The sequence below is a fragment of the Oncorhynchus mykiss genome, chromosome 20 (assembly GCF_013265735.2).
Source record: "Oncorhynchus mykiss isolate Arlee chromosome 20, USDA_OmykA_1.1, whole genome shotgun sequence".
NCBI classification, from domain to species: domain Eukaryota; kingdom Metazoa; phylum Chordata; class Actinopteri; order Salmoniformes; family Salmonidae; genus Oncorhynchus; species Oncorhynchus mykiss.
Window position 1 is genome coordinate 33,544,870 of NC_048584.1, and position 274,145 is coordinate 33,819,014.

At 42.3% G+C, this 274,145-nt stretch overlaps 2 protein-coding genes across 5 annotated transcripts; one reads left to right on the forward strand and one right to left on the reverse strand.

Moving 5' to 3' along the window:
• Nucleotides 1-949: 949 nt before the first annotated feature.
• LOC110499361 (exportin-5) lies at nucleotides 950-33,331 on the reverse strand. Of its 2 annotated transcripts, XR_005037987.1 has the most exons (34): nucleotides 33,075-33,331; nucleotides 32,319-32,440; nucleotides 31,925-31,997; nucleotides 31,548-31,685; nucleotides 31,167-31,349; nucleotides 31,035-31,061; nucleotides 30,691-30,876; nucleotides 28,710-28,786; nucleotides 28,572-28,616; nucleotides 28,353-28,437; nucleotides 28,150-28,233; nucleotides 27,570-27,695; nucleotides 27,247-27,337; nucleotides 27,011-27,139; nucleotides 25,888-26,003; nucleotides 25,447-25,602; nucleotides 25,321-25,362; nucleotides 20,774-20,863; nucleotides 20,387-20,586; nucleotides 18,460-18,556; nucleotides 18,088-18,269; nucleotides 14,991-15,091; nucleotides 14,624-14,720; nucleotides 14,024-14,160; nucleotides 13,634-13,731; nucleotides 13,320-13,366; nucleotides 10,854-10,960; nucleotides 4,342-4,401; nucleotides 4,134-4,234; nucleotides 3,779-3,886; nucleotides 3,258-3,395; nucleotides 3,002-3,169; nucleotides 1,791-2,722; nucleotides 950-1,724 (listed from the first exon to the last, which is right to left on the reverse strand). XR_005037987.1 is itself a non-coding variant. In XM_036956220.1 (33 exons), the coding sequence occupies exons 1-33, from the start codon at nucleotides 33,174-33,176 to the stop codon at nucleotides 2,570-2,572; spliced, it is 3,666 nt and encodes a 1,221-aa protein (XP_036812115.1). In that variant the 5' UTR covers nucleotides 33,177-33,331; the 3' UTR covers nucleotides 950-2,569. The 2 variants fall into 2 exon arrangements, 1 of the variants encoding a protein (XP_036812115.1); XM_036956220.1 differs by having other exon boundaries at nucleotides 950-2,722.
• Nucleotides 33,332-116,451: 83,120 nt separating this feature from the next.
• LOC110499362 (KH domain-containing, RNA-binding, signal transduction-associated protein 2) lies at nucleotides 116,452-242,645 on the forward strand. 3 transcript variants are annotated; one of them, XR_005037988.1, is made up of 12 exons: nucleotides 116,452-116,815; nucleotides 137,445-137,572; nucleotides 170,660-170,776; nucleotides 195,579-195,725; nucleotides 207,546-207,676; nucleotides 209,877-210,075; nucleotides 225,336-225,418; nucleotides 226,855-226,913; nucleotides 229,856-229,939; nucleotides 231,860-231,903; nucleotides 238,217-238,317; nucleotides 240,837-242,645. XR_005037988.1 is itself a non-coding variant. In XM_036956221.1 (10 exons), the coding sequence occupies exons 1-10, from the start codon at nucleotides 116,725-116,727 to the stop codon at nucleotides 230,057-230,059; spliced, it is 1,065 nt and encodes a 354-aa protein (XP_036812116.1). In that variant the 3' UTR covers nucleotides 230,060-230,898. The 3 variants fall into 3 exon arrangements, 2 of the variants coding, with proteins under 2 accessions (XP_036812116.1, XP_036812117.1); XM_036956221.1 differs by lacking the exons at nucleotides 231,860-231,903; nucleotides 238,217-238,317; nucleotides 240,837-242,645 and adding an exon at nucleotides 230,034-230,898 and having other exon boundaries at nucleotides 116,725-116,815; XM_036956222.1 differs by lacking the exons at nucleotides 231,860-231,903; nucleotides 238,217-238,317; nucleotides 240,837-242,645 and having other exon boundaries at nucleotides 116,725-116,815; nucleotides 229,856-230,898.
• Nucleotides 242,646-274,145: the final 31,500 nt, after the last annotated feature.

Consider the following 274,145-nt stretch of genomic DNA (forward strand, 5'->3'; position numbering starts at 1 on the left):
AAAGATGTCAAGGCACACCATACAGGAGAAATCCTCCTCTGGGAGAGACGAACTAGAAGCCATTTTCTCACACGATGTCACTCCCTGTCCTGGTATATCTGAAAATTAATTTAACTTTTAAAAACTTCCTCTATTAAAGGGGCACATTTTTTAAATGTAATTACCTTCTTAAGGCTTGGAGTCCCGCTAGCGGGACAACTTCCAGTGAAACTGGAAAAAAAAGTCAGTTTAGTTGGCACCATCGATTTGAGTAATCCACTCGTTCAACTTGCAGAGAAAGGAATCCAACAATCTACCCCTAAACTTTGTTTCAACAAGTCAAAATACATTTCTATTTACTCCTCAGATACCCTTAAAATGTAATCAAACTATAATCGAAGGAGGTTAGATAGCACAGTGTGTTCAATTGGAAACCGAGACAGCAATGTTTTTGAAGTCACAAGTCTGAAACCTTGAACATAGACTACCGACACCCTGTGGAAGCCAAACTAATTGCATCCAGGGAGCTAATTTTCAACATGACCTCTCTTGAATATCTAAGAGGATGGTCAGTTGGTTTTACTTTGGGTTTTCTCCTACCATATCTATGGTGTTATACTCCCCAACATTACTTTAACATTTCTACACACTTCAAAGTGTTTTCTTTCCAATTGTAATTATATGCATATCCTGGTTTCAGGGCCTGAGTAACGGGCCACTCGGGGTGGAGTTTCAATAGTCTCTGGTCCTGTTTGAATACTTAACACGCACCCCACCCTTCTGAATACATGCACCCATGTATTCAAACAAGACCAATGACAGTGGATTTACACAGAGCACCTTTGTCCTGTATGTTTTATTCTCTCTCTAAACTATTATTATTGACCTGCACAGCACAGCTTTACCGGCTACAAAACAAGATTTATATTTGTAGACGATGGCATAACACAGAAATTGATAATATTTAAAATGACTTTGAAGATTATTTTATTTAAAAACAGAAAAATCTAAACAGCACTAAAATGTTTTATATTTTGTCCCCTGTACAAGTACAGATCATTTTTTCCTTGGTGTTGAGGAGGAAAAAAGGGCCACATGTGAACAAAACAATAATTGACAGGATGAAGAGATTTATAAGGGTAGTTCACAAAAATATCAATGTTTGTCAGACCTGAACACTGGTGTAACAGAGGAGTCTATATTACAGAGCAGTCTATATTACAGAGCAGTCTATATTAGAGGATTCCATGGCGTCTTTAGTGTAAATAATTCTGTAGGCCTCAATAGCAAATGAATGTGAAACTGACAGGCACCATATACACTTGGTGCCTAGTTTCTATTCTCATCCATCTGGGATTGAGGTCTGATTCAGAGAGGTTGGCTTAAATGTGGAAGACACATTTCGGTTGAATGCTTTCAGTTGTACAACTGACTAGGAATCCCCTTTCCATTCCTGTAGATGAATAAAATATGAGCTCTTCACTAGTCAGTCAGTTTTTACAAACAATAACGCCTGACAAAACTTGATGCAGCAAACGATCCCTTTAACCTAAGAGGAATGTCGTGCTGGTTTCTCATCTGTTCATAGCTGGGAGAAACACCAGCTCAAAACATAGTCACTGATGACGGTTCTACTTGACAACCTCACCCATCAACAGAGGAATGATCCTGTACAAAACCTGGGCTTGATGACGGTTCTACTTGACAACCTCACCCATCAACAGAGGAATGATCCTGTACAAAACCTGGGCTTGATGACGGTTCTACTTGACAACCTCACCCATCAACAGAGGAATGATCCTGTACAAAACCTGGGCTTGATGACAGCTCCTCCTTATACAGCAGACTACTCTGAATTATCCCACCTCAGACATGCTCACTGAATCCCATTCAGGTTCTTCTAGCAAGAAAATGGCTGTTGTCATTTAGCACCATAGATATAGATAGAGGACTCATCATGGGTATAACCCATTTTAACTTGGGCATTGCCATCATCCACCATTTTAAAATAGGAATCCCCACCCAGTTGACTACTAGACTATGGGTTGAGCCTCAAATGGTGCTGCCCAAGCTGTCAGACACTATAATGATACATATATAAAGACGAGTCCTCTATCTATCTCTATGTTTAGCACCTGGGTGGATGGTCCATGTGAGCGGAGATACCAAAACACAATGTAAGTTAAATGTGTTGTGCTAGTGAGGATATGAGCTGTACAAATGCATTGTGTTGTTACCATTTACAACTTGCAGGGTTTATGGCAACAGCCATGTCCTCTTGAAGGACAACAACCATCATCTTCATCATCTTCAGACACATTGTCCCATTTTCTCGATCAAGGCAGACAGACACATTATTTGGATACATATGTATGACCAGTTAGCAGGGTTCATTCAGTCCATGACAGAATATTCTGATTCTCTTTGTCCACTGTTTGTAGAGTCCATTCATCCTACTGTTGACCAATAGGATAGAGACGTTGTACCCTTGATGAGCCAATCCTTCAGGAGTAAAATTCCACTGGGGAGGGTAGAAAGTGTGTGTGTGTGTTAGTCCAGTCTGAGAGCCTCTCTGTGCTGTTATGTTCTCCTAGATGTCCTCCTGTGTTGGGGAGAAGAGAGCTGCTAGAGATCCAGTCTCACTGGGCTCCACAATGTCCCTTTTCTCCAGCTTGGGCTTCTTAAAGAGAGATGGGAGATTTCTGATATGTACCTCCTTTTTAAACTGCTGGCCCAGATCTTTCTGTGGAGAGGAGAGATCAAATACAGTTACAATCTGTCTGGATTGAATTGTTGTTTTATTATATCTGAGTGTACGTGACTTATTTAATTACATTTACATGAAACATATTGACAGTTCTCTCCAATAAAGTAGAACTTATATCCTATTAGTAATATCCACTTCAACAGTCAATGGACACATTTCAGACAATATTTTGTTATTAAATAATTCTAGGTCTTCTCTGCAGAAAAACATAAAAATGGAAGAACGCCCCCATCTAGTGGTGGGAGGTGGTATTACCCCCACAGTGCCGGCAATGAGCTTCTTGAACTGGTCCTTCCTCTTCTTCTCTCCCACCTTCTGGGCAGAGCTGGGCTCCAGCAGCCGCTGGTCATACTGGTCCAGAGCCTCCAGATTGATGCTGGGGATCTGAGTCATCACACTCCTTAGCTCCATGTATCGTGGCCGCTGACCCAGGGAGGGAGGAAAGGTAGAGTTAGGAAGAAGAAGAAAGATGAAGGGAGGGAGTGTGTGAGCGAGTGAGTGTGTTACTCACCAGGTTGTCATATATAATCAGGGCCAGTTGTGTGAGGGCTGAGTTACAGACCTCGTGCTGCCCGTGCATCTGCAGTCCTTTCAGAACACTGGCATAGAACCATGTGACCGCCTCTGGTAGAAGGTTCCCCCCTACGACCTGAACAGAAGAAAAGAGTCAGAGAGAGAGAAGATTTCGCAGCAGGGTAGCAGCCTACCTGTCGCAGTAGGGTAGCAGCCTACCTGTCGCAGCAGGGTAGCAGCCTACCTGTCGCTGCAGGGTAGCAGCCTACCTGTCGCTGCAGGGTAACAGCCTACCTGTCGCAGCAGGGTAGCAGCCTACCTGTCGCAGCAGGGTAACAGCCTACCTGTCGCAGCAGGGTAGCAGCCTACCTGTCGCTGCAGGGTAACAGCCTACCTGTCGCTGCAGGGTAACAGCCTACCTGTCGCAGCAGGGTAGCAGCCTACCTCTCGCAGCAGGGTAGCAGCCTACCTCTCGCAGCAGGGTAGCAGCCTACCTGTCGCAGCAGGGTAGCAGCCTACCTGTCGCAGCAGGGTCCAGCACACCATGGAGGCAGTGCGGTGACAGTTGCTGGTGTCCTTCCAGGACAGAGAGGTGAACGAGATAGTCAACAAGGTCATATAGATGTCCTGCAGAGGAAGAGAGAGTTCTGTCACACTGCCAGGGGTCGATGCTGTAGATCAGGGGTGTCAAACGCATTCAACCAGGTGAAGGGAGTTCCTTACTAATTAGTGACCTTTACTCATTCATCAAGTACAAGGGAGGAGCAAAAACCAGCAGAAACTAGGTCCTACATGGAATGAGTTGAACACCCCTGCTGTAGAAGCGTGTGTATGTGTGTGTGTGTGTGTGTGTGTGTGTGTGTGTGGTGCCAACCTCATGTTTGAGTAGACACTTCCCCAGCTCAGTCATTTCGCCTGTTGGCTGGGCTGGAGAGGCTGTGACTGCCTGGGACTCAGTGGACATCATCTCATCCTCTACACACAATAGAACATACAAGATACAATGAGGAGGGGGTGGACCCTGAGTGATGCTTTTCTTCCGTTGAAAACGTGGAAATAAGTAGGGATCAGGGAACACTTACCATCCACATCCTCCTTATTCCCTGCTGGCTCAGGAACTTTTTTCAGTATGCAGGCGTGAGCTGAGGGGAAAGGATCAATGTTAGGAAATATGGCCACACTGAAATCCACCCCACATACCCCAAACCTAATCCACCCCACATACCCCAAACCTAATCCTCCCCACATACCCCAAACCTGATCCTCCCCACATACCCCAAACCTGATCCACCCCACATACCCCAAACCTGATCCACCCCACATACCCCAAACCTGATCCTCCCCACATACCCCAAACCTGATCCTCCCCACATACCCCAAACCTAATCCTCCCCACATACCCCAAACCTAATCCTCCCCACATACCCCAAACCTGATCCTCCCCACATACCCCAAACCTGATCCTCCCCACATACCCCAAACCTGATCCTCCCCACATACCCCAAACCTGATCCTCCCCACATACCCCAAACCTGATCCACCCCACATACCCCAAACCTGATCCACCCCACATACCCCAAACCTGATCCACCCCACATACCCCAAACCTGATCCTCCCCACATACCCCAAACCTGATCCACCCCACATACCCCAAACCTAATCCACCCCACATACCCCAAACCTGATCCTCCCCACATACCCCAAACCTGATCCACCCCACATACCCCAAACCTGATCCTCCCCACATACCCCAAACCTGATCCACCCCACATACCCAAAACCTGATCCACCCCACATACCCAAAACCTGATCCACCCCACATACCCCAAACCTGATCCACCCCACATACCCCAAACCTGATCCACCCCACATACCCCAAACCTGATCCACCCCACATACCCCAAACCTGATCCACCCCACATACCCCAAACCTGATCCACCCCACATACCCCAAACCTGATCCACCCCACATACCCCAAACCTGATCCTCCCCACATACCCCAAACCTGATCCTCCCCACATACCCCAAACCTGATCCACCCCACATACCCCAAACCTGATCCTCCCCACATACCCCAAACCTGATCCTCCCCACATACCCCAAACCTGATCCACCCCACATACCCCAAACCTGATCCACCCCACATACCCCAAACCTGATCCACCCCACATACCCCAAACCTGATCCACCCCACATACCCCAAACCTGATCCACCCCACATACCCCAAACCTGATCCACCCCACATACCTCAAACCTGATCCACCCCACATAACCCAAACCTGATCCTCCCCACATACCCCAAACCTGATCCTCCCCACATACCCCAAACCTGATCCTCCCCACATACCCCAAACCTGATCCTCCCCACATACCCCAAACCTGATCCTCCCCACATACCCCAAACCTGATCCTCCCCACATACCCCAAACCTGATCCTCCCCACATACCCCAAACCTGATCCTCCCCACATACCCCAAACCTGATCCTCCCCACATACCCCAAACCTGATCCTCCCCACATACCCCAAACCTGATCCACCCCACATACCCCAAACCTGATCCACCCCACATACCCCAAACCTGATCCACCCCACATACCCCAAACCTGATCCTCCCCACATACCCCAAACCTGATCCTCCCCACATACCCCAAACCTGATCCACCCCACATACCCCAAACCTGATCCTCCCCACATACCCCAAACCTGATCCTCCCCACATACCCCAAACCTGATCCTCCCCACATACCCCAAACCTGATCCTCCCCACATACCCCAAACCTGATCCTCCCCACATACCCCAAACCTGATCCTCCCCACATACCCCAAACCTGATCCTCCCCACATACCCCAAACCTGATCCTCCCCACATACCCCAAACCTGATCCTCCCCACATACCCCAAACCTGATCCTCCCCACATACCCCAAACCTGATCCTCCCCACATACCCCAAACCTGATCCTCCCCACATACCCCAAACCTGATCCTCCCCACATACCCCAAACCTGATCCTCCCCACATACCCCAAACCTGATCCTCCCCACATACCCCAAACCTGATCCACCCCACATACCCCAAACCTGATCCTCCCCACATACCCCATACCTGATCCTCCCCACATACCCCATACCTGATCCTCCCCACATACCCCAAACCTGATCCTCCCCACATACCCCAAACCTGATCCTCCCCACATACCCCAAACCTGATCCACCCCACATACCCCAAACCTGATCCTCCCCACATACCCCAAACCTGATCCACCCCACATACCCCAAACCTGATCCACCCCACATACCCCAAACCTGATCCACCCCACATACCCCAAACCTGATCCTCCCCACATACCCCAAACCTGATCCTCCCCACATACCCCAAACCTGATCCTCCCCACATACCCCAAACCTGATCCTCCCCACATACCCCAAACCTGATCCTCCCCACATACCCCAAACCTGATCCTCCCCACATACCCCAAACCTGATCCACCCCACATACCCCAAACCTGATCCACCCCACATACCCCAAACCTGATCCTCCCCACATACCCCAAACCTGATCCTCCCCACATACCCCAAACCTGATCCACCCCACATACCCCAAACCTGATCCTCCCCACATACCCCAAACCTGATCCTCCCCACATACCCCAAACCTGATCCTCCCCACATACCCCAAACCTGATCCTCCCCACATACCCCAAACCTGATCCTCCCCACATACCCCAAACCTGATCCTCCCCACATACCCCAAACCTGATCCTCCCCACATACCCCAAACCTGATCCTCCCCACATACCCCAAACCTGATCCACCCCACATACCCCAAACCTGATCCACCCCACATACCCCAAACCTGATCCTCCCCACATACCCCAAACCTGATCCTCCCCACATACCCCAAACCTGATCCACCCCACATACCCCAAACCTGATCCTCCCCACATACCCCAAACCTGATCCTCCCCACATACCCCAAACCTGATCCTCCCCACATACCCCAAACCTGATCCTCCCCACATACCCCAAACCTGATCCTCCCCACATACCCCAAACCTGATCCTCCCCACATACCCCAAACCTGATCCTCCCCACATACCCCAAACCTGATCCACCCCACATACCCCAAACCTGATCCACACCACATACCCCAAACCTGATCATCCCCACATACCCCAAACCTGATCCACCCCACATACCCCAAACCTGATCCACCCCACATACCCCAAACCTGATCCACCCCACATACCCCAAACCTGATCCACCCCACATACCCCAAACCTGATCCTCCCCACATACCCCAAACCTGATCCACCCCACATACCCCAAACCTGATCCACCCCACATACCCCAAACCTGATCCACCCCACATACCCCAAACCTGATCCACCCCACATACCCCAAACCTGATCCACCCCACATACCCCAAACCTAATCCACCCCACATACCCCAAACCTGATCCTCCCCACATACCCCAAACCTGATCCACCCCACATACCCAAAACCTGATCCACCCCACATACCCCAAACCTGATCCACCCCACATACCCCAAACCTGATCCACCCCACATACCCCAAACCTGATCCACCCCACATACCCCAAACCTGATCCACCCCACATACCCCAAACCTGATCCACCCCACATACCCCAAACCTGATCCACCCCACATACCCCAAACCTGATCCTCCCCACATACCCCAAACCTGATCCTCCCCACATACCCCAAACCTGATCCTCCCCACATACCCCAAACCTGATCCTCCCCACATACCCCAAACCTGATCCTCCCCACATACCCCAAACCTGATCCTCCCCACATACCCCAAACCTGATCCTCCCCACATACCCCAAACCTGATCCTCCCCACATACCCCATACCTGATCCTCCCCACATACCCCATACCTGATCCTCCCCACATACCCCATACCTGATCCTCCCCACATACCCCATACCTGATCCTCCCCACATACCCCATACCTGATCCTCCCCACATACCCCAAACCTGATCCTCCCCACATACCCCAAACCTGATCCTCCCCACATACCCCAAACCTGATCCTCCCCACATACCCCAAACCTGATCCTCCCCACATACCCCAAACCTGATCCTCCCCACATACCCCAAACCTGATCCTCCCCACATACCCCAAACCTGATCCTCCCCACATACCCCAAACCTGATCCACCCCACATACCCCAAACCTGATCCACCCCACATACCCCAAACCTGATCCTCCCCACATACCCCAAACCTGATCCTCCCCACATACCCCAAACCTGATCCTCCCCACATACCCCAAACCTGATCCACCCCACATACCCCAAACCTGATCCTCCCCACATACCCCAAACCTGATCCTCCCCACATACCCCAAACCTGATCCTCCCCACATACCCCAAACCTGATCCTCCCCACATACCCCAAACCTGATCCTCCCCACATACCCCAAACCTGATCCTCCCCACATACCCCAAACCTGATCCTCCCCACATACCCCAAACCTGATCCACCCCACATACCCCAAACCTGATCCTCCCCACATACCCCAAACCTGATCCACCCCCACATACCCCAAACCTGATCCACCCCACATACCCCAAACCTGATCCTCCCCACATACCCCAAACCTGATCCTCCCCACATACCCCAAACCTGATCCTCCCCACATACCCCAAACCTGATCCTCCCCACATACCCCAAACCTGATCCTCCCCACATACCCCAAACCTGATCCTCCCCACATACCCCAAACCTGATCCTCCCCACATACCCCAAACCTGATCCTCCCCACATACCCCAAACCTGATCCACCCCACATACCCCAAACCTGATCCACCCCACATACCCCAAACCTGATCCACCCCAAATACCCCAAACCTGATCCTCCCCACATACCCCAAACCTGATCCTCCCCACATACCCCAAACCTGATCCACCCCACATACCCCAAACCTGATCCTCCCCACATACCCCAAACCTGATCCTCCCCACATACCCCAAACCTGATCCTCCCCACATACCCCAAACCTGATCCTCCCCACATACCCCAAACCTGATCCTCCCCACATACCCCAAACCTGATCCTCCCCACATACCCCAAACCTGATCCTCCCCACATACCCCAAACCTGATCCTCCCCACATACCCCAAACCTGATCCTCCCCACATACCCCAAACCTGATCCACCCCACATACCCCAAACCTGATCCACCCCACATACCCCAAACCTGATCCTCCCCACATACCCCAAACCTGATCCTCCCCACATACCCCAAACCTGATCCACCCCACATACCCCAAACCTGATCCTCCCCACATACCCCAAACCTGATCCTCCCCACATACCCCAAACCTGATCCTCCCCACATACCCCAAACCTGATCCTCCCCACATACCCCAAACCTGATCCTCCCCACATACCCCAAACCTGATCCTCCCCACATACCCCAAACCTGATCCTCCCCACATACCCCAAACCTGATCCTCCCCACATACCCCAAACCTGATCCTCCCCACATACCCCAAACCTGATCCTCCCCACATACCCCAAACCTGATCCTCCCCACATACCCCAAACCTGATCCTCCCCACATACCCCAAACCTGATCCTCCCCACATACCCCAAACCTGATCCTCCCCACATACCCCAAACCTGATCCTCCCCACATACCCCAAACCTGATCCTCCCCACATACCCCAAACCTGATCCTCCCCACATACCCCAAACCTGATCCTCCCCACATACCCCAAACCTGATCCTCCCCACATACCCCAAACCTGATCCTCCCCACATACCCCAAACCTGATCCTCCCCACATACCCCAAACCTGATCCTCCCCACATACCCCAAACCTGATCCTCCCCACATACCCCAAACCTGATCCTCCCCACATACCCCAAACCTAATCCACCCCACATACCCCAAACCTAATCCACCCCACATACCCCAGACCTAATCCACCCCACATACCCCAAACCTGATCCTCCCCACATACCCCAAACCTGATCCTCCCCACATACCCCAAACCTGATCCTCCCCACATACCCCAAACCTGATCCTCCCCACATACCCCAAACCTGATCCTCCCCACATACCCCAAACCTGATCCACCCCACATACCCCAAACCTAATCCACCCCACATACCCCAAACCTGATCCTCCCCACATACCCCAAACCTGATCCTCCCCACATACCCCAAACCTGATCCTCCCCACATACCCCAAACCTAATCCACCCCACATACCCCAAACCTGATCCTCCCCACATACCCCAAACCTGATCCACCCCACATACCCCAAACCTAATCCACCCCACATACCCCAAACCTGATCCTCCCCACATACCCCAAACCTGATCCTCCCCACATACCCCAAACCTAATCCACCCCACATACCCCAAACCTAATCCACCCCACATACCCCAAACCTATTAAATCTGGATGTGCAGCAGAACTAAATTCCTATGAACAGTTTCAAGGGACAAGATGGTTTCTTCTGGACAAAAAAAACATGCTCAACTCCATATAAAGAGCTACTTAGTCGCTCCTACATCCCATTCCTGTCCTTTGTCCCAGAGTCTGGACTTACTGAGCAGGTCCAGAACCTCTCTGGTGACCAGACGAACCAGCTGTTCCTCCAGCATCTCCTGGGTGACTTGGTTCTCCTCACACGCCTCGTCCTCGTCCTCCTCCATACTACACAGACAGAGGGAGGGAGATCGTCAACACGCCACCAGCACAGAAATAGAAAGAAACCCCATGCATTCAAAGTGACCACATCAAACTGAACTTTATTAGTCACATGCTTTGTAAACAACAGGTGTTGTTTACGAAGTGAAATGCTTACTTACAGGCTATTCTCAGCAATGCAGAGAAAAAAAATAGAAAAATAATAACAAGGAATAAATACACAATGAGTAAAGATAACTTTACTCAGTACAAGTACTGAGTTGGTGTGCAGGGGTACGAGGTCATTGAGGTAGAGATGTCACGTTGTCCCTACCTATATGTACTAGGCAACAGGATAGATAAAACAGTAACAGCAGTGTATGTGATGAGGCAGATCGTTAAATAGTTAACCAATAGCTACCCAGACTAACTATTTAGTTGTCTTAAGGCTTGGTAGTAGAAGCTGTTCAGGTCCTGTTGGACCTGCATCGGTAACGCTTGCTGTACTGTAGCAGAGAGAACAGTTTACGACTTGGGTGGCTGGAGTCTTTGAAAGGGCCTTCCTCTTACACCACCTGGTATTGAGGTGCTGGATGGCAGGGAGCTCAGCCACAGTGATGTACTGGGCCATACGCACTACCCTCTGAAGCACCTTACGGTCAGATGACAAGCAGTTGCCATACCGAGCGGTGATGCATCCAGGCAAGATGCTCTCAACGGTGCAGATGTTGACGTTTTTGAGGGGGAAGAGGCATTGTCGTGCCCTCTTCAGGACTGTGTTGATGTGTGTGGACCATGAATATAGGATGTAAGATGGCGCCGGAGAGGAAGGCAGACGTTTCCCGTGTCCCCATCTTATTGTGTTTTTTTGTACATAATGTTGCCGCTACCGTCTCTTATGACCAAAAATAACTTCTAGACATCAGCACTGCGGTTACTCACCACGGACTGGCAGAATCCTTTGTTCCTTTAACGAGTCTGACGCGAAAGATATACTACTTTCTGGGGAACAGGCCCAGATCCCCATGATTTGCGTGAAGAGGAGGTGGAGAAAAAGGGGCCAGAGGGCAGGCTGCCTTCTGAGAATTCGTAGGCCATTGAATAAACCCCCACTTCACTCCATTCTGCCAGCAAACGTGCAATTTTTGGAGAATAAAATGGACGAGCTACGCGGAAGATTAAACTACTAACGGGACATTAAAAACAGTAACATCTTATGCCAAGAGAGTTATCTGTATTTTCCGTAGCTGTTTACATACCACCACAGTCAGAAGCTGGCGCTAAGACAGCATTGAATGAGCCATATTCCACCATTTGCAAACAAGAAAACGCTCACCCATTGGCGGCGCTCCTAATAGCCGAGGACTTTAACGCAGGGAAACAAATCCGTTTTACCAAATTTCTATCAGCATGTTAAATGTGGAACCAGGGGAGGGGGGGGGGGGGGGGGACTCTGAACCACCTTTACTCCACACACAGATGCATACAAAGCTCTCCCTCGCACTCCATTTGGCAAATCTGACCTTCATTTCTATTCTCCCAATTCCTGCTTAAAAGCAGGAAGCACCAGTGACTAGATCAATAAAAAGTGGTCAGATGAAGCAGATGCTAAGCTACAGGACTGTTTCACTAGCACAGACTGGAACATGTTCCGGGATTCCTCCGATGGCATTGAGGAGTACACCACATCAGTCATTGGCGTCATCAATAAGTGCATCGATGACGTCGTCCCCACAGCAACCGTAAGTATAGTTGAAGTCGGAAGTTTACATACACTTAGGTTGGAGTCATTAAAACTCATTTTTCAACCACTCCACAAATGTCTTGTTAACAAGTTGGTTAGGACATCTACTTTGTGCATGACACAAGTAATATTTCCATATTGCAAATGGCTCAGCTTCAAAATGTTAGTGATCAATTTAGTGATACCCAGCCCTACCCATACCCTAGTTACTGATGAGAAAACAGGCCCAACTCCTCCTAACCTGATAGATGACCAGAAGGGTTAAACAATCACACAATGGTTATAGAGGGTGCAACAAGTCAGCACCTCAGGAGTTAATGTCAGTTGGCTTTTCAGAGCTGAGGTCTAGACAGCAGGTGCGATAGAGAGAGCGGCAGAGAGAATCGAAACAGCAGGTCTGGGACAAGGTAGCATGTCTGGTGAACAGGTCAGGCTTCTATAGCCGCAGGAGCAGCAGCACGATCATGTGGACTGGGGACTGTGACAGCCAGGAGTCATCAGACCAGGTAGCCCAGAGGTATAGTTCTAGGACTCCGGTCATATCTTACTGAGATCACAACATGGGGTTAGAAGTGCTTCAACCTCGTCAAATAGAAGACCAGAACATTGTCCGAGTTGGATTAAAAGTCTAACTCATCTTACCCGACAGTACTCCGCTGGTTGATGATCTGCCACCTGAGGTTGAGTCTCTGGACAAATAAACAGAGAGAGACAATGTCATGTGATACATCCTGTTATTACTTATTATTGCCATCTCCATGGTAACCGATTTCTAGTGACTATGACAGCGGCGATCAAAAAGCCTGATAATGCAAAATAAGCATGCTCTGAGTTCTTGATCGGCCTCAGAGATCGGTTTATTTATTTGGAAGTTGTACCACAGCTAACCTTTTATGTTACGTGAGTGTTTAGGTGTATTGCTTCACAGGAGCAAGGAGAGAAGTGTGAGCTCTGACCTGAAGCATGTAGACGAACAGAGGGCCCAGTAGGGGGCAGAGCAGACTGTCGTAGTACTCCTGAGGACACGACAGCACCAGCTGCTTCAGGAACACCCGTACACACACACATTAAGGAGCAGATTGATTGAATAGATAGTGGACATGTAATATCAGTGGCCATGACTATGCCGCAGTGTGTGCTTGATTTCATTTGTTTTACTCCATTCTATGTTCAATAGGGGGAAAATGTGGTTTAATTTGATCACCCAAAAAACCTACAAGAGGGATACTTGGTTCATGACCAATGACAGATCATTTTTTTGGCTGAAGAAAATGTAGATTAATTGAATTAGTCAAGAGCTTCTATGTGATTGGTAGCCCTGATGGGCCAATAGGACAGAAGGATATGGAGCATGGGGCGGAGTCTGTGGTCAGGCACGTTGTCGAGGGAGATTAAGGCGGAACCAACAATCTGTTCAGCCAATCCCTCGATGGTGTAGAAGTCTTGATGCAATGATAGGCCTGCATTCCCCAGGATATGGTAACTAGAGAGAGGAGGGTTATCGAAGATGGTGGATAAATGAAGATGGTTCACTTAGGTTGGTTTACCATTGAAAAAATAATCAGTTCCGGTCTGCTCTCCCATAGACACCAATACGATTGCAGCGTATTAGTTCATTGACTTCCATTGAACCAGAAAAGAATGGAGTGGGATGCATCACTTCCTCTTCCGTCTCTGGGGTCATGTCTAGAGAGCATATAGCTTTTGACGTTAAAAGTTGATTTTTGGGGGGACATTTTAGCTAATCCTAACCCTTTTCCTAACCTGATAAGTTAATTCTCCTAACATGATACGAAAAGTCAATTTCGACATAAACTGTATACCATCTAGTCAAAACTGAGAAAGAGAGAGGGTTGGTAAGCAAGAGAGAGCGAGATTGTGTAGGAGTAGTGTGCATGTGTGGAGAAGGAGAGGAAGCAGAAGACTATCCACAGTGAGGAACTCACCAGTTGTCATAGAGGGTACAGAAGAAACCCTGCATGCGCTCCAGATGAGTCTTGTACACTGGAGAGTCATAGATGTCCAGGACTGGCTGTGTAAGGCCTACAGGTCAAGACACAATAATCATGGAGGTTTATCAGCCTTCATAGGTGTATACTAAAAACAGAATCAATGAGTTAGCAATGCCCATCTCAAGCTATATATATATATATTTTTTTTTTTTATTCGAACATTCAGCTGGCAACTCATTGATCCTGCTATGTAGTATATTCCTCAGGGGTGAAATTATAACAGGTTAACACCACAGGTTACCAACTTATGGTATAGAGTTTCTAAACCAGTACTGTGCAGAACCAGTGTGGTTCCTCTTACCTAGAACCACCTTCCTCTCCACCTCAATCACCTCGTAGGCTCTGGAGAACGTCTCACTCAGACGACACATGTTCTCCGGCAGGAACAGATTGTTGTGGGTTCTACAGAGAGACATGATCATCCTTAATCATCATCACACACACACTATCATCATGTCTCTGGACCTACCTATTGCCACAGTCCTGGATCTTGTTGTCACGTGGAATAAATATTGTGGATCTAAATGTTATTAGGTTTGAAATCGCAACAAATAATCTGTTTAGACCCCAACCAAGGATCATCAAAAGTTGTGCTATAAATTCTCAGATAACCCAAAGATTCCTAGATGCCTTTCCAGACTCCCTCCACCTACCCAAGGACGTCGCAGTACAAAAATCAGTTAACCACCTGACGAGGACCTAAATTTAACCTTGCGTAAAACCCTAGCTGCAGTTGCACCTCTAAAAACAAAAAAACATTTTTCACAAATGAGCTCCCTGGTATTAGACGTCAACCGTTTATGATTTTTCAACGCCGATACCGATTACTGGAGGACCAAAAAAAGCCGACAGCGATTAAATCAGATGATTTTTATAACAATACTGAATGAACACTTATTTGAACTTAATATGAATAATAAATAAATCTATTTAGTCTCAAATAAATAATGAAACATGTTCAATTTGGTTTAAATAAGGCAAAAACAGAGTGTTGAAGAAAGTAAAAGTGCAATATGCGCCATGTAAAAAAGCTAACGTTTAAGTTCCTTGCTCAGAACATGAGAACATATGAAAGCTGATGGTTTAATATTCCCAGTTCTTCAATAGTCCCAGTAAAGAAGTTATAGGTTGTAGTTATTATAGGAATTATGACGTGTCGACTATTTCTCTCTTGTCCATTTGTATTTCATATACCTTTGACTATTGGATGTTCTAATAGGTACTTTAGTATTGACAGGCTAATCTCGGGAGTTGATAGGCTTGAAGTCATAAACAGAGCTGTGCTTCAAGCATTGCTAAGAGCTGCTGGCAAACGCAGTAAAGTTTGAATGAATGCTTATGAGCCTGCTGCTGCCTACCACCGCTCAGTCAGACTGCTCTATCAAATTATAGACTTAATTATAATATAATAACACACAGAAATACGAGCCTTTGGTCATTAATATGGTCAAATCCGTAAACTATCATTTCAAAACAAAACAAGTTCAAGTAACAGACATGTCAACATCAACTGTTCAGAAGAGGCTGCGTGAATCAGGCCTTCATGGTTGAATTGCTGCAAAGAAACCACGACTAAAAGGACACTAAATAAGAAGAGACTTGCTTGGGACAAGAAACACGAGCAATGGACATTAGACAGGTGAAATCAGTCTTAAGGTCTGGTCCAAATGGGATATTTTTGGTTCCAACCACCGTGTCTTTGTGAGACGCGTGCAAGTTTACAGGTGAACTCTGCGTATGTGTGTTTCCCACCGTAAAGCATGGAGGAGGTGTTGTTATGGTGTGGGGGTGCTTGCCGGTGACACGGTCTGTGATTTATTTAGAAGTCAAGGCACACTTAACCAGCATGGCTACCACAGCATTCTGCAGTGATACGCCATCCCATCTGGTTTGGGCTTAGTGGGACTTAGTGTTTTTTCACAGGACAATGACCCAACACACCTCAAGGCAGTATAAAGGCTATTTGACCAAGAAGGACAGTGTGGAGTGCTGCATCAGATGACCTGGCCTCCACAATCCCCCGACCTCAACCAAATTGTGATGGTTTTGGATGAGTTGGACTGCATTGTGAAGGAAAAGCAGCCAACAAGTGCTCAGCATATTTGGGAACTCCTTCAAGACTGTTGGAAAAGCATTCCAGGTGAAACTGGTTGAGAGAATGCCAAGAGTGTGCAAAGCTGTCAAGGCAAAGGGTGGCTATTTGAAGACTCAAATATAAAATATATTTTGATTTGTTTAAACTCTTTTGGTTACTACATGATTCCATGTTTTATTTCATAGTTTTGATATGTAAATTATTCTTCTACAATGTAGGAAATAGTCAAAATAAAGAAAAACCCTTGATTGAGAAGGTTGTCTAAAACTTTTGACCAGTAGTGTATATAGTCTTCCGCTTGGTGATGTCATTCAGAAACAAAACTTTCACTGCTATATGGATGACACACGTACATTTCGATTTAACATGGTGAAGTCCTAAAATGTACTACACTGGAAGTCTGTGTTTCAGAAATAAAGAAGTGGATGGAATCAAATATTTTACTTTTAAACTCTTAAATGTATTTGGCTAAGGTGTATGTAAACTTCTGACGTCAACTGTATGCTGCAACAGTCTACGTGCCGGCGGGCTAGGATCAGTCTGTCTTATCTGGTGAAATTCTCCTGTCTTATCTGGTGTCCTGTGTGACTTAAGTATCCACCCTCTAATTCTCCCATCTCTCTCTCACTCTTCCCTCCCAGAGTCCGTGAGCCTAAGGACCATGCCTCAGGACTACCTGGTCTGATGACTCCTGGCTGTCCCCGTCCCACCCGGTAGTGCTGAGGCTCCAGTTTCCTGCGGCTATGGAACCCTGACCTGTTCACCGGACATGCTACCTTGTCCCAGACTGTTTTCCACCCTCTCGCTCTCCCTCCCTCCCACTTGCTGCCTCAACCTCAATGCTCTGCTATAAAAAAGCTAACTGACATTTACTCTTGAGGTGCTGACCTGCTGCACCCTCTACAACCACTGATTATTGTTTGACCCTGCTGGTCATCTATGAACGTTTGAACATCTTGAAGAACAATCTGGCCTTAAATCGCCCCCCGACACAGCCAGAAAAGGACTGGCCACCCCTCAGAGCCTGATTCCTCTATAGGTTTCTTCTTAAGTTCCTGCGTTTCTAGGGAGTTTTTCCTAGCCACTGTGCTTCTACACCTACATTGCTTGCTGTTTGGGGTTTGAGGCTGGGTTTCTGTATAAACACTTTGTGACATCTGCCGATGGAAAAAGGGCTTTACAAATACAGTTGATTGATTACCATCACAAACACTATCATCATCAAACATTATCATCATTCCAAACACATGCACACGCTGTCTTTCTCTCCAACACCCCCACCCCCCTCTACACATCCCCTTACCTGATGAGGGCGAGCAGGTTGGGCAGCAGGGCCAGGACCTGGGGGGTGCAGGGGTTTCTGTAGATTGGGGCTCCAGAAGGGGTGTAGCCCGTCACGAAGCCCCCCGCCTTAGCCTCCTCCAGGTCAGCCGGCCAGCGCGCTCTCTTCACCACCCCCAGGATGGTGTATACACAGAAACTCAACTGGAGGGAAGGAGGGCAGGGTGGGGGAGGGAAGGAGGGCAGGGTGGGGGAGAGAAACAGGAAATAGGACACTTTCAATATACAGTAGTTGATGTTTTGGCAGGACTGGCAGGACTGACATCACATAGAAAGTTTGGCACTTAGCCATGAACACATGCACGCGAACACACACACACACACACCTACCTACCCGTGACCTGTTGATGCCTGTTGTGTGGTCTGTGCCTTCAGCCATCAGCTGATCAGCACCAACGAAAGCCAGGAACAGAGCAGGTTCCAACAGTACCCTGATACACACAGAGGACAACCATTTATATTATACATTGTGTGTGTGTGTGTGTGTGTGTGTGTGTAGCGTGTGTGTACGCATGTTGTTTACGCGTGTTACGAAAATCAAGTTGCTTGCTTAGTGAAAACCACTTCCTAACAAACGTGACCACACTCCTTGACAACGTTCCTAAGGTTACCAATTGGATGGCTCCATCCTTGACATTTCAAGCCAGCTATGGAGTGAGCTTACATTCTTAACTCTAGTACACACGCATGTGGGAGGTAGGTAGCCTAGTGGTTAGAGAGTCGGGCCAGTAACCGAAAGGTTGTTAGATGGAATCCCAGAGCTGTCAAGGTAAACATCTGTCGTTCTGCCCCTGTTCCTAGGCCGTTGTAAATAAGAATGTCTTCTTAACTTCTTGGTGACTGGGGGGCAGTATTGAGTAGCTTGGATGAATAAGGTGCCCAGAGTAAACAGCCTACTACTCAGGCCAAGATGCTAATATATGCAAATTATTAGTAGTATTGGATAGAAAACACTGACGTTTCTAAAACTGTTTGAATGATGTCTGTGAGTATAACAGAACTCATATGGCAGGCGAAAACCAGAGACAAATCCAACCAGAAAGTGGGAAGTCTGAGGTTTGTAGTTTCATTTAAGTGATTGCCTGTCCAATACGCTGTGTCTATGGGGCCAGATTGCACTTCTCAAGGCTTCCAGCAGATGTCAACAGTCTTTAGAAAGTTGTTTGAGGCTTCTATTGTGGAAGGGTGTGGAATAAGAGCTGTTTCAACAAGTGGACTAGGCTGAGGCCAATCAGTTGTTTACTGCTCTGTCACGCGGGCGTGCCGTTCCTTCTTTTTCCTCTGTAATGAATACGCTATTGTCAGGTTGGAATATTATTGAAGATGTATTTATAAAAAGACCCTAAGAATTTATTGTAAACATAGTTTGACATGTTTCTACAAACTGTAATGGAACTCTTGACTTTTCGTCTGGATTTGGCGCTCGGCATTGTGCCTTAAACGCGCAAACACAACGGAGGTCAGCAAAGGTAAGTGAAGATTTATAATGCTATTTATGACTTTTGTTGACTCCACAATTTGGCAGGTAACTGTATGCCTTGCTTTTGTGGCTGAATGCTGTTCTCAGATTATTGTGCTTTTGCCGTAATATTGTGCTTTTGCCATAAAGCTTTTTTGAAATCTGACACAGTGGTTGCATTAAGAACAAGTTTATATTTAATTCTATGTAAAACATGTATCTTTCATCAAAGTTTATGATGAGTATTTATGTTATTTGATGTGTCTCTGCAATTTCTCTGGATGTTTTGGAGGCATTTCTGAACATGGCACCAATGTAAACTGAGGTTTTTGGATATAAATATGAACTTGATCGAACAAAACACACAATACATGTATAACATTGAGTCCTGGGAGTGTCATCTGATGAAGATCATCAAAGGTTAGTGATTCAATTTATCTATATTTCTGCTTTTTGTGACACCTCTCTTTGGTTGTAAAATGGCTGAATGCTTTCTGTGACTAGCTGCTGACCTAACATATGTTCTGCTTTCGCCGAAAAGCCTTTTTGAAATCGGACACGGTGGTTGGATTAACGAGAAGTGTATCTTTAAAATGGCGTAAAATACTTGTATGGTTGAGGAATTTTTGTTCTGTTGTTTTGAATTTGGCGCCTTGCAATTTCACTGGCTGTTGGCGAGGTGGGACGCTAGTATCCCAAACGATCCCAGAGAGGTTAACTGACTTCCCTAGTTAAACAACGGTTAAATAAAAATAAAAGTGTGTCTGCAGTGAGTGTGTGTATACACAGCACAGGTACATACTGCCTCATCTCGTCGGAGGTCCAGCGAGCAGCCACGGTGGCCATGAGCTCCTCCAGGAAGGCCTTCTGCTTGGTGTAGTCTTTGAACTGGTTACTGATGAGGACCAGAGCCTCTATCAGAGCACACTTCTCCATCTGGGTCAACAGGGCCTCGTTGGAGAACAGCTTCTTCACCTGATTATACAGTATGTCAAAACATGGCTGCAGAGAGAGAGAGATGTACATGATGAAAACACACAGACACACACCCCCATACACACCTGTAAGATGCAATAAGTAGATAGTGATGAAACACAGTTGACTATTTAAAGCATTGGTTCCTTTCTGCTGCACTGTGCTGGATGAGCAGCCCTCTAGAACTGGGAGAAACGTGACCGCGGAAACATACCAGAATGAACCATGGGTAATCTCGAGACATCTTGATGATGGAGGAGCAGGCGTGTCTTCTGACGTTCTTCACCGCACGCGTCCGTGGCGCCTGAAAATGACATCACAGATCAGATTGATGATTGTGTTAACTTGAAATGACACAACGACAAGGTTCCAGTTTAACTAAGTTTACTATTCTGTATGAACACACTACCAGGTAGCCATTCCACTCCAGGTCCATCAACAACAAGACTTCCAGCGCAGGCTTGAATAAGATCCTTGATGCTGCTAATCTCAAGACCAAGTCTTTTCTCTGTGACAGACTTGGTTGACTTCACAGCATCAACTAATGAGTAGTTGTCAGTGGCACAAACTACAGGTAGAATGTGCCGTTTTGTCTCACCAGTGGTAAGCTCTGAGAACAGAGTTGCAAGAATGATCGCATTGTCAATTCCACCCGCAAGAGCAAGTGTTTCTCCAGCCAGTGTGCTTCAGACAACCCTTCTGATCCTTTTTGACTGCCAACAGATAGGTGAGAATCTTCCTCCTTCACCCATTAACACGATTAGATGTCCACCTTGTGTGCCTCCATCTGTAAGGTTCCCTAGCGAAGCATCACTGAAGACAACTAGTTTCAAAGAGTCATCTTTTCCAACATGCTGAAACTTTAAAGTCACTCGCCTCATGAATGGTGTGTACAGTGGCGTGTTTTGTGTTAGATGCCAAGTTGCAACCATCAAACATTACATCAGGTCTACTCTGTCTATCAACCCATAACATTTGTCCTATCTTTGACCTCAATTGATCAGCTTCAATTCCACTGAGGGGAATTCCTTTGTACAGCTTTTGAAGAATCCATGTGGATGGCTTGACGAGTCTTGATATAGCTCTCCTGTTGCATCAGTATTGTTCCATCAACTGTAATAAACTCTATGCCAACATAACAATGATCATGCTCCTCACGGCCAACCTGGAAAACAGCTTTGAGGTGTGGAATCACAGTTGTAGCAAAGGTCTGTGAGCCCCCCCCCCAGATGAAGTCATCAACATGACAGGCAAGTACTCCAGTCACATTGCAGTCTTGATCAAGCCAATAGAAGACAGCAGGATCCACTTGTGATATTTTACCACCGGTATTCAGCATTGTTGCCTTGACTTTGTTGTACCAGTAAAGTGATGCATCTGCCAGTCCATACACACACCTTTTTAGTTTCCACAGTGTTCCTTCGCTCTCAGCTTCAGGCGGAGGTCGGATGTGAATGTCCCTTGACACCTCTGTTCCCTGCAAAAATGCAGATTTGATGTCTATGGAATGAAGTTTCAATTTTTTCTGGCAGATCACTGTCATCAGCAATCTGAGTGACTCTGAGGCCCATGTCAGTGAGTCTTTTGGGAGTTGTTTAGCAGCCAGCTCCTCTAAACCTCTAGCCACTAGACATGCTTTAGGCACTATTCTAGTTCAGGATTCTTTAAGGGTACACACCCACCTTGTTGAGAGACGTTTTTGGCCAGTGTCTTTGACTTCCTCAAACACTCCATTTTTCCTCCAATTACTGAGCTCATCTGGCTTAGCTGAGTCAAATGACACATCCTCTGTTTCAAGTACATTATCAATTTGAATGTCGTTCTGTTTTTCTCGATTTTCCATCTGAGATGATCTACAAGTGACAGGTCAGCTGACCCTGTTGTACCAGAAAGTGTAGCTGGTTCAGAGTACTGCAAGTTGTACCAGTTCTGGTGTGTTCCTTTGGCTTTTCCTGCTCGTCCAATGACGGTTGCTGTATGTGGAATACCACTTTCTCTGTCCATGTATTTAACAGTTTGTCCAGTTTTCAGATTGGAACAACCACGTTGTCTTAACACACGTGTCTGTTGTTGAATGTTTTCCTCATTTGAACGCTCAACATAGTTGAAGGTCTCTGCTCCACTTCCTGTGTCAGTTTCAGTGTCCTGGATGCGACATCTGGTAGGTTTGTGTCTGTTACTGTGTCCTTTTTGTCATTTTCATTAGGAGACTGATTCTCAGAAACAGCCCCTCTATCTTGTTGATCATTTACTTTCCGCAATCTTGAGTGATGCACCCTGACAACGGTGCCTCCGTGTCTCACAAATATCACCACGCCATCTTGGCCAATGACAACTCCCGGTCCTTCCACTCTTGACAGTCAACTCGTTTGTAGTACACTCTGTTTCCAGTTTTGTACTTCTCATCGGTGGGTCGTAGCTGTTTACGCAGAGCCCTGCGACTTCTCTCTGAACACTCTGCTTCAGTGAAGGCTTTTCTCGCTGCATGTGGTGCTGAAAGGTGCTTTGTGTTCATCAGAATCTCATTTTTACATGGACTGTGTGATGTCTTTGTCTAAAATGTTTCCAAAATAGTGGCCTGAGGTAGTAAGTTCAAGGTTGGTTGTTTAAACATCACTGCCTTGTCATTTTTTTATGTCTAGCACAGCCCCTGCCTTCTTGAGGGAAGCTTTGCTCAATAGTAAGGGGATATCTTCAGGGACCATACTTTCATATTTAGTTCACTGACACAGCTATCACGCCATTTAACACCACACACTGTCCGTTTACATGCAGCATCAATCAAAGCAGATCCTAAGGATTCAACTATAAAAATCTCAGTATCAGAAGCAGATTAGTTTGAAAACAGTGTAATGTTACACTGCTCTGTGTTTACATTTTCCTCTGTTAGTTTAACTTGTTCATTGTTATGAGGACAGTCTTTAACCCAATGGTAAGTGCTCTGACCAATAGCACATTTTTGAACTCCTTCCATATTTGTCCAGTGGATTTGTGCCGGGAAATGGCGCCATCTTCTGGTTGTCTTGAGAATGTGAGTTGTTGGCACCTTTTTCTCTGCTGCTCAGTGTGATATGCTGTGTCACTCACTTGCATTCTTTCTGCTATTGGCGCGACACGTCTTTTCACGCCGAATTCATTGATGCAAAAGTCAAGTACAAGCAGTCAAAGCCAACTGTTTCTCCCTACCATCCAGACAGACAGTATCTAGCAACTTGAAAGATAACACTGCATCCAGGAGGACCATGTCTCTACCATCCAGACAGGCAGTAGTATCTAGCAACTTGAAAGATAACACTGCATCCAGGAGGACCATGTCTCTACCATCCAGACAGGCAGTATCTAGCAACTTGAAAGATAACACTGCATCCAGGAGAACCATGTCTCTACCATCCAGACAGGCAGTATCTAGCAACTGGAAAGATAACACTGCATCCAGGAGAACCATGTCTCTACCATCCAGACAGGCAGTAGTATCTAGCAACTTGAAAGATAACACTGCATCCAGGAGGACCATGTCTCTACCATCCAGACAGGCAGGCAGTATCTAACAACTGGAAAGATAACACTGCATCCAGGAGGACCATGTCTCTACCATCCAGACAGGCAGTATCTAACAACTTGAAAGATAACACTGCATCCAGGAGAACCATGTCTCTACCATCCAGACAGGCAGTATCTAGCAACTGGAAAGATAACACTGCATCCAGGAGGACCATGTCTCTACCATCCAGACAGGCAGTATCTAACAACTTGAAAGATAACACTGCATCCAGGAGAACCATGTCTCTACCATCCAGACAGGCAGTATCTAACAACTTGAAAGATAACACTGCATCCAGGAGGACCATGTCTCTACCATCCAGACAGGCAGTATCTAACAACTGGAAAGATAACACTGCATCCAGGAGGACCATGTCTCTACCATCCAGACAGGCAGTATCTAACAACTTGAAAGATAACACTGCATCCAGGAGGACCATGTCTCTACCATCCAGACAGGCAGTATCTAACAACTTGAAAGATAACACTGCATCCAGGAGGACCATGTCTCTACCATCCAGACAGGCAGTATCTAACAACTTGAAAGATAACACTGCATCCAGGAGGACCATGTCTCTACCATCCAGACAGGCAGTATCTAACAACTTGAAAGATAACACTGCATCCAGGAGAACCATGTCGTCCTTGCACATCCTATTGTACCTCTATTCCAAATCAATGATGTAGTCCGTCATTGCAGCCAAAATATCTCTCGTAACACTGTCAAAGTTTGAATACGCCTCGTAGGCACGGTCTTCCTCTTCTTTAAGAAATACAGAATCCAGTGCTCTGATCAAAGTTCCCATACCGTCATCCTCGTTCAAACAGATTAGTAACCCGTGTCTAGATTCATTTTCCCAACTTTCGTACGACCTCTTCTCGTCGAAGTGAGGTGGCACATTGTAGTTATTAGCCATCCTCTGCTACCAATGTTAACTCGAAATGACACAATGACAAGGTTCCAGTCTAACTAAGTTTACTATAATGTATGAACCCACTACCAGGTAGCCATTTCACTCCAGGTCCATCAACGACAAGACTTCCCACGCAGGCGCACTCTTGACTGAGTGATAGCCCCGTAATAACAGAAATATAGGGAGATTTAAAACATGAACTTAACAGATTGGACTGAAAACTTGGCCCCGGGATACCTATTATTTTTATACAATCCCAAAGAACACACATCTGACATCCCTCCTGAGAATATTTAAGACGGCTCACCTTGCTCTCCTCTACCACCTCAAATGTGATGGAGGCAAACAGCTGGGAAAGAAAAAACAACAGATCAACACCACCACATGAAGACGGAGAGATTATAGATTGGTGTGTACACGTTTGGGTGTTCACCTTGTAGAGGACCTGAGGCAGGAAGTGAGGTCGGTGTGTGACAAAGGGGAAGAGGGAGGAGAGGTTGGTGAGGACACAGGACAGGATGAGAGGGTCTTGGGTGTTGTAGTTCAACACTGCCTGTAGCAGCTCAATGCCCTGATCTACTGGCAACTTCTACAGAAAGGGCAGAGAAACACCGGAGTTAGGAGTTCGTCATCATTTCCTTTCATTACAATCATAACACTTGTTTATGTTATTGAGCCATGGGGAAGAAAGCATAAATCAATGGTTTTGTCTTTCAACAATACCTACAAGTAGTAGCTGTTGCATTGTTGCCATCTAGGGAACCCGACTGGTGGCGTTCACACTTTGACCATCTCTGGATAGCGTATCACCCTCTCTACCCCTCTAACTCTCAGCTGTGTGTATCCAAAAGCATTATGTTTTGCTTCCTCATACCTCAACCTCCACGTTCTTGAAGATCTGTCCCACAACACTCTCTGTGAAGAAGGTCATAGCATCCCACTGGACCGCTGACGGAGACAGGATAGAGCACAGCCCCTCTGCCATCTTAGCTGGAAAGGAGGAAGAAGAGAGAAGACAGAGGGAGGGAGGAGGAAGAGAGAGAAGACAGAGGGAGGGAGGAGGAAGGGAGAGAAGACGGAGGGAGGGAGGGAGGAGGAGGGGAGGGAGGAGGAAGAGAGAGAAGACAGAGGGAGAGAGGAGGAAGAGAAAGACAGGAGGGAGGGAAAAAGGTGAGAAGACAAGAGACAAAGTCTATAGTTAGTTAATAATGCTAATTATCTAATTAGTTAACAGGCACCACCAGTATCAATCTCTTTCATAGAGTTGTTACGAGAATTCATCTATATGCCTGTGTTCCGGGTGACCTAGAGTGAGAATTAATCTATATGCATGTGTTCCGGGTGACCTAGAGTGAGAATTCATCTATATGCATGTGTTCCGGGTGACCTAGAGTGAGAATTCATCTATATGCATGTATTACGGGTGACCTAGAGTGAGAATTCATCTATATGCATGTGTTCCGGGTGACCTAGAGTGAGAATTAATCTATATGCATGTGTTACGGGTGACCTAGAGTGAGAATTCATCTATATGCCTGTGTTACGGGTGACCTAGAGTGAGAATTCATCTATATGCATGTGTTCCGGGTGACCTAGAGTGAGAATTCATCTATATGCATGTGTTACGGGTGACCTAGAGTGAGAATTAATCTATATGCCTGTGTTCCGGGTGACCTAGAGTGAGAATTCATATCATCCATATAAAGAAGCATTTCCTTTATAAGAACCTCAACTTCATCTTGATACAGGTTAACTCTTGATTTGAGCAGTCAGCTCAGATGACCTAGATACGTACTAATGGCCCGAGTCCACAACCTCTCCAGTTATGAACCCTACACCTACTCTTGTGGTAGTCTGACTGCTGTGGCTGGCAGCATGTTAATCCCACATTCCCCCAAGACACTGTTTCATACTGACACATTTGTCATCACACACACACACACGACCCCCCCCCTTCCCAGATCTTCAGTGAGCCACAGTCAAGAAGCAGGACCTACACCCAGTGGTCCCGATGTCAATGGGTGTACTGATCTGATACTGCAGCCACTCTGCTGCAATCTGGAAGCCCTCCAAGGGAACGACGCGACACGCGTTCCGGACCGCCTCCCCCTGCTGCGCTCGGAACGCTGGAACACGGTAATATATCATATTATAATATATCATATTATTTATGTATTTGCTAAGATTGCATAAATCAAAGTTATTCAATTAAAATAGGAGTCACATTGCTTACAGTTGAAGAAGGAGTTGAAGTCTTCATCACTGTCGAAGTCATGACGGGAGTACTCACAGCTGGGACTGTCGTTCCTGGAAGGGAAACCAGTCTAGCAGGAGGAGCACGAGAACACAAAGTCAGACAATTAAAGAACCTTCCCAAAGCATGTAAAGAAATAATAGAAATAGTGGAGAAGCTCAACCTTTTGTTGTCATTATTTATCATAGTTTGTGTGTAACTCAATGAGTCCGTTACTTGCTCATTTTTCTAATGAACATTTTGATACTTTAATGTTCACCTGCACAAACTCTTGGATGCACGTACGTTGTAGCCTGTCTCACCTTGACTAGGTTGGTCATGGTGGCTCTGAAGTACTTGATCATCATCTGGATGATGACAGGATCCTTGGAGAGAATCTCATGTCTGAACAGGGTTCCCCATGTGATCTGGGTGGAAGATCTTAGGAACTGGTGGGGAAATACATACAGTTCAGAGAAGAATAGATTATCAGAACAGATGAAGAAATGAAAGAAGAACCCTGTCACTGTTCAGAGCTCCAGGCCCAGAAACGACAAAGGGAGATATGGAGAAACAGTAGTATTAACTAGCTGTATGGATTTGAATCAAGAGCCTGTGGCTGCTACTTTACTGTGACAGCAGGTAAGTCACCTGGCTGCTACTTTACTGTGACAGCAGGTAAGTCACCTGGCTGCTACTTTACTGTGACAGCAGGTAAGTCACCTGGCTGCTACTTTACTGTGACAGCAGGTAAGTCACCTGGCTGCTACTTTACTGTGACAGCAGGTAAGTCACCTGGCTGCTACTTTACTGTGACAGCAGGTAAGTCACCTGGCTGCTACTTTACTGTGACAGCAGGTAAGTCACCTGGCTGCTACTTTACTGTGACAGCAGGTAACTCACCTGGCTTGGGTGAGTGGTGAAGGCCAGGAATGCTTCTGTGTACTTGCTGAGGTTTGCAGGTACATCTACCTCCACACCTGAACCCTGCATTAGAAACACATAAGACAAAAGGACAGAATCATCAAGTACTATAAAGAAAATACATACATAAAACAATATAGTAAATAGATGAACGTAATCAAAGACAGTGCAGACAGACTCACCACTAAGAAGCAGAGTTGGCTGCCAAGGGAACACAGGACCTGACAAAGCCTCTTCAGGAAGATGTAGTGTCTCTCCACCACTGGCCTGGGGGGGGGCAAAATAACAGGCCGTATGAGCTCCAATGCTAATGCTTAATATCAACCGTGTTCTAGAGCAAAAAAACATAAGACTGCTGGGCAGGAGCTGACGTGGAACACCAACATGTGTAGGCTACTCACTGTGTCGGAGAGGATGTGTTGTATGTTGCTGCTCCATCTGCAGACCTGGAGCCACAAACCAATGAGAATGAGAAGCCGGAACGAGCTAGAAATGCTTCTGTGTAAAGCCATAAGGCTGATGAGGGGAATGGTACTCACTGTGCTGCAGACAGGATGTAGTGCATGGCGACATCATCAAACAGCACCATGAGCGGTTTCCTGTCATCCAGCTTCCCCTGTGGACACACCAGGCACATTTACTTGTATTTTTATTTCACCTTTATTTACATGGGATAAACAAGCATACAGTCAATAAAACAATAGAAAAAAAAGAGTCTATATACAGTGTGTGCAAATGGCGTGAGGAGGTATGGCAATAAATAGGCCACAGTAGAGAAGTAATAACAATTTAGCAGATTAACACTGGAGTGATAGATGAGCAGATGATGATGTGCAAGTATAAATACTGGTGCGCAAAAGAGAAGTGAATAAATAAAAACAGTATGGGGATGAGGTAGGTAGATTGGATGGGTTATTTACTGATGGACTATGTACAGCTGCAGCGATTGGTTAGCTGCTCTGATAGCTGATGTTTAAAGTTAGTGAGGGAAATATAAGTCTCCAGCTTAAGTGATTTCTGCAATTCGTTCCAGTCATTGGCAGCAGAGAACTGGAAGAAACGGCGGCCAAAGGAGGTGTTGGCTTTGGGGATGATCAGTGAGATATACCTGCTGGAGCGCGTGCTACGGGTGGGTGTTGTTATCATGACCAGTGAGCTGAGATAAAGCAGAGCTTTACCTAGCATGGACTTGTAGATGACCTGGAGCCAGTGGGTCTGGTGATGAATATGAAGCGAGGGCCAGCCAACGAGAGCATACAGGTCGCAGTGGTGGGTAGTGTATGGGGCTTTGGTGACAAAACGGATGGCACTGTGATAGACTACATCCAATTTGCCGAGTAGAGAGTTGGAGGCTATTTTGTAAATGACATCGCCGAAGTCGAGGATCGGTAGGATAGTCAGTTTTACGAGGGTATGTTTGGCGGCGTGAGTGAAGGAGGCTTTGTTGCGAAATAGGAAATAGGATCAAAGAATCACCTGCAGCAAGAGTGACATAATTGATATATACAGAGAAAAGAGTCAGCCCGAGAATTGAACCCTGTGGTAACCCCATAGAGACTGCCAGATGTCCGGACAATAGGCCCTCCGATTTGACACACTGAACTGTATCAGATTAGTAGTTGGTGAAACAAGCGAGGCAGTCATTTGAGAAACCAAGGCTGTTGAGTCTGCCGATAAGAATGCGGTGATTGACAGAGTGGGAAGCCTTGGCCAGGTCGATGAAGACTGCTGCACAGTACTGTCTTTAAGACGTTATTAAGATGACACAGCAGTTTTCACAGCCCTGTGACGTACCTGACTAGTACTGGCCATTCAGTAGCTGTAGACCTCCATTTCACATTCCAACAAATAAATATAAATATATATATATATTTTTTTATTTTATTTTTTTATTTAACTAGGCAAGTCATTTAAGAACAAATTCTTATTTACCTTGACGGCCTACCACGGTTAAACCCGGACAACGCTGGGCCAATTGTGCCCCGCCCTATGGGACTCCCAATCACGGCCGGATGTGATACAGCCTGGAATCGAACCAGGGACTGTAGTGATGCCTCTAGCACTAAGATGCAGTGTCTTAGACCGCAGCGCCACTCGGGAGCCGTGAACAAATATCTGATCCTGTCCTAGAAAGGGGTGTGCCTGCAGTAAGGGGAGTGTCTGGACATAAAGGGCCCTGTCAGGTCCTACAAACCCTGTCTGCAGTAAGGGGAGTGTCTGGACATAAAGGGCCCTGTCAGGTCCTACAAACCATGTCTGCAGTAAGGGGAGTGTCTGGACATAAAGGGCCCTGTCAGGTCCTACAAACCCTGTCTGCAGTAAGGGGAGTGTCTGGAAATAAAGGGCCCTGTCAGGTCCTACAAACCCTGTCTGCAGTAAGGGGAGTGTCTGGACATAAAGGGCCCTGTCAGGTCCTACAAACCCTGTCTGCAGTAAGGGGAGTGTCTGGACATAAAGGGCCCTGTCAGGTCCTACAAACCCTGTCTGCTGTAAGGGGAGTGTCTAGTAATGTGTAGTAACCTTGCGGCTGATGGCGATGAGCAGGCACTCGGCAGCCTCCAGCTGCAGCTCTGTCTCACTGAGCAGCAGACATAGCATCTCCAGCAGGCGACAGTTGTCATTGGTGAGGTGGGCCAGGGCCACCCAGTCTATGTAGCCTGCCAGGGTGTTCAGAGCAGCCACGCCTACACGACAGTGGGCCTTGGCCTAACCGGGGGCAGGAAACAGAGAGAGGGAAGAGGAGTAGGGAGGGGAGAGATGGGAGAGAGGGGGTAGAACAGAGAAGTCTCTTTAGCTGGGTGTCTAACTGTAAATATAATACATTAGAATATATATTGTAGTGCATCTAAAACACTCCTTCCTACCTGCAATTCTTGGCCTGGTATTTTTTTCTGGAAGAGATACAAAAAGGTAGAACATATCAATAAAACGTGAAAAATACTGCCGCAAAATAATCTACGCCATGAGACAGACGGGTGTAACCATTGTCTGTTTACCAGTTTGCGGTACTCGTCGACGTGGAGCTGCAGGATGGTGAGCAGGAAGCTAAAGATGCTCTCCATGTTCTGGGTGAGGGTCTGCTGGATGTCCCTGCGGCGCTGGGCGGGCAGCGTCTGGAAGGTGATCACGTCCTCCGCCAGCCGCAGCAGGATCATCATCACCAGCTCTGTCTGGGCCTCCTGGGGGCGGAGAAGGAATGAGGGAGGGATAGGGAGTTGACATTAATCTGATCGCAACAACTTAATTTGTATACTGTAATGTACTCTCCAATTGAATCCATTGATGTTTTGAGCCCTGAAAGTTGGCTCGGGGGGCCCTTGGCACCCCGCCAACATAACAACCTAGGGGAAACACTGAAATGGAAAGTGCTGGCTCACCCCTATGCTGGTCAGTGCCTCCATCTCCTTGAGCATGTCAGGCCAGTGCTGAGGCCATTCTCTCTTGATCATCTCCACTATGATCCGTGCGAGAACGTCCTTGATGTGACTCTCCTCCTCCAGGATAGGATATGTGCCCTGCAGAGCGAGGCAGTGTGCCAGTCAGGGAACGGACTAGGGTCAGCATATTAATTAATGTACACCTAACAGATCACGCAACAATGTAGAATTTGTTGGTTTATTTCTACTTTTAAAAAAATTAAAAACTATATTTGCTGTTCTGTGGACAGACCACCATTAATTCCCTTCCTCATCTTGTCTGCCACCTTTTCTAGAAAAATAGAGAAATTAGGTGTTTATCACCCAGACAGACTTACAGATGACAACAGCCCCATGGCACAGTTCTTCAGCTGGACTTTCTCCTGCTGTGGCATGTTGTTCCATCTGAACCTGTTCTCAACATGAAGAAAAACAAGGTTTTGGAGGAACACATTGGCAGCACGTGTCCAGGCCACATGTGTAGGGGAATATCTTGATGACAATGATGGAGTGGCTGGTAGTCTAGTGGTTAAGGGCATTGGGCCAGTAACCGAAAGGGCGCTGGTTCAAATCCCTGAGCTGACTAGAAAAAAAATATGTTGACGTGCCCTTGAGCAAGGCACTTATCCAGAGCGACTTACAGGAGCAATGAGGGTTAAGAGTGTCTGCTAAATGACTAAAATGTAAATGTGCAGAACTGAATCATAATGACAAATATACTCATGAACTCACTTGATGACGTGCTCCAGTATCTGTAGACCAAAGTGCCTCACCACTGCTGTTTGGGCTTTATCTGCTAACTGTAGCCCACATGGAACACAGAATGGACACTTCTCTTTGAATTCTTCACAAAACTGAAGAGAAAGAGAGACACGATGGACAAGTTAATGCACTCACTCAATTAGCTACCTTGCGGTAGTCAGCTAGAACAAACTCATTCACATTAATGATTTCAGTCATAGTTATCAGTATAATGTATGGAGCTTTACAAAGAAGTGCCTTAGGAGGAGTCAAAGATTGCTACTGTAGCTAGAAAGTAGCTGCTGGCAATCAAAACACTGAATAACTCAAGTATTTCAACGCAATCAATATATCTAAGCTAAATTCTGGGCATAAGTGATCTTGCATTCAGTTTGAGTGCATCAGGCATCAGTAATGGTTCTGCACAGATATCTAGGTTGCTACCGGAGTGCAATGAATGAAATCTGCAACTTGCAACGTGATGGGAATGGCATGTTAGCCATCTGACGTTAGCTAGCTAGTTAGCTAAATGACTAGCAAGCTACGCCCATTGATTAATCCATGCAATAAACATGGTAAAATGCCACGATCGACGTCTATAATGCTAAGTTATAACTAGCTAGCTATGTATTTATGTAACACAGCCCATCCTCATTCAAGTAACCACATCACAACTGGGAAAGCTAGCTAGCTAGCTGGCGCCTAACTGGCTAACGTTAGCTAACTAGCATCTAGCCATCGAGATACCTTTAGGGCCTCCAGACGATATATTTGACTAGATTCCGCGTCCATCATCACGTTAACAGCTTTGATGAGGTGATCACACATTTCAGACACTGGTTCACCCATGACTTTGAGTAGCGTCTTCAGAAAGTGAGATAAATGCTAACGGTACTTCACTTTGCAAAACACCTGCAGAATGGGTAAACTGCACGCGCTTCGATAATTCACAGCATGTCCACATGCACAAAGTACTGCGCATGAACGTTCCACAAAATAGGTGTGGAATTTTGGGACTTGTAGTTTTCTCGGCTCAAGGTGGGATTCCAGAGCACAGAGTGATAATTGTCACTACGTGTGATGAAACATACACATGCAAATACTTAATTTCATTGAAATAATTGTGTCAGCACCAAGACAATGCCTTAATTTGGTCTTTTGAATTGTGACTTTTAGGTCAGCCTCCATTCCTGCCAGCCTTCCTTCATCTGGCCGAGGCACGGGTATCAAATCACATTTTATTTGTCACGTGCTGAATTTAACAGGTGAAATGCTTACTTACAAGCTCTTAACCAACAATGCAGTTCAAGAACTAGAACTAAGAAAATATTTACTAAATAAACTACAGTTTTAAAAAAAAGTTTAAAAAAGTAATTGACTGTTTGTTTCATTTGATCTTCCACACCACGTTGGGCTATATAGGCCTACGCCATTCAGTTGTTTTAAACTGCCATGTACAACTGCTCTTAGTATGTGTATTATATTTCAACCAGGAGTTCCCAAACTTTTTTGATACATGACCCCAAAATGTTTCATGACCCCACCATGTTAAAAAACAGCCAATGTTTAGTTTTTATTTGGGTTCCTGGCAAGTCAGTCTGACAGTACTTTCAAAGTATTTCAATCTGATGGAAGTGTAGTTTGAAGTGGCCAAAATGCATCCGAAAGGTCCTCAGGCAATAATTGCGTATGTGTAGAAAAACTAATCTGTGTAGAAAATATCAGCATTGCTTTCAATTATGACATTATTGCATTCAAAAGTTAGGGTCACATGTCACAACCGCATATCGTAACCGTGGTAAAAACTGTTTTTTTTTGTCTCTCAAGAGTTTCTCCTGTGAGTTTCTCTTCAAGTTAGACCCCTAGTTTGGGAAACACTGAAATAGAATAGTAAACAAGTATTTTTGCATCATACAGTACAGTACAAAAAAAAAAAAAAAAAGAAAGTATACAGTACCAGTCAAAAGTCGACACACCTACTCATTCAAGGGTTATTCTTTATTTTTACTATTTTCTACATTGTAGAATAATAGTGAAGATATTAAAACAAAGAAATAACACATATGGAATCATGTAGTAACCAAAAAAGTGTAAAACAAATGAAAATATATTTTATATTTTCAATTCTTCAAAGTAGCCACCCTTTGACTTAATGACAGCTTGCTTAATGACACTCTTCGCATTCTCAACCAGCTTCATGAGGTAGTCACCTGGAATGCAGGTAAATTAGCAGGTGTGCATTGTTAAAAGTTAATTTGTGGAATTTCTTTCCTTCTTAATGTGTTTGAGACAATCAGTTGTGTTGTGACAAGATAGGTTTGGTATACAGAAGATGGTCTTTTACCAAATAGGGCTAAGTCCATATGATGGCAAGAACAGATCAAACAAGCAAAGAGAAATGACGGTCCATCGACACTTTTAGACATGAAGGTCAGTCAATCCGGAAAATTTCAAGAACCTATAAAAGTGTTGATGAAACTGGCTCTATGATGAAACGGGCTCACAGGAAAGGAAGACCCAGAGTTACCTCTGCTGCAGAGGATACGTTTATTAGAGATAACTGCACCTCAGATTGCAGCCCAAATAGATGCTTCACAGAGTTCAAATACCAGACACATCTCAACGTCAACTGTTCAGAGGAGAGTGCATGGATCAGGCATTCATGGTCAAATTGCTCCAAATAAACACTACTAAAGGACACCAATAATAAGTAGAGACTTGCTTGGGCCAAAGCGGCAGGGTAGCCTAGTGGTTAGAGCGTTGGACTAGTAACCGGAAGGTTGTGAGTTCAAACCCCCGAGCTGACAAGGTACAAATCTGTCGTTCTACCCCTGAACAGGCAGTTAACCCACTGTTCCCAGGCCGTCATTGAAAATAAGAATTTGTTCTTAACTGACTTGCCTGGTTAAATAAAGGTAAAATAAAAAAAGAACACAAGCAATGGACATTCGACTGGAGGATATCTGTCATTTGGTCTGATAAGTCCAACCGCTGTGAGACACAGAGTAGGTGAATGGATGATGTCCGCATATGTGATTCCCACTGTGAAGCATGGAGGAGGAGGTGTGATGGTTTGGGGGTGCTTTTGTAGCCGGTGCTATACTGCACCGCTGTAACTCTGCGTAGTGTGTGGTTGATTGAGACTATAAACGTGGTGTTTGCAATAAAATACAAATTAATTGCTTAAAAATCATACAATGGATTTTAGTTTTAGATTCCGTCTCTCACAGTTGAAGTGTACCTATGATAAAAATCACAGACCTCTACATGCTTTGTAAGTAGGAAAACCTGCAAAATCGGCAGTGTATCAAATACTTGTTCTCCCCACTGTATGTACTTTCCCTTGCTCTTAGATCAATCATCCAGAACATCCAAAATATCTTTCTAATCACACCTCCCATTCCTATCAAATAAACCTCCCTTAAATCTCCCTTAAAGCTGTGCCTCCTCTCCTCCTGTGTTATTTCCGATACACCATCACAATAGCCAACACCCAAACCACCAGCAAATTCACCACCAGATTATTTCAACTGCAGTCATTTCAAGTCAACCACAACCCTGATTATTTTTTACACCAGTGTTATTTCATACATGCAGCTAACTTTTCGCTTTCTTTCATTCAGTTTCTTTCGCACTGTTTTGGATTGCTTTATGTGATGCAATAGATTGAAGATGAACTGCTTTTCTGAACTTATACAGCAGGCTTACTTCAATGACAGTATCTGGCCATTGGAGGGCATCGTATGCAAAGAAATTGTATGGGTGAAACAAAGCGCTGTAAGGCTTACCATCATTGGATTCAGTACCATAACAAAATACAAAAAAATAACCCAATATAGAGACAATCTAAATGCAATGCTATTTCCTGGTGCAGCAGCTCGGTAATTCTGAGGTGGGTGTATGTTTCATTTCCTATCTACCAGTAGCGATGAATTTTACACTGAGTGACAGGTTGAATATTGAATATTCATCATGTCGTTTTCCATTAACATGTTGGATGCTTCATTTACAGCAAATGTAATAACATGGCATTAGCAAGAGTTTGAAAGGAATTCCTCATGAGATATACTAAACTCAATCAAATGTTGTAGGCCTACTTTGCACATTAAAGTGTGGCCTATTTGAGTTGTGTTTCAAATAACACGAGAACATGAAATCCCAAGTTCATCCATATCTGAGAAACATAAGACTATCATTTGATAGATATTGATGTGGCAGTGAATGTTTAGGCCTGGTCATTTCCACGTAAAAAGACCTGTGAGCACCAACATGTAAAGTTCATGCATGTCAAATTGGGTGTCACATGCAAGCAAAGAGTCTATATTTAAAAAAAAAAAGTGGAATAACCAAAGGCATTTATTTCCTGTCAAACAGGAAAACATCTACCAGGAAATAGTCTTCAAAGTTACTAGGAATACATCAAAACACAATGTTGAAGTCAAGACCCCTGCCAACTAACATAAACACTTATATGTAGTTTTTTGATAAAATGTTCTGCCTTCTGTAAACATTCCCTTGTGCCTTGACATTTCATTAGTGTTTTTACTGATATCAATTTTGTTTTTGAATTATGAAATGATTAAAACTAGAAATTCCATTACTGAATTTCCCCACAAAAAAATCAGTAACGGAATTTCTTCAATTGAATTGGCTTCAATGGGAAATCCTAGTAGTCACACACCACAGTTGGATATACTGTAGAGTTCAGTGCAGTACACAGAGCACACCAGAGTTGAGTACACTATCATTTACTGTATTGTACTTTACTGTACTCTCCTGAACTCTACTCTAGTGTTCTGTGCTATGCTGTACTGTACTCTCCTGAACTCTACTCTAGTGTTCTGTGCTATGCTGTACTGTACTCTACTGAACTGTACTCTAGTGTTCTGTGCTATGCTGTACTGTACTCTACTGAGATATACTGTGCTTTACTTTGACGTACAAACTTGTGAAACACATGACTGGTTCAGATTTAGACTGGTCCAGACCAACCAAATTGGGTCTTGTTTAGGGGCCGAGCGCATTCAAATAATAGCCAATGTGTAGAATTATACTCAAATATGCAAAGGAGGATATTGAATATTTATACCTTTGCGTACATAATTAGGATATACCACCATGAAGGGAATAACATTTCATATGCATAAATTAGGCACTTACGTATGTGTAGTGCAGATGAGGGACCAATGATGAAATTCCGTTACCGGGTGTAAATCAACTTCACTTACTGTATGTAGCTCAATAGATTTTTCTCTAAGTCAATGTGTCATGTCATAGTTGACACACTGTTCCTTCTGCAGACATTGTTGAATTTTAATTCAGAGCAGATATTTAATCATATCACACCACCCTTGATAAGAAAGAGATTGGGGCAAGAACCACAAAGCCCCAACTATCAATGTACCAATCATGGTTAGCCCAAGCTACAATCTAGTGGGTTTTCTGATAATCTCCCTCTCGGGAAGACATGAAAAGACAAGGTTTCCCTGGGAAGAACCCTCCCTAGACGCAAAGGATTCTACAAATATTTAAGAGTTTGGGGAAAACGTCGACGCATAAAAAAACTGAGGGCGATTTTAGAAAAATTCTGTTACCAAACTTAGCATCTGCACAGTTCTTCCAGTAAATGTGTTTTGTAGAATGTTGAATGTAAGTTGTTAAACTTAGTCATTTTGTATAGAGTTCCATGGTTTGTTAAAGTTTGAAATCAATCGTTTTTTGTTTGGCATACATTCTCAGCGCAATTCCGTTACCATAGAGTTGCCCGCCTACAGAACAAAGACTATAAGAAAAAATACCACATTGACAAATTATTTTCTGGGATTTTCGGTTGGGTCCAATGTGGAAAACGGTCTAGAAAGATAGAATAGTGAACAACTCTTTCTAACATCAAAATTGTGTTGTTTTTGACCCACTTATGAATCCCACAGTGTAATCTCGTTATTCTTTGTTTAATAATGTACAGTAGGTTTATCTCTGACCTTGCTTTTGCTTTGATCCATATTCCCTATCAGATGTGTTCTTAGAAGATGTTCTCAAGTTTACACTAGTCTGACTCCATGATGCCTCCAGATCACAGAACACTCAATGGGGGGGGGGGGGGGGGGGTCATTATAAAACATTAAGACACCATACAGACAGAGATTTGTTTACACAGGAATACAAATAATTGATTGTGTGTTGTGAGTCTATGCTACAATTATGATTTTTATTTAACACATTTATATTAACCTAGACACAGCCTACTTACGGGGTATCAAAGTAATACATGCTTATCACAGTTGCTGTCACTTTTGGCCAATAAAAGACATCCACGGTAGGACAAAAATAAACATATTTGGGTGATTGAATGATCCCATTAAAAAAGAAGTTTCCCTGAGAGTTGTCTAAATATTTTTATTTATTTATTTATTTTATTTTACCTTTATTTAACCAGGTAGGCAAGTTGAGAACAAGTTCTCATTTACAATTGCGACCTGCAGAATACAAGCAGAATAGTTCTGCTGCAGAACTTGTGTTTATTTCCAGAAGATGTGGCCTTAATCTATTCACATTCCCTGGCAATACTACTGCAATTACATTCCAATATAATTGTTGGACAGTGCTTTAGGGCATTTCAATTTCAATCTCTTACTAGCCAAGATCAAATGTGAAATTATGGATCTGAGATTCATGTATATTTGATCAAAAGCTGTATGAGCTGACAAGTCTTAAAAAATCCTGCCTCTAAGCGTTTATCACACCGCAGAAAAAAACCCTTGTGAATGTTTTTTATGCTAGAAAAAGAGACCTTTTAATGAAACAATGAATAATAATTACCTCAAGGACCTTTTGTTTCAAATCCAGCATTTCTTCTTTACTTCTGATCGAAACAGATCAAATCTTATCAATATGATGAAACATGTGCAGCAGAACAACATCCACGAATGCAAGTAAACATTCAAAACAACATTTGCATATTACTTTCAACTTCCCAATTATATCACCATACACGGAAAATGCAAACATGAATGCATAATGCACATGCTGCCAATCCATTGTAATAGTTGTTCTGACTGAGTAACCTACAGTTAAACAGTTTCAAGTTGGGAGATAAACAGTGACTCACAAAAGTTCTCAGCCTTTCCTGGCAAGACATCAGACTGTGATTTAAACAGTAACTCAAAGAGATGATGGTTATGATATGGCAGCCCCTGAAGGGATGGAGGTAGGTACGTTATCACAAAAACACTGTGCTTAGCTCTTCCACCACCGCAGGCCATGCTTTCAGTGAGATTACTGATAACCTACAGCAGTCTGGGGCCCGCTCTCTCTGCTTACATATGCACCTTTATTTTTCCCCATGATCTGGCCAGGTGGAACAACAATGAAAGCCTTTATTTATTTATATTCTTTATTTTGGCTCAGCACAGCTGCCATGACCTGGGGACCAGTAACAGCATTGGTTGATATCTCAGTCTGTAGAACGGTTGCCAAGTGCCTTGAAGACCGTAGCTAGGGAGAGATAGGCATCAGTTATTAGGGGGGTGGGGATGGGTGACTGACAGGAGAGACAGACAGGAGCAGACATCAGTCACCAAGGGTGTTGGGGATGGGTGACTGACAGGAGCAGATATCAGTCACCAAGGCTGTGGGGATGGGTGACTGACAGGAGAGACAGACAGGAGTAGACATCAGTCACCAAGGCTGTGGGGATGGGTGACTGACAGGAGAGACAGACAGGAGTAGACATCAGTCACCAAGGGTGTTGGGGATGGGTGACTGACAGGAGAGACAGACAGGAGTAGACATCAGTCACCAAGGGTGTTGGGGATGGGTGGCCAAGAGGGGAGACAGACAGCAGCAGACATCAGTCACCAAGGGTGTTGGGGATGGGTGGCCAAGAGGGGAGACAGACAGCAGCAGACATCAGTCACCAACACACAAAGTTTGTTGTAGGCCTGTTTTATTTTTCCCCTACATTTGGTCCTTGAAGTGAATGGGTATAGAATAATAATTGCAATGTCAAAACAGTTGATGAAAGCAGCTTTGTTCAGAGTATCCTGGCTGTCTTTACTAACCTTTAGGTGAAACCTCACAAATGCTCCCAAAGCTGGGTCTTTAAAGTGCCCATTTTCAGAGGTGACACTTTTTGCACGGAATATAAATGCCATCTGACATACAATATTTTCATTATTCAAATCCAAATCAAATAATTGTATTTCTCAAATGTTCTGAATACAACAGGTGTTAGACTTTACAGTGAAATGCTTTTGAGCCCTTGCCCAACAATGCAGAGTTAAAAAGTAATAAAAGTTTACAAAATAAAGGAAATAGTAACACAATAAAATAACAATAACGAGGCTACATATAAGGAGTACCAGTACCGAGTCATTGTGCAGGGGTACGAGGTAGTTGAGGTTATTGAGGTATGTAGGTAGGGTTAAAAGTGACAAGGCAATCAGGATGGATAATAAACAGAGTAGCAGCCGCGTATGTGAAGACTGTGAAAGTGCGTCTGTGTGGCGTCAATACGCATGTGTGTGTGCATTCTGTGTGTGAGCATATATGTAGTGTGTGTGTGTGTGTGTGTGTGTGTGTGTGTGTGTGTGTGTGTGTGTGTGTGTGTGTGTGTGTGTGTGTGTGTGTGTGTGTGGTGTGTGTGTGTGTGTGTGTGAGTGTGTGTGTGTGTGTGTGTGTGTGTATAGAGTCCAGTGAGTGTGCACAGAGCCAGTGCAAGAGAGTCAGTTAAAAAAAGGGGGACAATGTAAATACTCCAGGTAGCTACTTGACTAACTGTTCAGTAGTCTTATGGCTTGGGGTTATAAGCTGTTCAGGAGCCTTTTGGTCCCAGACTTGGTCCCGCTAGCCATGCGGGGTCAGAGAGAACAGTCTATGACTTTGGTGGCTGGAGTCTTTGACCATTTTTAGGGTCTTCCTCTGACACCGCCTGGTATAGAGGTCCTGGATGGCAGGGAGCTCGGCCCCAGTGATGTACTGGGCAGTACGCACTACCCTCTGTAGCGCCTTGCGGTCCAATGCCAAGTAGTTGTCACACCAAGTGGTGATGCATCCAGTCAAGATGCTCTCAGTGGTGCAGCTGTAGAACCTTTTGAGGATCTGAGATCCCATCCCATGTCTCCTGAGGGGGAAGATGCGTTGTTGTGCCCTCTTCACTGTGTTGGTATGTTTGGACCATGATAGGTTCTTAGTGAGGAACTTAAAGCTCTCGACCTGCTCCACTACAGCCCTGTCGATGTGAATGGGAGCGTGCTTGGCCCTTGGTGAGCATTTTCTAGTTTGCTTATGGCCCTATACAACTCGTTGAGTAAGGTCTTAGTGCCAGCGTCGGTTTTTGGTGGTAAATAGCCATCTACGAAACATAGATGAAAATTATCTTGGTAAATAGTGTGGTCTACAGCTTATCATGAGGTATTCTAAATCAGGCGAGCAGAACCTCGAGACTTCCTTAATATTAGAGATCACGCACCAGCTGTTGTTAGTAAAGAGACACACACCACCCTCCTTCGGACCTGACGCTGCCATTCTGTCCTGCTGATGTATAGAAAAACCAGCTAGATGAGCAGTATATTTATATTTCCCCTGTCCTTCTTCAGCCACGTCTTGGAGAAACATAGGACATTACAGTTCTTCAGATCACGTTGATACGATAGTCTTTAACGAAGCTCGTCCAGTTTATTCTCCAGTGATTGCACATTCACCATTAGAACAGAGGGTAGAAGCAGTATATCAACTTGCAGACTAAATTATGTCAAGTATCCCGCACGCCGGCCTCTATAACGGCACCTCTTCCTTCTTCGAGTGTCAGTGATTTGGGCCGGGTCCGGGATGAGCAGTACAGTATGTTCTTCACTGCTGACTCATTGAAGTAGAAATCCTCATCCAAGCTGAAGTTAGTGATTGTTGTTCTGACGCCCAGAAGCTGTTTTCGGTCATAGGAAACGATGGCAGAAACATTATGTATCCAAAAAGTTAAGATCAGCACAAAAAAAAACACGCAAAATAGAGTTGGTTAGGAGCCCGTAAAACAGCTGCTCTTCCCCCCAGCTCCATTCTCCCACTTATGAATCAAGTCTGAAGCAATGTCACACTCCCATGTGATTTTTATTGGCAAAATGTAGAGTGCAAAGCTTTTTTTCTGCAAAAGAGACACTATTTCCACTCCATCGCCACAAAATATACCCAGCTTCAGCTGATTAAAGATTGACTGAGTAGAGTTTTGTGCAAATGTGTGGAGAAACAAGAATAGCAGTCAGCAAGACGGCATGCAGTGATAGTGATGCACACTAGGTCAGTCAACTGTGCTTACAAATAATATGATCATTCAAGGGACACTTCCATTCAAACCAACCTGCATATGGCTTATCCTGGAATCAAACCCGGATGTTTGGTGTTAGTTTGATGTGGCAAAACAACAGATATAAGAACTACCCCTTATGATGCGTACGAGAGCAGGTACTGGTCCACAACAAATACACTCATGCGGTAAAGAGCCAAAGGTTGTTGGCTACTGAAAGTGAAATGTGTTGCCTTGCCAACAACAAACCATCCAAATGGCCACCTGAGTAACTGTAGAATTGCTCATTATTTAAGTTTAGCACTACCTTCCTCAAAACAAAATAGTCTGTCATTGGCTAGGGACAGGATCAATGAAAACAGAGAGAACAGCAATAGCTTTGAGAGAGAACACAGTCTACAGTCTACAAAAGGGAGTGAGACAACATTCTCCAAAAGAAGAAAACAACGCTTAACAAGGGCAGACATTAGCATAAACCCAATGTGAACCCAATCCCAAACTGATTAAGGAAATACAATCCTGGAGCAGGGGTGTTATCATTTTGATGGATTGCTCTTGTGGAATAAAAATTCCCCTTTCCTGGTGGACCTTAAGTGGAATGGTATTTATATAGTGCTTCAGTTGACACCTGGAGTACAGTATGGATAGACATTGTGATATGTGACAGGGATAGAAATTTGTAACTTCATTTGTGTGAACTGTTCAACTAGGGATAAAAAACTATGGATTAATAAATTATGTTAATTTAACCTTCCAAATATGAGTTTGAAAATACGCTGTGTACAAAACATTACGAACACCTGCTCTTTCCATGACATAGACTGACCAGGTGAATCCAGGTGAAAGCTATGATCCCTTATTTATGTCACTTGTTAAATCCACTTCAACCAGTGTAGATGAACAGGAGGAGACACGTTAAAGAAGGATGTTTAAGCTGTGAGACAATTGAGACATGGATTGTGTGTGTGTGCCATTCAGAGGGTGAATGGGCCTTTGAATGGGGTACGGTAGTGGGTGCCAGACACACCGCTTTGTGTGTCAAGAACTGCAACGCTGCTTAGTTTTCCATGCTCAACGGTTTCCCATGTGTATTTATTTATTTTTATTTTATTTTACCTTTATTTAACCAGGTAGGCAAGTTGAGAACAAGTTCTCATTTACAATTGCGACCTGGCCAAGATAAAGCAAAGCAGTTCGACAGATACAACAACACAGAGTTACACATGGAGTAAAACAAACATACAGTCAATAATAAAGTATAAACAAGTCTATATACAATGTGAGCAAATGAGGTGAGAAGGGAGGTAAAGGCAAAAAAAGGCCTTGGTGGCAAGGTAAATACAATATAACAAGTAAAACACTGGAATGGTAGTTTTGCAATGGAAGAATGTGCAAAGTAGAAATAAAAATAATGGGGTGCAAAGGAGCAAAATAAATAAATAAATGAAATACAGTTGGGAAAGAGGTAGTTGATAGGGCTAAATTATATGTGGGCTATGTACAGGTGCAGTAATCTGTGAGCTGCTCTGACAGTTGGTGCTTAAAGCTAGTGAGGGAGATAAGTGTTTCCAGTTTCAGAGATTTTTGTAGTTCGTTCCAGTCATTGGCAGCAGAGAACTGGAAAGAGAGGCGGCCAAAGAAAGAATTGGTTTTGGGGGTGACTAGAGAGATATACCTGCTGGAGCGTGTGCTACAGGTGGGAGATGCTATGGTGACCAGCGAGCTGAGATAAGGGGGGACTTTACCTAGCAGGGTCTTGTAGATGACATGGAGCCAGTGGGTTTGGCGACGAGTATGAAGCGAGGGCCAGCCAACGAGAGCGTACAGGTCGCAATGGTGGGTAGTGTATGGGGCTTTGGTGACAAAACGGATTGCACTGTGATAGACTGCATCCAGTTTGTTGAGTAGGGTATTGGAGGCTATTTTGTAAATTACATCGCCAAAGTCGAGGATTGGTAGGATGGTCAGTTTTACAAGGGTATGTTTGGCCGCATGAGTGAAGGATGCTTTGTTGCGAAATAGGAAGCCAATTCTAGATTTAACTTTGGATTGGAGATGTTTGATATGGGTCTGGAAGGAGAGTTTACAGTCTAACCAGACACCTAAGTATTTGTAGTTGTCCACGTATTCTAAGTCAGAGCCGTCCAGAGTAGTGATGTTGGACAGGCGGGTAGGTGCAGGTAGTGATCGGTTGAAGAGCATGCATTTAGTTTTACTTGTATTTAAGAGCAGTTGGAGGCCACGGAAGGAGAGTTGTATGGCATTGAAGCTTGCCTGGAGGGTTGTTAACACAGTGTCCAAAGAAGGGCCGGAAGTATACAGAATGGTGTCGTCTGCGTAGAGGTGGATCAGAGACTCACCAGCAGCAAGAGCGACCTCATTGATGTATACAGAGAAGAGAGTCGGTCCAAGAATTGAACCCTGTGGCACCCCCATAGAGACTGCCAGAGGTCCGGACAACAGACCCTCAGATTTGACACACTGAACTCTATCAGAGAAGTAGTTGGTGAACCAGGCGAGGCAATCATTTGAGAAACCAAGGCTGTTGAGTCTGCCGATGAGGATGTGGTGATTGACAGAGTCGAAAGCCTTGGCCAGATCAATGAATACGGCTGCACAGTAATGTTTCTTATCGATGGCGGTTAAGATATCGTTTCGGACCTTGAGCGTGGCTGAGGTGCACCCATGACCAGCTCTGAAACCAGATTGCATAGCAGAGAAGGTATGGTGAGATTCAAAATGGTCGGTAATCTGTTTGTTGACTTGGCTTTCGAAGACCTTAGAAAGGCATGGTAGGATAGATATAGGTCTGTAGCAGTTTGGGTCAAGAGTATCCCCCCCTTTGAAGAGGGGGATGACCGCAGCTGCTTTCCAATCTTTGGGAATCTCAGACGACACGAAAGAGAGGTTGAACAGGCTAGTAATAGGGGTGGCAACAATTTCGGCAGATAATTTTAGAAAGAAAGGGTCCAGATTGTCTAGCCCGGCTGATTTGTAGGGGTCCAGATTTTGCAGCTCTTTCAGAACATCAGCTGAATGGATTTGGGAGAAGGAGAAATGGGGAAGGCTTGGGCGAGTTGCTGTTGGGGGTGCAGTGCTGTTGACAGGGGTAGGAGTAGCCAGGTGGAAAGCATGGCCAGCAGTAGAAAAATGCTTATTGAAATTTTCAATTATGGTGGATTTATCAGTGGTGACAGTGTTTCCTATCTTCAGTGCAGTGGGCAGCTGGGAGGAGGTGTTCTTATTCTCCATGGACTTTACAGTGTCCCAGAACTTTTTTGAGTTAGTGTTGCAAGAAGCAAATTTCTGCTTGAAAAAGCTAGCCTTGGCTTTTCTAACTGCCTGTGTATAATGGTTTCTAGCTTCCCTGAACAGCTGCATATCACGGGGGCTGTTCGATGCTAATGCAGAACGCCATAGGACGTTTTTGTGTTGATTAAGGGCAGTCAGGTCTGGGGAGAACCAAGGGCTATATCTGTTCCTGGTTCTAAATTTCTTGAATGGGGCATGTTTATTTAAGATGGTTAGGAAGGCATTTTTAAAAAATATCCAGGCATCCTCTACTGACGGGATGAGGTCAATATCCTTCCAGGATACCCCGGCCAGGTCGATTAGAAAGGCCTGCTCGCTGAAGTGTTTCAGGGAGCGTTTTACAGTGATGAGAGGAGGTCGTATCAAGAATGGTCCACCAACCAAAGGACACAACTGTGTCGTCGACATGGGCCAGCATCCCTGTGGAACGCTTTCGACACGTTATAGAGTCCATTCCCCGATGAACTCCATGCCCCTGTGAATTGAGGCTGTTCTGAGGGCAAAATGGGGTGCAAGTCAAATCAAATGTTATTAGTCACATGCGCCGAATACAACAGGTATTACAGTGAAATGCTTACTAATCAACAGTTTAGTTTCAAAAAAATACTGATAAGAATAAGAGATAAAAGTAACAAGTAAGTCAATATTAGGAAGGTGTTCCCAATGTTTTGTACACTGAGTGGATACTCAAACTTATCACTATGCTTTTTTGGGATTCATCTTTAACTGTTCTATTACAGTCAATGAAGGAGGTCAGGTCAAGGGAGAAACACAAACACACAATTCAGTATAACCATGTTTACCAGAAAGAAGAAATGAGTACTGGATCAGTCATGAAACCAGTTATGTAGCGAGACTACATATCCAAGGCTACGTATCCAAGGCTACATATCCAAGGCTACGTATCCAAGGCTACATATCCAAGGCTACGTATCCAAGGCTACGTATCCAAGGCTACGTATCCAAGGCTACATATCCAAGGCTACATATCCAAGGCTACATATCCAAGGCTACATATCCAAAAGGCAGGCCTTTCTTCTAACTGATAAATGGACATGTTAACCTATAATGAATACACACACCTTAATTATTGGACACACAGGAATACAGAGGCCAACTTGATATTGATTTCATGTTTTATGTCTCCTTCCTTATAGGCTCTTCTACATTAACCCCTCCCCTTGGAGAAACCCCCTTGGACTGATGTTAAACACCTTCCCCTTGGAGAAACCCCCTTGGACTGATGTTAAACACCTTCCCCTTGGAGAAACCCCCTTGGGCTGATGTTGAACACCTTCCCCTTGGAGAAACCCCCTTGGGCTGATGTTAAACACCTTCCCCTTGGAGAAACCCCCTTGGGCTGATGTTAAACACCTTCCCCTTGGAGAAACCCCCTTGGGCTGATGTTAAACACCTTCCCCTTGGAGAAACCCCCTTGGGCTGATGTTAAACACCTTCCCCTTGGAGAAACCCCCTTGGGCTGATGTTAAACACCTTCCCCTTGGAGAAACCCCCTTGGGCTGATGTTGAACCGATGAACAGTATTTAAGGCTACCGCAGAGACTGCAAGAAGTCTGATTGAATTATTTAAATTAAATAGTTACAGGCCATCGGTTACACATTTTGCTTCAGACATGGATTAAGCTGCCATGAGGGGAACTAAGGCTAATGACTGGCCTGTGCACCTGACATGAAGGAATGATGAGGCTGTCTGGGCTCATGTGTAGGATTTGTTTCCTTTCCTCCCAGAGTTATTGTAATAACTCAATCATTAGCTAGATATAGACACAGATACATTTGTGTCATTCAGCAGATGCTCTTATCCAGAGCAACTTACAGGAACAATTAGAGTTAAGTGCCTTGCTCAAGGGCACATCGGCAGATGTTTCACCTAGTCAGCTCGAGGATTCAAACCAGCGACCTTCCGCTTACTGGCCCAAAGCTCTTAACCGCTAGGTAACCTTTGATGTTTGTTTTCAATTAACCACCTGATATACTGTATCAGTTATTAATTACTGACATGATATACTGATATACTGTATCAGTTATTAATTACTGACATGATATACTGATATACTGTATCAGTTATTAATTACTGACATGATATACTGATATACTGTATCAGTTATTAATTACTGACATGATATACTGATATACTGTATCAGTTATTAATTACTGACATGATATACTGATATACTGTATCAGTTACTAATTACTGACATGTATTGTTCAGTCATTTAGAAGATGGATGACAGGATTGATGGAAGAAGCTGATTTATTTAAAATTGCTTTATTGAGGTTCATTTTTTTTCTGCAGGTTGTTATTATTACAAAAACCATATTAATCATGACATTTACAGAAAACAATAAACAAGTTTAAAACTCTTGTTCTCTCAAACTGACCAAGATATTTTCAAATATATTTATGATAAAATGCCTCAAATGTTTGAAAACAATAACCGATAAAGATTTAGGCATTCTCTTGTCATCAAATTACAGAAATTGTGCTCCATTTGTCAATCTGACACTGTGTTTCACAATAACACTTAATAAGTTTGTGCCGTAATGGATGGCTGCCATTCTGCGAGCTCCTATAGAACGTTTATCTGAACTTTATTTTCATAAAATGTATCCGCTATAATTTCTTATAACCGACAACAACTTTTAAACATCAGATTGGCAGTTACTTACCACAATTCCAAATTCCACTCATCTGTCCTGGGCATTTTATGGAATTCCGACCCAAACTTTTTGGATATTCAAGAGAAAAAGCCGTCGTTACAGAGGCAGGAGAGGAGGAGGCCTGGCGAGATTAAGGCAAAGAGATAACCGGCCACCTCTTCCCTCCATTCTATTGGTCAATGGTCACTTGATAATAAGATGGATGACCTCGGATCACGGATTTGCTCCAAAGGAGCCCTTTTAACTGCGATATTCTCTGCTTGTCTGAAAACATGGCTTTCAGACAAGATACCCCCATGGCTATCCAACTTGACTGTTGTATACATTTCATCTCAGTAAATAAATATAACAAGCTGGCACTTAACGAACTTCACGAGGCTATAAACAAGCAGAAAACGTTCACCCGGAGACCGACTTTGTCCCGCCCTAATCTGTTTCACCTGTCTTTGTGATTGTCTCCACCCCCCTCCAGGTGTTGCCCATCTTCTACATCATCCCCTGTGTATTTATACCTGTGTTTTCTGTCTGTCTGTTGCCAGTTTGTCTTGTTTGTTCAGGCCTACCAGCGTTTTGTGTCTCAGCTCCTGCTTTTTCCCAGTTTCTCTTTTCTCGTCCTCCTGCGTTTCTGACCCTGTACCCGCCACCTGACCACTCTTCCTGCGCCTGCCTGTCGTCCTATACCTTTGCACCACCTCTGGATTACTGACCTCTGCCTAATCTGAGTCTGCCTGCCGTCCTGTACCTTGGCCTTTACTCTGGATTATCGACCCCTGCCTGCCTTGACCTGTCATTTGCTTGCCCCTGTTGTTACAATAAACATTGTTACTTCACACAGTCTGCACTTGGGTCTTACCTTGGTACCTGATAGACTTATTTGTCACCGGGGATTTTAAGACACATGATGCCCAACTGCTAGCAACACGTCTACTTTGACACTAAGCGATACAGTTCTAGACCACCCATCAAACAAACAAAAGTACAATATAGGAATAAGGTGGAATCATATTACACAGGCTCCGACGTGGCGCTACAGAGGGTGGTGCGAACAGCCCAGTACGCTGGGCCGAGCTCCCTGCCATCCAGGACCTTGATATCAGGCCCCGAAAATCGTTAGACACCAGCTATCCAAGCCATACACTCTTTTCTCTGCTTCTGCACGGCAAGCGGTACCGACGAAGTCTGACACCTACAGGATCCTGAACGGCTTCTGTCCCCAAGCCATAAGACTGCAACAGTAAATAGCTAACAGAATGGCTACACAGACTGAGTTGACCCTTGTTTTTCATTTGTATTTTTGCACTGTCTCTATTCACACTAACAGGACTCTACAGTACACACTCACGCACACTGACACTACAACACACACATAACACGCTCACACATTTATTCTGACTCTTCACACACGCAGACACACTCACATACAATCATAATATAAGCTTCTGCTACTCTGATTATCTTATCTATCTTGATGCCTAGTCACCTAATCCCTATACATGCAGGACATTTGGAAAGTATTCAGACCCCTTGACCTTTTCTAAATTTCGTTAGGTTAAAGCCTTATTCTACAATGGACATAAAAAAACAAATCCTGATCAATCCACACACAATACCCCATAATGACATCACAGTAGCCCATAATGACAATGGCTTTCATTAAAAAACACACTCTGTTTCTGTTAGACAAGTAACTCTTTATGCATATTATAGCAGGGGGTGGAAAGCCATAAAACATACATTTTTCAAGCAGCAGACTATGATCGATAATGTCAAAAGCTGCACTGAAGTCTAACAAGACAGCCCCCACAATCATTTCATCATCAATATCTCTCAGCTAATCATCAGTCATTTGTGTAAGTGCTGTGCTTCTGGAGTGTACTTCCCTATAAGTATGCTGAAATTCTGTTGTCAATTTGTTTACTGTGAAGTAGCATTGTATCTGGTCAAACACCATTTTTTGCAGAAGTTTACTAAGGGCTGGTAACACACTGGTTGGTCAGCTTTTTGAGCCAGTAAAGGGGGCTTTACTATTCTTGGGTAGCGGAATGACTTTAGCTTCCCTCCAGGCCTGAGGGCACATGCTCTCTAGTAGGCTTAAATTGAAGATGTGGCAATATCATCTGGTATTATCCTCAGTAATTTTCCATCCAGATTGTCAGACCCTGGTGGCTTGTCATTGTTGATAGAAGACAATTTTTTCACCTCTTCCAGACTGACTTTACGGAATTGAAAAGTACAATTCTTGTCTTTCATAATTTGGTCCGATATACTTGGATGTGTAGTGTCAGCTTTTGTTGCTGGCATGTCATCCCTAAGTTTGCTTATCTTGCCAATGAAAAAGTCATTAAAGTAGTTTTCAATATTTTGTGATGAATGAGCCATCTGATTCAATGAATAAAGAAGTTGGCTTTTTTCCCCAAAATGTAATTTAAGGTGCTCCAAGGTTTTTTACTATCATTCTTTATACACTGCTCAAAAAAAATAAAGGGAACACTAAAATAACAAATCCTAGATCTGAATGTATGAAATATTCTTATTAAATACTTTTTGTGCTGACAACAAAATCACACAAAAATTATCAACGGAAATCAAATTTATCAACCCATGGAGGTCTGGATTTGGAGTCACACTCAAAATTAAAGTGGAAAACCACTCTACAGGCTGATCCAACTTTGATGTAATGTCCTTAAAACAAGTCAAAATGAGGCTCAGTAGTGTGTGTGGCCTCCACGTGCCTGTATGACCTCCCTACAATGCCTGGGCATGCTCCTGATGAGGTGGCGGATGGTCTCCTGAGGGATCTCCTCCCAGACCTGGACTAAAGCAACCGCCAACTCCTGGACAGTCTGTGGTGCAACGTGGTGTTGGTGGATGGAGCGAAACATGATGTCCCAGATGTGCTCAATTGGATTCAGGTCTGGGGAACGGGCGGGCCAGTCCATAGCATCAATGCCTTCCTCTTGCAGGAACTGCTGACAAACTCCAGCCACATGAGGTCTAGCATTGTCTTGCATTAGGAGGAACCCAGGGCCAACCGCACCAGCATATGGTCTCACAAGGGGTCTGAGGATCTCATCTCGGTACCTAATGGCAGTCAGGCTACCTCTGGCGAGCACATGGAGGGGTGTGCGGCCCCCCAAAGAAATGCCACCCCACACCATGACTGACCCACCGCCAAACCGGTCATGCTGGAGGATGTTGCAGGCAGCAGAACGTTCTCCACGGCGTCTCCAGACTCTGTCACGTCTGTCACATGTGCTCAGTGTGAACCTGCTTTCATCTGTGAAGAGCACAGGGCACCAGTGGCGAATTTGCCAATCTTGGTGTTCTCTGGCAAATGCCAAACATCCTGCACGGTGTTGGGCTGTAAGCACAACCCCCGCCTGTGGACGTCGGGCCCTGATACCACCCTCATGGAGTCTGTTTCTGACCACTTGAGCAGACACATGCACATTTGTGGCCTGCAGGAGGTCATTTTGCAGGGCTCTGGCAGTGCTCCTCCTGCTCCTCCTTGCACAAAGGTGGAGGTAGCGGTCCTGCTGCTGGGTTGTTGCCCTCCTACGGCCTCCTCCACGTCTCCTGATGTACTGACCTGTCTCCTGGTAGCGCCTCCATGCTCTGGACACTACGCTGAAAGACACAGCAAACCTTCTTGCCACAGCTCGAATTGATGTGCCATCCTGGATGAGTTGCACTACCTGAGCCACTTGTGTGGGTTGTAGACTCCGTCTCATGCTACCACTAGAGTGAAAGCACCGCCAGCATTCAAAGTGACCAAAACATCAGCCAGGAAGCATAGGAACTGAGAAGTGGTCTGTGTTCACCACCTGCAGAACCACTCCTTTATTGGGGGTGTCTTGCTAATTGCCTATAATTTCCACCTCTTGTCTATTCCAGTTGCACAAAAGCATGTGAAATGTATTGTCAATCAGTGTTGCTTCCTAAGTGGACAGTTTGATTTCACAGAAGTGTGATTGACTTGGAGTTACATTGTGTTGTTTAAGTGTTCCCTTTATTTTTTTTGAGCAGTGTATATTTATCTATTTTTCATAGTGTAGTTGATTTTTATTTAGTTAAGTCTCATGATTTCTTAATTTGCAGTACGTTTGCCAATCAGTTGGGCTGCCACACTTAATTGTCATACATTTTGCCTCATCCCTCTCAACCATATACTTTTCAATTCCTCGTCAATCCAAGGTGATTTAACAATTTTTACAGTCATTTTCTTAATGGGTACGTGCTTATTAGTAACTGGAATAAGTAGTTTCATAAATGTGTCAAGAGCAGCGTCATTGCTCCTCATTACACACCACAGACCAGAAAAAATTCTTTACACGATCAACATATGAATCACAACAAAACTTATTGTATGACTTCTTATATACTATATTAGGCCCAGCCTTTGGAACTTTGGTTTTCCTAGATATGGCTTTTATATTGTGATCACTACATCCTATGGATTTGGATACTGCTTTAAAGCAAATATCTGCAGTATATATCTGTTAGTAAAGATGTGGTCAATACATGTTGATGATTTACTTCCTGTGCTGTTTGTAACTACCTTGTTAGGTTGACTGACAACCTGATCCAGGTTGCAGGCACTGGTTACAGTTTGTTACAAGTTTTTTCCTGAGTGGGCAGCTTGATGATAGCCAATCAATATTTAATCACCCAGAAAATATACTTCTCTGTTGATATCACATACATTATCAAGCATTTCACACATATTATCCAGATACTGACTGTTAGCAGGTTCCCACAAGAATGGGCTTTAGGTGAGGCAGAGGAACCTGTAGCCATATTTCTTTCAACAGTATTTAACATTAGATCGTCTCTAAGCTTTACAAGAATGTGGCTCTGAATATAGACCGCAACACCGCCTCCGTTGGCATTTCTGTCTTTTTGGTAGATGTTATAACCATGTATTGCTACCACTGTATCATCAAAGGTATATTCAAAGTGAGTTTTGGCGATAATTAGATTATGAATGTCATATGTTACAAGCAAGTAATTTACTTAATGGACCTTGTTTCTTAGGCTACATGTTAATATGGGTTATTTTTTATGACTTTTCTGTGTTGCTTGATTGTTTTAATGCTTTTCTGGGAAGCTTATCAGAGGTAGACTCACTCATGTTATTTGTATTGGAGCTGATAGTGCAGGGTGAGCTGCATAAAGTGGTCTTCCTACTATTGCACACCGCCTCAGTGCTAACAGTGTAACTCTGGTTTATAGGCTCATGATTACTGCTTACAATAGCTGTAGGATAAACATATGTATTCGGTGCAATTAGGGGTACATACATTAAATTACTTACATTGTGTTTGCCATTGCCCCTAAGATCATGTACATTTGATGCAGCATTATGACGACTCATTGTCACAATGGTAGGGATTTACTGAGCTGGTCTAGGATCATCAGGAGCCAAGATGACTTGGATGGACTCCGTCATTCCTGTAGAGTATCTTCTGTTTCCAGAAGGTGTCAAAGATATCAATAAAAATGACTCCAGCAGAGCTACAGTAGTCTTTTAGCCAGATGTGTAATGCCGCGGCCCAACGATGGTACTGGACCTGAAATGATTGGCAATTTTTTGGAATCTTTTAATGCCAAAATCAGTTATTTAAAATCTATTTTCAAATGTTCCGAGCTAGCCCTCCAGATGTCGTACGAAAATGTCAGCTCCCGGCATCTGTGGTTGAACAGTCAGAAGCAGCCTTGTTTTGTCCTGTACTCGTGCTCCTGTGTAGCACAGGGTTTTTGCCTTGGGGACTGAGATGTTAATCACCATAAAGCTGCCTATGATGACAGCTGGTGATGTTGAATGGGCCGTTCTCTCAGGCAGCCTCACGGTCTGGTGTGGCTGGGAGCTCCGAGGATCTGAACCAGAGGTAGAAGCCACCGGAGAGGGAGATAGAGCTGAGGATGATGACGCAGGTACATTCGGATCCGATCTTGATTGGGAAGCCACCAAAGACGAAGGTGCCGGAACCTCTGGATCCAGGGCGGCAAAGCTGTTTCTGGTCTGTGTCAGGTCCGGGCTCAACATCTCCATGGAGACCTCCGTTGCCAGAGGACGCCTTCTTCGACTTCCACGGCGAGTGACGTACCTCCATGGCTGGTTGGTTGGATCGAGATCAGCTCCGTACTCCAGGGAAGGTTGAAACCCCTTCGGGGATGGAACACTGCCTAGCACCAGCCAGTTGGCTGTGGAGAGCCGACACGACGGTGAAACTTTCACCAGTCCAGAGCGGCGTCCGGCTACTGGGGTGGAAGAAAAATAAAATGTAGGTGGGCGTGGATTCCCCAGTAGGTTATGTAGGTTTGCTATTTGCTTGCTAAGAGTAGCTACTTCGCTCCTGTAGTCCTCCACAAGCATGCAGTTGCCACATTGAAAGTCAGCGCGGTCCACATTGTCCCGGAACAAAGCAAAGTAAACACAGCTCCTTCAGCGCTGGAAACGTTCAATAGCAACCTCTATTTGAGACAGCCGAGCCAGCTAGCAAGCTGGTCTTTCGCGTCTCTCCCCCTGTACGGAATCTGTCAGGATCCCGGGACAGATAGCAGCGCTCACAGCAATTTAGCCCAACAGCAGGATTCTAAATAAAATAAAGTATATAAAAACACTGTCAGCTTTAGTTCAGGTTTTAACGTTTGACAGGTTTCAGTTTCGGCATTCGACAGCGTTCAACAACAACGCTGGGATATTGTGTGTAGCTTGATGAGGGACAACATTTATTTAATCCATTTAAGAATAAGGCTGTAATGTAACAAAATGTGGAAAAAGTCAAGGCGTGTGAATACTTTCCGTAGGCACTGTGTCTACCTTTATAATTTCTGAATCCCTGCAGATTATAAATATGGGATTGGAAATGACCCTGTATATATCTTCTTACTTCTCGTGTTTTTCTTATTTCTTTAATTATTGTGTGTTTTTCTTCTACCTCATGTTATTTTTAGTGCTACATTGATATTGATAACTGCATTTGAAGCTTGCAAGAAAGGCATTTCTCTGTATTTGTGCACATGACATTATAACTTGAAACTTGAAACTTATTTAAAGTCTATGCCCCTCCCACCCTAACAAATATAGATTAAGCTGTTATTGTGTTAGTTTCTACCACAGATCCTCTCTCCACTGCTGCCCACACCATTCACTCTGTGGTGAACTTCTGGTGCAGAGAGGCCTCTACAGACTCAGGGAACCCTTTACCTTAAAGTGGAAGGAAAGTGAGGGTTGGTCACACATGCAAACAGATTTGATTATTTCTGTAGGGTTCCGTATCGCGTACCGTTGCAGGCCTATTCAGATATAACATATAACATTCCCTTTCATTGAAGTGAAACATAAGCCAGCCTGACATTATTGTCGACACGTTGTTATGGAAGTTAAAAACAACCCACTGCACTGATAATAAGGGTGCGAGATCATTTTGTCCATGGGGAGAAATACTTTAGAGCTAGGCTAGTTCTAAAGCAACCATAAAAACATTTCCTAATTCAAAGCCTGGAGAAAGGAACGGCACTGTAGCTGTGGACAGTGTAGCCATTTGACAAAGAAGAAAAACATCTCAGAAAGCGCAGACAGAGCAGACGTTCTTCCCATTTCCCAGAGGACACAGCAACAAACACTGGCCCCGCTGAACCTTATATTGACATTATCTCATTATCAGCCCACTGCAGCCCCATTCTGCTCAGTCACCTCTGTCTACCGCGCGCCAATTAAAAATGATTGGCAATGGCAATGTCAAAACTTCACAGTGTTTGCATTCATTTAACATGGTCACGCACAAGCTGTTTGTGTTAACGTGCAAGTCCATGCAAAAAAAAAAGATCCAATGTGGCGATGCACAACAACAGGTGTCGTAAAGGTAGTTCGGATGAAATAATGAGCACTGCTTGAAAACAGCACATCATGAAGAATATATTAGCTGGATTCATCTCCTGTCTCTGTGTCCGAGGTTCCATTGCTACATAAGAAAATTGGTGTAAAAGTCCAAGACAATAAGTGACATTTTGAGGACAGGGGAAAAAACAGCAGTGTTGCCAAAACAAAATGCATTACTTGCAGGATGGGACTCTGTTGTCGTGTGAGACAGATTGTTATTCAATTTTAGCATAGATTCGATAATGTTAGTCTTTCTCAGAGATCCTATGTTAAATAGAGCTTTGTCAGGTAGAAGTAGGAACCAGACATACAATTATACATCAATTTGTCTCTTGTATCAGTAGATGATCTATTTGTTCTCCAGTTTCCCAGAGCCTCCAGACATTCTGTTCCTCCAAGACGAGCTGCTAATTAACTATTTAAATGACAAAATTGCTTTAATTAATGGAAGCTATTAAAGAGAGGAGAATGTAACCCAGCCTCATTAACTATTCATTTAACTATTCCTATTGTGACATGTCTGTAATTGACAGCGCATTAGTTTCAAATGCCTCTCAATATCAAATCTGACACTGAACTGTGTTCGCATATGAGTTTTTGGTTATAGAATAATTCGATGTCCTAATGCAAAGACCTGCCACATCCATCACGTCACACTGTCTGGCAAGAGGAGGAGTACCAGAGTGTCTGGAACTTTGCTAATTAAATTGCCAAGAGTAAAGTGTGCCAATTATGTGGTAGGGAAAACTTTCAGCTCATAATCGATCTGATCCACCATTCATTAACCAGACCCAGCAATTAAGAAGTTGATAGTCCAGTCTCAGGATTATCCTTAATTGGCAATCAAAACGATCATCAATAGCAGCAATTTATCAAACCCTACTTTCACATATCAAAGCGTAGAAATATTCCATTCAATATTAAGATAATTGTGACTATGATAACCACGTGGCTTTGTGAATGATTACAAAGTGCTTCCGATTAGGCTTACATTACCTTGCTCCACGTGGAAGAGGACGAGTCTGCCCGGGGTTACTTTCAGGATGGACTCTTCATGGCCAATAAAGGAGAGCGCACCACTCAGGTTGTCTGCCTACCCACCAGACTATTTTACCAGAGACAAGAGAAGGACAAATTAAACTTCAATCAACATTAACTTTTATTATTTTTACCCCCTTTTTCGTAATATCCAATTGTTTGTAGTTACTGTCTTTTCTCATCGCCACAACTCCCATACGGGCTCGGGATAGACGAAGGTCGAGAGCCATGCGTCCTCCAAAACACAACTGAACCAAGCCGCACTGCTTCTTAACACAGTGCGCATCCAACCCGGAAGCCAGCCGCACCAATGTGTCGGAGGAAACACCGTACACCTAGCGACCTGGTCAGCATGCATTGTGCCCAGCCTGCCACAGGAGTCACTGGTGCATGATGAGACAAGGATATCCCTGCCGGCCAAACCCTCCCTAACCCGGACTGTGCGTCGCCCCATGGACCTCCCGGTCGCGGCCGGCTGGGACAGAGCCTGGGCTCGAACCCAGTCTCTGGTGGCAAAGCTAGACCACTGCACCACCCAGGAGGCCTCAACATGAACTTATTAGATTAATTCAGTTCAATTATGGCATGAAAGACGATACGTTAGAGGAACTCTAACATGATATGTAAAACAGAGCTAACAAGATCAAGGCGTATAACTTCGCAGTCAAACAGGTTGAACAAACGTTTCTGTTTGGCTGGCATTTCTTTGACTGTCCATACAGTTTATGCATTTGAACAGTTGGGATAAAGAAAGTGAGCCAAACCCAACTGTCAAATTAAATCAATTAGTAAAGTAGAATTCTCACACCAAATAATAGGCCTTATTACTGAGTGTTCGACAATACAATAAACAGCTACTTACTGATGATTGGAGAATCTCCTGCTCTGCCCACCATTTTCTTTCTTATTCCTCCCCATCAAACATTACCAGAACAGTCTACAACAACGGCTCCAACAGTATCAACATTACCAGAACAGTCTACAGCAACGGCTCCAACAGTATCAACATTATCAGAACAGTCTACAACAACGGCTCCAACTGTATCAACATTACCAGAACAGTCTACAACAACGGCTCCAACAGTATCAACATTACCAGAACAGTCTACAGCAACGGCTCCAACAGTATCAACATTACCAGAACAGTCTACAACAACGGCTCCAACAGTATCAACATTACCAGAACAGTCTACAGCAACGGCTCCAACAGTATCAACATTACCAGAACAGTCTACAACAACGGCTCCAACTGTATCAACATTACCAGAACAGTCTACAGCAACGGCTCCAACAGTATCAACATTACCAGAACAGTCTACAGCAACGGCTCCAACAGTATCAACATTACCAGATCAGTCTACAGCAACGGCTCCAACAGTATCAACATTACCAGATCAGTCTACAGCAACGGCTCCAACAGTATCAACATTACCAGAACAGTCTACAACAACGGCTCCAACTGTATCAACATTACCAGAACAGTCTACAGCAACGGCTCCAACAGTATCAACATTACAAGAACAGTCTACAGCAACGGCTCCAACAGTATCAACATTACCAGAACAGTCTACAGCAACATCTCCAACAGTATCATGGCCCCTACATGAAGAAAGAGTAATATGTTTAGGTGCTAATACAACACATAGTGTAAATCTATTTGTGGAAACCCTGTGGGGGAAAAAAATGGTCAACACAAAGAAAGAATGTGGTTGACACTATGGTACATTTTGTTAGCACCTCAATATCTCCAAACCTAATAATGTCCTTTCACTAGAAGAGAAATAACATGGACTATTCTGGTTCTGTACAGGCAGAGGGAACGGCAATACTTTGTTTTTTACAACAAATATGCAATGGAATTTCAGTTCTGCCAAGAAAAATGTTTGCTATGAGTGAGCATTTCCATAAATACTGCCTTACCAAAACTGCAATTCAGAAAGCCTTTCTTTATAAGTCCTATCATCATCTGCCTACATACAAGGTCCTGTATCTTGCCTACTGTATGCATTCCTGCTGCATACCCAGAAATATACTAAACCTATTTAGTGACAACAATAATACAAGCATACAAAATAAGTGTAAAAACGACACATTAGTAGACGGTTGACCTTTTGACCTTAAAATAAAAAAAAATGTATTTTTAATTGCAAGGTGCATGAATGAACGCCGTGTTTCCTGTGTAGCTTCAATGTGTTGTTTGTTCATGCACCTTGTAATGAAAAATAACAACTAGATTGAAGTCAGTGTCGGTCTTTTTTACACACTTGTTTCAGATACCACACTGAATTAAAATCTAAAAGCAACATGTAAAGTGTTGATCCCATGTTTCATGAGCTGAAATGGTTCCAGAAATTTTCAATACGCAAAAAAAAGCTGATTTCACTCAAATTTTGTGCACAAATGCATTTACATCCCTTTTAGTGAGAATTTTTCCTTTGCCAAGATAATCCGTCCACCTGACAGGTGTGGCATATCAAGAAGCTGATTAAACACTATAATCCTTACACAGGTGCACCTTGTGCTGGGGACAATAAAAGGCCACTCTAAAATGTGCTGTTTTATCACACAACACAATGCCACAGTTGTCTCTAGTTTTGAGGGAGTTTGTAATTGGCATTCTGACTGTAGGAATGTCCACCAGAGCTGTTTCCAGACAATTTGAAATTAATGTTTTTCTCTCTACCATAAGCCACTTCCAATGCAGCTGATGAAACTGTGGGTTTGCACAACCAAAGATTTTCTGCAATGAGCTTCAGTGAAGCTCATCTGCATGCTGGTCATCCTCACCAAGGTCTTGACATGACTGCAGTTTGGTGTTGTAACCGACCAGTGGGCAAATGTTCACATTCGATAGCCACTGGCACGCTGGAGAAGTGTCCTTTTCGAGGTTTCAACTGTACAGGGCAGATGGCATTGTGTGGGCGAGCCGTTTGCTGATGTCAAACTTTTTAACAGAGTGCCCCATGGTGGAGGTGGGGTTATGGTATGGGCAGGCATAAGCTACGTACAACGAACACAATTGCATTTTATCGATGGCAATTTGAATGCACAGAGATACCGTGATGAGATCCTGAGGCCCATTGTCGTGCCATTCATCTGGTGCCATTCATCCGCTGCCATCACCTCATTTCAGGATGATAATGCACGGCCCCAAGGATCTGTACACAATTTCTGGAAGCTGAAAATGTCCCAGTTCTTCCATGGCCTGCATACTCACCAGTGATGTTACCCATTGAGCATATTTGGGATGCTCTGGACCAACGTGTATGACATCGAGTTCCAGTATCCGGCAACTTCGCACAGACTTGTTCTCAACTCACAGAACTTGATCTCAACTGGCCAACCTGGTTAAATAAAGGTGAAAATAAAAAAAACAGCCATTGAAGAGGAGTGGGACAACATTCCACAGGCCACAATCAACAGCCTGATCAACTCTATGTGAAGGAGATGTGTCGCGCTGCATGAGGCAAATGGTGGTCACACCAGATACTGACTGGTATTCTGATCCACACCTCTACTTTAAAAAAAGTTATCTGTGACCAACAAATGCAAATCTGTATTCCCAGTCATGTAAAATCCATAGATTAGGGCCTAATGAATTTTCTTATATGATCTGTAACTGTTCTCCACCAGTCAGTGGAGAAGGTGGAAAGTTTTAAGTTCCTGGGCATGCACATCAATGACAAACTGAAATGGTCCACCCACACGGACACTGTAGTGAAGAAGGTGCAATAGCGCCTCTTCAACCTCAGGAGGCTGAAGATATTTGGCTTGTCACCCAAAACCCTGACAAACTTCTACAGATGCACAATCGAGAACATCCTGTCAGGCTGTATCATAGCCTGGTATGGCAACTGCACCCCCCTCAACCACAAGGCACTCCAGAGGGTGGTATGGTCACAACGCATCAACTACCTACCGTCCAGGACACCTACAACATCCGATGTCACAGGAAGGCCAAAAAGATCATCAAGGACAACAACCAACCGAGCCACTGCCTGTTCACCCTGCTATCATCCAGAAGGCGAGGTCAGTACAGGTGCATCAAAGCTGGAACCGAGAGATTGAGAAACAGCTTCTATCTCATGGCCATCAGACTGCTAAACAGGAATCACTAACTCAGAGAGGCTGCTGCCTACATTGAGACCCAATCACTGGACGCTTTAATAAATGGATCACTAGTCACGTCAAACAATGCCACTTTAAATAATGCCACTTTAATAATGTTTACATTTCTTACATTACTCATATCACACGTACTGCACCTTGCCTATGCCGCTCAGCCATCGTACATATTCTCCTTTACCACTTTAGATTTGTGTGTATTAGGTAGTTGTTGGGGAATTGTTAGACTACTTGTTAGATATTGCTGCACTGTTGGAACTAGAAGCACAAGCATTTCGCTACACTCACATTAACATCTGCTCACCATGTGCATGTGACCAACAACATTTGAATAGATTTGATTTGATTTGATGTTGCATTTATATTTTTGTTCAGTGTAGTTTCCTCTGGTTTTAACGATCCTATCACTCCTCTATCTTAGACATATAGGCTGTGAGACCTGGTTAGAACCTGTTCTCATTAATATTATTTTTCTCAGGAAGTGGAGCCAATTACCCCTTATCTCTTTTGTCTGTAAACAGCTCTTTGAGTAGACAAAGTATATAAAGAATGTTTGATTGTAAAATCTTTGAGACCCTGTCCGATATATCCTGGAGATTATTCTTCAGATTCATCCTGAGAGTGATTTTTCTTGCAATTGCTCAAATAAACATTTTACTGCTGATAAATGAGTGGCATCAAGTCGACTGTCTATAAAAATTGGCATATAAACTCAGCAAAAAAAGAAAAGTCCCTTTTTCAGGACCCTGTCTTTCAAAGATAATTCGTAAAAATCCAAATAACTTCACAGTTCTTCACTGTAAAGGGTTTAAACACTGTTTCCCATGCTTGTTCAATGAACCATAAACAATTAATGAACATGCACCTGTGGAACGGTCGTTAAGACACTAACAACTTACGAACTGTTGGCAATTAAGGTCACAGTTATGAAATATTAGGACACTATAAAAAGGCCTTTCTACTGACTGAGGGCTTGTAGGCCTGTTGCAAGGCAGGTTCTCACCAGACATCACCGGCAACAGCGTCGCCTATGGGCACAAACCCACCGTCGCTGGACCAGACAGGACTGGCAAAAAGTGCTCTTCACTAACGAGTTTGCTGTACACCAGCAGGAACCCATCCAACTTGAAGGAGCTGGAGCAGTTTTGCCTTGAAGAATGGGCAAAAAATCCCAGTGGCTAGATGTGCCAAGCTTATAGAGACAAACCCCAAGAGACTTGCAGCTGTAATTGCTGCAAAAGGTGGCTCTACAAAGTATTGTTTTTTTTTGTTGGGGGGGGGGGGGGGGTGGGGGGGGGGTGAATAGTTATGCGCTCAAGTTTTCTGTTTTTTCTTTTTGTCTTATTTCTTATTTTTTTCACAATAAAATAGGAAGAGTGGCAAGTGGGGTGAATACTTTTGCAAGGCACTGTAGCACCAAAAGGAAATGCTCTGACTTTGTTCGGTGTAGTTGACCCTGGCAAAACCAACACCTGCCACTACTTTAGGGTTTTCTCTTTCTTTGTTCCAGTCAACCTAAAACAGTCAAGACAGACGGTATTGTATGTATGACATTGCAAATGTACGGGAAAGTGATATAGGTCAAGCACGAAATAAAACAAATAACATCTAAAAATGTTAGGATCAAACAAATGTGAAGTGGGTTACAACCACTTTGAAATGAATATTTGTTAGGACCAGTTGGGGGAGAATCACTTGTCAGTGTCCTGATGGCAGACATCAATCAAATGTGACAGGTGGCTGATTGCTCCATTATATCACTACTGATGGCTGGATCTGGCTCATCGGCTCAGGTGAAAACAACATCTTAGAAGTGTTTGGTGGGCTCTATTCTCCAACTCCTGTAACTGAAGAGGAGTTCTGTGGTAAATCTTTAAATGTACATAAACAATCTGATGGAGCATGCAGACACTGGGACCCTCAGGGAAGATTGATGTCTTAATCTGAAATGGTACTCTATGAATCAATACAACTTTTGAATCCCCACCAAGCCATTATTCATTCTGGTTTTATTTGAGAATACATACAACTTGAATAATCTAATGTCTGGTGATCTTAGTAGTGAGACCTCCGTAATAAGTCTAACAATTTATGCAAAATCAAAACTGATCCACATCAACTTCCAACAGGAGCCATTGGTGTCTTTAGCCAACAAGGTCATGAACATGATGACCTGTAAAATAAAAGGAGGACAGTGCTAGTCAACCATTCTAGTTATTGTGATGAAGCAACAGTTAAGTGTAACGACAGCTTGGGGCACCATGATTTCCAGGGGCCGTGTAGCTAGCTGCCTAGCTAGCACATACGGTTCTTTGGAAGATGTGGGAACATATTGTTTTGGTTTCCCATTGGGTCTGGGGATGGAGCCATACATTTCCTGACCAGTAAAACAGACGTTTTTGTTTTTCTTATGAAAGTGAAAGTTACATCTGCTCTGAAAAGGTTTTGCTATGTTTCCCTGAAAGTTTTCCTGGGAAGTTTTATTATCGTTCTGAGAACAGAAATGAATGTTTATTTGAAGGTAATTAAATAACGTTCTGAGAACATGTTTCAATAAGACTTTTAACAAAACTGCCAGCTTAGTTGAACTGTTTTGAACTCCAAGCACAGATAAGACACATGAAAACTCATTTTCTTAGGCATTAATCATGCAAACCTATTTATTTTTTATTGTGGCATGGCATCAATGAGATTCAAACCTATGATCTTCTGTTCTCTAGCAATAGAATTAGTCCACTGCACCACAGGATGGAGCTAGCATGTCATCTTTTTTAACTCATACGAAGCTGTTCATTTTTGTCTATTCAAACAGATCCCATTTCAAAAGGAAACAAGCACTCATTAAGATCAGGTGTGGCCAATAAGTGGCCGCGGCCAACTCACCTGAACACACTTAACAAGACAGAGGATAGAGAGAGTTTTATTGATGCTGTGAACGGAATCTATAGGTTTTTAAATAACATTCTAATAATGTTCTTTGAACATTACTAATATTTCCTTGTTGTTTTATGTAAAGTTTTCTTAAAGGTAGACTCAGCGATATGACGTAGATGCAGAAAGTAAACAGCATAGTGGGTAAATTGCAGCAACAACTAAGAGCGTTGAAGTGTGAGGCTCAACTTCTCCACTGTTTTTGTGCCAAAGCTACCACGCAGTGAACAGCGTGAAGCAAACCTGTGCACGTGTGCAGATACTGTGTGTGAATGGGTGAGAGAGAATTCTTGCATCTCGCTCGTCTCAATATCTGCGGTGCTGCTCGTGGCAATGTAATTTCTCTGAGAATATGACTTCAAATAGAACCATGAGGAAACCGGAAAAAAAACAAAAATGCTAAAGTACTGAAATTCTCACTGAAGAATGTGGTTTCTTTTTTTCTTTCTTTTCTTGAAGGGGTAGATCAGCTTTAATATTGCAGATTGATTTCCATCAATGTAATTGTCTTCATCATTTCGAATCTCCCATTTGGGATAAATATATGTATTTATATACACTACTTCAAAAGTTTGGGGTCACTTAGAAATGTCCTTGTTTTTGAGGAATGGAGAGTAAGGTGGGAGGAAACGTGACACCATCCTGGGAGGGGCTGCAAACCACTCTGTGACTGCACGGGAAACGTGACACCATCCTGGGATGGGCTGCAAACCACTCTGTGACTGCACGGGAAACGTGACACCATCCTGGGATGGGCTGCAAACCACTCTGTGACTGCACGGGAAACGTGACACCATCCTGGGATGGGCTGCAAACCACTCTGTGACTGCACGGGAAACGTGACACCATCCTGGGATGGGCTGCAAAGCCCATGTGACTGCACGGGAAACGTGACACCATCCTGGGATGGGCTGCAAACCACTCTGTGACTGTATGGGAGTGGGATGGGCTGCAAACCACTCTGTGACTGCACGGGAGTGGGATGTGCTGCAAACCACTCTGTGACTGTATGGGAGTGGGATGGGCTGCAAAGCCCCTGTGACTGCACGGGACTGGGATGGGCTGCAAACCACTCTGTGACTGTATGGGAGTGGGATGGGCTGCAAAGCCCCTGTGACTGCACGGGACTGGGATAGGCTGCAAACCACTCTGTGACTGTATGGGAGTGGGATGGGCTGCAAACCACTCTGTGACTGTATGGGAGTGGGATGGGCTGCAAAGCCCCTGTGACTGCACGGGACTGGGATGGGCTGCAAACCACTCTGTGACTGTATGGGAGTGGTGAAATGCCACATTGTCCCATACAGTTACAAACGTTGGCCGATTTCACCTCACTGCGACCCTTCCCTCACCTGGCACAACCCTTCCATAGAGGTCACCCAGGAATGAAATGAGACGCTCGGTGTTGTACGGCCCAATTAGAAGTTTGTGTAACAGCCATCCATCAGAGGATATTGGTGCACACATTGTGATGTTGTCACCCCTCTGGCCTGGGACATCCACTGTGGTTCTTTTCCCAATCACATTCCTTCCTCGCTGCCGGGTTTTGGCCAAGTTGAAACCAGCCTCATCCACAAAGATGAATATGTTGGGTGTTTGCCTTGCTTCAATCTCCATGACTCTCTAAAATAAATACACAAGGCAACATAAGAGTTAGGCTATTACAATAGTTTACATTATACTTAAAAACATGCCATTGTGTGCCTCGGCCCTGTTTGGTTTTGTTCTAAACCAGTTCTGTATTTCATAGTCATCTTACCTGGACTTATTGATCCTGAGTTGCTTGACTCGTTCAGAGTTCCTCTCAAAGGGGACAGTGTTCAACTGCTTCATCCTGACTTGATGTTGTTTCAGGACTCTAGAAATAGTTGTTATTCTTACATTGTGAATATTTCAAAATGTAATATTTTCTGGCAACACTCTGTCCTGAATCTCTGTGAGTTTTATGCCATTGTTTCTAATGACAACATCAACAATTGCAGTTTCCTGCACAGCAGTGAAAATATTACCTCTCCCGCCTGTGGGAGGTAACCGTTGGGTCCTAAGCAGAAATACAAAAACAATTACACACAAGTGGGTTTGGAGGCTTTGCTCAATTTACTTCTGTAATGTGCAGTTCAGTCAGATGAACTTGCACAATGCACATCTTACCCGTTGTTTTCTGGAAATTTCTCACAATAGATACCACTGTTGAGCGTTGCAGATCTGGCTGCACTCTCAGACCAGCCTCTCTCATTGATAGACCATGATCAATTATATTATCCCTAATCTCATCTGAGACTACAGCCCTTGATCTTCTTCTCAGTCTTCTCCCACCATGCATAAATACTCCGCTCCCTCTCCCAGCCACTCTTCTTCCTCTGTCAGCCACTTCTCTATCTCTGGCTGGGTCCATGTTTACATTACAGTACAGCATTGTTCCTAAGATGTCCCCTTCTGTATAGATGGTAATGTAATTGAAAGACTAACACCTGGGTAGGTGTTCAGCGACAATGGGAATCAGCTGTGGTTGGTCTAATTGTTTTGATAGTGTTTAATTCATTTGGACTTGGAATATATTTCAATACGGATTTACTGTAGAAATGTAGCAAATTGCTGTCTCATTCAATTTTGTGTTATGTTAGATTTTGAACTTAAGTTAAACAGTTTTGAAAAGAGTATGTAAACATGTACAAATTTGCCTGTAGGTACATAGAGTTTTGGTGGTGGTTGCGTCTGAGTGAGAAAATAATTCATGAAATTTGAAAGATATAGTCATTGTGATGTAGTCATTTTGTGCCAAAGCTATGACAAATGATCCACAGTTTAGCCCACATAGACTGCTGTTGTGCTCACTGTGTGAAGAGTTTTGAAAAAGTGACCTAAGTATTGAGAAATGGGTCCTAACGATTGTAAAAAAAAATGTAATATTGAATAATTTCTGCTCTCTGAATTCATATTCATTATATAAATAGGCCCTTTTAATTTTGTCTGACTTGCCATTCAGGTTGCTAGGTGTATGCAAAACCATAAGCAAATAGGTAAACTGTGATATGACTAAAGAGTTAATCAGGATGATTTTTAAGGATGATCTTATCTATTTAAGCTAACTTTCTATAAAAATGTATTGGAGTGAGATCATTTCTTTCTTTCGGGATATGTATACCGAGTATGTCCACATCCCCGTCAGACCATTTAATTGGTAAACTACACAATAGTGTAAAAGTTGTATTGTTTGGGGATCTAATGCGTAATATAGTACATTTAGAATAATTTGGTTGTAATCCAGAGGTTAGAAAAAGTATCTCGATCCACTATGTGGCTGTAGAGGGATTCTAAGTGTGGATTTAAAAGAAATCAGGAATCATCAGCGTACAATAAGACCTGGATTTCTAATCCCTTAATAATATTGTTGGATCTGATTTTAACAGCTAACATTTCGATGGCCATAATAAATAGATGTGCCGATAGTGGACAACCTTGTTTTACTCCTCTTGACAGTTTAAACATTTCTTGAGATGTAGCCATTATTTGCAATTTTACACCTAGGATTACTATACATAACTTTAACCCATTTTATAAGAGATTCAGTCATACTTTATCAAAGACCTTTTCAAAGTCAGCTATGAATACCTGGCTTGGTTTCCCATATATTTCATAGTGTTCTATTGTTTCCAGTACTTATATTATCTCCAATTTATCGTCCATGTAAAAAACATGTCTGATTAGGATGAATACTTTCCAACAATACATTTTAAATTCTATGTTGTTCTCTGAACATTCAGGGAATGTGACTTTAATGAAATCCATGTGGAAACCTGTAGGAAACCTTATTCTGAAGTACTGAACTTCCCACAGAAAGACGTTGTTTCAGGCATCAGCATGCTTTAGTTCCGCTGTCGTTCAGGTAGTCGAACCGAAGGAGAGTGCTAGCATGCTCCCTTAAAAGATGTTGGCTTGAAAAACGAAAAAAGTGTGGGAAAGTGGCAATATTATTATTAGTACATTAGTGGGCGATGAGCTGGTAATGGCCATCTACGGCCAAACGAGGAAGTGACGACACACCCAAACAAGGAAGACGTGTTATAGAATAAAAGTGTACAGAGAGACACTTCACTGAAATGCAAAGGATATGCGTGAAGAATTGGATAATGTGGTTGGTGCACAATGACTGACTCGCATGGTAGATGGAGTGTGGAAGCCCACTCCATCCATTCTATTGGAAGAGTCTCTCCCTTCTCACGTTATATGAGATTCCCTTTAAGAGCCTTCGTGCTCAAACACATGCAGTGTGATACATGTAAAGTATTTGTTCATGTGTCAAGTGTGTGTAGACGGGAGGAGTGTTATATGCCAGCTGAGCCTAAATGCTGCAATTGTGGTGGTGAACATGCGTCTGCATTTCTGAAGTGTCCTGTTAGGGTGAAGGAGACGGAGTTGGTAATAAAAAGGTCTGTCCAGAATGTCTCCTATCCGGAGCCGTTGAGAAGAGTGAAGTTGAAGAATAAATAAATGGTAGTGGAAGTAGAGACACCAGATGATGTTACTTGTCAACAGAGGATCCTGACATGTTACATGTTAAGAAGGTGGACTTTGTAGAGATTATTACTTGTCAACAGAGGATCCTGACATGTTACATGTTAAGAAGGTGGACTTTGTAGAGATTATTACTTGTCAACAGAGGATCCTGACATGTTACATGTTAAGAAGGTGGACTTTGTAGAGATTATTACTTGTCAACAGAGGATCCTGACATGTTACATGTTAAGAAGGTGGACTTTGTAGAGATTATTACTTGTCAACAGAGGATCCTGACATGTTACATGTTAAGAAGGTGGACTTTGTAGAGATTATTACTTGTCAACAGAGGATCCTGACTTGTTACACGTTAAGAAGGTGGACTTTGTAGAGATTATTACTTTGGTTATCAACTGAACAGCGCAAACAGAGAGGACATCTGAAAAATAATCATCATTGTGAGTGCGGCTGAGCGTTTTTTGGGACTCTGGGACTTTTCTGCAGATGCATTACAAGGAATCCTGTCGATGAATGGCCTGTGTAGGGATTTGATTTGAATGTGACTGAAGGAGTGGGATGGTTGTTTGATTTAATTAAATATTTTGTAGTATCTCAGCCCCCCCCCTTTCCGCAATGAAATATACAGTATTATTTTTGTTTCAATACCCTGTACAGTAGGTGGTGGCAATACACCAATAGGTTTAGTCTTTCAATACAACTTTAAAAAAGAAGAAGGAGACACTTGACTGGCGAGAACATTTTATTTGTGAGAATGGCCCGGGACCAACTAGATATGATGTGCCTAGTAACACATACAATAGGCGAGATACGGAGACAGAGAAGATGCCTGTTACAGGCTTACAATGGTGGATGAAGGGGGCATACGGCCGACAGAGCTATGGTGGAGTGTTTCTACCACCACTCTCGTTATCGCGGAGTCAGAATGCATTCAGCATCATGGCTGCAAGGATGAGGATTCTTGATGAACACAGACTCAATTCTTTGTGTGCATTGTGAACCAGTAGAGTTTTAATCTTGTTGAAACCTGATTGTATGATGTCTCAGTGTGCAGTAATTCACATTAGATTGAACTACACCACAAGTAGAAGAAAGCCCATCAGAGTCTGTGACACACAGCTGTTCTGTACGTTGTCAGCACTTGATATTCAAATATAATGCATTGAAACACCTTGTATTGAGATAAAGAAATGCCAACCGAGCTTTCAGCACACAACAATAAACCTTTCTTTTTTCTTCTGGGCTCTAAAATTAAACCACAATAGCAAAGTGTCTGCTGAGGACAGACGTAAACAAGTGTCTATGGAATAAAATCTAAGTGTCAGTGTACCGCTCGTCCTCTTCTTCTGACGAGGAGTCGCAAGGTTCGGACCAAAGCGCAGCGTGGTACGTGTTCATGACAATATTTATTCAACTCAGAACACTAAAACAAAAATAACAACGAGAATGATACGAAACAGTCCTGTCTGGTGACATACACAAAGACAGAAAATAAACACCCACGAAACACAAGTGGGAAAAGGCTACCTAAGTATAATTCTCAATCAGAGACAACTAACGACACCTGCCTCTGATTGAGAACCATACAACAAAATTGTCTATGGAATATAATGAAAGTGTCTGACTTAATTTCACTGTAGTCCCAGTCGTTCGGTCCATGTACTCTTCTTGAAATCATTAACGAACTCATGCAGCTGGTGATCGAAATCCTCCCAGAGTTTTGGCAGGAGTTCATCCAGGAAATCAGCTAGAGGTGCCAGGACCTGGAGAGGATGAGAAGAGGTTGGAAATGAGGAGTGTCTGGAGAGCAGTGTGCATGGAGAGGGGGAATAAGGACAACAGAAGAGAGGAAAGGAGATCAGAGTAAAGTCCGGAATTATTTTTATTTATGTACCTCTGGGATGAGCTGGTGGCTCGGTGCCTGACGTTCTCCAGATGTTGAGATATGTCTTCAATAATTTGCAATGCCTTTGTGAGTACACATCACTGACAAACTGAAATGGTCGACCCACACAGAGAGTGTGTCAGGAGACTGAAGAAATTTGTCTTGGCACCTAAAACCCTCACAAACTTTTACAGAGGGCTGCATCACAGCCTGGTACGGCAACTAGTCTGCCCAACGCTTCATCGATGGCAAACTACTTGCCCTCCAGGACACCTACAGAACCCAATGTCACAGGAAGGCCAAAAAGATCATCAAGGACAACAACCAACCGAGACACTGCTTGTTCATCCCGCCATCATCCAGAAGGCGAGGTCAGTACAGGTGCATCAAAGCAGGGATAGAGAGACTGTAAACAGCTTCTACTGTATCTCAAGGCCATCAGATTGTTAAATAGCCATCACTAACACATTAAAGGCTGCTGCTCTATACATAGACTTGAAATCACTGGCCACTTTAATAACTGTAACACTAGTCACTTAAATAATAATGTTTACATATTTTGCATTACTCATCTCACATGTATATATTGTATTATGTACTATTTTACTGTATCTTAGTCTATGCCGCTCTGACATTGCTCATCCAAATATTTACATATTCACAATTCTATTTCTTACTTTAGATTGTGTGTATTATTAGATATTAGATATAGTGTTCCAAAGTCAAGCAACTATCCTGCACCCTTCCCAAAACGTTTTGGCAATGTTGTATGCAAAAGAAACAAAGGCCAACAATGCTCTCACCAAGCTCTAAGAAACATATGGTTCTCAGAACGTTAATGCGTTAGCTGGGTGAGGTCCAAATGTTACTGATACAATTTCCCTGAAAGAAAGATTGCTTAATGGACCCTGAAAGCCACAGCTAATTACCATTGTAGTTTAATACAGCCACGGAGCATTCTAATGGCCTTGCCGACTTCTGTCAGCAGCACACACCTCGCTGTGTGCTGTCATCTCCACTCTACCAATGTTATATATGGACCAGGGTCAATTCGTCTGGGCAAAGGGTCTCTGCATAATCGCCCTAAATGAAGGCAGAGAGTAATTGAGTTTCAAGGACTCTGTATTAAAACACATAGAGAGCCAATGCCATGGACTTGAACACCAGGACACCATTAATAACAAAGCAGAGGGTGAGGCAGCGAGAAAGGAAAGGCTGTAGCTCAGCCAACTGTCACTTAGCACCTCCAGACAGTGCACTATTTTCACTGCTTCTTCCCACCGGGCTTTGGGTTGTTGGAGTTAATCCCCACCATGGCTCCAGTTCCTCTTCCCTTCAGCTCTGCTCCTTGGGAGTAAAGGTGACAACTAGGGGTTTCTGAGGTGTTAGCCGTGTCCTGGCTCTGCTAATAAGACAGGCCCAGCCTGAGACTGGTGGTGGCTGTTGTCTTGCAAGCCCCAGAAGCTCATGTTGGTCACCCACTCAGTTATAAATCCTCACTGTTACAGTCTGGCTGAATAACAAGCAGTTATAACACCCCATTGTTACAGTCTGGCTGATTATAACAATCAGTTATAACACCCCACAGTTACAGTCTGACTGAACAACAAGTAGTTATTACACCCCACTGTTAGAGTCTGGCTGAATAACAAGTAGTTATTACACCCTACTGTTAGAGTCTGGCTGAATAACAATCAGTTCTTCAGTTCTCACATGGTGAAGATCATGAGAATCAAGCCAAATTAGGCGGAAAACATCAATACATGTCAATTTATTAGCAATAAATCTTTGCCTTAGTATTATATCTGCTGAATCAATAATGTCCATCTGCAGCACCCCCAGTGGACTGAGTTTTTCATATATATTCTCCTTAATGTTAGTTTATAAACCCCAGGCTATGTATATCTCCAACCTCTCAACACACTCACAATTTCCCAGTAGAGTCTAGTGCTTCCACCATGTCATGCTGCCAGAATGACTTTACAGATAACTGCAGACCCTGAGAAATGGTGAGAAAGGGAAATAGGTGTGAAAATTGCAAGGTAGTGAGTCTCTGACCAGACAATTCTAACATCAAACTTTACAACCAGGCTCTTCCCATCTCCTTTGGGGTGAAAGCTATTAATTCAGCATTAAACTAAGGCTTTGACTGGGTTGTGTTGCAGGTGTATTCCTATCCTACTGTTTAGACACATTTACACACTCACACACAAGACCAAAAACATTGCACAACCACTTTATCTCATATTGTCAGCTTTGAATTCAGGAACATCTGGTATTTCTACTGTACTTGCAGATTTGCTTAAGACCGTTACATTCCCAGCTTCATCTCCCCCCCACCCCACCCCCCTTCTCTGTTCTCCCATTTCTCATGCACTAAAAAGCGTATCATTCATTGTCAAATGTCAACGGAGTTGTTTTAACAATGACTCCATTTTGCAGCGAGTGTTGCTGAGTTTCTTAGCGCTGACATGTCACGCAGTGAGAAGTCTGAGAATGGAAGCCTTCTCCAGGATTACCACACCGTAACTGTCAGATAATCTATCACAGAGTCCACTGCTGCGTCGTTCGCATTCAGCCTGCCTCACAGATTGCTTATCCTACTGTGTCAACTGGTCTTGTCCCTTGGCAGTGTGCAGTGACGGAGCAGCTGTCTCCATAGGGGGAGAGTTCATTTACAAGGATTTCTGGGTGGTTGTTACACATTTCTTCAGCGATCAGCTGCATGGCAGGAATAATACCTCAGTGATGATGTCTTGAGTTACCGCTGTTACTTTGTCATCTTTAGGGGGATGAAAAGCCTAAATTGATGTGAGTACAACTCGTCAGAAAGGCTCTATCTGTTCTGGCTTTCTTTACAAAACATTAGGAACACCTGCTCTTTCCATGACATAGACTGACCAGATGAATCTAGATCAAAGCTATGATCCCTTATTGATGTCACTTGTTAAATCCAATCAGTGTAGATTGGAAGGGGAGAAGACAGGTTAAAGAAGGATTTTTAAGCTTTGAGACAATTGAGATATATGTATATGTATATGTGTGTCATTCAGAGGGTGAATGGGGAAGACAAAATATTGAAGTGCCTTTGAGCAGGGCACAGTAGTAGTTACGGTAGTAGGTGCTTGTAGATTACATGCCCCAACAAATTGAGGTGGTTCTAAGGGCAAAAGTGGGTGCAACTCAATAATAGGAAGGTGTCCCTAATGTTTTGTTCACTCAGTGTACATGTCAAAGCTAAGGTATAAAAAAATTAATGGAGATTCTTCTTACCATTGAGAGTTGAAGAGCTCCTTCACTCCAACAGCATACTGCATGGCCTTCTCCCATTCTTTTCTCTCACTTTTTGTCACCAGGGTCAAACTGGGCACAGACGTCATTTCAATGTCTACTTATAATTTACACTGAACAAAATATAAACGCAACATGCAGCAATTCTAAAGCTTTAACTGAGTCACAGTTCATATAAGGAAATCAGTCAATTGAAATAAATGATTTAGACCCTAATCATTGGATTTCACATGACTGGGAATACAGATATGCATCTGTTAGTCACAGATACTGTACCTTAAAAAAAAAGGTAGGGGCGTGGATTAAAAAAAACAGTCAGTATCTGGTGTGACCACCATTTCCCTCATGCAGCGCAACACAGTATTGTCCCACTCCTCTTCAATGGCTATGTGAAGTTGCTGGATATTGGCGGGAACAGGAACACAATGTCGTACACGTCGATCCAGAGCATCTCAAAAATGCTCAGTGGGTGACATATCTGGTGAGTATGCAGGCCATGGAAGAACTGGAAAAATGTTCAGCTTCCAGGAATTGTGTACAGATAGATCCTTGCGACATGGGGCTGTGCATTATGCTGAAACATGAGGTGATGGTGGCGGATGAATGGCACGACAATGGGCCTCCGGATGTCATCATGGTGCCTCTGTGCATTCAAATTGCCATCGATAAAATGCAATTGTATTCGTGGTCCGTAGCTCATGCCTGCCCATACCATAACCCCACCGTGACCATGAGGCACTGTGTTCACAACATTTTTATTTTTTCATTTAACCTTTCTTTAACTAGGCAAGTCAGTTTAAGAACATTTTCTTATTTACAATGACGGCCTACCAAAAGGCAAAAGGCCTCCTGCGGGGACGGGTCCTGGGATTAAAAATACAAATATAAGACAAAACACCCATCACGACAAGAGAGACACCACAACACTACATAAAGAGAGACCTAAGACAACAACACACATCACGACAAGAGAGACACCACAACACTACATAAAGAGAGACCTAAGACAACAACACACATCACGACAAGAGAGACACCACAACACTACATAAAGAGAGACCTAAGACAACAACACACATCACGACAAGAGAGACACCACAACACTACATAAAGAGAGACCTAAGACAACAACACACATCACGACAAGAGAGACACCACAACACTTCATAAAGAGAGACCTAAGACAACAACACACATCACGACAAGAGAGACACCACAACACTACATAAAGAGAGACCTAAGACAACAACACACATCACGACAAGAGAGACACCACAACACTTCATAAAGAGAGACCTAAGACAACAACACACATCACGACAAGAGAGACACCACAACACTACATAAAGAGAGACCTAAGACAACAACACACATCACGACAAGAGAGACACCACAACACTTCATAAAGAGAGACCTAAGACAACAACACACATCACGACAAGAGAGACACCACAACACTACATAAAGAGAGACCTAAGACAACAACACACATCACGACAAGAGAGACACCACAACACTACATAAAGAGAGACCTAAGACAACAACACACATCACGACAAGAGAGACACCACAACACTACATAAAGAGAGACCTAAGACAACAACACACATCACGACAAGAGAGACACCACAACACTACATAAAGAGAGACCTAAGACAACAACACACATCACGACAAGAGAGACACCACAACACTACATAAAGAGAGACCTAAGACAACAACACACATCACGACAAGAGAGACACCACAACACTTCATAAAGAGAGACCTAAGACAACAACACACATCACGACAAGAGAGACACCACAACACTACATAAAGAGAGACCTAAGACAACAACACACATCACGACAAGAGAGACACCACAACACTACATAAAGAGAGACCTAAGACAACAACACACATCACGACAAGAGAGACACCACAACACTACATAAAGAGAGACCTAAGACAACAACACACATCACGACAAGAGAGACACCACAACACTACATAAAGAGAGACCTAAGACAACAACACACATCACGACAAGAGAGACACCACAACACTACATAAAGAGAGACCTAAGACAACAACACACATCACAACAAGAGAGACACCACAACACTTCATAAAGAGAGACCTAAGACAACAACACAGGATGGTAGCAACACAACATGGCAGCAGTACAATATGGTAGCAGCACAAAATATGGTACAAACATTATTGGGCACAGACAACAGCACAAAGGGCAAGAAGGTAGAGACAACAATACATCATGCAAAGCAGCCACAACTGTCAGTAAGAGTGTCCATGGTTGAGTCTTTGAATTAAGAAACTGTCCAGTTTGAGTGTTTTTTGCAGCTCGTTCCAGTGGCTTGCTGCAGTGAACTGAAAGGAGGAGCAACCCAGGGATATGTGTGCTTTAGGGACCTTCAACAGAATGTGACTGGCAGAACAGGTGTTGTAAGTGGAGGATGGGGGCTGTTGACATCAGCAAACCGCTCGCCCACACGAAGCCATACACGCTGTCTGCCATCTGCCCGGTACAGTTGAAACCGGTATTCATCCGTGAAGAGCACATTTCTCCATCGTGCCAGTGGCCATCAAAGGTGAGCATTTGCCCAATGAAGTCGGTTTCGACGCCGAACTGCAGTCGGGTCAAGACCCTGGTGAGGGAGACGAGCATGCAGATGAGCTTTACTGAAACTGTTTCTGACAGTTTGTGCAGAAATTATTCAGTTGTGCAAACCCATAGTTTCATCAGCTGTCCAGGTGGCTGGTCTCAGAAAATCCCACAGGTCAAGAAGCCAGATGTGGAGGTCCTGGGCTGGCATGGTTACACGTGATCTTCGGTTGTGAGGCTGGTTGGACATACTGCCAAATTCTCTTGCAGTCAGCATGCCAATTGCACACTCCCTCAAAACTTGAGATATCTGTGGCTTTGGGTTGTGTGACAAAACGGCGCATTTTAGAGTGGCCTTTTATTATCCCCAGCACAAGGTGCACCTGTGTAATGATCATGCTGTTTAATCAGCTTCTTGATATGCCACACCTGTCAGGTGGATGGATTATATTGGCAAATTTGAGAGAAATAAGCTTTTTGTGAGTTTGGAAAATGTATTTTACTTCAGCTCATGAAACATGGGATCAACACTTAACATGTTAGGTTATGTTTTTTGTTAAGTATCATTTTTGTTGAGTTGTCAATTCAACAAAACATTTCAACATGACATTGGATCAACACTTAACATGTTAGGTTATGTTTTTTGTTAAGTATCATTTTTGTTGAGTTGTCAACTAATGTCAATTCAACAAAACATTTCAACATGACATTGGATCAACACTTAACATGTTAGGTTATATTTTTTTGTTAAGTATCATTTTTGTTGAGTTGTCAACTAATGTCAATTCAACAAAACATTTCAACATGACATTGGATTTAAGGTAAAAGATATGAAATTCCCTTATGTTGATGACTTTTTGCAAATCGTCATCACATACAGTGTACATTTTTGGTTGCAATGACATGGAAATAACGTTGGTTCAATCAGTTTTTGCCCAGTGGGGTGTAGTTGTGACTGAAGGTACAACTCTTTCAGCAAAGATGCTTACACCTCGGTCTGTCAACATGATGTGGTCGGGCTGAGTAAATTCCCATGGCAACAACACAGAGGATAAGCTAGAAACATTTTAATTGAATGTTTATGTTTTTTAAGCATTAGACGTGTTACATGTGTAGGCATTATTCAATTCTTGGAGCACGCCCCCATCCACATGGATGGGCTACAGTGGAGAAGGTGAAAAGCTTCAAGTTCCTCGGTGTACACATCACTGTCTATCTGCAATGGTACACCCACACAGACAGTGTGGCAAAGAAAGTGCAACAGCTCCTCTTCAAACTCAGGAGGCTGAAGAAATCCGTTTCGGCCCCTAAGACCCTCACCACCTTTTACAGAGAGAACATCCAATCAGGCTGTATTACCGCCTGGTACGACAACTGCACCGTCCTCAACCGCAGGGCTCTCCAGAGGATGGTGCGGTCAGCCCAACGCATCACCGGGGGAACACTGCCTGCCCTTCAGGACATCTACAGCACCTGGTGTCGCAGGAAGGCCAAGAACATGATCCAGGACCCCAGCCACCCGAGCCACGGCTTGTTCACCCCACTATCGTCCAGAAGGCCAGGTCAGTACAAGTGCATCAAAGCTGGGACCGAGAGACTGAAAAACAGCTTCTATCTCTAGGCCATCAGATTGTTAAATAGTCATCACTAGCCGGCCTCCACCCAGTACCCTGCCCTGAACTTAGTTACTGTCACTAGCCGGCTACCACCCATTTACTCATCCCTGTACCTTAGAGGCTGCTGCCCTATGTAAATAGACATGGACCACTGGTCACTTAAATAATGGAACACTAGTCACTTTAATAATGTTTACATACTGCTTTATCCATTTTAAATGTATATACTGTATTTTAGTCAAGTCTATCCTATTCAACTATTGCTGTACATATACTAACTACTCTATCCACATATTCTTCAGACTGAATATATATTATATCACTGTACTGTCCATATTGTCTACATGTCCCATCACATACTGTATATACAGAAGGTACCAGTCAAAAGTTTGGACACACCTGCTCATTCAAGGGTTTTTCTTTCTTTATTTATTTTACTATTTTCTAAATTGTAGAATAATAGTGAAGACATCAAACTATGAAATAACATATATGTAATAATGTAGTAACCAAAAAAGTGTTAAACAAATCAAAATATATTTTAGATTTTAGATTATTCAAAGTAGCCACCCTTTGCCTGAATGACAGCTTTGCAAACTCTTGGCATTCTCTTAACCAGCTTCACCTGGAATGCTTTTCCAACAGTCTTGAAGGCGTTCCCACATATACTGAGCACTTGTTGGCTGCTTTTCCTTTACTCTGCAGTCCAACACATCCCAAACCATCTCAATTGGGTTGAGGTCGGGTGATTGTGGAGGCCAGGTCATCTGATGAAGCACTCCATTACTGTCCTTCTTGGTCAAATAGCCCTTTACACAGCCTGGAGGTGTGTTGGGTCATTGTTCTGTTGAAAACAAATGATAGTCCCACTAAGCAAACCAGATGGGATGGCTAATCACTGCAGAAAGCTGTGCTAGCCATGCTCATTAATTGTGCCTTGAATTCTAAATAAATAACTGACAGTGTCACCAGCAAAGCAACCCCACATCATCACATCTCCTCCTCCATGCTTTACGATGGGAACTACACATATGGAGATCATCTGTTTACCTACTCTGCGTCTCACAAAGACATGGTGGTTGGAACAAAAAATCTCAAAATTGGACTCATCAGACCAACGGACAGATTTTCACCGGTCTAATGTCCATAGCTTTCTCACCTGGACAAAAGGAACAGCTATGTGAAAATGCTGTTCATTGACTACGGCTCAGCATTCAACAACATAGTGCCCTCAAAGCTCATCACTAAGCTAAGGACCCTGGGGCTAAACACCTCCCTCTGCAACTGGATTCTGGACATCCTGACAGGCCGCGCCCAGGTGGTAAGAGTAGGCAACAACACATCTGCCACGCTGATCCTTAACACTATTGTTAAATAGTTTCATTGTCCAAACATACCAAGACAGTCGTGAAGAGGGCACGACAAAACATTTTCCCCCTCAGGAGACTGAAAAGATTTGACATGGGTCCCCAGATCCTCAAAAGGTTCTACAGCTGCACCATCAAGAGCATCCCGACCGGTTGCATCACCGCCTGGTATGGCAACTACTCAGCATCTGACTGTAAGGTGCTATAGAGGGTAGTGCGAGCGGCCCAGTACATCACTGGGGCCAAGCTTCCTGCCATCCAGGACCTCTATACCAGGCGGTGTCAGAGGAAAGCCCATAAAATTGTCAGAGGCTCCTGTCACCCAAGTTATAGACGGTTTTCTCTGCTACCGCATGGCAAGCGGTACCGGAGCGCCAAGTCTAGGACCAAAAGGCTCCTTAACAGCTACTACCCTCAAGCCATAAGACTGCTGAACAATTCATAAAATCGCCAGTGGACAATTTACATTGACCCCCCCTCCCTCCCTTTTGTACACTGCTGCTACTCGCTGTTTGTTACCTATGCATATTCACTTCACCCCCACCTACATGTACAGATTACCTCAACTAGCCTGTACACCCGCACACTGACTTGGTACCGGTGGCCCCTGTATATAACCTAGTTATTGTTATTCTTATTGTGTTACTTTTTATTATTACTTTTTATTTTCGTCTACTTGGTAAATATTTTTTCCTTCTTGAACTGCACTGTTGGTTAAGGGCTTGTTAAGTAAGCAATTCACAGTCAAGTCTACACTTGTTGTATTTGGCCCATGTGACAAATAAAGTTTGATTTGATTTTTTTCTCATGTTTCTTGGCCCAAGCAAGTCTCTTCTTCTTATTGGTGTCCTTTGGAAATTACAGCAAGTTGACAGCAATTCCACCATGAAGGCCTAATTCACTCAGTCTCCTCTGAACATTTGATGTTGAGATGCGTCTGTTACTTGAACTCTGTGAAGCATTTATTTGGGCTGCAATCTGTCTGGTAACTCTAATGAACTTACCCCCTGCAGCAGAGGTAACTCTGAGTCTTTCTTCCCTGTGGCGGTCCTCATGAGAGTCAGTTTCGTCATAGCGCTTGGTGGTTTTGCGACTGCAAAAGTTCTTGAAATGTTCTGGATTGACTGACCTTCATGTCTTAAAGTAATGATGGACTGTCGTTTCTCTTTGCTTATTTCAGCTGTTCTTGCCTTATTAATATGGACTTGTTCTTTTAGCAAATAGGGCTTTTTTTTGTATACCATCCTAACCTTGTCACAACACAACTGATTAGCTCAAATGCATTAAGAAGGAATGTAATTCCACTGATTTACTTTTAACAAGGCAAACCTGTTAATTGAAATGCATTCCAGGTGACTACCTCATGAAGCTGGTTGAGAGAATGCGAAGAGTGTGCAAAGCTGTCATAAAGTCAAAGGGTGGCTACTGTGAAGAATCTCAAATATGAAATATATTTTGATTTGTTTAACACTTTTTTGGTTACTACATGATTCTTTATATGTTATTTCATAGCGTTGATGTCTTCACTAATATTCTACAATGTAGAAAATAGTAAAAAATTAAGAAAAACCCTTGAATGAGTAGATGTGTCCAAACTTTTGATTGGTACTATATATACACTTTCACTTTTAGATTTGTATGTATTGTTATGCATTGTTAGATATTACTGCACTGTTGGAGATAGGAACAAAAACATTTCACTACACCAGCAATAACATCTGCTAAACATGTGTATGTGACCAATTAAACTTGATTTGATTTTGTTTGAATTGTTTGCGACGAAATGTGTGAAAATAATAATAGCAATAATCCAAATGAGATTCTTTCCCCCCTCTTCTAAAGACATTTTGTAATGCCAGACACTAAATGTTTGTCATTTCATTTTTATCCAGAGTGATTCACTTGAGCAATTAGGGTTATTAAGATCTTTGCTCAAGGCCACAAAGACAGATATTTCACATATTCTGCTCAGAGATTCAAACCTGCAACCTTTCAGTTACTGGCTCAACACTCATACCCACTGGGCTACCTGCCACACACTATATACGTATCAGTGAGATCCTGAGATGATGTTGCTCGGACACATACTGTCAACCAGAATTCAAATATATATTTTTTTATTGGCCTAATTATAAATACGTAATTTAAATGTTAAAAATGGTTTACCTTTTAATGTGGCATGAACACTGATATTTTCATCTGAATGTCAAACAAATCACTTCAAAAAGAATGCTACCTGGGCATGTTCGTTCCAGCGTCCAAACTGCATGTATAACTGTGTATATGAAAGGAAATAGAAGTCTGTTACAAAACACCTAAAGTTTGTCTAAAGACATTCAGCGTTTGCCATTGATTAGGTCCACATTAACTATTAGGTAGACATTAATTAGGCTACATTGATTAGGCCTACATGAATTAGGTCTACATTGATTAGGCCTACATTAATTAGGTCTACATTGATTAGGCCTAAATTAATTAGGTCTACATTGATTAGGCCTACATTAATTAGGTCTACATTGATTAGGCCTACATTAATTAGGTCTACATTGATTAGGCCTATATTAATTAGGTCTACACTGATTAGGCCTATTTGGCCTACATTAATTAGGTCTACACTGATTAGGCCTACATTAATTCGGTCTACACTGATTAGGCCTACATTAATTCGGTCTACACTGATTAGGCCTACATTAATTCGGTCTACACTGATTAGGCCTACATTAATTCGGTCTACACTGATTAGGTCTACATTAATGAGATCTACACTGATTAGGCCTACATTAATTTGGTCTACACTGATTAGGCCTACATTAATTCGGTCTACACTGATTAGGCCTACATTAATTCGGTCTAAACTGATTAGGCCTACATTAATTCGGTCTACACTGATTAGGCCTACATTAATTCAGTCTACACTGATTAGGCCTACATTAATTGATGGGTCTTGTTTACAAATGTACCTTTTCTGTAGCCTGAAAAGTCGGGACAAATGAAATGGGGCTGAAACTGTCACCCTAACACACACTGTCAATTTACTAGTCTAGACTATAATGTGTATTACCATGAACCTCTAATAGGCAGTTCACTACACACCGGTAGCCAGTGATGTCGTGGTAAAACAATAGGTGGGTAAACTCTGAATTCCAGTCGCTGTAAGAAAAAGTTAGGCTTCCTCTACTTTCAATGCATTTTTCTGAAAAAGGTGAGTAGTTGTGTTTACCCTCCACTAAGCCTACACCACTGACTGTAGCCTACCCTCTCAGCTGAGGCAATTTTACATACATGAACACCCAGAACAGGTAGCCTACAGTACATTCAATATAATACATGAGTTCTACACCCTAGTTTATGAGTTGTCCATAATTCATGAGTTAATGCTTGGGGTTTTCACAGATCATGTGACATAAAACACTACCTTTATTTCCTTACATTTTGACATTGATGACAATGTTATTTGTAGTTATTACGCATTTAACAAATTAATTAGACTTGTGAAAATAAACCCTGTATGATTCCTGGATTTTTGAGCTCTTGGAAAATGCACTGCAAATGTAACTATGTGGCAGGGTAGCCTAGTGGTTAGAGTGTTGGACTAGTAACCGGAAGGTTGCAAGTTCAAACCCCCAAGCTGACAAGGTCTGACAAGATCTGTCGTTCTGCCCCTCAACAGGCAGTTAACCCGCTGTTCCTAGGCTGTCATTGAAAATAAGAATTTGTTCTTAACTGACTTGCCTGGTTAAATAAAATGAAAATGCCTACGTAACATCTTATTATGCTTTGCCGTGAAAACAGTTCTCATGGGCACACAAATCCAAAATAATGTAGAACTATACCACTGCAAAATCGAATGCTTCTAACCGAACTTGAACCTCTTCTAACAGAAAGGTTAGGTCTACTGTAGGTCTACTGTCAATAACATGTAACCTACCTTTTGGATGGATGGGATGCACATTTGTGTCTAGCTGTAGGCTGGTTGTCTAGTGATATTGTTGACCATCATCAGCTGATCCAGAAAAGAAAATAAATATTGATAGGAAATAATAAAGCTAAATAAACGGTCTACTACTTCTGGCCATGGATGACATGGAGAACACCAGTAGCCTACCCGCGCGAAACTGAAAGCAATGAGCGCTCTAAACAGCTGACTGACTAAAGCGAACAACGATAAATCAACAGATGAATCTAATGCATTGGAATGAAGGCTATTTTTTTTTTAATCAAGGATGCATGGCAAACAAATGACGGGAATTAGGAAGTAACAAGGAAAATCTATGCTTAAAGCGGCAATACATAACTTTTTGGCGGAACTGACAAAAAGCACATAGAAATTTGAGTTATAGATCTGCCACTTTCATTGAAAGCAAGTATAAGAAGCAGTAGATCTGGTCTGTGTGCACTATTTCTATGCTTCTCCTTCTTAAGTTTATTTTTTTGCGTCTTTTACTTTCCATGTTGTACACGAGCTTTAAACAGCTGAAAATACAATCTGTTTGGTCATGGAAAACATATTTCACAGCAGTTTAGATAATACAATGATTCTCTACACTATGCTTGCTTGTTTTGTCACATAAACTGATATTATGCAAACTATTAGATTTTTAGCAACCATGAAACGGAGGAGGCATTTCTGCATAGTGCACCTTTAAAAGAGCTCAGCTGAGGCCAAAAATCTCCACCACAAATAAATAAATTGTTTATACCATGACGGAGCGGTGGGGGTGTTGGTTTCATTTGGAAGCTTTTATTTTCATATTTACCACTGTAAAACATATTTACCACTACAATTTAAACAAATAGGAGAATGGTTCAATTAGCATTATTTAGAACCCCTCCAAAGTTAGACTTTTGTTACATTTAAGGGAGCTAACATCTCATTCAGGGGAGTTGAGCCCCCCCTCCCTCGCCCGTAATTCGCACCTTGCTGTCATCCATTATATTAAGTCAACATTTCCCTCAGACGTATCCTGGTTATGTACCGATACCGTGTCTTAATTTGATCATCCTGTTGTTGCAGGAATTTTACTGCACAGCAGGAAATGCAAGCCTGTAGTGTATTCAAGGTTTTAAAAGGCTTCTAAAGTTTGTAATTTCCACTTTAAAATGCCAGACTTAATTTGCCCTATATTGAGAAATGTACCAAATGTCCATAAATTATAATCCACATAATAATTCACATTTCCTGTTTCTACAGTAATTTTTTCCTGCTGTGAGAAACTGGGTCAAATAAAGATACAGCATCTGAGGCATCACAGCCCATTTAAGCATACCAGCAAGCCTGGCTCACAAGACTGGCAGGTAACCTTGACCTGCCTGTTATGTGCAGTAACACTATCCATAACATCTGAGCCACATCTGAGCTTAAATCCATACCTGCTGTGTGAATGCCATGAGTCTGACACCTTCCCCTGATACAAAACCGCCAAAGGCCGTCATTCATCCAAAGTGCAATTCCATCTCTTTCAATCTAATATTTATCAGCCTTTCTCTGGGTATTTCCACTGATATAGCTGACATGACATTTCTATGGACGACAAGGAGGAAGGCAAAACAGCCCATTTCTTTATGATAATGCGGAGGAGGATGTTGCTAAACTTTTATGGCGGATGGAATTGATTGTAATCGTGATGTCTATTTTCATCATTATCCAGGAAATTAGGATTATATTTCTTCAGTGTTTAGCCACTTGCTGCACCTACCAATTTAGCAACATCTATCTTTATATTGTATTGAAACTATGAACAGAAGTGCATGTTTCTAGAGCCACACTTGTAACCAATGAGGCCAAAAGCGGTGCTTTTTTTATTGCTCTCCTACATCTCTCGTTTTCTCTTGCTGAAACTGTTTTCATTTCCGGCAATGGAGGGAATGTGAATCTCACACTCTAGAGAGAGACTAAAATTCCAGTAGTTTTACTAAGCTGATGCATACTGTACATTCTCAATGGTTCTCAACATAGCAACGGTCTTAATGCTCTGTTTTGTCCCATGGGTAATGTAATGGGAGACGGGAGAACATCATTAGCCCTATTGAGAATATTAAATATTAAAATGGTTATTCATGTAATTTTTCTCTGTCAGGCCGGGTGCACTCTAGATAACAGGAAAGAACACAGGGTCACTGAAGCTTGATCGCTGCATTGATCATGCCCTGATAAATGTTTAATTCCAAGCTGTTAAATAGATCTGCCAGTGAGTGCAGAGCAGAGCAGGACCAAGGTCTTTCAGGGTGGTGACAGGTGTCCAAGATCATCTCAGACATTTGGCCACTGTGTCTTTTGAAGCTTCAACGTGTTTTTTAGGTTTCATAAAATATTTGTCCGTATCTTATCTTTAATTGTCAGGGTAACAGAGTACCACAATATGAGTCATAATACCCATAAAACCTAGCGGTCAAACAAGGAAATGGTTCCAATAATCTTTACACCATGAATTTTTGAAACACTTAAAAACACTTAAAACAAAGGCTGGACTTAGTGTAGGCTTACCCTGTAAATCTCTCTAGGACAAGGTGACTTTTATCAATATATTTGCCTGTATTTACCCCCCAAAAATGAAATGCTAGTTATCTGCTAATGTGGCTAACATAAATTACTATACATGCCATGACAATCTGGACCAGACTGCCTAATCGAGGCAAAGGTAAGAATCTCTGGATTAACTATCTAATGTTAGCTACATTCAGCAATTAATAAATTGGCTACATTTATTTAATTTGACAATTCTGTGAACTGTCTTGTGCAAGTTTCAAATTGACACAATACCTGATAGTAAAGGTGTCAGCTGTGAGATGATGTGCAGGAGCTTGCAGGGAGGTTTTAATACTAATTGGCATTTTCAAATGCTAATCGAGCATTTTCGTCCCACCAGGGTAAGCCTACACGAAACATATTGTAAGTGCTTCAAAAACCACCAACTTGAAAAATGAATGGTGGAAAAACGATTGTAACCATTTCCCTGTTTGACCGCTAGGTTTGTTGGTTATTATGACACCTCCACTGTGGGGCTCTATGCAAGGCAAAACAAGCACACTTTGAGAATATAAATCCATGCTGAAAAAAGGGGTAAACTAGGATGGTTGGAATCTCATTGTTATAAACACGCAGTTCTTGCTGGGTGAATTGACAGGCAAGGTATTAATTAAATGTTAAGTTTGAAACACGAGACAAAAAAATGTTTATTTTTGTCTGGGTTTGCCTAACTTCAGGGACTCAGAAGATTAGATTATTTACAGTGGCTATTCAGAATAAATGCATGGCTATGTTTCGAAGAGTAATTTTCACAGAGTGGACTAATGAGATAAAATAATCGTGTGTGTATCTCGCTGCAGCTGAGCAGACTTCACCAGAGTAAATGAGAAGAATCTGTATACCGAACAATTAATTATGAAGCCAGTCGTATTTTCAAGGAAGTACATGGTACAGATGTAGGATCATCATTTGATCAGTTTCTCACAGCAGGAAGATAATCCTGAAAGAACAGGAAATGTGAATTATAATGTGGATTATAATGAATGGACATTTTTGTAAGGGTTGATACATTTTTTGTTAGGGCTAACAAAGTCAGAAATGTTTAAGTGGAAATGACAAACTTTAGAAGCCTTTTTAAACCCTGAACATGACAAGTTTGCATGTCCTTTAAGATCTGTATGTATTATTTTAACACGATGCTCTGTCAGTCTTTTATACCAGGCCTTCATTAGTCTCTCTAGACATCTGCATTTTCTTCCACAATTGTCAAATGCTCCGGACTAGGCCGTCATCTCTGTTGTGTTGCGCATCCATTCTATTACTCCATCTTATTGAGTGAGGTATTAGTTGGCAGCATTACAAGATTACCCAGCAGCCAAGTGAGTACAAAGATGTCTCCCAACACATTCTACCTGGTAATAACCTCCTAGCCGTTAGACCAAATCCTCCTGTTTCTGAAATCAGAAACGAACACTATAATGTGGCCACTTTTCATCACCTTCAGTTCTACATCAAATAATAGATCTACATTCTTCAAGGAGCAAGTCCTTACTGTGCCTGAGGAAATAATATAATCAAACGTTCATTCTCTTCACTTGAAAGGATGGAGATTAAAATCAATATAAACCAGCCTCCATTGATTTTCCTTTGATTCCAGCTAAAATGAAATGTTCAAGGATGGCAATAATATTGTGCAGAGAAGTCACATGGTAGTGTTGAAGTCAATACAATTAAATGTTTGTAGGTTTCCACTTTTAGCCAAGAGCTGAGATAAAAACTGCTTTCCGTAGAAAGTAGATCCTGTATAGCCATGTAGCTATTTTATTCATTGCGTTCATACCAAATCCATTCACAAGTAACTGGCCTTCAGGTTATACTTTTGAAGATGGAATCCATAACGGTAAAACCTCCACGTCTCTTGGCGATATTTCAACAACAAAGTTATTGCAAACAACAAACAATGTTTTTCCCTCTGACATCATTGCACGCGCGATCGAACAGCAAAATCAATTTTTTCATACCACATTGTGTGACGCTCCTCTGCTCGTCAACAAAACAAAAACAATAACAACGGTGGTGGGGCGGACAGTGGCGCTGTTTCCCCTATAATGCGGATTCCATCTTTAATGTACTTTACTTTTATAGCAAAATACGTTATTGAATTGCAACCGTAAAACAGGAGATCTACCAGAAAATGGTATTCACACTGAAAATGGTGTCATTGACAACCATATCAGTTCTATCCAAATTCATAAATATGTAATGACTCTTCACCTTTCAATCATGTGATGTATCAATAAATCACAAGGTCTCACTCTGGTCAATCAGTATGCCTGATCAACTTGATTTATCTACACAGCTTTGCAAACGTTTTCAGAAAATCATTGCCTGGCATTATACCTCTTCCAGGAAATGTTCTGACCTGGCACTTTGCACTTTCAGCAGCTCAGAGGAGTGAAGTGCTATATTTGGTTAGCAGAATAAAATCAATTTGTTACTGAGTGGAAAAGCAGCACAAAAGGTGTTAAAAGTGTGCCATAAACAAAGGTGGAATGTTTCTAAAGATGGTTAATTAACCTGGCATCAGGACAAAGAGGGAACAAAATCCACCATTTCTTAGTGTTCTTCCAAACAAACCAAGGCTCCAGCCAGATCAATACTGTACCTAGCGTTCCGACTCTTCTAGGAGACTTAACTGACATGCATTGTTCAGCTGAGAGAAAGAGGAAAGAGAAAGAGGAAATAAGAGGAAGAGAACCTTTTCCGTCATGGCGCGGGCCTGTGAACCAGGGTCCAGCTCCACCTCTTGCCATTAGGGTTCAATACCACTCCATGACGTAAAATGAAAATGATTGGTCACGTTCATCAGGGGTCAGGCTCTCTCAGACCCATGACCAAAGGAAAGAGTTGGTCAAGAGTTTGTCATGCAACCCCAACATAAATTGTTTTTGTTTTTGCCATTCCTTACTTCAGCCAGGGTGCAAATATATTGATATTTGTGGAAGCGAAGTTGCATATTTTGAAACACTTTATTTTTCTTAACAGTGTATTGATAAAAAAGTTACAATGAGCTGCCCATGGCTGTGTAATATCACAATATCAGTTCTCTTCACAAAACCCAGAGGTCATTCAACCCTGCAGTCTTTCCTCCCAAAGTGAGATTGCATTAGTAGTCTATTGATTAGACTTTGCTCCTGAGTGCCGACTGCTTCAGTGTATACAATTATCGTTTGATGAAGTGCTGATTTTGCTCCAATGCCTTAAAGAGGATCTGGCATTTCACCCAATGTGGCAGTTAGCCATCACAAACGAGATGGGTCCTGACAAGCTGAGTGTGTTAATGAAGTGTCTTGTTGTGCTCCCTATGGTTCGGTGTAACCCAATGATTGCTCCAAACCTTTCAATGCCATCTGATTGTTAAGTCGACTCCTTTAGAAGTACAAATGGAAATACAGTGGAACTTGAACGAGTAGAGGACGTATTTTACATACAGTACCACTTATCAAATGGCATGATGTCCTTCTAATATGAATACTACCATATTCTACCACTGGAAACTATATCATAAAATGACATGGGAAAACATTCAGGCCCTCTGTGAAAAAATGCTTAAGATTAAAAGTTAAAGGGTTAGTGAGTAAAGTGTTTTAAATGTGACACTTGGCTGAAATCCAAGAGACGCGGAATTTGAATTATTGATTCAAAAAAATCTCTAATCGGTCCAGAGCAGCTCCCTAACTAAAATGCATCTCAATATGAAATCGAGAGAATTCACTCTCCCTAATTGAGTTTGCAAGCTATATATTTATAATTGAAGCCTAATTAATGTTAAAGTTTATGTTAAACCAATGTACCAGACAAAATTGTAATACATTTGATCTCTGGAAAAATTAACTAGCTACTGTAAGTTTGAAAATAGAACTATGATCATTGGAGATACAATTCAATTCCCAAGACACAGGGCCAAATCAGTCGCCACACCAGCAGCGCAGAGAGACGTACTTGGAGAATAACTGGGTGAGCTCTGAGTCTGAGCAGAGACAGAGCAGTGATTGTGCAAAGCTTACCAGCATCAAATGCTGGGTCATCTTCTAAGGCCCTAACTGCCAGCTCAATAGCATCCAATGTACTGCCCAGGGCCAGCTTAATGCAGGTGCTTACCGGGGCTGAAGACCCTGGGCCCGGGCCCGTGGGGGCCCAGGAAGCATTAAAAAAACACAATTAAAATGAATATATACCGCAGTGATGGGCGGTGCCGTTTAAGATGAGGGAGAACGATTATTTTTTTTACGAGCATGGCCTTATTTAGTATATTACAGCGTGTTGGATGACTGTCATTCATATTCTATTCCCCCAGCTCAATGTAACATCAATAGTGTAATGCGTCTGTGTGTAGCTGGTGTCGATGAGTCAGGCGCAGGACAGCAGATATGAGTAATGTATGCAATTTTACTCAACAATAATACACGTCAACAAACCACAATACAATAAACAATTACTCACAAACAAACATGGGGGAACAGAGGGTTAAATAATGAACAAGTATGGAGACGGTGGAACTCCCACAGCAACAAAGGATCCAAGACGTCCTCCACTGGCACCCAGCATCTCTCCTCCGGACCGTATCCCTCCCACTCCACGAGGTACTGAAGTCCCCTCGCCCGACGCCTCAAGTCCAGGATGGCTCGAACAGCATACGCCGGGGCCCCCTCGATGTCCAAAGGGGGCCGAGGAACCTCCCGCACCTCAGACTCCTGGAGTGGACCAGCCACCCCTGGCCTGAGGAGAGACACATGGAACAAGGGATTAATACGGTAATCTGGGGGAAGCTGTAACCTGTAGCATACCTCGTTCAGTCTCCTCAGGACTTTGAATGGCCCCACAAACCGCGGGCCCAGCTTCCGGCAGGGCAGGCAGGTTTCGGGTTGAGAGACAGACCAGGTCCCTCTGTGCGAACACCGGGGCCTCACTGTGGTGGCGGTCGGTGCTCGCCTTCTGCCGCCTCACGGCCCATTGCAGGTGCACATGGGCGGCGTCCCAGGTCTCCTCCGAGCACTTAAACCATTCGTCCACCGCAGGTGCCTCGATCTGGCTCTGATGCCAAAGTGCCAGAACCGGCTGATACCCCAGTACGCACTGGAAGGGGGAGAGGTTAGTGGAGGAGTGGAGGAATGAGTTTTGGGTCATCTCTGCCCAGGGGATGAACGCCGCCCACTCCCCCGGCCGGTCCTGGCAATATGACCGTAGAAACCTACCCACATCCTGGTTTACTCTCTCCACCTGCCCGTTACTCTCGGGGGTGAAAACCTGAGGCGAGGCTGACCGAGACCCCCAGACGTTCCATGAACGCCCTCCAGACCCTAGATGTGAACTGGGGACCCCGATCAGAGACTAAGTCCTAAAGCACCCCGTAGTGCCGGAAGACGTGTGAAAACAAGGCCTCCACAGTCTGTAGGGCCGTAGGGAGACCGGGCAGAGGGAGGAGACGGCAGGACTTAGAAAACCGATCCACAACGACCAGGATCGTGGTGTTGCCCTGTGAGGGAGGAAGATCCGTCAGGAAATCCACCGACAGGTGCGACCATGGCCGTTGTGGAACGGGTAGGGGTTTTAACTTCCCTCTGGGCAGATGGCTGGGAGCCTTGCACTGGGCCCACACCAAGCAGGAGGAAACATAAACCCTCACGTCCTTGGCCAAGGTGGACCACCAGTACTTCCCACTAAGACAGCGCACTGTCCGACCGATGCCAGGATGACCAGAGGAGGGTGACGTGTGGGCCCAATAGAACGTACAGACGCCCAGCTGGACACTGGAGAGTAGTGGGCTTTGTACGTAACGCCCGCTTAATGTCCGCACCCAGCTCCCACACTACCAGTGCCACCAGGCAAGAGGTTGGGAGTATGGGAGTGTGATCCCTGGACTGCTACTCTGTGTCATACATCCGGGACAGTGCGTCTGCCTTAGCGTTCTGGGAACCTGGTCGGTAGGAGAGGGTGAACACAAAACGGGTAAAAAACATGGCCCACCTTGCCTGACGAGGGTTCAGTCTCCTCGCCACCCGGATGTACTCCGGATTGTGGTGGTCAGTCCAGATGAGAAAAGGGTGTCTCGCCCCCTCAAGCCAATGTCTCCACGCCTTCAGATCTGTCACGACAGCCAACAGTTCCCGGTCCCCCACATCACAGTTTTGCTCCGCCGGGCTGAGCTTCTTCGAAAAGAAGGCACAAGGGTGGAGCTTCGGTGGCATTCCCGAACGCTGAGAGAGCTCGGATCTTATCCCAGCCTCGGACGCGTCCACCTCCACTATGAACGCCAAAGAGGGATCCAGATGAGCCAGCACGGGAGCCGAGGTAAACAGAGCCCTAAGGTGACCAAAAGCCCTGTCCCCCTCAGCCGACCGCTGCAGTCGCACCGGTCCCCCTTCAGCAGTGAGATAATGGGAGCCGCTACCTGACCTAACTCCTGGATAAACCTCCGGTAGTAGTTGGCAAACCCGAGGAACTGCTGCACTTCCTTTACCGTGGTGGGAGTCGGCCAATTATGCACGGCTGAAATGTGGTCACTCTCCATCTCCACCCCTGACGTGGAAATGCGGTACCCTAGGAAGGAGACGGACTGTTGGAAGAACAGACATTTCTCAGCCTTGACGTACAGGTCATGCTCCAACAGTCAACCAAGTACCCTGCGCACCAGGGACACATGCTCTGCGCGTGTAGCGGAGTATATCAGAATGTCGTCGATATACACCACTACACCCTGCCCGTGCAGTTCCCAGAAAATCTCATCAACAAAGACCTGGAAGACTGATGGAGCATTCATCAACCCCGTACCCTGAGGTGGTACTAAATGCCGTCTTCCACTCATCCCCTCCCGGATACGCACCAGGTCCTGAGATCCAATTTTGTGAAGAAGCGAGCCCCGCGCATTGACTCGATCGCACTGGCGATGAGAGGCAGTGGATAGCTGTACCTCATAGTGATCTGATTGTTACCCCGATAGTCAATACACAGGCGCAGACCTCCGTCCTTCTTCTTCACAAAAAATAATCTCGAGGAGGCAGGTGAAGTGGAGGGCCGAATGTATCTCTGCCCCAGGGATTCGGAGACATATGTTTCCATAGTCGCCATCTCCTCCTGTGACAGAGGATACACATGACTCCTGGGAAGTGTTGCGTCTACCAGGAGATTTATCGCACAATCCCCCCGTCGATGGGGTGGTAATTTAGTCGCCCTCTTCTTACAGAAGGCGAGAGACAAATCGGCATATTCTGAGGGGATGCGCACGGTGGAGCCCTGGTCTGGACTTTCCACCGTAGTGGTACCGATGGAAACCCCTACACACCTCCCTGAGCACTTTCGTGACCACCTCTTGAGAGCCCTCTGATGCCACGAAATAGTGGGGTCATGAGAGGCCAACCAGGGTAGGCCCAGCACCACGGGAACTGCAGGAGAATCAATAAGGAAGTGACTGATTCTCTCCTTGTGAAACTCCTGCATAACCATGCTTAGTGGAGCGGTGGCCTCCTTAATTAGCCCTGACCCTAATGGTCGACTCTCTAGGGCATGCACAGGGAAGGGCATATCCACAGGATCAAGGGGGATCCCTAAACTATGGGGAAATGAACGGTCAATAAAATTCCCAGCTGCGCCTGAATCTACTAGTGCCTTTTGCTGGGAATGCGGGGAAAACTCAGGACATTTAATAAACACATACATGCAACAGGGGGCTCTGGGTGAGCCTGGTGCCGACTCGCCTGGGGTGACACAATAGTGCCCTGCCTGCTGCCTCGACTCCCTGAGGAACCCCCCAGCACCGACCAGCAGTGTGCCGTCTGTGGCCACAGATGGTGCAGGGCATGGCCCCTCCTCCGGTCGCCCTAATCACACCAACCTCCCAGCTCCATGGGCGTCGGAGCGGAGTGGCTGGGGGATGGAACTGACAGGCCCCGATCCGGACGTCCGCGCGTAGCCAGCAGGTTGTCCAGCCGGATGGACAGGTCCACCAGCTGGTCCAAATTGATGGTGGTGTCTCGGCAGGCCAATTCCCAATGGACGGCCTTGTGCAGACTGCACCGGTAGTGATCCTATCAGGGCCCTGTCGATCCATCCCACGCTGGGGGCCAGGGTCCGGAAGTCCAAAGCGAAATCCTGCGCGCCCCCTGCCTCAGGTGGAACAGAACTCTGCGTAATGGTCCAACACAGCGTCTCCCTCACTCCATACGGCGTTGGCCCACTCCAGGGCTTTGCCTGAACCCGCTACAATCATGCAGTACAAGACAAGTTGTCTCACTCAAGTTCTTATGTCACCCGGCAAACAGGTGTGACTCACAGGTCCGCCGGACTGACCTGGTTATGTATCCTGCCCTTTTATTCGGAGATTAGCCTTGTGTGATGCCGTTAGGCTTGTTTTGGGATCTTAGGTAATATCAATCAGACTTAGAGTACCTCTTGTTTTACTTTCACTTTCCCTTTGTATGCTCTTATATCTAGACTCACACAAGCTATACCTTAGTTACGATTTACAGTCTATGTCCGTTGACTAATACTACTTGAGTATTAATATAGAGGATACCTGTTACAATAAAATGATTGTTCTGTCCAAACCGTTTTATTGTCTTTAGTGTAGGAACTAGACTTGTTTCCCTAGATTGGGAGTGTCAGAGCTGTTCTCTCCCCTAGGGTTTTGGGTCTAGTTTCTACTTTTTATTCAATGTTTGCAGTTCACACAGTTGTACACGTTATTACAGTTTCTTTTTGGTCCTTAATCTATAACATCAACAATCATCAAAACACTTACTACTATTAATGCCTTATAAATGTATTACAACAAGCGGTTAATTATCTTAGTGGAGGCTGACCTGGTTGCTTCCCAAAGAGTATGTTCTTCCACTCACAATTTCTCTAGAGGTTTATCCAATCACTCAGTGTCTGTTTCTCCTACTAGAAGTTTGTACTGTGATTTACTGATTAGTGAAGAGAACTGTTCGAGATCACGACCCTTTGGAACACCACTGATGCTATTTATCTACTCCGGTTAGGGGGTGGATATATTCAGCATGAGGGGGGTATTGGGTAGTTGTCTCAGTATGTCTCGTTCAGAAATCAGAAGTCAAGAGATACAATTGTTCTAGAGTATGAATGTATCTGCTTCTCCTACTAGAAGTTGTACTATGATTCGCTGAATCTTGTTAAAAGGCTGTGTCGAGATCAAGACCCTTCGTATCTCCACTGATGCTGTGTATCTACTCCAGTTACAGAGTGGATTATGTAGGCAATAGGAGTGTACAGGGTAGTTGTCTCTGTTCGTCTCTCTACAAAATCCAGAACCAAAAAATTACAATTGTTCTAGAGTATGAAAGTCAGATATTACCTTTTAGGTTGATGATAGTTGAAGTATCACAAGCTGCCTGTCAGTGATAAGTCAAGTAGCACTATCATGCCTTTCCATTGAAAGCATGCTTCTTGTATACTCTCTCTTCAGGACCAAGTCAGCCTTAGCTCTGAGGCACATTCTAATCTTGCGGCTAGCTGTTCCTGTAAAGGGTCAGTGTGACATGTCAAACTGACACATCACACCGACACCCTCACACAGACACCCTCACACCAACACCCTCACACCGACAACCTCACACCGACACCCCCACACCGACACCCTCACACCGACAACCTCACACCGACACCCTCACACCGACACCCCCACACCAACACCCTTACACCGACACCCTCATACCGACACCCTCACACCAACACCCTCACACCGACACCCCCACACCGACACCCTCACACCGACAACCTCACACCGACACCCTCACACCGACACCCCCACACCGACACCCTCACACCGACACCCTCACACCAACAACCTCACACCGACACACCGACACTCTCACACCGACAACCTCACACCGACAACCTCACACCAACACCCTCACACCGACACCCTCACACCGACACCCTCACACCGACAACCTCACACCGACACCCTCACACCGACACTCTCACACCGACAACCTCACACCGACACACTTTTAGATGCGGCAAGCTGTCACTGTGAAAATGTCACTGTGAAAATGTCACTGTGAAAATGTCACTGTGAAATGCCACTGTGAAACTATCACCAGTGACAGTGTCTATGTATCCTCTAAGCCCAAATCTTGCATCAGGTTAACCCAGTCACATTCTACTGTTGGTTTAGCTTTTTCCAATTTTGTCGATGACTCGCCTTCTTCTTCATCTGGGGGCGGTACTTGAAAGTAAGGTATCTCATCGAACCAGTTATTTGGCTCCCACGTAAGAGGCGGAGCCAGTGGTGAAGGTGTGGGCGGATCCTGTAAAGGAGGTGTCATCAGAGCCCTTTTTTGTGCTACCTCATCAGGATGTATTAGTAAAACCAAAAGCTTACCTTGACTTGGAAAAGTTCCAGTATTGGATAGCCATTGCCAGCTGGGTAACATAGCATCCCTCTCTGTTTGAGCCAGGTTTTTGAGTAGGCTAAACTTGCTAGCTTCATTCACTAGCTAAGAAAGTGAAAGTGAAAAGAAATATAGCTAGCGCTCTCTCTCTCTTGCTGGCTGTAGCTCATACTTTCAGTACTACATTTCTTCTCTGACCCTTTGATTGGGTGGACAACATGTCAGTTCATAATGCAAGAGCTCTGATAGGTTGGTGGACATCCTCCGGAAGTTGTCATAATTACTGTGTATGTCTATGGAAGGGGGTGAGAACCACAATCCTCCTAGGTTTTGAATTCAAGTCAATGTACCCAGAGGAGAATGGAAACTAGCTGTCCTCCGGCTACACCATGGTGCTACCCTACAGAGTGATATTGAGGCTACTGTCGACCTTCATTGCAAAACAGTGTGTTTTAATAAATTATTTAGTGACAGAAATATATTTTGTATTGTTTTATCTAAAAAGTCTAACTTTTTAAATATTTTACTATTTTTAGTTTCATGAAATTCACTGAGGAGGATGGCACTCCCCTTCCTCATCTAAAGAGCATTCACTGATATACAGTAAATATTAGAAATGTAGTATACATAGGCACCTAAAGGACTCTCAGACCACGCGATACAAGATTCTCTGGTCTGATGAAACCAAGATTGAACTCTTTGGCCTGAATGCCAAGCGTCACGTCTGGAGGAAACCTGGCACCATCCCTGTGGTGAAGCATGGTGGTGGCAGCATCATGCTGTGGGGATGTTTTTCAGCGGCAGGGACTGGGAGACTAGTCAGGGTCGAGGGAAAGATGAATGGAGGAAAGTACAGAGATTCTTAATGAAAATCCACTCCAAAGCGCTCATGACCTCAGACTGGGGCGAAGGTTCACCTTCCAATAGGACAACGATCCTAAGCACACAGCCAAGACAATGCAGTAGTGGCTTCGGGACAAGTCTCTGAATGTCCTTGAGTGGCCCAGCCAGAGCCCAGACTTGAACCCAATCGAACATCTCTGGATAGACCTGAAAATAGCTGTGCAGTGACACTCCCCATCCAACCTGACAGAGAATGAGAGGATCTGCAGAGAAGAATGGGAGAAACTCCCCAAATACAGGTGTGCTAGGCTTGTAGCGTCATACCCAGGAAGATTCAAGGCTGTAATCGCTGCCAAAGGTGCTTCAACAAAGTACTAAGTAAAGGGTAGCTAGAAAGCCTGCAGAAGCTGCAGACCCTATCCACAGATGCTTTAGCAATCTCATTAGGGCTGAGACTACTTCTGGCTTCATCTTCAAGTCTGACAAAGCCAACAAAAACAAAAAACTGACAGAAGAATGTCCTAATTAAATTGATTAGGCCTAATAAATGTATATATTTTCACATACAGTATAGGCTACTATAGTATTACATATTTCTGCTCAAGTTGTGCTTGTCTATGTTCTGAATACTAAATGGTACATTACTAGTTTTATCTACAGTGGGAAGAACAAGTATTTGATACACTGCTGATGTTGCAGGTTTTCCTACTTACAAAGCATGTAGAGGTCTGTCATTTTTATCATAGGTACACTTCAACTGTGAGAGATGGAATCTAAAACAACAACCCAGAAAATCACATTGTATGATTAAGTAATTAATTTGCATTTTATTACATGACATATTTGATACATCAGAAAAGAAGAAGGTACAGAAACCTTTGTTTGCAATTACAGAGATCATACATTTCCTGTAGTTCTTGACCAGGTTTGCACACACTGCAGCAGGGAATTGTCCCACTCCTCCATACAGACCTTCTCCAGATCCTTCAGGTTTCGGGGCTGTCGCTGGGCAAATGGACTTTCAGCTCCCTCCAAAGATTTTCTATTGAGTTCAGGTCTGGAGACTGGCTAGGCCACTCCAGGACCTTGAGATGCTTCTTACGGAGCCACTCCTTAGTTGCCCTGGCTGTGTGATTCGGGTCGTTGTCATGCTGGAAGACCCAGCCACGACCCATCTTCAATGCTCTTACTGAGGGAAGGAGGTTGTTGGCCAAGATCTCGCGATACATGGCCCTATCCATCCTCCCCTCAATACGGTGCAGTCGTCCTGTCCCATTTGCAGAAAAGCATCCCCAAAGAATGATGTTTCCACCTCCAAGCTTCACAGTTGGGATGGTGTTCTTAGGGTTGTACTCATCCTTCTTCCTCCAAACAACGGCGAGTGGAGTTTAGACCAAAAAGCTCTACTTTTGTCTCATCAGACCACATGACCTTCTCCCATTCCTCCTCTGGAGCATCCAGATGGTCGTTGGCAAACTTCAGACGGGCCTGGACATGCGCTGGCTTGAGCAGGGGGAACTTGCGTGCGCTGCAGGATTTTAATCCATGATGGCGTAGTGTGTTACTAATGGTTTTCTTTGAGACTGTGGTCCAAGCTCTCTTCAGGTCATTGACCAGGTCCTGCTGTGTAGTTCTAGGCTGATCCCTCACCTTCCTCATGATCATTGATGCCCCACGAGGTGAGATCTTGCATGGAGCCCCAGACCGAGGCTGATTGACCGTCATCCTGAACTTCTTCCATTTTCTAATAATTGCGCCAACAGTTGTTGCCTTCTCACCAAGCTGCTTGCCTATTGTCCTGTAGGCCATCCCAGCCTTGTGCAGGTCTACAATTTTATCCCCGATGTCCTTACACAGCTCTGGTCTTGGCCATTGTGGAGAGGTCTGTTTGATTGAGTGTGTGGACAGGTGTCTTTTATACAGGTAACGATTTCAAGGTGCAGTTAATACAGGTAATGAGTGGAGAACAGGAGGGCTTCTTGAAGAAAAATGAACAGGTCTGTGAGAGACGGAATTCTTACTGGTTGGTAGGTGATCAAATACTTCATCATGCAAATGAATTACTTAAAAATCATACAATGTGATTTTCTGGATTTTTGTTTTAGATTCCGTCTCTCACAGTTGAAGTGTACATATGATAAAAATTACAGACCTCTACATGCTTTGTAAGTAGGGAAACCTGCAAAATCGGCAGTGTATCAAATACTTGTTCTCCCCACTGTATGTAGCCTACTGTACAAATGGCTATTCAGGTGCACATCCTGTAGGTCTAACCTGCACCTGTAAGATTATCATCAGAATGCGCTGGTATGGCATATTGTTATTGCCTACTGTCTTCACAATGAAACTATCACACTCACATTTCATCTGTTTGCAGGCACCCTTCAACAAATTAGTGCATATAGCTATTTGTAGCTCTAGGTTCACTATCAAAAGAGACCAATATGCCTATTGTGTACAGTAGGCTATCACATTTATATATATTTTTTTACCTCAAGTGGGCAAACGTGATCAAGTAGGAAAGCCTAGCCTTGCTAACACAACAACCCGCGCTACAGAATACTATCTCAATCCAATGTACTGCATGAAAGGTGTTCAAAGTTCTGAAACTTTTCTCAGTTGCCTACTTGTTGTTATTTTCTATACACTACGACGTCGTTTATCAATTGTTGCACGTAGAATCGTGAAAACCTTGGGAAATAACCTTGTACTACAGCCAATATAGTCTTATGTTGGACTCATTTTATCCTTCTTTAATTGATTACAGATGTTGTATTTGATCATTTGTTTGACTTTTGAACACTTGTTATTTAAAAAAAATGTTTGGGGTGGTATTTAACCTAATGTTTGTGTTATTGACTGTACTTGGTTTATCCCATGTGTAACTCTGTGTTGTTGTTTTTGTCGCACTGCTTTGCTTTATCTTGGCCAGGTCACCGTTGTAAATGAGAACTTGTTCTCAACAGGCCTACCTGGTTAAATAAAGGTGATTTAAAAAAATGTATGTATGTATTGCTTGTTTTTTTTGGAAGGTGTTTGAGATTTTTGTCTCAAGTTATGTCTCATATTGTACACTTCTTAAAAAAGAAAATTGATTAGCGATATATTTTATAATTTTGAACACTTTATTTTTTACAAATAAATGCACGATGGGGAGGGGCTGTAACGATGTTGAGGAGTATCAGGATATCAGGCTGGAGACATTGGCAGTCAAGATTTACCCCCCCATGGTTCCCGTTATCCAACAGTCGGTGGAGAAACAAGCTTTTGAGTGTTCAGAGATAAAGTTCTTCAGACAGGCATGGAAGTGGCTCGAGTCTGTAGATGTTTAAGGATAGTTAGGAGTCTGAAACTAGGGTGTTTGGTGCAATGTACTCACTTAATGGCTCCGGAACAAAACCGTTTAAATTGAAGGTTTACGTGAAAAAAATACAGTGGGTGGGTTTCATTTAGTTTGCAGGGCACTTCAGCTTCACGTGACTTTAGGTTGACAGATTGGCCTATTCTCGCTGATCATTTAGTTGGTTATAAAACAAATCAAGATTTTATCAAATATTTCTAGCTTTTTCAATAATTACAGCTGTACAAAGGAATACAAAGGCTTCTCCCAAATGTCTGTTTTAAAAATGATGACATTTAAAATACCCCAATTGAAAAGTCTATACAGAACTTACAACAGCTTTCTCTCCTTTTGAAATAGTGCCTTTAATGTCTCTTTGAGTTTTCAGTTCTGAGAGCATCCCTGGGACTGTGAGAGTAAGAGAAGTGCAAGCAAAGGCATTTTAAAGAGTCAAGTGTCCTATGTGTGCGGTAGCACCATCTCAGTGGGATATGATGAATAAAGCCTTCATATTTCTTCTGGTAGACCTATAGTTATTGATCTAAACCGTTCTGCATTTAAGATGCCTTCTGGGGGATCAAACACTTAAGATATGGATTCCTTACTTAGATGTGGTTCTTCTCACTAATGTGTTGAGTAACACAATCTGGTGTTGTTCACAGAGTGACAGTAGACTAATTTCCTACAGCAAGTCTAGGTCGAAATATACTTTAGACCTAGCAGCAAGTTTCTCCCAGTGAGTATTTGTTATTGTTGTATCCAAATACAATGTGATGTATGAGTAGCCCTCTGATACATGGCTCTAGCTGCTCCTTCCAACTCATTTACACTTCAAAACTATTTGTATCTCAGAATCATTCGCACATTTTCTCAACAGAACCACTCATAGTACCTGCATGCAATTCATTCTATTGCATTTTTTTTAGGAGTAATAAGACAAATAGTTAACTACAACAGCAAATGGGATTTTCTGATACTATTGATCTATGCTGTGTTGATGTTGTTAAAGTCATGATATTGAACAGGCCATCTTTCCATTCCTTAGTTTTCCACTTTTCATCATGCATGAGCAAGGAGGTTGTACACTCTTAGAAAAAAAGATTCCAAAGGGGGTTCTTCGGCTCTCCCCATAGGAGAACCACTTTTTGGTTCCAAGTAGAACCCTGTTAGGTTCCACTTAGAATCCTCTGTGGAAAATATGGCACCCATAAGGGTTCTACGGTACCTGGAACCAAAAGGATTCTACCTGGAACCATAGAGGGTTCTTCAAAGGGGTATCCTATGGGGACAGCCAAAGAACCCTTTTAGGATCTAGATAGCACATGTTTTTTTATAAGAGTGTAGTAGCTCAAGTCCACTATGTAATTTCATTGAATTCATTGTGTAAGAAACTGAAGAGAATCATGAATCATTGTGTCAAGATGAAGATTACAAAGAAACTGCAAGTGAGAGATACAGCACAGTCATTATGTGAAAATGTTGAACCTTCAATGCACAAGATCTGTACCCAGGACATTATGAAACATGTGAAGTAGAGATTAGATAGTGTTCACCTCTTGGATACTGTCCCTTGCTTCTATGTTGTTATACTGTATACTACACACTTTGTTTGATGATCAAAATGATAAATGAACATCACACTAACCTGTTCCTCAGCTCTTCTTCAGAGTCATCGCAAACACACTGCTTCTTGAAAGGATAACAACTTCTTGAAAGGATAACAACTTCTTGAAAGGGCCAAACCACCATTTTTCAATGTTTCCATTGCTTTTCATTTCCTGGAATTGTGCATTGGCTTTTTTAACCTTTTTCTAAACACGTATGTTTCATGTGGAGATGAGCTGAGATGTTCGGCCTTCTTACCCTAGAAGGACAGATAGTGGATAAACTATGACTGTTAACGCTGTAGAAGTCAGCGAAGATCATACATTTCAGGGAACCAAGTGGTCAGATACATTCGTTGTACTTCTCAATCCAGGGCTAAACTGTATATCCCTTAACCTTTATAATCAGAACAGAACAGCCTTGAAACAACCTGTCATACCTGATTTCATGGCAGCACTAACAACACATGATTGAGTTATATGCTTTGAATTTGATTTAAAGTGTCACACATCACATTCGAACAGCTGCATTCATATACACAATATATACAAAAGTATGTGGACACCCCATCAAGTGACTGGGTTTGGCTATTTCAGCCAAGCCCCCCCCCCCCCCCCCCCCCCCCCCCCGTTGCTGACAGGTGTATAAAATTGAGCACACAGCCATGCAATCTCCATAGACAAACGTTGACATTAGAATGGCCTTGCTGAAGAGCTCAGTGACTTTCAACGTGGCACCGTCACAGGATGTTACCTTTCCAACAAGTCAGTTCGTCATATTTTTGCCCTGCTAGAGCTTCCCCGGTCAACTGAAAGTGCTGTTATTGTTAAGTGAAAACGTCTCAGAGTAACAAGGGCTCAGCCTCGAAGTGGTAGGCCACACAAGCTCACAGAACGGGACTGGCGAGTGCTGAAGCGTGTAGCGTGTCAAAATCACCTGTCCTCGGTTGCAACACTAACTACTAAGTTCCAAACTGGAAGCACTGGAAGCAACTAGAAGCAGCATCAGCACAAGAACTGTTAGTGGAGAGCTTCTTGAAATGGGTTTCCATGGTCGAGCAGCCGCACACAAGCCTAAGATCACCATGCGCAATGCCAAGAGTCGGCTGGAGTGGTGCAAAGCTCGCTACCCGCCCCAATGCATAGAGCCAACTGTAAAGTTTGGTGGATGAGTAATAACGGTCTAAGCCTGTTTTTCATGGTTCGGGTTAGGCCCCTTAGTTCCAGTGAAGGGAAATCTTAACGCTACAGCATACAATTACATTCTAGAGGATTCTGTGCATCCAACTTTGTGGCAACAATTTGAGGAAGGCCCTTTCCTGTTTCAGCATGACAGTTCCCATGCACAAAGCAAGGTCCATACAGAAATGGTTTGTGGAGGTCAGTGTGGAAGAACTTGACTGGCCTGCACAAAGCCCAACCCCATCAAACACCTTTGGGATGAATTGTAACGCCGACTACAAGCTAGGCCTAGTCGCCCAACATCAGTGCCTGACTTCACTAATGCTCTTGTGACTGAATGGAAGCAAATCCCCACAGCAATGTTCCAACATTTAGTGTAAAGCCTTCCCAGAAGAGGGGAGGCTATTTTAGCAGCAAGGGGGGACCAACTCCATATTAATGATCCCAGGATTTTGGAATGAGATGTTCAACTTGTGTTCAACTAGTGTCCACATATTTCTGGTCATGTAGTATACTTCTCCCAAATGGAGGCACAGTTTAACTTAGTTTTACTGACAAAAAAATACATCTTGATTTTAGTTTTCATTCTCTGAGGCTTTATCCAACAATAAACTGGGTAACGCACTGAGCTCATTCCATCTACCACTAATCTGTCAGTTATATTAGACAACATATGGGCTGGGCTTTAAACAGAGTGTTTGTATATCAGTAACCAACTGGTTTGCACATAGAAAATGTGAAAAACAATTAGGCTTTAGGAAAAAATGCCTTATCAAATTGCCTTGCAGGGCAAGGTGTTACCTTTCATTCTCATAGCTGTTTATTCTTTTCGTTGCTTCAAAGGAGAAAACAATTTAACACAAAACAAGATACACAGCTTTTGAACAAGGAAATAGAATATGAGAAATGGTTATTTCCCCTGAATTTTTTGCCATAAATGGATGGACCATGGTCCATTGTAATTGCTGATATGCAATGTAGCGCTCTGAAGTACAATTTTTTTTATTACAATTACCTCTGTGAGGTCTAATATCTTATTATTTTCACATTTTCTGTCTTACCGGAGGCAATTATTAAATTCACTTTTACCAGGTAGCTAGCACTGAAAATAATTGCGGGTCACAAAGGGCATTGGCTTGTCTGAATCCTGCAAGGCTGCACTCCAAGTAGAGCTGGTGGTGTTGCCACTTTTAGCCAACAGCAATAGCAGGGATTATTAGCTCAAGCCTGTACTCTGAACCAGCCTAGATTCAGAGGTATAGCCCTGAATCTTGACCATGTTGCTGTGATTCACAGCACTATACAATGTAGGCTACTTCCATAAAAACACCAGCAGAGACAGTGCGGAGCTTGATCCGTATACCGAAGTCTGTTACATTTCATATCACGGTGTAGCAAATACATTTATTTCAATGCAATGTGTTGTGTTCCAAAACATTAGCCATTGGTAGCTTACTCTGGACACTTATTGTACAATGCTGTTGATACAACACCTTAGATCACTCCAGAAACCATCTCAGTGATTTAGTCAAATCAAATAGCATTTGTCACATGCTTTGTAAACAAAAGGTGAAGACTAACAGTGAAATGCTTACGAGCCCCTCCCAACAATGCAGAGAGGAAAATAGAAATAATAGAACAATAATAACAAGGAATAAATACACAATGAGTAATGATAACTTGGCTATACACACAGGGTACCAGTACAGAGTCAATGATAACTTGTCTATACACACAGGGTACCAGTACAGAGTCAATGATAACTTGGCTTTATACACAGGGTACCAGTACAGAGTCAATGATAACTTGGCTTTATACACTGGGTACCAGTACAAAGTCAATGATAACTTGGTTATATACACAAGGTACCAGTACAGAGTCAATGATAGTTTGGCTATATACATGGGGTACTAGTACCGAGTCTATATGCAGGGGTACAAGGTAATTGAGGTAGACATGTACAAATAGGTAGGGATAAAGTGACTAGGCAACAGGATAGATAATAAATAGTAGTGTATGTGATGAATCAAAAGATTAAGTGCATTTCTCTTGCAAGTGTTTTTCAATTATATAAAAAAAATGTTTTTAACATTTATTTAACTAGGCAAGTCAGTTAAGAACACATTCGTATTTACAATGACGGCCTACCACAAGGCAAAAGGCCTCCTGCTGGGACAGGGGCTGGGAATAAAAATACATGAAATCAATTAAATATACAGTGCCTTGCGAAAGTATTCGGCCCCCTTGAACTTTGCGACCTTTTGCCACATTTCAGGCTTCAAACATAAAGATGTAAAACTGTATTTTTTCGTGAAGAATCAACAACAAGTGGGACACAATCATGAAGTGGAACGACATTTATTGGATATTTCAAACTTTTTTAACAAATCAAAAACTGAAAAATTGGGCGTGCAAAATTATTCAGCCCCCTTAAGTTAATACTTTGTAGCGCCACCTTTTGCTGCGATTACAGCTGTAAGTCGCTTGGGGTATGTCTCTATCAGTTTTGCACATCGAGAGACTGACATTTTTTCCCATTCCTCCTTGCAAAACAGCTCGAGCTCAGTGAGGTTGGATGGAGAGCATTTGTGAACAGAGGCCATTCTAACACCTGGATATGTTTATTTTTGAACCATTCCATTGTAGATTTTGCTTTATGTTTTGGATCATTGTCTTGTTGGAAGACAAATCTCTGTCACTGTCTCAGGTCTTTTGCAGACTCCATCAGGTTTTCTTCCAGAATGGTCCTGTATTTGGCTCCATCCATCTTCCCATCTATTTTAACCATCTTCCCTGTCCCTGCTGAAGAAAAGCAGGCCCAAACCACGATGCTGCCACCACCATGTTTGACAGTGGGTATGGTGTGTTCAGCTGTGTTGCTTTTACGCCAAACATAACGTTTTGCATTGTTGCCAAAAAGTTCAATTTTGGTTTCATCTGACCAGAGCACCTTCTTCCACATGTTTGGTGTGTCTCCAAGGTGGCTTGTGGCAAACTTTAAACAACACTTTTTATGGATATCTTTAAGAAATGGCTTTCTTCTTGCCACTCTTCCATAAAGGCCAGATTTGTGCAATATACGACGGATTGTTGTCCTATGGACAGAGTCTCCCACCTCAGCTGTAGATCTCTGCAGTTCATCCAGAGTGATCATGGGCCTCTTGGCTGCATCTCTGATCAGTCTTCTCCTTGTATGAGATGAAAGTTTAGAGGGACGGCCAGGTCTTGGTAGATTTGCAGTGGTCTGATACTCCTTCCATTTCAACATTATCGCTTGCACAGTGCTCCTTTGGATGTTGAAAGCTTGGGAAATCTTTTTGTATCCAAATCCGGCTTTAAACTTCTTCACAACAATATCTCGGACCTGCCTGGTGTGTTCCTTGTTCTTCATGATGCTCTCTGCGCTTTTAACGGACCTCTGAGACTATCACAGTGCAGGTGCATTTATACGGAGACTTGATTACACACAGGTGGATTGTATTTATCATCATTAGTCATTTAGGTCAACATTGGATCATTCAGAGATCCTCACTGAACTTCTGGAGAGAGTTTGCTGCACTGAAAGTAAAGGGGCTGAATAATTTTGCACGCCCAATTTTTCAGTTTTTGATTTGTTAAAAAAGTTTGAAATATCCAATAAATGTCGTTCCACTTCATGATTGTGTCCCACTTGTTGTTGATTCTTCACAAAAAATACAGTTTTATATCTTTATGTTTGAAGCCTGAAATGTGGCAAAAGGTCGCAAAGTTCAAGGGGGCCGAATACTTTCGCAAGGCACTGTAAATATACAAAAAACACATCACGACAAGAGAGACAATACAAAACTACATAAAGAGAAACCCAAGACAACAACATAGCAAGGCAGCAACACATGACAACACAGCATGGTAGCAACACAACATGACAACAACATGGTAGCAGCACAAAACATGGCACAAACATTATTGGGCACAGTCAACAGCACAAAGGGAAAGAAGGTAGAGACAACAATACAACACGCAAAGCAGCCACAACTGTCAGTAAGAGTGTACATGATTGAGTATTTGAATGAAGAGATTGAGATAAAACTGTCCAGTTTGAGTGTTTGTTGCTGCTCGTTCCAGTCGCTAGCTGCAGTGAACTGAAAAGACGAGCGACCCAGGGATGTGTGTGCTTTGGGGACCTATAACAGAATGTGACTGGTTGAACGGGTGTTGTATGTGGAGGATGAGGGCTGCAGTAGATATCTCAGATAGGGGGGAGTGAGGCCTAAGAGGATTTTATAAATAAGCATAAACCAGTGGGTCTTGCGACAGGTATACAGAGATGACCAGTTTACAGACGAGTATAGAGTGCAGTGATGTGTCCTATAAGGAGCATTGGTGGCAAATCTGATGGCCGAATGGTAAAGAACATCTAGCCGCTTGAGAGCACCCTTACCTGCTGATCTTTAAATGATGTCTCTGTAATATAGCATGGGTAGGATTTTCATCTGAATCAGGGTTAGTTTGGCAGCTGGGGTGAAAGAGGAGCGATTACAATAGAGGAAACCAAGACTAGATTTAATATGTATCTTTGATATGTGCTGAGACAAGGACAGTGTACCATCTAGCCATACTCCCAAGTATTTGTGTGAGGTGACTACCTCAAGCTCTAAACCCTCAGAGGTAGTGATCACACCAGTGGAGAGAGGTGCATTCTTCTTACCAAAACACATGACCTTTTTTTTTTAGGTGTTCAGAACAAGGTTAAGGGTAGAGAAAGCTTGTTGGACACTAAGCAAGCTTTGTTTTAGAGCATTTAACACAAAATCCGGGGAGGGGTCAGCTGAGTTTATGACTGTATCATTTGCATATAAATGGATGAGAGAGCTTCCTACTGCCTGAGCTATGTTGTTGATGTAATTTGAGAAGAGCTTGGGGCCTAGGATTGTGCCTTGGGGTACTCCCCTGGTGACAGGCAGTGGATGAGACAGCAGATTTTCTTTGAGAGAGGTAGTTAGCAAACCAGGCCAAAGACCCCTTAGAGACACCAATACTCCTTAGCCGGTCCATAAGAATGAAATGGTCTACCGTATCAAAAGCTTTGGCCAAGTCAATAAACATTACAGCACAACCTTGCTTAGAATTAAGGGCAATGGTGACATCATTGAGGACCTTTAAGGTTGCAGTGACACATCCATAACCTGAGCGGAAAGCAGATTGCATACCAGAGAGAATACTATAGACATCAAGAATGCCAGTCAGTTGACACTTTTGATAAACAGGGCAAAATAGAAATATGCCTATAACAGTTAGGATCAGCTTGATATCCCCCTTTAAATAAAGGACGAATCGTGGCTGCCTTCCAAGCAATGGAAACCTCCCCAGAAGGTTACAGGTTAATAAGGTTGGAGATAGGCTTGGCGATGATAAAGGCAGCAACCTTAAAGAAGAAAGGGTCTAAAACCATCTGACAAGATAGTTTTTTTGGGATCAAGTTTCAGGAGCTCCTTTAACATCTCGGACTCAGTGACGGCCTGCAAGAAGAAACTTTGTAGTGGGGCAAGGGGAAAAAGAGGGAGAAGCATCGGGGATAGTCGCATTAGAAGGGGTGGGAGACGAGGAAATGTTGGACGGGCAAGGAGGCATGGCTGAGTCAAATAGGAATCCTGACTTAATGAAGTGGTGAATAAAGAGCTCAGCCATGTGCTTCTTGTCAGTAACAACCACATCATTAATACTAAGGGACATGGGCAGCTGTGAGAAGAAGGATTTATTCTCCAGGTCTTTAACCGTTTTCCAGAACTTCTTGGGGTTATACCCACAGAGAGAGAACTGCTCCTTAAAGTAACAAACTTTGACTTTCCGGATAGCCTGAGTGCACTTTTGAAAAAAATGTGTTTGAAAAAAAAGAGAAACAATACAGTAACAAATAAGGTTAAAGTGATTGCAGGACAATTGTAGAAAGTGAGAAGTTCTTAGAAAAAAGGGTCCCGAAAGGGTTCATCCCCATAGATGCGGTGCAGAGGTAAATGGAACTCGACCCAGACAATAGAAATGCATGGGGGAAAGTTGACGAATCCCCCAGCAAAATGAGCCTACATTTAGATTACTGTTTATATGTGTATTTCACACTATTTTCGGGTAAAAATGGATGTCAATCCCAATACATGTTCTTGTCATCGTCACTAATCATCTGTATTGCAGTTAAAAATGACTTTGATTACCCTACCACCACTGATTTCTGTATGCTAGTTATACTACTAGCTTATACTGGACAAACGGTAGTCAGCATTTAGCAGTCACTTTTTCTAGACCTGAAAAGGAACAACTTCTAAATGTTATGAAAACAGCTACAGTAAATATATCCAAAGAGGACTTAGTAACCACATTGTGGATCTGTTACAATACATCAGTCATGATGGAGTTGACGAATATCCACTTTGTTAGATCAGATTTGTTGAATGGGCGCAAATCCGGCATCCTTCTTTTATCCCCCACTGTCTGCATTCCATTGACCTCTTCACCGCATCTATAGGAGAACACTTTTTGAATTCCATAGTAGAACCTTTTTGGTTCTAGATAGAACCGTTTTGGGTTCCATGTAGAACTCTCTGTGGAAAGGGTCCTACGTGGAACCAAAAGGGTTCCACCTGGAACGAAAAAGGGTTATTCAAAAGGTTCTCCTATGGGGACAGCTGAAGAACTCTTAGGTTCTAGATAGCACCTTTTTTTTCTAAGAGTGTAGGAGAGCCATTTGGTCCCAAATTGACCAAACCTTAATATTACCTTCCCTTCACTGTCCAATTCTAGTTAATAATTCATACACGGGGATATTGGATTTCCACATTCTGGGTCCCTGCTAAAATAACAAATTCATCATCTCCTTTTCTGTTCCATTCACACTGGGTTTTTGACACATATATAAGGTTGCACCATGTTGCACCTACCTAGTGAGAGCAGTATGACTTTACAGAGGTTAAAATTATACCACCAGATCTCATTATAAGATGTCATTTTGTAGTGCTTGTAATCATTAGACATTTTCTTTGACATTTTTATTTGCAATAACAGTGGACTTTAATTTGAGGTGTCTTTTATACAATATAATGAAAATACAAGAAGTGTTAATTAAATCAGTTTATAATTGTAACGGCTGTTGGGAGGAGAGGACCAAGGTGCAGCGTGGTACTGGATCATACCTTTATTTGAACTGAACACTGAAATAACAAAGAGAACGAACTGAACCGAAACAGTTCTGTCTGGTGCAGACACAAAAACAGAAAACAACTACCCACAACACACAGGTGGGAAAAGGCTACCTAAGTATAATTCTCAATCAGAGACAACGATAGACAAGCTGCCTCTGATTGAGAACCACTTCTGGCCAAACACACAGAAATAGAAAACATAGAACACAAAACATAGAATACCCACCCCAACTCATGCCCTGACCAAATCAAAATAGACATAAAAAGGATCTCTAAGGTCAGGGCGTGACAATAATGTTCAGCTTATAGTAAAAAGAAAGTCATTTGGTTTGCGATTAAAATAATCGCTGCTGACATGGTTCAGAGCTGTTAGTGCTGTAATTGCAGGCCACAAATGCATAAACTGCCTGTTTCTGAATCATATGGACAATATAAATGCAAATCATCAATCAATGTGGACTGTTTGTCATGTTGGGACTCTGAATATGCAGTTTTATGTTTCGGCCACCAGAGAGCTGCAAGAATCCATCCATTTCAGATCACTATGCAGCTGTGGCAAACTAAAACAGTACATGAATGCATTTTAGACTGTGGCAGTGTTAGTGATTTTTCACATACTTTCATGATCTTATTCTTGGAATAACATCCATTTAAAAAGTTGTTTTAAAGATAAATGTTAACTTTAGTAAAGTATTTGCGATATGTCTGCAACCTTCCTGCCTGCCTAACTTGGCTGACCTGCCTATGAGCACACTGCTGGAATTGTGAGATAGTTTTTACACCTTGCAAAAGTTACACAGTAGCACATCCTTTCAAGTATTGTGCTTTGATAAAGGTGCACTCAAGGTACTGTCAGATCAAAGTTCAAATAAGCTCTTCATTAATGGGTGTTTTTCCTTCTCAGAGATGGTTGTTATAGTCCCTTTTGCTATACTTGACCTTTTCCTCTAGTCTGTGCATTCTTAATGGCCCATTTCCTGTGGTTTATATATACTTCCACACTACGAGGTTGGAATAATACTGTGAAATTGTGAAAATGATGATAATGCCTTTTTAGTGTAAGTAAGAGCTGTTTGGAAGGACCTCTTAAATGTTCCGTCAGTTTTGGTGGGATGGAGTTTTGGCCTGGCAGTAAATGAGTTAATAGACAAATAAGACAGCGGGTTCAAACCTTTCTGCCAACAACAGATCATCTTCCGTTATCCCTCCCCACTCAGACAACTCTCGGACAGTCCTAGCAAAATTCTTACTTGAGAAATTGTTCTTTGCTAAGAAGATAGAGTGTTTTTGTTTATTTTTTTTACCATTTGAATTGAAAACAATCACAGTAAGGTACTTCATTGTTACCCAGAAACAGCTGCATTGCACCTTCTAACAAATCTGTCAACCACTCTGTCTTTGAACTGTACAACCAAGCAGATATTACATAGGGGAACCAATCCGAGAAAAGATATCGCAGGTATGTTGCTGATATCATTCATTACGATAAGTAGCCTGTATTAGAGAACAGTGAGGTTTGAAATGTAATACTATTGCTAATATGGGTGATTGTTCATGGAACAATAGATGGCTACAACCATCAAACTAGTAGTAGTATTTTAAAGGCTAATACAAAAATATGGTGTCCCACATTAATGTTATAAACGTCTCATTATATTTATCGTTATCACATCAATTCAATTTATTGTGATATGGATTTCTGTCCTTATCGCCCAGCTCTAACCAGTACAATCTCAGCAGTCATCTCACAAAATATTTTTGAAAGATGCTGACCATTATTACTAACTTTCTGAGAATATTAATTCCCTCAATCCCACCTGTGGATAATTCTTAGAAATCACCAAATTGGCAATTTGTCTCCCTCCTTTGATTATCCTATCCACCAACCATCGAACATCAACCAATGTCAGAAAGCATACAGCTTACAGTTTATACCGAAGAAAAAAAAATCAGTTGGGAAAAAACAATCACCATTTTTTCATTGCTTTGAAATACTGTTATCATTATAATAACAATGCAGGTTGCTACAGTATTTGTTATACCCAGGAGCATGCAAACTACACAACAAATCGACTTGGTCTTGTCGTGCAATTACACACGATAACACTCACACGTACTCATGGATTTTGTATTGTAGACGTGTGGTAGTAGAGTAGCAGCCTGAGCGCACACACTTAATGTGTTGTGAAAAGTGTTATGAAATGTAATGTCATGCAATATGTTTTATTGAATATAACTGCCTTAATGTTGCTGGACCCCAGGAAGAGTGGCTGATGCGTAGGCAGTAGCATATGAGGATCCTTAATAAATACAAAATGTCAGAATCTGCTCTCTGTGTAAATGGTCGCTCCGTGTAGCCATACGCTTTGTAGTAAGCTCTGCCTAAGCTATGAGATCACACAACCTTTGTGTTTTAGTGAGGATGTCTTTGTCCTTGGGTTCTGGAACATTCTCTCTTCCTCTCAGCCTCCCAGAGAGAGCACATCACGTCAAGAAACCAAATCCAATACGACTGAGCCCATCTTGTAATGGACATTGGTATAAGCTGCTGTATATGTGGCCTTGAGGAGGACAAGGATAGCTGTTAAAAGACTAATGCTTCTACCATTTAGAATGTCTATAAGTGTCTCCGTTAAGAGGCTGTAGCAGTATGTAGAATGTTTCATACTAGAAGGGTTGAAATTATATGATAGGTGATTATGCTCAGTTACGTTCATGACACGCAGGTCTATAATCCATTCAATCATTAATGAAACGAGCTGGATTTATACAGTTGTATTGTGTGTGTGTGTGTGTGTGTGTGTGTGTGTGTGTGTGTGTGTGTGTGTGCGCACCTGCATGCATGTGACCCCTCTGTAGGTTTGTTGTCACCACATTCTAATCCAACTTGGCAAGTAGAAGCTTGCAACAAATCCATTGATTAGTATTCATAGGCATAGCAAAATAAGCTCACTCAAACCACAAGGCAGGCTTGAGGGAACATTACATGCAACGTTATTTTTCACATGTCCTTCCTACACTCTTAGAAAAGAAGGTGCTATCTAGAACCCAAATGGGTTCTTCAGCTGTAACCATATGATAACCCTTTGAAGAACACTTTTGGTTCCAGGTAGTATAACACTTTGGGTTCCATGTAGAACTAAAAAAGGGTTCTCCTATAGGGACAGCAGTGGAACCCTTTAGGAACCCTTTTATCTAAGAGTGTACGGATTGACAAAACATTTTAAAATATAAATAAAAACAAACACCTCTTCTCACTTAATGTTTCATTGTGTTGGAACAAAACAAAAGTCAAATTTAAATTGTGACAATCAACTGTAATGGCTCATTTATATTGTGTAAATTAATTTTAGGAATGCCTTGAGATGTTTGATTTAATTTATTTCCATTACAGACCAATTTGTGTAAGAAAGCTGTTGCCTTAAAGAAATTCAACCTAATTCCATTTTGGCCATGCATTTCTCACCTGCCACAGATACAGTGCCTTGCGAAAGTATTCGGCCCCCTTGAACTTTGCGACCTTTTGCCACATTTCAGGCTTCAAACATAAAGATATAAAACTGTATTTTTTTGGGAAGAATCAACAACAAGTGGGACACAATCATGAAGTGAAACGACATTTATTGGATATTTCAAACTTTTTTAACAAATCAAAAACTGAAAAATTGGGCGTGCAAAATTATTCAGCCCCTTTACTTTCAGTGCAGCAAACTCTCTCCAGAAGTTCAGTGAGGATCTCTGAATGATCCAATGTTGACCTAAATGACTAATGATGATAAATACAATCCACCTGTGTGTAATCAAGTCTCCGTATAAATGCACCTGCACTGTGATAGTCTCAGAGGTCCGTTAAAAGCGCAGAGAGCATCATGAAGAACAAGGAACACACCAGGCAGGTCCGAGATATTGTTGTGAAGAAGTTTAAAGCCGGATTTGGATACAAAAAGATTTCCCAAGCTTTAAACATCCCAAGGAGCACTGTGCAAGCGATAATGTTGAAATGGAAGGAGTATCAGACCACTGCAAATCTACCAAGACCTGGCCGTCCCTCTAAACTTTCATCTCATACAAGGAGAAGACTGATCAGAGATGCAGCCAAGAGGCCCATGATCACTCTGGATGAACTGCAGATATCTACAGCTGAGGTGGGAGACTCTGTCCATAGGACAACAATCCGTCGGATATTGCACAAATCTGGCCTTTATGGAAGAGTGGCAAGAAGAAAGCCATTTCTTAAAGATATCCATAAAAAGTGTTGTTTAAAGTTTGCCACAAGCCACCTTGGAGACACACCAAACATGTGGAAGAAGGTGCTCTGGTCAGATGAAACCAAAATTGAACTTTTTGGCAACAATGCAAAACGTTATGTTTGGCGTAAAAGCAACACAGCTCATCACCCTGAACACACCATGCCCACTGTCAAACATGGTGGTGGCAGCATCATGGTTTGGGCCTGCTTTTCTTCAGCAGGGACAGGGAAGATGGTTAAAATTGATGGAAAGATGGATGGAGCCAAATACAGGACCATTCTGGAAGAAAACCTGATGGAGTCTGCAAAAGACCTGAGACTGGGACGGAGATTTGTCTTCCAACAAGACAATGATCCAAAACATAAAGCAAAATCTACAATGGAATGGTTCAAAAATAAACATATCCAGGTGTTAGAATGGCCAAGTCAAAGTCCAGACCTGAATCCAATCGAGAATCTGTGGAAAGAACTGAAAACTGCTGTTCACAAATGCTCTCCATCCAACCTCACTGAGCTCGAGCTGTTTTGCAAGGAGGAATGGGAAAAAAATTCAGTCTCTCGATGTGCAAAACTGATAGAGATATACCCCAAGCGACTTACAGCTGTAATCGCAGAAAAAGGTGGCGCTACAAAGTATTAACTTAAGGGGGCTGAATAATTTTGCACGCCCAATTTTTCAGTTTTTGATTTGTTAAAAAAGTTTGAAATATCCAATAAATGTCGTTCCACTTCATGATTGTGTCCCACTTGTTGTTGATTCTTCACGAAAAAATACAGTTTTACATCTTTATGTTTGAAGCCTGAAATGTGGCAAAAGGTCGCAAAGTTCAAGGGGGCCGAATACTTTAGCAAGGCACTGTATATTGTCAAAATACTTTTTGTCCAGTAAAAGGAATAAAGTAGTGACAATACATGGACATTAGGTACGGTAGCCTAAGAACTTGCATTTCATTCATACTAACAGGTTTATTGTGTTGCCTATCTAACTTCACCGTATTTAAGTCCCGTGTAGATCAGTTGGTAGAGCATGGCACTCGCAACGCTAGGGTTGTGGGTTCGATTTCCAAGGGAGTCCAGTACGAATAAATATGAAAACGTATGCACTCACTACTGTAAGTTAGCCTGGATAAGGGTGTCTGCTAATTGACTAAAATGTGTCTGCTTGTTCCACACGTGAGAAACTTTCAGCACTAAGGACAGCGGCTGAAGGAAAATATTCGCTGTAGTCTACTACAACAGCGCATTATCATAACAGTGTTGAGATTTGTTGTTTGCGAATAGTCTGTCTCATATGACCAATCGTGTTTCAGAGGGGCGGGGAGCGCTACGCAGTCTCTCTGTAGCTAAGGTGGTTGATTCTCCAGGAGGGAGTGGGATGTGGAGAGATGTGTTTATAGCTCTGAATTTCGTTCAGTTCTCAGTCAAGCATCACGTGTAATTGAAGAGATTCCTTACGGATTTTCTTGCGGTAGCCTACCTATAAAGAGAATTACCAAGTAGAAGAGAGACGCGCATTCCGACCCTCTCATCACTTTTGTCGTCTCACCTGCACAAGCGGTGAACAGGAGAGGTACCTTATCATGGATCAGGAGAAATGCTTACCGGAGCTGATGGCCGAGAAAGATACGCTGGACTCCTCATTTGTTCATGCAATGCGTCTGCTTGCCGAAGGTAACGTGTCATTGTTTTGGCCGTTCTTTATCGCTACAATTATCAATGTGTTGTAGATAATTTTATTGGTTTTGTCTACCAGTCCATTGTGTCCACAGGCATCACATACAGTATGTTGGGAGATGAAGGGGTGGATACCTGTACTGATTAGCTACGTCGTATTTATTATGCACGAGACTTACTGGTTAAATTGAATCAAAGGTGTGTTAAAATACATTAAAACCAGCTATATAATTTATCTATTCAAAGATTCCTTGTTGGTGTTGTCAGTGCCATCCAAGAGAAAATACAAGACACTTTAATCATAGCTTGTGTTGCTGGATTTGTAAGAGAGACAGATAGTCAGAGAAACTTTCCACAATAAAATTCAGCCTGGACCTCAACTCCATTTTACTAAATAGTAGGCTACAAATGTTTCCCACAAAATTGCCATGCTTGTCACTTCATGTCAGACTATCATCAGCGACCCTCAGATGAAGATTAGACAGGCACACGCACACACACACACACACACACACACACACACACACACACACACACACACACACACACACACACACACACACACACACACACACACACACACACACACACACACACACCAATATTTAGAGATTTGACTGTGTGAATAGCAGGTCAGGGTGTTCTTACACCTTGAAAGGGGCGTGGGTTTGTGTTCCTACAAAAAGCAAATATGACCTTGGTGATTCCTTTATAGTGGGGCTTCGCCATCCTGCATTCCCATCCCTGAGACCTGAAACAGCCTAAATATTGCCCCCAAACCCTGGAAGCCAAGCTTTTATGTTTCAGTGGTGATGACTGTGAACTATGGGAGCACAAATGATCTGTTTTAAACTAAATGGAATCAAAGAACCTCTACAGAAATATACTGGAGAGCTTCAGGACTGTATTTTTACAGAAATAATATATCGGGAGAGCTTCAGGACTGTATTGGAGTGGTTTTGACTTCAGTGAAACCGGGCAAGAGGCCAACAGTAAAACTATTCAGCTTGTTCAGCTATTTAAAGGTGCACTATGCAAAAATCTCTCTGTCATTTCCTGGTTTCTAAAATTCGAATAGTTTGCTTGAATTCAGTTTATTTGACAAAACAAACAACTATAGTGTAGAGAATTATCGTACCATCTAAACCACTGTGAAATACACTACCGTTCAAAAGTTTGGGGTCACTTAGAAATGTCCTTGTTTTTGAAAGAAAAGCTCATTTTTTGTTCAAATATAACATCAAATTGATCAGAAATACAGTGTAGACATTGTTAATATTGTAAATGACTATTGTAGCTGGAAACGGCAGATTTTTAATGGAATATCTATATAGGTGTACAGAGGCCCATTATCAGCAACCATCACTCCTGTGTTCCAATGGCACGTTGTGTTAGCTAATCCAAGTTCATCATTTTAAAAGGATAATTGATCATTAGAAATCCCTTTTGCAATTATGTTAGCACAGCTGAAAACTGTTGTTCTGATTAAAGAAGCAATAAATCTGCCCTTCTTTAGACTAGTTGAGTATCTGGAGCATCAGCATTTGTGGGTTCGATTACAGGCTCAAAATGACCAGAAACAAATAACTTTCTTCTGAAACTCGTCAGTTTATTATTGTTCTGAGAAATTAAGGATATTCCATGCAAGAAATTGCCAAGAAACTGAAGATGTCGTACAACGCTGTGTACTACTCCCTTCACAGAACAGCACAAACTGGCTCTAACCAGAATAGAAAGAGGAGTGGGAGGCCCAGGTGCACAATTGAGCAAGAGAACAAGTACATTAGAGTGTCTAGTTTGAGAAACAGACGCCTCAAAAGTCATCAACTGGCAGCTTCATTAAATAGTACTCGCAGAACACCATTCTCAACATCAACAGTAAACAGGCAACTCCGGGATGCTGGTCTTCATTTTTAAGTGACCCCAAACTTTTGAATGGTAGTGTATATTTTCCATAACTAAACAAATTGCATTTTCAGCTGTTTGAAGCTGGAGTACAAAACCAAAAGAAAAAGACACAAAAACAAAACTTAAGAACGGAAGCATAGAAATAGCGCACATAGAACAGATCTTCCACTTTGTATACTTGCTTTCATTGAGAATGACAGATCTACAACTGGCATTTCTACGTGAATATGTCAGGTCACCCCAAAAAGTTACATATTGCAGCTTTAATCAGACAAAAAAGTTGATGTAATTCAGAAGACCTCTAAGCCATGTGTCATTACTGGCTTTAAAAAAGGTTATGCCTCAGTTAACCATGGTACAAATGTGCTATTACCTCCACTGCTACCACTGTACCAGCAAGCTGCCGCTGCTATAACTGTACCACACCGTAACCACAGCTGCCATTACGACTGAAATTATACCAATGATATCACCTATACTGTCACGGATCCCTCCGGAACTTTCATTACGCACACCTGTCCCCTATTCCCACTGATTAGTATGTGTATAAGTGTGCCCTTTGGTTTCCATTGGGCTGTCGATTATTGTTACAATGTCCGTTGGTGCGTGTGAGTACCTGTGCTGTGTGTTTTGGGCTTTCGTGTCCTTGTGGATTGCGCAGATGATTACGGGTCTTGTCCCGTGTGTTAATCATTATGCGCATGTGTTATTTATTCGAGGTACTCCTCCCTCTGTTGTTAGGGGTTCAACCCTGTGTTTTGTACAGTGTTTATTTGGTCTTCGTCCCCATGCCTTTACACGGCACGCCGGAATTTGGGTGCAATAAAAAAAACTATTAGGCATTCCTGCGTCTGTCTCCAGATCATTCATACCAATGTGACATATACCTCTTCAGTTATATGTTTTTCTTACATGTGTGTAGTGTATGCATTATGAGTATGTGCACATCATGTACATCATTGCACATTTTTTTTTAAATGCATGCCTAGTTGGAATAATCTATGGGAATGTGTATATTAGACTAGCTATTACTTATGTCTGAAGGGGAGAAAATAGTCCATATGTGTGTGCAAATTCCTCCTTCCCATTAACTGGTAGAAATAATTAGCCGGTGATAATCTACATGGTTGATTGAGATGATATCTCTTCCCAAATTGAAGTAATTGAAGGATTTCCACAAGGGTTCTAATCAGTAATTTTCATGGAGGCACCAGTGAAATTAATTAAATTGGCAATTGACATTTGTCTTAAGGTGCATGTGATAAGAGTATATCTCATCATACTGTTTTAAAAGTTTTACTCAAAGGGATGTTGACATTTAGGGCTATTTGCTGGTGGAGTTGTTGCATAGAGCACTGGGTTGGTTTTGTTGTGCGTGTCAGGTAGTGGTAGATACTAGTGTCCTACAGATGAGAATGCTGTTGGTTATCAGCCAGGACGTCTTTTCACCTGGACTAGTTTATATCAATGCTCACCAGTATTCTTCAGTATAGTCATTGATCTTGTGTGGTATGCTTGTACTGTATCTGTAACGGCCAGAGCCTTGGAGAAAATAAGCACTCACATTGAGAGAGCCAGTGTGCATTGTCAATTTCACATTCTCAGGCAAGAGGTCGCCTACCTCTCACTGAAGCAGTAAGTGTTTCTATGTTCTTAGCAGAGGACCTGGGGATAGTGTGGCGAGTTATCATGTATTGAGTTCACAGGAGGCTGGTGAGGGGAGGAGGGCTCTTAATAATGTCTGAAATGGAGTGAATGGAGGGGTATCAAACACTTGGAAGCCTTGGTGCATTTACAGTGGTTGGCTGGCCTGGCATTCAACCCTTTGTGCCCCTATAGACGATGACAAATTACTTAATTAAGGTGTAATATAAACTGGGTGGGTTGAGCCCTGAATGCTGATTGGCTGACAGCCGTGGTATATCAGACGTATACCACAGGTATGACAAAACATTTTTTTTTTTTACTGCTCTATTTACATTGGTACCCAATTTTTAATAGCAAGAAGGTACCTTGGGGTTTGTGATATATGGCCAATATACCACAGCTAAGGGCTGTGTCCAGTCATTCCTCGCTGTGTCCTGCTTAAGAACGGTCCTGAGCCGTGGGATATTGGCCATATACCATACCTCCTCGGGCCTTAATGCTTAAATATAGGATAATAAAAGTAATTATATGACTAACACTGTAGAGGTCAAAAAGGGATCTTTCTTTGGTTCACAACACACTACTGGCATTTCTGTGAATTAGTAATACCAAGTTAGTATTAATTACTGCATATTAGAATGTACTGTGTGTAGTTCTACACTATTATACATGTTTACAGTTATATGCATCATGCCAGGAGCTGCCATTATCTCTAGTTTGATGGTCAATGTTTCAAAGAGGTGTGGGAAAAGGTATCATGGAATTCTTACATTTCAGTAATTTAGCAGACACTCCCGTCCAGAGTGACTTAGTAGTGAGTGCATACCTTTTTGTACTTCCCTCCATATTGGTCCCCATGGGAATCAAACCCAAAACCCTGGCATTGTAAGTGCCATGCTCTACCAACGGAGCCACACAGAACAGCAAGATAAAGTGCATTCGGAAAGTATTCAGACCCCTTGACTTTTTCCACATTTTGTTACATTACAGCCTTTTTCAAAAATGGGGGGGGGGGGGGGAAATCAAAAATGGTCAGCAATCTACACACAATACCCCATAATGACTAAACAAAAACAGGTTTTTATACATTTTTGCAAATGTATAAAAAATGAAGGAAATATCACATTTACATAAGTATTAAGACCCTTTAATCAGTATTTTGTTGAAGCACCTTTGGCAGCGATTACAGCCTTGAGTCTTCTTGGGTATGATGCTACAAGCTTGTATTTGGGGAGTTTCTCCCATTCTTCTCTGCAGATACTCTCAAACTCTGTCAGATTGGATGGGGAGTGTCACTACACAGTTATTTTCAGGTCTCTCCAGAGATGTTCGATTGGGTTCAAGTCCGGGCTCTGGCTGGGCCACTCAAGGACATTCACAAACTTGTCCTGAAGCCACTCCTGGAATGTCTTGGCTATGTGCTTAGGGTCGTTGTCCTGTTGGAAGGTGAACCTTGGCCACAATCTGAGGTCCTGAGCGCTTTGGAGCAGATTTTCATCAAGGACCTCTCTGTACTTTGCTCTGTTATTGCCTCGATTCTGACTAGTCTCCCAGTCCCTGGCATTGAAAAACATCCCCCACAGCATGATGCTGCCACAAACATGTTTCACAGTAGGGATGGTGCCAGCTTTCCTCCAGACGTGACCCTTGGCATTCAGACCAAAGAGTTCAATCTTGGTTTCATCAGACCAGAGAATCTTGTTTCTCATGGTATAAGAGTTCTTTAGGTGCCTTTTGGCAAACACCAAGTGGGTTGTCATGTGCCTTTTACTGAGGAGTTGCTTCCGTCTGCTCACTGTACCATAAAGGCCCTGATTGGTGGAGTGCTGCAGAGATGGTTGTCCTTCTGGAAGGTTCTCCCATCTCCACAGAGAAACTCTAGAGCTCTGACATAATGACCAGCTGGTTATTGGTCACCTCCCTGACCAAGGGCCTCCTCCCCCGAATTCTCAGTTTGGCCAAGCGGCCAACTCTAGGAAGTGTCTTGGTGGTTCCAAACTTCTTCCATTTTAAGAATGATGGAGGCCACTGTGTTCTTGGGGACCTTCAATGCTGCAGACATTTTTTTTGGGACCCTTCCAGATCTGTGCCTCCATACAATCCTGTCTCAGAGCTCTACGGACAATTCCTTCGACCTCATGGCTTGGTTTTTGGTCTGACATGCACTGTCAACTGTGGGACCTTATATAGACAGGTGTGTGCCTTTCCAAATCATGTCCAATCAATAGAATTGACCACAGGTGCACTCCAATCAAGTTGTAGAAACATCTCAAGGAAGATCAATGGAAACAGAATGCACCTAATCTCAATTTCGAGTCTCATTTTCGCTTTGTCATTATGGGGTATTGTGTGTAGATTGACTAGGAAGAATTTAAGGCTTTAACGTAACAATATATGGAAAAAGGGAAGGGGTCTGAATACTTTCCGAATGCACTGAAGACCTTTAAAGTAACTACCATACAGGAAATGAGTCAGGATCATTGTGAAATATGTCATTACAAACACTTTGATGTTTCATCTGACTCATGACATCAAGGCATGTAACGGCAGAGAGAAATAGAGAACCGCACCTTCAGAAAAATGGAGAACAGTCTGAAAGTGATGGATGTTGTTGCTAATTTTGGATGTGCATTTCTCAGGATTAGGCATATTAACCAAAAAATCATTGGCATCATGTCATCTGAGTGTTAGTATTCTGCATTTCTGGGTGACTATTTTGTTTCAGGGAACATGAAGGTGCAGCTTACCATTAGCCAATAATTATTCGACAACATTTGTATCAGATGAGGTATTAGCTGAATAATTCGCTGTGATATTATCACCAGTCAATTGAACGTGATAGCCAAGGAAAATATTGATACACCTCTAATGTTAAAGAGCACACATCATCTTTACATAAAAAATATTTAAATTGTCATTATGGGTTTTGAACATAGACTCATGTTCGTGTCACGACTATAGTATGCTAATGTTTCAAGTCATAGTCTACTTCTATCTGAGCTGTATGCGCAGTAATCACTGTAGTATGAGAAGTTGTCCTGCGCATATTCATGTCCTCTGATCTGTAGTTAACTGCTACTGTAAGCATACTGTACCTGGAGACAGATGCTGCTGCTCCATTTGGTCGACAATATCTTATGGATTCAACGGGTGACAAGGAGTTATGATAGTCTGTTAAATATTCTGTATTTTGTTTAATTTAGTTTGTATGTGCAGTGAAGATGAATCATTATGTCCAGTGATACAATCCAGAAATTTCATAATGCAGCATATTTTAGCAAACCATGAAGAATAATGATCATGTTTTGGGCCGAACTCATTTTCAGGTCCGTGATTGTATAGAATGAGTCAGTGGCACAATTACAATCACAACCCCCCCCCCCCCCTGTATGTGAGCTGTGAGACACACCAGCATCATTTGCAACTATAGGCTAGATAAAATTGAGATTAATAAGAATCCTCAGTAGTTTATTCACATTTGAACAACCACAAAATAGTGTAGGGGAATCACAACACCTGCCTCTCTAAAAGCAACAACAAAACCACCCCGGTCAGACCCAGCCATCATTGTCGTCATAAGATGTCTTGAGACATACATGTGAGACATCTTTAGACGTTTTGAGAAATGAGGACTTGAAGATGTTTCTTAAGTTGTCTCAAGATGTCTTCACAATTATGTCTTAACCTTTTACTGCAGTGGGCTAAGTCAAGGTCAAACAGTGTTTCTTGGTGGTCTTAAACAAATCCACTTTGAAACAAAAGCATACACCTCACACACATGGTTATGGGCTTAAAAAAAGAAGACACATCAGATATCGAGTTAAAATATATTACATTTTGAGTTTGCATCCCAATATTACACTTTATATTAAACACAACCGTTTAACATTGAAACACAGGATTTTCAGGAGGTTTTTGGAAATATTGTTTATTGATTATGAATTATGAAAAATGTTAGTAACGTTCTACCCAAGTGTCCACTAGAGGGCGATTTGGTCATTTGACTGCAAGAAAGGGCTACAAGGAGACTCATCGAAAATACATTCTCACAAGCAGCACCACAGATATTGAGATGACGGAGAGGCAAGACTTTGTTCTCACACAGTCCCACATGGTATCTGCACATGTGCAACGAATTCGCGTCACACTATTTCAGCATGGTTGCCAGGGCACTAAAATAGAGGAGAAGTTTAGCCTTGTGATTCAACGCTCTTAGTTTTTGTGGAAATTGACCCACTGTGATGTTTACTTTCTGCATCTATGAAGTGGCATTGTTTAAAGTGGCTAGTGATACATTACATCAAGATGGCAAGATGCAGTAGATGGTATAGAGTACAGTATATACATATGAGATGAGTAATGTAGGGTATGAAAACATATAAAGCTGCATTGTTTAAAGTGGCTAGTGATACCTTACATCAAGATGGCAAGATGCAGTAGATGGTATAGCGTACAGTATATAGATATGAGATGAGTGATGTAGGGTATGTAAACATTATATAATATAAAGTGGCTAGTGATAAATTGATTACATACATTTTTCCATTATTAAAGTGGCTGGAGATGAGTCAGTATGTTGGCAGCAGCCACTCAATGTTAGTGATGGTTGTTTAACAGTCTGATGCCCTTGAGATAGAAGGTGTTTTTCAGTCTCTCGGTCCCTGCTTTGATGCACCTGTACTGACTTCGCCTTCTGGATGATAGCGGGGTGAACAGGCAGTGGCTTGGGTGGTTGTTGTCCTTGATGATCTTTTTGGCCTTCCTGTGACATCGGGTGGTGTAGATGTCCTGGAGGGCAGGTAGTTTGCACCCAGTGATGCGTTGTGCAGACCGCACTACCCTCTGGAGAGCCTTCCGGTTATGGGCGGAGCAGCTGCCGTACCAGGCGGTGATACAGCCCGACAGGATGCTCTCGATTGTGCATCTGTAAAAGTTTGTGAGTGTTTTTGGTGACAAGCCGAATTTCTTCTGCCTCCTGAGGTTGAAGAGGTGCTGCTGCGCCTTCTTCACCACTCTGTCTGTGTGGGTGGACCATTTCAGTTTGTCCGTGATGTGTACGCCGAGGAACTTAAAACTCTCCACCCTCTCCACTACTGTCCCGTCAATGTGGATAGGGGGCTGCTCCCTCTGCTGTTTCCTGAAGTCCACGATCCCAAATCATTCACTCAAAACCGCATTATCTTACTGTTATCCCACTGGGAGCACAACATTTCAGGTCTTAGGTAAGGTCAGAGTTTTTTTTCTGGATCAAAATGTGGCATAGGTGGTGGGCATGGGGGGTAGTTGCTAATGATGTGGTTGCCGACCAAGCATTTTAGAGGCCCTCCTGTTGGCCGAGAGTGACAAAATGTTGCTTTTTTAAAGCAAATTTCCTGCATTTCAATACATTTTGCCATGTTGCTGAGATAAAATTGAGAAAAATGTGCAGTTTTAAATCATATTTCCTGCAATTTTACACATTTTGCCATGGCTTTTGTTGTCTGACTTACTCAAACATTAAAACAAAATCACTGGGGGACCAAGGCCATGACAAAAGCTATCCTTAGATTCTCCATGACGGTCTACCTTTTATTTTGGTGATTTTTTGATCATAGATGATCTTATTTAAAAAATATATAGGTCCATTATCCTTTCTACATACTTTATGTATAACTCTTATTAAAAAAAAATTATGTTTGGACATAGGTGGCCCGAAAAAACACTTAGGCGGCCAAAACCTTTCTGTGCAGAAAAAACCCTGAAGGTTACTTGTCATTAGGGCTGTTACGGTGACCATATTACCGCCACACTGGCGGTCACGAGTCATGAAGGCAGTCAAATTCCATGTGACCGTTAAGTCACGGTAATTAAACTTCTCCAAGCTCTGATTGCAAACCCTCGAATCACTCTGACATCAATACAAAAGTAATCGAAAATCGAATCAAACACTGAGAGCCCATGAGCCCATGTTGCACAATATTTCTATAGGCTATGCAATTCCGAGAGAAAACAGAGTGAACAGAGATAATCCTCTATTAAAAAGAGGAGGATCCCATGAGTTTTCTATAGGCTAGGCCTACTATATATTATTTCTCAACTTTCTTAATATTAATCACATTGCTTCTCTTTACAACAGGAGTATAGACTACCTAGCTGGCATGAAAATGAACCACAGGAAAAGCATCCTCCATTTGCTATTTAAGTGCAGAGATTACATGTATTTTTCCCCCCTGCCCCTGCTTCCAGACAGGTGCATGATAATGGTCCATTCTAAATCAAAACTAATTTCACACATATATTATTTAGTATATGTAAAGACAAGATTAAATCAAGAAATAGTGTGATGGGTGTCAGTATTAGCCTATCACTTGTGAATTATACTGTATATTTATCCCTTGTGAATGATGCCCAGCATAAGGCAAGAAACAATGTATTTTTGTGACTTTTTTTAATCATAGTTGCACATCTCATGTGTACATTGACTATAGGACTATATGTTTTGATAAGGTTTGTAAATAAAGTGGTCAAATAACTTCTTTAAAAGGGGTGTAAAGCCTAACTGGCATACATAAGCAGCGCATGAGTTTCAAGTTTGGGGGAGATAATTTTCACCATAAAAATGCACCTTTATAATAAAAGCATTACATGCATAATTGCATTTGCTGTCACTTTTGATAATGGTGTTTTCCCGCTAATGGAAAACTGCCGTGTGCGCATTTCTGCGCTTATAATGTGAAGAAATAGCCTAATAGTTTATCAAATTTTAAGCTCAACGTTGTGATCAGTTTGTCAGCCTCATTGCATTTTTTTAATGTTTTTTTGATGGTAGTGGTTGTATTAATTTGTAACATTTGTTTCTCGCACAGAATAGAATAGATCACCTTTTGTACTATGGGGGATAGTAGATTGATAGTAGACTAGCACTTTTGCTGTTTGTTAGGCTTACTCATCTTGTTGGCTGATGAAAAGGATGCGGGCAGTTGCGTCCCTGAAGTGTCTGTCTTCACTTGTAGCCTGTGAGAAAGACCCAATCACGTAATGGAGAGCCATATGAGTGAGAAGTGCTTCAGGGCACGCAGCACACAGCACTCAGGGAGAAGGGAAGGGGATGCCGCCAGGAAATTCGAGGCATTATCAAGTGCTTGTCAAATTGTGAATGAGAGACTGATGAAGTGTGTACAGCCTGCCTTTCAACCAACTTTTTCAAATCATCATGAGAGTTGCATCATTCAGCCTTTGAATGTATTAAAAATCAAAACATATAGGCCAACGTTTGTAGAACAACTAAAGTTTGATTAATAACTCTAAATTAAGCATATAGGAGTACCTATTTATTTGTTAACCGCTCAACATAGAATAGCCGCATGTGCACACTCCCTCAAATCGTTTGGAGAAAATATCCTATCTATTTTATTCAGCTTTGTATTTGTCATGCTATAAAATAATATCAAAAATGCCACGGAATTCTAACCAAATCTTGTCTGCGAAATGAACAAGTGTAGCCTACAACTCAGAGTATGCTATTCTGTTATTCTGAAATAGACTACATTTTCTTCATGTCATGTTTCTTTAGACCTGTCTAAAATAAATAATGATTACTTGACAATCACCGGCTGACGAAATTACGTGACTGCCACAGCGCTACTCATCACACAGGTGTAGTTCATCCAACCACCTCCGCTACACTTCCTTACCTGAAAATATAGTATAGTAGATATTGGATATTGTCCATTGAAGCATGTCTCATGTTACACATAGTGCTGCACCTGTTGACGTGTATAGCCTTATGATGTGTACAGCCTGACGTGTATAGCCTTATGATGTGTATAGCCTTATGATGTGTATAGCCTGACGTGTATAGCCTTATGTGTATAGCCTTATGATGTGTATAGCCTTATGATGTGTATAGCCTGACGTGTATAGCCTTATGTGTATAGCCTTATGATGTGTATAGCCTTATGATGTGTATAGCCTTATGACGTGTATAGCCTTATGACGTGTATAGCCTTATGACGTGTATAGCCTTATGACGTGTATGGCCTTATGACGTGTATGGCCTTATGACGTGTATGGCCTTATGATGTGTATGGCCTTATGATGTGTATGGCCTTATGATGTGTATGGCCTTATGATGTGTATGGCCTTATGATGTGTATGGCCTTATGTGTATAGACTTTTTTTGTCCAGAGCTAAATATTGGAGGTCTGTTGTTTTCTTCTCTGCTACATGATAATGGTTGTACCAGATATTCATCAGGCCAGGAAGAGGGATGTGTTTCTGCGCTGTTAAATAAATTATACAGCCGTAATGATAGAAGCAGGCACACTGAAATCACACAGGAAATCTGATCAATGGTGATGACAAACTCCCTGGATGTCCGTCCTACAGAAAGTAAAACACTTCATGATCGAGTCACTGTCTTTTTTGTTATGAAATACGTGTACTGTATGATATGATATGAACGAATGGAGAGGTGAATGAGACAATACTACCTCTACCATTGTTCAGAAAAGTTATGTTTAGACCAAGATCCCCAAGCAAAGCAAATGATTCAATACATTGATTATGCCTCAAAGGCGATCTGTATCATGCCGTCACACAGTAGATGTAGAAAAAAAGGGTTGCAAAAGGGTTCCTCGGCTGTCCCCATAGGAGAACCCTTTTTGGTTCCAGGGAAAACCGTTATTGGTTCCACGTAGAACCCTTTTGGGTTCCATGTAGAACCCTCTGTGGAAATGGTCCTACATGGGACCCAAAAGGGTTCTACCTGGAACCCTTTAAGATTCTAGATAGCACCTTTTTTTCCGGAGAGTGTAGAACATTTTAACGTCGATATGTGAAGTTGCTTTAGTCAATTCACAGAAACTGAAAAGCCTAAGTATGTGGATTTGAGGTTAACAATAGTGTTTGCTGAAAGCAGTGACTGAGTGTGCAGACTACACAATTAAGATAATTATTCATTTTGAGAGATTCTTTATCCTCTGGAAAGCTAATAAATGGGAGACCACAAAGGACAGGTTCACAATTCGATGTTTCCAATAGGAAAAATATGAGGAGCATATGCATAACCACGGTAGCAATTGAAAGGGAACAATTAGAAGATTATGGGGAAATTCTCAGAACAAAGGTGAGGACGCAACAGTTCACCTGAAACAAGGCCGGATTTAAACATTACACTGTTGATCTTATGTGCATTTTACTGTACTTTCTGCAGCCATTTGTTGATAATGAAATCTGTAAATACTCTGGATATATTCAGTAACATTACAATAATATTCATCCAAAATTTGGGGCAGACAAAACAATTACAAGGGCTTGAGCGAGTGGTCTACCGGTAAACATACTGTAAGCTCATTCTGTTCAGAACAATCCGGAACAATCCTGTGTATGATCATTGTAACTGTGCATAAAACATAGTTATCATGAACATTGATTCTGTAAATTACATTCGTTTTATAATATGGAAATGTGAAGTGCACATTTTGGCTGAACGGGTGTGTAGTATGCATGTGAGTTTAAAGGGCTACAGTACTTAGGGAAAGCCAATGGGCTTGTCCCAGTAGTGAGCCAGTAGAGTTGTACTGATGTTTTGGGGATTTAGAGTTATCTATTATTTTGAAAGCTAGAAAGTAAACAAAAGTATTTCATATGTTGTATAAATTTATAAAACAAAGAAGACTATTTTGTTTTCACTAGTATAATGTCTGTCCCTCAGTTTTATGTAATTGGTGTTACCACCTTGAAAATCAGGAAGTACAAAAAGATATACAAGAACCTTTGTCTACTCCCGCTCCTCCTCTCTGGAGCTCGTTGTCGCCAGTTTACTCATTATTATGCACACCTGTCACCATCGTTACGCGCACCTGCGCCTCATGAGACTCACCTGGACTCCATCACCTTCCTGATTACCTGCCCTATATCTGTCGCTCCCTTTGGTTCTTTCCTCAGGCGTTATTGTTTCTAGGTTTCATGTCTGTACGCTACTTGTGTTTGGTTTGTTCCATGTTAGTTTATTTATTGTTACAGTCACTCCCCGTACCTGCTTCCCAACTCTTAGCGTACACGTTACAAACTTGAACATTTCCTCCAGTGGCAAACTGTAATGGGGAGGGGTCTTTATTGAACACAATTATTACCTATTCACACCCTTTTAGTAGGTCATAGATTTGAGGATTCCATTGATAATTTGTTGCATCTAAATTTGAAGTGTCATTGGTGATACTCAATTTAAATGAAGGGAAAATTCATAGTGAACAAAATTATTTATCATATCACTTAAGTAATTGATTTTTAAATGGTTAATGACATTAGATTTGAGCATCTGTGATCTCCATTTAAGAATATCCTACATTACCTCAAATGGGTCATTGGTGTTACCATCATTGGTGTTACTACTACTGGTGGCACAATGTTATCAGAATGGTAAAAACAATGAAAAGTCATTAAGCGGACATATTTAGATGTACCTAAATACACTTTAAAAAAATGGAATGATGAATACCTTTTTTCCAAAATGCCATGCCCAAATGCCACCGCAATTCAATAACGACCCATAGACAATGTTGTCCTAATGGTACTGCATCTATCCCACACAATAACTTAGCACGTAAATCTGACTGACATAATCGCGGCAAATTGGGGTCATGAAACACCTGAGTAATGTGTTAATAAAATCCCAGAATATTCCTAATTGCAATTCAGAAAGTCAGTTCCGATTTATTTTGATATGACAGATGTTTTTATCCAAAGCGGCTCATTATAAGTGCATAATGTTATTCACATGGGTGGCCATTGGAATCAAACTCACCATCCTGGTATAACATGCGCCATTCTCTACCAACTGAGCCATAAAGGACCACACAGGACCATCATTGGTCAACAACGGTGCCCTTTGCCACATTCACACAAGGCTGTTTCATACGCACAGAGTGGGATCATACCTGTAAATAATGGTATCCTAATGGTGCTGCATATCTACCCCACCCAATAGTTTAGCACCTACATCTGATTGACAAACATAAGTAATGCTGGAAGAACCTTTTTCCTTACATTTTAATGTTATTGAATTGTAATTTTGAAAGATTGTTATTAAATATCATATATTTTACATTGCCTGTAGATCAAAAGAATCCAGTAGACATATATCAATGTTTGATTTCTAACTTCAGTCTATTTAACTTATCTGTCATAAATGTGAATACATGGTGTGGATGAAATGTCAGTTCTGTTTTGTTTAATGGTTAAATGGTGTTGCAGAAAGCTCACCGTGGTTCATTTAGCTACTGGTGGAGTTGTGAAACCAGGAAATGAAAGTGTGGCTGTAACCTCACATCTGGTAGGGGCACCACCTGGGACGGTGCTGGGCTGCAGGCTACTTCTAGGTATAACATAAGGCTCAGTAACACAGAGCCCACAGTAGAGATGTCTGCTGTGCAACACAGCAGGTTGTAAGCTTAAATCCCATAGCATGGTCATTTACCTCCAGGAGTATGACAGCTCCATGTTTCCCTCTCATTGCTCTCTCATTGTAACGGTTTTCTTGATGAGAAGGAGAGTCGGACCAAAATGCGGCGTGTCTATTGCAATCCATGTTTAATGAAGTAACACACTAAACACAAACACTATCAAAACAATAAACTTAACGAAAACCGAAACAGCCTATACTTGTGTACCCTAACACAGAACAATCACCCACGACAAACTCAAAGAATATGGCTGCCTAAATATGGTTCCCAATCAGAGACAACGATAAACACCTGCCTCTGATTGAGAACCACTTCAGACAGCCATAGACTTAGCTAGAACACCCCACTAGCTACAATCCCCATACATACACACCACCTACAAAAACCCATGCCACACCCTGGCCTGACCAAATAAATAAAGATAAACACAAAATACTTCGACCAGGGTGTGACACTCATTGCTCTCCAAAGGCAAAGGTTCAATGAAGGAATTGATTTAAGATAAAGAAAACAATTAGCTCTTGTAGGAGAGTGTAAAATGTAATGCTTAAAGTGGTATATGATATTTTATGAATGCTGTTCTTTGTCATACTTATTTTAAATAAATGAAATTGAACTAGTCAAGTCAGTTAAGAACAAATTCTTACTTACAATGACAACCTACCGGAGAACAGTGGGTTAACTGCCTTGTTCAGTGGCAGAATGACAGATTTTTACCTTGTCAACTCGGGGATTTGATCCAGCAACACTTTCTGTTACTGGCCCAACGCCCTTAACCGTTAGGCTATATTTATATTGATTAAAGTGGTGTGATGTATTCATATCAAAGCAGGTAATTAACAATTAAATCCGATCCAATATTGGCACTTACTTTAAATGGTATATAATCTATGCTTATAACTCTGCATACCTCTACCTACATGCAAGGTAAATAACATGTCCTATTGAATGATAATGCTCTTTGTCAGACAATGAACATATCAGGGAGGGATGGAGGGAGGAAGGGAGAGAGGGAGGAAGGGAGAGAGGGAAGAAGGGAGGAAGGGAGAGAGGGAGGAAGGGAGGAAGGGAGAGAGGGAGGAAGGGAGGAAGGGAGAGAGGGAGGAAGGAGGAAGGGAGAGAGGGAGAGATGGAGGAAGGGAGGAAGGAAGGGAGAGAGGGAGGAAGGGAGGAAGGGAGAGAGGGAGGAAGGGAGAGAGGGAGGAAGGGAGGAAGGGAGAGAGGGAAGAAGGGAGGAAGGGAGAGAGGGATTGGGGGAGGAAGGGAGAGAGGGGAACGAGGGAGTGAGGTAACTCACATAAGGCACATTTTCCACTCACAATAATGTCAAATGAATTATGCAGTAGATTGTTAATGTTGTACATAACTATTGCACACACAGGTACAGTAATTCACTCAAGTCACCTTATTGGGGTCACTGAGGTTATAATTTACTGTTTACCTTGGTGTATTCATTTTGACCATGAATTGCTTCATTTTTGGTTTGGTTATGTGTTTTAGTGTGGATTCCTTTGTGAGATAATAAAAACGCATGCGTCACATTGGGTGACTGCTGTTTGACTTGTTCTGGCTGTGTTTGATGCATTGAGACTGGTCGGATACCACTCCCTTGGGGTCAACTACATCGATTCAGTAACATGCACAAAGACGTAGCACCATAATAAAAAAATGACCTCCAATAGGTAGGAGGCATCAGAAGGAAGAACATTTTATTATGCAGCGCAGTGGAACAGTAAGGTGAACCCTGTCGTCTGAAATAGATATTAGGTCATACATATTCATGATTGGGGAAAGAGACGCTTAGTCAGACACTCACACACATGCCAAATGAGTCACAGTTTTCCCAGTGAACATAGTTTAGGACGCTTCAAGTGAGAAGAACTGTCAAACACACTACGTGTATCCCTTCTGACTGGTTACAGATGAGTGTGTCCAACTGTCAAGCACTGTTTTCTAATGCACATCTCAGTACTATGTCCTCAGTTCTAAATTCTAATGGTTAAGAGGAAAATGGTAGATTGGTAATTGAGTAACTATCTGGCCTTTTGTCTGGTTTGGTGATTGGTCTTATTATCAACAAAGATTGTCATGTTAATGCAGAATATGACCTTGTTTTACAAAAATATCCGTGCAAGGCTTATTTGTTTGTTGCGTTCACATTGTGCTTTAAAAAAGGAATAGATAGGTTACAATACTGTACATTCACAACTAATCCATGTTAGGGTTGCACAATATATTATGATTGATATCGCAATGGTTGTTGGTAAAGTCATTTTCTATAAAATCATTATGACTCAAGAGAGTGGGTGTCCTTGTGTTTATTGTTGTTAAATTCATAAGCTCTTATTCAATGGTTGTTCAATACAATGGCTCATATTCAATGGTTGTTCAATACATATGCTCATATTCAATGGTTGTTCAATTCAATGGCTCATATTCAATTGTTGTTCAATTCATATGCTCATATTCAATGGTTGTTCAATTCAATTGCTCATATTCAATGGATGTTCAATTCAATGGCTCATAGGCAGTTAAAAGCTGTCTTTATTTTGGTGACTAACTTTTTATTTAGATTTGTAATTTTTCTTTTTCAGAGGGGATTACAGGTACATATCCTCCCTCTCCACCTGGAAATCATGCTTCCCACCCCACATACCGAATAACTACTCAAACCTTTCCAACTTCTGTATTCACAAAGGGCTGCAGCAGGGTATATAGATCGTCCCTGACCTCTTGCCGTCTAAGCATGCTTTTTCAAAGATTTCAATAGTTTGATTTCTGTGCGAGACCTTCCTGCTAGCGGGCTGGGGTCACCTGGCTACTTTACTGCATTCTCCGGAGAAGGCAGGTGTCACCGAGCCAGCCACAGCATACGCAGTCAGCAGATGTTAGGGATTAAAGGGACTAGAGAGGTCATGGAGAAGTTCACCTGGGGTGTCAGTAAGGAGTCTGAGGGGTACAGAGTGGTAGGTGTATGAGTAAGCGTTCTGATTTCACTTAGCAGTGGGTTGCTACATTCAAATCACTATTCTCCCTGTTCAAGGCTTTTCAACTAGGCCTCTGTACGTGTGTGCAAGTGGAGAGGAGGGGATTTTTTTTTGATATTTAAGAAATCTGGATACCTGAGCACAATTTAATTTTTGTGGAAAGGATCCTATGTGAGTCCCTGGCACAATAAAACGTTCACAGTGTTTAGAAATAATGCTATGGACAAGTCTCACTCCAAAGTAGGAAAGATCTCTAAACCCTATTCAGTTTGATACCCAAAGGCAGTTTATAATTGTGGTGTTTGCTGGAGCCTCAACACTCCTTCAACTTGACAGTAGCTTCACTGAATCAAATTCACAACATCATTATTAAGTGGCGTTTTCAAAGCGGCACTCACTGGAAGTGTCTCATTTTGAGTTCAGTTTAGCTCCTTTATGTGAGACTCAGTTGAAAGGAATGAGATTATGGGAACAAGACAGCACCGGCAGTTTGTTCCAATCCAAAGAATCTCAAAGGGATTCTGTCATGTTTGAAAGAACTATGCAGTTCAATTTGCTGAAAACCTCCCTGAATCAACCAAGTTACTGGGACTTTTCTGTCAGTCTGGGAAACTCACTATCTGCAATGTCGGATAAATGCGTTCAAGTAAATTCTAAGTATTACCTACTTTAAATCCACCCTGAATCCAGCCCTTGGTATCTAGATGTAAAGCAACATCAGTATTTTTCAGAGGGCATTGATGACTGTAAAGGATCAAGGACTGAGGCAAAATGTAAGGATCATTAAGCCAAGATGTTTAATATGCAGGAAAGACATCAAGGAAACCCAACTTCCTTGGGACCAGTAGCTGGAAACCATAATGAGTTGATTACTTTACAGCCAGACTCTTGAAATTCCATGTGGTTCCTTCTTCACACAGGGAACTGCCTAGCCTGAACTAGCGCCAACATTCCAGACTTTGTAAGCTTAACTTGGATGTCTCTATGGAGACACAATGTACAACTTTCCCCAAAATACTGTTACACTCGCTAACAGTTAGGGCCACAAGAGGCGCAATTCAATCAAACTTGTTTTGCAGCATGTATGCAGTGCTGTGCCCCATGGTCAAACATAATTACAGTTTGAGAACACAACTAGACACAGGTACTTCTACTTTGTGTGTGTGCTGTGGACACAGGTAGATTGTGAACATTGGTACGGCATAGCATGAGAGAGGCATTGACTGAATTCACCCCACATGGTCATGCAGTACGTGCACCAGTATGTATTCGTCTCATGAACATTGTTGTACCCTTACAAGCTGGTAGCCTAGTGGTTAAGAGCACTAGACAAGTAATCAAAAAGTTGCTGGTTTGAATCCCAGAGCTGACTAGTTGAAAGAAATCTGTCAATGTGCCCTTTAACAAGGCACTTAAACCTAATTGCTCCTGTAAGTCACTCTGGATAAGAGTCTGCTAAATGACTAAGCAATAGGCTATTTTATATTGCTTTCACTATTCATTCTTACATGGATATCATAACTATCATCCTACACAGAGGCTTAAGGCCTGAATGGAATGTAGAATGGGAGCAGCTTTCTGTTGGAGAATTCCTGGAGTTCATTGAAAAGGAACAAAGCCTTTCAGGTTTGTCTGTAACTGAGACAAAAGCAGCAACACATATACAACCAGCCAACAGCCTCCTGCTGTGAAGCTCTGCCAACAGAATGCACTTTACCCTCATCTTACTCACAGCTTTGTTTGTCATAATGGTGTATAAATAGATGGAGCTGAATTGCTCTAAATCAGAAATGTTGAGGAGGAAAGTAGGGGGAGGGGGAGGGGGCTCTCTCTCCAAGTGAGAGATCACCTCCACCCCCTGCTGCCTGTCTTCCTATCTCTACCATGCCCAGGTCTCTCTAGTATTGTTCTACAAGAGTGGCGCAGGTTCATAATTCTTAATTCTGCAGAACATTCATTTGCCAGTGACAGAGGGGGATCCCCAGAGAGGACAGGTGACAGCTTCATTTCCAGCTCCTTAATGTTTCCTGGCTGTATGCCTTTCAGTCAACTCTCCCAAGTGCAATAAAATGTATCAATCAACAAATATCATTGTTCGGCACAATGGTTCTCCAACTCATGACTGTTTCGTATGCTTAACCTGACAGCTCATGTCAACTACTCCGGTCACTATAAATAACTTTGATGATGAGCAAGTTATGCTTAAGGACTGAATTATCCTGGTTTACGCTGTAACAGACCTGGGTTCATATCTTTTTACAAATACATTAACTGCACTAGATTAAGCCTGCCTGGCACACTACTTACCTGGAACACTATTGAGCTTGCCTGGCACACTAAAGGTGCTATCTAAAACCCTTAGAAGAACCCTTTTTGGTTCCAGGTAGAACCCATTTGGTTTACATGTAGAATCTTTTCCACAGAGGGTTCTACATGGAACCCAAAAGGGTTCCTATGGGGAGAGATGAAAAACAATTGTTTCTAAGAGTGTAGAACCAATTAAACTGTACAATAAGAAAACAAATAAGCTAGCATATGAAACCGGATCTTCTCTGTCAATGACAAGAATGTTGAGGAACATTTCTGTGGAAGTTCTGTTTGCATATCTAATCATTTATTCTTGAATACCTTTTCCTACAGAAATTGAAAAGTATGAGGGGGATGAGTTGAGAAAAGACGGTGACGTCAAGAAATACCTCGATGTCATCAGTAACAAAAACATCAAGCTCTCGGAAAGAGTACTCATCCCAGTTCAACAGTACCCGAAGGTAAGACAACCACACCTGTACTGTTTCGTTTGATCTGTTTATTTATTCATCAAATGAAAACAGCCAACAAAGAAGGAATACCAATGCTTTAAAGAAACACCAAATGCATATTTGTTAGAAACTCTAAACAACGTCAACATGGGGTCTTGGCAGTGGAAAGACAGATGGAATTGGGACCATATTGGCCATCTTGAGGGCTAAGAATAAATAATTACTGATGCCATGTTGTGGTCCCTACATCTGTGCATCTGGCTGTGCTGTGGGATTGACTGGCCAGTGTGTGTGTGTGTGTGTGTGTGTGTGTGTGTGTGTGTGTGTGTGTGTGTGTGTGTGTGTGTGTGTGTGTGTGTGTGTGTGTGTGTGTGTGTGTGTGTGTGTGTGTGTGTGTGTGTGTGTTGATGATCACATTGCAGTCTTCTGTCAGGAGGAGTGGGACAGTGTGGGGAAAGCTCCAGGGTCTGATCCACCGTGTCTAGCCGCAGATGGTGGGTGTGTTAGGCACAGCGAGAGGAGCATATGATTGCAGCTGACTCATATGGGATCAGGGTGGGTCCTGCCTGCTTCCCTCCTCGCTGTCTCTGTGCTAGAAAATAGAGCTCACTGACTGGGAGACGTGCTGAGGCTATTCATTCATGAGTCATCATCATGTTTGTTTGTCGTTTATTGTGTGCTCACCCACAGTCATCATTAGTATGCCGCTGAAAGGCATCTCTTCAGAGATAATGTTGAGAATTTATGTATCTGAGTCAGGGTCGGCTCTAGCCTTTTGGGAGCCCTAAGCGAAATTTGGCTGTGGGGCCCCCACACCAAGCAGGCAAAATACATGTGTGGACCCCTTTTGACTGAAAATGCATGTTTTAAAGTACCTTTCCTACAATTCTACACATTTTGCCATGCTTGGTGTGGGAAAATGTTGCAGTTTTAAAGCAAGTTTTCTGACCGCTTATGTCGCTTATGGGCTTATGCCCTGATTAGAGTTATGGTTAAAATCCCTTGACATGCATTTATTGTGTATTCAGCTGTACATTTATTGGTAATGTCTGTGCTATGGTCTTTCAGAAACACTCAACTCTTAGTGTTGATTGGGAAACAAAGTAGAAGGAAAGTCAAACCCTGAAATTTGTGATGGCAGTCTGAAGTAAATTTGGATTTTGTTTTTGTCTTTTGTTTTTGTTTTGGCAGAGGATAAACCAACTATTTAAAAATAAAACCTTTCTTCTGATGTGCCACTTTGAGTCTCTGACAAAGAGATATCAGTGTAGTTACAAAGCGCCATGATGTTTAAAACATTACAATCCCATTACAATCAGCTCACCGGAATTTTCTGAAATGAGGCCATACAGATGTAGGCTCTTAATTCGTTCACTCTTTTGTTGCTGACTTGTAGTGTATTGGAGTTTTAAAAAGGCTTCTAAAGTTTGTCATTTTCACTTTTTAATGTCAGACTTGATTTGCTCTAATTATTATGATATAATAATTCACATTTCATGTTGCTGCAGGATTATTTAAAAATTGACCCAAATTAAGATCCTACATGTGTATTATTTTGTGAAATTCATAGATTTATATCATTGGCAACTGTACATGCTGCACAATATTAATATTCTAGCTTTTTTATTTGTCCTTTGTAACTACACAAGTCAGTTAAAAACAAATTCAATGATGGCCTACACCAGCCAAACCCGGACGACGCTGAGCCAATTGTGCACCGCCCTACGGGACACCCAATCACAGCCGTTTGTAATACAGCCCGGATTTGAACCAGGGTGTCTATAGTGACACCTCAAGAACTGAGATGCAGTGCCTTAGACTACTGTGACTCTCAGGAGCCCTTACATCAGCGCACATCCGCTTACATCAATGCACTCTCTACAGATACAAAGCAGTACATTTTTTACAGTTGAAAATAGTAAGTATTATAGTTAAGCAGTTTACTGACCTTGATACACGCTTTTATGCTACTCTGTCAATATAGAATGAAGGAAGAGGTGATCAATGGTCACAGATTGGAAATATAATTGACGCTATGAAACATATTGACCATATCTTTGAAGGACACCAAGACCAAACACCTTTCCTTTCATACTTTTCTTTGTCTGCCACCTGTGACCTGTGACTAAGGGGCCCTCATTCTACCAACTTCTGGGAACTACTGTAGCTGCTGGCAACCAAGATCTTAACCGACTGAAATGAGATTGAGAGTTTGCATTGTGGGTTATCATTCTGTTGCATGTCTTGAAGGTAACTGTACTGAGATTTTTAAATTTAACCTTTAATACTAGTCAATGATTGAAGTCAATGATTGATGTTTGCAAGACCTTTCCCTAAATTGAACGAAGTCTGCATGGTGATTAAGGAGGAATAAATTACATCTTGTCCTTTATCATGTTGTATTTATCAAATGATAACAAAAAAAAGCTAAATTGTATATCAACCCATTTTAGTTATCACAAGTCATTGAGAGATCTGTTGCCCCTTAGGGCATGCACATAGGACCAGTTTTTCAAAAGTTATTCATCTGGATTTCGCCTATCGGATAGGGTTAAATGCATAGAAATCAGTGGCGGTCAGAACCGTTTAGATGAGGGAGGACAATTTTTTGTTTTCATGAGCATGGCCTTATTTCTATTTCTATTGCAGCATATTGGATGACTGTCATTCATATTCCATTCACCCATTTCAATGTAACAGTCAGAGGTTTAGGCTTCATGATACTCAAATGTTCCCTATACCCATCATGAGGTTGCTACAACCTAGCCTACCAGTTGAAGGTTACAACATAGGTGTACAAGGTCAAGAGAAACATTTGAGGTGACAGACAGTGACACATGGACAGACAGTGACACATTCAATACCACCTTACACACTCTTTCCTGCCTCTAGCTGATCTAGGACGTGAGGCCTGATCAGCGACAACGATGAGACAGCCTATAGGGAGGAGGTCAGAGACCTGGCAGTGTGGTGCCAGGACAACAATCTCTCCCTCAACGTGAGATAGACAAAGGAGCTGATCACGGACTACAGGAAAAGGAGGGCCGAACACGCCCCCATTCACATCGACAGGGCTGTAGTTCCTCTGGTCAAAAGTTCCCTGGTGTCCACATCACCAACAAACTATTATGGTCCAAACACACTAAGACATTTGTGAAGAGGGCATGACAATGCCTATTCGCCCTCAGGAGACTGAAAAGATTTGGCATGGGTCCCCAGATCCTCAAAAAGTTCTACAGCTGCACCATCGAGAGCATCCTGGCTGGTTGCATCACGGCCTGGTATGGTAACTGTTTGGCTTCCGACCATAAGACGCTACAGAGGGTAGTGCGTATGGCCCAATACATCACTGCGGCCAAGCTTCCTGCCACCAAAGACCTATATAGGAATCAGTGTCAGAGAAAGGCCTAAAAAATGGTCAAAGACTCAATGACTTGTGTGACTGTTCTCTCTGCTACTGGATGGCAAGCGGTACCGGAGCACCAAATATAGGTCCAAAAGGCTCCTTAACAGGATCTACCCCCTAACTAACCTGACTAACCTTGCCTAACTTGTACTCCTGCACATTGACTCAGTACCGGTGCCCCCTGTATATAGCATCGTTATTGTTAATTTATTGTGTAACTTTTTTTTTGTTTTTTTGTTTATTTAGTCAATATTTTCTTAACTCTATTTCTTGAACTACATTGTTCCGATAATGTAATATCTGTGCTTTATTTATAAAATATTATCCATTTTGTAGAACATAATTATTTTGTGTGATGATTTGGACCTTTCAATAATTATTCTATTGTTTGAAAGTTTTTAGTCACTATTCAACAGTTTGATACACATTTCAATGATAACATATTACGAAATGTAATAACAGCTATTGAAAATATTATCTTACAATAAAACTTTCAATCAAAGTTTCACATTCAACCTTTTAGTGTGAAGAAAAAAATGTAATCACCTTAACATGTTTTATAATATTTCAAAACATTCATTTGAAAATCCAAAGATCCTCATCAATATAAACGACAACACTAACCATTGTGAATTTACAAACTAAAAGGCACAAAGTGTGCATGTGTGTAATGCTGTCTTAGTCCATGCATTTGTTTCAAACCACAAGCATGTGACTGTGCTCTTTACAGACGGGTGTGTTGCACTGAGAACACCACCAGCTGACTTTTCTATCCTTTGCACTTGGGCAGAGCTGGCACCTCTTCCTCTGTAGGCCCTGGCTGCTCTGAGTGGTGGTGGCATGGCTCTCTTGCATCACCCCACATCTTTCCATTGTCTCAGTTCTTCTGTGGAGATGGGAGAATCTTCCAGAAGGAAAACCATCTCTGCTGCACTCTAACAATCAGGCCTTGATGGTAGAGTGGCCAGATGAAAGCCACTCCTCAGTAAAAGGCACGACAGCCCACTTGGAGTTTGCCAAAAGGCACCTAAATGACTGTCAGACCACAAGAAACAAGATTCTCTGATCTGATGAAACCAAGATTGAACTCTTTGGACGGAATGCCAAGCGTCACGTCTGGAGGAAAACTGCTCATCCACTGTGACACAGTCGCTGGGGATGAACCTTCCTCTACAGTTTGCTAGGGAAAGGTCCCACATATACCAGAAGGCTTCCAGGTGACCCGTTGCCTCTCTGAACACTCTGGTCCTCTTGTCATGAAGCCTCAGGTAGCGACGGATATCCTCATATCTTCCGACCAACATGGTGGCCTTATACATTGGATTCTGCAGTGGATCCACAAATAGCTCCCGTGTGGAGACATCCCACCTTTTCTTCATGCCAGCGAGGATGGTTAAATTAATAAAGGCCTTGAGTTCCTCTTTGTTGACCTCTCTCCACTCTGTCCCTTTTGCTGTCGCTATTCTCCGTCCTTCTAAATTTGAACACTTTAGGACATCCTCAATGATGATGTCACTAATAAACAGCTCCCAGACAACTTTTGGTGATACAACTGTTGACCCCGGCACAGGCCCTGGGCAGCTCCCAGGGGGGGGGGGGGGGGGGGGGGGGGGGGGGGGGTGAATCCACAGGTGAATCCACAACTCCAACTTCACTCACAGGCACACTATCCTACCGATCCTCGACTTTGGCGATGTCATCTACAAAATAGCTTCCAACACTCTACTCAGCAAACTGGATGCAGTTTATCACAGTGCCATCCGTTTTGTTACTAAAGCACCTTATACCACCCACCACTGCGATCTGTATGCTCTAGTCGGCTGGCCCTCGCTACATATTCGTCGCCAGACCCACTGGCTCCAGGTCATCTACAAGTCCATGCTAGGTAAAGCTCCGCCTTATCTCAGTTCACTGGTCACGATGGCAACACCCACCTGTAGCACGCGCTCCAGCAGGTGTATCTCACTGATCATCCCTAAAGCCAACACCTCATTTGGCCGCCTTTCGTTCCAGTTCTCTGCTGCCTGTGACTGGAACGAATTGCAAAAATTGCTGAAGTTGGAGACTTTTATCTCCCTCACCAACTTCAAACATCTGCTATCTGAGCAGCTAACCGATCGCTGCAGCTGTACATAGTCTATCGGTAAATAGCCCACCCAATTTTACCTACCTCTTCCCCATACTGTTTATATTTATTTACTTTTCTGCTCTTTTGCACACCAATATCTCTACCTGTACATGACCATCTGATCATTTATCACTCCAGTGTTAATCAGCAAAATTTTAATTATTCGCCTACCTCCTCATGCCTTTTGCACACAATGTATATAGACTCTCTTTTTTTTCTACTGTGTTATTGACTTGTTAATTGTTTACTCCATGTGTAACTCTGTGTTGTCTGTGTCACACTGCTATGCTTTATCTTGGCCAGGTCGCAGTTGCAAATGAGAACTTGTTCTCAAATAGCCTACCTGGTTAAATAAAGGTGAAATAAAAAATAAAATAAAAATAGTCTGTGTCATCTGAATTGGATACCTCAGAGTCAGAGGCACCAATGGCTTCCTCATCCAGCATCTGGGGCGGCAGGGTAGCCTAGTGCGTTGGACTAGTTACCGAAAGGTTGCAAGTTTAAATCCCCGAGCTGACAAGGTACAAATCTGTCGTTCTGCCCCTGAACAGGCAGTTAACCCACTGTTCCTAGGCCGTCATTGAAAATAAGAATTTGCTCTTAACTGACTTGCCTAGTTAAATGAAGGTAATTATTTATTTTTTTAATCTGTAAAACCATGTTGGTTGTATATCTGGCATCATTCTTATGAGCATCCTTATGAAACTCCTTTTACTCAATGACTTAAAAAGGAAAAATGAAAACGGTGATTATTGCACTTAAAAAAACAAGATATTTAATAAACATGTTATTCATTACTTTGATTTTATTGCTGTAGCAAAAAAATAGTTCCGTTTGACCAGTGCAGTGAATTCCATAGGAAGTACATACAGGTCATATTTGACCCACATATCAAACTTGGGGTAGTGATGCAAAAACAATTTTTACTTACAAAAATAAGAAATGAAAAACAAAACTAAGATGTTAGAACATTAAAGACACATAATTTAAGGAATTCCTGGAATATTAGATGATAAATGTTTTTGAGGTAATCAATACAGCAAAACAACATTATGATGGGTCATTTTGACCAGCATATGCATCCCAGGGTTAAGGGCTTGTAAGTAAGAATTGTGTTCGGCGCATGTAACAAGTCAATGTGGATTTGATTTTGATCATTAGTCCAACAGTTGCAAACGGAAGTTTCTATTGGAAAAATTCAGCTATGTTCATGTTCCGTTTACTTCCGTTTAAGACATTTTTTTCAACAGAATCGGCAAAATGAATAAACCCATGATCACGCGTCAACACAGTTACTTTCATAGCAGCCACGTTGTATTCCTTCTCGCATCTATGCACTCTCCTTGTCTTACAAGCATTGTCATTTTGAATTCTGTAAAGTGAGTGTGGAAGAGGTGAAAAAAAGTATTGTTGTTCATTAACAATGACAAGCCACCGGGGTCTGACAACTTGGATGGAAAATTCATGAGGATAATAGCGGACGATATTGCCACTCCTATTTGCCATATTTTCAATTGAAGCCTACTAGAAAGTGTGTGCCCTCAGGCCTGGAGGGAAGCAAAAGTCATTCCGCTACCTAAGAATAGTAAAGCCCCCTTTACTGGCTCAAATAGCTGACCAATCAGCCTGTTACCAACCCTTAGTAAACTTTTGAAAAAAATGGTGTTTGACCAGATACAATGCTATTTTACAGTAAACAAATTGACAACAGACTTTCAGCATGCTTAAATCAAATCAAATCAAATCAAATCAAACGAGTGAAGGACAGCACTTACACAAATTACTGATGATTGGCTGAGATAAATTGATAATTAAAAGATTGTGGGTGGCTGTTTTGTTAGACTTCACTGCGGCTTTTGACATTATCGATCATAGTCTGCTGCTGAAAAAACATATGTGTTATGACTTTACACCCCCTGCTATAATGTGGATAGAGAATTACCTGCCTCACAGAATACAGAGGGTGTTCTTTAATGGAAGCCTCTCCAACGAGGCAGGTCCTACAGGTCCTAGTTTTGTCGCACCTGGACTACTGTTCAGTCTTGTGGTCAGGTGCCACAAAAAGGGAAAATTGCAATTGGCTCAGAACAGGGCAGCACAGCTGGCCCTTGAATGTTCACAGAGAGCTTACATTAATAATATGCACGTCAAATGGCTACCCGGGCTATTTGCATTGTGTGCCCCACCCAACCCCTATTTTACGCTGCTGCTACTCTCTGTTTATCATATATGTACAGTCGCTGTAACTATACATTCATGTACATATGTACATACTACCTCAATTGGCCTGACCAACCAGTGCTCCCACACATTGGCTAACTGGGCTATCTGCATTGTGTCCCACCCACCACCCACCACCTGCCAACCCCTCTTTTACGCTACTGCTACTCTCTGTTCATCATATATGCATAGTCACTTTAATCATATCTACATGTACATGCTACCTCAATCAGCCTGACTAACCGGTGTCTGTATGTAGCCTCGCTACTTTTATAGCCTCGCTACTGTATATAGCCTCGCTACTGTATATAGCCTCACTACTGTATATAGCCTCACTACTGTACATAGCCTGTCTTTTTACTGTTGTTTTATTTCTATTTCTGCACTATTGGTTAGAGCCTGTATTCAGCATTTCACTGTAAGGTCTACACCTTTTGTATTTGGCGCACGTGACAAATACATTTTGATTTGATTTGATCTCTCCTGGCTCAAAGTGGAGCAGAGATTGACTTCATCACTACTTGTATTTATGAGAGGTATTGACATTTTGAATGCACCGAGCTGTCTGTTTGAACTACTGCCGCACACCTCTGCATACCCCACAAGACATGCCACCAGAGGTCTCTTCACAGTCCCCAAGTCTAGAACAGACTATGGGAGGCACACAGTACTACATAGAGCCATGATTACATGGAACTCTATTCCACATCAGGTAACTGATGCAAGCAGTAAAATATATATATTTTTTAAATTATAAAAATACACCTTATGGAACAGCGGGGACTGTGAAGCAACACAAACATTGGCACAGACACATGCATACACACACACGATAACATATGCACTATACACACACATACAAATGGATTTTGTATTGTAGATATGTGGTAATGGTGGAGTAGGGGCCTGAGGGCACACAGTGTGTTGTGAACTCTGTGAGTGTATTGTAATGTTTTAAAAATGGTATAACTGCAACAATTTTGAAGGACCCCAGGAAGAGTAGCTGCTGCGTTGGTATCAGCTAATGGCAATCCATAATAAATACAAATACCTTTTCCCTTTGTTTGTGGACTTCAATGTACAACACATCAGCTGTATGTGACAAGGCGAAAAAACCTTTCCAAGCCAAATCATGTCAATACTGCTACACACAGCCCATATTGTTGTCACCATATTAGCTAAACTAACGTCATAGTCAACATAGGTAATAGAACTAACACGTTAGTAAACCCACTACAATCATGCAGTAACGTTACAGTGTAGAGTCAGTAAGCAGTTAAGCAGTTTAGTACTTACACCCGTGGGCCACGGCGGCAATAAATTAATCAAAACAAAATCTTACCTTGACTTGGACGAGTTCCAGTGTTGTGTTGGATAGTCATAGCCAGCTAGCTAGCATAGCATCCCTCTGTTTGAGCAGGATGTTTGAGTAGGCTAAACTAGCTAGCTGCATTTGCTAGCTATGTAAGTGAAACTGAAAGTGAAAAACATTACGAAATCTCTCTTTCTCTCTATTTCTCTCTTGCTTCGCAGTCATTTTATTTTGTTCAAAACTGTTGTCTTCCTCTCTCTTTGAGTCAGCTCCTCACCCCATGTTATGCACTGCAGTGCTAGCTAGCTGTAGCTGATGTTGCAAGAGCTCTGTTAGGTTGGAGGACGTCCTCCGGAACTTGTCATTATTTATTTTTAAGTCTATTGAAGGAGGTGAGAAGCATGGGCATCCTAGGTTTTGTATTGAAGTCAGTGTTCCTTAGAGGGAGACGGAAGTTAGCTGTCCTCCAGCTACACCATGGTGCTACCCTACAGAGTGCTGTTGAGGCTACTGTAGACCTTCATTGCAAAATAGTGTGTTTTAATCAATTATTTGGTAAAATGTTATTACATTTAGTATAGTTTTATCTAAAAAGGATAACTTTAAAATCCGTAAAGATAACTCTTGAAAAACTAGGCCCAGGTGATTTATGTTAAATTATACTGACTAACTGGAGCCAAAAATGATATTCCAAAACCAGTGCCTCAATAATGTCAAAACCACATAGTGTATCTCATTTAATATTGTAACACTTTCTGGGCCTGTCTGGGATAGATAGTAGTAGTGTTAGCATCTGGCTCATCTGTATTAGACACGGTGTCCTGCTATCCAAATCACTGGACCAGCTATTCAATTACCACACAGTTCACCTCTCTAATAGGGGAAACATTTATCAGTCTAAAGAATGGGAATATCATGCAGTAATAAAACCCTTACTGGAGGAAAAGAGGGGCTGTTGATAGTCTTGACAATTAAAACTGCTGTTGAAATATATTGAAACGTTTGGTTTAGGTTCTGAATAACTTGAAAAGTCACTAGGAGAGCTGTGCACTATCTTCACAGGGCAGCTCACTAGGAGAGCTGTGTACTATCTTCACAGGGCAGCTCACTGGGAGAGCTGTGTACTATCTTCACAGGGCAGCTCACTAGGAGAGCTGTGTACTATCTTCACAGGGCAGCTCACTAGGAGAGCTGTGTACTATCTTCACAGGGCAGCTCACTAGGAGAGCTGTGTACTATCTTCACAGGGCAGATCACTAGGAGAGCTGTGTACTATCTTCACAGGGCAGCTCACTAGGAGAGCTGTGTACTATCTTCACAGGGCAGCTCAGTAGGAGAGCTGTGTACTATCTTCACAGGGCAGCTCACTAGGAGAGCTGTGTACTATCTTCACAGGGCGGCTCACTAGGAGAGCTGTGTACTATCTTCACAGGGCGGCTCACTAGGAGAGCTGTGTACTATCTTCACAGGACGGCTCACTAGGAGAGCTGTGTACTATCTTCACAGGGCGGCTCACTAGGAGAGCTGTGTACTATCTTCACAGGGCGGCTCACTAGGAGAGCTGTGTACTATCTTCACAGGGCGGCTCACTAGGAGAGCTGTGTACTATCTTCACAGGGCAGCTCACTAGGAGAGCTGTGTACTATCTTCACAGGGCAGCTCACTAGGAGAGCTGTGTACTATCTTCATAGGGCAGCTCACTAGGAGAGCTGTGTACTATCTTCACAGGGCAGATCACTAGGAGAGCTGTGTACTATCTTCACAGGGCAGCTCACTGGGAGAGCTGTGTACTATCTTCACAGGGCAGCTCACTAGGAGAGCTGTGTACTATCTTCACAGGGCAGCTCACTAGGAGAGCTGTGTACTATCTTCACAGGGCATCTCACTAGGAGAGCTGTGTACTATCTTCACAGGGCAGCTCACTGGGAGAGCTGTGTAGTATCTTCACAGGGCAGCTCACTGGGAGAGCTGTGTACTATCTTCACAGGGCAGCTCACTAGGAGAGCTGTGTACTATCTTCACAGGGCAGCTCACTAGGAGAGCTGTGTACTATCTTCACAGGGCAGCTCACTAGGAGAGCTGTGTACTATCTTGACAGGGTGGCTCCTGCAGAGAAGAGGTAACACTGTAGGACTGACCTGGCTCAGTGCTGCTGCTGGGGTCATGCCCTCTTCTAAATAATTGGTGCCGCGAGACAGACAGGTGATGAGGTGAAGAGGGGGAGGGCGAGACCCAGAGACAGCCAAGTGACCATCAAACACACACACACACACACACGCACACATGCAAGCATGCAAGAACACACACACATGCAGGCACGCATACACACACACGCTAAGGTGTATTTTTGCTGCATCGTAAGTGTCAACTTTTGACCCACTCAACAGCTGCTGGTTAATATTGTCCCTTCTTGCTTGCATCCTTGTGATAGTGCTTGAGTATTCCTTAAGACGCATTAAGGAGAGGCTTGACTGCAAATACTGTTATTAAAGAGCATTATTGGTGATCTATTTAAACATAATGCGTATATAGTAGATGTTAAGGGGCCTTTTCGAAGTTACTTAGAATGTAATTGGTCAATGTATACAACATATGAATGGTATTTTACACCATGGGTTGATTTGCTTGTTGTGAAACCTTACAGTAACACAGTCATTTAAAAAAATATAAATTTCACCTTTATTTAACCAGGTAGGCTAGTTAAGAACAAGTTCTCATTTACAACTGTGACCTGGCCAAGATAAAGTCATGACGTAGTATAGATGCAGTGTTTCTCATCTTCGGTTTGGCCATCTGTGAGAAAGTACATTTTGGCTTGCTCAGGATCTCCTCTCTGTATTTAAACGAGTCTCAAATCTCTAAGAGCGGGAGCCAAGCTGCCCTGTCTCTCAGGAAGTGTAAAATAGAGCTGGCTCTGGAGCAGGCTCTCTCTGGTTCTGCAGTTGGGGACTCAGGCAGAGCTCCAGTTGCATGGAGCCACTTCCTTTGATGTCCTCATTAAAGTAGGTTGATTTTAATTTGTGCATTTGCATAAAGTAGTGCAGGCTGTTCCTGTTTGGGACCCCATCTGAGATGTGCCAAACTGATCAGCTCCCCCACACAGTACTGTATTTCTGGACAGCTGTTTCCACTGAGACATCTTGACTAATTAAAGTAAAACAAGTCAGCTCTTTAGTTTTGTTCTTTGATTCATATTATATTACATAAAGGTGAAAAACACAGCTTTAACTTAATACTCTTCACAAGCCATATAATACTGTAGCTGTACAGATGTAGGATCTTAATTTGACCTACATTGTCACAGAAACATTATCCTGCAGCAACAGATTTAGTCCATAATGTTGCTCGATCGGTTATCAGGCTATTACATTGCCAAAAGTAGACTACATGAAAAGTGCAATACTGTTCATTTAACAGTGTGTTAGTGTGGGTTTTCAGTGAATTCATGTAAATCACAAAGCTCATACGCATTTCCTGCAATAAAAGAGCGATCAAATTCAGATCCGACACCTGTACATTGGAATCTCTGGAAAATAAGGTGGGGTCAGATAGGCAAGACATTGATGAGATGTTCACTAAATACCAGACTGTCTCGAGTTACAGTAGAAAAGGAAATCCCTTTGAGAATTACAAGTACTCCAATCATCTTGGACGATGGCCAATCCTGCAGCGGATTTACACTCAGAATGAGATAATACAGAATGAACTGCCTGTCCTTCCCTCACTCTAAAGTAATCTGAACAGAAGCCCAAAGGAGGAATACGAAAAGCCTCTCAATACTATACAGTAGCACAATATCAAATTACTGCCTCCCATTCACCAACCACATTACAAGATCAGATGTGACTTCTTTGTTAACATCCCTCTTTAGCAGCAGCTAGTGTAAGGCTGCTATTGAATGTTTTTTACAGCAGTCTATTTTTCTAAGAATCCCCAAGAAGAATTCTAAGAATTTCTAAGAATGTTTGGTATGCCACTACCAAAATCTACTGGCTACCACTGGAAGAGATGGTCCCTGCTGACACAGGCTCCTAAGGCCTCAGAGGCCTTCAAGTCAAGGTGAAAGATTTCCCTTAGAGCAGAGATATATGCTTTCCCTTAGACTGAAACTGGGTCTGAGAAACGAATGGGGCGCACAAACAACTATCTAGTAATTTCAAGAGATAGGGTTTAATTGAAAACATTCATATTACGGTTGGAGATTTAAGAATGTGTAAGGGGCGTGGGGGAAAATCTATGAATCACTGGAGAAGTTCTTGAATATCTCAGTATTTTACCCAAATTGTTTTTATTGTATTGTGGTTATCTCAATCCAGGGAAATGAATCTCCTTTGTCACAGTCAGTCATCAGATTATCTGTGTGGGAGATAATAATCTATTTCACTTGCTTTGGCAATGTAAACATATGTTTCCCATGCCAATAAAGCCCATTGAATTGAATTGATTATGGGGAATCACATCTTATGAACGAATTGCCATACTGTTATCTGTGCCTTGATTGGTCGAGTGATCGAGTGCTATAGCGTCTGGACTATTTGAATTTATAAAGATTATTATGATACTGCAAGACCCCACCACAGATGGAATTTGAGTGAGATTTTAGAACATGTCATCTTTGGCAGTAGGGGTGGCATCAAAGATAACTGGGTGCCATCTATCACAATGACTGCATGTAGAGATGCTGCCCAATTCTGATATTTTTTTCACAAAATGTTCTTTTTACCTATCAGAATTGGGCAGCCTGTCTAAACGCAGCCATAGTTTCATCAGCTATGTCGTATTGAAACAATTGTTCAAACATTCCTATTACTTATTTTGTTCTTGTTAGAATACATACCTGAAGGATACAGTAACATACAGTGCCTTCAGAAATGATTCACTCCTTTTGACTTTTTACACATTTCCTTTTGTTACAGAGGCTGAATTGAGATTTTGTGTCACTGGCCTGCAAAACAATACCCCATAATGTCAAAGTGGAATTATGTTCTTAGACATGTTTACGGATTAATTAAAGATGAAAAGCTGAAATGTCTTGATTCAAAAAGTGAGTTAGGAAGGACGCTTGTATCATTGTAGTGACTGGCTGTATTGATTTACCAAGTGTAACCCTTTGTTATGGGAAGCCTGAATATGTTCATGAGTAAAAATGTGCTTAACTAGTCACATAATAAGTTGCATGGACTCGCTCTGTGTACAGTAATAGTGTTTAACATGATTTTTGAATGACTACCTCATCTCTGTACTCCACACATACAATTATCTGTAACATCCCTCAGTTGAGCAGTGAATTTCAAACACAGATTCAACCACAAAGACCAGGGAGGTTTTCGAAAAACCTCACAAAAAAGGGGACCTATTGGTATATGGGTAAAAATTAAACAGCAGACATTGAATATCCCTTTGAGCATGGTGAAGTTGTAGATTACACTTGGTAAATCAATACAGCCAGTCACTACAATGATACAAGCGTCCTTCCTAACTCAGTTGCTGGAGAAGAAGGAAACAGCTTAGGGATTTCACCATGAGGCCAATGGTGACTTTAAACGAGTTAAAGAGTTTAATGGCTGTGATAGGAAAAAACTCAACAACATTGTAGTTACTCCACAATACCAACATAAATGAGAGTGAAAAGGAGGCCAGTACAGAATACAAATATTCCAAAACATGCATCTTGTTTGCAATAAGGCACTAAAGTAAAACTGCAAAAAATTGGAAAATAAATGGTAATAAAGCATGGTGGTGGCTGCATCGTGTTATGGGTATGCTTGTTGTTGGCAAGGATTTGGGAGTTTGTTAGCATAAAAAGAAGTGGAATAGAAATAAACCCAGGCCAAATCCTAGAGCAAAACCTGGTTCAGTCTGCATTCCAACAGACACTGGGAGACAAATGCACCTCTCAGCAGGACAATAACCTAAAACACAAGGCCAAAAAATACACTGGAGTTGCTTACCAAGACAACATTGAATGTTCCGGAGTGGCGTAGTTACAGTTTTAACTTTAAAGGGCCTAAAAACCTATGGCAAGACTTTAAAATGGCTGTCTAGCAATGATCATCATCGAACTTGACAGAGCTTGAAGAATTTAAAAAAAAATAATGTACAAATATTGTACCATCCAGGTGTGTAAAGCTCAGAAAGACTCACAGCTGTAACCGCTGCCAAAGGTGATTCTGTATTGAATCCGGAGTGTGAATACTTATGGAAATGAGATATTTCTGTATTTCATTTTCAATAAATTTGCAAACATTTTTAAAACATGTTTTCACCTTGTCATTACGGGGTATTGTGTTCAGATGGGTGATTTTGAATTCAGGCTGTAACACAAAATGTGGAATAAGTCAAGGGGTATGAATACTTTCTGAAGGTTATATATGTATTGAAAATACCATACAAATTATATCTAAACCCAAGCAGAATGAATCACAGTCTCTATGGGGCACTGCATAGTAAGTGAGCACTGTGCATTACAAGGCGACTGATCACTTGATAGAAAAGTTTTCTAACAACAATGACTGTACTGCCGAAGAGTTGTCTAACAACAATTACTGTACTGCCGAAGAGTTGTCTAACAACCAATAATCTACTGCAGAAGAGTTGTCTAACAACCAATAATCTACTGCAGAAGAGTTGTCTAACAACAAATAATCTACTGCAGAAGAGTTGTCTAACAACCAATAATCTACTGCAGAAGAGTTGTCTAACAACCAATAATCTACTGCAGAAGAGTTGTCTAACAACCAATAATCTACTGCAGAAGAGTTGTCTAACAACCAATAATCTACTGCCGAAGAGTTGTCTAACAACCAATAATCTACTGCAGAAGAGTTGTCTAACAACCAATAATCTACTGCAGAAGAGTTGTCTAACAACCAATAATCTACTGCAGAAGAGTTGTCTAACAACCAATAATCTACTGCAGAAGAGTTGTCTAACAACCAATAATCTACTGCAGAAGAGTTGTCTAACAACCAATAATCTACTGCAGAAGAGTTGTCTAACAACCAATAATCTACTGCAGAAGAGTTGTCTAACAACCAATAATCTACTGCAGAAGAGTTGTCTAACAACCAATAATCTACTGCAGAAGAGTTGTCTAACAACCAATAATCTACTGCAGAAGAGTTGTCTAACAACCAATAATCTACTGCAGAAGAGTTGTCTAACAACCAATAATCTACTGCAGAAGAGTTGTCTAACAACCAATAATCTACTGCAGAAGAGTTGTCTAACAACCAATAATCTACTGCAGAAGAGTTGTCTAACAACCAATAATCTACTGCAGAAGAGTTGTCTAACAACCAATAATCTACTGCAGAAGAGTTGTCTAACAACCAATAATCTACTGCAGAAGAGTTGTCTAACAACCAATAATCTACTGCCGAAGAGTTGTCTAACAACCAATAATCTACTGCAGAAGAGTTGTCTAACAACCAATAATCTACTGCAGAAGAGTTGTCTAACAACCAATAATATACTGCAGAAGAGTTGTCTAACAACCAATAATCTACTGCTGAAGAGTTGTCTAACAACAATGACTGTACTGCTGAAGAATTGTCTAACAACAATGACTGTACTGCTGAAGAATTGTCTAACAACAATTACTGTACTGCTGAAGAATTATCTAACAACCAATAATCTACTGCAGAAGAGTTGTCTAATAACAAATAATCTACTGCAGAAGAGTTGTCTAACAACCAATAATCTACTGCAGAAGAGTTGTCTAACAACCAATAATCTACTGCAGAAGAGTTGTCTAACAACCAATAATCTACTGCAGAAGAGTTGTCTAACAACCAATAATCTACTGCTGAAGAGTTGTCTAACAACCAATAATCTACTGCAGAAGAGTTGTCTAACAACCAATAATCTACTGCAGAAGAGTTGTCTAACAACCAATAATCTACTGCAGAAGAGTTGTCTAACAACCAATAATATACTGCAGAAGAGTTGTCTAACAACCAATAATCTACTGCAGAAGAGTTGTCTAACAACCAATAATCTACTGCAGAAGAGTTGTCTAACAACCAATAATATACTGCAGAAGAGTTGTCTAACAACCAATAATATACTGCAGAAGAGTTGTCTAACAACCAATAATCTACTGCAGAAGAGTTGTCTAACAACCAATAATCTACTGCAGAAGAGTTGTCTAACAACCAATAATCTACTGCAGAAGAGTTGTCTAACAACCAATAATCTACTGCAGAAGAGTTGTCTAACAACAAATAATCTACTGCAGAAGAGTTGTCTAACAACAAATAATCTACTGCAGAAGAGTTGTCTAACAACCAATAATCTACTGCAGAAGAGTTGTCTAACAACCAATAATCTACTGCAGAAGAGTTGTCTAACAACCAATAATCTACTGCAGAAGAGTTGTCTAACAACCAATAATCTACTGCAGAAGAGTTGTCTAACAACCAATAATATACTGCAGAAGAGTTGTCTAACAACCAATAATCTACTGCAGAAGAGTTGTCTAACAACCAATAATCTACTGCAGAAGAGTTGTCTAACAACCAATAATCTACTGCAGAAGAGTTGTCTAACAACCAATAATCTACTGCTGAAGAGTTGTCTAACAACCAATAATCTACTGCAGAAGAGTTGTCTAACAACCAATAATCTACTGCAGAAGAGTTGTCTAACAACAAATAATCTACTGCAGAAGAGTTGTCTAACAACCAATAATCTACTGCTGAAGAGTTGTCTAACAACCAATAATCTACTGCAGAAGAGTTGTCTAACAACCAATAATCTACTGCAGAAGAGTTGTCTAACAACCAATAATCTACTGCCGAAGAGTTGTCTAACAACCAATAATCTACTGCAGAAGAGTTGTCTAACAACAAATAATCTACTGCAGAAGAGTTGTCTAACAACCAATAATCTACTGCAGAAGAGTTGTCTAACAACAAATAATCTACTGCAGAAGAGTTGTCTAACAACCAATAATCTACTGCAGAAGAGTTGTCTAACAACAAATAATCTACTGCCGAAGAGTTGTCTAACAACCAATAATCTACTGCAGAAGAGTTGTCTAACAACAAATAATCTACTGCAGAAGAGTTGTCTAACAACCAATAATCTACTGCAGAAGAGTTGTCTAACAACAAATAATCTACTGCAGAAGAGTTGTCTAACAACCAATAATCTACTGCAGAAGAGTTGTCTAACAACCAATAATCTACTGCAGAAGAGTTGTCTAACAACAATTGCTGTACTACTGAAGAATTGTCTAACAACAACTGCTATACTGAGGAAGTTGAGATTGTTCATATCTCATCACCTCTCAGATTACTGTGAATGTTTTGAAAACAATCAATAGCTGTGGAAAGAGAGATTTGGCTTGTGTTGTATTGACCTTTATTGCATCACCATCAAACCAATTGTTTTCAGAGGCCTTCCACATGATTGGCCAAGCTGTCAGATACACAGCGTGATCAACCAAAAGCCTTTGGAGCTAACATAGTATGTTATTTCTTTCCCCAACCTTCCTGCACAACAGCGAGAAACAATTATAATGTCAGTGTTTGACGGTCAATCATCAGCGCGTGAACGGACCAAAATCGTCAAATGAAGCACTTTTCTGTTCTACGGGTGACGTCAGTCTGGGTCTTTGAGAGAAATGAATTACCACGTTAGCTACCCCTGATTGATTCACTGAAATCTATAAGCATATGGACAGCACTCCCTGAAGACGATGAAAAAATACACCCATTTTACAAAGCTGCGTCAGGCATAACAGGCTTGTTTGACTTCTTTGCTGATGCTGCACCTTCCACTAATAAAGCCGCTCCAACTTTCTCATGACATGTGCAGTCTTTTTACAGGTCCCCGAGAGGCAATCCGTCCCATTTGTGAAGTCCTTTTTATTTGTCTTTTCTCTCCAGCCCAGATGGGAGGATGAAGCTTCGGCTTTAATGCTGCAATGCAACAAACAGTCACCACGTACAGATGCTCGGGGCTCTGTCTACACCACATACCTTTGCCATGATAATCAACAGCTCGCTGGGCTTAATTGACATTTTGAATGCTGATTATTTATTTCTACCATTGCTTGAATTTAGTTTGTTTTTATTTCCCTTTGCTGTCTTAATGAGATTTAATTGATTCACATCAAATACCCCCTAGGCTTGGAATAGATTTTCAGGTGCTCTGCTCTCCACGAAACGGTTGATTCTTTATTGTTTTCTGCAGACAGGGATTTGGTTTGGAAGAGCACACAAACCTTGTATGTCAAAGCTGCATGAAATAATGTATTCATCAAAAGTAGATAAATGCAGTAAAACAACTGACAAGCAACATATGTTTCTATTTCCTCCTTGATTCAAAATTGTACTATAAACTGCGTGGTTCGACACCTGAATGCTGATTGCCTGAAAGTTGTGGTATATCAGACTGTATACCACGGGTATGACAAAACATGTATTTTTACTGTTCTACTTTACTGGTAACCACTTTATAATAGCAACAAGGCACCTCTGGGGTTTGTGGTATATAGTCAATTTACAGCGGCCATATACCACACCCCGTCTGGCCTTATTGCTTAAATAAACCTGTGGAGTTTTACTGTCATCCTGTATGCAGTTTGATCACAGCAAGATCCCGCTATTCACCTACAGATTCAAGATTCATCCCTGTGAATTAGTTCATGCAGTAATCTCATCACGCCTGGATAACTGCAGCCAAAACAGTAACGAAAGTCTCAACATACACAATGCTGCAGACTGTGTCCACACTAACCACACTGCTACCTATACAATGTCATCTTACCTGCACTGTTTAAACCCCATTTAGTATGTTACTCAGTTAGGACATTGACACGGTTAGCCTCATTGTCATACATGTTGCATATACTTCTCCATGTCTGTTCGGCTGGTTTATAATTGGCTTAAAAGTGCACATTCCTGATTAGAAACATTCCAGCGCAGAGAAATATAATTATACTGCAGATTAAAAGCTGTAAAACCTGCAACATTAACAAACTGTTGTAGTAGTGATAAAAATGTAACGTGTATTATCTCAAAATTGCATTAACTGTTTGCCATGTGTCATGACTTGACTTTAACATTAATCTGATGACTGTTATTTATCTAATCAACTAACCATAATTAATTATTAATTATAATTAATTGTGTCCCGATTAAAGTAATCATGTAACAATTAACTCATCAGGATCTGGGGCACCACGAGAGCGGTTCTTTAAAGAGTTACCATCTCCCAAATTTAACTCTGTAAGGTCTTTACCTATCACATCATATAAACAATCAACTAATTAATCATGACCTCATAACCTCGTATCATATCATCATTCTGAACAGTCGTAACCTCCTTGCATGTTAAAAAAACAGAGCCTTACTTATGATTCAATACTAGACAAATTGGTTGAATTATTTATGTACTAGCTAATTAATGGTAACATAGGATAAACATACACACTTAATACGTTAACAGGTCCCTAGCAGAATGACACAACATGGCTGCTTGTTACAAAAGAGATAGAGAGGGGGGGGGGGCAGAGAGGGACAGAGACACTTAACATTGGTACATTTAGAAACTTCTCTCACTTACAGTAATCATGTACTTTGCACACGAACCACCGGCCACTTTGAGTAAGAAATCATGAATGTATTTACGTGAAATGTCTTGGTTCACCAGATCTCTCTAGGTGGACAGGGCCGCCTTGGAAAGGGAGTTGGGCCTTTTCACGGCATGCTTGTAAGGCTCTGATTGTCCAAAATGGTTCTGACAGTTTTCATACTGTTGTCCTTCTTTGTAGTTGTCCGGTATCCGGTGACTTGTCGTGTATTCCTGAACAGAGTTTATTTTATTTTATTTCGCTCCTGAATATGCTTCTTTGAAGATAGGCTAGCCAGCCAGGTCGATGGTTCCCAGTGGGGTGATGAGAGTAGCATAATGCAATAACTTGAGCAGAGTGGGATAGTCCTACTTAAATTCTCTTTCGAAGATACTTCACTTAGGACAGCTAACCATCCGTACTAGTGATTGTCCGGTAGGTGAGTTGATCGTCTCTACCTCATGTCGAGATTAAAAGTTCTATACCACTTTAAACATGCTGCAGCTTGATCTCTCTCTGGTCTGCTATTTTAGTTTCTTACCCATCATTTATACAGTTTGCAGGAAAGGGGCGGACATGGGGCATGACTTGTCAGTTACAAAGTAATGTAAAACCATTATCTCTTATAGTTTCTCAAATCACATACATCTCTTAACAAAAACACTTTCATAATTTTTCATGTTACATGCACCATACATAGTATGGAAACTTCGTACATGTAGTGGGTATACTTTCCAAGTTACAGTATTTCCTTTATAACATTGTTAATGACATCACAAAATAACAAACAAAATGGCACTAATGTTCAATAGATGGCCTCTGACCATTCCCCACGTTTTAGGTTATAAATATTGTTCCAGTAGTTGCTTTTGAACATGTTAGAGTTTCAGCGGGAAAAAGGTCTGTTGAGACAAAGCACATTCCTTTGGTGGATTTGGAGAGAGAGAGACCTACATATTCTCCCCTTGATTTACAACAAGACGTGAGTTGTTAATCCCCCCTAGTTCTCCCCCCTGATTGAAGTTATTCACTGCAAACCTGATCTGACCTATTTGAATTCTCGTGGACAGTCATGACACATGATAAACAAAAAATCCAGCTTCTTGCCCTTGAAATATTCCCAGTCATGTATTTTTGGCTTTTAAATTGCATTTAAAGCGGCTACATCCATTTTTGGACATAACTTAATTATGATTCTTGAAGACTACAGTACAACTGCCTCACTGCTTAGTTCAATGGTTGTACCCCATGAGAACTCAAAATATAAACTTGTTTTATTCCAATGTTTGTAAACAATGTAAATGTAAACATTGTATATCCTCAAAGCCTGGTTAAAACTATACATTTTATATCATGGATGGTCAGTCCATGAATCCATATCCCTGTCTATGAATTTAAGAGTGTTAACATTTCTCCAGGCCCATCCCTCAGGCTTATACCAAAACAGAGGCAGGGTGCCTGCTTTGGCATTTTTTTCAATTAAGGATTCTAGCTTTAAAATACATAAACCTGCAATATAAACAAATGTTATAGTAGTGATACAAATGTAACATATATATTATCTCAAAATTGCATTACCTGTGTGCCCTGATAAGCAAAACCCCAGCTTCTTGCCCTTAAAGAATTCCGAGTCATTTGTTTGGCTTAAAGAGCCTTTGAGGTTTTTTCCAAAGGAAAAGTCTCCCTCCAGGTACACATGCAATGACATTTGGTCCTGTGAGCCTCACCCATTCAGGCTTATCAGTCTTCAGTTCTTGTGACCTTTACATAGCGGTGTATCTGTGCTTTGCACATAGAATAATCCCATTGTATTGCCAAAGAAATCCATTGTCCCAAAGGAGGACCGACCTTGTTGAAAGGTGTTAAACATAGATAAGGCCCTGAATAGGACCTTACAACACGTTGTAGGAAAAGTTAAGTGGATGTAAGACGGTATCTTGGGTTTTTCTTTGGACGCCTGCTGAGACAGACCTGTTGGTTACTTTGTTGTACACAAAGCTGTTTATGAGATAGTATTCAAAAGTAGTGATACTGTGTTTTTGCTTGCTGCAGAGAGGCTTCAGGCATAAATTGTTTTCCTCTGAGAGCAAAGCAGAGGTCTTGAGTGTTTGCTTCTTCCTCCTAGCTTGTAGTTAGCTCAGTTGAACATCTGCCTCCGGCAGAAAACTTGTACACCCCCAAACATTCTGATCTAAGGAGAAGGGTTGCACTGCAGAGTGTAATCTTTTGACACTGCATAGGAAGAATCATTAGTAATAGCCAGGCAGTTCTTTCTGGATACTAACAGCTTGTCAAAGAACTAGGGCTGCAAAGCTACTGGTATTTTACCAAAGTTATTCAAATAAAATCTATGGCAATCCATTGTAACTTTGGTCATTTATACTTGAATAACTTGTTTTTTTTATTCATATATAGTGTTAATTTATTATATCTGTGTCCATATTGTTCAATGGTGTATAGTAGATAGACCATACGGGTCAAGAGAAAATAGCCTAATTCATGAAAAAAGCATCTAATCAACAATGGCATTATGTTCAATTAAATGACTTTTGTCACAACCGCCACCAGTTTGACCACAAAACATTGACAACCAGTACATATTGACATAGTAAAATAAATGCAAGTTTGTAAAATATATATATATAAGGATATTTCATGCTGAAACTGTAATGAACACGAGGGGAGCGAGCTGGTTTCAAGCGCAGGGAACAGAAGGTATTTATTGCAAAGGACCACAGGTGGAGGCAGGTAGCTGGGTCCAGGGGCAGGCAGAAGGTCATACACAGGTGGAGGCAGGTAGCTGGGTCCAGGGGCAGGCAGAAGGTCATACACAGGTGGAGGCAGGTAGCTGGGTCCAGGGGCAGGCAGAAGGTCATACACAGGTGGAGGCAGGTAGCTGGGTCCAGGGGCAGGCAGAAGGTCATACACAGGTGGAGGCAGGTAGCTGGGTCCAGGGGCAGGCAGAAGGTCATACACAGGTGGAGGCAGGTAGCTGGGTCCAGGGGCAGGCAGAAGGTCATACACAGGAGGAGGCAGGTAGCTGGGTCCAGGGGCAGGCAGAAGGTCATACACAGGTGGAGGCAGGTAGCTGGGTCCAGGGGCAGGCAGAAGGTCATACACAGGTGGAGGCAGGTAGCTGGGTCCAGGGGCAGGCAGAAGGTCATACACAGGAGGAGGCAGGTAGCTGGGTCCAGGGGCAGGCAGAAGGTCATACACAGGTGGAGGCAGGTAGCTGGGTCCAGGGGCAGGCAGAAGGTCATACACAGGAGGAGGCAGGTAGCTGGGTCCAGGGGCAGGCAGAAGGTCATACACAGTTGGAGGCAGGTAGCTGGGTCCAGGGGCAGGCAGAAGGTCATACACAGGTGGAGGCAGGTAGCTGGGTCCAGGGGCAGGCAGAAGGTCATACACAGGAGGAGGCAGGTAGCTGGGTCCAGGGGCAGGCAGAAGGTCATACACAGGTGGAGGCAGGTAGCTGGGTCCAGGGGCAGGCAGAAGGTCATACACAGGAGGAGGCAGGTAGCTGGGTCCAGGGGCAGGCAGAAGGTCATACACAGGAGGAGGCAGGTAGCTGGGTCCAGGGGTAGGCAGATGGTCATACACAGGAGGAGGCAGGTAGCTGGGTCCAGGGGCAGGCAGAAGGTCATACCCAGGGGGCCCAAAAGGGCAACAGTAGTGTGAGCTGGAAAGTGGGCTGGAAAGTGAGCTGGAAAGTGGGCTGGAAAGTGAGCTGTGTTCAGGGGATCTACATGTTTGAGGGTGTGAGTTGGAAGCAGACGTTACAGAAACCCTCATATTTAACAGCAATGGTATTCAGTAAGTTGATGGTTTGTATTTAGGATAATGTTTTACAGCTTTGTCATTCCATTTTTTTAAATAAAATGTATCTTATTCAATTATTTATTATATTTTACATGTGATAAGGCCATACAATGGGCCAGAGATCATTACAGAGACCTTTGATAATCTGAAGTACCCAAAAGGGCCACTAGATGTCTTGTGATAGATTACATAAAATCTTTGAAAGATGCCAAAATTCTGGTAGTTTACTAGTAAACTTTGAACGTTTCCAGTAATATACCCTCCCTTTGCAACCCTACAAAGAACCAGCAAATATATGCAAATGTTGAGATAGAACAACAAGTTATAGACACACATTTCATCATCGTGTTTTTTATTTCTCCTTCAGAAAACTGTGTGACTGACTGCTGATCTTAGAGAGCGTAAGACTGTCACGCTTGACTCTGTTTCACGGTCCACATTCAGTTAGTCCAGTCAGACCAGGAGCATTCATTGTGGGGTTGTTGAGTCTCATCTGTAGGGATAATGGCTTTAATAACCTGTCAGCTATTCTCCTTCACAGGAAGCAGTCCTAATGTCCTGTTTGTTTACACAATATCTGAGGTGCTGTCCCCCCGTGCCAAGGCTCCATGTCTATATCTGTGCTGCTGCCCCCCTGTACCAAGGGTGTCTATATCTGTGCTGCTGGCCCCCTGTACCAAGGGTGTCTATATCTGTGCTGCTGGCCCCCTGTACCAAGGCTCCGTGACTATATCTGTGCTGCTGGCCCCCTGTACCAAGGCTCCATGTCTATATCTGTGCTGCCAGTCCCCTGTACCAAGGCTCCATGTCTATATCTGTGCTGCCAGTCCCCTGTACCAAGGCTCCATGTCTATATCTGTGCTGCTGGCCCCCTGTACCAAGGCTACATGTCTATATCTGTGCTGCCAGCCCCCTGTACCAAGGCTACATGTCTATATCTGTGCTGCCAGCCCCCTGTATGTTAATGCAACAGATTCATCACAAACTTGTTCCTGCTGTGCTGTGTCTTTACATCCCTGTTTCATTGGGGAACAATGTGAGAAAACGCAGCATCCCCTGAATGTTAAACCACACAAACACACACACATAGTCCCCATGATTGTTGAGTTTTTTCCATATTTTTTCCAAGTTCAGGATGAAAAGTAATTGAATCTCATAGATTTTCATGATTATTACTTGCACTAAGCATTATTTGAGGCGTTTCCATTTGGCTTTTTTTAGTTGTCAGCAAACGGTTCTGTTGATAGAATGTAGCCTTCAACTCTCCTTTCCAAATTAATTCCAAGTATAGATTTCAAATATAGTATTGCCAGAACCCTTACAATAGCATTACGCTGTCAGTAACATTTCTCCAAACAAATACAGTACATTTCATCCATTCCACAAACCCAAGACATTTCTTTCTGGAGGCTCATTAGCCCTGTAGTCTCAGCCATCTCTTTCTGGCCTCCACTTAGCAGAGTGCTTTCTCTCTCTCTCTCTCTCTCTCTCTCTCTCTCTCTCTCTCTCTTTGTCTCTCTCTCTCTCTCTCTCTCTCTCTCTCTCTCTCTTTGTCTCTCTCTCTCTCTCTCTCTCTCTCTCTCTCTCTCTTGCTCTCTCTCTCTCAATTGAAAGGAGCTTTATTGGCATCGGAAACACATGTTTACATTGCCAATGCAAGTGAAATAGATAATAAATCAAATGGAATAAACAATTAAAAATGAACAGTAAACATTACACTCACAAAAGTTCTTAAGGAATAGAGACATTTCAAATGTTATGTACGGTGTTGTAACGATGTGCAAAGTCTCTCTCTCCTCTCTCCTCTCTCTGTCTCTCTCTTTCTCTCTCTGCCAGTGTCTAAGCTCTGTGGAACTAATGCCGCTGTCCACAGACGCCCAGTCATCCCTCAGCCATTAAAGTGCAGGCAGGCAGACAGACCTCCGCTCCGCCTCAGGCTATAATCCCCCTATCAGGCCAGAACTGGGATTACCCAATAGCACAGCTGGCTAAACAAGCAGGGACTTTCTGACTGTCTCAGACCATCTGCAGATCTCATTTGGCCTCACAAAACTGGAGTGGGGGGCTAGGGTGCAGTGCACAAACACACACCTGAAATCCATCAAAGAGGAACACCTTTTTGAGGTGTAATCCTGTATTAGGATTACACCTCCAATTGTCTGCTGGTATGCTGTGTGAAATTGTGTTGTTTATGCGTATTGTAGCCTAAGTGTGTTGTAGTCTGACTCCTCTTTGCTCTCCAACTGAGTGTAATGACAGTTTTAGCTGTCTTTAAGGAGCATAATGACAGTTTTAGCTGTCTTTAAGGAGCATAATGACAGTTTTAGCTGTCTTTAAGGAGTATAATGACAGTTTTATCTGTCTTTAAGGAGCATAATGACAGTTTTAGCTGTCTTTAAGGAGCATAATGACAGTTTTAGCTGTCTTTAAAAGAGCCTCCTCCAAGGACAGTACTCTCTAATGTTACTCTAATGTCCCCTTGATCTGTCAAGTGTTTCATAGGGTTTCCATTTTTTATTGTTGTTTCTTAAAGATGTAATTTGCACTAGGGGGAAACAGCGCCACTGGCTGCCCCACCCCCGTTATTATAGTCTTTGTTGCCGAGCTGAGGAGCGCAGAGGCCTTCTGGGCCTGCAGCCTTGCGAGGGTTAACACGTTTAAATGTTTTACTTCACCTCACAGTGAAGGAGAGTCCGCAGGTTTTGGTAGCGGGCCGTGTCAGTGGCACTGTATTGACCTCAAAGCGAGCAAAGAAGTTGTTTAGTCTGTCTGGGAGCAAGACATCCTTGTCCACGACGGGGCTGGTTTTCTTTTTGTAATCCGTGATTGACTGTAGACCCTGCCACATACCTCTTGTGTCTGAGCCGTTGAATTGCAACTCTACTTTGTCTCTATACTGATGCTTAGCTTTAAGTTTGCAGTTGTGTGTAAAAAACTATAGTTTGATCAAAACATATTTTCGGGGGCCTTTAGTGTGTGTACTTTACTGTATTTATACTTGTGATATTGCTTTTCAAACAGTAAAAGTTCAAAAATCGCTGGAGGACAATTCCAGCTTTAAGAAGAAGCCTATTTCAAACCATTGCTTCTTGAATAGGCAAAGAGGATTCTGAATATCAATGACTCCTTTGTACCATTACCATCAGCATTGCAGTGAATTCACTGTTCAACAATACAGTTAGATTAACCACTATATTGTTGTAATACGAGGTAAACAGCTCTTTTGCTTAAGGATAATGCCATTTTAAACATCAACCAATTCACAGGTGAGATGCCGCCACATGTTAAGTGAAAAAAATGGGGGGGAAATTGTTGACGGGCGTCTTCTGCTCTAAACAATTTGTAGTCTTCACGGAACGCATAATTTGCGTTAATCCAGCCGTAAACATGGGCAATGAACAACAACAGCTATTCAGAGAGCAGCAAATGCACTAAAGGCAAGGACAGCAATTTACTGCAGTGGGCTAAACCAGAGTGATTCTTGGTAGTGTTAAACAAATCTACTTTGAAACAAAAGTATACACCTCACACATGGTTATATTACACTGTAAATGCATCACAGACGAGTGAAATATAACAAAACTGTTTGACATAGAAACACTGGAATTTCTGCGTAAAAATAAAACCTTTATTAATTACGAAATTATGAAAAATATGAATACCATTCCACCCATTAGACCACTAGGCCATTTGACTGCAGGAAAGAGAACAATGCATTTCAAATAGACCAACTGTGAAGTGCTGAAGTCGGAAGACAAATGTGCTGTGCGAGAGGCTCAATAGATTACAGCCATGTAAACTTCCTTTGTGAGCTGCATGACAAGACAGTCATTTGCAGCCGTTTCCGTTCAGTGTGACATTCAGTGGGAAGGTTGCCACAGTGTTTATTGAGGACGTTTCACCTTTTGTTTTATTGAAATCTCGGGGCTCGTCTCTAAGGAGATGTGCTCTAGCTAGTAGTGATTGTCTCGGTTATGTCACTGTGATTATTTTCTTCATATTTCAAGTGTGTTTAAAGGTCACGTCAGTGACTTCTCACAAACAACATTGCTGATATGAGGGCATACATCTCAAGATCTATGGATCTCAGGATCTATGGATCTCAGGATATCAGGATCTATACATCTCAGGATCTATACATCTCAGGATCTATACATCTCAGGATCTATACATCTCAGGATCTATACATCTCATGATCTATACATCTCAGGATCTATGGATCTCAGGATCTATGGATCTCAGGATCTATACATCTCAGGATCTATACATCTCAGGATCTATGGATCTCAGGATCTATGGATCTCAGGATCTATGGACAATTTTAAACTTGCAACATGATACTTGAAATATTCATATTTGTGTTAGATGAAGAGCATGCAGACATTCTACTGGTTAAATTACAAAACTAAATGTAAGTGGTGTATTAGCAAGTAGACATAGGATTGTCAATCAAAACATTTTGGATGAATGAAGATAAAGATGGGGGGGTTCACCCATAGGCACCAATGCGAAAGCAGCTGGGTCTGGTCTGCTTGGTTCATTGACTGTGTTTGAACCAGAAAAAATGAGGGACTGGGATGTCTCGCTTCCTCTTCAGTCTGTGGTTTAACAATTTTTTTAGTAAATGGATTCTAATAGATTTGAAAGAAAATCGGCTGATTCGAGTTGAGTGGTCAAACTGGTTTGCAGTGTACCGTCTGTAAAAACATTTAGAAGAAAAAAAATGTCAGCCACTTCAAAAAAAACATATGCCCTTGGAGCAAGGGAGCAGTTCTCTGTCACAGAGACTCATGTGTAAACATAATTTACTCACACATTCACAGGTACTCAGATTCACAGGAGCATGACTGTCCTGAGCTGTGCACTCTTAGAAATAAAGGTGCTATCTAGAACCTAAAAGGGTTCTTCGGATGTCCCCATAGGAGAACCCTTTGAGAACCCGTTTTTGTTCCATGTAGAACTCTTTTGCGTCCCATATAGAACCCTTACCACAGAGGGTTCCACTTAGAACCAAAAAAGGTTCTACCGGGGACTAAAAAGGGCTATCCTATGGGGACAGCCGAGGAACCCCTTTAGTACCCTTTTTTCAGAGAGTGTAGATGCAACACATCCTGATTGTCTAGTCAACTTTACCCCTACCCACATGTACATACTCTATTACCTCAATGACCTCAACTACCTCCTGCTACTGCACATTGCCTCGGTTACGGTACACCTTGTTTATAGCCTCGTTATTGTTTTGATTGTGTTACAATTTCCTTTTTATTAAGCAAATATTTCTCTTACTTTTTTAACCCTGCATTGTTGGAAATGGGCTTGTAAATAAGCATCTAACCACTAGGCTACCTGGGGTGGCAAGTAGCATAGTGGTTAGAGTGTTGGACTAGTAACCAAAATGATTGCAAGATCAAATCCCCGAACTGACAAGGTAAAAATCTGTTGTTCTGCCCCTGAACAAGGCAGTTAACCCACTGTTTCTAGGCTGTCATTGAAAATAAGAATGTGTTCTTAACTGACTTGCCAAGTTAAATAAAAATAAATATTTAACTGTAAAGTCTAAACCTGTTGTATCTATTTGAAATATCCCAAAAAGGCCATCATAATTTGTGACGAATGACCACCAAGCCTGAAATTGATTTCATTTGATTTTCCCTTACAAAAACATGTATCAACCCCTACAAAAATGTCCACCTACAATTATAATCCACATAATAATTAATGTCCTGTTGCTGAAAGGTTATTATCTTGCTGTCGCAAACCGTCTCAAATTAAGATTCTACATCTGTATGTTGTCTCATGTAAAGTCAGTGGCGCTGCATGCTATTGGGCAGGTCTGTCTGTAGGTTGATTCTGCTGCTACTACAGGATAGAGCGTACTCAGCGCAGCTGTTTCTCCATGCATGACCATTCCCCCTAGGCGTTACCATCCCGTGCTAGTGGACAAGTGGGCATGACTGAGCATGATTGAAATCAAAACCCAACCCTCAAATATCCAGTCATATTTTTCCCTAAATCTCGCAAATCTCTGTTTTGGAAGATACTGACTTTAAGTCCAAAATTATTCTATTTACACTTTGTAGTAATTTGGATTTGAACAAATGATTTGTAACGAGCCTTTACTAGAAGGTATACATAATACTTGTTTTTGTTTATCTGCATCAACAAACCTCACAGCCTTTGTACATAAAGTCATAGCCATACTCTTGATATAAACACAATCTTCCCATTATTTATTTAGATTAGTACCTGCGTAATTCCACAAGTAAAAAATAAAAATCCCCATACAAATTTGCTGCTTCAGCAACACACCCAGCTAACATCCTCAGCCTTATCGGTGTTGGGGCTGCAGGGGGTGGCTTGCATCATTTCAAACCTCATTTAACACTGAACCATGCCCCCTTCTAAAGCCGAAATTGCCCACCACGGAGCCTAAGAGTGGCTCCAGACATTCATTAGCGTAATGAGAACAGGCCACTGTTCTGCTGCCGCCCAGCGAGCTACTTCTCACTGTAGTCGTGGCGACCATCTGCTCCAGGGCTCCCAGCCAGCTGTAGGATATTCCTGTCAAAGCAGCCCCAGAGAAGACAGAATACCCAACTCAATCACCTCAGAAAGAAGAGATGGATGGAGGTAGAGTGGAGCTCTGTTGGCGATGTATGTTGGACTTCTCCGAACCGAATCCTTTTGCTTTTCATGCGGTCCTTCATGATGTCAGAGATAAGATAGGCTGAGTAGCAGTCATGTGCCACTTCGGTATCCGCCAGTTTGCAGCTGCAATACAGAAAACAGTTGACCATGGCTCCTAGTGGCTGAATAGGCTGTAGAGCCTCAGTGGATGGGGAGGGGGGTCCTCGTGTAATGTTATGAATAGGTTATAGTAATTCGTGAGGCCAGGGCAGGAGATGTCTAGATGGGTAGTTGCCCAACTGTTCAGCTCTGGAGGAGGTTGAGTTATCAGCTGGTCACAACAAACATTTGAAGGTCAAGTCATTCATTTGAAAATGTTGGCGGAGTGGTCGAGAAATGAGAACAACGGGAGAGACCTCAACAGGATTTTTGGGGATGGCAGTTGTAAATCTAAATGACTTAATAACCCATGGGGTGTTTCAAATTGGTGTTCTGATTGTGGTTTTATTGAATGAATAGTCTGAGAATAATTACTTTTCCATTAGCAAAGGACTCAACTAAATCACTTCTATTATGATGTTGAGGGTCACCATTGTGGTCACTGCAAATCTCCAACAGTGACAAAGAAAAAGACTGTAACAGTAATATCCTGAGTGTTTTGTCCAACAGCAAGTCTACAGTCTGAGATTAGTTCTGTTAGCCAGTGCCTGAAGGCAGGCATTTGATAGTTCCTCATCTGGATAGTGATTCCTTGATTTCCCAATGGGAAGAAAATCATTATTTCTCACTTTCCTGGCTCTGACCTCTGGATCATTCCCAGGAATTGTATTGGCTGGTGCCCATGTTTTATTTCCTCTCCATACAACATTGATGACCCTGAGCAATAATAAGACATGACTGACTAAGCCTCAGCGGTTTAACTAAGGGACGGAGCTGATAACTGTCTGTGTCTCAAATATTCCCCATATTTCATATATAGTGCACTACCCTATGGACCCTGGTCAAAACTAGTGCACTATAAAGGGAATGGAGTGCCATTTGGAACATAAAGGCTGTTATGTTCTACCTCAGATGAGATTAAGACCCATTCACATGGGTATTGTGCAGCACACATGGCTGAACATTGTTGAATTGTTTTTCCATGTCTTTTTTTGTTTTATTCAGCAATAGTGAAAACTTCTTCGGGTTCGGTGTCCCTTCCACGGGATGGTTGAGCTAACGTAGGCTAATGAGATTAGCATGAGGTTGTAAGTAACAAGAACATTTCCCAGGACATAGACATATCTGATATTGGCAGAAAGCTTACATTCTTGTTAATCTAACTGCGCTGTCCAATTTACAGTAGCTTTTACAGTGAAAGAATACCATGCTATTGTTTGAGGAGAGTGCACAATTTTGAACATGAACAGTTATTAATAAACAAATTTGGCACATTTGAGCAGTCTTGATACAACATTTGGACACCAATGCAATGGTTCATTGGATCAGTCTAAAACTTTGCACATACACTGATTCCATCTAGTGGCCAAAATCTAAATTGCACCTGGGATGGAATAATACATTATGGCCTTTCTCTTGCATTTCAAACATGATGGTACAAAAAAATACAAAAGAACAGTTGGTATTTTCTTTGTATTATCTTTGACCAGATCTATTGTGATATATTCTACTACATTCCTTTCACATTTCCAAAGTGTTTCCTTTCAAATGGTACCAAGAATATGCATATCCTTGCATCAGGGCCTGAGCTACAAGCAGTTAGATTTGGGTATGTCATTTTAGGCGAAAATTAAAAATTAAAATAAAAAAAGGGGCTAATCCTCAAGAGGTTTTTAAAAAAAGGTTGATTGTTAGCCAACTGTAATCTATATTTTTCTCTAATCTTTTTTCCCCTTGCAGTATGTAACCTAATTTCCATTTACTTCAGTATGTAATAGGTATATAATTGAAAACTGTCAAGGAAGCTGTTTTAGAAACATTGCCTTTCCTCTCCTCTGTTGCAGTTTAATTTTGTTGGGAAGCTGTTGGGTCCACGGGGCAATTCCATGAAAAGATTACAAGAAGAAACAGGAGCAAAGATGTCCATCCTCGGAAAAGGCTCCATGAGGGACAAAGGAAAGGTATGATGACAACACCTCCTTGGAATGTAGTCCCTGACTGTCTGTATGTTTTCACCTTCAATGTATTACCTACTGTATGATGTAGAAAACCTTTTTTGGTTTGTTTTTACCTTTATTTTGACAGGGAGTTATGTTCAGACCAATGTCTCGTTTTCAACTAAGCCATGCAGAATACAAAAATACAGGCATCAAGTACAAATACGAAATGCAATCAACAAATAGGAAATACAAAGAAAAAATAAAATAAAAACAAAACACAAGCATATAAAACAAACATATTCCAAACATGTATTACATATTTGGCCTCCCGAGGGGCGCAGTGGTCTAGAGATTCTGGTTCGAGTCCAGGCTCTGTCGCAGCCGGCCGTGATTGGGAGACCCATGGGGCGGTGCACAATTGGCCCAGTGGCGTCCAGGTTAGGAGAGGGTTTGGCCGGCAGGGATGTCCTTGCCCATAGTTCTCTAGTGACTCCTGTGGCGGGCCAGGCGCATGCACACTGACATGGACGCCAGGTGTACGGTGTTTCCTCCAACACGTTGGTGTGGCTGGCTTCCGGGTTAAGCGGGCATTGTGTCAAGAAGCAGTGCGGCTTGGTTGGGTTGTGTTTTGGAGGACACAGGGCTCTCGACCTTCGCCTCTCCTGAGGCTGTACGGGAGGTGCAGCGATGAGACAAGACTGTAAGTACCAATTGGATACCACAACAATTTGGGAGTAAAAGGGGTTAAAAAAAACGAAAAAACATCTTTAGAAATTTCTGAATGAGGCTCAATGACATTCATTACATAAAATATCCCGGTATTTTGTCAAATGCTAGCCTGATGCACAACATGTTTAATTGAGAGGTCAACCTTAATTGCATTCAAATACAAAATTATGAAAGTAACTGTGCCACAGTATGTCTGCTTCTATAGCCAAGATAAATGTAATAGGGCTTTACGTATAGAGAGCATTTTGCTTTCCAGCCAGGCTATTCATTCTCACTGACTCGTGGTCCCCTGAAACCAGCCTTATCTGAGGATCAACACCGGCCTAGAGAACAAAGTCAAAGGTCTGGGTGGTCCAAGTAGCTCACTCAGGACATTACTGGAGCTTCAGTAGGTCCCAGTGTACAGCAGCTGTATAATGTTACACATATATTGTTAGACCTGGACACATGAATACACACATCTATAGAGGATGATGAAAACAGATATTGTTAGACCTGGACAGATGAATACACACATCTATAGAGGATGATAAAAACAGATATTGTTAGACCTGGACACATGAATACACACATCTATAGAGGGTGATAAAAGAACTACTGAACTGTACCACCTCAGTGATGGAAAAGGAGAACCGTGTTCTCTAACACCCTACACAGTGGACACTTTAATTCTGATAGCTGTCAGAGTTATTGAGCAAAAACGTATTTCTACTGAGCATTGAAGCTCTAAATGTTTTACGCTTAGTGAATGTTGCCCCCTTACATACTGGCATTTGGTACTTAGAGAATGTATAATAGTCAAAGCCTTTTATGGGAGGTTGCCTTCGTTTAGATTATTTGAGACATACTCTACAAGCACGTCAGTTATCTCCTGTATTTGTTACATTTCACATTTTCTTACGTCTTGTGTAGACGACCGTCTGTATCACCATGGGTATGCACACAGTAAACATGCCTATAAAACAATACACCTGTTGTTACTATTGTCAGTGGTGAACAATTGACATTGTAGCAAGGCAATGATGATGCCTTTGAGTAAACATGTTTTGCTCTTTTTGGAACCAAATCAAATGTCCCTTCTTTATGAGCACAACATTGCAATAACCTTGCAGACACGTTTACAATTGACTTTATATGAAGTGAGCGTGAATAGAAAGTCTGAGGGAAGGAGGTGAATTGGATTGCAAAAAGCTCACATCTGATGTGCTCATATTGCAATGTAAACACCCTTGCAACATGTTTTTTTTTTCACCTCAACTCCAACAATAGGATCATGTATGAATACCCTGATGATTATCTTAGACTTGATCCATCGTTTTGACCACAATCGGAATTGACAGCCTTGATCTGCATTTTTCTGGTGTTTTTTCCATATGGCAGGGCTCAGGAAAGCTTGCCATGAAGTAGGCCACCCTAAAATGTCAACATACACAATGTTTACTGTTCTTGAGACTTGATTTGAACACTGATTTATGTATTCAAAGGAGATGCTGCTTCTTGCCTTAATACTAAACAGTTTGACATCTCTTCCGACTCAAGTCTGCATTGATGCATGCGAAGAGTAGATTGTGATAGATAACATCAAGGCATAATATCTCCACACTCATCAGTCCCTGTGTATAAACATGTTGGTTTTGCTTGGTTGTAAGATCATTTCAGCTCCACAACAGAACTTCACAGACATTTTTATTTCATATTTAATTTGATTATTGAGGCTGCACTTGCATATTTTTTCATACATTACCCAGAACAGATCCAGTATCAATTGGTATATCTCCAGATCAGTTTATTTTGAAAACTTCATATTGTGTGTACAACAGAGGTACTGATTCACAAGGTGAATATTTGAGCATGCATATATTTGCATAAATAATTATCTTGGGGAATTTCAGACAATCCAACTGACCCTTGTTTGAGTCGTGTAATACAAACTAATTTGATTTTTATTTTCCGTTATTTTACTGAGAACAAGTTCTCATTTGCAGCAACAACCTGGGGAATAGTTACAGGGGAGAGGAGGGGGATGAATGAGCCAATTGTAAACTGGGGATTATTAAGTGACCATGATGGTTTGAGGTCCAGATTCAGAATTTAGCCAGGACACCAGGGTTAACACCCCTACTCTTACAATAAGTGCCATGGGATCTTTAATGACCTCAGAGAGTCAGGACACCTGTTTAACATCCCATCCAGAAGACAGCACCCTACACAGAGCAGTGGCACCCAATCACTGCCATGGGGCATTGGGATATTTTTTTTAGACCAGAGGAAAGAGTGCCTCCTACTGGCCCTCCAACACAACTTCCAGCAGCATCTGGTCTCCCATCCAGGAAATGACCAGGACCAACACTGCTCAGCTTCAGAAGCAAGCCAGCAGTGGTATGCAGGGTGGTATGCTGCTGGTAATTTCAACAGAGACCACTGTGTTGTTGTGTCTGAGGAATATGCAGTCTGACTGAGTAAGTATTTTCAAATGGATACAGAAAATATCAGCTCAAATAGTTGTTTTCTTGAATATGTTTCACAACTGTTTCAGCCAAAGTAAATCCAATAGTGAACCAAAAGAATCATGAGGGCCCTATTTTGATTGGGTCAAAATAAATGGTTCATTCTATAAACAAGGGCACCAGTGAGGATTTTCTACACTGGACAACTTGTTACAGCTGTTGATAAGTCATTGATAATAATCTTGCAATATTTTTCACGTCATTACATGAAGATATAAGGGGGGATCATAGCTTTATTCAGTCAAATTCACAAGTAGATTTAAAACATACAGTGCATTTGGAAACTTTTCAGACACCTTCACTTTTTCCACATTTTGTTACTTTACAGCCTCATTCTAAAATTTATTGAATTAGATTTTTTTCCCCTTTGTCAATCTACACACAATACCCCATAATGATAATGTGTTTTTTTCCGCTATGTTTGTAAACTATTTTGTACATAATGTTTCTGAAACTGTATTTTACGGCAAAAAAGAGCTTCTGGATATCAGGACAGCGATCACTCACCTCGGATTAGACAAAGATTTCTTCAACAACAACAACAACAACAGCAGCAAGCAGGACTCACACGATATTCTCCAAACAACCAACAGGGCAGACATCCCAATTATTCACAAAAGGAAGCGATAGAGAGGATGAAGAGCCGGATGCCTCGTCCGGACCCGCAGAAGACAACTAGGAAAGCTGCCGTTACCTTCAATATTACTCGCCAACGTGCAATCATTGGACAATAAACTAGACGAGGTACGATCAAGAATATCCTACCAACAGGACATAAAAAACTGTAATATCCTATGCTTCACGGAATCGTGGCTGAATGACGACATGGATATTCAGCTAACGGGATACATTCTGCACCGGCAGAATAGAACAGCACACTCCGGTAAGACAAGGGGGGGCAGTCTGTGCATATTTGTAAACAACAGCTGGTGCACGAAATCCAAGGAAGTCTCTAGGTTTTGCTCACCTGAAGTAGAGTATATTGTGATAACCTGCAGGCCACACTACTTGCCTAGAAAGTTCTCAGCTATACTTTTCGTGGCTGTTTATTTACCACCACAGACAGATGCTGGCACTAAGACCACACTCAGCCAGCTGTATAAGGAAATAAGCAAACAGGAAACCACTCACCCAGAGGCGGCGCTCCTAGTGGCCAGAGACTTTAATGCAGGGAAACTTAAATCAGTTCTACCAAATCTCTATCAACATGTTAAATGTGCAACCAGAGGGGAAAAAAATTCTAGATCACCTGTACTCCACACACAGAGATGTGTACAAAGTTCTCCCTCGCCCTCCATTTGGTAAATCCGACCACAACTCTATCCTCCTGATTCCTGCTTACAAGCAAAAATTAAAGCAGGAAGCCCCAGTGACTCGGTCTATAAAAAAATGGTCAGATGAAGCAGATGCTAAACTACAGGACTGCTTTGCTTTCACAGACTGGAACATGTTCCGGGATTCTTTCGATGACATTGAGGAATACACCACATCAGTCACTGGCTTTATCAATAAGTGCATTGAGGACGTCGTCCCCACAGTGACTGTACGTACATACCCCAACCAGAAGCCATTGATTACAGGCAACATTTGCACTGAGCTAAAGGGTAGAGCTGCCGCTTTCAAGGTGCAGGACTCTAACCCGGAAGCTTACAAGAAATCCCGCTATGCCCTGCGACAAACCATCAAACAGGCAAAGCTTCAATACAGGGCTAAGATTGAATCATACTACACCGGCTCCGACACTCGTCGGATGTGGCAGGGCTTGCAAACTATTACAGACTACAAAGGGAAGCACAGCCGCGAGCTGCCCAGTGACACAAGCCTACCAGACGAGCTAAATCACTTCTATGCTCGCTTCGAGGCAAGCAACACTGAGGCATGCATGAGAGCATTGGCTGTTCCGGATGACTGTGTGATCACGCTCTCCGTAGCCGACGTGAGTAAGACCTTTAAACAGGTCAACATACACAAGGCTGCGAGGCCAGACGGATTACCAGGACGTGTGCTCCGGGCATGTGCTGACCAACTGGCAGGTGTCTTCACTGATATTTTCAACATGTCCCTGATTGAGTCTGTAATACCAACATGCTTCAAGCAGACCACCATAGTCCCTGTGCCCAAGAACACAAAGGCAACCTGCCTAAATGACTACAGACCTGAAGCACTCACGTCCGTAACCATGAAGTGCTTTGAAATGCTGGTAAATGGCTCACATTAACACCATTATTCCAGAAACCCTAGACCCACTCCAATTTACATACCGCCCAAACAGATCCACAGATGATGCAATCTCTATTGCACTCCACACGGCCCTTTCCCAACTGGACAAAAGGAACACCTATGTGAGAATGCTGTTCATTGACTACATCTCAGCGTTCAACACCATAGTACCCTCAAAGCTCACCACCAAGCTAAGGATCATGGGACTAAACACCTCCCTCTGCAACTGGATCCTGGACTTCCTGACAGGGTGCCCCAGGTGGTGAGGGTAGGTAGCAACACATCTGCCATGCTGATCCTGAACACTGGAGCTCCCCAGTGGTGCGTGCTCAGTCCCGTCCTGTACTCCCTGTTCACCCACGACTGCATGGCCATGCACGACTCCAACCATCATTAAGTTTGACGACACAACAGTGGTAGGCCTGATCACAGACAACGACGAGACAGCCTATAGGGAGGAGGTCAGGGACCTGGGACGGGTGGTGCCAGAATAACAACCTATCCCTCAATGTAACCAAGACTAAGGAGATGATTGTGGACTACAGGAAAAGGAGCACTGAGCACGTCCCCATTCTCATCGACAGGGCTGTAGTGGAGCAGGTTGAGAGCTTCAAATTCCTTGGTGTCCATATCAACAACAAACTAGATTGGTCCAAACACACCAAGACAGTCGTGAAGAGGGCACGACAAAGCCTATTCACCCTCAGGACACTAAAAAGATTTGGCATGGGTCCTGAGATCCTCAAAAGGTTCTACAGCTGCAATATCGAGAGCATCCTGACCGGTTGCATCACTGCCGGGTACGGCAATTGCTCGGCCTCTGACCGCAAGGCAACTAAGAGGGTAGTGCGTACGGCCCAGTACATCACTGGGGCAAAGCTGCCTGCCATCCAGGACCTCTACACTAGGTGGTGTCAGAGGAAGGCCCAAAAAATTGTCAGAGACCCCAGCCACCCCAGTCATAGACTGTTCTCTCAGTTCTCTCTGTTCTCTCAGTTTTTACCCCCAAGCCAAAAGACTCCAGAACAGGTAACCAATGGTTACCCGGACTATTTGCATTGTGTGCCCTCCCTCAACCCCTCTTTTAAGCTGCTGCTACTCTCTGTTTATCTTATATGCTTAGTCACTTTAACTATACATTCATGTACATACTACCTAAATTGGCCTGACCTACCAGTGCTCAAGCACATTGGCTAACCGGGCTATCTGCATTGTGTGCCTCCCCCAACCCCTCCTTTTATGCTTCTGCTACTCTCTGTTCATCATAGATGCATAATCACTTTAACCATACCCACATGTACATACTACCTCAATAAGCCTGACTAACAGGTGTCTGTATATAGCCTTGCTACTCTTTTTTTAAATGTCTTTCTACTGTTGTTTTGTTTCTTTACTTACCTACACACACACACACACACACACACACACACACACACACACACACACACATACCTTTTTTTGGCACCATTGATTAGAGCCTGTAAGTAAGCATTTCACTGTAAGGTTTACACCTGTTGTATTCGGCGAACGTGACAAACAAACTTTGATTTGATTTGATGCAAATGTATTTCTTGATGCATGTGTATTGTGTCTTCCTGTCCTTCTTGGGTCCACACACATCACAGCGCTTCTTGTTGCTACCGGCTGCAATCTAGAATGATGATAACACTTAGTTCAGGAATTTTACTAACATCTCACTCACTCACATATATAATTACAGCAGGCCAAGGTAGGAGAGTCAGACACACACACATTCAACAACATCACTCACACTTACTTCCAGTATTGGAGTTGTAGGTTCTGTGGGTCGGGCAGATGGGGCACCAGCATCCTCCTCCTAAATCCTCCTCACGATGGCTGCAGAAGCTGGGGTCCTTGGGTATGTTGCCACCTTTGGATTAGAGGTCTTACCAATGCCTTGCCCAGCTCCTCGAGGAAGAGCCGTCTCGTCTGTAACTTTCCTCTGTTCCAATTTGGGTCCTATGCCGTTCTGAAGACAAATTAATTTGTACGCCGAGATGTCCTAGATGTTGAAGAATATCACAAGTGTCCAGCTTAGGGTTCTTCTTTTGCAGCTGTAGCCAGTCACCAGCTTGTCTATCCATTATGATTTCTGGTTTTTGATGTTCCTGGCCACAGATTCTCCCATCCCTATGCAGTGTACTCACAAGTACCACATTTTTGCCTTTCTTTGACATGTAGGACACTAGGGACGTGTCAGCCGTCAACATAAACTTAGAGGAATTGATAGGCCCGTGTGTTCAACAGCTGAGCTGGGAGCTCTGGCTTGTTTTTTTGTACTCTTCCTACCATTCCAGAGACATTGCTGCATGGAAAAGTTCTCTGCCAGTTTCTGCATCCCGAAGAGATTCTGTGGATTGGATCTGAAAACACCAGTATGGATAAGAACCCCAAAGTGTGTTTGGTCCATCTCCTTCGATCTCTCTCAAAAAACACGCCTTCCCTCCAAATTAGTGCCGTCCAGAATGACGTTCTGGATGGTGTCTGGGATGAACAGTTCAAAAGAACACTTTATGTCCTACACATGAGCAATCGCCATCCATCTCGGCCCTGGTTGCATCCTTATCACATTGGCAGCCATGCGGGATGGCTCATTCCTTGGGCAAGAAGACCACTCAATTTCACAATTTTCGACATCCATATTTCTCCTCCTGCAGGCTGCTGATGAGCTGGTTGCTGACGGGCTGGTCCTGGGGCTGGTTGCTGACAGGCTGGTCCTGGGGCTGGATGACGGTTAATCTCATCCTCTTCTTCCAACTCACTGTCAGATTCCGAATTGACAGAGACATGATCCTCATTTTTGGAAAATTCAAGACGTTCCTTTCAAATGGAAGACGCTCCTTTCACACTAGCTTCTCTCTCTGCAAAAATTATTTTGAAGGCCCTCAAAGCAGAGATTATTTTTGCCATACTGATTGATTGTGGTAAGGAGCCACACGTGCAAAGCTATTTATTTGTTTTGTCCCTCCACCAATTTGCACCTGGCTGGTCTAGAGTGTGGGAAAATAGACAATGTTCTACAATGTATCAAAATAATGTACCAAAACAATGTATTGTAATAACATTGTGCAGGTTCCCACACTACAAAGGGTAAAGAGTGCGAGGAAAGTGGGAGATGGGTTATTGGTGCTATGTTGAAACAGCAGGCCCAGGGAGGAGGAAGACAGACTGAAGGCACAGGGCAAACATTTTTGTTGAATTTTTACTTGTTTTCACCTACACACACACTTTTCCACATTTTTATTACTGCCGGGTCCAGTGGACCTGAACGCCAGATATGTCAAATACATGTGTAGTGGGGTGCACTCAATGAAAATGTGTTCTTTTACATGTTCTTCACAGATAATTAGCCAAGGCCAATGAGTCTCAGGTTGAAAAAATAATTAATTGTTTCATTTTCCTTTTAGTAAACATTGAAAATGGGTCCCACAGACCCGCACACCACACAAGGGTTAAGAATGATAGAGGCCACTGTGTTCTTGGGGACCTTCAATGCTGCAGAAATGTTTTGGTACCCTTCCCCAGATCTGTGCCTCGACACAATATTGTCTCAGAGCTCTACGGACAATTTCTTCGACCTCATGGCTTGGTTTTTACTCTGAAATGCACTGTCAGCTGTGGGACCTTATAAAGACAGGTGTGTGCCTTTCCAAATCATGTCCAATCAATTGAATTGACCACAGGTGGATTCCAATCAAGTTATAGAAACATCTCAAGTAGATCAATGGAAACAGGATGCACCTCTCATAGCAAAAGGTCTGAATACTTATGTAAATAAGGTATTTATTTTACATTTTTAACACATTTGCTAAAATTTAAAATACTTTTTTTTTTAGAAAGTTTTCACTCAGTTATTACGGGGTATTGTGTGTAGATTGATGAGGAAAGAATATATTGATATTCATTTTAGAATACGTCTGTAACGTAACAAAATGTGGAAAGAGTCAAGGGATCTGAATTCCCTCCCGAATGCACTGTATGTCTAATCCTTTCTCATGGTGGTTGTCTTGACGGATCCAAAATCACATGACATAGAGCATTACTTTTCTGTCCTTGCATTTATGGCAGTGTAAGTTGTCATTATATCATATACATATACACATATATAATTAATCAGTTAAATTAGACATTGCACTTGAACCCTGTAGAGATCTCAGAAAGGTTGTGTAACTACGTAACATTTTAAACCATTTTCATGGGCACACAAATCCCAAATAATGTATGCATTGCAAAATTGAGTGCGTCTAACCAATATAGTCACCTTACCTTGATACTTAAAACCTAAATCGATACTGTCATTAATCTGTTCTTCAATAATTATGCATAATAATTGTTGGATGCACATTTGGTGTCCAGCTGATTAGTTACGCCCTGATATTTTCACACTTCATCATCTGATCCAGGAAGGAATTCTCAGAATGACAGTCAAGTGGTGAACAGTTGTTGTGATAGGATACAACAACAGCCCAAGTGCTGGAACAAAAGTGTGTTTGTGAGGCATGTCCAGAATATTTTGCAGTCTCATTAGTTATGCCGGTGAAGACAGTTGTGCCTGGTACTTGGGCTCGGGTCAGCTTTTTGTTCACCCCCACCTACCTGCAATGTCAAGTAAACCATCCTAATAATCCATCCGCAATCGCCAGACTATACAATCACCAGACTATACAGTCGTCAGACTATACAATCACCAGACTATACAGTCGTCAGACTATACAATCACCAGACTATACAGTGCATTCGGAAAGCATTCAGGCCCCTTCACATTTTCTTACGTAACAACCTAAACTCATCAATCTACACACAATACCCCATAGTGACAAAGCGAAAACAGGTTTTTAGAAATGAAACTGAAATACCTTATTGACATACGTTTTCAGACCCTTTGCTAAGAGACTCGAATTTGAGCTCAGGTGCATCCTGTTTCCATTGATCATCCTTGAGTTGATTCTACAACTTGATTGGAGTCCACCTGTGGTCAATTCAATTGATTGGACATGATTTGGAAAGGCACACACCTGTCTATGTAAGGTTGACAGTGCAGTTGACAGATAATGTCAGAGCAAAAACCAAGTCATGAGGTCAACATTGAAGGCCCCCAAGAACACAGTGGCCTCCATCATTCTTAAATGGAAGAAGTTTGGAACCACCAAGACTCTTCCTAGAGCTGTCCGTCCGGCCAAATTGAGCAATCGGGGAGAAGGGCCTTGGTCAGGGAGGTGACCAAGAACCCGCTGGTCCCTCTGACAGAGCTCCGAGTTCCTCTGTGGAGATGGGAGAACCTTCCAGAAGGACAACCATCTCTGCAGCACTCCACCAATCAGGGCTTTATGGTAAAGTGGCCAGACGGAAGCCACTCCTCAGTAAAAGGCACATGACAGCCCACTTTGAATTTGTCAAAAGGCACCGAATGGACTTTCAGACCATGAGAAACAAGATTCTCTGGTCTGACGAAACCAAGATTGATTATTTGGCCTTAATTCCAAGCGTCACGTCTGGAGGAAACCTGGCATCATCCCTACTGTGAAGCATGGTTGTGGCAGCATCGTGCTGTGGGGATGTTTACTAGGACTAGGAGACTGGTCAGGATCTAGGGAAAGATGAATGGAGCAAAGTACAGAGAGATCCTTGATGAAAACCTGCTCAAGGAGCTCAGACTGGGACGACCCTAAGCACACAAGACAAACTAGGAGTGGCTTCGGGACAAGTCTCTGAATGTCCTTGAGTTGCCCAGCCAAAGCTCGGACTTGCATCCGATTGAACATCTCTGGAGAGACCTGAAAATATCTGTGCAGCGACCCTCCCCATCCAACCTGACAGAGCTTGAGAGGATCTGCAGAGAAGAATGGAAGTTACTCCCCAAATACAGGTGTGCCAAGCTTATAGGGTCATTCACAAAAATAAAACAATTTAAAAAATGTTTTTGCTTTGTCATTATAGGGGTATTGTGTGTAGATTTATGAGGGGAAAAAACAACTTAATCAATTTTAGAATAAGGCTGTAACGTAACAAAATGTGTAAAAATGTAAGGGGTCTGAATACTTTCCGAATGCACTGTATGTGGTTAAGTGAAAATCTGAGGCCCGAACCCAACCCCAACCCCAACCCGATAATATATAAAATTGTGCTATAGACTACGGTCAAAGATAGAAAATGTGCTATAGACTACGGTCAAAGCTTCTCTTCTGTCATATGTTGTCCTAGAAGATTAAATGAACCCTTCCTCAACAGAATAATGTAATAGGTTGATAGAATGAATGCTTCTATCTAGTTGACATCTGTAAAGTTTTCGCTGTCATCTTTCGCGAAGCAAAGACTTTTATGGACTGGGAGAAAATACAATAATTTTTTTTAACTGGAAAGATTTTATGTGCAAAATGTCCAAGTGACATCAGATTGACTGGTTCTAAGGTAAATGAAAGCTGTGGAAACAACCCAATGTAATTGTGATAAGATTTCAGTTCGGATTCGATCCATATTTGATGCGGTTGAAGTACTATCAGTTTTTATGATGCACCTCTAAAGATGGTATCTAACTGAGCCTTGCATTCTCTCAATATGCAGAAAGAGACAAATCGTATTTCTCCACTCCTGTTCCCAAGACCATATTTTGCCTACATTTGGCGTATTATTAACCTGCAAGAAATGCTTAATTCTACAGGAGTTAATATTAAGGCTATGTGAGAACTTATAAACCTTCAGTCAGTCTCCATATTTCAGTTTACACTTAACACATCTAAACAGTAGGCTACAGTTAGTTCCCTTGACGTGCCATAGGCCTATTTAAAGTCCCGTCTTGTGACTGTGGAATGTGTATATAGCGCCTCACAATCATCACACATAACATAGCCCCTGCTATCATCCTCTTTTACCACTTCACCTAATCTTATCCAGAAATGTATTTTCTGCCCCCCCCCCCCCCCCCCCCCCCCTTATTTTCAACTCACCTTTAACCACTTTTGTTTTATTGAATTAAACTTCGACAATGTCATTTATTCCCTCTGTGGATTGAAGTGAACTTTTTCTGCCCCTTCCCAAAAGCATGACTTGGCAATTGGCTGTGCAGGCTTTGTGTTGTGCTTAACTGTATGCACAACAAAAAAGCCTGCAAGGCTAAAGCACTAAAGCTTAGGCTTATGCACTAATACCAAACCTCAAGGTAGCCTATAGATATAAATTGCACAATAATTATCCATTTAAGGATTTTTAAGGTATTGTTTTCTCTTATTCAACCAGCCACACAATATTTAATGACCCTAAATCCGTCCACCCCGCGGATATAACCGAGGGGACAGCGGGTTATGATTCAACCCACATATCACTAGTGCCTGGATCCATATTGGATCTAATATCCCTAGCGAATCTATGTTGATCATCTGTTGTTGTCTGCTTGATTAATAGCAGGATCTTGATAGATTTAACAGAGAAAGCATCAAGGTACTGAGTTCATGTTTTCATATGTCTTTGTGCCTCGTAGTCTACTGTGGCAATTAAGTAGGATAGACTATTGCGCAGCACCCAACACTCTTCCTATTAATTACTCTGGATATAATGACAACACATTACATAGCCTAGTTGTCTTATTGGTAATGATATAACATGACAAATACCTTTTGTTTTCCATGTCACACATGCAATTTTAGACAATACTACAAGGGGCTTGAAATAGATTACTTGGTCTTGAATTTGGAGCTCAGAAATTCAAGTACTGGAATAGGCCTACCTTGAAAATCTAATATTTCCTACATTTGGTGCTTGAAAAGTAATTGTAATTATTGCAACCAATTTATAAGTTCTCCTGCTCCCTTATAATTACCGTGATTTAATTTTTTATCTGTTTTTGTGAGAGATGTGTCCACTTTAGTTTGTTTCTGGCGTTTTGCTACTCTGTTGCAGTGAATCCACATGCGGTTATTACGAAGAAGACATCTGTCGGCTTCAACTTGGCTTTCCATACAAATCCTTCCATTAAAAAAGGAACCTGGTGCTTGGTCACTTTCTCATTATAAAAACAGTGATGGTGAGATTCAAATAGTGAGATTAATGCTGTCGCTATTCATAGCTTTATTATGTGTGCCTGCGTCAGCCACATAGGGTACAGAAAAATCTGCATCCATCCAATCTATTTAGTCAGACAATGTTCACATTATTCTCTCATATTGTAGAAGGTAATAATTATTTGAAAATCAACGCATTGGCAAAGCCCAAAAAATGCACCATTCTTAAAGTGATAAAGGTCTACTTTTTTGACACTTGTTGCATGCTTTTTGAGGTGGAAGGGTTTTATATTAGGCTCTGTATCTACAATTATATAAATGACACAATTGTATAACATTGGGGTCCTTGAAAAGTACAATTAAGTGCTTGAAAAAGTCCTTGAAAGTCCTTGAATTTGACTTGTCAATGTCTGTATGAACCCTGCTGAAAGGATGTTGTTGTAGAGGTGGAATTGTGGGCCAATTTGCAATGTTCACTTTAATTCCTCTAAGTACATGTGGAACTGCATGAAAATCCTTTTATATTTGATTCAAACCATTTTGAAATGTTGATGCAAATGTCACACATTGGCCCCATTATTTATAGAAAGACCCAAATCTGCAACATCCTGCAGATACATAATCTCGTTTTTTTTCTCTGGGGTAAATACCACTTACTGGGATGATAGTGTGTGTCCCTGCAGTATCTACAGTATCTACTGTATCTCTATTTCTAGTACTTCTCTGGTAACATGAGACAAGCATATGCTAATTCTAAAGGGAGGAAATCAAAACAGCATGACAATGTAGCCTATCTCAAAACCTATGGGCAGCCACACAAACAGCTATTCATGCTTTGTGCTAATAATAATGACTACACACCAGGGGATTCTAGGGTGTCTTGTTTGGTTTTGACGAAAATTCTGCAACGAAAGCCATTTTTAATTCCAAACAAGTTACATTATTTATGCTGAAAGTCTTAGGGAAGCATTTTGAAATGCTACTCTCCGAGGCAGACTAATTGGATGTGTGTGGCGTAGATATTTAGAGGTCAGCTGTCGGCCCACATGTTATATCTACAGTGTAAGTCGGAAGTTTACATACACTTAGGTTGGAGTCATTAAACTCATTTTTCAACCACTCCACAACTTTCTTGTTAACAAACTATAGTTTTGGCAAGTCGGTTAGGACATCTACTTTGTGCATGACACAAGTAATTTTTCCAACAATTGTTTACAGACAGATTATTTCACTTGGATGACAGATTATTTCACTTGGATGTATTTCAAGGGCTACCTTCAAACTCAGTGCCTCCTTGACATCATAGGAAAATAAAAAGAAATCAGCCAAGACCTAAGAAAAAAATTGTAGACCTCCATAAGTCTTGTTCATCCTTGGGAGCAATTTCCAAATGCCTGAAGGTACCACCTTCATCTTTACAAACAATAGTACCAAGTATAAACACCATGGAACCACACAGCCTTCATACCGCTCAGGAAGGAGACGCGTTCTGTCTCCTAGAGATGAGCGTACTTTGGTGCGAAAAGTGCAAATCAATCCTGAACAACAGCAAGGGACCTTGTGAAGATGCTGGAGGAAACTGGTAAAAAAAGTATCTGTTTTCACAGTTAAACGAGTTCTATATCGACATAACCTTAAAGGCCGCTCAGCAAAGAAGAAGCCACTGCTCCAAAATCGCCATAAAAAAGCCAGACTACGGTTTGCAACTGCACATGGGGACAAAGATCGTACTTTTTGGAGAAATGTCCTCTGGTCTGATGAAACAAAAATAGAACTGTTTGGCCATAATGACCATCATTATCTTTGGAGGAAAAAGGGGGAGGCTTGCAAGCCAAAGAACACCATCCCAACTGTGAAGCACGGGGGGGGGGGGCAGTATCATGTTGTGGGGGTGCTTTGCTGCAGGAGGGACTGGTGCACTTCACAACATAGATGGCATCATGAAGAAAGAAAATCATGTGGATATATTGAAGCAACATCTCAAGACATCAGTCAGGAAGTTAAAGCTTGGTTGCAAATGGATCTTCAAATCGACAATGACCCCAAGTATAATTCCAAAGTTGTGACAAAATGGCTTAAGGACAACAAAGTCAAGGTATTGGAGTGACCATCACAAAGCCCTGACCATAATCCTGTAGAAAATGTGTGGGCAGAACTGAAAAAGCGTGTGCGAGCAAGGCCTACAAACCTGTCTCAGTTACACCAGCTCTGTCAGGAGGAATGGGACAAATTTCACCGAATTTATTGTGGGAAGCTTGTGGAAGACTACCCGAAACGTTTGCCCCATGTTAAACAATTTAAAGGCAATGCTACCAAATACTAATTGAGTGTATGTAAACTTCTGACCCACTGGGAATGTGATGATGAAATTCAAGCTGAAATAAATCATTCTCTCTACTTCTTTTTTAACATTTCACATTCTTAAAATAAAGTGGTATTCCTAATTGACCTTAAACTGGGAATTTTTACTCGGATGAAATGTCAGGAATTTTTAAACTGAGTTTAAATATATTTGGCTAAGGTGTATGTAAACTTCCGACTTCAAACGTATGTACGAAGTCTTACTACAGTTGTAGGATCTTAATTTAAGCCAGTTTGCTACAGCAGGAATATAATCCTGAGGCAACAGGAAATGTGAATTATTATATGGATTATAATTCATGGACATTTTTGGAGGGGTTGATAAATTTTTTTTGTAAGGGAAAATCAACACTGACATTTCAAATTGGAAAAATGAAACTTCAGAACCCTTTTTATACCTCAAATACACTTAAAGTTCTCCTGCAACAGGTTAATCTAATTTAGATCCTTTATCTGCATTTTCTTTATGTCATACTTTCCAATAAACTCCTCTCTCCTTTCAATGATTGCTTATAATGGTAGGACAAGCATTTTCTATAATGAGCGAACAATAAAAAGTGTGTTCAAATCAAGAGCTCAATTAATTTGTTGTTTAAGTTCATTGTTTTAGATTATGCATTGCACTTTCTTGTTTCCCAAGGTAAGCCACCTTTTTCAGATTTTTAATACCTTCCAACTAAAGTGAAACTCTTGAGTATTGTGTAAGGACGTGATTCCAGTGTTTCATAACTAGTCCTACAAGTAGTCACAGTGCCAGCTGGGAATCCTGAACAAAAGGGGTATCTGGCAAGTGGTACTTGGGTAGCTACAACTGAAACTGGATCATATAAGATTCTTTTGAACTAAGAAAAAAGTTTGTTTCACTCTATTGGTATGTGTTTCTATGAGCACAGTATAGTACAGTAGGCAACATCAAATATACTTCTCTGCATTCCTCAGAAACGTATGGTTTTTTCTGATAAATAAAATCCCTGGCTGTCAGATGAGAACTTCCAATAGGATTTCCACAGTTCTCAGATATACTTTGACACTATGTTTGACTGAATGTTTGTCATATCAGTGCTACTGTATGCACCAGTTTCATTTTAATTACACTCTTTTATGGTGCCATAATTGTAGCTATTAACCTAGCTGTCAATTGTTAATTTTTGTAAATAACTTGTGGAAGTTGATTATTTTGTAATCAAAATAATTGTGCAATTGTATTTATTAAGCGGTGTATTTAATCAGTTTTAATAGTTACTTTAATTAGCTAGATTCATTTGTTACATTTCGAAAATGTTAGAGGGTTGTCTTTTTATTTTGCTCATTCCTGTAATGTTGCATATCAGATCACCAGTTATCCATGTCATACAGTCATATTTGTTTGTGCCGTTGTCTACCGACAGTGCCTTGCAATAGTATTCACCCCCTTGGCATTTTTCCTATTTTGTTGCATTACAACTTGTAATTTAAATAGATTTTTATTTGGATTTCATGTAATGGACATACACAAAATAGTCCAAATTGATGAAGTGAAATGAAAAAAATAACTTGTTTTAAAAAATTCTAAAAAATAAAAACCTGAAAAGTGGTGCGTGTATATGTATTCACCCACTTTGCTATGAAGCCCCTGAATAAGATCTGGTGCAACCAATTACCTTCAGAAGTCACACAATTAGTTAAATAAAGTCCACCTGTGTGCAATCTAAGTGTCACATGATCTGTCACATGATCTCAGGATATATACACCTGTTCTGAAAGGCCCCAGAGTCTGCGACACTACTAAGCAAGGGGCACCACCAAGCAAGCGGCACCATGAAGACCAAGGAGCTCTCCAAACAGGCCAGGGACAAAGTTGTGGCGAAGTACAGATCAGGGTTCGGTTAAAATAAATATCCAAAACGTTGAACATCCCACGGAGCACCATTAAATCCATTATAAAAAAATGGAAAGAATATGAACAAACTTGCAAGAGAGGGCCGTCCACCAAAACTCACGGACCAGGTAAGGAGGGCATTAATCAGAGAGGCAACAAAGAGACTGAAGATAACCCTGAAGGAGCTGCAAAGCTCCACAGCGGAGATTGGATTATCTGTCAATAGGATTTCTAAGCTGTACACTGCACAGAGCTGGACTTTACAGAAGAGTGGTCAGAAAAAAGCAAAATAAATAAGCAAAAATGTTTGGTGTTTGCCAAAAGGCATGTAGGAGACTCCCCAAACATATGGAAGAAGGTACTCTGGTTAGATGAGACAAACATTTAGCTTTTTGGTCATCAAGGAAAACGCTATGTCTGGCGCAAACCCAACACCTCTCATCACCCAGAGAACACGATCACCACAGTGAAGCATGGTGGTGGCAGCATCATGCTGTGGGTATGTTTATTATCAGCAAGGACTGGGAAACTGGTCAAAATTGAAGGAATGATGGATGGCTCTAATTACAGGGAAATTCTTGAGGGAAACTTGTTTCGGTCTTCAAGAGATTTGACTGGGACGGAGGTTCACCTTCCAGCAGGACAATGACCCTAAACATATCGCTAAAGCAACATTCGGGTGGTTTAAGGGGAAACATTTAAATGTCTTGGAATGACCTAGTCAAGTCCAGACCTCAATTCAATTGAGAATCTGTGGTATGACTTAAAGATTTCTGTACACCAGCGGAACCCATCCAACTTGAAGGAGCTGGAGCAATTTTGCCTTGAAGAACATTCAAAAATCCCAGCGGCTAGATGTGCCAAGCTTATAGAGACATACCCCAAGAGACTTGCAGCTGTAATTGCTGCAAAAGTTGGCACTATAAAGTATTGACTCGGGGGGGGGGGGGGGGTCAAGTTTTCCGTTTTTTTCTTTTTTTTCTTGTTTCATGTGTCATGTTGTGTAAATCGAATGATACCAACCCCTCAAAAATCTATTTTAATTCCGGGTTGTAAGGCAACAAAATAGGAAACATACCATGGGGGTGAATACTTTTGCAAGACACTGTATGAGACCTATTCATTTTTAACTTCAACTATCTTCAACGTCTGCTGCCCTCAAGACCAGCCATATCCGTAAAGTCACGTTTTAAAAGCTCCTCCTGAAAACTTGTAATTTTTTCATTTATAAAAGGATTCTGCTGTACTCATATTGAACCACTTAAAAAAAAAAACTTGACATTCATGTTGAGACAGGCCCCGGCTTTAAAAACAGAGCATTTTGCTCATTGGATTGTCATAAAAGGAAAAGCTTTCAGATAAAATACAGAAAAATGTCACCCAGTTCTTCCTCACGAGATGAATCACCTGAAAGGCTTTCAATTGTCTGTTTGAGCACAGACCTAGACCAACCACTTACAGAAAGACACATATTGACTTGATTACTGTACTTTGAACAAACAATGACCAATCTGAGAAAGGAGGTAGAATTTCGAACCATCCAGCATCCATTCTAATTAAATTCCCTTTCCTTGTAAATACTATTTAATTCAATTCAAAATACAGGTCAGTCTTTGAATTCAGAGATACAGTAATTCAATTCCTCTCAATTCCAATGTTAGGTACATTCCCAAAATATAATACTCAATTCAATATTTCCCCCCAAAATTTCACAAATTCCAATTTGATTGCAATTCATTCAGGCTTTCAGGCTTATTATGTCACTGATCAGGCAGCTTACTGTAACATTAGAAATATGAGTTACATGATTTAAAACAAATCCTGCAGTCCATGTTTGATACTAAGTGCATTAATTGTATTAATTGGGAAGTGTACGAATATTGAATTCCAAAGATGAAAGTTTTTACAATTTAAATTCAAACAGTCCAAACAGTAAATTCCAATTCCATAACTTGAAGATTTAATTTAATTTGAATACAAACAATGTAAATTCTCCACCTCATGAGTGAATTCTAGAATTGATTTGGAACTTCAAATTAATTTGGAATTGACCCCAACCCTGCTGTCCATTTTAGTTGGAAATATAAAGATTTTTCAGTGCCAATTGCCATTGTTGTTAGATGTACAGGTGAAGTCGGTTTACATACACCTTAGCCAAATACATTTAAACTCAGGTTTTCACAATTAATGATATTTAATCATAGTAAAAATCCCCAGACAGGTCAGTTAGGATCACCACTTTATTTTAACAATATTTAATGTCAGAATAATAGTAGAGAAAATTATTTATTTCAGCTTGTATTTCTTTCATCACATTCCCAGTGGGTCAAGAGTTTACATGCACTCAATTAGTATTTGGTAGCATTGCCTTTAAATTGTTTAACTTGGGTCAAACGCTTCAGATAGCCTTCCACAAGCTTTCCACAATAAGTTGTGTGAATTTTGGCCCATTCCTCCTGACAGAGCTGGTGTAACTGAGTCAGGTTTGCAGGCCTCCTTGCTCACACGCTTTTTCAGTTATGCCCAGAAATTTTCTAAAGGTTGAGGTTAGGGCTTTGTGATGGACACTCCAATACCTTGACTTTGTTGTCCTTAAGCCATTTTGCCACAATTTTGGAAGTATGCTTGGGGTCATTGTCCATTTGGAGACCCATTTGCAACCAAGCTATATCAATATATCCACATAATTTTCATACCCCATGATGCCATCTATTTTGTGAAGTACACCAGTCCCTCCTGCAGCAAAGCACCCCCACAACATGATGCTGCCACCCCCGTGCTTCACGGTAGGGATGGTGTTCTTTGGCCTGCAAGCCTCCCCCTTTTTCCTCCAAAGATAACGATGGTCATTATGGCCAAACAGTTATATTTTTGTTTCATCAGACCAGAGGACATTTCTCCAAAAAGTATGATCTTTGTCCCCATGTGCAGTTGCAAACCGTAGTCTGGCTTTTTTATGGCGGTTTTGGAGCAGTGGCTTCTTCTTTGCTGACCGGCCTTTCAGGTTATGTCGATATAGGACTCATTTTACTGTGGATATAGATACTTTTGTACCTGTTTCCGCCAGCATCTTCACAAGGTCCTTTGCTGTTGTTCTGGGGTTGATTTGCACTTTTTGCACCAAAGTACGCTCATCTCTAGGAGACAGAATGCATCTCCTTCCTGAGCGGTATGATGGCTGAGTTGTCCCGTGGGGATTATACTTGGTACTATTGTTTGTAAAGATGAATGTGGTACCTTCAGGCGTTTAGAAATTGCTCCCAAGGATGAACCAGACTTGTGGAGGTCTACAATTGTTTTTTCTTAGGTCTTGGCTGATTTCTTTTGATTTTCTCATAATGTCAAGCAAAAAGGCACTGAGTTTGAAGGTAGGCCTTGAAATACATCCACAGGTACACCTCAAATTGACTCAAATGATGTCAATTAGCCTATCAGAAGCTTCTAAAGCCATTACATAATTTTCTGGAATTTTCCAAGCTGTTTAAAGGCACAGTCTACTTTGTGTATGTAAACTTCTGACCCACTGGAATTGGGATACAGTGAATTATAAGTGAAATAATCTGTTTGTAAACAATTTCGGGTAAATTGACTTGTGTCATGCACAAAGTAGATGTCCTAACGGACTTGCCAAACTATAGTTTGTTAACAAGAAATGTGTGGAGTGGTTGAAAAACGAGTTTAATGACTCCAACCTAAGTGTATGTAAACTTCTGATATTAACTGTATGTTCTTTGCACATGATCTGTGGTGAAATAATGTGTTATAGTGTTTTCAGATAGGACTTTAGAGTCATTATTCTTTCCCATATGTGCTCTACCTGTGTAGAATACAGATCATTTAAGGAGTTTATTATGTCATTGCCAACCCTACAGCTCTATATTGATATTCTTTCTCATTAATGATAAGTTTGCCCCACTGACTTAGCAGTAGAGACCTTCCCTTCAAGGAGGCTATGGGTTTCAAAACTATTGTGATTGCTCAAGTACATCCTCCACCTTGGAGCCAAATGAGGTTGTCTCTACCGTGTAACATATAGCCTGTCATGTTGTACGGTCTGGAGAAGAGGGCTGATGTGATAAGAGGAGTGCACCACACCACTAATCAAGCATCTGGGAGAATCCCTCACATCAAAGCATCTCCAGTGTTTGAATGTGTGCCAGAGCCCAATGTAATAAACATAAGAAGGTAATGCTGGCTGTCATAATTACCGGCTTTCAGATTTTTTTGTATTGGCGACCTTCAGCAATCAGGCCACTTTGGAAATCTTACCTGGTGTGTTTGCATTGTTGCATTTAATTGATTGACATTTGTTTTCTGAGTTAAAACCGAAAAATCAGCAACATGAAAATGGCCTGTTTTTTTTTTTTTTTTTTTAAATAGAAAAATAGAAAAACTACCTGTTTTTTGTATATAAATAACAATCTTGATATTTACATTTTCACATGTGCGTGGTTTTAAATGTGGAATGCCTGTCATTGGCCAAATGCACCGCCTTCCTGTCCCTTCAAAATAGAGGTTTATCCTTCTAACTTCATTCTATTAATCTACTATCAATTTGGTAATCTATTAATAGCTATTAATTAATATATTAATGTCAACATAACATGATATTTCTCTATTTCTATTAAGATTCAAGATTATAAGAGAGGGATTGATGGGTTGTGACATGGTGAGAGCTCCACCTTACCCTCTGATAGGCTTGGTGGAATTTTGTTCATATTGCTTACACGTATCCAATCCTCTCAGATCTCCACAAGTGTCTAGGGTGTTGGTTGTGTCGAACAGGGCCTGGGTATCACAGCTACTCACTCACTCAGAGTCCCAAAAAAATGACTAGCTGTCAAATCTTTGCTTCCTCTGTTCTTATTTCTTATGGAAGTCGCTTTGGATAAAAGTGTCTGCTAAATGGCTTATATTATTATTTTATTTAATTCAGTCCTCACCTTCCTCCCAAAACACATTTGTGTAGAGGATTTAAGGTTCCTCACCTCGTGCCTCCTCCTCCAATGTACTTTGAAAGGGAGGTGAGGAAAAAAGGACAGAGGAAGCAAGGATTTGACAGCTAGTGGGTGGGTGGGTAAAATGCTATATGTGTGTGTGTGTGTGTGTGTGTGCGTGCGCGTGTGTGTGTGTGTGTGTGTGTCTCTGCCATTTGAAAGCTTTAAATACCAAAAGGGTTCAAATAGACTCCAGGGTTAATTGCTGCTCATTACTGCCATCTAGTGGAATTAAAGATGCTGCCACATACAATTCAATTGAATTAAATAGGGCTTTTTCTGAAACGTTGATAAGTACCCCCAGGACTGTTGTTTATATCCGTGAAAGCACATCTCTGATTGTCAATACTGATTAGTTGTAGGTCTGCATAATATACAGTGTCATATATAGTTCACATGATATTCCCTATACTAAAATGTTATACACATTTTGGAATAAAAAAACATAAGCTGGTGCACACCCAGAAAAATGATTTTGTGTGGAGGTACAAATCTGTCATTCTGCCCCTGAACAGGCAGTTAACCCACTGTTCCTAGGCCGTTATTGAAAATAAGAATTTGTTCTTAACTGACTTGCCTAGTTAAATAAAGGTTAAAAAAAGGTGAATAAAGTATGAAAATAAAGAGTTTGGACACAACAAAGAGAAATAATCTCCACAATATATATTTTTTATGGGCCTTTTCCTGTAATGATGACTCAATCAGGGACCGGTCCTCAGTGCTGAAATGACATGATGACATGAACAAGGGGAACCTGATCAGTAATCCTAGATTAGCAATGCAACTCTGAAACACTTGGTGAATACAGACCTAGATCTTCCCTACATTTTAGGTGTGTGAGCAGGTATGTGGCAGGCAGGAGAAGGGTGCAGGGAGAGGAGTGCACTGCAGATGTGTGTGTATGTGTGTGTGTATGAGTGTGTGCTGGCCTGGTCAGTCATGAGTATGTCGTCTCTCTGTAGCCTCAGGCCTTTTGCTCTTAATCTGAATCTCTCAGCCTGCTTTTGCCTCTTCATTGTCACTCTGTTGAATGATGTAATTCTCTGACTCCTCCATTGACCTCCTATTCTGAGCCCTCAACAGACAGAATAGCAAACCCAGCAGAGCCACAGTACCCCGATTTTCTGAAATCACAATGTTAATATGAGCATCGTAGACTATGATTAACAAGGGAGCTAGGGTATATCAGTTATCTAACCATTTACAGTAACAGCAGTTCATTAATAGGTTGATAAACATGGTCATTGTTGTGATCTTATCTTAAATATAAAATGGAGAAATATCACAATCTTGTAATTAAGAGACTAATTGATAGCTTTTAATAGATAGATAGTAGATACATAGAATGAGGTGAACAACTATTTTGAAGGCACAGGAAGTGTTGCCTGTGCATTTGGCCAATGACAAGCATTCCACCAGTGGAGGCTGCTGAGGGGAGGACAGGCTCATAATAATAGCTGGAATGGAGGGAATGGAATGGTATCAAACACATCAAACGTGGTTTCCATTCACTCCATTCCAGCCATTATTATGAGCCGTCCTCCACTCAGTAGCCTGCAACGTTTTCCACATTTAACCCCACCCACTTCTGAAATCTAAATATGACATTTGTTTTTGTTGTTGCTTTGTTTATATCCAAAAAATGAGAACATAAAACAAGCAATTTCTCATTATTATTATTATTCCTTTTTTATTAACTGTCTGTTTTCACGTTGCCGATTGCTCCGTTTTAGCGCAGAACACAATTGGTCAAAAAGTACATGGACCGTTAACACATAATTCAAGTTTGTAGTATCTTGTTTATAATGTAAACCAAAACCTTCAATATGATTGAGCCATAGCTTCATGGTGTAAATCCCAGTGGGTGGTTCCAGCCTGACAGGCTGGCTGGCATGCAACAGGGACGTCTCACTCCCAACTTCCCCAATGCTTGAGGGAGGAAGTCAAGACATGCTGATGAGATTTCATTTATTAATAGGCAGCTGTGGGCAACAAATTCATTCTTGTTAACCCTTCATGCTTCACTTGATATATCCATCATACCAACTGTACTGTGTGATATCACTTTCACTTTCTCCTTTCAGACCCGACAATAATACTTGACCTGATTTTTTTTCCTTCTCTTTTTCTCCTCAGGAAGAAGAGTTGAGGAAAAGTGGAGAGGCCAAGTATGCCCATTTGAGTAACGATCTCCACGTTTTAATTGAAGCCTTCGCTCCTCCCGGAGAGGCCTATTCCCGCATGAGCCATGCCTTGGAGGAGATTAAGAAATTCCTAGTTCCAGTAAGTTCGTTTAAACCATTTCATTTACTCTAATTGTACATTGAGATGGGTCGGTGCACCTCTGGTCTCGTGGAATCCTCTACCGGGTCTTGTTTGCACTTTCACATGTAATTGAAAGGTGCTACAAGGTTAAGCAAGTGATTAAAACAGCTCCAGACAGACTGATTGAATGTTGCTACAAGGTTAAGCAAGTGATTAAAACAGCTCCAGACAGACTGATTGAATGTTGCTACAAGGTTAAGCAAGTGATTAAAACAGCTCCAGACAGACTGATTGAAAGTTGCTACAAGGTTAAGCAAGTGATTAAAACAGCTCCAGACAGACTGATTGAATGTTGCTACAAGGTTAAGCAAGTGATTAAAACAGCTCCAGACAGACTGATTGAATGTTGCTACAAGGTTAAGCAAGTGATTAAAACAGCTCCAGACAGACTGATTGAATGTTGCTACAAGGTTAAGCAAGTGATTAAAACAGCTCCAGGCAGACTGATTGAATGTTGCTACAAGGTTAAGCAAGTGATTAAAACAGCTCCAGACAGACTGATTGAATGTTGCTACAAGGTTAAGCAAGTGATTAAAACAGCTCCAGACAGACTGATTGAATGTTGCTACAAGGTTAAGCAAGTGATTAAAACAGCTCCAGACAGACTGATTGAAAGTTGCTACAAGGTTAAGCAAGTGATTAAAACAGCTCCAGACAGACTGATTGAATGTTGCTACAAGGTTAAGCAAGTGATTAAAACAGCTCCAGACAGACTGATTGAAAGTTGCTACAAGGTTAAGCAAGTGATTAAAACAGCTCCAGACAGACTGATTGAATGTTGGAAGGTCGACACTGACACATTTTGTTACAACCCCAACTGAAATCTCTCAAGAATGACAATGTAGTACATTTTTCACATAACTTGCAATATTTTCTGGATGGTTGCTATATTACATTTTCTATATTACAATTTCCTCTGTACCCCCCCCCCACCCCCCCACCCCCCCTCCATCTACCTAACGAGTGAGTTAATGTATTCCACAATTAACAAGTGTGGTATAGAGCAACTTGCAAGGCTCTGCCGACTTTGAGCCTACAGCAGTTAGCAGTAATTAATGTGCATACTGTATAGGCATGCTGAGACTGAGCTGTAAATATGAATAAAGCTCTGCAGCGTCTGCCAGTCCCTCAGGTAGAGAAGCTGGATGAGTCTCCTCACGGCATTCCGTGTGCCTCCCCCTTCCTGCCGTAGGTTTTACATCACAGAGTATATGCTTAGCTGGATGTGTTTCAGCTTCGGCAGCTGCACTGATCAGGTCAAAGTACCCCCACAGCCCAGTCAAGACTATATTTCAAATCTCCATTATGTTCATAATGGCCACCCGACTAGAATTGCAAGTAGAAGGACACTTGTGTCTACCCCTGAACAATGTTCCCTCTAAGCTGCAATGCAGAATTAATATCAGCCTGGGCAGAGAAGTACGAGATTGAACTTCATTCAACTTACTAGAGTTTTCCCCGTTAGTTAATACTATCAATGGTTCCCTTTACAGTGGGATTTGTGATCAAATCAATGCAATATTAGCCACTTTCAGTGCAACATAGCGAAACAAAACGAAATACGCAATGCTTAGTATGCAAAACCATGCACAGATTTTGCTATAGGCAAAACGCATCAGAGTAGGATTCTATTGCGTTGGCAGGCACGACTCAGGCCCATACGCCATAATCAATCAGAGTTGCAGTAGGTCAATATGTAGCCTGGATCTGTGCCATTCACTTTGAACTGATATCCAATTACAATCTTGTCTCATTGCTGCAACTCCCCAACGGGCTCAGGCAATGGGAAGGTCGAGCTCTGAAACATGACCCGCCAAAACGAGCACTTTAACACCCGTCCGCGTAATCCGGAAGCTGCATGTAGGAAACACTGTTCAACTGACAACCGCGGTCAGCCTGCAGGCGCCCGGCCTGCCACAAGGTGTCGCTAGAGCACAATGAGCCAAGTAAAGCCCCCCAGGTCAAACCCTCCCCTAACCCGGACAACGCTGGGCCAATTGTGCACCGCCCTATGGCCGGTTGTGACACAGCCTGGAATCGAACCCTGTAGTGACGCCTCAAGTACTGCCATACAGTGCCTTAGACCGCAAACGTGCATTTCTACACATCTTTGAAAAGTGACTCAGGGGAAAACCTTTTTTTTTGTCTTAAAGGGGCAGTGTTGTATTTTGAGACAGGCTTGATAAGCTAAGTATAGGCAGAGGGTAGCATAATGTGTCTGATTCTCTGTAATAATGGTAAGGGAATAATTATACATTTTATTTTGTAAAGTTGTTTCTTGCATCAAACAACACAACAACATTTTCAGTCACCTCATGGATAAACAGGTTCATGTCAAGCCATGCATGTCTTTTTCAGAAGTCTTACATTGAACACCACACATTGGCTGCTACTGTAGGCTGAATGATAGAACAGCTATTCCCATGTTAAAATGTTATGGGATGCATTTTCTCCATTGTTTTTGATGGTAGGCCATTCTGGTAGGCCTACATTATGATCAAATAGCCACAGGGCCTAAAACTGTAACTTAAAGTGGATACAGCCTCAGTGTTAACAGTAAACGTGCGCCGGAAGTTCCACAGAGTTTTCACAATGTTCAAGTTTGCTCTCAGCAGAACTGAAATTTGCTCAGTGCCGAAAAGAAAATAGAGGGAACATTGCCCCTGAAATATTACAGCTTTGGCTAGGTTAGAATGAAAATATATTTGGGGATGTATTTTTTCCCAGTCTTTTATCTCCTACATAGAGACTTGCAGTCATACAAGGTTCCAGAGCCTGATGATTAACTCACCTAAATGCAACCTGGTTGGAGGAGGAGGATTTTTTTGTTCAAATGATGTATGGAGGAGGACCAAAGTAGCCAATCCAACGATTGGCATTTTCCTTGGCATGCCCACCCATCCTGTTATTCTCTGTATTCATCTGGCAGGTTAGAATCAATGGACTTCTTCCAAAACTTGCCTTGCAAGCAAACAAAATGTCATGGTAGTCAGACAGAGGGTTTTCCCCAATAGGGGCATGCGACATCTGTGAAAAGACCATTCACTGTGTGTGAGGAGTTGGGACTTGGACCACATACTTCCCCCTGGTACCAGGAGAGTAGTGATTCACATACTGCCCCCTAGTACCAGGAGAGTAGTGATTCACATACTTCCCCCTGGTACCAGGAGAGTAGTGATTCACATACTGCCCCCTAGTACCAGGAGAGTAGTGATTCACATACTGCCCCCTAGTACCAGGAGAGTAGTGATTCACATACTGCCCCCTGGTACCAGGAGAGTAGTGATTCACATACTGCCCCCTAGTACCAGGAGAGTAGTGATTCACATACTGCCCCCTAGTACCAGGAGAGTAGTGATTCACATACTGCCCCCTAGTACCAGGAGAGTAGTGATTCACATACTGCCCCCTGGTACCAGGAGAGTAGTGATTCACATACTGCCCCCTAGTACCAGGAGAGTAGTGATTCACATACTGCCCCCTAGTACCAGGAGAGTAGTGATTCACATACTTCCCCCTGGTACCAGGAGAGTAGTGATTCACATACTTCCCCCTGGTACCAGGAGAGTAGTGATTCACATACTGCCCCCTAGTACCAGGAGAGTAGTGATTCACATACTGCCCCCTAGTACCAGGAGAGTAGTGATTCACATACTGCCCCCTAGTACCAGGAGAGTAGTGATTCACATACTGCCCCCTAGTACCAGGAGAGTAGTGATTCACATACTGCCCCCTAGTACCAGGAGAGTAGTGATTCACATACTGCCCCCTAGTACCAGGAGAGTAGTGATTCACATACTGCCCCCTAGTACCAGGAGAGTAGTGATTCACATACTTCCCCCTGGTACCAGGAGAGTAGTGATTCACATACTGCCCCCTAGTACCAGGAGAGTAGTGATTCACATACTGCCCCCTAGTACCAGGAGAGTAGTGATTCACATACTGCCCCCTAGTACCAGGAGAGTAGTGATTCACATACTGCCCCTAGTACCAGGAGAGTAGTGATTCACATACTGCCCCCTGGTACCAGGAGAGTAGTGATTCACATACTGCCCCCTAGTACCAGGAGAGTAGTGATTCACATACTGCCCCCTAGTACCAGGAGAGTAGTGATTCACATACTGCCCCCTAGTACCAGGAGAGTAGTGATTCACATACTGCCCCCTGGTACCAGGAGAGTAGTGATTCACATACTGCCCCCTAGTACCAGGAGAGTAGTGATTCACATACTGCCCCCTGGTACCAGGAGAGTAGTGATTCACATACTGCCCCCTAGTACCAGGAGAGTAGTGATTCACATACTGCCCCCTAGTACCAGGAGAGTAGTGATTCACATACTGCCCCCTAGTACCAGGAGAGTAGTGATTCACATACTTCCCCCTGGTACCAGGAGAGTAGTGATTCACATACTTCCCCCTGGTACCAGGAGAGTAGTGATTCACATACTGCCCCCTAGTACCAGGAGAGTAGTGATTCACATACTGCCCCCTAGTACCAGGAGAGTAGTGATTCACATACTGCCCCCTAGTACCAGGAGAGTAGTGATTCACATACTGCCCCCTAGTACCAGGAGAGTAGTGATTCACATACTGCCCCCTAGTACCAGGAGAGTAGTGATTCACATACTTCCCCCTGGTACCAGGAGAGTAGTGATTCACATACTGCCCCCTAGTACCAGGAGAGTAGTGATTCACATACTGCCCCCTAGTACCAGGAGAGTAGTGATTCACATACTGCCCCCTGGTACCAGGAGAGTAGTGATTCACATACTACCCCCTAGTACCAGGAGAGTAGTGATTCACATACTTCCCCCTGGTACCAGGAGAGTAGTGATTCACATACTGCCCCCTAGTACCAGGAGAGTAGTGATTCACATACTGCCCCCTAGTACCAGGAGAGTAGTGATTCACATACTGCCCCCTAGTACCAGGAGAGTAGTGATTCACATACTTCCCCCTGGTACCAGGAGAGTAGTGATTCACATACTGCCCCCTAGTACCAGGAGAGTAGTGATTCACATACTGCCCCCTAGTACCAGGAGAGTAGTGATTCACATACTTCCCCCTGGTACCAGGAGAGTAGTGATTCACATACTGCCCCCTAGTACCAGGAGAGTAGTGATTCACATACTTCCCCCTGGTACCAGGAGAGTAGTGATTCACATACTGCCCCCTAGTACCAGGAGAGTAGTGATTCACATACTGCCCCCTAGTACCAGGAGAGTAGTGATTCACATACTTCCCCCTGGTACCAGGAGAGTAGTGATTCACATACTGCCCCCTAGTACCAGGAGAGTAGTGATTCACATACTGCCCCCTAGTACCAGGAGAGTAGTGATTCACATACTGCCCCCTAGTACCAGGAGAGTAGTGATTCACATACTGCCCCCTAGTACCAGGAGAGTAGTGATTCACATACTGCCCCCTAGTACCAGGAGAGTAGTGATTCACATACTTCCCCCTAGTACCAGGAGAGTAGTGATTCACATACTGCCCCCTAGTACCAGGAGAGTAGTGATTCACATACTGCCCCCTAGTACCAGGAGAGTAGTGATTCACATACTGCCCCCTAGTACCAGGAGAGTAGTGATTCACATACTGCCCCCTAGTACCAGGAGAGTAGTGATTCACATACTGCCCCCTAGTACCAGGAGAGTAGTGATTCACATACTGCCCCCTGGTACCAGGAGAGTAGTGATTCACATACTGCCCCCTGGTACCAGGAGAGTAGTGATTCACATACTTCCCCCTGGTACCAGGAGAGTAGTGATTCACATACTGCCCCCTAGTACCAGGAGAGTAGTGATTCACATACTGCCCCCTAGTACCAGGAGAGTAGTGATTCACATACTGCCCCCTGGTACCAGGAGAGTAGTGATTCACATACTGCCCCCTAGTACCAGGAGAGTAGTGATTCACATACTGCCCCCTAGTACCAGGAGAGTAGTGATTCACATACTGCCCCCTAGTACCAGGAGAGTAGTGATTCACATACTGCCCCCTAGTACCAGGAGAGTAGTGATTCACATACTGCCCCCTAGTACCAGGAGAGTAGTGATTCATGCAGCAAAATATATAGCATTAAAATATACTGAACAAAAATATAAACGCAACAATTTCAATTTTGCTGAGTTATAGTACATATAAGAAAATCAGTCAATTCAAATAACTGCATTAGGCTCTAATCTAGGGGCGCAGCCATGGGTGGGCTTGGGAGGGCATAAACCCACCCACTGGGAGCCTGGTCCAGCCAATCAGAATTAACCCCCCCCCCCCCCACAAACGGGCTTTATTACAGATGGAAATACTCCTCGGTTCAATCAGTTCTCCAGGTGGCTGGTCTCAGACGATCCCACAGGTGAATAAGCCGGTGTGGAGGTCCTGGACATAGTGCCAAATTATCTAAACGACGTTGGAGGAGGCTTAAGGTAGATAAATGGACATTCAATTCTCTGGCAACAGCTCTGGTGGACATTCCTGCAGTCAGCATGCCAATTGCATGCTCCCCCAAAACTTCAGACATCTGTGGCATTGTGTTGTGACAAAACTGCACATTTTAGTGTCCTTTAATTGTCACCAACACAAGGTGCACCTGTGTACAGATCATGCTGTTTAATCAGCTTCTTGATATGCCACACCTGTCAGGTGGATGGATTATCTTGGCAAAGGAGAAATGCTCACAAACAGGGATTTAAACACATTTGTGCACAAAATGAAAGAAATCAGCTTTTTGTGTATGGAACATTTCTGGGATCTTTAATTTCAACTCATGAAACATTGGACCAACACTTTACATGTTGCGTTTATATTTCTGTTCAGCATAGCAGGTGTATCTGCACTGTCTCAGTCATCAACAGTATGGACCACAGAAGAGTTGTTAGGGAGGCGACTGGCAGTAGAGACGCTCTCGCTGGTTAACAGGGTGCTGTACACCACAACCCACCAACCCCCAATGTAAGAATGCTGAAATACTGTATTTCACTGCAATGTCTGATTCCCCTTCGTTTATACTGGAATATTACCCCCACTATTATCTAAAAGTGAAACAATGGATGAAAAATCTTCTGAATGTTTTTAAATGATATTGTTTTATCAGGTATTTTGGTTGTCATATTATAGTGGGGAATTGAGCCTCTTTTTTTCTGCCAGTGTTTCATTATCTTCTCTGGAAATATTCTTACAACCGGAGCTTAATCACAGTGTTTTCTCCAAGTTGTCGCCTCCTGGTTCAGTTGAACGCATTTTGCCACCAGTTTTCATTCGGAGGCTAATTAGCCTGACCATCCAACAGCCTCTATAGTGATCCCATCAGGCTGGCCATTACATCTATTCATCGCCAAATATATTTATTTCCCGAACCAATTTAACCCCATCAAGCGTTGGCTATGGGCAAACTGGTGCAAATGCAATACAATGATTTAACTTGAAGCTATTCAAGACATTGCTTGCTGTTTTGCAGAGCAAAACAGACTTTGAATTTACTTCATTCACTCGCTAGAATACCGCCATTTCGATTACGTCTGTTTGTACACAAGTCACTGTCAATCAGGTAATGCAAACATTTTACATGCAATGTATCACTGTTTAAAAGGAAAGACATGAATGAGTAAATCTCATTGACATCGCAAACTTGGTCTGTGGGACGATGTTAGCGTTTCCTTTTCAGTGTCCATAAGTGATCTGAATTCTGTGCAGTCTCTCTGCTGTGTGCTCTGTTGTACACCCACCGACTAAATAGAATACCATACCACCACCACAGGGCTCCTTTCCATACCACCACCACAACAGGGCTCCTTTCCATACCACCACGACAACAGGGCTCCTTTCCATACCACCACCACCACAGGGCTCCTTTCCATACCACCACCACAACAGGGCTCCTTTCCATACCACCACCACCACAGGGCTCCTTTCCATACCACCACCACAACAGGGCTCCTTTCCATACCACCACCACCACAGGGCTCCTTTCCATACCACCACCACAGGGCTCCTTTCCATACCACCACCACAGGGCTCCTTTCCATACCACCACCACAGGGCTCCTTTCCATACCACCACCACCACAGGGCTTTTTTTTCCATACCATCAGAATGAATAAATACATCATACATCACTCAAGATCTGCTTTTAAATTAGCCTACATCCAGGGTAGATGGGTCTTTAGGGAGAAGGAGACAGAGCCCCTACAGAAAACCTGTCTTGTCCCAGTTGCTTTAAGTGGTAATCATTCAAGTCTGTCTAATGCATCTGTTATGCTACATTTATGCCTCAGCTGATACAAACCTGGAATATATGTATGTAATTATATACAGTGCCTTTGAAAAGTGTTCAGACCTATATTTTGTCATTTCCCCCCCCTCATCAATCTACACACAATACCCCATAATGACAATGCAAAAACAGGTTTTTAGAAATGTTTGCTCATTTATTTTGACTATTTTCTACATTGTAGAATAATCTGAAATATCAAATTTACATAAGTATTCAGACCATTTACTCAGTACTTTGTTGAAGCACCTTTGGAGCAATTATAGCCTTGAGTCTTCTTGGGTGTAACGCTACAAGCTTGGCACACCTGTATTTGGAGAGTGTCTCCCATTCTTCTCTGCAGATCCTCTCAAGCTCTGTCAGGTTGGATGGGGAGCATTGCTGCACAAATATTTTCAGGTCTCTCCAGAGATGTTAGATCGGGTTCAAGTCCGGGCTCTGGCTGGGCCACTCAAGGAAATTCAGAGACTGTCCCAAAGCCACACCTGCATTGTCTTGGCTGTGTGCTTAGGGTCATTGTTCTGTTGCAAGGTGAACCTTCACTCCAGTCTGAGGTCCTGAGCGCTCTGGAGCAGGTTTTCATCAAGAATCTCTCTGTACTTTGCTCCATTCATCTTTCCCTCAATCCTGACTAGTTTCCCAGTCCCTGCCGCTGAAAAACATCCCCACAGCATGATGCTGCTACCACCATGCTTCACCGTAGGGATAGTGCCAGGCTTTTGGCAAACTCCAAGCGGGCTTTCATGTGCCTTTTGATGAGAAGTGGCTTCCGTCTGGCCACTCTACCATGAAGTACTGATTGGTGGAGTGCTGCAGAGATGGTTGTCCTTCTGGAATGTTCTCCCATGTCCACAGAGGAACTCCAGAGCTCTGTCAGTGACCATTGGGTTCTTGTTCACCTCCCTGACCAAGGTCATTCTCCCCCGATTGCTCAGTTTTTGCCGGCGGACAGCTCTATGAAGAGTCTTGGTGGTTCCAAACTTCTTCCATGTTTTGGTAACCTTCCCCAGATCTGTGCCTCAACACAATCCTGTCTCTGAGCTCTATGAAAAATTCTGTCGACCTCAAGGCATGGTCGAATCTACATGTAGATTCATATCTACATGTACATACTACCTCAATCAGCCCGACTAACCTGTGTCTGTACGCTACTTTTATAGCCTCGCTACTGTATACAGCCTCACTGTTGTTATTTTTCACTGTCTTTTTACTGTTGTTTTTATTTCTTTACTTACCTATCGTTCACCTAATACCTTTTTTGCACTATTGGTTAGAGCCTGTAAGTAAGCATTTCCCTGTAAGGTCTACCTACACCTGTTGTACTCGGCGCACGTGACAAATGAACTTTGATTGGATGGTTTTTGCTCGGACATGCACTGTCAACTGTGGGACCTTACATAGACAGCTGTGTGCCTTTCCTAATCATGTCATATCAATTGAATTGACTACAGGTGGACTCCAAGTTGTAAAAACATCTCAAGGATGATCAATGGAAACAGGATGCATCTGAGCTCAATTTCGAGTCTCATAGCAAAGGGTCTGAATACTTAATTAAGTAAATAATGTATTTCTGTTTTTTATTTGTAAGACATTTGCATAAAAACTTAAGTCTGTTTTCACTTTGTCATTATGTGGTATTGTGTGTAGTTTGCTAAGGCTTTTTAAAAACAATCCATTTTAGAACATGCCTGTAATGTAACAAAATGTGGAAAAAGTCAAGGGGTCTGAATACTTTCTCGTAGGCACTGTTATAGGGTACCTGTCCAAAGTTTTAGATACACCTACTCATTCAAAGGTTTTTCTTTATTTTTACCATTTTCTACATTGTAGAATAATAGTGAAGACATCAAAACTATGAAATAACACATATGGAATCACGTAGTAACCAAATAAGTATTAAACAAATCCAAATATATTTATATTTGAGATTCTTCAAAGTAGCCACCCTTTGCCTTGATGACAGCTTTACACACTCTTGGCATTCACTCAACCAGCTTCACCTGGAATGCTTTTCCAACAGTCTTGAAGCAGTTCCCACGTATGCTGAGCACTTGTTGGCTGCTTTTCCTTCACTCTGCAGTCCAACTCATCCCAAACCACCTCAACTGGGTTGAGGTCGGGGGATTGTGGAGGCCAGGTCATCTGATGCATTACTCCATCACTCTCCTTCTTGGTAAAATAGCCCTTACATAACCTGGAGGTATGTTGGGTCATTGTCCTGTTTAAAAACAAATGATAGTCCCATTAAGCGCAAACTAGATGTGATGGCGTATCGCTGCAGAATGCTGTGGTAGCTATGCTGGTTAAGTGTGTTTTATATATATATATATATCTACAGTATATATTATGAATCAACGGGGGTGCTTGTGAGCAATGTCTTTTTGTACCCTTTCTTGAAGTTACAGTAGATATGAAAATAATGCACCTTAATTATCTCATGCCATATGATGAGCATAAAAGCTATATGTTTGTGGTATAAAATACATTTGTTTATGCATGATATTGTAAGTTAAATAGATCAAATGTGTGCCATCCACATCAATCGGCAGATTAAGCCAAGTAGGGGTTAAATTCTGTGCTCAATGCCACCTCTCAAATTTGTTTTAGCCAAGCTTTCTTTGCAAACAAGATGAGGATAAGTGGTTGGAAGAAATGAGGCCCATCTAAGCACGTTGACAAGATAATAAAATATATTTGATCCAGTCTGTTATCTGGCCTGTGATTCAGATCCTTGTCATGTTCAATAATTGGCTGGGAAAAACATACACACATACGAACACACGAATCAAGACACAGCAATGCGATATTTACACGAGGACAATGTTATTGCCGCTTTCAATATGGCCTCCCAACTCTGTCTTAGTGCAACTGGAAGTTGTTTTCCCTGGTTCCTTACGTGACTCTCTGAAAATACTGGGGAGATGAAAACCCTGCAGTGTTTTGAAACCCAGATGCTGAGTGCCTAATAAAGTTGTTTTTTACCCATTCAGCCCTTTTATATGATAATAACAACAATAATTATTATTATATATAAATATAGATCAGTGGCCCACTTGAGGGAGGAAGAACAGAAGCTGGACATGATGTAGCTAACAAAGGCCATGGACCTTGAATGACTAGTGGGGTAGATACATTAACTTATAAGGCATTAGCTATATGTTTATGCCTCATTGAAAGTGTTACTAAATTTCCACTCCATTTTTCTGTATGGATGTGTTATGGAGAACAGTCTGGTGTTATCTTTTGAGACTGACTATATATCCCTGCTTCTCCCCTCGTCTATGTTCTAACAACTGTCAGCATACTGAGACTTGTTCCTCTACACTACTCTGACTCGAACATCCTCTAAATTAATATTCCGTGTTAAACTAAATCATGAATTTCCTGTGCATATCAGGATAATTCTTTATTTAGGAGAGCTTTGCCGCAGTTGCGAGCATCTGTTGCGGTCCTAAGACAAATGTCCTCTTTTATTTAATGTGAGGCCTGTTGTATTCTGTTCCCACAGGACTACAATGATGAGATCAGACAGGAGCAGCTGAGGGAGCTCTCCTACTTGAACGGAGGATCAGAAGACACCAGCAGAGGGAGGACTGTACGTGGGCGGGGCTTACGACTGGCTTCCACCACAAACACACGGTACGTATTTAGATTTCTACCATTTGCCAAGATGAGCCATGTTGATTATGATCCGCTGGTTTGTTGGTCTCCATCCCAACTCATTAATGGTCATTGATTGGGCTTGTGTGTGTGTGTGTGTGTGTGTGTGTGTGTGTGTGTGTGTGTGTGTGTGTGTGCATGTGTGTGTGGTTTTGTTTCATATCCATGTGAACTCTAACTGCAATCATATCTTGGCTTCATTGCGTTTAATACTCATACCCCATTTGATGAATGATTCGTCATTTGTTTCAAGCACATATAGTTAATTATTCATGATGTAACGTTTTCATAATTAATGTCATATTTTTTTTTTTAATCTCAGACATGACATACCTCATAATTCATATTTTATACATCTACCCCGACCATGTCTTCAGTGTGACAGTCGGATTTTGAGTGTGCGGTGATGACTTGCACTATTCTACCTCAGCTGGTAATGAAGCTTAAACACAGCCCCTCTTCTCATATGATTCTGATTCTGCCCATTTAGAATCACCACCATGTCCCTCCCCTGATTCACTCCTTATGCCTCCTCGATAAGCCATTACTCTAAATCTCCATGAGAAATATGCATCGGTAATGTGGCTGTGATTCTCCTTGGAGTCTTTGTATTTTCCGATCATAAAGGACTGCTAGCTTTAGTGAAGGATCTGCAGTGCCAGAAGACTGTATCTTCTGCCTCCTCCATCTTGCTAGTGTTAAAATGTCTGGATATTCTCCAGATGTAGACAGCTTTATGACCTTAAGTCCACCCTGAACTCCCTGTGGTGCTCCTCTGGCCCTTCTAGGCAGTAAAGAAGAAAGCACCTCAGCATCTGTCTCCCAACACCCTAATTTCAGCTTAGACACACCAGGGCCCATTTGCGAGTTGTGTGCACAGTCAAATAGCTGTTTGTGAACCCTAAACATTATAGCCTCCCTTGCTGGGATAAGCACAGGGAGTCAGAGGGTAATTTCCCTGCCAGGACGCAGGTTGACGTTCTGGAGGCAGAACTGAGCAATTTCCGCCAGATGGGCCAACTACAAAGTCAAAATTGGCAAAATCTTTTTTTTTTATTATCAAAACAAAAATTAGCTTTTTGGTCTTAATTTAAGATTGGGGTTAGGCATTAGGGTTACCAGTGTGGCTAATGTTAGGGTTAAGGCTAGGGTTAGGTTTAATGAAATCTGATTGTTTAACTTTGTGGTTGTGCCTGCTATTGACTGCACTGCAGAGCTGCCTCCAGTACATGAGTCATCCCAATAAATGCCAACCTGCTACCAGGGCTGCCTCCAGTACATGAGTCATCCCAACAAATGCCAACCTGCTACCAGGGCTGCCTCCAGTACATGAGTCATCCCAATAAATGCCAACCTGCTACCAGGGCTGCCTCCAGTACATGAGTCATCCCAATAAATGCCAACCTGCACCCAGGGCTGCCTTCAGTACATGAGTCATCCAAATAAATGCCAACCTGCTACCAGGGCTGCCTCCAGTACACGAGTCATCCCAATAAATGCCAACCTGCTACCAGGGCTCCAGTACATGAGTCATCCCAATAAATGCCAACCTGCTACAAGGGCTGCCTCCAGTACATGAGTCATCCCAATAAATGCCAACCTGCTACCAGGTCTGCCTCCAGTACATGAGTCATCCCAATAAATGCCAACCTGCTACCAGGGCTGCTTCGGTATGTGAGACAGATGGACATGAGGATCCTCTACAAATGCAGGTAGAACCGGTTTCCCAGGTCCTTGGAATAACAGTGCAGTGTCAGGGAGAAAAGTGATATGATGACTGTCTGCTTCAAACATCATTATGACTGTATCTGTCCAAGCAGAAAATGTTATGCTTCTCCTCCACTTGACAACACTTAAGCTTGTGACCACCACCAGCTGAGGCAGTCTGTATAATATCTGCCCACATTAGAAACAAGTGTTGAAACCAGCTACCATTCCACTTTTGCACATAGTTGTTTGAAATCAAGAAAGCAGCATTTCATTTCCACATTGGATAATATTTTCGAGATGCGATCAATACCATAGTGATGTTTTTTTATCTATGTTGTTCAACATACAGTACTCAGAGTATGCTATGATATAAATGTCCTTAACTCACAAGGGACAATATCAATGTTCGAGATGGCCAGACTAAGTTATATCATGCTGTGATCTCATCAATGTTTTGTTTTTTAAACAGGGCACGGGGTGGTGTGGTCCCACCCCCTCCACCTGTCAGGGGGGCAGCTGTACCCAGGGGAACAGTGGGTAAGCGGAGTGTCCTGCCACAAGCCACATTAACGAGAGGAGTACCTGCTCCCAGGGCCAGGGGAACACCAGGGAACACCGGGTACAGACCCCCACTGTTACCCATCACACACGAATCATATGACGACTACGTAAGTCTGACTCACTTATATGTTATATGTTGAATATGTACAGTGCCTTCAGAAAGTATTCATAGCCCTTGACTTTGTCCACATGTTCTTCATTTACAAAGTGAAATTAAAATGGATTTCATTTTAAATTGTCAACAACAACAACAATCAAATATTAATGAAAAAAGTATTCAACCCCTTGAGTCAATACATATTCAAATCACCTTTGGCAATGACTACAGCTGTGTGTCTTTCTGGGTAAGTCTCTAAGAGATTTCCACACCTGGATTGTGCAGCGTTGCCTGTTATTATTTTCAAAATTCTTCAAGCTCTGTCAAATAGTTTGTTGACCATTGCTAGACAACCATTTTCAGGTCTTGCCATAGATTTTCAAGAAGATTTATATCAAAACTGTAAGTCGGACACTCAGGAACATTCACTGTCTTCTTGGTAAGCAACTCCAGTGTAGATTTGGCCTTGTGTTATAGGCGATTGTCCAACTGAAAGGTGAATTCCTCTCCCAGTGTCTGGTGGAAAGCAGACTGAATCAAGTGTTCCTCAAGGATTTTGCCTGTGCTTAGCTCTATTCCATTTATTTTTATCCCCAAAAAACCTCCCTAGTCATTGCCTATGACAAACATACCCATAACATGATTCAGCCACCACCATGCTTGAAAATATTACCAGTGATGTGTTGTGTTGGACATGCCCCAAACATAGGATTAAAGGTTCATTTCTTTGCCACTTTTTTTTGCAGAATTACTGTAGTGCCTTATTGCAAACAGAATGCATGTTTTGGAATATTTTTATGCTGTACAAGCTTCCTTCTTTTCACTCAATCATTTATGTTAGTGTTGTGGAGTAATACAATGTTGTTGATACATCCTCAGTTATCTCCTATCACAGCCGTTAAACTCGTGACTATTTTAAACTCCCCATTGGCCTCATGGTGAAATCCCTGTGCGGATTCCTTCATCTCCAGCAACTGAGTTAGGAAGGACCCCTGTATCTTTGTAGTAACTGGGTGTGTTGATACACCATCCAAAGTGTAATTAATAACTTCACCATGCTCATAGGGATTTTCAATTTCATAAGTGCCCTTCTTTGCGAACCTCCCTTGTCTTTGTGCTTGAAATTCACTGCTCGACTGAGGTTATGGTTTTTCATGTTCGCTAGCTGCAGATATTCATAGGCTATACATTACCTCATTTTCCTATTAGTTGACACGTTAGCTGTCGTGTTAGGGTAGTAGATGCCTGCACAGTGGAGCTCATATGATGAGTTGGATATTTGTTTACATAGCCAGCTAACAAGTTGCTTGTTTTGTCCTGTTTCTACCCATGCAATTTATTTGGAAACAATCCCAGTTTCGTAACTAATCAGCTAACATTGGCGAACCCTGTAGTTAGTCTATCAGGCAAAAAAACAAGAGTTGATTAGTGGAGAGAGGGAGAGGGGGAGAGAGAGATGGAGAGGGAGAAAGGGAGAGAGCAAGAGAGAGAGAGCAAGAGAGAGAGAGAGAGAGAGCAAGAGAGAGAGAGAGAGAGAGAGAGAGAGGGAGAGGGAGAGGGAGAGGGAGAACGAGAACGTGTGGAATGGGAGTCGTGTATTTATTATGGAAACCCCTGATTAGAAAGAGATGTGTATGTGTTTTTGAGAAAAAGTAATAGGGGAAGGAAGAGAGAGACTGTGTGAGAGGAGAGAGAGATGATGTTCCTGACTACAATTGTATAATACTTGTTGCTCCTCTCCTCTCCATCTGTTACTATGTTCCTCTAGGTCAGTGAAAGAGAGGGAAGTGATGTCCATCTGTTACTCTATTCCTCTAGGTCAGTGAAAGAGAAGGAAGTGATTTCCATCTGTTACTATGTTCCTCTAGGTCAGTGAAAGAATGAAGTGATGTCCATATGTTACTATGTTCCTCTAGGTCAGTGAAATAGAAGGAAGTGATGTCCATCTGTTACTCTATTTCTCTAGGTCAGTGAAAGAGAAGGAAGTGATGTCCATCTGTTACTCTATTCCTCTAGGTCAGTGAAAGAGAGGGAAGTGATGTCCATCTGTTACTATGTTCCTCTAGGTCAGTGAAAGAGAGGGAAGTGATGTCCATCTGTTACTCTATTTCTCTAGGTCAGTGAAAGAGAATGAAGTGATGTCCATCTGTTACTATGTTTCTCTAGGTCAGTGAAAGAGAGGGAAGTGATGTCCATCTGTTACTATGTTCCTCTAGGTCAGTGAAAGAGAGGGAAGTGATGTCCATCTGTTACTATGTTCCTCTAGGTCAGTGAAAGAGAATGAAGTGATGTCCATCTGTTACTATGTTTCTCTAGGTCAGTGAAAGAGAGGGAAGTGATGTCCATCTGTTACTATGTTCCTCTAGGTCAGTGAAAGAGAATGAAGTGATGTCCATCTGTTACTATGTTTCTCTAGGTCAGTGAAAGAGAAGGAAGTGATGTGAAGAGCCACAGCTCAGCAGCAAAAGGCAGGGAGGAAGAGGAGTTAGAGATGATTGGGGGGATAGAGATGTTGTGTGAGGAGAGGGGAGAGAGAGAGGAGAGGAGAGGATAACGAGACGAGAGGAGAGGAGGTAGAGAGGAAGAGGAGAGTGAAGAAGAGGGAGAGGAGAGAGGATAAGGAGAGGAGCGTGGAGGTAGAGAGGAAGAGGAGAGTGAAGAGGAGAGAGGACGAGGAGAGTGAAGGAGAGGAGAGTGGAGATAGAGAGTGAAGAGGAGGGAGAGGAACATGAGGAGCAGGAAGAGGAGGACAAAGCAGAGGTAGAGGAGGAAGAAGAGGGAGGGGAAGAGGGAGAGCACACGTTTCCATGGCGTGTGTCTGCCCTAAGTCCCACCATTCACCATAGCACACATACTGGGCCTAATGTGACACTGGCAGGGGTTTTAGAGTTGTTTTTAAAAGTGGTAGGAGCTTATGTCTGTTCCAGAGTTTGTAATGGATTAAAACAAGAAAATGGGCGGGGTTGACCATCTTGACCACTTGAGGAGTTATTTCAATGTTGGACACAAGCAGAACATTGTGAAAGTATGTGTTTTGGGGAACAACATTTCCATTTCCATCCTAAATGGGTACATTGTGTGGGGGAACCTGCAAAGGCCCCTTCCCAGAAACTGCAGTTGCTGGTCCCTGAAGGTATCCAAAATGCAGCTTGTGCATTCACTTTGTGATAGGGCTACATTGGCAGGAAGAGGGGAGACCGGAGTGTGGTACCAGGATGTGGTCCGAGTTGTAACTCATTTGAAAGCAGGTGAAGTTTGAAGGCCGCAAGAGAGGGTGTGTGGTGTGCATCCGGAGTGGACGCAGGGCATAGGGTGTTCTGTGCCACTTTGCAGGATGGAGCCGTGCTTCCAGTGTAGATATAGAGGTCTATAGAGCCTGTCTGCATTCCTTATTTCTCTAACCATTAGCTTACCTGTGTAATATTGACATAAACTCAGAATCACTTGTTTTTCAAACATGTTCCTGTTTTATCAATTGCTGTGCTGAACAATGGACAGTTCATTACCTCTGTCAAATGTCTATGTAGCTTAAAGTTATGCGTGTATTGTTTATTGCAATAAAGATGATGACGCTGTATAATACACATTTACAATAGGTTTCCATCTACAGAATACAGTACATACAGCCTAATGATATATACACTATTTTAATAGCAGGACACTGTAAAGTCCATTATCCCCATGAAGAGTATGAATTAGGCTGCTTGAGAACGTTTGAGTCCTAAGCAACCTGCCTACACATTGTTGGAAGTACAATAGACCAACATACATAGGTCAAAGCTGTGTGCTGGAAAATCTTGGTAGAGCATGGGTGAAATACGCATTGTGGTGCTGGATAATCTTGGTAGAGCATGGGTGAAATACGCATTGTGGTGCTGGATAATCTTGGTAGAGCATGGGTGAAATACGCATTGTGGTGCTGGATAATCTTGGTAGAGCATGGGTGAAATACGCATTGTGGTGCTGGATAATCTTGGTAGAGCATGGGTGAAATACGCATTGTGGTGCTGGATAATCTTGGTAGAGCATGGGTGAAATACGCATTGTGGTGCTGGATAATCTTGGTAGAGCATGGGTGAAATACGCATTGTGGTGCTGGATAATCTTGGTAGAGCATGGGTGAAATACGCATTGTGGTGCTCATGAATTTCCCTTTTTTTTGGCTTCAGACCAGTGTCTACTTCTCACTTAAAACATAGTTGTTTGTTTTTACTAGAATGAAACAACGATGAAGCATAGACTTTAAAGGGTAGACTTAAAAAAAAACACAGTTCAATGTTGTGGGCAAGTTGTTTTCAGTTCATATAACTAAAATCACATTACCACTCGATTAAATAGAAAGAATATGTGCTTTATAAAATATAATGATAATGAGTACGTGGCTTACAGATGAAGAACCATTTTAAAACGTTATATAAAATAAATCCCTCCCATTTCGGGACTTTTAAAGGTGAACACTGAGTTGTGACCTCATGAAAATAGCTACATTTTTACCAGTCAATTTCCACCGAGCTTTCCCGCTATTCAAAGCCCTTGTGTGCGCTGGCAATTGGCAGATTGGCCTGTTTGCATGGGGAAATGCACAAGCACAGCCTCATTACCAAAACCGAATTGAGTTCTGACAGAGAGCCTGTGTATTTCTTGAGAGGCAAAAATCTGGACATTTTTCTCCCCAGTAATTGGGGGTTGGGAGCGACGATGGGAGCGCAGAGACAGATACCAGGGGATTAAAGAATGAAGGAGTTTGTCCTGAAAATGTTTTCCTCCTATTTTGCCCCCCTATGAATCTCACCTTGCTCTATCCTCTACGCCAGTACTCAATTTTCTCTCCGAGTGTTCCTCCCAGAGTGTAGGCAGACCTCTCTCTGTAAGGTCGAGGTATTTTTTCCCCACTGAAGTATACATGATGCTGTGATGCGTTACACTACCTCCTTCTCCTTGGTGCGAGTGCAGATTATAGTCACGGTCATGAGGAATCAACAACAAGTGTCAGTGTTTTTTGTTCTTTTTGCTGTCGCTACTTTCTTCTATTTGTCTTTGTGAAGACATACTGTATGTGCTGAATATTGAATATACAGGACAAACACAGAGCACGCTCATCGTGGCATGACGGGAATTTCTCCAGAGGAAGCTATGATTGATGGTCTCTGTCAAGTTGTCAGTCTCCCTCATGAAACTGATACTGTTAAAATGACCATGATCGCACCTGTTAGGGATAGCATTGATTCACAGCTGCAATGCATAGCTACAGAGAGAGAAGGAGAGTTGTTGAATTTCAAGGTACTATTATTGCTCTTTATACCATGTCATTGTTGAATACTAGAACGGCATTGTAGAGCACGCATTATTTCCTTATAACGCACAATATATCGGCACTGTACCATTCAATTGATATACTGTATATAGTTCATTCTTACGTTCTTATGTTTTGATTTAGCTGCTTTTTAAAGCAAAAGTCCAATTGAAAACATTGGTATTGTTGAAATCGATTTTCATAAAAGCAAGCTAGGACTGATCAGCTAAAACTAACAAGTATGTTTGGTTACCACAGAAACTACTGTAGCTATCTAGTAAACTTTCTAGCTCCTTCAGTGGTAATCAACTCGGTGTTCTATGCGTTCTTTGGAAAATAATGCAACTCTGTGGAAGGTCAGTTCCACTCAGCTAGCGCATCAACATGCCTGGCTAGTTTTCTCTGTTGAAAATACTGAATCTAGCGGAATCGAAGCTTGACACCCAGAAATCGGAGTCGACACCGGGAGTCGACGCGCAAGTAGATTAATCCATTTTTACTATGCCTGACTAGTTTTGACAGCACAGATATTCCCTCATTGTTGTGCTTTGTATTCCAGTGCTATTCTCGAGTTGCAGTCTATATAATTGATCTGCATACGAATTGTTGTTTTTCTAACCTGTAGATTTATCAGGCTTATGCCGTAACAGAATATGAATAAACATTTACACATCCTATTTGTTTCCGTGGATCAGCACAGCTGAAGCCGGGTTATTTTCCTGCTTTCACTGTCACCCACTCCCACTTTCAACCAAACAATAACATAAAATGACTAAATTGATCCAGCTATTTTGTGAATTCACTCACTTCAGAGCTAATGTGGTAGTTTGCTGTTTCATCAAGCTAATTTACTGTCTTGCCAACTATTGCAGAACTGACAGTGGCCGAAAGAATTGTTTCTAAACAATTCAGAGCATCACTAAAGTTTTTGGTCAGTGTTACGATTAGGATTCCATGATTTGGGCTTCATAATAGACCCCTTGAGACCCAGACCCAGAACCACACCAGTACCAGTATACAACAAGATCTAGAGCAGACTTCTTGAGACCCAGACCAGACCATTTTCAATACTTATTTTCTGTATTTTTTTTTCTTTTTCATTTGGCCAAATTAACTACTGCTATTTGAAGTATTTGAAAGTATTTTCATACACAAATACTAGTCCATTTTAAAATGGGGTTCAAATTCATGGAGTATTGAAATATTTGTATTTGAAAATGCACTTGTCTGTGTATTTGAGTACTTTCAAATATACTGAACAAAAATATTAATGCAACATGCAACAAGTTCAACGTTTTTACTGAGTTAATGTTCATATCAGGAAATCAGTCAATTGAAAAATGGGTTAGGGTTAGGGTTAGGGTTAGCCACTGGGGAGCCAAGCCCACCCACTGGGGAGCTAAGCCCAGCCACTGGGGAGCCAGGCCCAGCCACTGGCGAGCCAGGCCCACCCACTGGGGAGCCAGGCCCAGCCACTGGGGAGCCAAGCCCACCCACTGGGGAGCCAAGCCCACCCACTGGCGAGCCAAACCCAGCCAACATCATTTGTTTTTCCCCACAAAATAGCTTTATTACAGATAGAAATACTCCTCATTTTCATCAGCTTTCTGGGTGACTGGTCTCAGACGATCCCGCAGGTGAAGAAGCCGTAAGTGGAGGTCCTGGACTGGAATGGTTACACTTGGTCTGCGGTTGTGAGGCTGATTGGACGTACTGCCAAATTCTCTAAAACAACGTTGAATGTGGTAGAGAAATTAAATTAAATTCTCTGGACAGCTCTGGTGGACATTCCTGCAGTCCGCATGCCAATTGCACGCTCCCTCAAAGCTACAGGCATATTGTTGTGTGACTAAACAGCACATTTTAGAGTGGCCTTTTATTGTCCCCAGCCCAAGGTGCTCCTGTATAATGATCATGCTGTTTAATCAGCTTCTTAATATGCCACACCTGTCAGGTGGATGGATTATCTTGCGTTCATAGTTTTGTTCAGTATACATGCCAATGCTTTTGCAAATGATTTCCTAAACCAATGTTCAATTACTTTGTCAAAGCAAAAACTATCCAAATAATTATTTTTGAAACGTATGAAATTAATTGAAATACTTAACTGTATTTGAACCCAGGTCTGATCCAGACATAAGCTAAGCTTAACACTTTTGACCAAGATCTTTAGCCAAGACCCAAACCAAGACCACAAGTATAACATACACTGAGTGCTCAAAACATTAAGAGCTCCTTCCTAATATTGAGTTGCACCTGGATTCACCTGGTCAGTCTATGTCATGGAAAGAGCAGATGTTCTTAATGTTCTGTACTCTCACCATAGATTCATGTGTGCTTGATAAACGAAATCTAAAACTCTGTCACTTAGACCACAAATAATATACCTGAAAGAAAAAGGATGAAAGAAAACGTGTTGAGGGCCTCCCGAGTGGTGCAGCGGTCTAAGGCAGTGCAGCGGTCTAAGGCACTGCAGCGGTCTAAGGCAGTGCAGCGGTCTAAGGCACTGCAGCGGTCTAAGGCAGTGCAGCGGTCTAAGGCACTGCAGCGGTCTAAGGCACTGCAGCGGTCTAAGGCACTGCAGCGGTCTAAGGCACTGCAGTGGTCTAAGGCAGTGCAGCGGTCTAAGGCAGTGCAGCGGTCTAAGGCAGTGCAGCGGTCTAAGGCAGTGCAGCGGTCTAAGGCAGTGCAGCGGTCTAAGGCAGTGCAGCGGTCTAAGGCACTGCAGCGGTCTAAGGCAGTGCAGCGGTCTAAGGCAGTGCAGCGGTCTAAGGCAGTGCAGCGGTCTAAGGCACTGCAGCGGTCTAAGGCACTGCAGCGGTCTAAGGCAGTGCAGCGGTCTAAGGCAGTGCAGCGGTCTAAGGCAGTGCAGCGGTCTAAGGCAGTGCAGCGGTCTAAGGCAGTGCAGCGGTCTAAGGCACTGCAGCGGTCTAAGGCAGTGCAGCGGTCTAAGGCAGTGCAGCGGTCTAAGGCACTGCAGCGGTCTAAGGCAGTGCAGCGGTCTAAGGCAGTGCAGCGGTCTAAGGCAGTGCAGCGGTCTAAGGCTGTGCAGCGGTCTAAGGCAGTGCAGCGGTCTAAGGCAGTGCAGCGGTCTAAGGCAGTGCAGCGGTCTAAGGCACTGCAGCGGTCTAAGGCAGTGCAGCGGTCTAAGGCAGTGCAGCGGTCTAAGGAAGTGCAGCGGTCTAAGGCACTGCAGCGGTCTAAGGCACTGCAGCGGTCTAAGGCAGTGCAGCGGTCTAAGGAAGTGAAGCGGTCTAAGGCAGTGCAGCGGTCTAAGGCAGTGCAGCGGTCTAAGGCACTGCAGCGGTCTAAGGCACTGCAGCGGTCTAAGGCAGTGCAGCGGTCTAAGGCAGTGCAGCGGTCTAAGGCAGTGCAGCGGTCTAAGGCACTGCAGCGGTCTAAGGCACTGCAGCGGTCTAAGGCAGTGCAGCGGTCTAAGGCAGTGCAGCGGTCTAAGGCAGTGCAGCGGTCTAAGGAAGTGCAGCGGTCTAAGGCACTGCAGCGGTCTAAGGCACTGCAGCGGTCTAAGGCAGTGCAGCGGTCTAAGGAAGTGCAGCGGTCTAAGGCACTGCAGCGGTCTAAGGCACTGCAGCGGTCTAAGGCAGTGCAGCGGTCTAAGGCAGTGCAGCGGTCTAAGGCACTGCAGCGGTCTAAGGCAGTGCAGCGGTCTAAGGCACTGCAGCGGGATAAGGCAGTGCAGCGGTCTAAGGCAGTGCAGCGGTCTAAGGCAGTGCAGCGGTCTAAGGCACTGCAGCGGTCTAAGGCACTGCAGCGGTCTAAGGCAGTGTAGCGGTCTAAGGCAGTGCAGCGGTCTAAGGCACTGCAGCGGTCTAAGGCAGTGCAGCGGTCTAAGGCACTGCAGCGGTCTAAGGCACTGCAGCGGTCTAAGGCACTGTAGCGGTCTAAGGCAGTGCAGCGGTCTAAGGCAGTGCAGCGGTCTAAGGCAGTGCAGCGGTCTAAGGCAGTGCAGCGGTCTAAGGCAGTGCAGCGGTCTAAGGCAGTGCAGCGGTCTAAGGCAGTGCAGCGGTCTAAGGCAGTGCAGCGGGATAAGGCAGTGCAGCGGTCTAAGGCAGTGCAGCGGTCTAAGGCAGTGCAGCGGTCTAAGGCACTGCAGCGGGATAAGGCAGTGCAGCGGTCTAAGGCAGGGCAGCGGTCTAAGGCAGTGCAGCGGTCTAAGGCAGTGCAGCGGTCTAAGGCAGTGCAGCGGTCTAAGGCAGTGCAGCGGGATAAGGCAGTGCAGCGGTCTAAGGCAGTGCAGCGGGATAAGGCACTGCAGCGGTCTAAGGCACTGCAGCGGTCTACGGCATGATGCCAAAATGTAATTAAATGCAGGGCTTGGAGAGGCTTTGAAGAAAATATATATTTATCCAGAACAGAATAAATACATTATAGCACAAGGTCACACTGTGGAAGTGGCACAGATTCTTTCCTCGAAATCAAATCAAATAGTTGTTGTCAAATGCGACAAATTCCGTGAAATCTTTACTTACAAGCATTTCCAAACAATGCAGAGTTCAAAAGTAAGAAACATTTGCACAAAAAAAGGATATGATAAAACAATGAAATATCAATAAAGAGGGTATATACAAGGAGTACCAGTACAGAGTCAATGTGCAGGGGTACGAGGTGTTGAGGTTATTGAGGTAATATGTACATGTAGGTTGGGGTAAAAGTAACAAGGCAATCCAGATAGATAATAAACAGAGTAGCAGCAGAGTGTGTGTGTGTGTGTGTGTGTGTGTGTGTGTAGTGTGTGTAGTGTGTGTAGTATGTGTGTCAGTGTAGTATGTGTGGGTAGAGTCCATTGAGTGTGCATAGAGCTAGTGCAGGAGAGTCAGGGAAAAAGATAGGGGGTCAATGCAAATAGTCCAGGTAGCCATTTGCTTAACTGTTCATTAGTCGTATGGCTTGGGGTTAGAAGCTGTTCACGAGCCTTTTGGTCCCAGAGCCTTTTGGCTCCGGTACCGCAGTGTGGAATAAAGATTGCATAATCTGTCGATCTATTCAATGGTTTTCTAAGATACGTGAGATTCTAATGTGTGTATTTCTCAAATGTGGTGGCAGAATTGATGTCGCTCTTTTATGCACACTATGTTGTAAGCTCACTATTCTACATACGGAAAAATCCAGCTCGCCTTCTAGAAACACCATCCATGACAAAATGGAACAAAATAGCTTTTCTTGGGCTACCTAAGGATGGCATGCACATCTGGAGTAATTGCTTTTTAACAATAGGCTTGGTTACACTGCTGAGTTCCCATTTGTGAGATGAACTAATTATGGAAATGTGATTCTCCATGCACAACTCCACTGTTTAATAAAACACAAGTAAGACACACACCTCAGGTAGATTGATTAATAACTTTATATACCGACTTAGAACTAAGCGGAATACCCAAAAGCCTTGGTATCAGTTGTAATCCAAGGGATTCCTAACATCCTTAGAGTTGGAAAACTACAAAAGAAACCTAACAAATATGCAAATGCAGCGTATTCCAATTTTTCTATGAGACCAGTTATGACCCTATTTGGTTATGAGAATGCTCCTCTCTAAGGACCTTAGTTCAGAAGGTGTTTTAGTCTTTGTTATTGTGTTACTTTATATTACTAATTTGATTCAAAACTCTCTGAATAACAGCTTGTGAAGTACTTCCTTTTTATGTCTTTCACATGCTGCAATAAAAGAGAAATGCGTAAAGCGGAGTGTGTCGCTTGAATATGCATAGGAGTAAAATCAAGTCCGTGCAGCCACAAAAACTGGATTGCAGCAGAAAGACAAAGGAACCCACCACTCATTTCAGGTCTCTGCATTCAGAGGCAGCCCCGTGTGCAGATCAGTCACTGTCAGGGGACGCGCAGGTTGTCAATTGATAATGAAGCATAGAGCTGAAGGCCTTTATCTCCTAATTACAGTGAGCCAGGACTCTCCAGTCCATGTGTTAATACTTGATTTATTTCCTCCTGGCCTGTTCAATAGCACCAGCGTTAATTGGTTTTCCAAATGAGTGTTGAAATATAAGGATCAGGTTTCATTAACAAGAGGGCGCGGCCGACCGCAGCACCCATTATGCACGGAGCCTTGTAAGACATGTGAAGGTCAGCGAGGTGAAAATCCCGGGCTCTGTAAACAAACATGTACTTTATAGATAAGTGATATTGACACAATATACTGTAGCAGGACAGTATCCAATCAATGCTGCTAGAACGTATCTCATCTTTGAAATCCTATTGTGGCGTTAAACGCTCACTTATAAGGCCACAGTTTCATTTTTGTATTGTTTTTTGTACATTGAAAGACTTCAACAATAGTTTGTTCAAACTAAAGAAGTATTATATTATATACTGTTTGTATTGAGTGAAAATAATCTGTCACCAAAAAAATAGGACCTCTCATGATGTCTAGAGAATGTAGGGAAAATTACATTCCATCTTCTCACAACGCAGATACAGGATAACCTTGAAATTACGGTAATATGTAATTGCAGAATTGACATGATCCTGGACGTCTGTCTCCACTGACTGGTTTTACATGTCATCGGCGGACAGTGCCGAGGCGATGTGGAGTATTCTGTCTGCCGGGTGCGCTAACAAAACGGTCAATTAGTGAGCTAGGTAGGTCTCTGACCCTGTCATTATGGGAAAAGACTCATAGAGAGAGGAAGTGGCATAAGATCCCCTGAACAACTTAATCCCTGACACAATTCCTAACTTTAATTAAGTCAAATCCATGTTCATACTCTTATAAAGCCACATAAGAGCCCAAAGCAGAATTTAAATCGGCTTGAGCCAACAAAAGAGGCAGGCGGTATCGCAGTAGTCTGTAGCTTCATTGGCAACTTTTCCCCTCTCTAGCATGGGTTTATAACAGTAATGGCAAAGCCAACAACACCAAATAGAGGATGTTATTTCATATTTATTACAAGCAGCTGTGAGGGAAGGGAATTATTTCATTTGTTTTATGATGACTGTCTCAATAGGCAGCTGTTGAGTATTCTAGCATGGAAGTCTTGGCAGAAATGGTGTTTCCATAACAATAAAGCCGACTTATTCCACATGTTGTTGTGTTACAGCCTGAATTCAAGAAGGATTAAATACACACAATACCCCATAATGAAAAAAATCAAAATCAAATCAAAATCAAAATCAAAAATGTTTTTGGAAATGTTTGCTAATTTATTGAAAATGAAACAGAAATATCTCATTTATATACGTATTCACACCCCTGAGTCAATACTTTGTAGAAGCACCTTTGGCAGCGATTACAGCTGTGTGTCTTTTATGGGTAAGTCTCCAAGAGCTTTCCACATCTGGACTGTGCAACATTTAACCATTATTCTTTTCAAAATTCTTCAAGCTCTTGGTAAGCAACTCTAATGTAGATTTGGCCTTGTGTTTTATGTTATTTGTTCTGCTGAAAGATGAATTCATCTCCAAGTGTATGATGGAAAGCAGACTGAACCAGGTTTTCATCTAGGATTTTGCCTATGCTTAGCTCCATTACGTTCATTTTTTATCCTGAAAAACTCCCCAGTCCTCAACGATTACAAGCATACCCATAACATGACATAACATACTTTAGTGCCTTGTTGCAAACAGGATGCATGTTTTGGAATATTTTTTATTCTGTACAGGCTTCTTTTCTTTTCATTCTGACAATGATGTTACTATTGTGGAATAACTACAATGTTGGTGATCCATCCTCAGTTGTCTCCCATCACAGCCATTAAACTCTGTAACTGTTTTAAAGTCACCATTGGCATCATGAGGAAATCCCTGAGTGGTTTCTTTCCCATCCGTCAACTGAGTTAGGAAGGACGCCTGTATCTTTGTAGTGGCTGGCTGTATTGATACATCATCCAAAGTGTAATGAATAACTTCACCATGCTCAAAAAATACAGATGGCAGTGACAGCAGAGTGGATTAAACAGCAGCTTATGCTCCAAAGGGATGTTCAATCTCTGCTTTTATTTTTTACCCATCTACCAATAGGTGCCCTTCTTTGTGAGGCATTGGTATACCTCCCTGGTCAACCCTGTGGTTGAAACTGTGTTTGAAATTCATCATCATGTTAAATACTATTATTGCACGAAGAGTGAGTTCATGCCATTTATTATGCAACTTGTTAAGCAAGTATTTACTCCTGAACTTATTTAGGCTTGCCATAACAAAGGGATCGAATACTTATTGACTCAAGACATTTCCGCTTTTCATTTTTAATTTGTTTTTAAAGGAAATCGAAAAACATAATTCCACTTTGACATTAAGGGGGCCAATTGACAAAAAACATTTTTTTTTTTAAATCAATTTTAAATTCAGGCTGTAACACAACAAAATGTGGAAAAAGTCAAGGTGTGTGAAAACTTTCTGAATGCCCTGTAGTTGGAGAGTATTGTTATTAATATATTTGGTGAAGATTATTGAAGAGGATTATAATTGCAGCAGCAAACACTTGCTCTGATAGGTTATTACAACAGTGAGATGATGCTCATGACTTTCTATGATTCAACTTCGTACTGACGGTGACAAACACTTGCTGTGAATGCAAAGTGTTTATCATTATCAGTTGAATTGAAATACTTATATTTATAGTAGATCTATAACTACTGTAATAGATCCTCCAACTTCGATGAATATTGAAGCTATTAAATCGACCAAAAGGAAGAGAAAACTATTTTACTGTGATGGCAGACTATGTTTTGCAATGTCAGACTTTTCCAGTGTACAAGGATTAGAAGACCGGGGAGATTACGGAACGATGATGATTGACATAAATTAGGCACTTTGAACACCAAGCAAAAAGCTTTAAATAAGCAAGATCCATCCGATTAGAATGGCTTCATCTTCATAAATGTGACAGAGGAGATAGCAGGGCCAGAAATACACATGGCAGTGACAGCAGAGGGGATTAAACAGCAGCTTTGAAATGAGTCGCTCAGCCTGGAGCCTGTGGGTCTGCTTCAACAGACGTGTCATAATGTGAACACCGACTGACTGCTGCCAGGCTCATTAAAGGAAGAGATAATGTAGGCCTATTGTACGGTCTTCCCCGGTGTCTAGGTAGACTTTACGGCATACATTATCATATATATATATATATATATATATATATATATATATATTAGACCTAAAATAAGAGGACTGTTGCTGAAACAATCGCTCTCTGGGAATTGTGTGTGTTTTTGACAGTGGAGTCTGAAGAAAGTGTTTCACAATCATGACTCAAGGATGACAAGTGTTGTTTCAACAACTACAGAAACGGAAAACTGAGAATAGACTGTGTTGTAGTGTGGACTTTAACTAAATAGTAAGGAAGGAAATGGCAGTAAAATACTCCTTTTTGTATGAATTTTCAAAGCTGTCATCAAGGCAAATGGTGGCTACTTTGAAGAATCTCAAATATAAAATATGTTTCTAACACTTTTTTGGGGTTACTACATGACTATGGAAATATGTGTTATTTCATAATTTCATGTCTTCACTATTATTCTACAGTGTAGAAAATAGTAAAGAAAAACGAAAAACCCTTGAAACGTTTGACTGGTACCGTATATATATATATTTATTGTTATTTTTACTTCAGTATTACTGTGTACTTCATTGTGCGGCAGGTCTATGGAAAAGTTCCTTTATTCTCTGTGTTGATCATTACTATAGTCATTGATCAATAGTAAAGGTTGTATGTGTGTTGGATCACGGTCAGAGGAGAACATTGTCTGGTACACCCTGCTAGCAAGACAGCTTCCCTGCAAACCTTAATCAATAGTCTGTGTTAGACATGATTTAATGTTGTCACCCCTCCCATTCAGGGGCTCTATGTGTAACAGAGATCTTTTACCAATGTAATTAAGCATTGATTTTTTTTTTTTTAAATGTCCCAACCCTAAACAATTAGACTCCCTGATAGGTTTGAAAAAAAGCTGCTTGTACATAGTCAGAGTTTTCTTAGGTAGCATGCTTACTTTTTCTTTGACCCGCAGGGCTATGATGATGGATATGACGGTGAATATGATGACCAGAGTTATGATGCCTATGAGGAGAACTACAGCAATCAGTCAAAGAGGTGAGTTAGTGAACAGAAGGCATGCTGTGCTTACTTAAAGGCCCAGTGCAGTCAAAATTATGTTTCTCTTGTATTATGTTGTACAACAACTGATGAAACTAACTCAGTAAAAGTGTGAAGAAATGGGATCAGTGTTATTTCCTGATAGTTGCTGTTTGAAAATGCAATCTACACAGGACCTTCTAATCAGCAGGTTTGTATGGGTGGGTGTTTTGGCTTTCTATGGTGACATCAAATCCAAATGTATTGGTCGTGGACATATATTTTGCAGATGTTATCGTAGGTGTGAGCTTGTGTTTTTCTCGCGCCAACAGTGCAGCAATACTTAACAATACAAAACAATAGACACAAATCCATGAGGTAAATTGGTTGATAGACCAATAAGAAAGAGAGTTCCAAACCTCTGCCAATAACAGCTATTTTTCTGTTTTCCCTCCCATCTCAGACCACTCATATGCAGTCCTTGCAAAATTCTTGCTTGAGAATTTGTTTTAGTTTTTTTACAGTAAGGTATTAATTGTTACACAGAAATTATTTTATATTGATATAAAAACAGCTGAATTTTTCCTTTAAGCATTCCTCTTATTGCAAGGTCAAATGTATTTTGATTAAGTATGAAACTCAGTTGAATACACATGCACATACTGGGTACACAGACCATTCTCATTCATTTAGAACATGGTCAATTTCTCAGTCTTTGTCTATCCTCTTCCCCAACATATTGATTTTTGTTCTAAGCTGGAGTATTTGCAATATTACTGTGAAACAACCTCTCCCCGAGGTCCCCTCTCTCGCCACTTTGTCTTATTCAGAAGGTTTTTGGTGAAGTTTGACAGTTTCAGATAAGCCCTTTTAGCACTTTTTAACTTATTGCATATTCATAGAGTTATACCTCTATGTGTTTCCTTTATATATTTTTTATAGTATATCCATATACTGTACTTCACACATCACTTCAAATTAACTCTACAGCGCAACTCATTCATGGTGATTAGAGAATGAACACTATGTACAGTCTGTTTAATCAGAGAATTTATTTTCATTTCTTTTAGAACTGTAAATATTGGACTAACACAACCAGTATTTTTTATCAGCCCTATAGTATCAGCGCCCCAAGTTTCCCTCTTCTAAATAACCGTACCATTTTTAATAGACAGCCAATCAGGATGGCAGTTCATCCAAAAACGATTTTGGAATACAGTATCTTGAGGTGGCATCGCTGCACGGTTTACTGTGAGGCTGCCATAAGAGGGTGGTGTAGTTGGTTGTGGTTTTATAATGACGACTCATCCTCTCTGTGATGTTCTCAACTAAATATAAACTGTACTGCATGAGTGACAGGCCCATTGCCCTTCGTAAAGAGCTTGACTAATGGAAGTTATTATCCTCCTCTTGGTCTCAACATTGTTTTTGAATGATTTTTGTGTCTATTTTAGCATTTCTGAATATTACGAATATGGCCATGGAACCAATGACGAAGCCTACAACAATTATGGTAAAAGCATAACGCATTTTACTTATTTTATTCATACTGTTCTAATGCCCTGAAATGATTGACACAAACTGACTCAATATCCCTGTGTTATTCCCAAAGCTTGAATATTGATGAGAGCTCTTTAAAACCAAGGCTATCATGGCCTCAATCCACCGCCATTATATAACCTCTATAGCTTCTCCTTTCCTTAAAGAGGCAGTGCAGTCAAACTTGATTTTCACTCTGAAATTATGATAATGGTCTTTTAGTGTAAATAAAATGCCTAGAATTTTAGTGTGTTCAGAGATTTTTACCCACATCATGACATCACAATCTGATCTGATTATTCTGACCAATGACCAGTCATCCTCATCTGTATATGTATCCTCCTACTTTTAAGGGGATAAGCGAGTAGGCTCTAGAATCTAGACGGTCCTATCGGCCTATCAGGGCTGTTTATGTACATACTATATATTTAAATGTGTGTCAACACGCACACACAACTGAGCATTTTCAATGGTAAAAGGAGGAAAATAAAGGATAAAAATATGTTTGGAGTTATTTTCATTAAATAAACACACACAGTGATTTATTACAAGTACAGTGAAGATTTCAAAATTAAAATTAAAAAGACTGCATGTGGGCTTTAAATTGGACTACCTGCCAGGCTTTGATGAAACACAGTCATGGCTCTGAGCCCTCACTAGAGAGTACTGGCAGCTCCTCCATCACTCTCCATAGAGGAGGTAATGTTTCACAGATGTGAGATAAAGAAAGATGCCCCATAGTTTTGGCCTAGGCCTGGTCATTCAGGTTCAAGGATCAGCGTTTGTATGTATTGCCCAATGTACATTTTGGCTAGCTAGCTACAGGCCAGGGTTTGTATGTATTGCCCATTGTACCTTTTGGCTAGCTAGCTACAGGTCAGGGTTTGATTGGAGATGAAGCACAGCACAAGGTGTGTCAGTGATTGCCCAGAGGCCTGACTGATGCCTATTGAAAAGATGGAGGTGGACGTTCCGCCAGCGTTCTGCTTTTTGAACATGTGCCCTCATTGTGGATTAGATTGGATACCGGACCAGGGATGCTGCTTCTCTTGGCTCTGAGTCCTCTGCTCTCCAGTGAAGCTGGTTCTCTGAGCCCTCTGATCTCCACTGAAGCTTGTTCTCTGAGCCCTCTGCTCTCCACTGAAGCTTGTTCTCTGAGCCCTCTGCTCTCCACTGAAGCTTGTTCTCTGAGCCCTCTGCTCTCCACTGAAGCTGATTCTCTGAGCCCTCTGCTCTCCACTGAAGCTGGTTCTCTGAGCCCTCTGCTCTCCAGTGAAGCTGGTTCTCTGAGTCCTCTGCTCTCCACTGAAGCTGGTTCTCTGAGCCCTCTGCTCTCCACTGAAGCTGGTTCTCTGAGCCCTCTGCTCTCCACTGAAGCTGGTTCTCTGAGCCCTCTGCTCTCCACTGAAGCTGGTTCTCTGAGCCCTCTGCTCTCCACTGAAACTGGTTTCCACAGTGGGTCTGCTACAGAATGGTCATTCATTATCAGCAACATGAATTGTGCACCAGGGTGCTGAAGTGTGGACACAACGAAAACCAAAAGGGAAATTATTTGATTTTCTGCTCCATCAATACTTTGTGCCATGGAACCAGCACTCTGCACAGAGAAGGACTGTGCTCTTTATATAATTCTAAAAAAGGAGCGACATCCTGAATGAGCCAGAGCTCAGTTTTCAGCCGACAGAGGACAGAACGCTCATGTCATTAATTTACTGTGCTGAGAACAGTAGCCCCAGTGGTAATGGCAGCAGAAAACAAGGACCTGAGAATGCTCCCATGGATATGCATGCCCTTGTTTAGAACGATTAACGCCCGAGATATGACAATGATTTTCTATGGTTTGAATAGCCTGTATTAGCGTAATCCATTTCCAGCTCCCCCAGCAGCTGTTGCCCGATCCCATGTGACAACAAGTTGCATGGTATTGCCTTAAACGTGTAATAGTCTCATGTGACGCAGTATTGCCCGTAGAAAAAGAATGACTTGGTCTTATTACTTGGTATGAAATGTGGATGAGGGCATACAGGAGTGTCTAGGGGAACACTGCTCTGTATTTTATGTTCTGCGAGCTTCATGGAGCCTTGATCCCCAGCACATGATGCATGATGACACCACAGCTGTTATGAAGATGCTAATTGATCATTAAAGGAGTATGACACTGCATACTTAACCATTCAAGTGGAAAGAACAGTGAGCACGAAGCGAAGCAAGTCTTTGGAGGGAATTATTGAGTTGGTCGTAGACCAAGGCCAGTTTCTACAGGGGAATGTCCAAACTGCTTTATTACTTACACTTCAGGAAACAAAACTTCCAGTCACAATTAAACACGTAGCAGATACAGCCAGTAGGAAACAAAACTTCCGGTCACAATTAAACACGTAGCAGATACAGCCAGTAGGAAACAAAACTTCCAGTCACAATTAAACACGTAGCAGATACAGCCAGTAGGAAACAAAACTTCCAGTCACAATTAAACACGTAGCAGATACAGCCAGTAGGAAACAAAACTTCCGGTCACAATTAAACACGTAGCAGATACAGCCAGTAGGAAACAAAACTTCCAGTCACAATTAAACACGTAGCAGATACAGCCAGTAGGAAACAAAACTTCCAGTCACAATTAAACACGTAGCAGATACAGCCAGTAGGAAACAAAACTTCCAGTCACAATTAAACACGTAGCAGATACAGCCAGTAGGAAACAAAACTTCCAGTCACAATTAAACACGTAGCAGATACAGCCAGTAGGAAACAAAACATTGCTCAGACCGGTTGGATTGAACCCTTAGTTTGTTTTGAACTACTGGAGTTTGTCTTTAGTGTACCAACAAAAATATTATAGTAGTTCCTTACTTTTACCTTGGTTTGGGTTCTTATCTTACTATGTAAATGTTGTCTGAACTCTACCTCTTGCAGAAGAGGAGTGGACTACAACCCGTCCGACACTCAAAGCCCCAACAACAAGGCTCTCACGAGGGGGCTACAGAGAACATCCCTATGGTAGATATTGAAGGTGCTACACATCTGTGACCTCCGACATAAGACAACCTTACGATTGTTTTTTTTGTTGTTTTTTTACATTCTCCTCCCTCAGGATTTGTCCACAAAGGAAGCACATAGCTACAGTAGATGACCCTTAACCTTCCACACAGTGTCTCTATGATGTTCTTGATAACGTGGGCTCTTTTTTTAGAACAACGAGCAGAGAAAACAAAAGAGAGACACTTGTGTTTCAATAAGCTACATTGTAACGTTGTTCTTGGTTGTCCATAATTGTTTGTCCCTCAGAAAAGAAAAGCATGAAGTTGTCACAGAACTTGATGCTTCATGATACCCCTTAGTGAACTTTGATTTCATCAGGGTGACAATAGGATGCTACTATTGAGTGAAGTTAACCAAGTTTATAAATCATTTTTAAACATTTGTTATGATGTTAGAATTTGATCTTGTAAAACTAATTTAAATGTTTTGTGTTGGGGTTGAAAGCAATCAGCTATGTTTGTAGCTTACTACAAGTGCTCTGTTCTGTGTTTAACTTGTATTTGTAACTAAAAACGTATATTAAAAAGACCATAAAGCACCATGTGTAAGCTTCTCTAAATAGGTGGCCATAAATTGGTAAATTTGTTTTTCCATAATTTGTTAATAAAGCTGAAACTTTTGGGTAAAAACAGAAACATTTGAAGTACTTGTTTCGAGCACTAAATGCCTGCTTGGTTTCAGGTCATTGCTAAAAATGTTGGGTTTTTTTTATACAGAAAGTCCACAAAAAATGACATTTCGAGACTTTCCCAGACTTGTCTTTCGTAATTTCTGTGCAACAGTAAAGATAACATGCATTAACACGATAAAGAATCTTTTGTTAAATAATTTCAAAGTAAGATATAAATTGTTCCTTGAATCTTGGTTAGTCATATTAAATGTATAATGTTTAGACTAATAAATGGATTTTTAACCTATTTTCTAAGTTTGACCTTATTAAACACAAATTCTGATTGACTTGTTTGCACTAGCATGTCTCTGAGAATGATATGGCGATAAAAGAGGTAAGAAAGTCCCTCTATACTACCATAATATTGTCTAAATGCCTTCAACCTTTTGGACTTGGCTCATATACAGTACTCGACATACAGTATGTGAATATTGTAGATATTCACACTCTTATGCCATCACTGAAAGAATGAATGGGATGGACTCAGATTGCCGTGTCTTTTATCAGCAATCCATCAGTGTCTCTGCTATCTCTCTCTTTTGCATTTTTGTTATTCAACCTTAGAAAGCTGCATTTGTACTGTAATTTCCAGTGCTTTTAAATATCACCTCTGCTGAAGGCCATTTAGAGATCTGAATTCTGAGGGCTTATTAAGCGAGTAGATCGTGGGACTCAAAGGATGACTTAACCTTAAGCAGGTAACCCTAATAATAACTATAATGTTGCGTTTGCCAATTATAAATGATTATAAAAGTTACTTACACTTAAAAAAGTAAACCTGTCTCTCCTAACCCCCAAATAAGAGCATAGACACTCTAAAACCACTAATTCATGTTAACTAGAGACTTCAAAAATGACTGATCAAAATGAAGAAAATAACACAACAATCCATAAAAGACACTAAAACTAATATTAATAGCTAAACTTGAACCATATAACCAGAAAACAAAACAATGCAGTAGTTCTTCTGAAATCAAATTGTCATAATTCTATGGCGTTTGTCCTACCCTGAATTGGTTTACTTTTTTGACAGTAACATACTGTAGGCTTTACATCCTGTGTACAGTCCACAATGTTGCATCGCATGCAAACAGGAAGTAGTTCCAATAATTGCTATTTTCCATAGTCTGACACATTTGTATTTCATCATGTTTGATAATGTATGAAATGATTTGTCCAATCTTAATCCCATTGTTTTCCCCCTGCAGGTGTAACATATTGTGTGAACTGTTCAATAAGGGGAGTGTGAGAGGTAAGTTGAACCTCTTAAGACTACAGTGCCCAATTTTTTTGTGCACTCGATTTACTGGTAATTACTGATTAGATGTTTACATGACTTATTTGATTCATTTCCCACTGTTTTTTTTAACTCAGAATACATGGTCCTTAGAAAAACAGCTCAGCAGATCGACTCGTTTAAGACACAGACATCCCCAGATTTCCTCTCGAATGGAAATATATAACTTTTATAGCTTTACGATAAACAATACAATTAAATAATAATTGAAACCTAAAATAAGTAAAGACGTAATTTTGCGTGGAAGCCTGACTTAGACACAAAGCACAGTAGAGCCAAGAAAAAGCATCCTTTTCACAGCACGTCTCCCATTGTCGATAGGATTTAAATGGCCAAAATGTTTAGATGTTCACAAATGTCACACATTTGGACATTCACTCACGTCATGATATTTTGAGTAAAGTAATAAAGAAGGTGAAATATTTTGTTTAGATGTCCCTAAAACTGAAACTATATATAGACATATTATAAAGTATGACAAGGCTGATATCATCATATTTCTATATGGTTTGTTTTACTTGTTTTGTGTACTAGAGCATATACATTGAAACGTTTTTTTTTCTCTGACATAAATAAACAATTCCAGGTGAAAGCCAAAGGTCGTAGCTCTCTAGGGAGGGGAAACACTAATACATTATTACAATATTGCCTTCTTGCTAGATTAATGAATACTAAACTACCGTTATAAAGGAAGAGATATAAAGTACATTGTATTCTGGCGTCCAGTAGTTGCATGAGTAGGCAATTTGCCATGATAAAGAGCTTTGAAGTTGTTTGGCAAGCATCCTATTTCAGTCCCCACTTCGCCCAAGGGAAGGGGATAGTTGTCTCTAGAATAAACATGTTAGTTAGACAGAGAGCAAGCCTGAGAGACCTGCAACTTCGGTGTTGCTGCTCCGATTTCTTAAAAGGATTAATTCTACCATGATATTGAGTTCTGGGCAGTGCTACTTCAACACAACAAAAGGAGAAAGCAATTAATATGTACATTTCCAATAGTGCAAAGTAAACAGTGCTGAATACTAACGCTAGCTTGTTGTTCCTTGGAAGGGGACTGGTCCATCTGTCTATTATGTGATGGGGAAGCAGACTGTGACCCTGTTTGTTGTTCTGTGCACAATGCTTTGCAGGGATTTTCATCTTAATGCATTTGCTCATTGCATTGTGTACCTTTGGAAATATAGCAAAATACACACATTCAAAACATGACATTGTACATTAACATAAACTAATATACACACACATTCAGAATATGAAAAGGCACATTAACATAACAAAAGAAAAATTACACCTACCATAAACATTACCATAGTAATGACACCTCAATGACAATGTTCATTTTTAGCTACAACATTTTGCAATTTGAATAAAACAAGATAGGTTGCTGTAATGATGCTTAGCAAACACAGGACTAGCTTGCTGTTGGACATTTGCAGCTTCTATTGCTAAGTACCATAGCATTCCCTTGACAAAAACCCTCAAATGGAGAAAATGTTTTTCCTTTCTTTTAAATGATAGACTTGGTTTAAAAATCAAGCAAGTAGAAGAACTGCATGTTTGAGTAACACAATACAATGAATCATATACTCAACAGAAATGCATAGCAGCAGATACATGCTCGAAGGTGAAGTCTGTGCTGAAGGATGCAGTCTTGCTGGGTAGAATGTACAGATTAATTGCACACGAATGCCAGTCTTTGGGGAGTATCTCTGCTCTAATGGAACCCTTCTACTGCAATGCTGAGAACGCCTGACAGTTCAATAAAAAATGATGCATCCTTCTTCGCTATTTTAGCAAGGCAAATCTAATGGTAAAGTAAAATAGTAATATCTAGTTAGACCAGGGGTTTTCAAACTGGGGTCCGCAGACCCCTAGAGGTACTGCAGGGGGTCCACAAATGTTTATATTTTTAGCAAAAACATTTGTTGGGATTTTTTTTATGTGAAAAAGTATTATTTCATGAATATTCCTAGCTGCTTCAGAATGCCATCGTGGATACCATTTTTATGTCTCTACGTCCTCCAGTATGAAGGAAGTTAGTTAGTTTCCCCAGCCAATGTCAGTTAGGCTTAACACAATGACTGGAACTCTACATGAACACTTATCATGCTAGCTGTTCCGGTTCATTCGACTCTGGGAAGTAGATAAAGGGCAAGATCTCAGACAATCCCTTTAATGTGGAGGAAATTACAGTAATTGGAGCAAATTACAGTTTTGTTCTGTATAGAAAATTCTTAGGCGGGCCGTCTAAATGGTAATTTTCGGGATGAAAAAAATGATTCAATGTCAACTTGAATGACCAAAACCAGATAGAAAGCATGCAGACATTATATTGAACTACATATATTTTTTGACAGTACCATCTTGAAAACTAACAATCAAATAAAAGATAGACAGTTCCCCTCAAAAAATGTATGGGCATTCAGGGCACATACATGCCCAATGATTTTGTTATAAAGTTATAAAGAGGAACACAGCATTAGCCATGACAAAATGCGTAGAATTGCAGGAAATGAGCTTCAAAACTTCTAAATGTTCTCTACATCGCCAAGATACATTTTGAGCTACAGCAATAAACTATTTAGTTCATACTTCCTCTTCCAACTAACTGTCTACCAAATATCTTAATTTTAAAATGTTGTTTACTTCTACTTGCCATTATCATTCACCTGATGATAATATTGTTTTTTCCTAACATAATGATTGGGGATCCCTGGGTCTCCGGTTTGTCTGGGCGGGGTTCCCTGGTCAAGAAAAGTTTGAAAATCCCTTAGTTAGAGAACACTTAACTAAGCATAGGAATTGTGGAAGATTTTTTTAGGTATTTTTTTTTATGGTAGCCTACTGGTTGCCTATTTTAAAACAGGGTCCCATCGGTAATTAGTCTGGTAAATACGAGGCTACCCTCAATCTAGATTAGACCACAAACATAAACAATAGAGATGTAGGCATCTCTACCCTAAAATAGCTGGGGTAGAGTTATTCTCTGCCCTCAAACCGCTGCATTAATATGTGGCTAAACTGCTCTCTGTTCACCATTAATTTCCTCATGATTGGCGTCACTATCATCAAATCTCCCTTAAACAAAGAGATTAAAAAACAGAATGGTGTTTATCTATGTGAACGCAAGGTAATTATTGAGATTGACATTCCATCCGAATGAATTCCATGCTGTTAACCTCTACTTTATTTTGGGGGGTTTTCACGGTACTGAGGGACAGCTGGCTTGGCTTAAATCCCCTGCAGTTTAGAGCGCATGCCAGTGGATTTATTAACATCTGGTGACTCACATAATACACCCATAACACTTTCCATACCTTTCTGGAGTAGGATCCCATTATATGTCTTACCTGAGGTCATACAAGGAACATGAAGTATAAATGTGTTAATCTTAAATGCCTTAAGGGCTGAGCTGGGATCTTTTCTTACAATGTACAGGTAACTGCCAAAATAAAGGAAACACCTTTACATAAAGTGTCTTAATAAGGTGTTGAGCCACCACGAGCCAGAACAGCTTCAATGCACATTGGCATAGGTTCTACAAGTGTCTGCAACTCTATTGGAGGGACGCAACACCATTCTTCCATGAGAAATTCCAATATTTGGTGTTTTGTTGACGGTGGTGGAAAACCCTGTCTCGGGTGTTGCTCCGGAATCTCCCATAAGTGTTCAATTGGGTTGAGATCTGGTGACTGAAGCTGCCGTGTCATGTGGTTTACATCGTTTTCATGCTCATCAAACCATTCAGTGACCACTCGTGCCCTGTGGATGGGGGCGTCGTCATCCTATGGGGGCATAGCCATGGTAGCCAAAATAATGGCCTGCCTAGTATTTTTATTCATGACCCCAAACATGTTGGGATGTTAATTGCTTTATTAACTCATGAACCATACCTTTGTGGAAGCACCTGCTTTCCATATATTTTGGCCTAGATCCAATCAGCACAGGCATTAACCCGCTATAGCCGACACACACATAGCTGGTGTTTTGGCAGTGTCGGAGGTGGAACTGCGTTAGAAATGTCACATCGGTGAGCTGCTGCTCGTGTGGTCATTGTCACGAAGCCACACCCGTCCCACTCGCGTTAGAAATTCAGAATGAGAACGTGTCTGCTATATAGAAATAATGACACTCAAATGTAAAATCATTCAACAAAATAATGAGGATTTCTATCAGCCTAATTGAGGTGTAGATTAGGCTAGCCTACAACTCAGTGTTCAAACTTGTAAAAAAAGCTGTATTAGATTTCTCTTAATGAGACAGCCAATGGCAATGTCTGCTTTAGGTATAATACTGGGTGTCGCTTGTGGATCTGACTGCTTTTATGCAGTTTCACCTGCGGGTGTCGGCTAGTGCAGATCTGACAGAATCTGACAGAATCTATCCCTTTGTATCCTCATTTACTGAGGTGTTAGTGTTTCCATTATTTTGTCCATTACCTGTAGATTTAAAGAGATGCAGTGAGAGTGGCCACTGGCCAGCTCAGATGCTTCCTGTCATTGTTGTCTTTCTGAAGCAGGGGTGGTGTAGTGGGCAGACTGATCTTGATGAGGACTAGCCACTAAATAGATTTTTCATTCATATCTGAATTAGATATTAGAGAAACCTCCTGCAAACTATTCTCTATGAATTGATTGCAAAAGTACTGTACTTGCCATTCATTTAACACCAAACCTCATCTGCAGAGCTGATTATTAAGATGTGAACCAGCTGTTGCTATGGCTTCAACTCTGAAAATGAGATCCTTCAATATGTAACATCTATCTGGTTTAAATGCGTATTACTGCAGGTGCGAAGGATCATGAATAATTTACTCTTGCATAGACTTTGTTAAAGCATGTTGCAGTAGCTTCGGGCATGTGCTTGGTGTAGAGGGCAAGACAACGTAGCACACTTGTGTCTTTATAGAGCATTACCTTTAAAGTGATTAGATTACCTTAAATCCTTGTACATCAGTTCTCATTATTATGGAATAAATGAAATGCAATAAAAAATGAATTTGACCATTTTGATTAGTTAACCCTGGGGTCTCTAGTCTTGCTATTTATTATCACAAAAGGATGTTCATTGAAATGTCAGTCCATTTTAACAAAATATTTAATAGACAACAGACTCTACTAATGACGACATTTAACCCTGAGTTGGGCTGAATACAACGTCTGCGGATCCTGTAAGCTGGGAGTTGATTGAGCCAAGAGAGGGATAGGACATGTATTTTGGACCAGATAGGTTTGACATACAGTACTATACACGTGGCTTTGGGTCTGCTAAATAAAACTGGCAGTCTGCTCTAATCAGTGTCGTACAGGTGGAAACATTTTCCTCTTGCAGTCACGCTTCTAGTAAAGCCTTGTCACAGCCACACTTCCAAAACCATTTCCTGAGCATCTAATTTGTCTTCTCTGTCGAGTGCCATGTTAGTCAATGAAGGAGCTACACACAGGCCTGGATTACTAAAACCTTGAGGAGAATTGACTTTTCTTTTTGGCCAAGATAACACAGTTGTGTGAAAACATGGCTCAGAAAACACGCTCGCTTAATTTAAACAGTCCATAAAGAAACACTAAACTGTGCTATAAATGTCTTAATGTATCTGGGCTATAAGTTAACATCCTTTATTATTTTCAGTATGATGCCAAATTCATAAAAGACAGTTGTGATTAATATCAGGTTCCAGTAAAAAAAAAAAATAATGCAAGAGATCAAACCGTTGTTTATAGAAAATATAACACCTCATCGAGTGTTAAAAGGTTTCTAGTTGAGCAGCACGGTTCCAGAGAAGTGTCTTACTGATCCTGTAATTGAATTCAGTTTTAACACGGCAGGATAAAAAACAGACCAATCAGCTGATGAGGAGCTGCAGCAGCTCCCAAGGAAGAGGAGGCTGCCACTGTCATCCATAAATTATGCCTTTGGTTGACTACATTCATAAGTCAATTAATGTTAGTTCAAGGGATTCGGGGAAATGCTCATTTGCTCATTCACCATAAGGGAATTCACCATTGCACATTTGCTCATTCACCATAAGGGAATTCACCATAAGGGAATTCACCATTGCACATTTGCTCATTTACCACAAGGGGATACATGAACACACTTCTGAAGAAGCACATGAAGTAGTAGATTTCAGATCGCTGCATTTACAAAAGCCTTGAGCACTTTGTCTCCCACATTTCCTTAGGTATGTCCCTTCTTCCTCTCTCTATTTCCTTTAATATTTCCATACCATTTACACATCTGTTTCCTTTCCTGTTCTCAAAACTCTCAGTATGGAAAACACAGTAAACTCTTCCCTGGGGACCGCAGAGTGCCTCCGCCTATCTGAAGTGCTGGGCACAACCAGAAATTAGCCTTGTGCGAATGAGCATGGTAAGTATCTGGAAGCTTTCTTGCACGCCTCCTGTAAAATTAATACATTTTGTCCTCCATACCTGTTACAAAGAAACCTTTCGACAAACTATAGGGGTTGCGTTGCCAAAGAATGGGCACAGCCTTTTGTTAATGAACCCTATCAGCCATTAGGAGAGGAAGCCAGTGCTTCTAGCTTTCTGCTCTGAACCATAACTTATATTTCTGCTGCAATCCAACATCTGAAAAGTACGTGGGCTACAAAACATCTTTATAACACGAATAAAAGGCTGTGTATGTCACAGCAGTTGTGTCTCCCAGCAAGTAGGGGTTGAATAGGTACATATAAGAGTGGAAAACATAACGTGCATACAATCAAATACATATTCAGGTTTCAGTAAAAGGCTACTGATTCATCTGTTGTGGGTTCTTTGTTGACTTTGAAAAGCTTTTGAAACCGTTACATTTAGCCTGTGGAGAGGGATTTACTTCCTATCTTTCCACACTCTTGTAACATCAAAAGATTTGCTGAAGGACAACTGCTGAAGGACAATTGGGCCACTTTGAAAGGCTTTTGAATAACTCCCTAAATAGTATTTTTTTTTCATGATGAATTGTGTATGTATGTGTGTGGGGTTGGGGGGGGGGGGGGGGGGGCATTTGTAGATTGTAATCAAACAAACATTTAGTTTAATTCTTTCATCATACCCTCTATCTGCAATTTTATCTTAATCAATTTGTCTTGTCAATTTTGGGGTATAAAATGGGTAAATCATGAATACCAAGTCTGGTCCACAGGCAACAAGACATGGTTGCCTAATGTTGTGTTCTATTACAGCAAAGCTTGAAATTGTCTTTGTGAACAGCTGGCCTCCTCTTTGCCCTTGACTTTGAAAGCCATCTTCTTCTCCCTGAGCCTGAGCCACTTGGCTCTCAGCAGGTGCAGCCTGTTAGGAGTGCCCCAGACCAGATTTGCATGGTGGCTGTTTATTTGCCGTTATGACTAAGGACTGATTTGTGTTGCTGGGCTGAAAGACGTCTGCCAGTTCCATTTGTGTAGCCTTTGCCAAAAGCCACTCTCAGATCCATTTTCATAACAAGCGTGTTGCCAGCTTGACACAAGCCAAGGGCTCAAATCCCCCAGCCTGTTATGAATGTTGGTGTACATTTCTTAAAGTGTGTACCATTGTTCAGAGTTGTCTCACATACAGATTACCAATGAGTCATTACCAGAGTTGGATTCCCAAAGACAATAGCATTAGTCACTGTTCGGTTAAATGTGATGTATGCCATTGTCAGAAGCCGAGGTGCTTCAAGGCTTCTCAGATCACAATTTATTTTGTGTAGAAAATTATTGAATACGCCTATAAATTGACCAATGTTGAATAATTGTACCGGGGTGCAATGCGATGAGTCACCAGGTCAGATATGGCATGTTAATTCCTTTAACGTCCCTCAAATGAATCTAATAATTATTGACTTTTCTGAGTGTGTGTAATGTTCAAATGGATCATTATCCCCCGTTGGTAGTGGAAAGGAGTTGACGGCACAGGAGAACAAAGGAGGGGTGTACTTTATGATTGAAGATGAATTATATTAATCCAAGCTGACAGAATCCAAACATTTGACAGTGATATACAATGACACCATCTGTTTGTAGTGCATTGGCACTGGCTTGTTTTCCCCACACAAACACAAACATGACATAATGCACTTGGCTTGGCAGAGTCAACCTGGGGATTTGGGAAGGAATCAAAGACACATGCAAGTCTTTCAGTCCAAGACTAACCACAGTAAAATAAGTCAAATAAGTAAACCCATGTTATATTCTGCATTATTATGTTAAAATGCAGTACAGTATATACCATAGTAACACTGCAGTTAACCCTTATTGTACTCAAATGCGCATATGGATGTTCTCCACCATTTTGGCATGCAGAAAGAGATTATTTGGAGCAGATGTAGTGGGTATTACCAGGGAAAGATTCACTCACACAAGTTAATAAGCAACACCAGTTGTTGAGTTTTCAGCTGAGCGCATTACCCAGGCCATGCATGAAATGGTTTCATTTTCCATCACTGTTTGTTTTCCCTGATCATTTCCATGATAGAGAAAGAAAACGGAATTACTGTTGTTGAACCTATTGAGGTGTACAGCTCCCCAGTCCTGCCAGTTCACAAATGAGCTTGGCATCTGGGTCGATTGCATGGCAAGGATGGTGTCTGCATAGGCTCAGCACGCAAGGAAGTGTCTCATGCCAACCACTGCCAAGTGACTGACTGTGTCACGCCTGCTCCCGCTCCCTCTCTCTGGCGCTCGAGGGCCATCATTACGCACACCTGTGTTACGCGCATCAGCGCTTCATTGGACTCACCTGGACTCCATCACTTATTGATTGCCTCCCCTATATCTGTCTATTCCTCAGTTTCATCCCCATGTCAGCATTAATGTAGTTATTGTTCCCCCTGTCCCCCTTGTTGTGTTTCATGTTGGTTATTTATTGAATATTCACTCCCTGTATTTGCTTCTCGTCTCCCAGCGTCTGTCCTCACAGAATGTTGACACCACAACATCAGAGAGATTCTTTTTTTTTGGTGACGTCGTGTGCCACTTCCGAAGGAACCGGGGGTGCCTCAGCTGGCTCGTCAGGCTTCCATGCCTTAGCTGGCTCGAGAGGTTTTCTTGCCTCGGGTTGGCTCGGCAGGCTCCCATCCCACGTCATTCCTCAGCCGGCTCGTCGAGCTCCCGCGCCTCAGCCGGCTCGTCAGGCTCCCGCGCCTCAGCCAGGTCTCGTCAGGCTCCCACGCCTCAGCCGGCTGGTTGGGATCCCATGCCTCGGGGGCCCCCCCTAGAGGGGGGGCTACTGTCACGCCTGCTCCTGCTCCCCCTCTCTGGCGCTCTCTGGCGCCAGGCGGCCCATCATTACCCACACCTGTCATCATCGTTACACACATCAGTGCTTCATTGGACACACCTGGACCATCATTTATTGATTGCCTCCCCTATATCTGTCTATTCCCCAGTTTCATCCCCTGTTGCAGCACTAATGTCGTTTTTGTTCCCCCTGTCCAAACGCTGTCCTTGTTTTGTTTCATGTCGGTTATTTACTAAATATTCACTCCCTGTACTTGCTTCTCGTCTATCAGCGTCTGCCCTTACAGACTGGCTGACTGGCATGGGGAGGCGAGGGGGAGAAGAGAACAGGTGTCTAGACCAGACAGCAGTCAGTGAGCCTTTGCTCATCACCACAACTGTCTTATTTATTCAGGAACATCCACAAACTTACAGCACTCAGTTGTTGCAGTGTCAAATTGATTGCAGTTTCAAATTCAAATGGCAAAGAATAGCCACAAAGCCATGTTTTCTAACTCATCCAAAGACTACAATAACACCATCAAGAAGATTGTCAAGCTTTGTCTCTTGCCTGTTTTTCAGATGTGCAAATGGTTCTGTGGATGTGTAGCATCTTCCCTGTCCATGTCAACAAGTCAACTTGGCCAGATGAATGCCTACACTTTATCATGCATGTATTTTATCATTGTGATTAAGTTAGCCGTGCCATACTAGTTTGTTGTGTTTCCATACAACCTTCATTTCCATTGCATTGCATGCTTATACTGTAGTTTTGATTGGTAGTTTTCATTTTGTTATAGCTGAAAATTTGAGCAGAACTTATACTCTTCCCTTGAAGCAATATAAGAGGTTTTCTCGGTTCACCGGGGTTTTCTCAGTTCACCGGGGTTTTCCCAGTTCGCCAGGGTTTTCCCAGTTCGCAGGGGTTTTTCCAGTTCGCAGGGGTTTTTCCAGTTCGCCAGGGTTTCACTCGTTCACCAGGGTTTCACTCGTTCACCAGGGTTGTACTATAGTAAGTATACTGTAGTTTCACCAGTATCACCTCTCCTACCTTTTTCATCCCAGAGAGCAGATCATTGCTAAAGCATCCTGTCTATAATTTCATTTTCTACACAAAAGCCCCCAAATATGTATTACAGCATTCAGGACTAATAGATGTTTACTCAACTGTAGCTCGAACTGAGATATTTCTTTCTATTTCCCCTCACTGCAGGCAGTGAAATATACGTGCTGTTTCTGTATTGTATTTCCTCTGCTGCCATTCTACTGTGTTGAACGAGGGGACAAACAGGACAAATACATTCTACATTTGCTTTCACTTAAATGCTGACATTGTATGTAATGAGGTTCGTATGTGATGAGGTTCGTATGTAATGAAGTTCGTAGGTAAACTAAAACTGTGCAGTTAAAAGTGTGCAGTGCCATTTCACAATAGGTCAAAATGTATAATTCAGCCAATGTTAGTGTATTTACATTAAAATCACTTTTTATCCTACAGAATTTGCCTCTGTTTATTTGCAAGGAGCAATTGTTTTTGTTAGACAGTATGTATTGTTGTTGAAACTGATATCCTCATTGTTCAAATACCGTTGACAAATACCGTTGACATGGCCTCTTAATTGTCAACTCACTCTTGGCAACTATATTCAACAACAACAAAAATGCAATATATTGTCCTGCTTTATACCAAACGGCAGCACAGCACTGCGACCTTGAATCCCGGACAGGCTAAGAGGTATTGTCACCTGGAGCCTGTTGTCATAAACAAATAGAGTGCCCCCTGGGTGTGTTCCAGCCAGGTCTGCTAATAAATGATGTGCTTGGTAGTGCCAGCATGAGCGTGTTAATTCATTAGGAAAGTCGGGGCCTACCGCTGGCACCCAGGCCAGATGTCACAGGCACATTACTGTAGAGGCCTGTCAGGAAAGTCAAAATTGAGCAAACGACAGAGGCCAGCTACAGTATGGCACATTCCTCAGACTGCTCTCTCAGGGTGGGGGGTGTTTGGGATAAAGAATGATGCCGTCTGGACATCTGCATATGCTAAGCCATGATTAAAAGAGTAACTTAGGCTTAGTTATAATGAAAGACATCATTTCCGGTCTTCATTTTCACAGTTTGTTGCAAAATATATATATATATATATATATTGGTATTTTAGTAGTACATCTATCTCTTTTGGCCCCTAGTGGTTCAACTACCAATGAAATCATGATGTAGAGGTCACCAACCTTTTCTGAGTCAAGATCACTTTCACAGTCAAAAAGCAAGCTGAGATCCATCACTCAGGTTTTGTTTTAGTTAAACATGACTTAAACAAATGTAACATTAATCTAATACAAATGAGGTTTGGGCAGTAGGCCTAGTACATTTCCACAGCATGTTGGCTATATGCCTGGCCTGACAATATTGTTCCTCTCAGACCGTATATTTCAAAACTCAAGCTTTGATAACAAAATAGATCAGTTGTTGTAGCACTTGCAAGGCACAGCTGAGCATAATTTAAATAATTACCTTTTTATTTTACTGGACTGATCTGTATCAGCATCTGATTAATGGTAATGCTGGGAACTCAGAAATTCCAAATTGGATGACCGTAAAAAAATATTTTTCCCAGACGGGTCTCATTTTTTTCCCCGAGTTCCCAGTTGTCTTCAACACACTGAAATCGGAAGTCAGAGATTTTTAGATTTCCCAGTTCCCAGTTGTTTTGAACACAGCATTCAGTCTCAGCGAAGCGAGGGAGAGAGCAGCAGAGGGCAAGCCTCTCACGGTCCCTGCTCTCTCCTTCCTTTCCTCCTATGAGACTGACCATGTTGTTCCTATGAAAAAGTGAAATATTCCTTGATATTAAAATAGACACGATGAGCTGCTAATAATAATTTAAAAACTTGGGGCCGTCGATACACTTGGCTACTCATTCAATACAGCTGCAGCGTGAGTGGAGGTAGGGAGAAGTGTGTTTTATGTTTTGTAATAGTGTTGAATAGAATCAGTGTTGAATAAAAAATGTTGACAGTGCTAAATAAAAACAGTGTTAACAGTACTGAATAAAAACAGTGTTGACAGTGCTGAATAAAAACAGTGTTGACAGTGCTGAATAAAAACAGTGTTGACAGTGCTGAATAAAAACAGTGTTGACAGTGCTGAATAAAAACAGTGTTGACAGTGCTGAATAAAAACAGTGTTGACAGTGCTGAATAAAAACAGTGTTGACAGTGCTGAATAAAAACAGTGTTGACAGTGCTGAATAAAAACAGTGTTGACAGTGCTGAATAAAAACAGTGTTGACGGTGCTGAGTAGAAACAGTGTTGACGGTCCTGAGTAGAAACAGTGTTGACAGTGCTGAGTAGAAACTCCCTCATAAAAACAGCAGTTCTTCGCTGTATTCTTTGACAATCCCTCTCTGGTCAAGGTTTTAAAAAGTTATCAAACTTTGCTGTGGCTGGGGTTGTGGAAGCTGTAGGCATGGTGATATGAGCTATCCGATTGGCCAGCGCAGTAGGAACACCTCATTTAGTTACAGGTGTGCCTGGTAGGTGGATTTGTCTTTTCAGACAAATGTTCCCATTTTGAACCTTTTCAATCTGCCTACCCGGTGTACAGGGCTTCTAAATCAAGTGCACCTACCGCCAACAGCGCAACACAAATTTAAAAAAGGAACGCAAGCCTTTATCACAGACTTTATCGTTGGGTTTTCTACAGAAATGTTTGGTGATCGACTAGGAATGCCTTGAAGAGCGACCGCGATCGACCGGTTGGTGACCACTGCTCTACATAATTTCAAGGGAAGGGTTCGATATCAATCCACTCCCTTCTATGTGCTGGGTGGAACCACCTCAAGGCTTTACTATGGAGCAGGTGACAGCATGCCTTATTTGGCAATGGTCTTGGTAAGTGGGATGTACCAATATATTTTTATATGCGTCCTTGACCAGACTACTGACGTTACACAAAAGGCAGTAAGGCACATTTCCGCATATGACCAAATTGAAATGTTTGGCTTACCGTTTCATACACGTGTTTTTACGAAGAAAATAAACATGTAGGCTATGAGGATTATACATTTATATTTGTAGCTACATCCATTGTAACTAAGAAATAGATGACAATGGTGGTCATGAATTTTTTTGTTATGTTTTCCCTATCTACTATAACTGATTGGTGGTGCAGTCTGCTGCAAAAGTGGTTGGCTCATGAACTCATGGTTGTGAGTTCTAATCCCACATGAGGCAGTTGTCTTTATTTACAATATTCATCCCCTGCTCACACAATTCTAATTCTGAAAAGTGAAAGCATATCTGTGAGAGTGGTCACCCTAGTATTATTAGTAGAGTTTTATACAGTACCCAAAACCAATCTGTGAGTTCATTTGACCATTGGGGAAAAAACAACTACTTCGTAAATACTGCAGTGTGGTTTGGATTTCATTTTCAAGGTGAGGATTGCACTTTTCTTCACAACACAATACCGCAATAAATGTGAGTCCACGTTTCAAAGAGATTTTGCGCCCCATGGGGGATTCAAACTTACAGTCCACCGCCACAGATAAAAGGAATTTGGCACCTTTACCACTCTAGACTAACTGTCCAGAGCTGTATTTTCTCGTGATGCACATTATTTTATTATCAGAGTGTGCCAGTAGACTTCTGGTAAATATGCTTTAGTGAAAAAGTGTTGGGATTACGTACAACTACGTTTAACCACCCCAAAAATGAATATTTATGTGCAATTTCCCCCACCCACAACTTCTCAAATTAGTTATTTTTTTATATATATATTTGAAGGGGTTGGGCCACAGGAGTTTGGGGAGAACGGGCTGGTGGTAATGGCTGGACGGAATGGGTGGAATGGTATCAAATACATTAAACACATGGCCGTTCTACCCTCAGCCTTAAAACAAGCAACCCAGGGAGTGATGGTACAGCTGGCACGTAGGGGTTTTGACATGTTCTGTACTATAGTACTATAACCACCTTTTCCCTCTCCTGATGCAAGCAGAACAAATCATTCGGACTGTTTATTTCAATGTCTTCTGATTACAGTATTTAACCTTGTCAAGGACTATATATTCTTTATGAAGATTACCACGTGAGCCTTGAAATAGTACCAGGAATTGTGGATAAGGAAAACTGATGCTATTCAACGTGTACAACTATAATAAGGATCTGGATTCTAATTGCGTAACAGAATCCCATTTCACTTAGGCTACACATTTTATAAGGAGAGATTCGCCCCATGAACCGCCAACTGTGAACATCTCCCATAAAGACGTTCATAATTTAGACTTTTATTTGATATTGATATGTTCCCTCAATAAAAGCTGATTCACTCCGACTCTACATTTTACCTGCCTTCATATCTCTTGATCTAAATATTGAAAATGCAGAGAGAAAGTGGGTCAGAGAGCAGGCAGATATCCAGAAGAAATGTTCAATGATGCAAAACAGTGCAGGGCCGCAGTTGAAACACACAGCAGCGGTGAATTCCCCCTGCCTGGTAGAGACAGGTACCTGAGCAAACCTTAGCTTTGTTTAAATAGTTGCTCACGCTTGATGAGCCAGAATGGAAGGGAGCGCTGATCATCACCAGTTGAAAAAGCGCTTCCCCAATGTAGAATTTGTAATGAAGCGGGTTTGCAGAGTATGCGGAGTACTTGACACGTTTTGATGACTTTTCGTCTCTTCTCGATGGCTGGCCGGGATCCAGGCACGGGTGACATAATGTTGGGGTGTTACAAGGTGAGCTGACAGCTCCAAAGAAGTTCTGTGCTACTCTGGCTCTGTGCATCAGATGAAGGTTACCTTCTGCACAGGTCTTGCCCTTCTCCAGCTTACCAGGTCTATATTTCACAGAGCTGATTGATAGTGAGTGTTGACATGTTGGCTATTTGTGCTATTACAGTATACAGCCAGGTCCAATGGAGAAACTTCTCAATGGGATTCTTCTGAGGTGATCTCAAGACATTCATGTAGTCTAAAAACATAGGCTTGTATTAGTTATGGACATTTACATAGGGCAAATGCAGAAAAAAACATTGGTCTATAATTTAGGTCACAGAATGTACATACATTTTTAAGACAATACAGTAATACAGCAATACAGTAATAATACAGTGAATATAGCACAACAGCTGTGCTTTCAAGTACCATAACCATACTGTATAACATACAGTAGAACACTGTTCACCAACTGGCGGCCCATGGGCCGAATATTGCATGTAGGTGATTTTATTTGGCCCCACAAGTTTTCTGAGCAACTTTTTTTAATTTGTTAGACATAAACAAGTGTAAAAACTCCTGCAAATCAGCTCCAAGTGATTTTAATTTTGGAAATATGTTCCAAAGTATTCCCACACATATGAGAGAGATATGTGAGATCGCATACAAATGTAGGCGTTTTAAATATTATGTTTTAGTCAAATATATCTGTCTGGGCTTCTTGCAGTCAATTTGCAGTCTACGAATGATTTGTAATTATGTTCTGGCCCGCTGACCATCCACTCAAGAACAAATAGTCCAGCGGTTGAATCTAGTTGATGATCCCTGCAGTAGGCTGTGTGAAGGCCTGGTTTATCTTTCAATTTCGGGGATAATTGGGTGATTTTGGTTTTCACCTCTGTACCACCATCCCCAAACTGACAACCCAGCTCAGCCTTGCATCATTTTCCAAGATGGCCCTTGCTGCATTTCCCCCGGGCAGTCTCTTTTTCAGCCCGCCGCACCTTCTCTCTCGAATACACCAGGCCAAAACACGGCTCAGTGATGTTGACACCAGCTGGCCACAGGTACAGATATAATGAATCCTAAAAATACACACTCTTACAGAGATAGACTCCAGCCCAAAGTAATGTTCAGCAACAGAAAAATGTGTGCGAAATCAACTCGTATTGTTGGCAGAGTTTGTATCGCCTCCACAACCACATTACTATTGTTATTTATTTGTGTTACTCGTGCGTTATTCGCAGGCTACTACTATGTTTCTCCTGTGACGGTTATGTATGGATGTTCTACCTAGACCACAGGAAATGGGAATGGGCAGCAGGTAGCTTAGTGGTTAAGACCAGTAAACTGAAAGGTTTCTGGTTCGAATCCCCGAGCTGACCCCTAGGTGAAAAACATGTAGATGTGCCCTTGAGCAAGGCACTTATAATTGCGCCCGTAAGTTGCTCTGGATAAGAGGGTCTGCTAAATGTTCAAACTTTCATTAGAAACCCAACAGTATGTATTATCATGTACACGTAACTGGTGAGCGTTCAAGAGCATGACGTTGTCATATTACTTATGAGACATGCCTCTCATTAACAATTCTGATATGAATAGGATTGAATAGGTCACAAAAGATCAATGAACTGCTGGGCTATCACGTCCGATACCGTGTGAATGTCAGAGGAGGTTGCTGAGCACTATACCTTTACACCCCACAGACAAGAGGAGCTCAAAACAAGCTACGTTTCAGATGGTACATCCACCTTTGCAGTCTCACATTGGGATTACTTTCCTGAAACGACAAAGTACAGTATATCTAAAACCAACAAATGCAGCCTAAATGCAGAATATCGACCACATACCTTGAAACCAAAAAGCTGTTCAACACAGTTACTCACAGATATTATAAAATAATAACATCTGTGATTTACACACAGATATTATAAGTGTATAAATCTCCACGTGGTTCCTTCCACAAGTCGTTTCACCATGGAGGCACATCTGAGCAGGGAGAATATTTATTTAATGAGATTCACGACAGCTCTCACCAGCTGGTCATCATTACGGATTCTCTCTCATATGCCCTGTTGACATCCCATGCTCTGCTGCCCACCACAGCACCGCTCCAGTCACCCTTAGCTCACATTCCGCAATTTATCCATAAATTAAGACATGGTTTCAACTGAATTATTCCACAAGGAGAGCAAAAGACAAGAAGAACTAGCCTCAGATACAGTAGCTACAAAAGCTGTGCAAGGCAGTTATTGAGCCGAGTGCTGATGGTGTACAATGCAGCAAGCAATAAAGACATTTCCAATTCTACAGGGTGCACTTCAGCAACTTGTTATTGTACTAAATTATGACTAAAGTCAGGATTAAATCAGATCAGCAGTAACCCACGGTAGCCAACAAACGCATAGCTTATCATTGCTTTTGTTTAGGCGTGTCAGAAGTGTAACTGGTTGGAGCTGTCAAATCCCAAAACTGATCAGGTTGTTACACCTAGGCAGTGGCAACCCATCATTCAGGTCACTCCTTGAGCCGTAACTGTTTTAAAAAAATATATATATATATGCCTGTTACGCATGTTATTTTGCCGTTAATACGTGTCACATGTCAGTTCGCAAACAATGCAAACAAATGTTTACAGTATTTAATTGAGTCAATAAAGATGCATACAAACATGGTCTCTTTTTTACTTTCTTAAGTAAGGCAGCTCTAAAAATGTAGGTGTTTCAGCCTAGCTCAGTGCTTTCTGTGGTGGTGGGGCAGTCAGGATAAAATATGGAGCATAGGGGTTGGTAATGTTCTCTAGTTGCACCGTGATTGGCTTTGTGTTCTGTCACTCATCACTGTACACTACGTCACCAAAAAATCTACAGGGTGATCTCAAAAATTCAAGCCCCTTGGGTGCTGCCATAGAGTTACATTCAAAGTGCCCACCCAAGAAGCCTCAAGGTCATTGGCCACAGATAAAATGACATCAAATCATGTTATATCTACAGTAGCTTTGATTGGACTGATCATGTCAACATCATACTTTCAACTTTCAAAATCTTAGCTAGCAGTCATCATCATGAATTAAGTCAACAATCTACTGGCAAATGCTTTTCAATCCTTGTCATAAGAGGAGAAATTATCGATAAAATGTATTGCTGCTCATCGGCCTTTGGACATAAACATTACACAACAAGTTGGAAATTGCAAATTCAACAATGAGTGGTTTGGAAGGAATCAGTGGCTAACTGCAAGCTTTGCAAAGCAATCACTACTCTGCTGTTCAGTGGAGTGGATGTGTGATCCAAGTCTGGGTTTAACGGTCTCTTTTCCAAGCTTATATGGATAAACATTCAACATTCACCGCTCTGTCAATCCAGCATGACTTCAGCCGCTTTCAAAACATCTGGAAACTCGTAACTGGGAAATCTCAGACATCAGTGAATTCAGACAACTAGGAACTCGGAAAAAAACTAGCTATGACTGGGAAAATGTGTTTTGAACGGCCATCCAACTCGGGATTCCACGCCAGAAACTCGGGCCTCTTTCTCGAGCTCCGACTTGAAGATCTCTAACGTCATGATTCAACCTTGTTTTTTCCAAGTTCCCAGTTGCCTTGAAAGCACCATAAATCCAGAGAATGACAGATTTTGATGACAAAGTTTGATGACAAAATTTTCCCACAAAGGACCGCCACACCAACTTCCTGTTCAAGTGAGCACAACGCAACAAGGTGAGTCCAAAAATGTCTTGTATGCTGTTGCTCATGTTCTGCTCCCAAATGGCACTGCAGTCTAAGGCACTGCATCTCAGTGCTAGAGGCATCACTACAGACCCTGGTTTGATTCCAGGCTGTATCACAAACAGCTGTGATTGGGAGTCCCATAGGGTGGTGCAGAATTGGCCCAGCATCGTTAGGGTTTGGCCGGGGTAGGCCGTCATTGTTAATAAGAATTTGTTCTTAACTGACTTGCCTAGTTAAATAAAGATTAAATAAAATAACACATGATGTAATATGCCAGGGAGATATATATACTATAGCTAAGAAAGTAATACTAAGTGTATGTTGTTTAGTAAGCTGTTAGTAGCCCATGTGCCTCACCCTAATAATTTGGTCCCTTTTCCACATGTAGCCTACAGCCTGTTTTAGAGAAATGTCATCATCAAACATTGTAAGAGCTTTCATTGTCTGCTTATATGCCCCCTTTACTTATCCTATGGTTCTGACTTGGTGTGCAGGGAGAACACTGTAAGAACGGCCCATGTTCTGAATTCTGTCGCTGTAAATTTAAAAAGGGCTGAACAAATAGTTATATTGACTACTTCCGTCCTAGCTCGCTGATTAATATCTTAATCAAAACTATGGATTGCCTCATATTTGCTCGTCGTCCCCTTATGCTATAGTTTGTACATCTAAATTGTCAGTAGAAACCACACGTTTAAGCAAGTCAGCCATACCAGATATGTTTTTTTAAATGTCAGTAAATGAGGCTGAATGAACTGTTTCGCTGCCAGACAAGGCTCTGCTGATAGCCAGGTGTAACAGTGGTAAGATGCTGGGACTGTTGTTGGGACTCTGCTGTTGGGACAGCTTTATGTAGGCCCTAACAGTTTGTGGGAACCATTTGTCACTGTTATAGTCCAATTAATGTATTGTTTAGTGATGTGTTGTGTTATGTAGTGGCTTTGCTGGCATGCATAAAAAATAAAAAATAAATCTAAAATCACCACTGCACCTAGGGTTGTTAAGGTGACTGTATTACCGCTGCACCAACGGTCATGAGTCATGACAGCTGTCAAATTCCACATGACCGTTTAGAAATGGTAATTAGGCTTCTCCAAGCTTTAATGCTGCTGATCGGAATTAGTAGCCTACCAAACTTGCTAACTGCCTGGTACTCAGCACTATATTGTCCCTCTAACCACTCTGATATCAATGCAAATGTTATCGAAAATTGAATCAAACATCTCATGACAGCCCAGGAGCTCATGTTGCGCAACACGCAATTGCGTGAGAAAACAGAGTGATGGCCTCTATTAAAAAGAGGATCCCATCAGCTTTCTATAGGCATAGTATATTTATTTCTCAACTTTCCTAACATTAAGCATATTCTCTTTACAAAAGGGGCATAGCCTACCTGGCATGAAAATGAACCATGGGAAAAGCATCCAACTATTTCATTTCTAAGAAGGCATGTATTGTTTCCACTGCACCTGTTTTGAGCCAGGTGCATGATAATGGTCCATTCCAAATCAAAACTAATTCCACACGTATGTAATTTAGTATATGTAAAGACAAGATTAAATCAAGAATAGTGTGATGGGTGACAATTGTGAATGATGCCCAGCATAAGGCAACTGTTTCTACTTTTTCTAATCATAGTCCCACACCTCATATAGCCTAGCCCATGGGCCTATATGTTTTATAAGGTTTGTATTTGGATTAGCTGACACAACATGCCATTGGAACACAGGAGGAATGGTTGCTGATAATGGGCCTATGTACACCTATGTAGATAGTCCATAAACAATCAGCCGTTTCCAGATACAATAGTCATTTACAACATTAACAATGTCTACGCTGTCTACAATGTCTATTTCTGATCAATTTTATGTTATTTTAATGGACAAGAAATGTACTTTTCTTTCAAAAACAAGGACATTTCTAAGTGACCCCAAACGGTAGTGTTCATATTTCACACATGATTACATCGCGCATGTGCATTTACACAGTAATTATTATTCAACATGTCCTCACCTGGGATCTGAAGTCATAATCTCTTGGTTCACCGCATACCAATCTTCCTGCTTCTCTTTTTTCTCGGAATGCCGTTTTCGGCCAACTAAACATTTTTAGTTCAGTTAACACTTTAACCAAAAAGTTGAGTAAACTGAAAACGGCTGTGGAACCAGTTAATTAATAATAATGAGTTTAAACAACTATAATTCAGTTAATTAATAATAATGAGTTTAAACAACTATAATTCAGTTAATTAATAATAATGAGTTTAAACAACTATAATTCAGTTAATTAATAATAATGAGTTTAAACAACTATAATTCAGTTAATTAATAATAATGAGTTTAAACAACTATAATTCAGTTAATTAATAATAATGAGTTTAAACAACTATAATTCTTTAACATTACAACTCAACTGTCAGGCCTTGGTGTAACAGACCAGATTCCGAGACAGAGACATCTGCGATAGAGAGATTTTTATTTCAACCCTCACAGTTGAAGAAAAGAAGCCCCATTGTTGGATTTGATCCAAGTCAAGTCTGTCATGCCAAGACGGATGTGTGAAACATCCCTTCCAAAGACGTTTTCACTTATTCAGTTGTTCTATTACTTACTGACAAACTGGTCAAATCACACAGGTGACTACAGTAATATATATCTCTAGTGTCAAATACTAAGTTGTTGTAACGATTGTCATCGGGAGAAGGAGAAGAGGACCAAGGTGCAGCGTGGTAAGTGTTCATTGTAAATTTAAGAAAATAAACTGAACACTGAATGACAAAAAACAACAAAGAGAGTGAATGACACGAAACAGTCCTGTAAGGTGAAAAACCACAAAACAGGAAACAACTACCCACAAAACCCATGTGGGCAAGAGCTACCTAAGTATGGTTCTCAATCAGAGACAACGACAGACAGCTGTCCCTGATTGAGAACCATACCCGGCCAAAACCAACGACATACAAAAACATAGAAAAATAACAGAATGCCCACCCTAGTCACACCCTGGCCTAACCAAAATAGAGAATAAAGCCTCTCTATGTCCAGCGCATGACAGTTGTCTTACTGTAATGAATCAAAGTGATGTCTTCTCCTTTCAAAACAAGACACTAGCCAGGGGGATAGTATGTCCCCTACTTCTATGGTGACAAGATGTGCACATTAGCAAGGACTCTATTGTGAATCTGTTTGTTAGATTCTTAACTTGTCTAACCTTGTTGAAACATTCAGTGTCGGTGTCAGGAGCTCAACTGCAATGAATATGATCAGTCGGTGATCTCACATTTTCTGCATAACTATCATCTCCAGCAGCAAATTTTTACAACTGAACCATGGAAGTAATTGCAGCCTGACAGTCTCACTTCACACACTCATACATAAACAGATGTAAGGTCTTAAGTTGATCACTCTTTTGTTGCTGAGCACAGCAGGAAATGCAAACTTGTAGTCTATTCAAGGTTTAAAAAGGCTTCTGTGTCACACCCTGGTCGAAGTATTTTGTGTTTATCTTTATTTATTTGGTCAGGCCAGGGTGTGGCATGGGTTTTTGTAGGTGGTATGTATGGGGATTGTAGCTAGTGGGGTGTTCTAGCTAAGTCTATGGCTGTCTGAAGTGGTTCTCAATCAGAGGCAGGTGTTTATCGTTGTCTCTGATTGGGAACCATATTTAGGCAGCCATATTCTTTGAGTTTGTCGTGGGTGAATGTCCTTAGTGTCCTGATGTCATTGTTTCTGTGTTAGGATACACAAGTATAGGCTGTTTCGGTTTTCGTTAAGTTTATTGTTTTGGTAGTGCTTGTGTTTAGTGTGTTTCTTCATTAAACATGGATTGCAATAGACACGCCGCATTTTGGTCCGACTCTCCTTCACACCTAGAAAACCGTGACAGAATCACCCACCACAAAAGGACCAAGCAGCGTGTCAACAGGCAGGAGCAGCGCGAGGAGATGCGCAATAAGGATTTCTGGACATGGGAGGAAATCCTCGACGGGAGAGGACCCTGGGCTAAACCAGGGGAGTGTAGCCGCCCAAAGGTGCAGCGGGAGAAGAAACAACAGGAGCAGCCCAAAGAGGAGTACAGTATGGAGTATACGACTTGGGAGGAGATCGACAGGTGGGCGGCCGACCCAGGGAGAGTGCCGGAGCCCGCCTGGGATTCGATGGAGCAGTGCGCAGAAGGATATAGGAGAATGGAGTTTGCGAAGCAAGCAAGGCGGCGCGGACGGAGGCCCCATAGTCAGCCCCAAAAATTTCTTGGGGGGGGGTTCAGGGAGAGTGTGGCAGAGTCAGGAGCCAGACCTGAGCCAACTCTCCCTGTTTATCGTGAGGAGCCAAGGAGGAGACCAGAACCAGAGCCGGTGTTGGAGGTGAGTGAAACAGAGACTGTGAAGGAGTTAATGGGGAAATTGGAGGAGAGAGAAATGAGGGAGTTGCTGTGTTGGTGCATTTTGCATAGAATTCGCCTGACGGAACGTGTCAGGGATTTGATGGCACCTGGGTTAGCGCTCCATACTCGTCCTGAGGTCCGTTTTAGTCGGCTGGTGAAGTTGGTTCCAGTCTCACGCATCAGGCCTCCTGTGCCCATCCCTAGCCTTGCACGTCCTGTGCCAGCACTAAGCATCAGGCCTACAGTGCGCCTCGCCTGTTCAGCGCAGCCAGAGCTTTTCTCCTCTCCTGCGCTGCCGGAGTCTCCCGCCTGTTCAGCGCAGCCAGAGCCTTTCTGCTCTCCTGCACTGCCGGAATCTCCCGCCTGTTCAGCGCAGCCGGAGCCTCTCTCCTCTCCTGCGCTGTCGGAGTCTCCCGCCTGTTCAGCGCAGCCAGAACTGCCAGTCTGCATGAAGCAGCCCGAGCTGCCAGTCTGCAATGAGCTGCCAGTCTGCAATGAGCTGCCAGTCTGCAATGAGCTGCCAGTCTGCAAGGAGCTGCCAGCCTGCAAGGAGCTGCCAGCCTGCAAGGAGCTGTCAGTCTGCATGGAGCAGCCTGAGCTGTCAGTCTGCATGGAGCAGCCCGAGCTGTCAGTTTGCAAGGAGCATCCAGAACTGTCAGTCTACATGAAGCAGCCAGAGCTGCCAGTCTGCAAGGAGCAGCCAGAGCTGTCAGTCTACATGAAGCAGCCAGAGCTGCCAGTCTGCAAGGAGCTGCCAGTCTGCAAGGAGCTGCCAGTCTGCAAGGAGCTGCCAGTCTGCAAGGAGCTGCCAGCCTGCAAGGAGCTGTCAGTCTGCATGGAGCTGCCAGTCTGCAAGGAGCCGCCAGAGCTGCCTGTCTGCAGGATGCCGCTAAAGCTGCCAGTCTGCAAGGAGCCGCCAGAGCTGCCAGTCTGCAAGGAGCCGCCAGAGCTGCCAGTTAGCATGGAGCAGCCAGGGCCGCCAGTCAGCATGGAGCAGCCAGTCAGCATGGAGCAGCCAGAGCTGCCAGTCGGCATGGAGCTGCCAGTCGGCATGGAGCTGCCAGTCGGCATGGAGCTGCCAGTCAGTATGGAGCAGCCAGAGCCGCCAGTCAGCATGGAGCAGCCAGTCAGCATGGAGCAGCCAGAGCTGCCAGTCGGCATGGAGCTGCCAGTCAGCATGGAGCAGCCAGAGCTGCCAGTCAGCATGGAGCAGCCAGTCAGCATGGAGCAGCCAGAGCTGCCAGTCGACCAGACTCTCCCAGATCTGCCGGTCGACCAGACTCTCCCAGATCTGCCGGTCGACCAGACTCTCCCAGATCTGCCGGTCGACCAGACTCTCCCAGATCTGCCGGTCGAACAGACTCTCCCAGATCTGCCGGTCGACCAGACTCTCCCAGATCTGCCGGTCGACCAGACTCTCCCAGATCTGCCGGTCGACCAGACTCTCCCAGATCTGCCGGTCGACCAGACTCTCCCAGATCTGCCGGTCGACCAGACTCTCCCAGATCTGCCGGTCGACCAGACTCTCCCAGATCTGCCGGTCGACCAGACTCTCCCAGATCTGCCGGTCGACCAGACTCTCCCAGATCTGCCGGTCGACCAGACTCTCCCAGATCTGCCGGTCGGCCAGACTCTCCCAGATCTGCCGGTCGGCCAGACTCTCCCAGATCTGCCGGTCGGCCAGACTCTCCCAGATCTGCCGGTCGGCCAGACTCTCCCAGATCTGCCGGTCGGCCAGACTCTCCCAGATCTGCCGGTCGGCCAGACTCTCCCAGATCTGCCGGTCGGCCAGACTCTCCCAGATCTGCCGGCGGCCAGACTCTTCCAGATCTGCCGGTCGGCCAGGATCTGCCAGCCGGCCAGGATCTGGTAGATTCATCAACCTGCCTGAGCTTCCCCTCAGTCCCGAGCTGCCTCAGTCCCGAGCTGCCCCTCACTCCCGAGCTGCTCCTCAGTCCAGTGGGGTTCTGGGTGAGGACTACTAGGCCATGGTCGGCAGCGAGGGTGGACTATCCAGGGACGCGAAGAGAGGGGACTAAGACATTGATTGAGTGGGGTCCACATCCCGCGCCGGAGCCGCCACCATGGACAGACGCCCACCCGGACCCTCCCTATTGTTTTGAGGTGCGTTCGGGAGTCCGCACCTTAGGGGGGGGGTTCTGTCACACCCTGGTCGAAGTATTTTGTGTTTATCTTTATTTATTTGGTCAGGCCAGGGTGTGGCATGGGTTTTTGTAGGTGGTATGTATGGGGATTGTAGCTAGTGGGGTGTTCTAGCTAAGTCTATGGCTGTCTGAAGTGGTTCTCAATCAGAGGCAGGTGTTTATCGTTGTCTCTGATTGGGAACCATATTTAGGCAGCCATATTCTTTGAGTTTGTCGTGGGTGAATGTCCTTAGTGTCCTGATGTCATTGTTTCTGTGTTAGGATACACAAGTATAGGCTGTTTCGGTTTTCGTTAAGTTTATTGTTTTGGTAGTGCTTGTGTTTAGTGTGTTTCTTCATTAAACATGGATTGCAATAGACACGCCGCATTTTGGTCCGACTCTCCTTCACACCTAGAAAACCGTGACATTCTGAAGTTTGTAATTTCCACTTTAAAATGACAGACTTGATTTGCACTAATGAAAAATGTATCAACCCTTTCCAAAAAATTCCATTAATTATAATCAACATAATAATTCACATTTCCTGTTTCTGCAGGATTCTTTTCCTGCTGTAGCAAACTGTCTCAAAATAAAATCCTACATCTGTAGCAAGCAGTGTAATTTCCTTTCTTTCACTAACAGTAAATATGCTGCATTAGGATTATCTGTACACCCTGTACATAGGCAATCAACATGGCAATGAGGACATTATTAATTTAGTGATTGACCTATTTCCAAATGGGATCATGTCCATTAGAACTGCCTTCTCTTTGATGTATGACCACATGAGACAAGAGACTGGCTCCACTACTAATGCACTAATCACACCGCAGCACATGCTGTAGATTTGAGCCTCAGATCGCTTAAGGCTGCTGCCATTGTATTTTTTTGGATAGAGCTTTGAAGCTTTTACAGTACACCACACATGGCCCTGTACTCCACACATAGTCCATGCAAAACATGTTGGGAATTCTTCAACAATGGATTAATGAAACAAATACCAAATGTTTTTAGGTGGAATTTTACTTTAATTGGTCATTCATTGTGGGGTCCAAGCAGTTTGGACACCTCCAGTAAAATGCATTGAACCATAGCGACTATGTAGTTTCTACATTCACAACATGGGATGACTAGTTAACACTGGGCTTGATGACATTTGGGAAGCTGTTTGGGGAAAATTCAATTTGTACTGTAATGCCCATGCACTTTGGAAATGTCTTAAATCCAATCATTCATAGTGTCAATAAACTGTAACGCTCCACATTCTACTTTCACATTCTTATTTAGCTTCAGAACCTTTTTCCTATTAACAGCCATGGTATTGGCAGTCCCCAGCCCCAGTCCACATATTACTGGATTATTACTTCCTTTGCAGTGCTTTGTTTCTGGGCTAGAAATGCCCAGAGGGGTTAGTGCTATAAGCTGTTGAAGTCGATTACCAGCTTACATTGACCTCACCTTATCAATGTGGCAACCTCTGGAGCTGCATGTGCTTTGCTTTGTCTCCAGTGAAAACACTGCACCTCATTTTCTTCGGAAAGAACAAAAGATAAATGTGTGGGAACTACAAACAGAACAGAAGAACTGACATTTTCTAATGAGCATTTTTTTCCTCACCAGCAACCTTTCTCAGTCCTCGGACTTCAATGTAATATCCCTGCCAAAATTCCTGAGTGGTTTCAAAAGACTATTAGGCTGTGAAAGAGAATATGTCGTGTTGACTGCCTGATTATTGGACAGACCCTGTTTCCTCTCATGGGGTATTCTACAACAGTCACTTTACTATTGAAATAATCCCAGTCCATACAATGTTCTAGTTGCAGGTTGACAAATCCCTCCAAACCCTTCTGTACCAGCTGTTAAAATATTGGAATCAGGACAAAAGTTCTCTCTAAGTATCTCTCCTTCCTACACCAGTGGGTTCCAGAACAGTAAACGACTGGCTACTGAGAGGTTCCAGAACAGTAAACGACTGGCTACTGAGAGGTTCCAGAACAGTAAACGACTGGCTACTGAGAGGTTCCAGAACAGTAAACGACTGGCTACTGAGAGGTTCCAGAACAGTAAACCACCAGCTACTGAGAGGTTACAGAACAGTAAACCACCACCTACTGAAAGGTTCTAGAACAGTAAGCCACCACCTACTGAGATGTTCCAGAACAGTAAACCACCACCTACTGAGAGGTTCCAGAACAGTAAACCTCCCATACTGAGAGGTTCTAAAACAGTAAGCCACCACCTACTGAGAGGTTCCAGAACAGTAAACCACCACCTACTGAGAGGTTCCAGAACAGTAAACCTCCCATACTGAGAGGTTCTAAAACAGTAAGCCACCACCTACTGAGAGGTTCCAGAACAGTAAACCACCACCTACTGAGAGGTTCCAGAACAGTAAACCACCACCTACTGAGAGGTTCTAAAACAGTAAGCCACCACCTATTGAGAGGTTCCAGAACAGTAAACCACCAGCTACTAAGAGGTTCTAGAACAGTAAGCCACCACCTATTGAGAGGTTCCAGAACAGTAAACCACCACCTACTAAGAGGTTCTAGAACAGTAAGCCACCACCTACTGAGAGGTTCCAGAACAGTAAACCACCACCTACTGAGAGGTTCTAGAACAGTAAACCACCACCTACTGAGAGGTTCCAGAACAGTTAACCGCCCATACTGAGAGGTTCTAAAACAGTAAGCCACCACCTATTGAGAGGTTCCAGAACAGTAAACCACCACCTACTAAGAGGTTCTAGAACAGTAAGCCACCACCTACTGAGAGGTTCCAGAACAGTAAACCACCACCTACTGAGAAGAACTATGTCATACAGACCAGGAAGAATCCGAGAGTTTGGTAAGGTTCATCTCTGGGGGACATACTTCTCTAATATTTTCCCATGTTCCTATAATGAATCAGTCAGATGATAATTGCTGCTGGTCTCCCTGCAGTTTCCTTTCACTCTCAAAATATGACCAATTTGCCCATCACCTAAATGAAATATATGACAGGATTTTTCATTCTTGAAGGAGACAAGAACACCAACGGAGAGGAATAATTGTGTACCTCATGGGGCACTTCTAGTGTAATAATCTAGAGACTTCCATGAAACTTGGCTATGGGAAATAATTAACAAATTACATTCAACAAGGGAAGCCAAGCTCAATTGATTGGTAATATATTCTTGTTCAGTTCAGCAAGGATGGATTTGTCTTCCTGACATTGCTGAATGATTCTCCCACCCCGCAATGTCAAAAAGACAATTACTGCTATGAGTGAAATTAAGCTCTGTGAGAGGTTACACTAATAGTCTACCAAGAGTTCTCTTCTTGTTTCAGTATTGCAGCCTTTGCAATACCCAAGAGCATTCTGGTATGAGATGTATTCTTGCCAGTACTTAATATTCCCACTGGACACAGGTGTCACACACAGTTTTGATTCATATTTGAATCATGAATTTGGTGCTGAAGTGCAGTGCAATGTGCACAGGAACTGTGTGCTGTTTTTTCCACTGACCTGACCTACTGCAAATGATACAGTCAATAAATTGAGAATAAGTTCCGGGGATCCTCCAATGGGAGTCTGAAAGCATCCGAGACTGTTTTGTATTCTGATATTTGATGTTTGTTTTAAATTCCAATGTAGATGTTGGTTGAAGGCTGTACATGTGTGCGAGGCATACCACAGCTCTGACATCAAACCGCACACAACCACACGACTAGGGAACATTGTGGAAACACTGTGAGAGGGAGGGTTTTCTTAAGCCACGGAAGCTCCTCATCGTAATTCTCTGTACTGAGTGCTGCTGGAGTCCCTTGTAGACAGGACAGAGAATATGGCCGTCAGAAGTGATAACGCCATGCTCTCTGGGGAATGGCACAGGGAGCTACTGTATGAACCACATGATGGAAATTGCCACTGCTGCTGTGTGAGGGTTGAAGGGGGCTTCTACTTTTCAACCGTATCTGTCCCTAAACAGAAATATAAATGTAGGAGAAGGAAAAACAATGTTTTCTGTGCTTCTGCCTCTGCGTTGCTTGCTCTTTAGGGTTTTAGGCTAGGTATCTATCTGTAAAGCACATTGTATCTACTACTGATGTAAAAATGTCTTTAAAAAATGAATGTGATTTATTTATGTTTTCATTCTAGACAGATCAGAAAATTTATCGTAGGCATAGCAGGGGCCCCAAAGCCACTCAAGTAAGGTAAACAATAAACAGGTATTATCTAACGACTTAGTAACAGCCCTGGTCAATAACAACACTGGCATGGTTCACTCATGTTTCTCACTCACAGTATTCTAATCATACTAGGGAGATGTTGAACAGACAGACTCCTGACTAAAAACAAACAACGTTTATGAGAAATGTGACTTATAAGACTAAAACAAAATCAAATCAATCTGCCTGCATAGGGGTTCCCATGTTAATTAACTATCTTAGTTTGGACTATTACTCCCATAGAGATCCTGTTATATTACTAGAGGGGACATGTCATAAACCCTCAAAGATCCATAATAGGCTCAAAAAAGCAGCCATCTTGGTCAGGGAGAAATCCAAAACAAGTTTCATTGGATTGAATGGCAGTAGAGGAATAGGGTATTCATTTCCTGCTTTTACTTATACAAGAAAATAAAAGTAAGGTATCATACATTTTGTAATTGAATTATAATCAACCTAAACTACTGTCATATAACTATAAATGCAGTTCATACAGGTGTTATAAACTGTTGAGTGTTATTATATGAGAACAATCTAATCAAATGTTTATTTTGTCACATGGGTCGAATACAACTGGTGTTGACTTTACCTTAAAATGCTTGCTTACGAGCCCTTCCCCACAATGCATAGTTTAGAAATAGAAATAAAATAGTAACAACAGGATAGATAATAACAAGGTATTTGAGGTAGATATGTACATGAAGGCAGGATAAAGTGACTAGGCATCAGGATAGATAATAATAAGGTATTTGAGGTAGATATGTACATGAAGGCAGGATAAAGTGACTAGGCATCAGGATAGATAATAATAAGATATTTAAGGTAGGTATGTACATGAAGGCAGGGTAAAGTGACTAGGCATCAGGATAGATAATAATAAGGTATTTGAGGTAGGTATGTACATGAAGGCAGGGTAAAGTGACTAGGCATCAGGATATATAATAATAAGGTATTTGAGGTAGATATGTACATGAAGGCAGGGTAAAGTGACTAGGCATCAGGATATATAATAATAAGGTATTTGAGGTAGATATGTATCCACAGGGTAAAGTGACTAGGCATCAGCATAGATAATAATAAGGTATTTGAGGTAGATATGTACATGAAGGCAGGATAAAGTGACTAGGCATCAGGATAGATAATAATAAGGTATTTGAGGTAGATATGTACATGAAGGCAGGATAAAGTGACTAGGCATCAGGATATGTAATAACAAGGTATTTAAGGTAGGTATGTTCATGAAGGCAGGATAAAGTGACTAGGCATCAGGATAGATAATAATAAGATATTTAAGGTAGGTATGTACATGAAGGCAGGGTAAAGTGACTAGGCATCAGGATATATAATAATAAGGTATTTGAGGTAGGTATGTACATGAAGGCAGGGTAAAGTGACTAGGCATCAGGATATATAATAATAAGGTATTTGAGGTAGATATGTACATGAAGGCAGGGTAAAGTGACTAGGCATCAGGATATATAATAATAAGGTATTTGAGGTAGATATGTATCCACAGGGTAAAGTGACTAGGCATCAGCATAGATAATAATAAGGTATTTAAGGTAGATATGTACATGAAGGCAGGATAAAGTGACTAGGCATCAGGATAGATAATAATAAGGTATTTGAGGTAGATATGTACATGAAGGCAGGGTAAAGTGACTAGGCATCAGGATAGATAATAATAAGAGTAAAGTAAAGATCAGAGCAGCAGCAAATGATGAGTGTAAAAGTGTGTGTACTGTACAGTGCCTTGCGAAAGTATTCGGCCCCCTTGAACTTTGCGACCTTTTGCCACATTTCAGGCTTCAAACATAAAGATATAAAACTGTATTTTTTTGTGAAGAATCAACAACAAGTGGGACACAATCATGAAGTGGAACGACATTTATTGGATATTTCAAACTTTTTTAACAAATCAAAAACTGAAAAATTGGGCGTGCAAAATTATTCAGCCCCCTTAAGTTAATACTTTGTAGCGCCACCTTTTGCTGTGATTACAGCTGTAAGTCGCTTGGGGTATGTCTCTATCAGTTTTGCACATCGAGAGACTGATTTTTTTTCCCATTCCTCCTTGCAAAACAGCTCGAGCTCAGTGAGGTTGGATGGAGAGCATTTGTGAACAGCAGTTTTCAGTTCTTTCCACAGATTCTCGATTGGATTCAGGTCTGGACTTTGACTTGGCCATTCTAACACCTGGATATGTTTATTTTTGAACCATTCCATTATAGATTTTGCTTTATGTTTTGGATCATTGTCTTGTTGGAAGACAAATCTCCGTCCCAGTCTCAGGTCTTTAGCAGACTCCATCAGGTTTTCTTCCAGAATGGTCCTGTATTTGGCTCCATCCATCTTCCCATCAATTTTAACCATCTTCCCTGTCCCTGCTGAAGAAAAGCATGCCCAAACCATGATGCTGCCACCACCATGTTTGACAGTGGGGATGGTGTGTTCAGCTGTGTTGCTTTTACACCAAACATAAAGTTTTGCATTGTTGCCAAAAAGTTCAATTTTGGTTTCATCTGACCAGAGCACCTTCTTCCACATGTTTGGTGTGTCTCCCAGGTGGCTTGTGGCAAACTTTAAACGACACTTTTTATGGATATCTTTAAGAAATGGCTTTCTTCTTTCCACTCTTCCATAAAGGCCAGATTTGTGCAATATACACCTGATTGTTGTCCTATGGACAGAGTCTCCCACCTCAGCTATAGATCTCTGCAGTTCATCCAGAGTGATCATGGGCCTCTTGGCTGCATCTCTGATCAGTCTTCTCCTTGTATGAGCTGAAAGTTTAGAGGGACGGCCAGGTCTTGGTAGATTTGCAGTGGTCTGATACTCCTTCCATTTCAATGTTATCGCTTGCACAGTGCTCCTTGGGATGTTTAAAGCTTGGGAAATATTTTTGTATCCAAATCCGGCTTTAAACTTCTTCACAACAGTATCTCGGACCTGCCTGATGTGTTCCTTGTTCTTCATGATGCTCTCTGCGCTTTTAACGGACCTCTGAGACTATCACAGTGCAGGTGCATTTATACGGAGACTTGATTACACACAGGTGGATTGTATTTATCATCATTAGTCATTTAGGTCAACATTGGATCATTCAGAGATCCTCACTGAACTTCTGGAGAGAGTTTGCTGCACTGAAAGTAAAGGGGCTGAATAATTTTGCACGCCCAATTTTTCAGTTTTTGATTTGTTAAAAATGTTTGAAATATCCAATAAATGTTGTTCCACTTCATGATTGTGTCCCACTTGTTGTTGATTCTTCACAAAAAATACAGTTTTATGTTTATGTTTTATGTTTATGTTTGAAGCCTGAAATGTGGCAAAAGGTCGCAAAGTTCAAGGGGGCCGAATACTTTCGCAAGGCACTGTATATGGTTTGTACAGTATATATAGTCAAGTGAGTGTGCAAGATAGAGTCAGTGCAGATAGTTGGGTATCTTTATTTGACTATTTTCCAGTCTTTATTTTACTAGGCAAGTCAGTTAAGAACAAATTCTTATTTTCAATGACAGCCTAGGAACAGTGGGTTAACTGCCTATTCAGGGGCAGAACGACAAATTTGTACCTTGTCAGCTTGGGGATATGAACTTGCAACCTTTCGGTTACTAGTCCAACACTCTACCCTGCCGCTTGAGGGAGGAACTTGAAGCTCTCGACCTGCTCCACAACAGCCACGTTGATGTGGATGGGGGAGTGCTCACCCCTCTTTCTCTTATAGTCCACGATCAGTTCATTGGTCTTATTGATGTTGAGGTGAGAGGTTGTTGTCCTGGCACCACACTGCTAAGACTGTGATCAAGCCTACCACCGTTGTCATTTTGTATTTTTTTTATTAGGATCCACATTAGCTAACGCCGTAACGCAAGCTAATCTTCCTGGGGTCCAACACAATTAACACGATATTACTAACAACCACTAATCAAGACTTCGCAAACATTCAACAAGTAGACAATACAGACAATTAAAATACCTGACAGGAAACACATTTATTTGCTGCACCGGCAAGATAGAACAGACGAGGAGGGGCGGTCTGTGCATATTTGTAAACAACAGCTGCTCCACGAAATCTAAGGAAGTCTCTAGATTTTGCTCACATGAAGTAGAGTATCTTCTGATAAATTGCAGACCACACTACTTGCTTAGAGAGTTTTCAGCTACACTTTTCTTGGCTGTTTATTTACCACCACAGACAGATGCTGGCACTAAGACCGGACTCAGTCAGCTGTATAATGAAATAAGCAAACAGGAAGCCACTCACCCAGAGGCGGCGCTCCTAGTGGCCAGAGACTTTAATGCAGGGAAACATAAATCAGTTCTACATCATTTCTATCAACATGTTAAATGTGCTACCAGAGAGAAAAAAAATATAGATCACCTGTACTACACACACAGAGACACATACAAAGCTCTCCCTCGCCCTCCAATTGGTAAATCCGACCACAATTCTATCCTCCTGATTCCTGCTTACAAGCAAAAATTAAAGCAGGAATCACCAGTGACTCGGTCTATAAAAAAGTGGTCAGATGATGCAGATACAAAACTACAGGACTGATATGCTATCACAGACTGGAACATGTTCTGGGATTCTTCCGATGACTTTGAGGAGTACACCACGTCAATCACTAGCTTTATCAATAAGTGCATCGAGGACGTCGTCCCCACAGTGACTGTACGTATATACCCCAACCAGAAGCCATGGATTACAGGCAACATTCGCACTGACCTAGAGGGTAGAGCTATCGCTTTCAAGGTGAGGGACTCTAAACCGGAAGCTTATAAGAAATCCTGCTATGCCCTCCATCAAACAGGCAAAGAGTCAATACAGGGCTGAGATTGAATCGTACTACACCGGCTCCCATGCTCGTTTTATGTGGCAGGGCTTGCAAACTATTACAGACTACAAAGGAAAGCACAGCCGCGAGCTGCCCAGTGACACAAGCCTATCAGACGAGCTAAATCACTTCCATGCTCGCTTCGAGGCAAGCAACACTGAGCCATGCAAGAGAGCATCAGCTGTTCCGGACGACTGTGTGATCACGCTCTCCGTAGCCAATGTGAGTAAGACCTTTAAACAGGACAACATTCACAAGGCTGCGGGGCCAGACGGATTACCAGGATGTTTGCTCCGGGCATGTGCTGACCAACTGGCAGGTGTCTTCACTGATATTTTCAACATGTCCCTGATTGAGTCTGTAATATCAACATCTTTCAAGTTGACAACCATAGTTCCTGTGACCAAGAACACGAAGGCAACCTGCCTAAATGACTACAGACCCGTAGCACTCACGTCCGTAGCCATGAAGTGTTTTGATTATCCCAGAAACCCTAGACCCACGCCAATTTGCATACCGCCCAAACAGATCCACAGATGATGCAATCTCTATTGCACTCCACACGGCCCTTTCCCACCTGGACAAAAGGAACACCTATGTGAGAATGCTATTCATTCACCACAGCTCAGCGTTCAACACCATTGTACTCTCATAGCTCATCACTAAGCTAAGGATCCTGGGACTAAACACCTACCTCTGCAACTGGATCCTGGACTTCCTGACGGGCCGCCCCCAGGTGGTGAGGGTAGGTAGCAACACATCTGCCACGCTGATCCTCAACACTGGAGCTCCCCAGGGGTGTGTGCTCAGTCCCGTCCTGTACTCCCTGTTCACCCACGACTGCATGGTCAGGCATGACTCCAAAGTTTGCTGACAACATAACAGTGGTAGGCCTGATCACCGACAATGGCGAGACAGCCTACAGGGAGGAGGTCAGAGACCTGGCCGGGTGGTGCCATAATAACAACCTATCCCTCAACGTAACCAAGACAAAGGAGATTCTTGTGGACTACAGGAAAAGGAGTATCAAGCGCACCCTCATTTTCAATGACGGGGCTGTCGTGGAGCAGGTTGAGAGCTTCAAATTCCTTGGTGTCCATATCAACAACAAACTAGAACGGTCCAAACACACCAAGACAGTCATGAAGAGGGCACAACAAAGCCTATTCCCCCTCAGGAAACTAAAAAGATTTGGCATGGGTCCTCAGATCCTCAAAAGGTTCTACAGCTGCAACATCGAGAGCATGGTTGCCTGGTTCGGAAATTGCTCGGCCTCTGACCGCAAGACACAACAGAGGGTAGTGCCCACGGCCTAGTACATTACTAGGGCAAAGCTGCCTGCCATCCAGGACCTCCAGGCGGTGTCAGATGAAGGCCCTAAAAATTGTCAAAGACCCCAGCCACCACCGTCATAGACTGTTCTCTCTACTACCACATGGCAAGTGGTACCAAGTCCAGGACAAAAAGGCTTCTCAACAGTTTTACCCCCAAGCCATAAGATTCCTGAACAGGTAATCAAGTGGATACCCGGACTATTTGCATTGTGTGCCCCCCCAACCCCTCTTTTACGCTGCTGCTACTCTCGGTTTATCATATATGCATAGTCACTTTAACTATATCTACATCTACATACTACCTCAATCAGCCCAACTAACCGGTGCCTGTATGTAGCCTCACTACTGTCATAGCCTCACTACTGTATTTTTTCACGGTCTTTTTACTGTTGTTTTATTTCCTTACTTACCTATTGGTTGGGTTGTGTTTCGGAGGACGCATGGCTTTCGACATTCGTCTCTCCAAGCCCGTACGGGAGTTGTAGCGATGAGACAAGATAGTAACTACTAACAATTGGATACCACAAAATTGGGGAGAAAAGGGGGTAAAATGTATTTAAAAAACATTTTTAAATAAATTTAAAAAAAAATCTAATCAAATCAAAGTTTATTTGTCACATACGCCGAATATAACAGGTGTAGACCTTACAGTGAAATGCTTACTTACAGGCTCTAACCAACACTGCAAAAAAGGTATTAGGTGAATCGTTTTTTGCAGTGTTGGTTAGAGCCTGTAAGTAAGCATTTCACTGTAAACTGCATCCAACATGATGCCTAGTAGTTTCGTTGTTTTCACTTGACCTACATGCATTCTATTAATGGACATATTCAATTGGGGATCATCAGCAAGCATACAGTTGAAGTCGGAAGTTTACATACACTTAGGTTGGAATCAATAAAACTCGTTTTTCAACCACCCCACAAATTTCTTGTTAACAAACTATGTTTTGCAAGTCGGTTAGGACATCTACTTTGTGCATGGCACATCATTTTTCCAACAATTGTTCACAAATAGATTATTTCACCTATAATTCACTTTATCACAATTCCAGTGGGTCAGAACTTTACATACACTACTACGTTGATTGTGCCTTTAAACAGCTTGGAAAATTCCCCAAAATTATGTCATGGCTTTAGAAGCTTCTGATAGGCTAATTGACATAATTTGAGTCAATTGGAGGTGTATCTGTGGATGTATTTCAAGGCCTACCTTCAAACTTAGTGCCTCTTTGCTTGACATCATGAGAAAATCAAAAGAAATCAGCCATGTCCTCAGAAAAACATTTGTACACCTCCACAAGTCTGGTTCATCCTTGGGAGCAATATCCAAACGCCTGAAGGTACCACGTTCATCTGTACAAACAATAGTACGCAAGTATAAACACCATGGGACCACGCAACCGTCATACAGCTCAGGAAGGAGACGCGTTCTGTCTCCTAGAGATGAACGTACTTTGGGGCAAAAAGTGCAAATCAATCCCAGAACAAGAGCAAAGGACCTTGTGAAGATACTGGAGGAAACTGGTAAAACAATATCCACAGTAAAACGAGTCCTATATCGACATAACATGAGGACAAAGATCAAACTTTTTGGAGAAATGTCCTCTGGTCAGATTAAACAAAAATAGAACTTTAGAGATTTACTTAACAGAGGCAGCAAGCTTATAGGACGAACACTGAATGCAGAATTGTATTCTTAGGTAGTGGAATAACCTTTGACTCTTTCCAGACTTCTAGGCACACCCCATACATCAAGCACTTATAAAAAATATGAGAGATTTGGGTAGATATTTGGTTAGCTGTAACTCCAAGCAATTTGGCCTCAAGATTATTGCACCAGGTGACTTATCATCTGAAAGAGACAGCAGCATCCTCTCTATCTCGTCCCTTTCTACTTGATGAAATTCAAACATGCATTGCCTCTCCTTCATGACACAATATTTTATTAGGGTACAGTGGCTAGCGAAACCATTCACCCCCTTGGCATTTTTCCTATTTTGTTACCTTACAACCTGGAATTAAAATTGATTTACACAACATATCTACCACTTTGCAGATGCAAAATATTGTTTATAGAATCCCTTCTTTCCTTTGTTTAGCTTGGTCACATTTACAATAGCTTTGCTTATCAAACAGAGTGCCAGATTTATCTGGAAGTTTTTGGGCATTTTATATTGTTGAATCATTACATTACTCAGCTCATCATCAATCCATTGTGTCATCAGCACACTTGATGATGGTGTTGGAGTCCTGTGTGGCCACACAGTCGTAGAGTGAACAGGGAGTACAGGAGGGGACTAAGCACACACCCCTGCGGGGCCTCCGGGTTGAGGGTCAGCGTTACGGTATTGTTGTCTACCCTCACCGCCTGGGGCTGGCCCATCAGGAAGTCCAGGATCCAGTTGCAGAAAGAGGGGTTCAGTCCCAGGGTCCCTGGCTTGGTGATGAGTTTGGAGGGGACTACGGTGTTAAACGCTGAGTTGTAGTCTATGAACAAAATTCTCACATAGTTTGTTTCCCCTCTTGTCCAGGTGGGAGAGGGCAGTGTGAAGTGCAATTGAGATTGCATCATCTGTGGATCTGTTGGGGCGGTATGTGAATTGGAGTGGATTTAGGGTGTCTGATATGAGGGTGTTGATGTGTGTCATGACCATCCTTTGAAAGCACTTCATAATTACAGATGCGCTACAGGTTAATAGTCATAGTTAATAGTTAATAGGCAGCTTACCTTGAAGCTTTTCAGAACAGGGACAATGCTGAACATCTTGAAACATGTTGGGATTACAGACTGGGACAAATACAGATTGAAAATGTTTGTTTAAACTTTTTACTCACATCAGCCATGGAGAGTGAGATCACACAGTCACCTGGAAAAACAGGGGCTTTCACGCAAGGCACAGTGTTATATTCCTCGAAGTGAGCATGAAAGGCATTTAGCTCGTTTGGAGTTCTGCATCGCTGGGCAACTCATGGCTGGTTTTCCCTTTGTAGTCTGTTATCGTCTGCAAGTCCTGCCACAAACGACAAGTGTCGAAGTCGGTGTAGTAGGATTCCACCTTACTCCTATGTTCTCCTTTTGCATGTTTGATGTCTTGTCGGAGGTCGTAGCAGGCTTTCTTGTATGCGTCCATGTCCGTGACCCATTCTTTGTAAGTGGTAGCTCTAGTATGCTATATACCAGCATGTACTAGCAAAACAGCCTCGCATCTGCTTCATTCAGTTAAATAAAGGTTAAATTATGAAAATAAAACCACTTCTGTATTGAGCGCATCACAGGTACTTCCTGTTTGAGCTTTTGTTTGTAAACAAGAATTAGAAGAATGGAGTCATGGTCAGATTTGCCGAAGGGAGGATGAGGGAGGGCCTTGTATGCATGTATGTAGGTAGAATAAAAGTGGTCTAGTCTAGAGTTTTAAAGCCCCTAGTGGCGCAGGAGATGTGTTGTTAGAAGTGATGTAGGAGAGTTTTAAGTCTCCCCAGGTTATGGCCCCTTACAGTTCGTTGACAGCCAGAATGGTGTTGGTTTGGTGAGTGATGTAGACAGCCATGATAATTAATTACTCTCTTGGTAGATAAAAGGGTCTGCAGTTTACCATAAGGTATTCTATTTCAGGTGAACAAAAGCTTGAGATTTCCTTCACACTTGAAGTAGCACACCAGTTGTTACTGATAAAAAAATACACTCCACATCCTTTCGACTTCTCCAAAGCCGGTGTACATTCATGCCGCTGCATTGAGAATCCACAGAGTACTACGTGCATGGCAACATTATCTAGCCAGTAATATTATCTAGCCAATATGGCAGCTTTTCAAGTCTCTCTGATAGAAGACTCTCGAACAAAGCACATCCATCTTATTCTCAAGTGTCTGGAAATTTGCCAATAGAACAGAGGGGAGCACCATTCGATTTTCTCTTCGCCTCTTAACCAGGACTCCACCTCGTCTCCTGTGTCTAAGCATGTGGCATTTTGGTAGCTCATGGAACATAGGAATATGGTCCGGTATGAACAGTGGAACATCTTAGTCAGAAGTTGGAGTCGTATTTGAAGTGGACATCGAGGTTAGTAACTGTCGATCTGATGTCCAAAAGTGCTTGGAGGTCATGTGTGATAATAGCATAAACTTTCTGTACAGAAAAGGTAAAGATAAACACGATAAAAGTCACTATATGTACAAATGACCTCTAACCTGTAGCCCCGCAAACTGATTCAGTACCGGTACCCCCTGTATATAGCCTCGTTACAAGACAGGAACAGCGTCAGCACACGGGTAACACGGACATCTGACAAACAATGCAGCAGCAGGGAACATAGCTGGGGAACTGACAAAAATAGGGGAGGTAATAAACAGGTGATTGAGTGAGTCCAGGTGAGTCCAGTATTGCTGAAGAGCGTGACGAGGGAAGGCAGGTGTGCGTAAATGATGGTGGCAGGAGTGCGTAATGCAGGACAGCCTGTCGCCCTCCAGCGCCAGGGGAAGTGCAGGAGCAGGCGTGACAGAAACACATCAAAGCAAAATAAATGATGTTTGTAAAATCCCTTCACACTAGAAATCAGGCCCAGTGACTCTAAACGTAAGCTTGGATGTGGCTGCTTTTTTTCACAATATCATGTGCTATATGGGATTAAGTATGTACAAGTTATTGATAACTAAACAGAGAACACTTGACTCACATGGAGTTGTCAACATGTCTCTGAGTTTTCTGCGCCTTGGAATGAGTGGTTTTATTGGCTATAAATAGCTAAAGTCATCCCTGCATGGTTTATTTTCATGAAACATCAAAGCTTAATAGGAAATCAAGGTCACACTTCATTTGGATAGTAGATTCTCTACAGATGGTCACACTTTCAAAAAACTATTTGTTCATAAGCAACTGCTAGCTAAGGTTACAGTTAGGGTAAGGTTTAGAATAATGGTTAGGGTAAAGATTAGAGTTAGAGCTATGGTTAGGGTTAAGTTTAGGTTTAAAATAAGGATTATGGTTAGGGTTAAGTTTAGGTTTAGGATAAGGGTTATGTTTAGGGCTAGGGTTAGGGTTAAGTTTAGGTTTAGGATAAGGGTTATGGTTAGGGCTAGGGTTAGGGTTAAGTTTAGGTTTAGGATAAGGGTTATGGTTAGGGTTAAGTTTAGGTTTAGGATAAGGATAAGAGTTATGGTTAGGGCAAGGGTTAGGGTTAGTAGATAGTTTAAATGTTACCGATAGTATGTAGATTGTCTGTAGTGCATCTACAGATGGACTTTCCAAATAAAGTGTTTCCCAGTAACCACATACCACTAATGCACTTTTCCCAGACAGAGAACTTTCCCGCACAAGGACTGACCAACGCACACCACTATTACGCTGATACAGATGGCCATAAGGAAATTAAAGGGTTTCTGGTTGTGGCAAGACATTTTTATTTTATTTTTTTTTTTATTGTTTTTTTTACCCCTTTTCTCCCCAATTTCGTGGTATCCAATTGTTTAGTAGCTACTATCTTGTCTCATCGCTACAACTCCCGTACGGGCTCGGGAGAGACGAAGGTTGAAAGTCATGCGTCCTCCGATACACAACCCAACCAAGCCGCACTGCTTCTTAATACAGTGCCATCCAACCCGGAGGCCAGCCGCACCAATGTGTCGGAGGAAACACCGTGCACCTGGCAACCTTGGTTAGCGCGCACTGCGCCCGGCTCGCCACAGGAGTCGCTGGTGCGCGATGAGACAAGGATTTCCCTACCAGCCAAACCCTCCCTAACCCGGACGACGCTAGGCCAATTGTGTGTCGTCCCTTTCTTGTTTGTAGAGAATTAGGAAGTGTGAGGATGAGACCAGTGTTGCCCCCCCCCAAAAAAAGTGACCACATTTCAAGAAGAAAATCTATGTGTTTTCCAACTGGAGCTGTGAAATTCTTCTGGAAATTATTTCTTATCCTTAGAACTGAAGATAGCTATGCTTGTCACTGGCAGTACAGAAAGATGTGAAAACCATTTCCTCTGCTGTTTACTTTGTGAAATGTGCACTTTTGAGACTTAATGTTTTATGTCCAGTACATTGGAGTGGAACATATTTCTCCAATGAGATAGATTTTTCCAGAGCCTTTCGGCTTGGCAACGCTTATCTTGATGTATTCATTTAGAGCGACGAGTCGCGACAGTGTCAACACAGAACCAGGAAGTATGTTTTTTAATCTATCAATGTCAGAGGCCAGAGGGATTACTGTGAACTGTGGCTCCCCCACATCGTCCTGGCGCTTATCTCCCATCCACTCAGGGCGCCTTCCAACTCTTTGGCAGCAGCAGCACGGGAAGTCTATAACCTAGCTCAGGTGTTCTGTCTTGATGGGTACACACACCCACATACACACACATACACACACACACGCACGCATGCACACACACACACACACACACACACACACACACACACACACACACACACATGCTAAAGAAAAAAGAGGAGTACTCTTCTCTCAGCTGGTTGATTGTCAGTGCCATTATGTCCTCCAAGGACTCCCTACTCACGCAATTCACTCTATTAACAAGGGGTTTTGGTTCCAGTTTTCCTCTTTGATGTGTCACACTCTGATGTGGACTTGTTTTTAATATGTGTGACAGGATCCACTTATCTGCCACAAGAAGGGGATAGAC

Bases quoted from the DNA above. Each gene is read 5' to 3' on its own strand.
- LOC110499361 (XM_036956220.1), bottom strand. From the start codon at position 33,176: ATGGGTGAACCAGTGTCTGAAATGTGTGATCACCTCATCAAAGCTGTT. The intron at 25,603-25,887 runs GTATGAGGAAGC...CCCTTTCTGTAG, and splicing joins TCAAGAACGTGGAGGTTGAG to AAGTTGCCAGTAGATCAGGG. The intron at 10,961-13,319 runs GTAAGATGAGTT...CTGTCTGTGTAG, and splicing joins AACCAGCGGAGTACTGTCGG to TATGGAGGAGGACGAGGACG.
- LOC110499362 (XM_036956221.1), top strand. From the start codon at position 116,725: ATGGATCAGGAGAAATGCTTACCGGAGCTGATGGCCGAGAAAGATACG. The intron at 137,573-170,659 runs GTAAGACAACCA...CCTCTGTTGCAG, and splicing joins CAGTTCAACAGTACCCGAAG to TTTAATTTTGTTGGGAAGCT. The intron at 207,677-209,876 runs GTACGTATTTAG...TTTTTTAAACAG, and splicing joins GCTTCCACCACAAACACACG to GGCACGGGGTGGTGTGGTCC.